Consider the following 232,888-nt stretch of genomic DNA (forward strand, 5'->3'; position numbering starts at 1 on the left):
AGATTAATAAATACAGACAATGAACTCTGCGACTGAAGGGTTACCAGACCATACACATTGTGACTGCCTCCGTGGCCTAGTGATAGAGCGGTTGCCCGGAGAACGGAAGGTACGGGGTTCGATCCCCGGCCGCGTCATACCAAAAGACGTTAATGCGCTCTGAATGGTAATTGATGTTACTCTGTATGACGCTCGGCATTGAGGGGCGGCTCGGAGTCAGTACACTGTGTCTGAGTGGGGCATTCATGTTAAACTGCGGCATAGTACCTCAGTTAAACTGCGGCATGGTATCTCAGTGGGATAGCACTATTAATCGACATCAGTACAAGTACAAGACTAGTACAAGCAGCCACACATACACACGTGCATGCACCTCGCTATATAAATGCAATAATCTTGGACGCGACATTAAATCCCCTTTCACCTTACTTCGCGTTACACGTTGTACCCGTGTACCCAAGCATGGTGCTAAGTATCCTTGTAGCCACGCAGCTAAGTACAAACACCTACCTCCAGGTACATGTAGTCATGCCATGTGCACGTGTACCCAAGCATGGTGCTAAGTATCCTTGTAGCCACGCAGCTAAGTATCCTTGTAGCCACGCAGCTAAGTACAAACACCTACCTCCAGGTACATGTAGTCATGTCATGTGCACGTGTACCCAAGCATGGTGCTAAGTATCCTTGTAGCCACGCAGCTAAGTACAAACACCTACCTCCAGGTACATGTAGTCATGTCATGTGCACGTGTACCCAAGCATGGTGCTAAGTGTCCTTGTAGAAACGCAGCTAAGTATCCTTGTAGCCACGCAGCTAAGTACAAACACCTACCTCCAGGTACATGTAGTCATGTCATGTGCACGTGTACCCAAGCATGGTGCTAAGTATCCTTGTAGCCACGCAGCTAAGTACAAACACCTACCTCCAGGTACATGTAGTCATGTCATGTGCACGTGTACCCAAGCATGGTGCTAAGTATCCTTGTAGCCACGCAGCTAAGTACAAACACCTACCTCCAGGTACATGTAGTCATGTCATGTGCACGTGTACCCAAGCATGGTGCTAAGTGTCCTTGTAGCCACGCAGCTAAGTAAAACACCTACCACCAGGTACATGTAGTCATGTCATGTGCACGTGTACCCAAGCATGGTGCTAAGTGTCCTTGTAGCCACGCAGCTAAGTATCCTTGTAGCCACGCAGCTAAGTAAAACACCTACCACCAGGTACATGTAGTCATGTCATGTGCACGTGTACCCAAGCATGGTGCTAAGTGTCCTTGTAGCCACGCAGCTAAGTATCCTTGTAGCCACGCAGCTAAGTACAAACACCTACCTCCAGGTACATGTAGTCATGTCATGTGCACGTGTACCCAAGCATGGTGCTAAGTATCCTTGTAGCCACGCAGCTAAGACAAACACCTACCTCCAGGTACATGTAGTCATGTCATGTGCACGTGTATCTGATCAGGAACAAGACGTCCCATCTCTTCCATGAGCCCTGTGCAGCCTGAACTGTTTACTGGCTACAGATATAGACATACATAAGGGTTAGAAGTGTTTACTGGCTAACGACATACACATACAGAAGGGTCAGAAGTGTTTACTGGCTACAGATATAGATATACAGAAGGGTCAGAATTGTTTACTATCTACTGATATAGACATACAGAAGGGTTAGAAGTATTAACTATCTACAGATATATACATACAGAAGGGTCAGAATTGTTTACTAGCTACAGATCTAGATATACAGAAGGGTTAGAATTGTTTACTATCTACTGATATAGACATACAGAAGGGTTAGAAGTATTAACTATCTACAGATATATACATACAGAAGGGTCAGAAGTGTTTACTGGCTACAGATATAGACATACAGAAGGGTTAGAAGTGTTTACTATCTACAGATATATACATATAGAAGGGTCAGAAGTGTTTACTGGCTACAGATATAGACATACAGAAGGGTTAGAAGAGTTTTACTAGCTACAGATATAGACATACAGAAGGGTTGGATGTGTTTACTGGCTACAGATATAGACATACAGAAGGGTCAGAAGAGTTTACTGGCTACAGATATAGACATACAGAAGGGTCAGAAGAGTTTACTAGCTACAGATATAAATATACAGAAGGGTTAGAAGAGTTTACTATCTACAGATATAGACATACAGAAGGGTTAGAAGTGTTTACTAGCTACAGATATAGACATACAGAAGGGTTAGAAGTGTTTACTAGCTACAGATATAGATATACAGAAGGGTTAGAAGAGTTTACTATCTACAGATATATACATACAGAAGGGTTAGAAGTGTTTACTAGCTACAGATATAGACTTAAAGAAGGGTCAGAAGAGTTTACTATCTACAGATATAGACATACAGAAGGGTTAGAAGTGTTTACTGGTTATAGATATAGACATACATAAGGGTTAGAGAGAGAGAGATATATGCGACATCAAGTGACTTTGTTAACATTTACAGTAGCGAGGACATGTAGTCACGTGCAGACAACATCAAATATTAAATTGTTAGTTGTCTTCATTTGGTTCTTGACCTATGACCTATGATCGATGCCGTATGTCCCACAGGAAGGCAATCTAGTTAATCATGGCAGCAGCATGAGTAGTAGCTGGCCAGTGCAGATCTATTGATTAACCGCCGTCTCTACTGGTGGAGTTCATGTTGTTCAAGGCACCGTCATTAAGTGGGGCGACCTACTTTTGTTAATCGATAATGTTTGAAAAAGGTAGAACTGCAATGACGTAATGACACAATGAATACTGACACAGTGAATACTGACACAATGAGTACTGACACAATGAATACTGACACAATGAATACTGACACAGTGAATACTGACACAATGAATACTGACACAATGAATACTGACACAATGAGTAATGACACAGTGAATACTGACACAGTGAATACTGACACGATGAATACTGACACAATGAATACTGACACAATGAGTACTGACACAATGAATACTGACACAGTGAATACTGACACAGAGAATACTGACACAATGAATACTGACACAATGGATACCGACACAGTGAATACTGACACAATGAATACTGACACAATGAATACTGACACAGTGAATACTGACACAATGAGTAATGACACAGTGAATACTGACACAATGAGTAATGACACAGTGAATACTGACACAGTGAGTAATGACACGATGAATACTGACACAATGAATGCTGACAAAATGAATACTGACACTGTGATTACTGACACAATGAATACTGACACAATGAAAACTGACACAGTGAATACTGACACAGTGAATACTGACACAATGAATACTGACACATGGAATACTGACACAGTGAATACTGTCACAGTGAGTAATGACACAGTGAATACTGACACAATGAATGCTGACAAAATGAATACTGGCACAGTGATTACTGACACAATGAATACTGACACAGTGAATACTGACACAATGAATACTGACACAATGAATACTGACAAGATGAATAATGATGCAAAGAATACTGACACAATGAATAATGATACAGTGAATCTGACACAATGAATACTGACAGTGAATACTGACACAATGAATATTGACACAATGAATACTGACACAATGAATAATGATGCAAAGAATACTGACACAATAAATAATGACATGGGCAATACTAACACAATGAATAATGATACAATGAATACTGACACAATAAATAATGACTATTGATGCAATGAATACTGACACAATGAATAATGATACAATGCGTAATGAAACAATGAATAATGATACAATGAATAATGACATAATAAATAATGACTATTGATACAATGAATACTGACACAATGAATGATGATACAATGCGTAATGACACAATAAATAATGACTATTGATACAATGAATACTGACACAATGAATGATGATACAATGCGTAATGACACAATAAATAATGACTATTGATACAATGAATACTGACACAATGAATGATGATACAATGCGTAATGACACAATGAATAATGATACACTGAATACTGACACAATGAATAGTGACACAATGAATAATGACAGTGACTAAATAATGACACAAATAAATAATGACATAGTGAATAATTGCACAATGAATAATGACACAATGAATAATGACATGGTGAATAATGACAAGATGAATAATGACACAATGAATAATGACAAGATGAATAATGGCACAGTGAATAATGATACAGTGATTACTGGTTGAGTATGGTTCTACGCCGCTTTTATCAATACTGAAGCAATATCACGACGGGGGACACCAGAAATGGGCTTCCCACATTGTACCCATGTCGGGAATTGAGCCCGGGTCTTCGGCGTGACGAGCGAACGCTTTAACCACTAGCCTACCCGACCACCGTACAGTAAACACTGACACAATGAATATTGATGCAAATTAATAATGGTACAATACAATATGACACAATGAATATTGACACACTGAGTAATGACACCATGAATGATGACACAATGAATAATGACACAATGAATAATGACGCAAATGAATCATGACACAATGACAAAATAATGACCCAATGAATAATGACACAATGAGTAATGATTCAATGAGTAATGACACAATGAGTAATGACGCAAAAGAATCATGACACAATCAAGAATGACACAATGAATACTGGCATAATGACTAAATAATGACACAAATCAATAATGACACAATGAGTAATTACACAATGTCTAAATAATGACACAATGACAAAAGAATTACACAAAGAACAATGAACCGACGGAGGTTGGTCAACACTATTCTTGAAATACAACATCATGTATGCACAGTGATGCAAGTACACTCGTCCGATCTAGCACATTTTGACATGCATAATTGTCACTAATCAATTTTCCAATATAGATATGCAACTTTGAAAACTGAGTCTACCCTTTTCAATATTCCTTACTGCAGCATTCCGATAGTGGCTTTGTCAATTTCCAAGCATGTCTCCGATATAGGGCCAAATATTATATTATATCTTACAAACAAATACATACGTAATATATCAATAAGTAGTCTCCCCAATCTTATTGTTAGTTAAAAAACTGGAGTTCATCGCCGTCATATTGTTGGAATACTGCTGAAAGCAGCGTAAAACCACACTCACTGAGAGAATCACTCACTCACGCACACCCTCACTCACTCACTCAATAAAGTGGAGAATGGATAGACCTAACCCTTTTTGCATAATCTATTCAACGCCCCAATCAGGCTATTCCAGCTATATGATGGCATTTGTATTCAATCAAGCCTGCACCAGACAATCCAGTGATCACTATTGTGCGTAACGGTCCACACCCTCAGGGCACGATGAACCCTGTCCACCAAGGAATAGGGCTTGACCACCATAGAGCCTGACCACCCAACCTAGGACGTATCTTCTGAAGACCGGCCAAGGTTGCCAAGGACTAGTTCTTACCCAGAAACCCCGCGATAGAGCTGTTCATACTGGTCATTTCGGAGTGCATGTAAATAAGATTTAGTGAACTATTATATTGTTTGACGGTATTAACGAGCACGTGTATGTGAACGAACGAAAGCTGTCAACCAGGGCGTAGTTGTAGGTTTACGCCGGCGCCAGTTAATTCCAATGAGCCAAATACATCAATGACTAACATCCCGAGGGACGACTTGATTGCGCTAAAACACGACACAATTTCACCTCCCGACCCTTAATTTAGCATCGTGTACAAAATGAATTAACCTGTTCGGTTCGAATGTGAAGCTGTACTCATAATAAGTATTATTATAGACGTCGGGAGGCACGTTTTACGATGCACATGTAGCGGCCATACCATCTCCTAGTCCCATGATGGGATTCGAACCATGGACCTTCTGATCCGAGGTCGGACGCCTAGACCACATGACTAAAGAGGTTAACCTCGTCAGCAAGCTGACAATATAAGGATGTCATCTGTGGGATGACTCCACGCCCTGTTTCCCACAGCAAGCTGACAATATAAGGATGTCATCTGCGGGATGACTCCACGCCCTGCTGCACATAGCAAGCTGACAATATAAGGATGTCATCTGCGGGATGACTCCACGCCCTGCTACAGACAGCCAGTTGACAAAATAAGGATGTCATCTGCGGGATGACTCCACGCCCTGCTGCACATAGCAAGCTGACAATATAAGGATGTCATCTGCGGGATGACTCCACGCCCTGCTACAGACAGCCAGCTGACAATATAAGGATATCATCTGTGGGATGACTCCACGCCCTGCTACAGACAGCCAGCTGACAATATAAGGATGTCATCTGCGGGATGACTCCACGCCCTGCTACAGACAGCCAGCGATGAAGTGCCTAGAACGCGCGAACGTTGAGTCTAGATTACGTCCAAAGTTGCAGTTAATAGTTAATGATAGACTGAGATGTTGACCTGTCTGGTGACACCTTCAATTTGTCCTGACAATCATGGTTCCTTATTGGGATTCAAACCCACGATCAGCGGATCCGGGTACAGCTAAAGTATGCAAACCGATCCTTCTGTATCCGTTATTGCTACCATCAGCTAGTCTGCAGCAAGAATGAAGGATATTTTGGTGCGCTGTATACACTTTTAATGAAGCTTTACATAAACATTGTGACATAAACGCTGTGATCGTATTTGAAATGCGTGCATGTGTTGAAATTAAGTGGACCTTTGTTCCAGCTCCATTGACAGGATGTCAGTAAAAATGCATGGGATAAACTTTGGTAGACAGTGCGACAGGTCCAGACTTGTTGTTTAGTTTGTTCGTTGTCATATATTCTAACCTGCCATCCCACCTGCCATTCAGCTGTCCGCCATTGCTCTGTGTCAGCTGATATGTTATGGAGGAATTGTCGGATAACCACTTTGTTCAACACAGACCCGACATCTACTAATTCAGCTTTCTGGTAATTAAGATAATATGATTCACGAAACGCGAACGGAGGTAATGAAACTAATAACCCCGGACAGAAATAGTCCACAGCATAATCCAGCATGTGCTAAACAGATGTAGCCTCAGGCCAGGGCCTTCTGATCCCTGATAAAACTTAGATGAACTATTTCTTATATTTCTTATATTCTACATGTACATAAATATGTATTCAGTACTAAGTTTCTGTATAACCACAGTCTAAGTCTCTGGTGGGTCTATTGAGCAACTGTTGTACATGGTGTATCTTATCAAATATTCATAATTATAAAAAAAAGTAAGTCAACAAAATATTACACGTTCCAAATACACAAGTTACAACTTGAAACGCAGATGTTGAGTGTGTGAGTGAGTTGGATTTAACACATCTTGGTAGTATTTCAGTTATATCACAGCTTCATGTGTGAGGGAACCCAATTTGATTTTTTGGGTACTAATGTGTGTTTCAGAACGCAGCCTATATTCATTTCTTTGTCATACGAGTCTGTTTTAAAACAGTGAAGACTTCAGACAGGTGCTGTGTCAATTAAAACAGACTTGTCTTGCCTTGCTTCATGTCAGTTATGTACAAATATAGAGTTACTCCTCTCATCAGTCGGAAATACGTTTGTTTGTCCAAAGAACATTGAGTTAGTTCGTACAGCCTTACATGTCGCATAAGGAGATCGAGTCCATATGTGTTTGTCCGAAGCTAGAGACTGTTAATACTATCTGAAGACGAATACTCTGTTGTGTAGCTACAAAACAAACATTTTATTATGTCATAGAATCCATCCTGGAATCTGTCAGATATATCGCGACGTTGTTGAGTCGCGACCATGCAGCAGCAGCAGCGTGTTGTCCTGGGTTCAGGTTCTTGGGCGCGGGCTTCGCACGGCTTGATCTTGAGTGTACTGAGTGGCTGCTCGTGCGGCATATCGCGGTTACAGTTTATATCAGACAGCTGTTGCTGGTTAGTGGGGGCACTGGGGCAGCATGGAGACTGTTCTGTAGCTGGTTAGTGGGGGCACTGGGGCAGCATAGAGACTGTTCTGTAGCTGGTTAGTGGGGGGCACTGGGGCAACATAGAGACTGTTCTGTAGCTGGTTAGTGGGGGCACTGGGGCAGCATAGAGACTGTTCTGTAACTGGTTAGTGGGGGGCAATGGGGCAGCATGGAGACTGTTCTGTAGCTGGTTAGTGGGGGCACTGGGGCAACATAGAGACTGTTCTGTAGCTGGTTAGTGGGGGCACTGGGGCAACATAGAGACTGTTCTGTAGCTTGTTAGTGGGGGGCACTGGGGCAGCATGGAGACTGTTCTGTAGCTGGTTAGTGGGGGCACTGGGGCAGCATGGAGACTGTTCTGTAGCTGGTTAGTGGGGGCACTGGGGCAACATAGAGACTGTTCTGTAGCTGATTAGTGGGGGCACTGGGGCAACATAGAGACTGTTCTGTAGCTGGTTAGTGGGGGCACTGGGGCAACATAAAGATTGTTCTGTAGCTGGTTAGTGGGGGCACTGGGGCAACATAGAGACTGTTCTGTAGCTGGTTAGTGGGGGGCAATGGGGCAACATAGAGACTGTTCTGTAGCTGGTTAGTGGGGGCACTGGGGCAACATAAAGACTGTTCTGTAGCTGGTTAGTGGGGGCACTGGGGCAACATAGAGACTGTTCTGTAGCTGGTTAGTGGGGGGCACTGGGGCAACATAGAGACTGTTCTGTAGCTGGTTAGTGGGGGCACTGGGGCAACATAAAGACTGTTCTGTAGCTGGTTAGTGGGGGCACTGGGGCAACATAAAGACTGTTCTGTAGCTGGTCCGTGGCTGAGTGAGAAGTAATCCAAACCACCGATACCATCAGGGCAGATCACAGAGACAGAGACGGGATCTGTGGTAACTACGTCTGGATAAAACAGAAGCCACGCCCGGGAGCTGAGTGTGGTATGGTGATGTACAATAAAACATGCTTGTATCGAACTCCAACATGTTTGTAACAAACTCCAACATATACTCAAGTCTCGTTAATCCGACACTCGTTAATCCGACAATCGGTTTTATCCGACACTAATGATGGGAACCGATTAAATCAGTGCTGTTTAGACCCGTTAATCCGACAGTCTCGCACTCCGACTCCGACTGCCTACAGTGACAAATGACAAACACTAGCAAATGAAATTTAGTGTTTTTTCTTTAATCATACATTTCTTCCGATATTTCATACATCATACATCATCCATAGTTTCATTTATCATATTTCATGTACATTATGATTCAAACATCACATTCACACTCCCATTTTATCACACATCTTACATTATCCATATATATATATTTCATGCGGTTTCATTATATACTGTATATATCAGACTTACATTCATCATATATCATCTCATACATCATCCATATGTATCATTCATTTTCATTTATCGTATTTCATGTGTCACAGAGTTGCACAAACTAGTTGCTTTGTTAGCCCAGTTTTACAACACATCCAGCTGCATCAAGGAACTGGAGAGGAGACTTGATACCCAGTCAAAGCTGCTCCTGTAGCCTTTCTAGTTGATCTCTGGTTGATCTCTAGGTAGATTCTCTTGCGGGGTGGTGGACGGGCGCTATGGAGATACTGAGCAAGCTTATTTCTTCCCGTCTTCTCTAGTCTCTGGATCACTTTGATGAAGGCAAAATGTTCGGATAGGCTCTCTGGACGCCCTTGTTAAGATGACAATGCCACCCTTCTAGATGATTGTTGGTTCTGGGGCCAATGTTGTCGTCATGATTCCACAATCCCAACCGAAACTGAGCATGGCTGTCAGCTTGTAGATATCAGGAAGATCTGCTTCACTCAGGGACTGTGGAAGTTGGGGAATCGTCTTTCTTCTTTGTTTGTAGAGGCCACTCTTCTTGCGGTGGCAGGCCGGGAAGACAACAGCATCCTGAACGTCGAGTCGTAAATCATCTGGATGGGAGTTGTCTCTGCTTGAACTCTCTGTACAAAGGTCAAATATTTTCACAATCCCAGTAACATTTCTAAGGCATTAATTAGTCTGTGTTTACAGTGTAGGCATTAGTGAACACTAGGTGAGGTGAAATGGGGTTTAACGTCGCGTCCAAATTATTGCACTTATATAGCGACGTGCATGTACGTGTGTGTGTTTGTGTGGCTGCTTGTACTAGTCCCGACTGTGCCGATTTATAGTGCTAGCTCACTGAGATACCATGCCGGACGCTCTACCACTAGACCACGGAGGCGGTCTAGTGAACACTAAGTAGAGTAGACCACTTGAATGCAGGGGTGCGTGAAACAGTGTGTACACTAAAACAACAACTTTTGTAGGCATTAGTTACTGTAGGCATTTGTCACTGTAGGCATTAGTAAACCTAACCGACTCCGACACACCTAATTTGCAACAAATTACCGAAATCACTCATTAATCAGTCTCTATAATACGACACAGTGATCAGCGTACTCCGTGATCATCTGCCCGCGAGTACACAGCCCCGTGTTTTGATGCGAGACTTGTAACTACAATAAGATTCTATCGACTTCAAACATAATTCTATTGAACTCCAACATGCTTGTATTAAACTCCAATATGTTCGTATCTAACTCAAACAAGCCTGTAACGTGCTCCAACATGCTTGTATCAAACTCCAAAATACTTGTATCAAACTACAACATGTGTGTATCGAACTCCATTATTTTCGTATCAAACTCCAACATGCTTGCATCGAGCTCCATAACCCTTGTAATTAACTCCAACATGTTTGTATGGAACTCTAACATACTTCTATCGAACTCCATCTTGCTTATATTGAAATCAAACATATTTGTATCTCACTCCAACATGCTTGCAATGAACTCCAACATACTTGTATCGAACTCCAACATGTTTGTATCGAACTCCATTGTTTTTGCATCACACTCCAACATGCCTATAATGAACTCCATGTTTGTATCGAACTCCAAATGTTTATATCGAACTTAATCTTGCTTGTTACAAACTCCAACGTTTTTGTATCGAAATCAAATACGTTCGTATCTAACTCAAACAAGCCTGTAACGAGCTCCAACATGCTTGTATCGAACTCCATCGTGTTTGTGTGGATCTCCAACATGTTTGTAAGGCCTATCGTGCCTGTATCGAACTCCATAGTGCTTGTAATTATCTCCAACATGTTTGTATCGAGCTCCAACATGCCTGTAATGAACTCCATGTTTGTATCGAGCTCCAACAAGTTTGTATCGAACTCCAACATGCTTGTATCGAACTCCAACATGCTTCTATCGAACTCCATTGTTTTTGCTTCGACCTCGAACATGCCTGTAATGAACTCCATGTTTGTATCGAACTCCAACATGCTTCTATCGAACTCCATCTTGCTTGTTACAAACTCCAACATGTTTTTGTATCGAAATGAAATACGTTCGTATCTAACTCAGACAAGCCTGTAACGAGCTCCAACATGTTTGTAAAGAACTCCATCGTGCCTGTATCGAACTCCTTAGGGGGAACTGCTTGTAATTAACTCCAAGATGTTTGTATGGAACTCCAACATGTTTGTAAAGACAGGGAAACTCCCATTATTGTGTGTGTGAATATCGTACACACTGCGAGCTACTACATACATACAGAACACGACACGAGCACAATGCAGCCTGTGTACACGGTTGAACAAAACTGTCAATAGGATCGAGATCATTCCAGTTTTAGCCGACAGCAATGATTAGTGGTTATCGGATGAAGACCAGTAAACATGAAACGTCAACGCCAGAGAATAACCAGTCTCGACTATCTGCCGAAACAGATTCCATTCCATTGGGTGAAAAAGGTAAAATGGCGGGGAAAATTATACTTTCCTTTCAAACAACATGTTAATCTCGTCTTGTGACAGAGACGACATTTTCACTCTGATGCACCAAACTATAGCATTTTGAGGTGTGTTTTGTGACAAGATAATACAAATATCTTGTATGCGTTATAAACGTCACATACTGTTTGACGTACGTGGCTCCTCACCAGACACGGACAGAGAATATCTAATAAAACCGTTTTTCTGAGAACAATTCCCAGGTACACCATTTACGGTCACAGTGGAGCTTTCAATAAAATGACCAAAATGATGTCTATTGGCATTTTTCGAGTTTGACCTGAATCAATTGTTCCCGCATTTGTTCACATGAACACTTGCCCGTGTCCACCTTGTCCCCAACACCTGGGATCATTACAATTCGAGAGTGATTTATTAACACATGCTTTAGGACAGACTTCCCATTATAACCTATGGTACTTAGGATAATTAAAGTACGTAATGTAAAATATAATAGCCTTTAGAGCCTCCCTTGATGTTCATATCTCCGTAATCGGTACATCACAAGCAGTGCATTAGCCGTAAAGTCATTCGTCTGCACTACATGTAGCCATACACTTACACACAGTCTGTTGGGCAATGTGAAAGTTATTAAGATTTATGTCCTTGTGCATTAATACAGCATAATTTCGCTTGAAATATGAGGAGTCAACATTGTCCAAAACGCAATTCGCTTCCACATCTTGTCGTCCGAACATTTTACTTTTGTGTGAAGTTTTAAGAGCTCTGTGTTGCAACCATTTGAAGTTCTAAAGGATCCATTCTTAAACGTTGAGAGTTATTAGTTGTCGCCATGGCTTTCTACAAAACTAAGGGGGTCAGAACATTCAGGATGATTTACGCTATGTTTCCAAGACGGCACAGATCATGCCATATACTTGGTGAGTTCTCTCACCTCAAGCGCTTGACAACCAGAATCCCGTTTTACCTCAGGTTGTGGTTGAAGGCAGTAGATTCATGATAAAATCGTCCTGATTTTCTTTACCATCACTCACACATGCATCGCGCACATGTGATTCGTCTACCACACTAAACCAACCGAAACCCAACCCTATTGTCCGATTGTTTTAGAACACTGTCTCTGCTACAGACTTTGAGAAACGTTTCAATGCACATAAAACAAGTCCCACTGACATGCCCCACGTGAAGATCAAGATTAGAACTGTTCTTCTGCATCCTATGCTTCTCGTAAGAGTTGACTAACGGGATCGGGTCGTCAGACTATGAGATGGGACTTGGTTGATACATGTCAGGGTAAACAGTGAATGTTTTACCAACTAAAACTTGTCTTTTAGACAACGCCGTAACTACGATATCGTTCAGCAGTGGTCACATAGCCGATTCCCTTCCACTGATTTACCAACCTGATCTAGAAACCAGTGACATCGCCTCATCTTTGTCATATGTAGATCTATGCATAAAGATTCTGAGTGATAAAAGATATGACTAGGGAACTGTTATCTCCTAATCTTGAAGATATTGTTCTGGATCCAATTTAATTAGAGCAAGTGGTGGAATAAGAGATTATTTCCTATTGCAAATATCTTCGTAAATAAGATTATACATGCAGTTAAAAGGATTTGGCTGATTAAGATAAAATTTGGTGATGTGTCGTGAGGATAATTTCAGACGGCGTTGTTGAAGGGATGGCTATTTCGCCTCCACATACAGACTATAAAAAGGAGAAGTTTGAAAGGCTCCATGGCAAAGTCTCAAGCCTTGATGGATAGTATCTATTTAAAAAAAGTACTTTTACACGCTCCACCAGAATTGGTTACAACTTGCACGAGATCAAGAACGTTCACGCACTTAGTTTTAAAGTATTTAATATCCGATTATAATGTCAAGTGACGGTAAAAAAAGACCTAAGAACTTCGTTTCTTCTACGAACTTTCCGGTCTGTCATTTCTACATTAATGCATCCATTCAATTTGTCTTCACTTTAGAAAATGTAAAACCATTCCCAAAGGCAACAAAGGTGCAGCTGTCTTTTCAATGTGTGCATATTTTTGCCACGAGAAAATGTGTTGAAGTCATCTACAAATAGTAACCCATCAATTGAGTCATTCAATAACTTAACAGTCGATTTTAATGCTGAATAATGTTCAGACAACATGCTGCCTTGTGGTCATCATTAGCAGTAGGGCGTCTGTTTTTATTCTTGTGTTCCTCATTTCCCGCCACTTCCATTTTCCTTTCCGCTGAAAGAATACAAATATATTGTTTCTAAAATAATCATAACTCACCCGCCGTCCATCTGTAGTTGCATGTCGCCTCTTGAAAAAAAGTATTACTTTTCACTGTTTTGAAAACCACCGTCGACAGCTGGCGTAAATAAGTGGACTACTGAAACTTGGAATGGAAGCAACTATTGTCTACTTTTATTTCTGGTTCGCCATATATGATTCGCTTCCACTATGAAGCAGAGAGAAAGCGACAATAACGTGCCCCTCTGTTATTTCTGAAGTTCTGGGTCGGTACAACCATGGCTGGTAACGCAGACATACATATCACTTTTGAAAACTTCCTGAGTTCTACCTCAGGTGTTCCTCTCAGCGATAAAAGATTTAAAGGGACTTTGTACCACTAAAAGCTTGATTCCAGATTACACAGACTGCTCAAGCTCCCCTTCATGAACCTATATACGCCTGGTTCACGTGTGTAGTGAGCCAATCTCTTCACACGTATATTTTGTTATGTCATATACAGCTATAAATGTTACAAATATGGTACCCAAAGCTAACCGGGCAGTTACCACTTGTAAAATATCACCAGTGCATGCATCGAGCTACTATCCTATTTCAAGAAGATTCTAGAAATCCTGATTTATATTATCTTCAACATAAACTTTAGTTTATTCAATGCTTATAGTGTTAAATAGTTCTTGAATTTGCGTGACATCTGTGAGCTGTAACAAATGTTACAGACAACTAACAATTGTAGTCGTTCTATTTTTGTTGAGCGGTGAAAAATCGAAAAAAGCCTGGATATAAATTTTTATGTACATATTGGAGGAATTTAATGTCTAAATGCTTTTAAAATATGACATCTGCTTTAATTTAGTGCAAATGATACTTTGCATTTTGGGTTGTAAAATTATTGCTGGACTGAAGCCATTCTGTCATTTAATAAATAATAAAAAAAAAATATATGTTTAATAAAGGTTCTAGATCTCTGCCTGTGCAGAATGTTTCGAAAATTTACAATATGTTGTAGTGTTGTGATACATTGGTCGGTTGTGCTGTGTCATCGGTCGAGTTTTCTGAATCATTGGTTGAGAGTTGTGAGATATTGGTCGAGAGTTGTGAGATATTGGTCGTGTGTTGTGAGTCATCGGGCGAGTTTTGTGAGTCATTGGTCGAGAGTTGTGAGATATGGGTCGAGTGTTGTGAGATATTGGTCGTGTGTTGTGAGTCATCGCGAGATCGGGCGAGTTTTGTGAGTCATTGGTCGAGAGTTGTGAGATATCGGTCGAGTGTTGTGAGATATTGGCCGAGTGTGTTGTGAGTCATCGGGCGAGTTTTGTGAGTCATTGGTCGAGTGTGGTGAGACATTTGGATAGTGTTGTGATACATTGGGCGTTTGAGGTGAGACATTGGCCGAGTGTGGTGTGTCATTGTTCGAGTGTTGTAAGACATTGGCCGAGTGTTGTGATACATTGGGCGAGCGTTGTGACACATTGGACGAGTGTTGTGAGACATTTGCCGAGTGTTGTGAGACATTTGCCGAGTGTGGTGAGTCATTGTTCGAGTGTTGTGAGACATTGGTCGAGTGTTTTGAGACATTGGGCGAGTGTCGTGAGACATTAGTCGAGTGTGGTGTGTCATTGTTCGAGTGTTGTGAGACATTTGCCGAGTGTGGTGAGTCATTGGTCGAGTGTGGTGAGTCATTGTTCGAGTGTTGTAAGACATTAGTCGAGTGTTGTGAGACATTGGCCGAGTGTTTTGAGACATTAGTCGAGTGTTGTGAGACATTAGTCGAGTGTGGTGAGTCATTGTTCGAGTGTGGTGAGTCAGTGGTCGAGTGTTGTGAGACATGTAAGATGATGTGTTTAATAGAAAACTCTCCGTACACAAGTGATACGTCTATGTCCGCCCCTGTGGTCCAGCGGATACAGCGGAATGTCGGAGCTCGATCCCGGCCGTATCATCCCAAAAAACGTTAAAAGAAAATACTTGTTGTCCTGCATGACGCTAGGTAATAAGCGGGTAAAACAAGAACTGGTTGGCTCGAAGTCAGCATACTGTGTCTGGTAGGGTATCCAGGGCAATGGCATCTCAGTTGACTAGCACTATTAAACCGACACAAGCTATAAAGTTTAAATTGTTTGTTTCTTTATGTCCACAGGAGAGGGATATAGCTTTTTGAGAGAATGTGCAAAACCAAACTATCTGTCACGTGACAGCCACTTCTGATTAACTAAACTACTGCACGTTAAGTGATTTAGCATTCCACAAACACTAGTTTGTGAATGACACAAAACGTTAGATAATAGACCACAAAGTGCGTTCGCTGTTTTCCCTTTTTTCGCTTTAAGCGAGTTCGTTATATACATCCATTTTGCATGATGAAATGTCCCCCCAAAACAGTTCGTTATATCAGTCAGTTCGTTATATCAGTCAATTCGTTATACTCGTGTTCGTTATCAGGGTAGTTTAATGTTATTTACAGTAGCGTACATACCATCACTTCCCATACCAACATGTAGCGTACATACCATCACTTCCCATACCAACATGTAGCGTACATACCATCACTTCCCATACCACTACGTAGGGTACATACCATCACTTCCCATACCAACACGTAGCGTACATACCATCACTTCCTATACCAACACGTAGCGTACCTACCATCACTTCCCATACCAACACGTAGCGTGCATACCATCACTTCCCATACCAACACGTAGCGTGCATACCATCACTTCCCATACCAACATGTAGCGTACATACCATCACTTCCCATACCAACATGTAGCGTATATACCATCGCTTCCCATACCAACACTTAGCGTACATACCATCACTTCCTATACCAACATGTAGCGTACATACCTTCACTTCCTATACACACACGTAGCGTACATACCATCACTTCCCATACTAACATGTAGCGTACATACCATCGCTTCCCATACCAACACTTAGCATACATACCATCACTTCCCATACCAACACGTAGGGTACATACCATCACTTCCCATACCAACATGTAGCGTACATACTATCACTTCCCATACGAACGTGTAGCGTACATACCATCACTTCCCATACCAACATGTAGCGTACATACCATCACTTCCCATACCAACACGTAGCGTACATACCATCACTTCCCATACCACTACGTAGGGTACATACCATCACTTCCCATACCAACACTTAGCGTACATACCATCACTTCCCATACCAACATGTAGCGTACCTACCATCACTTCCTATACCAACACGTAGCGTACATACCATCACTTCCTATACACACACGTAGCGTACATACCATCACTTCCTATACCAACATGTAGCGTACATACCATCACTTCCCATACCAAGACGTAGCGTACATACCATCACTTCCTATACACACACGTAGCGTACATACCATCACTTCCTATACCAACATGTAGCGTACATACCATCACTTCCCATACCAACACGTAGCGTGCATACCATCACTTCCCATACCAACACGTAGCGTGCATACCATCACTTCCCATACCAACACGTAGCGTACATACCATCACTTCCCATACCAACATGTAGCGTATATACCATCGCTTCCCATACCAACACTTAGCGTACATACCATCACTTCCTATACCAACATGTAGCGTACATACCTTCACTTCCTATACACACACGTAGCGTACCTACCATCACTTCCCATACTAACATGTAGCGTACATACCATCGCTTCCCATACCAACACTTAGCATACATACCATCACTTCCCATACCAACACGTAGGGTACATACCATCACTTCCCATACCAACATGTAGCGTACATACTATCACTTCCCATACCAACACGTAGCGTACATACCATCACTTCCCATACCAACATGTAGCGTACATACCATCACTTCCCATACCACTACGTAGGGTACATACCATCACTTCCCATACCACTACGTAGGGTACATACCATCACTTCCCATACCAACACGTAGCGTACAAACCATCACTTCCCATACCAACACGTAGCGTGCATACCATCACTTCCCATACCAACACGTAGCGTGCATACCATCACTTCCCATACCAACATGTAGCGTATATACCATCACTTCCCATACCAACACTTAGCATACATACCATCACTTCCCATACCAACACGTAGGGTACATACCATCACTTCCCATACCAACATGTAGCGTACATACTATCACTTCCCATACCAACACGTAGCGTACATACCATCACTTCCCATACCAACATGTAGCGTACATACCATCACTTCCCATACCACTACGTAGGGTACATACCATCACTTCCCATACCACTACGTAGGGTACATACCATCACTTCCCATACCAACACGTAGCGTACAAACCATCACTTCCCATACCAACACGTAGCGTGCATACCATCACTTCCCATACCAACACGTAGCGTGCATACCATCACTTCCCATACCAACACGTAGCGTACATACCATCACTTCCTATACCAACACGTAGCGTGCATACCATCACTTCCCATACCAACACGTAGCGTACAAACCATCACTTCCCATACCAACACGTAGCGTGCATACCATCACTTCCCATACCAACACGTAGCGTGCATACCATCACTTCCCATACCAACACTTAGCGTACATACCATCACTTCCTATACCAACATGTAGCGTACATACCTTCACTTCCTATACACACACGTAGCGTACATACCATCACTTCCCATACTAACATGTAGCGTACATACCATCACTTCCCATACCAACACTTAGCATACATAACATCACTTCCCATACCAACACGTAGGGTACATACCATCACTTCCCATACCAACATGTAGCGTACATACTATCACTTCCCATACCAACATGTAGCGTACATACCATCACTTTCCATACCAACATGTAGCGTACATACCATCACTTCCCATACCAACACGTAGCGTACATACCATCACTTCCCATACCACTATGTAGGGTACATACCATCACTTCCCATACCAACACGTAGCGTACCTACCATCACTTCCTATACCAACACGTAGCGTACATACCATCACTTCCTATACACACACGTAGCGTATATACCACCACTTCCTATACACACACGTAGCGTACATACCATCACTTCCTATACACACACGTAGCTTACATACCATCCACACTGAATGCATTACACTTGTTGAAGAACACGTGTCATCGTTGATGTTTGAAACACAACATATTCCACGAAGCGGCAGTAAAATCTGAGACATTCCTTTACTCTAACAGTTAAATTACACGAATCTACACCGCTTTGACTGATATAATGTACACAGACCCTGCTTATTTAGTGTAAGAGTGAATACTTTTCTCAATTATATTCAAGTCTACAAACATTTGTAGACATACAGGTCACAAAGCTTTGCAAGTTGCTCAACTTGATTTGTCTGTTAACATTTCAGACACAAGTAGCTCTCAGGATGAACAACGTATGTGACACTGACAATGTAAAATGTCTATGATGCAATTCCATTAAATGACAACGTAACAGAACCAGTACAACATGGAATGTGATGCATGTATTGTGTAGCGTGTGGTTGGTGATATCAGTGTGGACGGTTGGTGATATCAGTGTGGACGTTTGGTGATATCAGTGTGGACGGTTGGTGATATCAGTGTGGACGGTTGGTGATATCAGTGTGTACGGTTGGTGATATCTGTGTGTACGGTTGGTGATATCAGTGTGGACGGTTAGTGATATCAGTGTGGACGGTTGGTGATATGATGACGCCCCATGATGACCGGTACTTGGGTACCTTGCACCTCCGAAATCGCTTCCTGACAGTGACGTCATCGGCGACAAATGCCTTAGGTCGACAGACAGTGGCCAGGAGATTCAGAGCTCATGGAATCAGGGCTTTTAGACCATACAGAGGACAGCTATTGACAGCGCAACATTGTCGTCTGCGATTGAGATGGGCCCGGACTGTACGACGTTGGCAACGACGTGACTGGCAGAGGGTTGTCTTCACTGACGAAAGTCGATTCTGTATGTTTAGGGCCGATGGAAGACAACGCGTTTACCGCCGAAGGGGTAAACGAACGGCGGCGTGTTGCGTGCAGGAGGTCGTACCATATGGTGGAGGGAGTGTCATGGTGTGGGGAGGGTTCTGTGGGCAGGAGAGGACACCGCTGGTCATCGTTGACGGAAACTTGACAACTCAGCGTTATATAGATAACATTCCTCGTCCAGTTGTCCTTCCATTTCTCCAACAGCAGCCACGTGGTGTCATTTATCAGCATGACAACGCGAGAGCCCATACAGCCAGAATTGTCACTAACTTCCTCGCAGCCAACAACGTCTACGTCCTGCCGTGGCCTGCACGCTCACCCGACATGTCCCCCATAGAACACCTCTGGGACTTGATGGATCGTCGTGTTCGACAACGACCACACTCTCCAGCCAACCGGCAAGAACTGATCTTGGCCCTCCAAGAAGAATGGCGTCAAATCCCACGTGACCTCATCAGACGACTGACTTTTTGTGTGCGTAGAAGAGTTTTTGCGTGTATTGAGACATTTGGTGGTCACACACGCTACTAATGACTTGTTATTGAACGTGAGCGATTGTTTATGTACTCTGCCTATTGTCCATTATTCTGAAAGCTCGAGTTTTGTACCACACCCAACTTTGGGGGGCTCTGACGTCATTCTCGGTCGGGGTATGATTGTCTTTTTCAGTGTTGATTATGTTGATATATTGATCTTCTCAATACACTTTACTTCATGCATGTATGTTTTGTTGTTTTTGAGCAAGAATGATTTCAAACTCTGGTAAAGTTTCTTTTGGACGTCAGTTTATGTATGTATCTGTATAAATGCTGACGTCATATATCTTTGTAATTATCACATATATTGTACTTGTTTAATGTTATGACATTAGACAGGGTTTATATTTAGTTTAAATGGATTATAGCATCATTAAAATATATATTACTTTATCATTGTGCAGGTTACACACTACATGACTAACATAGGTTTCTCGCTGTTTCTCGCTATTTTTAGTTCATGTAATTGAATGTCCATTATATTTAAGGCCGTTATGTATATCATAACAATGTCAATGTTCTATGTCTTTTGTGCAGTATGTCATATTATTTATACATTGTTTCAGGCCGTATTTTTCGCCTTTCACATTTCTCTTCTGAGAGAATAAACAACCATCAGCTCACACCCTGTAGCCGTTTGTTGAGTTTACCACCCCGACAACTAGGCACTACTACAGACACACACAGACACAAGCACACACACAGACACACACAGACACAAGCACACACACAGACACACACAGACACAAGCACACACACAGACACAAGCACACACACAGACACAAGCACACACACAGAGAAACACAGACACAAGCACACACACAGACACAAGCACACACACAGACAGACACAGACACAAGCACACACACAGACACACACACAGACACAACCACACACAGAGACACACACAGACACAAGCACACACACAGACACAAGCACACACACAGACAGACACAGACACAAGCACACACGCAGACACCAGCACACACAGACACACACAGACACAAGCACACACACAGAGAAACACAGACACAAGCACACACACAAGCACACACACAGACACAAGCACACACACAGACACAAACACACACACAGACACACGCAGACACAAGCACACAGACAGACACACACAGACACAAGCACACACACAGACACACACAGACACAAGCACACACACAGACACGCACATACACAAGCACACACACAGACACACACAGACACAAGCACACACACAGACACAAGCACACACACAGAAACACACAGACACACACACAGACACAAGCACACACACAGACACACACACAGACACAAGCACACACAGAGACACAAGCACACAGACAGACACACACAGACACAAGCACACACACAGACAGACACAGGCACAAGCACACACACAGACACAAGCACACACACAGACACAAGCACACACACAGACAGACACAGACACAAGCACACACACAGACACACACACAGACACAAGCACACACAGAGACACACACAGACACAAGCACACACACAGACACAAGCACACACACAGACAGACACAGACACAAGCACACACACAGACACACACACAGACACAAGCACACACACAGACACACACAGACACAAGCACACACACAGACAGACACAGGCACAAGCACACACACAGACACAAGCACACACACAGAAACAAGCACACACACAGACACACGCAGACACAAGCACACACACAGACACACACAGACACAAGCACACACACAGACACACACAGACACAAGCACACACACAGACACACACATACACAAGCACACACACAGACACAAGCACACACACAGACACACACAGACACAAGCACACACACAGACACAAGCACACACACAGACAGACACAGACACAAGCACACACACAGACACAAGCACACACACAGACAGACACAGACATAAGCACACACACAGACACACACACGGACACAAGCACACACACAGACACAAGCACACACACACAGACACAAGCACACACACAGACACACACAGACACAAGCACACACACAGACACAAGCACACACACAGACAGACACAGACATAAGCACACACACAGACACACACACGGACACAAGCACACACACAGACACAAGCACACACACAGACACAAGCACACACACAGACACAAGCACACACACAGACACACAGACACACACAGACACAAGCACACACACAGACACACACAGACACAAGCACACACACAGACACAAGCACACACACAGACACAAGCACACACACAGACACACACAGACACAAGCACACACACAGACACACACATACACAAGCACACACACAGACACAAGCACACACACAGACACACACAGACACAAGCACACACACAGACACAAGCACACACACAGACAGACACAGACACAAGCACACACACAGACACAAGCACACACACAGACAGACACAGACATAAGCACACACACAGACACACACACGGACACAAGCACACACACAGACACAAGCACACACACAGACACAAGCACACACACAGACACACACAGACACAAGCACACACACAGACACAAGCACACACACAGACAGACACAGACATAAGCACACACACAGACACACACACGGACACAAGCACACACACAGACACAAGCACACACACAGACACAAGCACACACACAGACACAAGCACACACACAGACACACAGACACACACAGACACAAGCACACACACAGACACACACAGACACAAGCACACACACAGACACAAGCACACACACAGACACAAGCACACACACAGACAGACACAGACACAAGCACACACACAGACACACACACAGACACAAGCACACACAGAGACACACACAGACACAAGCACACACACAGACACAAGCACACACACAGACAGACACAGACACAATCACACACACAGACACACACACAGACACAAGCACACACACAGACACACACAGACACAAGCACACACACACAGACAGACACAGGCACAAGCACACACACAGACACAAGCACACACACAGACACAAGCACACACACAGACACCAACACACACACAGACACACGCAGACACAAGCACACAGACAGACACACACAGACACATGCACACACACAGACACACACAGACACAAGCACACACACAGACAGACACAGACACAAGCACACACACAGAAACAAGCACACACACAGACACACACGGACACAAGCACACACACAGACACAAGCACACACACAGACAGACACAGACACAAGCACACACACAGACACAAGCACACACAGAGACACACACAGACACAAGCACACACACAGACAGAGACAGGCACAAGCACACACACAGACACACACACAGACACAAGCACACACACACACAGACACACACAGACACAAGCACACACACAGACACACACACAGACACAAGCACACACACAGACACAAACACAGACACAAGCACACACACAGACACAAGCACACACACAGACACAAGCACACACACAGACACAAACACACACACAGACACACGCAGACACAAGCACACAGACAGAGACACACAGACACAAGCACACACACAGACACACACAGACACAAGCACACACACAGACACACACATACACAAGCACACACACACACACACAGACACACACAGACACAAGCACACACACAGACACACACAGACACAAGCACACACACAGACACAAGCACACACACAGACAGACACAGACACAAGCACACACACAGACACAAGCACACACAGAGACAGACACAGACACAAGCACACACACAGACACAAGCACACACACAGACACACACAGACACAAGCACACACACATACACAAGCACACACACAGACAGACACAGACACAAGCACACACACAGACACAAGCTCAGACACAGACACACACAGACACAAGCACACACACAGACACACACAGACACAAGCACACACACAGACACAAGCACACACACAGACACACACAGACACAAGCATACACACAGACAGACACAGACACAAGCACACACACAGACAGACACAGACAGAACCACACACACAGACACACACAGACACAAGCACACACACACAGACACACAGGGACACAAGCACACACACAGACACACACAAACCCAAGCACACACACAGACACACACAGACGCAAGCACACACACAGACACACACAGACACAAGCACACACACAGACACACACAGACGCAGGCACAAGTACACACAGACACACAACAGCTACGATTACCCAGCAAACGATCTCTTAACAGCTACAATTACCCAACAAACGATCTCTTAACAGCTACAATTACCCAGCAAACGATCCCTTAACAGCTACAATTACCCAGCAAACGATCCCTTAACAGCTACAATTAAGATCACCAATAGTCTGTTCGTGCCAAACATAAATGATTAACAAGAGTTGCCCAAGTTCTACCACATTTATCCAGCTTCTTGATTAACAAATAACACTGTCGGGGATATCGTTCATCAATCATTCTTATAAGTGTACGCCAATAATTTGATATAATAGTTTTACTAGCTTTGCAACCCCAAATCTCCGCACCATAATGAACAATGGAATTTCTCTTAATATCAAACAATTTAAACAAAATGTTAACTGGCATATTTGCAAAGTGAGGCTTTTTAATGGCACACACAGCCTTACTGGCTTTAATCTTGAGGTATCAACGCATTTAGACCAACGCACTCTATTTGGAAACAGAACACCCAGACAACTATAATAAGTACTAATACTGATACGATTGTCATTTAAAAAACATTGTTCATCATCTCTTCAGTGCCGCCTCATGGATATACCAAAATGTCGGTTTTAGACCCCACATTTTACCAAAAAATAGATAAAATATCCATTTTTATTTGCAGACCTAATACAGTGTCATCGAATAAACACAAATCATCTACATATAGTTAAAGTAATAGGTCTATGAATTCCTCGCAAAGCACTGGTTACCGTCCCTGGCTGTAATTAAACGATAAACATCGTGAACAGAAAGGGACTCAACATAAAGCCCTGACTAACGCCACTCACTGATTAGAAATAATTTGAAATCGAATATTTTGGTGTCCTGACAACACACGGAATCTTGGCGTATAAATCCTTCAAGACAAATAAACGACCGTGTATTCCATTTCTCATTATTGAATACCAACAAATGATGTACTGAATTCCAGCTGATAAGGGCTTAGGATGGTTATCTATCGTTTAATGTATTACTATTCTAATGTCCCTTACAGTTTACTTAAATAGCTACATATTATACAATATATGTAAGTCATCACCACTATGAAGAATCATATTTAATTTAATTTTCAAGTCCCTTGAATAACCACATCACAGAAGTCTGTCATCGTTACACTCTTCAAACTGTATACTCCACGCGCAGCCACGAATTCATAAATTGTAGTCATTTATGTTCGCCACAATACAAGCCTCGTGGTCAGATCATGTGGGTCGTGGTTTTCGAGTGACGATTGTGTGAGGCTTCGGACTGCGGAGCTGTGACCAAGGGTCTAGTATTACCTGTCAAATGACCATCTTAGATAGCAGGCAGTTACCCTTCCTCTTAACGATTCACACAATCAGTCATGTGTCTCGGTCGTTGCACCTAGATACTGCATTAGGGCACTGGCATCACTTAATAATGACACCCCGTAGGTCCTGTCCGTTCACCCGCAAGACCCGTGAACGCCAATCTACGTATGTTTTTTAACTGAGAAGGCAATAGCTATTTCAGCGCACACCACCAGGCATATACACACCTGACATGCCCATCTGTGACACGGGTTTATGCACAATATAATAAAACTTTCTGCCACTAATGGGGGCACTTCTCATGAACTATCCTGTCCTTATGACACCTTGATGAGGCGAAGAGCCGATGCTCTGCGGGGTCATAACACTAGTACTGTCACCGTGACATGTTAACTCACCTTACACTGAACGTGACATGGACCCTCCAGTTCATTGTGCAGTGTTCCGTACTTCGATGGTCGCGGGTTCCAATCCGAGATTCGCCTGGATCGTTCTTCCTGGTTTATTAGCCTCCTATCTGTCTTCGCGGACAGCCTGAAAACCAACACACTCACTCACTCTACGATGATATAGTGACTCATGCTGTGTGACCCCCGGTAGGATTACTAACACCCTCGTTTCGCCCATCCTCAAGGACAATTATATAGACCTGTGCAAATCTGAGTGACTCAGATGACTCAAAAGTCCGCTGGGGATATTCCGGCTCACGATCAACCCCAACATCTGACGTCACAACCCCCGTGTCATCGTTTGGTAATTGTCTACGTCAATATTGGACCTGCTTTTTCTATCTATTGCTGCAAAGAGACCGCCTTCATGGTCTAGAGATAAGGCGTCCGCCTGGAGAGCGAAGGTCCGGGGTTCGAACCCCGGCCGCGTCATAACAAAGGACATCAAAGATGGTACTTGTTGTTACCCTGCTGGGAGTCTGAGTGGGGTATTCATGTTATATTGCGGCATGGTATCTCAGTGGACTAGCGCTATAAATCGGCATCAGTCCAGTCTAGTACACACACGTCGCTATATAAGTGCAATAATCTTGGACGCGACGTTAAACTCCATTTGACCTCACCACCGTATTGCTGCAAAGACTAAAGCCCCTATTTTCACAAACACGATTTAAGAAATAGCGAACACGATGTAAGAAAAGTTGAAAAATCGTGTTGATTCGTGCACGACCTTGTGGTTTATGCAAATTTCTTAACCAAACAGGACCCTCTTACGACCAAAAACGACTCTCATACGACCTTCTTACGATTGAACACGACACTCATACGACCGTCATAAGATATTCATACGATACAACACGATTTAACCTCATTTAACACGACCCCAATACTACTGTCATACGACCAAACACGTCTGTCATACGACGCCAATACGACACAACACGAATCAACACGACCGCCATACGATTAAACCCGAAATCATTACGATGTCCATACGACTACAAAAGTAAACACGATCTCCATACGACTGAGCAAGACCTTCATACGAGAAAGTTTTGTTTATTTTGGTCACGTGGGTCATGTAGTATATAAGCTGCATTGCAACAGCATTTCTGTGTCAGTCTTCACCATGTTCAACAACGAATAAGACCCGATAGAAGCAGCTTTGGCGGAGGAGGAAGTACTTCTGGTAGCTATGGCTTTGATGGTGAGGAGTAGGAGGCAGCGTAGGCGTCGCAGAGTGAGGAACAGGAAGAGCCGTTTCGGCCGCCTGAGGTTTGGCATGGCTGTAGAATGAGCTTTCGCTTTAAGGGGGTTTCCCACGTTCTCACTCAGTCACGTGATGGGCTCTTCCGGTCGTATGACAAACGTATGGATTTCGTGTTCAGGCGTATGGGAGTCGTATGAAAGGGCGTATGAAAGTCGTGTTGAATCGTGTTAAAACGTAAGAAGGTCGTATGAGTTTCTTTCCACGCTCCAACACGACTGAACGCGACTGAACACGATCTTCATACGACTGAACACGATCTTCATACGATTGAACACGATTGTCATACGACCATCATACGACCTCCATACGACCTTCACACGACTGAACACGACTTTTCAGCTCGGCATTGCAAATATTTATAACACGATTTAAGCCGAGCTGCGACGTCCATACGACCGCGCTCGACCGACCACGACTGTACACGAATGAACACGAATGAGTGCGCGACCTTCATACGTTCTCACAGGATTTAAGGAAGAACGTTTAATTCGTGTTCAGATTCGTAAATGTGAGATAGGGGCTTAACGGCCGTGTAGTTACTGAAATACCACTGCAGGTGACACTGACCACTCACTGATATTGTGCTCAATGAAGGCTGCTTGCGATTATTACATGGATGCATCGTGGATTTATTGTGGATGCTTGGTGGATACATCGTAGATACATTGTGCATACCCCGTGGATACATCGTGGATACATCGTGGATACATCAAGGCTTGAAGGCGGCATCCTCGACACACAACATACAACCAATGATATTACTTATACGACTGTTAACATCTTATTCCCGACTCCCCACATTAAGTGCCGACTTTCCGAATGTGTCTGTCTTTGACAGGTCACCCAATCGTACATACACGTTCCGATGTTCAAACAAGTATTCTTAATTTCAGAACTTTTTTCCTACTTTCTTTATACTTTCACAATACAATGTTTTGAATCAGGTGAGCTCTCACCTGCTACTTTTTTCTTACAAATAAACTGAGGTGCTAAAAGCTGGGAAACTGTGGCCGTGGCCGGAGCTGCAAGCACCGACGACGACGATGTGGACCGTGTCTGTGTTGGTGGCTACCATGCTGTCAGGGGTGCTGCTCGCTGACGTCTACCCCCAGTCGTTCCTTCCCCCGGCCCAACACAGTCCCCTCGGGCCCCCGCAACTCTGTCGCCAGAGGACGGAGTACTGCTTTTCTTACAACAGAAGGTCCAGCATTGGTGAGTCGCGCGTGTGTCAGCATGTGCGTGTGCGTGTGCGTGTGCCTGTGCGTGTGAATAATTAGGTCTACGTAGGGACCGAATATTAAATATTATATGTGTGTGTTTGGGGGTGGGGGTGGGGTGGGGTTGGGGGGTGGGTGGGGGGCTTGGGGGATGGGTGGGTTGGGGGGTGAGGGGGGATGGGTGGGGGGTTGATAGCTCTGAATAACCCTGTCAGGCTCACGCTCGTATTCCTGTGGTTGAAATATAAAACGTCACTGTGGGATTTCCTCCGCATCACCCTGCCATGCTGTTGCATAAACCTGTTCAATCTGGTTTTAACAACAATTGATTCCCTAAATGCTAATAAATAACCTCGATTGGGCTTATTCATTTCATTTCAGTCGTGTTTAAATCAATTTATAGTGTCTGTTAAATAGACTCCTGTCTGGGAACGGTGTTTTAAGTGTCTGAGTATATCATGCCTTGACGGATGCTTCACTAGTCTCAGTATGTCACAGTTACACCATGTTGTCTTATTTCATGTCATCTTTTTTTCAGGACCCGACAACTGGAACAAGGTGTGTGACACGTCTCCATGTTTCGGGGGTTCTAACCAGTCCCCCGTCCGCATCTACCCCCACCTGGTCAAGTTCTTCTGTGACCCCAACCACCGTCTGGGCTATCCCCCTCGTCAACTCGTCACCGGCCTCCTCGAAAACGACGGTGAGTGTCGAACAATACCTCCTCACGATGAACAACCAACACCCACCAGTCCTACCACGTCCACTTGACACCTCTACTTAACCCTCATGTTTCTCTACATACATATACATATCTGTACGTCAACCCAACACTCTCTGCCACATATATACTCACACCTCTACGTCATCCCATCTCAACACTCTCTGCCACATATATACTCACACCTCTACGTCACCCCATCTCAACACTCTCTGCCACATATATACTCACACCCCTACGTCACCCTATCTCAACACTCTCTGCCACATATATACTCACACCTCTACGTCATCCCATCTCAACACTCTCTGCCACATATATACTCACACCTCTACGTCATCCCATCTGAACACTCTCTGCCACATATATACTCACACCCCTACGTCATCCCATCTCAACACTCTCTGCCACATATATACTCACACCTCTACGTCACTCCATCTGAACACTCTCTGCCACATATATACTCACACCTCTACGTCACCCCATCTGAACACTCTCTGCCACATATATACTCACACCCCTACGTCACCCTATCTCAACACTCTCTGCTACATATATACTCACACCTCTACGTCACTCCATCTGAACACTCTCTGCCACATATATACTCACACCTCTACGTCACCCCATCTGAACACTCTCTGCCACATATATACTCAAACCTCTACGTCACTCCATCTGAACTCTCTCTGCTACATATATACTTACACCTCCATTGTTCTTCATACTTCCATTGTTCCTCATACTTGCATTGTTCATCATACTTCCATTGTTCCTCATACTTCCATTGTTCCTCATACTTCCATTATTCCTCATACTTCCACTGTTCATCATACTTCTATTATTCATCATACTTCCATTATTCATCATACTTCCATTGTTCCTCATACTTCCATTGTTCATCATACTTCCATTGTTCATCATACTTCCATTGTTCCTCATACTTCCATTGTTCATCAAACTTCCATTGTTCCTCATACTTCCATTATTCATCATACTGCCATTGTTCCTCATACTTCCATTGTTCATCATACTTCCATTGTTCATCATACTTCCATTATTCCTCATACTTCCATTGTTCCTCATACTTCCATTGTTCCTCATACTTCCATTGTTCCTCATGATTCCATTGTTCCTCATGATTCCATTGTTCCTCTGACTTCCATTGTTCCTCATACTTCCATTGTTCATCATACTTCCATTGTTCCTCATACTTCCACTGTTCATCATACTTCTATTGTTCATCATACTTCCATTATTCATCATACTTCCACCATTCATCATACTTCCATTGTTCCTCATACTTCCATTGTTCATCATACTTCCATTATTCATCATACTTTCATTGTTCCTTATACTTCCATTGTTCCTCATACTTCCATTGTTCATCATACTTCCATTGTTCATCATACTTCCATTATTCATCATACTTCCATTGTTCCTCATACTTCCATTGTTCATCATACTTCCATTGTTCATCATACTTCCATTGTTCATCATACTTCCATTGTTCAGCATTCTTCCATTGTTCCTCATACTTCCATTGTTCAGCATACTTCCATTGTTCAGCATACTTCCATTGTTCGTCATTGTTGTTCGTAAAAGTAGGCGCTTAAATGTTCGTGTTTTTTTTGCATTTTAACGCACAATGTTACTGTCGTAATATTTCTTCGTCCAATGTTCTCTGTGAAAATGAACGCTAAGGCTTTATCTTGCCCTTGGCCACTTGCCATTAAATGTCCTTCGCTAATGTACTGAGCATCCTTTGTCCATCGAAACGAGCTGTGACTTGGTTTACATACCCTGCAGGGATACCGAGCACCCGCTGAGATGAAACTAGTTATGCACCGTATGTCCATTTATTCCTAATGTATTTCATGAGGTTTGATTGAATATTGATAACTGTGTACGGTCATGAAAGGAAATAAAATGACACACAAATAATTGATTCCACTTGTGCATGTATGGACTTCTGTGTATTCCAAACGCATAGATGCCAATCGTATCTCATAACTGCCTAACGTGCGCAAGACATTTGAAATTGTAAAATTTCCTAATAATTTCTGTACCTGGGAATTGGAGGGAAATGGATTTTTTCTAACGTTTAACATAAAGTTTGAAGGAATAAACTGTCCAAATTATTCCAATTGGTATGCGCACACATGAAAATGTCATGAAAAGAGTGGTTTTCGTGTTCCTACCCCATGGCATATATGACATAACACACCTGCCAGGACAATAATCTAGGATGGACACTGATGTCAATGAGTGCATTTCGACAACATTGCCAAATACATGACACTTTTTATGGATCATCTTCCCGAGGCAAGGGAGTTACCTGGCAATAAAAGTCCAGTTTCCACCCTTGGAATTTCTGGGCTCGATCGTAGCGCCACCAGTGTCCCTTCTATGTTCCTACTATTGACCAATCAGATTCCATCTCTCATATCACTTGCATTTGCTTCAAACAAAATACGCTCTGCTCGATAATCCAGATGTATATTGTAATAAAACAGGTCTTACCTCGCTAAGTGCATCAAATCACGTGAGCACCTTGATTTAAAGCATGACATAATTTGTAAAATGTCTGTCGATGCCCAGCTGACGGTACACATGTTTTGACTATCCTGCAGTCGACCGAAATCTACACGTTGAAATTCATGTTGGTTTCTAACCGGATGTCTAGTTCGTGACGCGATTTCGATTGGATTATTCAGAAGCTCGTTAGTCAAGCCAAAACATAACTCCATTATTGCAACTTAGTTCGGCAAGGATGGAAACTGGACTTTTATAGTCAGTTAACTCCCTTTCCTTGGTAAGATGTTTATAGATAGCAACTTCTATAATTCTTCGTCACGACGTGTCAGAGCTACTTCTTGTTCCTTCATCGGGTGAGTACTGAGCAGCTGTTTAGAGCTAAACTCGCCTCACATTTGAAGTTTAGAGAATCCCATTGCTTATTATAAACAATGCGACATGACGTCATCATCGATCGTTCGTTTCCAGCCGTCACCCATTGGTCACGTGGTGCACAGACCCATTCCGCTGCCACTCTCCGGTGCACCGCGCTAGTGACACAGTTTACTCATATTTGCAAGTTTCAGCTGACAAACCAATGTTGAACAGACACTTTTTTTCATCTTAGGTTACTATCCAAAGATCGCCCAGGGTACTATTCCGGACATCGTTCTGCAGGGCGTCCCTGGCTACACCGACTGCATCTTCCGGTTCAACAGCCTCCACATCCACGTGGGCAAGACCGGATCTCGCCACGGCACGGAGCACAGAGTGTTCGGGAATCGCTATGATGGCGAGGTGAGCCCGGCCTGCACGCACCAGCTATACGGTAGGGGCGTCTAGAAGAGAAATTTGAAGACAGTCAAGACAGGAGGATAATGTTGAAGTAGATTAGGTGAATAAATGCTGTTTAAGTAATAGTACACCCATACCATGGCGGCCTGTAAATAAATAATGCGGTCTGAACATACACATCAACGACTGAAAGCACGGGAAACAGTTGCAGCGATCGGAGCACGTTGATGGGAACCAGTCAACTCAATAAGCCCGACAATCAATGCAGTTTGTTTTTGTTTTTTTGTTTTTTCAATTCATGTGCCACTATTTTACAACAGAACCTACAGGACCACCTGGCTGACCTAACGGGTCGCAGTATGTGCAGGTGTCTATTTTTAACCCCGTGTCACCTAATACATCCGGAAGTGAGGTAGTAACCACAACAGTCAACATCCTGAACGTGGGTGCTTGCAACTCCCTCAACAGTCAACTGAGACATAGACATAGACACTGCTGGCAGCTCCGATGCTTTTGGGACTTAAGTGGTTTAACTGTGAATCGGTGGCCTCTCTCTCCCCGCATTCAGTCCCAGTGCTATGAGCGGGCGTGAACGTAATGTCTGTTCATTCCTCAAATGTCTTCTCTTAACGTAACTGTTCAGTGTACTTCCGCCTGTACGACAATCAGACCTCTGTCAGTCTGTCATCGGGCTTCCTCTCTTCCCCAGATGCACCTGGTCCATGTACGTGACGGAGGGAACGCCAGTGGCAGCGTGGCGGGCCAGGCGGTCGTGGCAGTCTTCCTATCTGTAAGTAACTGTCACACTGTATGAGTGAGTGAGTGAGTGAGTGAGTGAGTTGGGTTTAACGCCGCTTTTAACAGTATTCCAGTCATATCACGGCGTCACACTGTATGACATGTCAACAACTGTCAAATACCTTTTACCGCCGTCAACCACCAACACAGGGGGCACGACTAAACACTGGTATTTTTGTTTGTTTGTTTGTTGTTTAACGCCGCACTCAGCAATATTCCAATGATATGACCGCGCTCTGTAAGTAATCGAGTCTGGATCAGACAATCTTGTGATTGACAACATGAACATCGATCCACGTAATTGGGATCGATGACATGCCTCAACCAAGTCAGCGAGCCTGACCACCTTATTCCGTTAGTCCCCTCCTACGACAAGCATAGTCGCCTTTTACGCCATGCATGGGTTGCTGAAGACCTATTCTACCCCGGATCTTCACTGAGAGACAGGCATGGGGTGCTGAAGACCTATTCTACCCCGGATCTTCACTGGGAGACAAGCATGGGTTGCTGAAGACCTATCCTACCCCGGATCTTCACGGGCCACACTGGTAACGAGTGTCTTCCACAATGCCATGCGATCACTCTCCAGCAGGGGAGGAAAGTTAAAGACAACCATACACCATAAATCACTTTCTAGCTTTATCACCAACTATTAATGACTGTTATAAAGAGGGGACACGGGTAGCCCACTCGTCTAAGGCGCGGCGATTCGCTGTGCAGAGTTGCGTCCCTTGGACACGCCGGAACCCTATGACTGTAGGTTCGAATCCGAAGTAAACGTCTGAGACCTGCATCACCTCGGGCTTTCCTCCCACAATAAGCTGACACGCCGCAATAAAACTAATATTCTGTAAAACCCAACTCACTCATTTTCATAAAGAGTTAAAACTAACTATCACTATATCAACCACAGTCATACACAATTATAACTATACATAATGACATTCACACACAGATATAAATATCTATAATGACAGTCATACACAGTTATAAATATATATAATGACAGAATTACACAGTTATAACTATCTATAATGACAATCATACACAGTTAATAATATCTATAATGACAGTCAAACACAGTTATAACTATCCATATTGACAGTCATACAGAGTTATAACTATCTATAATGACAGTCATACACAGTCATAATTATCTCTAATGACAGTCATACACAGTCATAACTATCTATATTGACAGTCAAAAACAGTAAATGACTGTCATACACATTTATAACTATCTATAATGACAGTCATACACAGTTATAACTATCAATAATGACAGTCATACACAGTCATAACTATCTATAATGACATTCATACACAGTCATAACTATCTATAATGACAGTCATACACTGTTATAACTATCTATAATGACAGTCATACACAGTTATAACTATCTAAAATGAGAGTCATACACATTTAAAACTATCTATAATGACAGTCATACACAGTTAATACTATCTATAATGACAGTCATACACTGTTATAACTATCTATAATGACAGTCATACACAGTTAATACTATCTATAATGACAGTCATAAATAGTTATAACTATCTATAATGACAGTCATACACAGTTATAACTATCTATAATGCCAGTCATACACAGTTATAACTATATATAATGACAGTCATACACAGTCATAAATATCTATAATGACAGTCATACACAGTTAAAACTATCTATAATGAGAGTCATACACAGTTATAACTATCTATAATGACAGTCATACACAGTTAAAACTATCTATAATGACAGTCATACACAGTTATAACTATATATAATGACAGTCATACAGTCATAATTATCTATAATGTCAGTCATACACGGCTAAAACTATCTATAATGACAGTCATACACAATTATAACTATCTGTAATTACAGCCACACAGTCATAACTATCTCTAATGACAGCCATACACGGCTAAAACTATCTGTAATGACAGTCAAACACAGTAAAATGACAGTCATACACAGTTAATACTGTCTATAATGACAGTCAAAGACAGTTATAATTATTTGTTATGACAGTCGTAGACAGTTATGAACAACTTCTTTATTACAATTGTTCATCCCTAAGTCTTAAACTTACTCAGTACTCCAACTTCTAAATGCCTCTCAAAGAAGTAACGACTTGCCCTGATGACATGACCAGGTATAAGGATATGCTTCAAGCATAATGGCCATACTACTATATTGCGTGAAAGATCAATGACAGAAACTGTCAAAAGGCTGCCACGATTAAGTGACTTGATATGTACCCAACTAATTTCAGTCTCTAAATAATTAATTGCCATGCCTTCAACCTGAGAAGCAGTGACAACGCTGTAAACGTTTAAAACATGCGATAACCATGCTGGACGATTGACGGTAACGTGATCTTCAGTCACTTATTAAACTGGTTCTACTGTTGGTTTGCGCAGATAGCTCAGCGCGTTTAGCCAACATGAGGCCTGCAAATAGGTTAAAAATCTGTAACAAGGTCGGTTGTATGGGGTCCTTAAATACAAACGTATGTCTACACCTCGAAAGGTTGTTACAGCGCGATAAAAGCTACAACAAACCTCTGCTGACTTGCATTCGACACTGAGGACCAGTGAATGCTATGCTATGTGTCGTTCCATCGCAACCTACACTTTGGGAGATTAAATATTTGTTCAGCTTAGTTGCAAAACCAAATATTTTTTTATGATTAATTTTGTGCCTGTTTTTATTTTATTAAAAACACCAACCATGTTATTTTTCTGCAAAAACAGTTTCTTTTGTTTTAACAGTCATATACAGTCATAACTATCTATAATGTCAGTCATACACAGTTAATACTATCTATAATGACAGTCATACACAGTCATAACTATCTATAATGAAAGTCATACACAGTTATAACTATCTATAATGACAGTCATACACAGTCATATACAGTCATAACCATCTATAATGACAGTCATAAACAGTTATAACTATCTACAATGACAGTCACACAGCCATAACTATCTATAATGTCAGTCACACACAGTTAATACTAACTATAATGAGAGTCATACACAGTTATAACTATCTATAATGACAGTCAGACACTGATATACCTATCTCTAATGACAGTCACACAGTCATAACTATCTATAATGACAGACAAACACAGAAAATGACAGTCATACACAGTTATAACTTTATATAGTGACAGTCATACAAAGTTGATACTCTCTCTAATGACAATTAAACACATATATGACTGTCATACACACTTATAAATATCTCTAATGACAGACATAAACAGTTAATACTGTCTATCATGACAGTCAAACACAGTAAATGACAGTCATACACAGTTATAACTTTCTATAATGACAGTCATACACAGTTAATGCTATCTTTAATGACAGTCATACACAGTTATAACTTCCTATAGTGACAGTCATACACAGTTAATACTGTCTATATAATGACAATCAAACACAGTAAATGATAGTCATACACAGTTATAATTATCTCTAATGACATACAAAGACAGTTAATACTGTCTATAATGACGGTCAAACACAGTAAATGACAGTCATACACAGTTATAACTATCTATAATGGCAGTCATACACAGTTATAACTATCGATAATGACAGTCATACACAGTTATAACTATCTATAATGGCAGTCATACACAGTCATAACTATCCGTAATGAGAGTCAAACACAGTAAATGACTGTAATACAGAGTTAATGCTATGTATACGCAGTTGATGCTATCTATAATGACAGTCATACATAGTTATAACTATATTTAATGACAGTCATACACAGTTAATACTATCTATAATGACAGTTATACACATTTATAACTATATATTATGAGAGTCATACACAGTTAATACTAACTATAATGACAGTCATAAACAGTTATAACTATCTATAATGACACTCAAACATAGTAAATGAGAGTCATACACAGTTATAACTATCTATAATGACATTCATACACAGTTATAACTATCTAGCTATAATGACAGTCAAACACGGTAAATGACAGTCATACACAGTTAATACTGTCTATAATGACAGTCAAACACAGTAAATGACAGTCATAAACAGTTAATACTATCTATAATGACAGTCATAAAGACTTATAACTATCTATAATGACAGTCATACACAGTTAATACTAACTATAATGACACTCATATACAGTCATAACTACCTATAATGACAGTCATACACTGTTATACCTGTCTCTAATGACACTCACGCAGTCATAACTATCTATAATGACAGTCATACACAGTTAAAACTTTCTATAAGGACAGTCATACACAGTTATAACTATCTATAATGACAGTCATACACAGTTAATACTATCTACAATGACAGTCATACACAGTTGATACTATCTATAATGACAATCATACACGGTTATAACTTTCTATATTGACAGTCATACACAGTTATAACTATCTATAATGACAGTCATACACAGTTAATACTATCTATAATGATAATCAAACACAATAAATGACAGTCATACGCAGTTATAATTATCTCTAATGACAGACATAGACAGTTAACACTGTCTATAATGACAGTCAAACACAGTAAGTGATAGTCATACACAGTTATAACTTTCTATGATTACACTCATACACAGTTAATAGTCTCTATAATGACAGTTATATACAGTTATAACTAGCTATAGTGACAGTCATACACAGTTAAAACAATCTATAATGTCAGTCATACACAGTTAATACTAACTATAATGTCAGTCATACACAGTTAATACTATCGATAGTGACACTCATACACAGTTATAACTTTCTATAATGACAGTCATACACAGTTATAACTATCTCTAATTACAGACATAGACATTTAATACTGTCTATAATGACAGTCAAACACAGTAAATGACAGTCATACACAGTTATAACTTTCTATAATGAGAGTCATACATAGTTACTACTATCTATAATGACAGTCAAACACAGTTAATACTATCTATAATGACAGTCATACACAGTTAATACTATCTATAATGACAGTCATACACAGTTACTACTATCTATAATGACAGTCATTACAGAGTTAATACTATCTATAATGACAGTCATACAGAGTTAATACTATCTATAATGACAGTCATACACAGTCAAAGCTATCTATAATGACAGTCATACACAGTTAATACTAACTATAATGAAAGTCAAACACAGTAAATGACAGTCATACAGCCAGACAGACACAGTTATAACAATCTAAAATTACGGTCATATACAGTTATAACTATCTATGATGACGGTCACACACAGTTATAACTATCTATAATGACAGCAAACACAGTAAATGACAGTCATACACAGTTATAGTCACAGTCAGCCAGTCACAATCCAGACAAATTACACAAATATTAACCCCGCATTGTTCATTCAGCCAGTCACCATCCAGTCACTATCCAGTCAATTCCACCAATATCAACCTCTGCAATGTTCTAACAGTCAGTCAAAATCAAGCCGATGCCACCAATATCAACCCCCGCATTGTTCTACCAGTCACTCACAATCCAGACAAATTGGACCAATATCAAACCTCTGCATATTCCTTCAGCCTGTCTCCATCCAGCCAATTCCACCAATATCAACCTCGGCAATGTTGTATCACTCAGTCACAATAGAGCCAATTCCACCAATACTAACCCCCGCACTTTTCTATCACTCAGTCACCATCCAGCCAATTCCACCAATATCAACCTCTGTAATGTTCTATCACTCAGTCACAATCCAGCCAATCTCACCAATATTAACCCCCGCATTGTTCTATCAGCCAGTCACAATCCAGCCAATTTCACCAATACTAACCCCAGCATTGTTCTACCAGTCAGTCACAATCCAGCCGATTCCACCAATATTAACCCCCGCATTGTACTATCAGTAAGTCACAATCCAGCCAGGTCCACAAATATTAAACCCCGCACTTTTCTATCACTCAGTCACCATCCAGCCAATTCCACCAATACCAACCTCTGCAATGTTGTATCACTCAGTCACAATCCAGCCAAGTCCACCAATATCAACCTCAGCATTGTTCCACCAGCCAGTCACAATCCAGCCAATTTCACCAATATTAACCCCCGCATTGTACTGTCAGCCAGTCACAATCCAGCCAATTCCACCAATATTAACCCCCGCATTGTACTGTCAGTCAGTCACAATCCAGCCAATTCCACCAATATAAACCCCTGCAATGTTCTGTAAGTCAGTCACAATCCAGGCAATTCCCCTAATATAAACACCCGCATTGTACTGTCAGCCAGTCACCATCCAGCCAATTCCTTTATTATATATCACCTGCATTGTTATACAAGCCAGTTACAATACAGCCAATTCCACAAATATTCACCCCCGCATTGTTCTATCAGTCAGTCACAATCCAGCCAATACCACCAATATCAACCTCTGCAATGTTGTATCACTCAGTCACAGTCCAGCCAATTCCACCAATATCAACCTCTGCAATGTTGTATCACTCAGTCACAGTCCAGCCAATTCTACCAATATCAACCTCTGCAATGTTCTTTCAGCCAGTCACCATCCAGCCAATTCCTTTATTATATATCACCTGCATTGTTCTACTATCCAGTTACAATACAGCCAATTCACCAAATATCAACCTCTGCAATGTTCTATCAGTCAGTCACAATCCAGCCAATTCCACCAATATCAACCACTGCAATGTTCTATCAGTCAATCACAATCCACCCAATTCCCCTAATATAAACACCAGCATTGTACTGTCAGTCAGTCACAGTCCAGCCAATTTCTTTATTATATATCACCTGCATTGTTATACAAGCCAGTCACCATCCAGGCAATTCCACAAATATTAGCCCCCGCATTGTTCTATCAGTTAGTCACAATCCAGCCAATTCACCAAATATCAACCTCTGCAATGTTCTATCAGTCAGTCACAATCCAGCCAATTCCACCAATATCAACCTCTGCAATGTTCTATCAGTCAGTCACAATACAGCCAATTCCACCAATATAAACCTCTGCAATGTTCTGTCAGTCAGTCACAATCCAGGCAATTCCCCTAATATAAACACCCGCATTGTACTGTCAGCCAGTCACCATCCAGCCAATTCCTTTATCATAAATCACCTACATTGTTATACAAGCCAGTTACAATACAGCCAATTCCACAAATATTCACCCCCGCATTGTTCTATCAGTCAGTCACAATCCAGCCAATTCCACCAATATCAACCTCTGCAATGTTCTATCAGTCAGTCACCATCCAGCCAATTCCACCAATATCAACCTCTGCAATGTTGTATCACTCAGTCACAGTCCAGCCAATTCTAGCAATATCAACCTCTGTAATGTTCTTTCAGCCAGTCACCATCCCGCCAATTCCTTTATTATATATCACCTGCATTGTTCTACTATCCAGTTACAATACAGCCAATTCACCAAATATCAACCTCTGCAATGTTCTATCAGTCAGTCACAATCCAGCCAATTCCACCAATATCAACCACTGCAATGTTCTATCAGTCAATCACAATCCACCCAATTCCACTAATATAAACACCAGCATTGTACTGTCAGTCAGTCACAGTCCAGCCAATTTCTTTATTATATATCACCTGCATTGTTATACAAGCCAATCACCATCCAGCCAATTCCACAAATATTAACCCCCGCATTGTTCTATCAGTTAGTCACAATCCAGCCAATTCACCAAATATCAAACTCTGCAATGTTCTATCAGTCAGTCACAATCCAGCCAATTCCACCAATATCAACCTCTGCAATGTTCTATCAGTCAGTCACAATCCAGCCAATTCCACCAATATCAACCTCTGCAATGTTCTGTCAGTCAGTCACAATCCAGGCAATTCCCCTAATATAAACACCCGCATTGTACTGTCAGCCAGTCACCATCCAGCCAATTCCTTTATTATATATCACCTGCATTGTTATACAAGCCAGTCACAATCCAGCCAATTCCACAAATATTAGCCCCCGCATTGTTCTATCAGTTAGTCACAATCCAGCCAATTCACCAAATATCAAACTCTGCAATGTACTATCAGTCAGTCACAATCCAGCCAATTCCACAAATATTCACCCCCGCATTGTTCTATCAGTCAGTCACAATCCAGCCAATTTCACCAATACTAACCCCAGCATTGTTCTACCAGTCAGTCACAATCCAGCCGATTCCACCAATATTAACCCCCGCATTGTACTGTCAGCCAGTCACAATCCAGCCAGGTCCACAAATATTAAACCCCGCACTTTTCTATCAGTCAGTCACCATCCAGCCAATTCCACCAATATCAACCTCTGCATTGTTCTACCAGCCAGTCACAATCCAGCCAATTTCACCAATATTAACCCCCGCATTGTACTGTCAGCCAGTCACAATCTAGCCAATTCCACCAATACTAACCTCCGCATTGTACTGTCAGTCAGTCACAATCCAGCCAATTCCACCAATATAAACCTCTGCAATGTTCTGTCAGTCAGTCACAATCCAGGCAATTCCCCAAATATAAACACCCGCATTGTACTGTCAGCCAGTCACCATCCAGCCAATTCCTTTATTATATATCACCTGCATTGTTATACAAGCCAGTTACAATACAGCCAATTCCACAAATATTAGCCCCCGCATTGTTCTATCAGTCAGTCACAATCCAGCCAATTCCACCAATATCAACCTCTGCAATGTTCTATCAGTCAGTCACCATCCAGCCCATTCCACCAATATCAACCTCTGCAATGTTCTATCAGTCAGTCACAATCCAGCCAATTCCACCAATATCAACCACTGCAATGTTCTATCAGTCAATCAAAATCCACCCAATTCCACTAATATAAACACCAGCATTGTACTGTCAGTCAGTCACAGTCCAGCCAATTCCTTTATTATATATCACCTGCATTGTTATACAAGCCAGTCACAATCCAGCCAATTCCACAAATATTAGCCCCCGCATTGTTCTATCAGTTAGTCACAATCCAGCCAATTCACCAAATATCAAACTCTGCAATGTTCTATCAGTCAGTCACAATCCAGCCAATTCCACAAATATTCACCCCCGCATTGTTCTATCAGTCAGTCACAATCCAGCCAATTCCACCAATATCGACCACAGCAATGTTCTATCAGTCAGTCACAATCCACCCAAATCCACCAATATAAACACCTGCATTGTACTGTCAGTCAGTCACCATCCAGCCAATTCCACCAATATCAACCTCTGCAATGTTGTATCAGTCAGTCACAATCCAGCCAAATGCACCAATTTCAACCTCTGCAATGTTCTTTCACCCAGTCAACATCCAGCCATTTCCTTTATTATATATCACCTGCATTGTTCTACCAGCAAGTCACAATCCAGCTAATCCCACCAACATCAACCTCTGCAATGTTCTATCAGTCAGTAACACTCCAGGCAAATTCCACCAATATCAAACCCTGCATATTATTTCAGCCAGTCACCATCCAGCCAATTCCACCAATATCACCCTCTGCAATGTTGTATCACTCAGTCACAATCCAGCCAATTCCACCAATATCAACCTCTGCAATGTTCTTTCAGCCTGTCACCATCCAGCCAATTCCTTTATTATATATCAACTGCATTGTTCTTTCAGCCAGTCACAATCCAGCCAAGTCCACCAATATTAACCCCCGCTTTGTTCTATGAGTCAGTCACAATCCAGCCAATTCCACCAATATTAACCCCGCATTGTACTATCACTCAGTCACAATCCAGCCAATTCCACCAATATTAACCCCCGCATTGTTCTATCACCCAGTCACCATCCAGCCAGTTCCGCCAATATCAACCTCTGCAGTGTTTATCAGTGAGTCTCAATCCAGCCAAATTCGACCAATATCAACCCCTGCATTGTACTGTCAGTCAGTCCCAGTCCAACAAGATAAAAACCAATATTAACCCCTGCATTGTTCTAGTCAGTCAGTCAGTAAGTCACAGTCTAGGTAAATTCAACCAATATCATCCCCTGCAATGTTCTATCAGCCAGTCACAATCCAGCCAATTCCACTAATATCAACCTCTACAATGTTCTTTCAGCCTGTCACCATACAGCCAATTCCTTTAACATATATCACCTGCATTGTTCTACCAGCCAGTCATAATCCAGTCAATTCCACCAATATCAACCTCTACAATGTTCTACCAGCCAGTCACAATCCAGCCAATTCCACTAATATCAACCTCTACAATGTTCTTTCAGCCTGTCACCATACAGCCAATTCCTTTATCATATATCACCTGCATTGTTCTACCAGCCAGTCATAATCCAGTCAATTCCACCAATATCAACCCTTCCAATGTTCTACCAGCCAGTCACAATCCAGCCAAATTCAACCAATATCAAGCCCTGCATTGTTCTAGTCAGTCAGTAAGTCACAGTCCAAGTAAATTTAACCAATATCAACCCCTGCAATGTTCTATCAGCTAGTCACAAGCCAGCATGATGTAAATACAGTGCATCTCCCATGTAATAGCAAACTCGTGAATACTTCTGGTATCTGACTCGCCTTTGCTCTAAAGCTGATATTACACATGAGCTTGTTTTATATATCACTTGCTGTTTAGAACTTTTTTAAAATCCCACTGTCTTGTGTGTAAATAGGCGTCTGCGCGATCCACACCAAACTCCAATTGAGTTTAACAGAAGAATACTTCAACCACATCGTAATAACTTAACGTCACTCAGAGGTCCTTTCTACAAAACTCTGGTAGCGCTGAGGTTATCGTGACTCCCATACTTTACAGAGACTTATGATCGCCTCGACCATTTCTAGTTTAGGTCAGTTTTGTCCCTTATTACTCGGGTCATATATAATAAAAGGGAAATTTGGGGGTAAGACATTTAGGCAAGAAGTAGGTATTGCGCACCCCTTCTTGCTGATCTGTTTCTTTAATCCTATGAATCGGAATTTCTGCTCGGAATTGCAAAGTCAAAACAAGGGAATTTGGCCAAGTAGCTTAACTTCCGCTTCAGGTGTATCGATAGTCAGATATCGTTCAATAACTGATTTATCTCCCTGAACAAGGAAAACAAGAGGCCTGTGAAACTGCCTCAACTGTTTAGATCTGTGCGTTACGATTTTGTTTTGAAAGGGCTTTGTCGCTCTGTTACAATGCCACAGACTCGTCACGGTTTGCACTCTAATGTCTCTGTTACAGACACGTCACGGTTTAATGTCCCTGTTACAGAACGTCACAGTTTAATGTCCCTGTTACAGAACGTCACGGTTTAATGTCCCTGTTACAGAGCGTCACGGTTTAATGTCCCTGTTACAGACACGTCACGGTTTAATGTCCCTGTTACAGACACGTCACGGTTTAATGTCCCTGTTACAGACACGTCACGGTTTAATGTCCCTGTTACAGACACGTCACGGTTTAATGTCCCTGTTTCAGAACGTCACGGTTTAATGTCCTTGTTACAGACACGTCACGGTCTTAATTCTCTGTTGCAGACAAATCACGGTCTAATTTCTCTGTTACAGACACGTCAAGGACAATACAGCCCTCAACTAGACGCCATACTGGATTGGCTGATTAACATCCAAGATTATAACGGAAGTGAGGATACAATCTGTCACATTGTGTCACAACGTCTACACTATGGTGGAATCTGTCAAGACTGGGCTCCTGTTAGTACCCTGAATTTAGTACCAGCAGGATAATATTTCTGTGAGTCCTGGTCAGACAGCTTCCACTGTAGTCTTAACTTAGTTCAACTAAACCCACAACCAACAACAGATCCGAATTTCACTCCGAATAACCGGCTGTTCGACACTTCTGATAATTCTATTCAAGGTGGTTCAGAGGTATTTAATACACTTTGCGATGTTGCCGCTTTTAGATGCGACAGGATCTGCTGACAGTGGGCTCGATTCTCAGATTCTTCCCACACCATTGTTCACGTGTTGCATCAACTTTAACAACATGCGTCTCTTTATGTGCACCACACTGAACTGACAATACTTGATATATATGACATGCCATGATAAAATTCCACACCATGATATAACTGACATGCCATGATAAAACTGCACACCGTGATATAACTAACATGCCATGATAAAACTGCACACCGTGATATAACTGACACACTATGATATAACTGCACACCGTGATATAACTGACATACCATGATGAAACTGCACACCGTGATATAACTGAGATGCCGTGAAAAAACTGCACACCGTGATGTAACTGACATGCCTTGATGAAACTGCACACCATGATATAACTGACATGCCATGATAAAACCTGTACACCATGATATAACTGACACACCATGATATAACTGCACATCGTGATGTAACTGACATACCATGATAAAACTGCACACCGTGATATAACTGAGATGCCGTGAAAAAAATGCACACCGTGATGTAACTGACATGCCTTGATGAAACTGCACACCATGATATAACTGACATGCCATGATAAAACCGGTACACCATGATATAACTGACACACCATGATATAACTGACATACCATGATAAAACTGCACACCGTGATATAACTGAGATGCCTTGATAAAACTGCACACTGTGATATAACTAACATGCCGTCATAATACTGCACACCACGATATAACTGGCATGCCATGATAAAACTGCACACCATTATATAACTGAGATGCCGTGATAAAACTGCACACTGTTATATAACTGACATGCCGTTATAAAACTGCACACAGTGATATAACTGACATGCCATGATAAAACTGGATATCATGATATAACTGACATGCCGTGATAAAACTGCACACCATGATATAACTGACATGCCGTGAAAAAAACTGCACAGTGTGATATAAATGACAAGCCGTGATAAAATTGCACACCAGGATATAACTGACATGCCGTGATATAAGTAACACACCGTGATATAAATGACATACCGAGATATAACTGACATACCGATATATAACTGACATACCAAGATATAACTGACCTACCGAGATATAACTGACACACCATGATATAGCTGACAGACCGAGATATAACTGACATACCGAGATATAACTGACATACCAAGATTTAACTGATAATACTGTGATATAGCTGATATGCCGTGATATAACTGACATACCAAGATATAACTGACCTACCGAGATATAACTGACATACCGAGATGTAACTGACATACCGAGATATAACTGACATACCAAGATATAATTGACCTACCGAGATATAACTGACATACCAAGATATAACTGACCTACCGAGATACAACTGACACACCATGATATAGCTGACATACCGAGATATAACTGATAATAATGTGATGTAACTGATATGCCATGATATAACTAATATACCGAGATATAACTGACATACCGAGATTTAACTGACAAACCGAGATATAACTGATAACACTGTGATATAACTGATATGCCGTGATATAACTAACATACCGAGATATAACTGACATACCGAGATATAACTGACATACCGAGATATAACTGATAATACTGCGATATAACTGACATACCGTGATATAACTGACATGCCGTGAAAAAACTGCACAGTGAAATAACTGACATACCATGATATAACTGACATGCCACGATAAAGCTGCATAACATGATATAACTGACATACCATGACAAAACTGCAAACCATGCTATAACTGACATGCCGTGATAAAACTGACATGCCATGATATAACTGTCTTTCCATGATAAAACTGCACACCATAATATAACTGACATACCATGATATAACTGACATGCCATGAATGATAAAATTGCACACCATAATATAACTGACATGCCATGATAAAACTGCACAACATGATATAACTTACATGCCATGACAAAACTGCACACCATGATATAACTGCCATGCCGTGAAAAAAACTGCACACTGTGATGTAACTGACAAGCCGTGATATAATTGCACACCAGGATATAACTGACGTGCCGTGATATAAGTAACACACTGTGATATAAATGACATACCGAGATATAACTGACCTACCGAGATATAACTGACACACCATGATATAGCTGACATACCGAGATATAACTGATAATACTGTGATATAACTGATATGCCGTGATATAACTAACATACCGAGATATAACTGACATGTATGAGTCATGTATATGTGAGCTATAAAGTGGCGATCCATATAGATGAGCCATAAATTGGCGATCCATGTAGATAAGCGGTGTAGTGAAGATCCATATAGATGAGTGGTGTAGTGAGGATCCATATAGATGAGTGGTGTAGTGAGGATCCATATAGATGAGCGGTGTAGTGAGGATATATATAGATGAGCGGTGTAGTGAGGATATATATAGATGAGCGGTGTAGTGAGGATCCATATAGATGAGTGGTGTAGTGAGGATATATATAGATGAGTGGTGTAGTGAGGATCCATGTAGATGAGTGGTGTAGTGAGGATATATATAGATGAGCGGTGTAGTGAGGATCCATATAGATGCGCGGTGTAGTGAGGATCCATACAGATGTGCGGTGTAGTGAGGATCCATGTAGATGAGTGGTGTAGTGAGGATCCATATAGATGAGTGGTGTAGTGAGGATATATATAGATGAGTGGTGTAGTGAGGATCCATATAGATGAGTGGTGTAGTGAGGATATATATAGATGAGCGGTGTAGTGAGGATCCATATAGATGAGTGGTGTAGTGAGGATCCATGTAGATGAGCGGTGTAGTGAGGATATATATAGATGAGTGGTGTAGTGAGGATCCATATAGATGAGCGGTGTAGTGAGGATCCATGTAGATGAGTGGTGTAGTGAGGATATATATAGATGAGTGGTGTAGTGAGGATCCATACAGATGAGTGGTGTAGTGAGGATCCATATAGATGAGTGGTGTAGTGAGGATCCATGTAGATGAGTGGTGTAGTGAGGATATATATAGATGAGTGGTGTAGTGAGGATCCATACAGATGAGCGGTGTAGTGAGGATCCATACAGATGAGCGGTGTAGTGAGGATCCATACAGATGAGCGGTGTAGTGAGGATCTATACAGATGGGCTGTATATTAACCGGGAGATGTGTGGAGACGAGATGCATAGTGGGGATCCGTATATATAGATATATACTAGATGAACTATGTTATGAGGATGACTGTACTTGAGCCCCATGTCTGTTGCAGGTGATGTGTGTACGGAAGAACCGTGTACAGGAGCGATGGAGAGCCGGATGCTGAGCAGAATGGCAGCTGGGAGTGCTTGTCCACACTGGAGGTCTGGGTCTGGCAGTTGCGGTGAGTCGCGATCCACACTTCGTGTACGGCATATGTTGTGTTTGTTTACGTCAACAATCACCATCAACATAGAAAAAACAGTGGGATTTGTGATATTATCAAAATGTTCTTTACAAAATTTATTAATTGAGATCTAAATACTAGTTGTTAGAAACAATTTAATCCAAAAGTAAGTTAAGTCAGTGTTTATTTAGGTATTAGTTGATCTCTTTAGCTTGAATTTATCTGCCATCACTTGACTGTATACTTCCTGACACAGTGAGGGTTTACAAGGAGTGACTATATGGTGTGAGACGACGGACTTTAATGCACCAATTATCACTAAAAAATGCTTTTACTCTTACATTGGACTTAAGCGTTCTTCACAGTAATGTTAGAATAAAAGTTATCCCACGACTGTTTTTGGGGATGGTAAATATCCAATATTAGGAAATTACATTTGATATTTTGAATCCTGCAATTCCATTGGTTGATCCGTACCACGTGACGAAACAATACTTTTCAATGTAGACTCTCAAATCATGTGACTGACATTGATCTCAAATATTGACTCGTCACATCATCAATATTGACCGTCACGTGATGAATATTGACTCGTCTGCACGAAACATGAAGTCGTCTGGCATAATAACATTTTAACTTAATACACGTAGCATGAATGACGAGGTAATATTATTAAAGATACTGAACTCATTTCAGGTGGCTCAAACGTGACCTTTAACCCAGACAAATTACTTCCCTCATCACGTGACTTTTACTACTTATACGGTTCTCTGACAACGCCCACTTTGTCTGAGAGCGTCCTGTGGCAGGTGATGATGCAGCCGTTGAGGATAACCCGGAGACAGGTGAGTACAGGTGTAACGTTGAGGATAACCCGGAGACAGGTGAGTACAGGTGTAACGTTGAGGATAACCCGGAGACAGGTGAGTACAGGTGTAACGTTGAGGATAACCCGGAGACAGGTGAGTACAGGTGTAACGTTGAGGATAATCTGGAGACAGGTGAGTACAGGTGTAACGTTGAGGATAACCCAGAGACAGGTGAGCACAGGGGATGAGGATAACCCAGAGACAGGTGAATACAGGGGTTCAGGATAACCCGGAGACAGGTGAGTAGAGGGGTTGAGGATAACCCGGACACAGGTGAGTAGAGGGGTTGAGGATAACCCGGTGAAAGGTGAGTACAGGGGTAGCGTAGAGGATAACCCAGAGACAGGTGAGTACAGGGGTTGAGAATAACCCGGAGACAGGTGAGTAGAGGGGTTGAGGATAACCCGGAGACAGGTGAGTACAGGGGTTGAGGGTAACGCGGAGACAGGTGAGTACAGGGGTTGAGGGTAACGCGGAGACAGGTGAGTACAGGGGTTGAGGGTAACCCGGAGACAGGTTAGTACAGGGGTTGAGGGTAACGCGGAGACAGGTGAGTACAGGGGTTGAGGGTAGCCCGGAGACAGGTGAGTACAGGGGTTGAGGGTAACGCGGAGACAGGTGAGTACAGGGGTTGAGGGTAACCCGGAGACAGGTTAGTACAGGGGTTGAGGGTAACGCGGAGACAGGTGAGTACAGGGGTTGAGGGTAACCCGGAGACAGGTGAGTACAGGGGTTGAGGGTAACGCGGAGACAGGTTAGTACAGGGGTTGAGGGTAACCCGGAGACAGGTGAGTACAGGGGTTGAGGATAACCCGGAGACAGTTGAGTACAGGTTTAACGTTGAGGATAACCTGGAGACAGGTGAGTAGAGGGGTTGAGGATAACCCGGAGACAGTTGAGTACAGGTTTAACGTTGAGGATAACCTGGAGACAGTTGAGTACAGGTTTAACGTTGAGGATAACCCGGAGACAGTTGAGTACAGGTTTAACGTTGAGGATAACCTGGAGACAGGTGAGTAGAGGGGTTGAGGATAACCCGGAGACAGTTGAGTACAGGTTTAACGTTGAGGATAACCTGGAGACAGGTGAGTAGAGGGGTTGAGGATAACCCGGAGACAGGTGAGTACAGGGGTTGAGGGTAACCCGGAGACAGGTGAGTTCAGGGGATGAGGATAACCCGGAGACAGTTGAGTACAGGTTTAACGTTGAGGGTAACCCGGAGACAGGTGAGTTCAGGGGATGAGGATAACCCGGAGACAGTTGAGTACAGGTTTAACGTTGAGGATAACCTGGAGACAGGTGAGTAGAGGGGTTGAGGATAACCCGGAGACAGTTGAGTACAGGTTTAACGTTGAGGATAACCTGGAGACAGGTGAGTAGAGGGGTTGAGGATAACCTGGAGACAGGTGAGTACAGGGGTTGAGGGTAACGCGGAGACAGGTGAGTACAGGGGTTGAGGGTAACGCGGAGACAGGTGAGTACAGGGGTTGAGGGTAACCCGGAGACAGGTGAATACAGGGGATGAGGATAACCCGGAGACAGGTGAGTTCAGGGGTTGAGGGTAACCGGGAGACAGGTAAGTTCAGGGGTTGAGGGTAACCCGGAGACAGGTTAGTACAGGGGTTGAGGGTAACCCGGAGACAGGTGAGTTCAGGGGTTGAGGGTAACCCGGAGACAGGTTAGTACAGGGGTTGAGGATAACCCGGAGACAGGTGAGTTCAGGGGTTGAGGGTAACCCGGAGACAGGTTAGTACAGGGGTTGAGGGTAACCCGGAGACAGGTTAGTACAGGGGTTGAGGGTAACCCGGAGACAGGTGAGTACAGGGGTTGAGGGTAACCCGGAGACAGGTTAGTACAGGGGTTGAGGGTAACCCGGAGACAGGTGAGTACAGGGGTTGAGGGTAACCCAGAGACAGGTGAGTTCAGGGGTTGAGGGTAACCCGGAGACAGGTGAGTTCAGGGGTTGAGGGTAACCCGGAGACAGGTTAGTTCAGGGGTTGAGGGTAACCCGGAGACAGGTGAGTTCAGGGGTTGAGGGTAACCCGGAGACAGGTGAGTACAGGGGTTGAGGGTAACCCGGAGACAGGTGAGTTCAGGGGTTGAGGGTAACCCAATATAAGACCAAAGAAGGATAGGTGCTAGAAGGCGCATTATTCAGGCTAACCTCGGAAAACCTGTATGGAGGTGTAATATTGAGGATAGCCCTGAAACAGGTTGAGGGTTACCCAGACCAGTTATCTTTGATTGAGTGTATGTTACAAGAACCTTTGCCTTTGATTAACTTAAAGTAAGGTCTTTAGTGTGGAGTAACCAAAGGTCCAAGACACTGGTTACGGGGTGAGAACCTTTATTCCCGGTGTTTGATTACACACCCTGACACAATATATCATTCGATAAATACAGCGTTATACAATATACGCGAGGATTTAAAACAGTTCATTACACCAATTCGGTAAAATTGTAATGACAGATTATATGACAATACAACAAGGGACGATAACTAATTGATTAACTTATACATTCAAATTAAATATATATGGTACAGACACAGATGTTTTAATGCAAGACGCATGTCAAATGAAATAGATGAGATACTCAGTATCACATAAACATTTAGGAGAATGCAAAATATCATTATTCCTACCCGGTGTATGTCACTAGGGTGCACACGACGTTCACTAAGCTCCGCCAAGACAGATGTACCAAGCGTACCCAAAATCTGTGCAAACAAAATACAACATTATTTCTACAGTAATAAATCAAACACATCTATTATCATTACAAAGGCATGGAACACATCAAAACAGCTTTGGCTAAAATCACATTCGTACTTACATTCACATATACACTATTCTTCCTCTCATATATGAAATCAGTCAAAGAAACACTCAAACATGCAACAATTCACTCATAGGGAAAATAGAAATACTTGAAAGAACTAGATGAGTTATTTGATAGTTTTTATATTTATTTTATACTCCGAAATGCGCTAAAACCTGACTTACTATTTACTCTTAGGTTAGATTTACCATTTTAAAGTTTGTATTTACTGGTCTTATTTATACACAAACAATACAAATATAACATATAAAGTGTACACACTTATAAGCCAATGTCAAAGATTAAACTTACCTGTGAGGTGTTTACAACTGTTAATGACTCCACACTATTAGTCCTGCTGTGAGGTTTTTTCAACTTTTTATGACTCCACTCTATTAGTCCTGCTGTGAGGGGTTTACAACTGTTAATGACTCCACTCTATTAGTCCTGCTGTGAGGGGTTTACAACTGTTTATGACTCCACTCTATTAGTCCTGCTGTGAGGGGTTTACAACTGTTAATGACTCCACTCTATTAGTCCTGCTGTGAGGGGTTTACAACTGTTTATGACTCCACTCTATTAGTCCTGCCGTGAGGAGTTTACAACTGTTAATGACTCCACTCTATTAGTCCTGCTGTGAGGTGTTTACAAGTGTTTATGACTCCACTCTATTAGTCCTGCTGTGAGGGGTTTACAACTGTTAATGAATCCACTCTATTAGTCCTGCTGTGAGATGTTTACAACTGTTTATGACACCACTCTATTAGTCCTGCTGTGAGGGGTTTACAACTGTTAATGACTCCACTCTATTAGTCCTGCTGTGAGGGGTTTACAACTGTTAATGACTCCACTCTATTAGTCCTGCTGTGAGGGGTTTACAACTGTTAATGACTCCACTCTATTAGTCCTGCTGTGAGGGGTTTACAAGTGTTTATGACTCCACTCTATTAGTCCTGCTGTGAGATGTTTACAACTGTTTATGACTCCACTCTATTAGTCCTGCTGTGAGGTGTTTACAACTGTTAATGACTCCACTCTATTAGTCCTGCTGTGAGGTGTTTACAAGTGTTGATGACTCCACTCTATTAGTCCTGCTGTGAGGGGTTTACAACTGTTAATGACTCAAATCTATTTGTCCTGCTGTGAGGTGTTTACAACTGTTGATGACTCCACTCTATTAGTCCTGCTGTGAGGTGTTTACAAGTGTTGATGACTCCACTCTATTAGTCCTGCTGTGCAAAGGGTGAATGTGAAGCGCAGATTTGAATTAAGAAAGCGTTGATTAAACCCGGACTCCAAAGGAGACAGTTCATCGTTGGTGAATATGTCAGTCAAAGCCGCCTTTTACTGTCCTTCATGGGGACTGCCAGTCCAAATATCAGTGAAGGCGGGAGCATGTTTTTACAGCAGTCATAGTCGAATGCAGGCCTGGTAAAAAGTGCTTGATAACGCTAGCAGCATAAGTTGGTGTGTTGTTTTGCGCCGCACTCGGCTATAGTCCAGTTATATGACGTCGGTCTGTAACTAATCGAGTCTGGACCAAACAATCCAGTGATTGATATCATGAGCATCGATCAACGCAATTGGGATACGATGACATGCATCAACCAAGTCAGCGAGCCTCACCGCCCGATCCCGTTAGTCGCCTCTTACGACAAGCATAGTCGCCTTTTACGGCAAGCATGGATTGCTGAAGACCTGTTCTACCCCGGATCTTCACGTCAAGCATGGGTTGCTGAAGACCTATTCTACCCCGGATCTTCACCGGGGGAGACAAGAATGGGTTGCTGAAGACCTATTCTTCCCCGGATCTTCACGGGTCAGCAAGCAAAGACGCCGTCGGGTCACGATGAATCATAAATTATAACAATCTGATTTTTGCAGCTTTTGTGCCAAACATGGGGATATTATCGTGTGATAATCATAGTGAAGAGCATAACAGAAAATATGTACCCATCTTTGAGTATTTAGTCATTTGTTTATTTTTGTATAACGCTGCAATCTTAAAGTTGTTTTACAGCAAAGTGAAAATAATCGAGAATGGACAAGACAACCCAGTGATTAATATTAAGAGGCACAATTCACGCTGTCAGGGTAGGATGACGCAGGCAAGTCACCACCCGATCCATTAAGCATAGGTTTCTGGTGCCCGGAACCACCGCTTTGTTAACTATCTGATCATACCTTCATGTCAGAATGATGAAATCTGATGAGGTCCACGTCACTTTGTGAAATAATATGTTCCCCGCCTTGGAGGGAAATAAATTTCTCAACGGAAGAAGAAATCCCTTATACCCCACCACGAAGAAGTCAGGCTGCATGTGGATTGCTAAGAATAAATCCCCAATATCCCGATTTGAAGCAAAAAGCCGTACGCTTTTTCCGAGTCAATGAACGTCACGTGACATAGCACACGTTAACCTCAGCTCAATCGAACGGTTGTTTTCTATCAATTGAATTTGTTTTAATTCGTTTACGATGTCATGTCGTTACGATAAATTAGTTGTAGTATGATCGCTCAGGTTACATAGGGTTTTATGCGTCACTCGTTAGCCCTCCGTCTCGTGGTATAAATCCTAACGCGGGACGCCTAAAACCCCATGGATCCCGAGTGATCCTCCTGCAGCTTGTATCATGTTTCAGCTGACAGACATCAGAACCATGGAAACCCGTTTCTCAGGCCTCTCCATCGCCGACAACGGCAACCAGCGTCCGACACAACCACTCCATGGTCGACGGATCCTCGCCAACTGTTGCCACAAGAAATGGTGAACTATGACGTACACAAGCACATGCCACCTCGGACGTAACAACCGGAGATTAAAGAAGCTGTTTTCTCAAGCATTGTTGTTCAGTTTGTTTGTCGGTTGTATGTGATGGTGTGACTGCGTGATTGTGTGACTGCGTGAATGCGCGACTGCGTGATGGTGTGATTACGTGATCGTGGGATCTTTTGATGGTGTGACTGCGTGATTGTGTGACTGCATGATTGTGTGACTGCGTGATTGTGTGATTGTGTTATTGTTTGATTGTGTGACTGCGTGATTGTGTGACTGCGTGAATGCGCGACTGTGTGATTGTATTATTGTTTAATTGTGTGACTGCGTGAATGTGTGACTGCGTGAATGCGCGACTGTGTGATTGTGTTATTGTTTGATTGTGTGACTGCGTGAATGTGTGACTGCGTGAATGTGTGACTGTGATTGTGTTATTGTTTGATTGTGTGACTGCGTGATTGTGGGACTGCGTGAATGCGCGACTGTGTGATTGTGTTATTGTTTGATTGTGTGACTACGTGATTGTGCGACTGCGTGATTGTGGGACTGTGTGATTGTGTTATTGTTTGATTGTTTAACTGCGTGAATGCGCGTCTGTGTGATTGTGTTATTGTTTGATTGTGTGACTGCGTGAATGCGCGACTGTGTGATTGTGTTATTGTTTGATTGTGTGACTGCGTGATTGTGCGACTGCGTGATAGTGTGATTGCGTGATTGCGTGATTGCGTGATATTGTGATTGTGTGATTACGTGATCGTGGGATCTTTTGATGGTGTGAATGTGTGATTGTGTTATTGTTTGATTGTGTGACTGAGTGATTGTGTGACTGCGTGATAGTGTGATTGCGTGATAGTGTGATTGCGTGATTGCGTGATCGTGGGATGTTGTGATTGTGTGATTGAGTGGCTGTGTGATTGTGCTAATATTGTGTAAGATTTGTGAACATGTGGTACAAGTTGATCGAACATTTCTAAGTCGTATGACGCTCTTTGAGATCTTCAGAGAAAGAGCATACTCAAACCTTGTGAAATGTAGAAAGGCTGGGGCTGCCGGAATATTGCTCGAAATATATGGACAGTTGGCTATTGGAAAGTTGAAGTTTGGTGAACAGTTCTTTGTCACTCTAAATCCTTCTGCATTGCTGTAAATATGAACCAGATGAAGTGTTTGCACTGGTCTTTGTTATATTTTGTTCCGGTGGGTAAATCAGTGGAAGGCAATTTTGCTGCTTAATACTGAACGATGCTAGATAATCGGTTTATAAACTAATGTCCCAAAGAAAAGAAAATCCGTGGGAAAAAAACGGGAAAATTTGACAATTTATGTAAAAATTGTGCACTTTGCGAAAACGATGCCAGGTGCCATAGCACGAAATGCATGTGCAGACCCATTGTATTGTGTAAGTGCTGACCCGACACGGTAAGAACACAACACCAAACAACACACCAAAGACATGGCACGACAGAGAGGGAGAGGGCCGTTGGGATGACCCAAAAGCTGCTGGTCGAACGACTGATTCTGATTTTGCGTAATAGGTGAATATTCGGTTTCTTCAATAAAAGTAGTAGGTCCGTTGTGTATAATAGAGGTAAAAAAAAATACCCAAGCAGCTTCTTTGTGAAATTGGTCTGCAGTTTTCTGGTAATTTAGGAAATTATAAATTGGTTTATAAGTCCATTCAACCATGGTTCTGAGAAGTTTCGAGGATGAAATATTTTTTTATAGTAAACAATTTAACACAAACAGTGATCGCCTTGCCTGACTCAAACCAAACTTGTTTGGCCAAGCGGAGCACCCGTCTTGCCCGACGCAGGCCGAGCCGACTCTCCGATCTCCAACTCTTTGGTCGAGCTGGTACGCTTGTCTTGCCCGACACAGGCCGAGCCGACTCTTCAAACTCCAACTCTTTGGTCGATCTGGCGCGCCTATCTTGCCCGACTCAGGCCGAGCCACTCCCCGATCTCCAACTCTTTGGTCGAGCTGGTGCGCCTGTCTTGCCCGACACAGGCCGAGCCGACTCGCCCGATCTCCAACTCTTTGGTCGAGCTGGTGCGCCTGTCTTGCCCGACACAGGCCGAGCCGACTCGCCCGATCTTCAACTCTTTGGTCGAGCTGGCACGCCTGTCTTGCCCGACACAAGCCGAGCCGGCGCGTCCCGTCTCAATTGCTGGATGGACGTAAAGGTTTACCCATCCAGCCTCTTTGTGAAATTAGTCATCATTTGACTGGTAACTTAGAATAAACCTTCTTTAAAATTGGCTTATTAAAGAAAATCCATTTGACCTTCAGTATCAAATATTACATTTAGTAAGCCATTTAATACAAAGAGTTATCCCGTTGCCTGACCCGACCCGTGAAGATCCGGGGTAGAATAGGTCTTCAGCAACCAATGCTTGCCGTAAAAAGCGACTATGCTTATCGTAGGAGAGGTTAGTGTGTTTTACTTCCTGTACTCTGAAAAGAAACTTGCAGAGCTAGCCAAACTTCGTGTTTTTATTGTAGCGTTTAAGCCAGACTGTGCATACATGGAAATTTAATGGTTGGTGAATGTCTACTAGTTATCTATATGTATGTATATATACAGAAAATATATATACAGAAAAACCTCAATATAGAAGCCAATGGGGAAAACATTGGGATTTGGTATAACCTCAAGACGGGTCCGCCTGCTCGGTGAAAGATTGAGCTCGGCTGGGTCGGGCAAAGTTTGTTTGCTTATTGTTTAAAGCCGTACTCCGCAATATTCCAGCTATATGAGGGTGGTCTGTAAATAATCGGGTCTGGACCAGACAATCCAGTGATTGATATCATGAACATCGATCCACACAATTTGGAGATGATGAGATGCATCAACCAAGTCAGCGAGCCTGACCACCCGATACCGTTAGTCGCCTCTCACGACAAGCATATTCGCCTTTTATGGCAAGCATGGGCTGCTAAAGACCTATCCTACCTCGCATCTTCACGGGTCTGTAGAGTGATAAGTCGTTGTTAAGGTGGGGCAGGCTGTTGGCGAAGTGTTGGTTGGTTGGTTGTATTCTATGCGCTCCTCGACTGTGACAACGCTCAACTATTTCTGACATCGGCTCCGAGCCCATTGACTATTCTGCTATATTTTTCTCAAACGAAGACAACGAATGGTGGGCGGTGGGGTAGCCTAGTGGTTAAAGCGTTCGCTCTTCGCGCCGAAGACCCGGGTTCGATTCTCCACATGAGTACATTGTGTGAAAAGCATTTCTGGTATTTATTAAAAATCACATCATGTATGAAAACAGCTGAAGTTATATACTGAGCATGTTGAATGCGTATTGGTATCATATAGAAGCAGTGGCAAAGATGTTTGTGTATACACAACCAAAGTGATTGGTACACGTAGTATATCTCATCAATAGGAAAATACAGATTGTCAATGCAGGAGAATAACAAGTCAAGATTATCCACCGAAACAGATTTCACTTGGCGTCAAGGTCAAATGAGTGATGACACCAGGTGTTCCAGCACAAGCAAGAGTACAAGCAAACACAAACGATGTCACTGGTGGTGGAATATTACAATGGCGGGTTATGGTGGAGCGTTGTATCTGGACTAGAAGGAAGTGTTGAATCTCTTGTCAGATGGTAGTTCCCCCAGAGCTAGCATCTCCCCCCTGTCAGGACGTACCTGGAACAGAATGCAACAGATTGGCGCTATGTGAGTTAAGTCTAAATAGGACTGACAGAGAGGGCCCATAGTGCATCATATCATCGTATGTCGCTACCTCTCAGCATAGACAGTGCACTTGCAGAATTTAGCAGTGATTATAGTCTAACCTTTAGCTAGGGGCTGGTTAAACCTAATATATGGTCTATTAAAACAAAGATATTAATTATGTAAATGTGGCCGTTATCATTAGATTGTTTCTTGTTGGATGGGATGACACAAAAGTAAATTGAAAGTGACAAAAACCGAAGAAAAGAGAAAATATTAATATTGGCACCGGACCAATCTCTTATTTCATGATTTTTGTTAATGACAGCTAGTTCTGAGACAGTATGGTGGTTTCACACCTGTCAAATGTTGTCAAATCGTTTCCCTTTGAATATGTTCATCATTTGAAACCCCAGGCTGCTCTATATTCATGATACATGGTTTATTTCTTATTACTTTGTCTTTTCCTTCAGTTAATTAGAGCTACTGGCATCAACGAATAGAAGTTACTCACAAAGAAATGAGGTGTTTTTAACATGAAAAACGTGATCCCCTCTTTACAGTTCCCTTGACGGTCCTCTTCCGTGCCCGGGGGTAGTTCGTGGGTGATGGTGATGTTGCAGGGGAACACGTCGGGGGGTGAGAGTTGGTTAGAAGCATAGGCCCACTGGATCTCCGTCTTACAGCTGTGTCCTGATGAACAGACTGCCCGATGGCTGACCACTCCATGCTCATCCTTTGGGCATGTACAGAGGCATGGCATCATCTCGCAGAATCGACGCTCCTTAGTGAAGGCCAACAAAAAATGTCAGTTAAAACACTATTCAATGAAGTTCGCGGTTTCAAATCTATCATCTAAAGCACCATTCAATGAAGTTCGCAGTTTCAAATCTATTATCAAAAACACCTTTCAATGAAGTTCGCAGTTTCAAATCTATTATCTAAATCATCATATAATGAAGTTCGCAGTTTGAAATCTTTTAGCTAAAAAAACATTCAATAAAGTTCGCAGTTTGAAATCTATCATCTAAATCACCATTCAATGAAGTTCGCAGTTTCAAATCTATTATCTAAAACACCATTCAAGGAAGTTTACAGTTTTAAATCTTTTATCATGTCAACCATGTGTTTAATGAAAGTGAATACACGAGTATGTGTTTCACTGTTTCATAGACCGCCTCCGTGGTCTAGTGGTAGAGCGTCCGCCCGGAGAGCGGAAGGTCCGGGGTTCGATCCCCAGCCGCTTCTTACCAAAAGACGTTAAAATATGGTACTTGTTGTTACCCTGTCTGGCGCTCTGCATTAAGGGGCTAAAACAAGGACTGGTCGTCTCGGAGTCGGTATGCTGTGTCTGAGTGGGGTATTCATGTTAAACTGCAGCATGGTATCTCAGTGTGCTAGCACTATAAATCGGCATCAGTCCACTAGTACAAGCAGCCTGACATACACGTGCATGCACGTAGCTATATAAGTGCAATAATCTTGGACGCGACGTTAAACCCTATTTCACCTCACCTCACTGTTTCATAATAATAATATTACTTATTATCATTATTAGGGGTATCTTATATCTTATATATAAACAGGAGTTACGTATATCTAGTCAAAATGTCACCTAATAGTTTGAGAAGAATGAAATCGATCTAGCGTCAGTGAATTAATGATATGACGCGTCATATGCAATGGTACACACATAAAACAAATGAACATGATGTTGCCTAAATGGAAACATTGCTTGAAAACAAAGGTTATTCTATACATAATTGATCCCATGACATCTGTGTAAGAAGTGGCCTTCAGCAACCCATGCTTGTCGTAAGAAGCGACTAACTGGCTCGGGTGGTCAGGCTCGCTGACTTGGTTGGTACATGTCTTCGCATCCCAGTTGCGTAGGCCGTTGCTAATGATGTCAATCACTGTGGTCAAGACTCGATTATGTACAGGCCGCCGTCATACAGCTGGAACATGCAGGTCGTGGCGTTCAGCAAACTAACACACAAACAAACAAACTGATGAAGCAGCCGTACCTGTATCTGGGGGCATTCCTCCGGGTACATGTTCTCCCAGGTGGAGGCCTGGGTGGTGCCATCTGGTGGCACAGAAGTCCCCCCTCGACACTGGAAATTGTTGGATGGGAACGTCAATTTGAACACCAGTCTGCTGCTGCTGTCAGTGTGTATTTGTAGTACGCGTACATCAGTTGACTTCCTCAAAGTTGTACCATTCTCTGTTTGTTCCTTTTCCTTTAGCTCCTGCAAAAAACACGCTGGCGAGTTCTAGAGACAGTTCTTATACATCCTGGGATTGATTAACTGAAGGGAACCTAATATCACTACAATATTCGATTAAAGTTCAGATCCTGTAACTAACACATCATAATAAGAAGGGAAACAGGTGTGTGTTATTGAGAAATCAGTCCTCTGAAATTTCATTTGGAACCCGCAGCGTTAAAATGTCTGACCGTCGAATGCTCAAAGACATACACGCGTTTTTCGATATTGTAAGCTATAAATGTAATCAGTAGTATCATAGATGTGAGAATGCTATGATATGGATACAGTGAATGACGTCAATATGCCTCCATGCTAACTCCACCCGCCTTGCAAGTTGAAGTTGTCCTGATGCAACTTAATGTCCAATAATTGTGGGACCTGTCTCCCCAGGCCGAATGGCATTATTATTCCAAATTTGGAGAAACAATACAAGAAAAGCAGTACGCCCGAATGATTTCCCTATCGTAATCAATGTGCCTGGCCGCTATGTTGTTGATATCACCAACCCAACACTGACGCTGGTTTGTAACTCGCATTCTGATTGGTACGTTAGACCTAGTTGAATAGCCAATCAAACTGGCCAAAGGAAATCAAGGGCGGGTAATGTGTGCGAGAGCCAAGGGAATAGATCCAGAGGTTTATGTAGGTTTACCGAAATGCGAGCCCTTGAGATATAGAGGGTTGATTTCAACACTCAACCATTCCGTTAACAATGTATGGTCGTTCAGCAGCTAATGCAATTGCTAATTAAAACTACTTCCATATTTAATAACTAAAATTGTTAATTCATCTCCTGAAACTGAAATTTGGAGAACTTGAAAAGATTTGTCTTTCAACCATAAGACACCTACAGATTTCACAAGCTGATCACTCAGAAGTCTGTCTCCCACATGCAGTCGTACAACCGCCTCGTTCTCGTCTTTGTTGTAAGATGAAAATGCCAGTACCGTCAGGTAGAGTGGAAATATGTGATCACAGGCACAGTGGTACAAGGTGAAACTCATAGTGAAGATTTCCACATGGTCTGACTTCTTAATGTAGTACAGGTCTTGCTTCTGACTGCTGTCAAACAGTGGCACAACACCATGCTGAAATTAACATTTACAAAAGCATAAACATTAACTGCCGGTGCTGTAATCCGTGTATATATATAAACCTACATGTGACATACATAATACGTTTCTTTGTTATAGTTTCAATTATGTCTTTTACGAATATCTAAGTTTTGTTATGAAGAGTTCAATAACATCTTGTGAGCACTGGTTATGGACAATCTTCAGCCTTGGAACAACAACTTTAGAGCATGTGTGTATATTTAGTAGCAATGACGAGATAAAATATAAACTGACCATTCAACAGCTTACCTCTATTTCTCCATTTCCAATCTTGTGATAATAACATACTCTGAAGATTTCCGCTGGATCTCGTTGATAGAAGGGTAGAAATACCTTCACATGCTTGTCCCATCTCTTGTATGTCATGTCAAACTCGGCGAGCGGTGAGGTGACAACCCATCCACTCTCCAGGTAAGGCAGGCTATCATTGGAGTCCCCAGAAAATCGTCCGCTGACCCTGACGGTCTCTCCTCCAGGAACACAATTTTCAAAGACGGTCAAAGACATATTTGTGGTAGGTATAGTTACAACGTCACCATCAGGAGAAATGTACTTGACAACATCCCACTTGTGACCAAACATTGATAAAGAGTTGTCACAATTGTTTCGAGTCTGGGTAGAAGCTGACTTAGAAAGTGACTCTTGGAAGTTGTCAGGGTTTGCTTGATGTTCTTCTTTGTAAAGAAACTCTGTTGATTGTCTTCGTTTGGACAATGAGACATCCCCTCTTGCATGACAGAAACTGTGCAATGTTCTCATCAGTCTGTGTCTCAGTCTCAGTGTTTGCTCTCAGGTTGGTGTCTTTGACTTGGTGCTTGTTGTGTATCAGAAGGTATTCAACAGGCGTTACATCACCAGATGTGCTGCTTCTTGGAGAAGTGCTTGACTGGTCGTCTGAATATGCATCTTGTGACGTACATGTTCTTTCACTCACTGAACTATTGCTCATATCATCAAACGACCCTGTGTCTGCTTCATCCAGATGGACCCTCGAAATGCCAACATCATCGTTTATCTTACCATTTGTAGTTTCCGAAGTACATCCACTTTTTACTGGTTTCAGAATATCCAACATTTGGGATACCAATGGCAGGAATGATGTTTCTCTGCAGGGTTGGTCGTCAACGTTGATGGACATTGTTGCAGACTTAACATTTTCATCACGGTCCTGTATCTTATCCCTCGTCTGATAATCTGGACTGTCAGTAAGGTTAACGTCATAGATAGCTGATGAATATACTGGTGGAACCTCCATTATATCAGGGAGGTTTTCATCATTGTGGAGTGACCTTGCCAGGATTGATCCTTCTGACTCTGCGGTAGATGATGCAATGAATGTGATTGGCACAAACTCCATCCCATCACTATGTGAATCCCAGGCATCTATGTCTTCAGTGTTGATCATATTCCCATAGCCTGAAAGCTCGCTGCAACCTGAGATTCCTGATACCCTCTCGGCGGTGAATGTCTCTGATAACACTGAATTTTGTCCTGCATGTGCATGCATAGTGATATACTCATTAGCGATAGCAGTTCGAGTTGGTGTTTCGATTGAGAGTTGGTATTTGGAGGTACTTAAGGTGGTTGGAATCTGCGGGACATGTCTTTGTGATGATGTTTTACTAACATTACTAGGGAGAAGCATGTCCTTTCGACATGTTCTACGTTTGAAGATGACAATGGCAACCGCACAGGAAACTACGCCAACCACGCAAGCCAACACAACTGCGACTGAAAAACAAGAAAAATACTGGTCCTTTCCCATGCATGTTTACATTCATATATATTGTTTGACAACAATTGACATAAAATAAACATTCACAGACGTTTGCTTGAGTAAATGAAGTGTCCACAAGAGGTGTTTGCTAAATCTTACTCGTTAACGCTGGAACAGTTCCTCCTCCATTTTCACTTTCCTTCAAATAGTTTTCCTTGTTCGGCACCATATCCGTCTGCATTGAGACTTGAGTTGTGGTAACTAAAAAATAAAATACAGTTGGCATTTGTCAAGTGTATCTATTTTCTTTCAGTAGTGAAACTGTTGCAGCATGTCACTCTTTATTATGAACTGATACGGTCTTTGCTTCTGCCATTGGTGTTTTGTTTACATTGATCAAGGCTTCTAAAAGGTTGAATCTATTTTTATATGGTTGCCAAGCTTACCTTCACTGCTGGATAACGCTTTTACAACACTGATCCTGCCAAAAGCTGCTACAAGTACAAAGACAGAACATACGCAAAGTAGCCGGAGTCATGTTGTTATCTAGTATTTCGTGTTTCAGTGGAAACACCCGACTGATTGGAAAATTGGCCGGCCAGCGTCCTTACACACTAGCCTTTTCGAGAACACCTGGTATCATTACTACTTGATAGTGATTCATAAACGATTTCTATTGAATATGGAAAGGGTTTTGTCGGTTTATTTACAATATCTTCAAGTAATATATTTTTTACTAATTTCAAATTCTGCCCAGCAATTGTTGTGCTCATTACCCCATTACTCAATGTCACCATTGTTTACGTGTCTGTCTTCTTCATCCAGTAGAGATGTACATTTTGGACGGGAAACAAAATAGGATATGCGACATGCTTTCTTAACACTCATATGCATTAAAATGCCATGAGTGACTGAGTGAGTTTGGTTTTACACCGCTTTTAGCAAAATTCCAGCATTATCAAGGCGGGGAACGCCAGAAATTAATGGGCTTCACTGAAGAATTGACCTCCACTTTGTGCGTGTTCATTGGAGTATGAACCTGAGGGCCAAAATGTATGAACGTCGGAGCTTGCGACGATGGATGGCCCTCACTCTATGAAGGTTCATACTCCAATGAACTCACACAAAGTGAAAGACAAATCGTATATTTTTTTAATCACAATTTCTTACCTCAAAGGATATAGACCAAGATCTAAACACAATTTCATTTAGTACGTGTGACTTCATGTTTACACTGACAGCCATACAACAACCAGCTATATTGCCGAGTAAAATAGTTCCTCAAAAAGAGAGGTGGCATAAGCGTATGGATGCACAACTTGCTCTTCAGAAAAATCTTACGCAGCACATGTGTTCAAATCATATCCTCATTAGATGAGAAAGGTCTGTAAAGAACTACCTCAGTAAGTCAGTCACAATGACAGCGTCATATTACATTTACATCAAGTACAAGACGTCAAAATGGCCGACACGATAAACGTGACGGGAAGGATTTCCGAAGTTGTTAATAAACCTGTGGCGGTTACATGTCTTAGTCATCACTGATCAACTGGCCGATCATTGAAAGGTAAATAAAGATGCGTAAATTCATAGATTGCTGGAGACGGTTAATGTCAGCCTAGACACGGGTCAAGTCGATACTACGATAGTTTAGATGTGCATTTCTTTGTTTGTTCATTAGGATAGGCAGCAGCGGGGATATTCGTGGACATTCACGCGCTGTGACATTTCTCAATGTATACTGTAATGCTGAGACCAAGAATAAAGGTTCTAAATGACCTGAAAGAACGCTTATGCATGTTTTCGTGCTAGGGAATTCCCAGGGTTTTCCCCAGGAATGTGGAAGTAGTTCGTCAGTGTTTACGTCATTTCAAGAACACGGTCTCGTGAAAAACGTATGAACGTCAAATTGTGTCGTTCATTCACTTATGAACGTCAACTTCGCGGTCATGTGACCGACCTCGCGTCCAATGGAAAGGCGGTATATCGTGTAAACTTCAAAATAAAAAAAATACATATACATATAATTGTACCAATGTGGGGAATCGAGCGCTTTAACCACCAGGCTTCCCCACCCCTATGGATGGTGGCTTCATAATGAATATGTTGTTCAGTCATCAAATTGACCAATCTTTAAAGCCATGTCATCAAAATAGGTATAATCATACTGATGTGAAAAGAATTTATATGATAACAGCTTTGACTGAGTACAATATATTGTGTGATCACCAGTGAATGTAACATTGTTTTATCATGAGTGAATGTAATTGTGTTTGATTATGTGTGAATTTAATATTGTTTTATCATGAGTGAATGTAATAGTGTTTGATTATGTGTGAATTTAATATTGTTTTATCATGAGTGAATATATCATTAAACATATGAGAGATGTCAAGTAAAATAATACATCACAGAAATAATATTGTGTATGGCTATGAGTATGTCTAAGCATAGACAAAGATGGACCACACTCGCGCTCTTCTGCACAAAACTTAATCCAAGTCGTGGGGGCACGCACGCACGTTCAGTACGCGTCATTAATACATCAGTTGATTATAGATTTGCGTATAGTTACCCTAGAAAATAAAAAAAATACAACGAGTCTTATTGTAAAATATGAATACTGTTATTGCAAGGTAGTATATTAATGAATATATTTACAAAGTAAAAGATATACAGTGTCTTTTCCAAGACTGACCTCACAGTAGTTACGTAGGTCAGGTGTATTGCTTACTGTATCGGGATACTAGTTGAGGTTTACCAGAGTTTGACGTTATCTGACGTTGCATCGTATCGGTTGTTGAAGCGCCGCCGTTTCCCATTATTGTTACATCATGAGTATCACACTTGTCCTGGACAAAACACAATGAATGTGAAATACGTGAGGAAAAACGTTTGTGGGGAAAAAACATTTAAGTGCGACACCGTTGACTTAAATAGTTACAAATTACCACCAGGTAGTGCTTAAGAAATATGTTGTAAAACGACAGACTGATCGATTTGATGCTGATGCAGGGGAACGTCTGAGACTGATGCCATGCCGGGAATTCCTCACTCACTCACTCACTCACTCACTCAATCAATACATACCTTGTCCTTGCAGGGAAACCCGGCGACCACGTACAGCTTTGCAATGTCGGGGTATATGTCTTTGCAGTTTCTCATCAACAGTTTCACCTTCTTCAGTCGTTTATATTTCCTGCACCTCTTCTCTGTGTAACAAACACGATTTCTTTTTGGTTTGATTTGTTTAACGAGACAAGAGTACTCATTACTGTTCAATGTTTCTGTATGGCATCATTTGAACTGAAGAAGAATACAGCTGCATTTTAGCCTACAAAGAGTAACGGCAAACCCATACACCTGGATGAAACTGAAGCATTGCCCTGTCTTTATCTTGATATTCAAGTCATCAACCACAATTGATAATCGATTTCAATTTCTATATTTCAAAATGACCATACATTTTATAACTCACGATGTAAACAAGAACAGATATGATTTGTCGGAAAATTAAATAGAGTCACAAGTTATCATTTCTGTTGGAAGTCTATTGTAAGAGGTGCGTAATTATTTTCAAAGCGTTTCTACAATGGCTTCAAGGTTGTCTACATCCAGATCAATACGGCATGCAATAGATAGCCATTAATGCTTTGTAGACAGAAATATGCCAACATTCTGCTTTAGATTTTCTCTGTTGGATTAGATATTCAGCTGGAGCACTTTAACACTCTAGCTGCCAAGCTGTTTCCCATTAATTGTTAGACCATTTCGTTAATGCACACTCCTTCCTAGAACATACGTTTAGATATGAACTAGAACAGACCACTAGCTATACACTAGGACAGACCTCTAGAAATAAACTAGAACAGACCTCTAGAAATAAACTAGAACAGACCTCTAGATATAAACGAGAACAGACCTCTAGAAATAGACCATAACGGACGTCTAGATATAAACTAGAACAAACTAAAGCATTTATGTTAGATCCACAGCCCTCAACTATGCCTTAGCGCTGGTGGCACAGTACTGTTGCCCTCGGTTCCTAATTCATTGTGCTGAGTTGCGTCCCTTTGGCGAGCCAGTAACCACATGATTGTGCGTTCGAATCTTAGATTTAATCTGACTATGCTTGTTAGACTTGCTGTAACACATATTACTTCCAAGGTAACACGCCGTGATATAACTGAAATACTCACACATAATCCGTGATTTCGCTCTCACTCACTCACTCACTCACTCACTCACTCACTCACTCACTCACTCACTATTCATGGTACCAATGGAAAATCTCTAATACATGTATATTCTTTTGCAAGCCATGTATTGTGCTCGAGAACATGACTATATAGTCAGCGAAAAGAAGCAGAAACAATTTAACAGTTTCGGGATGTAGTTGTATTCCATAAGTGCAATTATTTTGGATTTGATATGCGAATTCATTTATGAAAAAGGAAAATAGAAACACACCCTGGTCGGACACCGACGCTACTTGCAAAATTATCCGATATGGCGCCATTGTTCTGGACACACACCTTCACATGTTTATATAGAGAGCACAATTACTTTCCAATTTTACTACTTCGCCCATGTCTTTGAAAGAGGGATCACAAGTTAACCCTTTTCACTGAGTCAAAGCTTTTGCAAAATCTACAAATGCAGCATATTACTTCCCTCCTTTGCCTGATAGATATCTCTGTATTATAAAATATAGGATAAAAGCATTGTCAGTGGTGGAGTATCCCTTTCTAAATCCTGCTTGTGACTCACTTATTTTATCATAAGAATCCGCCCAGAAAACAAGTCTCTTAGTGATAACTGAAGTAAATATTTTACTTAATGTACCGAGGAGAGTTATGCCTCTATAATTATTCAAATGACTGGTTGCGCCCTGTTTGTCAAGAGGAACAATAATACCGATCACTGTACAATGCTCTGGAACATAGGATCTGTCCAAAAGGACATAATAAGTTTCAAATATGGTTTCAAAATATCTCAGAAATGTTTAAAAAACCCTGCTATCACATTATCATTTCCAGGTGCCTTATTATCTTGAAGATGGGGGATGCTGTTTAAATGTCCTCTCTATATTGGACATTCAGGAATATCAGCTGTTACACTCTTCTCACTCGTGAGTGTAATTTGCTTGGATGGCCATTTTTAACACCTATTTTTTAAACAATTAGGCTAAAAACGAAACAATTGTATTGAATGGATCCAGCGTATTTTTCATAATAGCAAGAAGATAATCGAGGATGACTAATTAGTTTCAGTCGATGCTCACCGTTGGCTTTGTGGGGTTTACATACGGCATTCTGGGTAGCTGTGCAGGCCTCAAGGACACCTCTGTGGCACGCTCGACACGGACGGCAGACAGAGTTATGTCCCTTGGAGAAGGTTCCCGGGGAGCAGCCTGTGCAGTGGAATGTTCCATCGTTGTCGACCATGACGGCAGTGCCTGGCTGACACGTGACTCTCGTCTTGGAGGAGGACTGGAATGAAATAACCAGAAATGCATTGTCAGTCTATTGCGCATAGGGCAGTCCCGCCTAGCTGGTGCAGTGGATAGGGTCCCTAATTGGAGAACGGGAGGTCGTTGGCTCGACTTATACTTGTTATGTTAGAATGCATGTAAGAATGTATGGTGATATGACAGTAAGAGTGTATGGTGATATGACAGTGAGAGTGTATGGTGATATGACAGTAAGAGTGTATGAAGATATGACAGTAAGAGTGTATGGTGATATATCAGTAAGAAGGTATGGTGATATGACAGTAAGAGTGTATGGTGATGTGACAGTAAGAGAGTATGGTGATATGAAAGTAAGAGTGTATGGTGATATGATAGTAAGAGTGTATGGTGATATGACAGTGGGAGTGTATGGTGATATGACAGTAAGAGTGTATGGTGATAGGACAGTAAGAGTGTATAGTGATATGACAGTAAGAAGGTACGGTGATATGACAGTAAGAATGTATGGTGATATGACAGTAAGAGTGTATGGTGATGTGACAGTAAGAGTGTATGGTGATATGACAGTAAGAGTGTATGGTGATAGGACAGTGGGAGTGTATGGTGATATGACAGTAAGAGTGTATGGTGATAGGACAGTAAGAATGTATGGTGATATGACAGTAAGAATGTATGGTGATATGACAGTAAGAGTGTATGGTGATATGACAGTAAGAGTGTATAGTGATGTGACAGTAAGAGTGTATGGTGATATGACAGTAAGAGTGTATGGTGATAGGACAGTAAGAGAGTATGGTGATATGACAGTGAGAGTGTATGGTGATATGAACGTAAGAGTGTATGGTGATATGATAGTAAGAGTGTATGTTGATATGACAGTGGGAGTGTATGGTGATATGACAGTAAGAGTGTATGGTGATAGGACAGTAAGAGTGTATAGTGATATGACAGTAAGAAGGTACGGTGATGTGACAGTAAGAATGTATGGTGATATGACAGTGGGAGTGTATGGTGATATGACAGTAAGAGTGTATGGTGATAGGACAGTGGGAGTGTATGGTGATATGACAGTAAGAGTGTATGGTGATAGGACAGTAAGAATGTATGGTGATATGACAGTAAGAATGTATGGTGATATGACAGTAAGAGTGTCTGGTGAGTTGACAGGAAGAGTGTATGGTGATATGACAGTAAGAATGTATGGTGATATGACAGTAAGAGCGTATGGTGATATGACAGTAAGAGTGTATGGTGATATGAAGCAAGAGTGACTGGTGAGTTGACAGTAAGAGTGTATGGTGATATGACAGTAAGAATGTATGGTGATATGACAGTAAGAGTGTATGGTGATATGACAGTAAGAGCGTATGGTGATATGACAGTAAGAGTGTGTGGTGATATGAAGCAAGAGTGACTGGTGAGTTGACAGTAAGAATGTATGGTGATATGACAGTAAGAGTGTATGGTGATAGGACAGTAAGAGTGTATGGTGATATGACAGTAAGAATGTATGGTGATATGATAGTAAGAATGTATGGTGATATGACAGTAAGAATGTATGGTGATATGACAGTAAGACTGTATAGGGATGTGACAGTAAGAGGGTATGGTGATATGACAGTAAGAATGTATGGTGATATGACAGGGGGAGTGTATGGTGATATGACAGTAAGAGTGTATGGTGATATGACAGTAAGAGTGTATGGTGATAGGACAGTGGGAGTGTATGGTGATATGACAGTAAGGGTGTATGTTGATATGACAGTAAGACTGTATGGTGATATGACAGTAAGAATGTATGGTGATATGACAGTAAGACTGTATAGTGATATGACAGTAAGAGAGTATAGTGATGTGACAGTAAGAGTGTATGGTGATATGACAGTAAGAGTGTATGGTGATATGACAGTGGGAGTGTATGGTGATATGACAGTAAGAGTGTATGGTGATATGACAGTAAGATTGTATAGTGATATGACAGTAAGAATGTATGGTGATATGACAGTAAGAGTGTATGGTGATATGACAGTAAGAATGTATGGTGATATGACAGTGAGAGTGTATGGTGATATGATAGTAAGAATGTATGGTGATATGAACGTAAGAATGTATGGTGATATGACAGTAAGAGTGTATGGTGATATGACACTAAGAGTGTATGGTGATATGACAGTAAGAGTGTATGGTGATATGAAGTAAGATTGAATGGTGATATGAAGGTAAGATTGAATGGTGATATGAACGTAACAGTGAATGGTGAAATGAAAGTTAAAGTGACTGGTGATATGAACGTAAGAGTGAATGGTGATATGAAGTAAGAGTGAATGGTGATTTGAAGTAAGAGTGAATGGTGATATGACAGTAAGAGTGTATGGTGATATGAAGTAAGAGTGTATGGTGATGTGAACATCAGAATGAATATTGATATGAAAGTAAGAGTGAATGTGATATGAAAGTAAGAGTGAATGTGATGTGAAAGTAAAAGCGAATGGTGATATGAACGTAAGAGTGACTGGTGATACGGATGTTAAAGCGGGTAGTAAATAGGACAGTAAGACTGAAAGAGTGAATGGTGATATGAAAGAAAGCTTTAATGGTGCTATGAATATAAGAATGACTGGTGATCTGAAAGTGTATGGTGATATTGTGATACAAAAGTGAGGAATGGTGATATGGACGTAAGAGTGAATAGTGAAGTAAGAGCCTATATTGATATGTAAGTGAGAGTAAATGGTTATATATATATGTATATGTGAATGGTGTTATGAAAGTAAGAGTGAGTTCTGATGTTAAAGTAAAAGTATATGGTGTTATGAAAGTAAGAGTGTGTTCTGAAGTTAAAGTAAAAGTATATGGTGATATGAAAGTAAGAGTGAGTTCTGATGTTAAAGTAAAAGTATATGGTGATATGAAAGTTAACGTTTTTGGTTGGATGAAAGAAAGAGTGTATGGTTATATGAATATAAGAGTTAATGGAGATATAAAAATAACCAAAAGTATATGTTTGTGTGTCTGTGTGTATGTCTGTGTGTGTCGCTCTGTGTGTATCTGCCTGTGTTTGTGTTTATGTACGAATGAACTTGGGACATATTTCAATATTCAATGAATTTGCCCTCGTAGTTAAATATTCTTAATTGTGAATGATGAATCTACGAGGGAGGATTGTAAGTGTATTGAGTGTTTCAAGGAAAGGGCGTGATAAGTCCTACCTCGGTGATCATGGTCAGCAGGACGAAGACAGACAGACAGGTCACCGGATGATTCATGTTTTTCATCCTCGCCTTGGTGTTTCCAAATTACTTTACTGAAACGTGTTCAGAACATATGATTTGATATTTCATATTCCAATTGAGAGACGAAGGGCCAAACAGCACATTTCTCTTACTGAGGACCCAGTATGAGCAGTATACACATCTCATTATTTTGCTGAACACCCAGTATGAACAGTGAACACATTATTTTACTGAACGCCCGGGATGTTTTGTGAACACATCACATTATTTTACTGAACACCAAGTGTGAACACAGGACACATTATTTTACTGAACACCCAGTATGAACAGTGAACACATCCCATTATTTTACTGAACACCCAGTATGAACAGTGAACACATCTCATTATTTTACTGAACATCCAGTATGAACAATGAACACATCACGTCATTTTACTGAACAGCCAATATGAAGAATGAACACATCACATTATTTTACTGAACACCCAGTATGAACAGTGAACACATCACATTGTTTTATGAACGCTCAGTATGAACAATGAACACATTATTTTACTGAACACCCAGTATGAACAATGAATACATTCCATTATTTTACTGAACACCAAGGATGTACTGTGAACACATCACACTATTTTACTTAACATCCAGTATGAACAGTGAACACATCACATTGTTTTATGAACGCCCAGTATGAACAATGAACACATTATTTTACTGAACACCCAGTATGAACAATGAAAACATTTCATTATTTTACTGAACACCAAGGATGTACTGTGAACACATCACACTATTTTACTGAACATCCAGTATGAACAGTGAACACATCACATTGTTTTATGAACGCCCAGTATGAACAATGAACACATTATTTTACTGAACACCCAGTAGAACAATGAATACATGATTTTACCGAACACCCAGTATGAACAATGAATACATTCCATTATTTTACTGAACACCAAGGATGTACTGTGAACACATCACACTATTTTACTGAACATCCAGTATGAACAGAGAACAGATCACATTATTTTACGGAAAACCAAGTATGACCAGGGAACACATCGCAATATTTTACTGAACACCCAGTGTGAACAAGGGACACATTATTTTACTGAACCCCCAGTATGAACAGTGAACACATCACATCAATTTACTGAACACCCAGTATGAACAATGAGCACATTATTTTACTGAACACCCATGATGTACTGTAAACGCATCCCATCATTTTACTGAACACCCAGTATGAACAATGAACACATTATTTTACTGAACAACCAGTATGAACAGTGAATACATCACTTCATTTTACTGAACACCAAGTATGAACAGTAAACACATCACATTGTTTTATGAACGCCCAGTATGAACAATGAACACATTATTTTACTGAACACCCAGTATGAACAATGAATATATTATTTTACTGAACACTCAGTATGAACAATGAACACATCACATTATTTTACTGAACATTCAGTATGAACAGTGGACACATTATTTTAGCGAACACCCAGTATGAACAATGAACACATCACATTTATTTTACTGAACACCCAGTATGAACAGTGAACACATCCCATTATTTTACTGAACACCAAGGATGTACTGTAAACGCATCAAATCATTTTACTGAACAGCCAATATGAACAATGAACACATCACTTTATTTTACTGAACACCCAGTATGAACAGCAAACACATCACATTGTTTCATGAACGCCCAGTATGAACAATGAACACATTATTTTACTGAACACCCAGTATGAACAATGAATACATCACATTATTTTACTGAACACCCAGTATGAACAGTAAATACATCACATTGTTTTATGAACTCCCAGTATGAACAATGAACACATTATTTTACTGAACACCCAGTATGAACAATGAACACATCACATTATTTTACTGAACATCCAGTATGAACAGTGGACACATTACATTGTTTTACCGAACACCCAGTATGAACAATGAACACATCACATTATGTTTCTGAACATCCTGTATGAACAGTGAACACATCCCATTATATTATGAAAACCCATTATGAACAATGAACACATCCCATCATTTTAATGAAAACCCAGTATGAACAATGAACACATTATTATACTGAACACCTAGTATGAACAATGAACACATCACATTCTTTTACTAAACGCCGAGTGTATGCAGCGAACAAAATGTTTTGGTTTATTGTATGATATTATTTTGTTTTGAAGAAATAAATTAATTGCAGTGTCATGCAAGTGTGCTGTTCTACATGGACTGGCAGCCATGTGACTTCTGGCGTCTAGTCAGTACTTGCACGAATATTTACAATTTCTATCAAAGCAGTTAATGAAAACTTTACTTTTATTGTTTTCCTTTGGTAGGTAGCAGTAATACACTCACTATTAACTATTGTCCATGTTAAATATGCTGAATATTACTGTCACTATAAACTGCTAATATATGATGAACATCCACAAGTTGTATTTCATTTCAATGTGAGTGAACCCGTTTGGTCGAAAACAACCTCCCGCAACCTCCCTCCATCATGCAGGCGAACACCTAGCATGCACCTGACCGTCATGTAGGCCTAACCAATGCGAATCTGGGAATCGAAAAAATGACTGTAGGTTTCCGGCTCAAGGGACAAAACTCTGCAAAACCACTGGCCACCTGTGAATCCCTCACTCATCCCCACCCCCCTTCCCTCGACGCCCCACCCCCCCCAACCCCCGACCCCCCTTCCCTCGACGCCACCCCACACCCCCCCACCCCCCCACCCCCGACGTGGCGGCACTTACTGGAATACAACAGTAATATAGTACTGAGGATGCGCATCTATGTCATGTTGGAAGGTAAATAGTACTTGATATCATATCAGCAGATTAACAAGCAACACGGAGGAAGTATTTGATACATGGATAAATGTCAGTTTGCGACGGTGGGAAAGCGTTGTGACGGTCGTACTCCATGCAGCCGAGTACCAGTCGCAGCAGTTTGTAAGCAAGGCGCACATCAGCTGGAGCTAGAAACAAGCAGCTACCCCTACACCGCGTGTCTACTGCATGGAGACAAACCACAATTACCCGTTCACCGCGTGTCTACTGCATGAAGACAGACCACACTTACGTACGTAACTATCTGGATGTAGATATACTTACAATTGTATTCAGTTCCATACTCGCGAGGGTGCGGAGGTGTCATTAGCCACACATTTTCTGTTAGAACGCGTCAGGCATAAAAAGGGGAATCCCCTTTGGGACGCTACACACAAAGCAGGCCATTTTCTAGAGGACAGTTGAAGGTTGAGATTTCTATTTTCGTACCTGACTCACACCCCGTTTTGATTAAGTACAAAGTGTTTTGGGGAGGGGGGACCGTTGAAAAATCTATCTATACTAGGTCAGGTGGGATGAGGTGGGGTGAGGTGAGGTGAGGCGGGGTGGGGTGTTGTGGGGTGGGGTGGGCTGGTTTTGGGTTGGTTGGATGTGGTAGGGTTTAGTGGGATGGAGTGGGGTGGGGGGGTGGGGTGGGAGGGGGTGAGGTGAGGTGAGGTGAGGTGATGTGATGTGGGATTGGGTGGGGTGGAGTGGGGTGGGATGGGGTGGGGTGAGGTGAGGTGAGGTGAGGTGAGGTGGGGTGGGGTGGGGTGGGGTGGGGTGAGGTGAGGTGAGGTGTGTGAGGTGAGGTGAGGTGAGGTGAGGTAGAAATAGGGTTTAACAACTTGTGTAAGACTATTGCACTCATATAGCAATGCACGCGTGTACTGCTCACTTGTCACTGGAATGTCACAAAGGGGGATAATTCAAACGAAATAGCTTGGGCAGATGGCGACCTCTTAAACACTTAAAACAACAAAAACAGCATGTGTGTATGTGTGGCTGTATGTATGTGTGCGTGTGCGTATGTACGTGTGCGTGTGTGTATGTGCTTGTATGTGAGTGTGCGTGTGTGCGTGTATGTGTGTGTATATGTGAGTGTGTATGTGTATGTATGTGAGTGTGCGTGTGTGCGTGTATGTGTGTGTATATGTTAGTGTGTGTGTGTATATGTGAGTGTATGTGTGTATATGCGAGTGTGTGTGTGTGTATATGTGAGTGTGTGTGTATATGTGAGTGTGTATGTGTATGTATGTGAGTGTGCGTGTGTGCGTGTATGTGTGTGTATATGTGAGTGTATGTGTGTGTGTGTATATGTGAGTGTATGTGTGTATATATGTCGTGTGTGTTTACTCTCTTTGGGTGTTATGAGGCTGGATCTAACCATCAATATTCGCTCTCGCCGACGTATCAGAGTTCGACATTATGATGTTTCACAGTATAACATTTTTATAATTATTGTATGATTTGTTAATTAAGTACTCAACTCATAACCATTATGTGTAAACTTCACTTCATTATTTATTAGATTAAAAACACTTTGCACAAGTGACGTATTAAATACTACTACATATAAGGCCGGTATTGCAACTGAGGGAGACATGTGCACAAGTGACGTATTAAATACTGCTACATATAAGGCGGTATTGTAACTGAGGGAGACATGTGCACAAGTGACGTATTAAATACTGCTACATATAAGCCGGTATTGTAACTGAGGGAGAAATGTGCACAAGTGACGTATTAAATAATGCTACATATAAGCCGGTATTGTAACTGAGGGAGACATGTGCACAAGTGACGTATTAAATAATGCTACATATAAGCCGGTATTGTAACTGAGGGAGACATGTGCACAAGTGACGTATTAAATACTGCCACATATAAGCCGGTATTGTAACTGAGGGAGACATGTGCACAAGTGACGTATTAAATACTGCCACATATAAGCCGGTATTGCAACTGAGGGAGACATGTGCACAAGTGACGTATTAAATACTGCCACATATAAGCCGGTATTGTAACTGAGGGAGACATGTGCACAAGTGACGTATTAAATACTGCTACATATAAGCCGGTATTGTAACTGAGGGAGACATGTGCACAAGTGACGTATTAAATACTGCTACATATAAGCCGGTATTGCAACTGAGGGAGAAATGTGCACAAGTGACGTATTAAATAATGCTACATATAAGCCGGTATTGCAACTGAGGGAGACATGTGCACAAGTGACGTATTAAATAATGCTACATATAAGCCGGTATTGTAACTGAGGGAGACATGTGCACAAGTGACGTATTAAATAATGCTACATATAAGCCGGTATTGTAACTGAGGGAGACATGTGCACAAGTGACGTATTAAATACTGCTACATATAAGGCCGGTATTGTAACTGAGGGAGACATGTGCACAAGTGACGTATTAAATACTGCTACATATAATGCCGGTATTTTAACTGAGGGAGACATGTGCACAAGTGACGTATTAAATACTGCTACATATAATGCCGGTATTGTAACTGAGGGAGACCTGTGTCGAAACATCAGTACTATCAACTTTTGACTTGACTCTACAAACTGAAGATATGTCAATCCCTCTTTTGTACTGAATTCCAAAGCTCCATGAAAATCCACACAAAGAGAGATATTGCTGGGTCCAGCAAATGTACCACTCAATCCCTGTCTCAAAGATTATCATAATCCTAAGTAAAACCTACAATGAACTCTACTTTAAGGAAATAATTCTGATGATTATGGAAACCGTTTTGTCTAAAATCCAAACAACAGTACGCCTAATGCCAACTTGATGGGAGCAACAGAATTATCCTCAATCATTCTTTAGTTGTTGTGTGCCACATCGACCTCCTCCACCATGACCCAATGGAACTCCATTCTATAATGATGCATACACCGACCCATTCGCCATCATAGTTTTTGACATCATCACCTGAAGAGGTCCCATCTCTTGCTGGGCACAGAATGTTTCTTGCTCTGGGGAGCAGTTTGATTGGATGGCTAAGGGGGTCCACCAGATAATTGAGGAATGTTTTACCCCGGGTGTCATTGCTTAATTAAGATCACGTTATGGCTGGATGTGTGGGTGAGAGTGATTATGGTTTTACGCCGCTTTTAGCAATATTCCAGCAATATCACGGCGGGGGACACCAGAAATGGGCTTCACACATTGTACCCATGTCGGGAATCGAACCCAGGTCTTCGGCGTGACGAGCGAACGCTTTACCCACTAGGCTACCCGACCGCCCCTATGGCTGGATGAGCATGCATGAGAATATGTGAGAGTTGTATGAGTCTAAAATCGAGAGGCACAGGGACATTGCCCCTGTATATATGTGTACACCCAACTGTTTATCTCCTCCTGTCCTTGCAAGGCTTTTGTGTTTGTGTTAATTGGATATGGATTCGCCCACATTACACAAATGTGGAATATAATTATAATTGTGGGAACAGTCATGTTCTGTTCCTGCCGAGTTAGTTGGTATATCTAACTAAAACTGTGAATTGTGTTTCGGGCAAAAAGCCTTCGATTTGAGGCCGGAACGTTAGTGAAAGAGAGTGTTGGGTTATCATGATGATGGTGGCTTCCTGGTTGTCCTGGCGGCTGTCTTGGCTCGGGGTTGTATATTTATTATGTTTGTACCGACTACACAATTCTGTTGCCACATTATGTTCGTTTACTTACGACCACAAATCAATCACGTATGTTTTTGAAATACATTACCGATAGCGGAATCATAAAAATAAAAAGACCAATGTATATTGTGCTTTTAGTTACACAACTTGTTTGACCTTTAAGCAGCCTTTACTCACAAGAGGAGCAAATGAAGCCACACCTGCTATTTTATTGCAAGTACATAATGCACACTATGCACACGTACACGTCACACGGGTGTTGACAATATGCTTATTCATAAGCTTGGCAATAAGAGGATAGAAAAAAAACTGGTCTGCTCGAAGTCAGTACACTGTGTCTGATTGAGTACATCCTAAGGTGTACGAACACACATCCACGCACAAACACACACAACACATACACACACATACACAAACACATAAACACACACGCGCATACACACATACACACATATACACACAATTTTACACATACATACACATATACATACACAACCACACACATACACAACCACACACACACACATATACATACACACGCACATACACACATTATCTGGTCCATATTCGAAATTATTTTTCAGACCGCCGCCATATAGCTGGAGTATTGCTGAGTGCGGCGTTAAACAACAAACGATAAACAAAATCCTTTAAGCGCATATCCGTGATTGTGTAATCCACCCACTGTTGCAATACTGCAAAGAGGCAACAGATCTTGTGTATCAACACAGTGAAACAGTAGCAGAATGCCCGTCCACAAGGGGCAGCAACACAACCACACTGACGTATGAGTTATAAATAACTGACAGAAACTTTAAATAGCCCACCCGTGTCGTCACGAAGCGCTACGCATGCGTCCCTTCTTGTTACTGCGCAAATGATGACAGAACAAGGCGGCCTGATCCGGAGTCAGCAGAGTCTGAAGGTATGTCCATACTAACGTGTGTTAACATCACTTGGCTCAGTCTGAAGGTATGTCCATACTAACGTGTGTTAACATCACTTGCCTGAGTCTGAAGGTATGTCCATACTAACGTGTGTTAACATCACTTGGCTGAGTCTGAAGGTATGTCCATACTAACGTGTGTTAACATCACTTAGCTGAGTCTGAAGGTATGTCCTACTAACGTGTGTTAACATCACTTAGCTGAGTCTGAAGTTATGTCCATACTAACGTGTGTTAACATCACTTGCCTGAGTCTGAAGGTATGCCCATACTAACGTGTGTTAACATCACTTAGCTGAGTCTGAAGGTATGTCCTACTAACGTGTGTTAACATCACTTGGCTGAGTCTGAAGGTATGTCCTACTAACGTGTATTAACATCACTTGGCTGAGTGTGTCTCCTATCCTCAGTGATGTGTGACGTAACATAGCGAATATTACATTGTGATTATAAATAACGGTTCATGGGCAAGGTGTTGCAGACAAGTTGTTTATCATAGACATCTTATTCCTAGTTTTTAATATTTCATACCATGTATATAACATTGGTACATTCTCGCACCTAGCACACACGTAGTTCAGACCTTGTTTCAATTATCTTTATTCAAGACACCGTTGAGAGCGTGTCCATGAATGCGAGTTGATATTTATGTAGTTTTCAAAGAAGAACATGACTGAATCTTGGTAATATATTACCATAGACAGCGTACATGTATAATGTCATCAAACTACATCGTTTATCGTGACACGGCGAGCACTGTTAAATAACTTCCTCATTCCTTGTGATGACCCAGATAGGGAACACCGCACCCGCTTTGTGTCGAGATTACTGTCGACGCGGGTACAGTCTTGAATAGGGTTGTTCACTTCAATGGCAGCGCATCGGAATTCATTTTACAAACTAGGACACCCGTATAAAGAACTATCCACAACAACAAAAACAGACAGTTTTACACATTACTTTGGGGATTCGTAAAGATTAGGTTCGTAAATAAAGACTATATGGCGTCAAGCATCAGCGATCGGTTTGCTGTCATTATTCAACGTTTTATCGATTATAACACCATGACAACTTCATTGATCTACTTGACTGATAATTCTCACAGCTACTGTGCGAGAACGTTCGTCAAATGCTATCTTTCTTGGAGATCGATGTTTATAACCAATCAATTGCAAGTAATTAAACTACATTGTAACTACTTCAAAACACATTTGTTTACATAAGGTTCCAGTCGTGAAGGAAATGACTAAAAGCAGTTATTTGATCCCCTTTTATCTAACTTCAAAGTAATATCCAGATTCCCTGATTGTAGTAGCTCTGCATCATGCGAACAGTTCAGCCACTTGTGCGACCTCGGAGCCCCAGTCTTTACCGAAAGGACATACATCCCTCCCCCACCACACACACACACACCCTCACTCCCGCCTGTTTCCGGAAGCACCTTGTACATGTACACAATGCATACTTCAACTCGGGGATACCGAAAGGGCATGCTCGGTTGTATCTGAAAACATGGGAAATGTAGACCATGTAGGTGCAGGTACATCTCTGTGTTGCAGGTATGTAAGGCGGCATGATGCTGAGGCTGGGCCTGGGGGTTGCACTGCTGGTACTCCTGCCCCTTGTCACACAGGTGAGTCAAGAACTTTGAAACGAATGATGTACACAATGACGTCATTTGACATTAAACAGAACATGAGGTGACGGTATCTGGAAGGGAGATTAGCTTCTATTAGGCAGCTAGGGAGACTATAAAGCAGATGTTTGCATGTTCAGTCTAATCGGCTGTGACTGACATGCTTGCCATCTGCTGTGGAGTTCATACATGGAGTTGAGTCTCAACCTCAAAATCCGGACCCGGTGATGACAACAATATCATAGAACATTGGTTTCTGTCCACAATGCCTGGGTACCTTCAGCTGCCATGAGCCGGTTGTCCCCGGTAGATTGATCGGGGCTGTGTGTGGAGGGAAAGTTGATAGTGTGAAGTCTCTACAGTCAAGTTGTGAGTGTCGCTGGTGAGACGTGTCATTCATGCCTATGAGATTCTTTATTGCAGGGTGGACAGAGGTCTTTGAAGATATGTCCCCCGGGAAAAGAGTTGAGGAAGAATGGTCAACAAGACTGGAGATGCAAACGATGCCAAGATGGCTACTTCTCCAAAGGTTCTCCAGCACTCTGCAAACCCTGCCGGACATGCAAACACGGTTATAAAAAGAAATGCACACGAAAGAAGAATGCAGTTTGCAAAAAATGTATTTATGGCATTTTCATACTCTTCTATTTTTAATTTCTACGGGGAGGTTACTTAAGATAATGAACATTTTCATGAACATGTATTTTGAAAGGACAGCTGCATGTATTACACATCAAATGTCAAATGTAAGTTTTTGTCCATTGTTTGGTAAAGTAGATGAGTATGTAATTACGTACAAGAGATCCTTCTATTGACAGATATATCACTGAAACATTGTCGTAGCCTGAACAATATGTGCGGGTTTGTGTTGGTCGGAGTGATATTGTATTGATTACAGAAATAAATGCACATGATTTGATAATTAATTCTCGTTTTTTTATGAAATAGTCAAATAATCGTTTGGTTGTTGAAAGTAAAGTGTCCATGCTCTATTTCAGTGTCGCTTAAAGAATGCATGCAAAACTGGCTCAAACACCAACATGTTATAAAGGAATGTCGTGGCCAAATGGAAGTGTTCAAGCGACTCCTAGAAAAGAAGTGCAAGGGAAAGGTACAAGCCGAATCACTACTGGACTTATTGACTCTTGGCACAATCTTGGCACAAGATTTGTTTCTATTTTTTGTGTGGCTGCTTTGACAGGGGCGTGCGGGTAGCCGAGTGGTGAAAGCGTTTGCTCGTCTCGCCGAAGACCCGGGTTCGATTCCCCACATTGGTACAATGTGTGTGTCCCAGTCGTAATATTGCTGGAATATTGCTAAAACGGCGTAAAACCACCCCCACTCACTGACTCACTCACTCACTCACTCATGTTTCAACCTATTTCCTGGAGATCACTTGTATGAAAACACCGTACTACCCCAGTTTCCCACCAGCAACAGTGTTGCTATACTGTCCACATTGATCGTGCTACGAACTCTCACCTGCTGTATTCATCCACACCCATAACGTGGGCCACGAGGCTGTGATATTGCTGAAATATTGCTAAAAAACATGCTCACTTAGACATTGACCAATTGCAATCCATATACTGTCTATGACTGACAGACCGCCCCGTTGTCTGCCCGGAGACCGAGAGATCGATGGTTCGATCCCCGAACGTGTCACACCCAAAGACGTTAAAAGATGGTACTTGTTGTTACTTAATGGGGCATCCATGTTAACACTGCGGCATTGTATCTCAGTGGACTAGCATTAAAAACCGGCATTCGTCTGGACTATTGCAAGCAGACAGACAGACACCCCCATTAAACCCCATTTCACCAGTTTGAGCTGACGTTAGCTGAAAGTATTCGGTGGTACCTCCTGTCACATACACAACGTTTCTAAGACACAGGTGCATACCAGCATACAAGACCTGTATATATATTTTGTGTATTTCTCCTTTCCAGAAAATGAAAAAGAAACACTGTATGCGCAAGGTGATGAAGAAATTCTTCAAGCATGAATACCATACACCAAGGAGCACAACAGGTATATCAACAACAACAGCAGCAACAACAGCAACAACAGCAACAACGCTAGGGATAACACATACAGCCTACATGCCCTACTCTACAATGCCGCCTTTAGCCCATGACGAAGCTAACTATGAAGCAGATGCACCAGGAACACCGTCGCCAGAACATGGTAATACTATTCAGCAGTTGCGATATTTTAATTACAGTGTGAGTGTCACATCTTTGGCGGGCAGTTAATATAGAATATGAAAATGTTGATTCTATTGGCGTAGTTTCTACAGATAAAGTGACAACTTCAATGCAGTCTTGCTTCTTATTGCAACATACACACCCGGAAACGGTCGAGCACCGCTTACTCTATATTTCAACATAGCAATGTTTAAAAATCAAATTGTAGTTTACAAAGAGATTTATTTACATTGGAGTATAGAAGGCCAAATTGATCTTCTTATTGCCTGTTTTGTAAGTGTTTAACTCCCGGTTAAACTGCTTCCGCTTTGCATCCTAGGATATGACTTTGATGGGAGGATCACATGATATGACTTTGATGGGGGGATCACATGATATGACTTTGATGGGGGGATCACATGATATGACTTTGATGAGAGGATCACATGATATGACTTTGATGGGAGGATCACATGACATGACTTTGATGGGAGGATCACAAGATATGACTTTGATGGGAGGATCACATGATATGACTTTGATGGGAGGAACACATGATATGACTTTGATGAGAGGATCACATGATATGACTTTGATGGGAGGATCACATGATATGACTTTGATGGGAGGATCACATGATATGACTTTGATGGGAGGATCACATGATATGACTTTGATGGGAGGATCACATGATATGACATTGATTGGAGGATCACATGATATGACTTTGATGGGGATCACATGATATGACTTTGATGGGAGGATCACATGATATGACTTTGATGGGAGGATCACATGATATGACTTTGATGGGAGGATTACATGATATGACTTTGATGGGAGGATCACATGATATGACTTTGATGGGAGGATCACATGATATGACTTTGATGGGAGGATCACATGATATGACTTTGATGGGAGGATCACATGATATGACTTTGATGGGAGATCACATGATATGACTTTGATGGGAGGATCACATGATATGACTTTGATGGGAGAAACACATGATATGACTTTGATGGGAGGATCACATGATATGACTTTGATGGGAGGATCACATGATATGACTTTGATGGGGGATCACATGATATGACTTTGATGGGAGGATCACATGATATGACTTTGATGGGAGGATCACATGATATGACTTTGATGGGGGATCACATGATATGACTTTGATGGGAGGATCACATGATATGACTTTGATGGGAGGATCACATGATATGACTTTGATGGGAGGATTACATGATATGACTTTGATGGGAGGATCACATGATATGACTTTGATGGGAGGATCACATGATATGACTTTGATGGGAGGATCACATGATATGACTTTGATGGGAGGATCACATGATATGACTTTGATGGGAGATCACATGATATGACTTTGATGGGAGGATCACATGATATGACTTTGATGGGAGGATCACAAGATATGACTTTGATGGGAGATCACATGATATGACTTTGATGGGAGGATCACATGATATGACTTTGATGGGAGGATCACATGATATGACTTTGATGGGAGATCACATGATATGACTTTGATGGGAGGATCACATGATATGACTTTGATGGGAGGATCACAAGATATGACTTTGATGGGAGATCACATTATATGACTTTGATGGGAGGATCACATGATATGACTTTGATGGGAGAAACACATGATATGACTTTGATGGGAGGATCACATGATATGACTTTGATGGGAGGATCACATGATATGACTTTGATGGGGGATCACATGATATGACTTTGATGGGAGGATCACATGATATGACTTTGATGGGAGGATCACATGATATGACTTTGATGGGGGATCACATGATATGACTTTGATGGGAGGATCACATGATATGACTTTGATGGGAGGATCACATGATATGACTTTGATGGGAGGATCACATGATATGACTTTGATGAGAGGATCACATGATATGACTTTGATGGGAGGATCACATGATATGACTTTGATGGGGGGATCACATGATACAAATTTGATGAGAGGATCACATGATGTAAATTTGATCTAAGGGTCACAAGATACTTTTTTGATTGGAAATTTCATACAGTCTTATACCTCGGGTACATGGTCTATCTGAGAAGTTAATGAAAATGTAATTATGCAGATACTTCCTAAATACACATTGAACTTCTAGATATATGACAGTTAAAAAGCGGTGGTTAATTTTTTTAGTGTGGATTTCTGGGGTAAGATGCATGCTGCATATATGTTCCTGATCAATGAATGAATTGTGTCATTTTTGCGTATAACATATTTGGCAAGCAGTTAGTAAAGTGCATGGATCGGTCGGCTGATTATGTGCAGTTTGTGCAAGAAAAGAAAAACTCTTGCAAAACAGTATTCGGCATATCTTGTACCACTGTACACTATATTTACATTGAATGTTAACTGAACCCCTCTGAACATATTTCTTGAACGCGTTTGTGAGTGAGTGGCGATTGCAGCCCGGAGACCGGGACGTGCCTACCTATGTCGCAAACACCTAGTGTCACCACTAATTTTCAGTGATCCATTCATATTATTTTCACCGCTTTTCACCTTTTACGCCCAATGGAATCTGTATTGTTGGATAATCGTTATTCTCTGGCGTTGAAGTATTATATTTGGTTTTCTTTCAGAGGAGATTGACTACACTACTTTGATAGCTAGTATAGCTGGGATAGTGTGTCTTGCCATTATTATTTTGCCAATCGTTGTAAAACTGGAGAAGAGACGCAAGGTTAAAATGAAGATGTTCAAAGACTTTAATGTGGACACACATCACGAAAGGACACCTGAGACTAATTTTCCTTCTTTGGAGAGATCAGATTGGAATGAAAGTCTTCAAACACACACAGATGATACGTGCAACGAGGGTACAGCTGTAGGCATGAATCCAGTGGATATTCCAGTAGGTGAAGGTTCCCGATCAGCTTCAGTCTCGCGCCAACAAACACGAACAATGACATCCACAAGTCAACATGACAATTTTACTGAAGAACAAAACATGACGTCTGCTCTCGATTTGCCGCAAATGGTATCCAAAGTCTATGATCCGGAGAGGGAATGGCAAAATTGGTCTCGTTCGCTGCCTGTAAGCAAAAACAGACCCTGCCTACAATCAGCTCTTGTGCATCAGGCTTCTTCAGATCGGGTCCTTCTGTGTCAGGTTTCTGGCAGTTTCAATAAAGACAAACTATTAGCAAGACACCTCGATACAGTTTCAGATGTAGACGAAATGCCAGCTGAGGTTATCCAAAAGCTGCAGAATGACACGCCGGTCAGCTTTGTAACACCAGTAACTATCAGAGATGAATTTACCAGTCACGACACTTTGGTGCAGAGTGACCGAAGCCAAACCTCAGCTGTAACAGAAGATGAGGACTACTCAATTGACAGATACAGCGGTGCAGCTTCTACTCAGAGAACTTCACCAGCTGAAAACTGCCCGCCAAACAACTGCAATAGTAGGAAACATAGCATACCTTCTATCCGACTTGATTTTATAAATAACCTAGAATATCAGAAATACAAAACCGTCAGACCGGAAAATCTTTATGGAAATTTATTCTCATCAAGAGGAACACAAACAAAGCGTAATCATGAAAACACAAGAACTATATTTGGATACGAATGGAACAAATCTGCTGATTTTACATCCGCGGGAGGAAGCCTGCGTGTTAGAAGGTCGGACATAAGCCTGCATGTGCCACGGGACGCCGTGCCCACAGGGGAAAGTGTGTCTGTACAGGCGTATTTCACTCCCGAGTTCCACAACCTCCAACCATACATGGACGATGACGAGGTGATTGTATCCCCGGTTGGAGAATTTCAAATGTCGTACAAGACGACGTGGGACAGGTACGTCAGGATTCACATACCATACATCCAGAGGAATCCAGAGGAAACGTTCAGGGTGAGATTCTTCCAGGAGAACACTTCAGGCAACATGGAGGTAACTGATGTACCAGAATTTGCACTGTGTTGTTTAAGTTGTCCCTACTATATATTAGTGTGAAGTCTCTGATGGGCATATACAGGTTGGGAGAACATGAAAACATGACACCTGATTAAGGAGCAATAAGTAGTCCTGAAACGTCGTACAAAGAATACAAGGAGTTGCTATCTATAAAAAGTGTCATGTTTTCATATACATGCATATTAGTCATTAATCTATTTGTGTGGACCTACAGTAGTATTGCCACATGTAAGCAGAGCTGATGTGTATCACCGTCCATACCTGGTGTACTATGTATCGATGGACTCATCAAATAAATTAATTTATCATATATTTACTGAAAATATAATGTATTAATTTGTAAAAAAAATAAAAATAAAATCGATATCTCACTCAAATGAAATAATCCATTCAACCTTCAGTCTTCCTTAACGAGGAAGTGCCCGACTCATGAAAATGTCACCTTTGACCTTATCACGATGTGATAAACATGTCAACTGACAAGAAACTGGGCATGTCCTGGAAATCGGGAACTCAGTTTCTTTCTTGAGTATCTCAAGTATAAACAATGACCAACCCACTGAGTTACTGACATGTTGCGTTTCTACAGTCTCCTCTGTGAAGTACCAAGAGACGTTAAAAGATTGTACTTGTTGTTACCCTACCTGACGTTCGGTATTAAATAGTTAAAACAATGACTGGTCTGCCCGGAGTCAGTATACTGTGTCTGAGTGGGGTATTCATGCTAAACTGTGACATGATATGTCAGTGAGCTAGCACTGTAAATTCGACAATAGTCTGAACTAGTATAAGCAGCCACATAAACGTGCGTGCACGTCGCTTTATATGTGCAATAATCTTGAACGCGACGTCGAACCCCATTTCACCTCACCACTTCTGTGAAATGTTCTCTGTGATTTACAGCTTGGCGATGTCCCCGTGAAGGTGGATGGAGTAAACGAGGACATGTATTACGTCAAGAAGGACAATCATGTTGAGATCTTCACCATCCATTTCACTGGCTTCTTCTGTTCTGTGTGCGGACATACCTGCCCGCTGGACCTCGTGGCGCTGGTTTTCGGGTGTTACGGTCAACACGACCACGAGGCCTGGGTCACGCTGCTTGTAGGGGATCGCAGGAACAGCATTCCAGAAGTCAGGCAGGTAAATATATGTTCGGGCTTCATATATTGTTTTGCTATTTAGTCACACTTAGGAAATGAATTAAGTTTCACGGTAAGTTATCTTCCCCTATATTTCTATCAATATGTCTTAAATGCCTTTATGTGTAGCACATAGTTCTTCTAAAATGTTGTCTTTTTAATATTTCATAAGAGAGCTCAAATTTGTTGAAATGTTTCTTTATTCTAGAAAATCCTTGATAAAGAAAGGGCCCTGAATGGCACGGAGCTGGTGGCTGAACGCTCAATACGACTGGTGGAGCACTATGACTGTGAGAGTAGGCTGATGTTCCGACTTCATGTCCGGACTCAGGCCCAGCTCTGGAGCAATGCTGACTCGGAGTCAGGGGATCAGCAGGTATTGGGAGCAGCTTACACTTGAAGCAATCTCACTCTGCTATTTGTGTGTCTGTGCGTGCATGTGTGTGCTTTCGTAGGTCTGTATGTGTGAATGTGTGCGCGCGTATGTGTGTATTCAGGCCTGTGTATATGTGTCACACTCAGTAGCCCAGCCTAGAATAATCGCAGCGATCCGGTGATTGACGGGGTCGTGCTCAGTTGACATGTCATCACTGAAGTCACCGAGCATGATCCCCAGGCCCATGTCGTCGCCTGGCACAACCAGCATAGGCTGTCGGGGATCAAGTCTACCCCGGAACCCCATGGGTCCCCCGTTAGCCGACTCTCACAACTACCAATGGGGTGCTAGGATCGACACATTCTATCCCTGGTCCCCACTAGTACAGTTTCTAAGCTCCATGTATAGCAAAGTAGGCCAAAGATTTCGGATACAGTGTAACCTCAGTGACCCGGAACCTGTTAATGCAGACGCACTGTTTGCTGAAACGTTCACATGAAACAACGAGACAATTATTTCTTTCACATAATCCATTTATACGGACATTAGTTAATCCGGAAGATTATCTGCGGAACTCTACCGTCCGGATAAACAGGGTTCCATATAGTTGCCATAGTAACCATAAGTCAGTCTCTTATGGGTAAGTACGGGAATATAAATGTGAAAACTCACTGAAAACAAATGACACACCCAACACCGGTGGAAAAAAGATTAGGCTTCAAATGGATAATTATAACAATCATATCAGTTTAATTTCACCTTAAGATAACAAATGTGCGTTAACTATTTGAAAACCCCACTGGCAATGAAATCAAGACAAGCGCATTATTACTAAACCCACTTGGAAGTTGGATATTATTAAAATACATTTCCCACAAGCATAATAATGCTTAGTTTATCTACTTGATCACTACTACACAAAGACAGAGAACAATCCCTGATCAACCAATGGAATAGGTATCAATCATTTTAGCGTTAGTTTCTAACTTGTTGTTTCTTCTTCGAGGAAGTATCCCAGGATTCCTTGCTGTTTCTGTTGCAGGTTAGGCGTCTGCGGGAACTGATAAAGTGCAGTTGCTCCAAAGTCCCGGATGTGTCACAGTCCGAGTTTGAATCCCACCACAAATGTGAGGACAGGCTGCAGTGGGTGTACTCCTGTGATGACCCGCTCCCCCACACCTTCTCGTGCAAGATCCACGTGGAACACGTGCTGAATGGTGACGTTGTCACGCCCAGACACGACACGTGTAACGAAGGCGTGACTAACATCCTTGTTCCACCTCTGAAACTGCCACGCCCACAACAACATAATCAGGTAAGATAATATTTGATACTCAACACTTTTTAGGGTAACAGTAACATTTACTTTGTATGCCTGGATCCATATATGATTTTAAAAACGAAGGTTGTAATGGAACAAAATCACTAGATTCAATAACTGACTTGGTCATGTCAGGCGCCGCGAGTAGCTGTGCACATTTACGTCCCTTAGTTTTTCAATGGATCCGATGATGAACGCTTGGTGCGTTCGTGCCCTACCTGTTGCTGTCACTAACATGGTGAACGCATGGGATCTGCGTCCCTTTTGGGCTTTGCTCCCGCAGTGAGTTGGTCTGCCTTGATAGAACTGTAGCATTCTTTCGTTGCTTGTACACTTAAAGTTACCTTTACATCTCCAAGTTCTTAGCATAATTTATTACAGTGTGATAGATGACGCACAACGAGCTCAAGCGATGATTTTACGACAGCTACATGAAGATCAATCTAACAATAATAGAATCATAACCATCATTTCAGATCTTCCCGAGGCAAGGGAGTTAACTGACTATAAAAGTACAGTTTCCACCCATGCCGAACTAGGCTGGAATTTCGGAGTTATATTTTGGCTGGACTAACGAGTATATGCACGATCCAATCAAAATCACGTAACAAAATCACCATCCTGTTCGTTAACATCATGGCGACTGCCGTACATATTTCGACCGACTGCAGGATTTGCAATGCATGTGCACCACAGGGGCCACGAATTTCCAACCAAGTTCGGCACAGCTGGAAGTAGCGCATTAATAGTCAGTAAACTTGTTTGCCTCGGGAAGACGGACCGCTGTTTGTTCCATGTAGTTCATGAAATTGTAAGAACACGGTAAATTTATAACATACACCGTCTAACCGCCATTGTTCACATACAGCTATTGTGCTACCTGTAGGGCAGGACATGCTCCCCCTTTTCGCGAACACCTGGTGTCACCACCGATGTTCAGTGGTCCAAATATATACACGTAGTTTCCACTGCATTGTTTCTGTATACGCCAAATGTGGATGTGTGTCAGCGGATAATCCAGTCTGGCTATTCTCTTGCATTGAAAATGTTACGTTGCTGCCAGTATGTGTTCATGTTATAAAAGTTTGAATATCCTTTGTTCTGATTCCATATAAAAACGTTGCATATATGTACACCGAGTTACCGATGCACTGACATATACTTAACTATTGTTATTGCAGATGAAGAGCCAAGATGCGGACCAGCCAATGGGGTTTGGCGAGCTATCCAGTTCAAAGAAGCCACTATTTTCCCGTAATACAAACACCTCTTTGATGGGACGTCTTCATTAAGGAAAGCAGGAGTGTACCTAGAGACAGGACACATAGTTTAGTTTATCTATGTATACCGCATACGTACGTTGCTTTGATACTGGCAGTTTTGTTACCATGTCATCAGAATATAAATACAAACAAACAACCAACATGTCTGGTCGGCTGGCAGGTTATATGGAAGCAGGCGACCAGTAAACTAGTGTTCCCTGACCTGGGTATAAGTGTCAGCGGGGTGTAAACATCATCATCTGTGAGAAATGTGCAAGATTTGCAAAGACAAATTCCCCCCTGCAGTTTGTAGCACGAGGATTGTAAGGCCGCCTCACTTACAGCCGCACACGGACAAGGTCGATGGGACGTCAGTCTTAGACGTTTAACACGTGACTGAAACCCATGAGCAGGACATGGTGCTGAAAGACCAAGTATCAGTAGTAGTAGGAGAATCTGGGACCACGACTATTGAACGTTGATCCACCAAGGGGCGGAACTTTTGTTAAACCTCGTGACTTGATGCTCGGTCATGTGACCGTGCTTGTGTTGGCCGATAGGACATGTAATAGCTGACATGGGTAGTGTCCCAAATACAGTGTGTGTGTGTGTGTGTGTGTGTGTGTGTGTGTGTGTGTGTGTGTGTGTGTGTGTGTGTGTGTGTGTGTGTGTGCAAGGGGTGAGGCTGATGACGTTTTTTTTATTTACGGACTTATGTACGTACGTGGGTACGTAGTCAGATGTAGTTCTATGTAGTCAGCCAGATAGGGAAAACCTGCAATAACCTGGTCATACCGGTTATCTATTCACACACGGTTAACCTTGCCACTGACAAACCTTAAGTGTGAATGAATAGCCTCATATCCATCCAAATTCTCACATGATGAGAAAGTGACTCAATATCGGCAATAAATCTACACGAGTATACGTAAAGTAACATCTGAACATTGAAGTTGGATCTGTGGCTAGCGTGCCCCTAGCCGGGGATGGTGGGTCACAGTGCTGTTAGTCAAAAGCATGTAGTGGCAATTAGTGGAGGTAAAACTGAAAGAAAGCTTACTCTATGTTACATAGATGTGGAATTAATGTTAAGAGTATACAATATTAATGTCTAAAACATAACTTATATTCTAACAAATAATATCAGGGTTCAGAATCAGAATCTTTAGTACATACACGTTATTATTTTGATATAGGAGAACTGGCAAAACATGAATGGATTACATCTTGTAATCTTGTATTTCATTTAAGATTTGCACCACAGCATTGCTACTCTCGTTTAAACAGGTCAATAAACAATAAATAAGACTTTGTTGGTTGTTGTACATGTATGTTTACTGTAAAATGCGCGCCCCTTCTAGGATATTCAGTATTATTTGAGGAAAAATTGAGTATTTTGAGCAGAATTTTTTTACATTTTTTATATGCAGAGAGTAAGATTAACGTGTGTATTTTCTCGTAAACAGCAATCAGATATACACATGTTTTTTCCACAATCTACCGGTAATGACCCGTTTGAACTTACCCAATAAACATTAAAGAATTTATCGGAACAATTGTAACTAAAACTTTTAGTTTATCAGTAATATACCATTCCAATATCGTGCTATTTTAATTACAACCATAAGCGTCCCGCTATCTTTGGGACAACTAATCGCCATTGCCGAATAATTTACGTATGGAACAATATAACCTGTCTTCCTGTACTTCATCGTACACCCAACAAGTGAAACCTGCAATTCATAGTTCACCCAGTAGTGACACCTGTAACTCTTAGTTCACCCTCGAGAGACACCTGTAACTCTTAGTTCACCCTCGAGAGACACATGTAACTCTTAGTTCACCCCAGTAGTGATGCATGTAACTCTTAGTTCATCCTCGAGTGACACCTGTAACTCTTAGTTCACCCCAGTAGTGATACCTGTAACTCTTAGTTCATCCTCGAGTGACACCTGTAACTCTTAGTTCACCCTCGAGAGACACCTGTAACTCTTAGTTCAACCCAGTAGTGATACATGTAACTCTTAGTTAACCCCAGTAGTAAAACATGAAACTCTTAGTTCACCCTCGAGTGACACCTGTACTTCATCGTACAGACACTAGTGACACCTGTACTTCATAGTACACCCAACAAGTGACACCTGTACTTTATAGTACACCCAAGAATTGACACCTGTAGCTCATAGTACACCCTCGAGTGACACCTGTACTTCATAGTACACCCAACAGGTTACACATGTAACTCATAGTGCACCCCACTAGTGACACCTGTAACTCATAGTACACACTCGAGTGACACCTGTAACTCTTAGTTCACCCTCGAGTGACACATGTACTTCATAGCACACCCAACAAGTGACACGGGTGACTACAGTTTACCAAACAAGTCACACCTGAAATTTATAGTACATCCAACGGGTGACACCTGTACTTCAAAGTACATCCCACGGGTGACACCTGTACATCATAGTACACCCAACAAGTCACACTTGTACTTCATAGTACACCCAACAAGTGACACCTGTACTTCATAGTACACCCCACGGGTGACACCTGTAATTCATAGTACACCTCACGGGTGACACATGTAAGTCTTAGGTCACCCACGAACTGACACCTGTACTTCATAGTACACCAAACAAGTGACACGGGTGACCATAGTACACCCAAATGGTCACACAGGTAACTCATAATACACCCCACTAGTGACACCTGTAATGTATAGTACACCCACTAATGACACATGTAATTCACAGTACACCCTACTAATGACACCTGTAACTCATAGTACACCCACTAATGACACGTGTAACTCATAGTACACCCCAGTAGTGACACATGTAACTCATGGAACACCCGGCTTTTGACACTTGTAACGCTTACTACACTCTACTAGTACGTAGTTACACCCACTAATGATTCATAGTATTTCATAGTACACCCAACTAGTGACACCTGTAACTCATGGTACACCCTACTGGTGACACAAAACTAATAGTACACCCCACTAGTGACACATGTAATTGACAGTACACCCCACTAGTGACACCTGTAACTCACAGTACACCCGACTAGTGACACCTTTAACTCACAGTATATCCGACTAGTGACACCTGTGACTCATAGTACACCCAACTAATGACACATGTAAGTCATAGCACATCCAACTAATGACACATGTAAGCCATATTACACCCTTACAGTGACATTTGTAAGTCACAATACACCCCACTAGTGACACTTGTAATTTATAGTTCACCCCACTAGTGACACATGTAATTCTTATTTCACCCCACTAGTGACACATGCAACTCATAGTTAACCCGACTAGTGACACCTGTGTATCACAGTACTCCCCACTAGTGACACCTGTAATTCACAATACATCCCAATAGTGACACATGTAATTCATAGTGCACCCCACTAGTGACACCTGTAACTCATAGTACACCCTACTAGTGACACCTGTAATTCATAGTTAACCCCACTAGTGACACCTATAATTCACAGCACATCCCAATAGTGACACATGTAATTCATAGTGCACCTCACTAGTGACACCTGTAACTCATAGTACACCCTACTAGTGACACCTGTAACTCGTACTACACCCTACTACCGACACCTGTAACGCATAGTTTACCCCGATAGTGACACATGTAACTCATACTACACTCTACTAGTGACACCAGTAACTCATACTACACACTACTAGTGACACCTGTAGCGCATAGTTTACCCTGATAGTGACACCTTTAACTCATATTACACCCCAGTAGTGGCACCTGTAATTCATATTACACCCCACTGGTGGCATCTGTAACTCATACTACTACCCAATAGTGACACATGTAACTCAAAATACACCACACTAGTGACACCTGTAACTCATAGTTCACCCCACTAGTGACACCTGTAACTCATCCTGCACCCCACTAGTGACACCTGTCACTCATTATGCACGCCACTAGTGGCACCTGTAACTCATCCTGCACCCCACTAATGGCACCTGTAACTCATTTTACACCCTACTTGTGACACATGTAACTTATACTACACCCTACTAGTGACACCTGTAACTCATCCTGCACCCTACTAGTGACACCTGTAACTGATACTACAACCCACTAGTGACACCTGTAACTCATAGTACACCCCACTCGTGGCACCTGTAACTCTTCCTGCACACCACTAGTGACACCTGTAACTCATATTACACCCTACTAGTGACACCTGTAACTCATACTACACCCTACTAGTGACACCTGTATTGCATAGTTTACCCCGATAGTGACACCTGTGAATCATACTTCACCCTACGAGTGACACCTGTAACTGATCCTGCACTCCACTATTGACACCTGTAACTCATCCTGCACCCCACTATTGACACCTGTAACTCATACTACACCCTACTAGTGACATTTGTAACTCATATTACACCCTACTAGTGACACTTGTAACTCATATTCCACCCCACTAGTGGCACCTGTAACTTATACTACACAGCAGTAGTGGCACCTGTAACTCATAGTACACCCTACTAGTGACACCTGAAATTCATTGTTCACCCTACTAGAGACACCTCTAACTCATACTACACCCTACTAGTTGCACCTGTAACTCATCGTACACCCCGATAGTGACACCTGTAACTCATACTACACCCTACTAGTGACACCTGTAACGCATAGTACACTCCGATAGTGACACCTCTAACTCATAGTTTACCCCGATAGTGACACCTGTAACTCATATTACACCCTACTAGTGACACTTGTAACTCATCCTGCACCCCACTAGTGACACCTGTAACTCATATTACACCCTACTAGTGACATCTGTAACTCATACTACACCCTACTAGTGACACCTGTTACGCATAGTACACTGCGATAGTGACACCTGTAACTCATACTGCACCCCACTAGTGACACCTGTAACTCATACTACACCCTACTTGTGACACCTGTAACTCATCCTGCACCCCCCTTATGGCACCTGTAACTCATATTACACCCCACTCGTGACACCTGTAACTCATAGTACACCCCACTAGTGACACCTGTAACTCATACTACACCCTACTAGTGACACCTGTAACGCATAGTTTATCCCGATAGTGACACCTCTAACTCATACTACACGCTACTAGTGACACCTGTAACTCATGTTACACCCTACTAGTGACACCTGTAACTCATATAACACCCTACTAGTGACACCTGTAACTCATATAACACCCTACTAGTGACACCTGTAACTCATAGTTTACCCCGATAGTGACACCTGTAACTCATATTACACCCTACTATTGACACCTGTAACTCATCCTGCACCCCACTAGTGACACCTGTAACTCATATTACACCCTACTAGTGACACCTGTAACTCATATTACACCCTATTAGTGACACCTGTAACTCACAGAAGACCTGTACAACCACAAAACAGCATTTGTTACAATTAGTCATATCTGTTTACAAGACATCAGAGAGCTGATTTCTCTAAGTAGCGATGAAAGGATATTTTACGTACGCTTCAAGATGCTGGCTGTAAACTAATTTAGATATTGAATGAATGGCGTTCGGCCTGTAAGAAATCGAATCAGAGGAGCCTGTGATTGATACAACGTTAACAACCCACGTCGTCGGGGGACGATGACACGCAATCAAGCAACTCGCGTCTAAAGACAAGTATAGGTAGATGAGAGGATCTATTATAACCCCGGACCCGTGAAGATCCGGGGAAGCTTAGGTCCCCATGCTTGCAATAAAAGGCGACTAATGGGATCGGGTGGTCAGAGATCACATGTTTGATGCATGTCATCGTATTCCATTTGCGTGGATCGGTGCTCATGATGTCAATCACTTAAATTTTACTTTTACTGAAATGTCATTAGCTATGGTGTATTTAGTTGCCGTATCCGGTGTCATATCAGGTTAGCAGAAACATATTTGGCGAGGCGAAGGCACAGTCCAGTATTGTTCAGCTAACCTAATACTGAAGGCACCATAACGAATTTATTATGCGGAAATGTTTTCACTATTTGGTGTAATTGTTGAACATGTCATGTCAAAATGAAAACATGACACTGACAGCCGGTATAAACGACAGGACCAGTACATATGTTTCCGATACAACACTCTAATGTAAACATAAAGGTCAACAATGGAATAAATTATGCACTTAATGTGAACGTTTGAAGTATTATAGCTAAAGTGAATAGAATTATCCTAAAAATGGCCGTATGTTATCAGAAATCTGCGAGTCAATGTAACTAGACACCATTCCGCTTTCCCCTAACGCCGGGCTGGTGTCTAGTCTAGTGCTATGTGTCATTGGCGTCATGTTCCTTATTTGTGACGTCATCCTATATTATGTTCTATAGCCTTACTATTCGTAACTCAGTGACCTCGGTTGAAGCTTTTTTCTCAATATTTTTATTAATAAAGTCACGAATGTGGTTTCTAAAAAAAATAATGTCTTTGCGCATCACAATTAATGATATTAAAACAAATCAGTGTCGAAAATTATTTTCTGTGTCAGAATTTGCATGTGAAATATGTGAGGTGGGATTCGGAAAATCCAAAAAGGCTTTTACCAAAGGCATACGGTCTCATATAAGGTCGATAACAACCATCTTGGATTTTTGCTGACGGTAGTGGGGTAAGTAGTTCTGCTTAATCAATCTCACTTTGAGTCATAATAAGTACCAAATAGTGGGTGTTTTCATACTTGTACTTTAGTATACAATTTCGGCGAACACCGTCTGTTGATTTAGGACGTACACATCACTGTTCTTCACCATCAGTCTCATCTGGGTTGAAAATACTTCCTCATTATATTTATATATTTTAACTTAGTTCCCGTGTCATGTTACTGATGTGGTCAAACAGCCTCATGTTATAAACATAACCAAGTTATCGTGACTGACTGACGTCAAACGATCCTTTCTCGGAAAACTCATATCTAATAATGTACAATATCTAAGTATCTATTAAAGTCAATATTTCACGAGAACATAATTTCCCATACAACACAAATATGTTTCCTTGTTGCGTTTAATCACACAGTGACACAGCATTCCTTCCGTCCTGTTACAACGTCACAGTGTCAACACTAGAGTATACTGGTACACTGTCTTACACCGTCAACTCATAGTTCAACCCACTACCGACACTTGTAACTCATAGTACACCCAACCAGAGACACATGTAAATCATTCTACACCCTACTGGAGACACATGTAACTCATAGTACATCCGACTAGAGACTCGTGTAACTCATAGTACACCCCACTACTGATGGTGTACCCCAGTAGTGACACCTGAAACTGGCGGCACACCTCACTAATGACATATGTAACTCAAAGTACACTCCACTAGTGACACCTGTAACTCATGGTTCACCCGACTAGTGATACCTGTAACTGATGGTACACCCCACTAGTGACACCTGTAGCTGATGGTACACCCACTAGTGACACCTGTAACTGATGGTACACCCCACTAGTGACACCTGTAACTCATAGTACATCCGACTAGAGACACATGTAACTCATAGTACATCCGACTAGAGACACATTTTACTCACTGTACACCCCACTAGTGACACATGTAACTCCTCATGGTACACCCCACTAGTGACACATGTAACTCGTAATACACCCTCCTTGTGTACACCATCTTACACCGTCAACACTGGAGTATACTGGTACACCGTCTTACATTGTCAACACTTGAGTATACTGGTACACCATCTTCCCCTGTCAACACTGGAGTATACTGGTACACCGTCTTACACCGTCAACACTGGAGTATACTGGTACACCGTCTTACCCTGTCAACACTGGAGTATACTGGTACACTGTCTTACACCATCAGCACTGGAGTATACTGGTACACCGTCTTACCCTGTCAACACTGGAGTATACTGGTACACCATCTTACACTATCAACACTGGAGTATACTGGTAAACCATCTTACACTGTAACATTGAGAGTATACCGGTACAGTACTGTCTTAACCTCTCAACACTGGAGTATACTGGTACATCGTCTTACCCTGTAACATTGAGAGTATACCGGTACACTGTTTTAACCTCTCAACACTGGAGTATACTGGTACATCGTCGATTTTGTCGACATCCTGCATCCTGATACATTCAGTTTGAAAGTCTTAAACGAAGATTATTGTAATAAAATCTACAAAACCCTGTACATAATCATAAGAAATCTCTGCTAAAAAGAGAATCGATTCTACGATTCCGACTATTACATAAGCATGTGTTTATGAATCACTATGAAATTGTGGGGTTCTTGAAAAGGTGATCGTATCCTGCTCCACCGAAGGCACATACAAATGAATGCATACGGTTTTACAAACCTAATCAGTTATTACAAAGACTAGACCATTTAATGTATGTGTACCCGGACGTACATTTATGATGTACAGTCGTGACGGACGGAAGAAAAGTTGGTAGGTGAGCAATGCACTAGAACTAGGTTTCACAGAGATCACGCTGATTCAACACACCCTTTCTGCATATTCTGTGTATTTATTAAGTATAACAAATACTATCATCCTTGATATGTGACCTCCTAATATCACATATCGCTGGTGGGGACTGCTGGTGGGGACTACTGGTGGGGACTGCTGGTTGGGACTGCTGGTGGGGACTCCGGGTGGGGACTCCGAGTGTGGACTCCGGGTGTGGACTGCTGGTGGTGACTCCGGGTGGGGACTCCGGGTGTGGACTCCGGGTGGGGACTCCAGGTGGGGACTCCGGGTGGGGGCTCCGGGTGGGGACTCCGGGTGGGGACTGCTGGTGGAGACTCTGGGTGGGGGCTGCAAGTACTGTTATTGAGACATGATAGACACAAGAAGCAGTCCAGCAAATACTGTTACTGAGACATGATAGACACAAGAAGCAGTCCAGCAAATACTGTTACTGAGACATGATAGACACAAGAAGCAGTCCAGCAAATACTGTTACTGAGACATGATAGACACAAGAAGCAGTCCAGCAAATACTGTTACTGAGACATGATACACACAAGAAGCAGTCCAGCAAGTACCGTTACTGAGACATGATAGACACAAGAAGCAGTCCAGCAAGTACTGTTACTGAGACATGATAGACACAAGAAGCAGTCCAGCAAATACTGTTACTGAGACATGATAGACACAAGAAGCAGTCCAGCAAATACTGTTACTGAGACACGATAGACACAAAAAACAGTCCAGCAAATACTGTTACTGGGATATGATAGACACAAGAAGCAGTCCAGCAAGTACTGTTACTGAGACATGATAGACACAAGAAGCAGTCCAGCAAGTACTGTTACTGAGACATGATAGACAAAAGAACTAGTCCAGCAAATAATGTTATTGAGACATGATAGACACAAGAACCAGTCCAGCAAGTACTGTTACTGAGACATGATAGGCACAAGAAGCAGTCCAGCAAATACTGTTACTGAGACATGATAGACACAAGAAGCAGTCCAGCAAGTACTGTTACTGAGACATGATAGTCACAAGAACCAGTCCAGCAAGTACTGTTACTGAGACATGATAGACACAAGAAGCAGTCCAGTAAGTACTGTTACTGAGACATGATAGACACAAGAACCAGTCCAGCAAGTACTGTTACTGAGACAGGATAGACACCCTTACAGGAGACTTGATGAGCTGAGATAGTGATGAGGAGGGTGGAGATAGTGATGAGGAGGGTGGAGATAGGGATGAGGAGGGTGGAGATGGTGATGAGGAGGGTGGAGATGGTGATGAGGGTGGAGATAGTGATGAGGAGGGTGGAGATAGTGATGAGGAGGGTGGAGATAGTGATGATGAGGGTGGAGATAGTGATGAGGAGGGTTGAGATAGTGATGAGGGTGGAGATAGTGATGAGGAGGGTGCAGATAGTGATGAGGAGGGTTGAGATAGCGATGAGGGTGGAGATAGTGATGAGGAGGGTGCAGATAGTGATGAGGAGGGTGGAGATGGTGATGAGGAGGGTGGAGAAGGTGATGAGGAGGGTGGAGATGGTGATGAGGAGGGTAGAGATGGTGATGAGGAGGGTGGAGAAGGTGATGAGGAGGGTGGAGATGGTGATGAGGAGGGTAGAGATGGTGATGAGGAGGGTGGAGATGGTGATGAGGAGGGTGGAGAAGGTGATGAGGAGGGTGGAGATAGTGATGAGGAGGGTGGAGATAGTGATGAGGAGGGTGGAGATAGTGATGAGGAGGGTGGAGATAGTGATGAGGAGGGTAGAGATGGTGATGAGGAGGGTGGAGATAGTGATGAGGAGGGTGGAGATGGTGATGAGGAGGGTGGAGATAGTGATGAGGAGGGTGGAGATAGTGATGAGGAGGGTGGAGATAGTGATGAGGAGGGTGGAGATAGTGATGAGGAGGGTGGAGATAGTGGACCATGGGCGCAGGCGAGTTATCACAACAGAATGGAGATATGACTGACTGGATGGGTTTGAAAGTGTTTATGTGTATTTTGTAGAAGTTTTGTAAGACACCCCTGTACTAATCATGCCTATCATTCGCCATAGTAGGCTAATCTCCTATGAGATATAAAATAATGATTTAAGCTTCAGTTCAAACTAATTTCAAACTGTGCTCGGATTTAGTGTCGACTGATATTACTTCACAAGTCTCGAGAGTCTTATTGCGCGTGCCTCACGCGTCACAACAACCAGCAAATATTCACATCCTTACTGTGCACGGCTGTTTGTGTCATTACCAACATGATTTGACCAATTATATTCGCGGGAAAACATCAACACAAAATTTGGTAAACTTTAAATATTTAAAGAGTAAATATTTAACACACTTCCCAACAGGAGGGCGTGGGCCGTTGCTCGTGACATAACGCAGCTGGAGCACTGCTGACTGGGATATCCACTCACTGCTCACTCCTCGGTCTACTCGTCCATGTCCCTCCTCATCAAGCACTTCAACCTCTGTTCAGCTGGCAAATTAATTTTATGCGAACTTCATGATCACATCATGTTTTAAGCAGGTTTTTGTATAGTGAGTGAGAGTGATTTTGTTTTATCACCGTTTTTAACAATATTCCAGTTACATCGCAAATTCTTATCAAATACGAAAGATGGAATCTTTTCTTTATCAAGTTGAAATTGACAAACTAAGTTATTGTGACATTTTCGTTTATACTAAACCCATCAATGTTATACATCAGTCTGTTATCTAAGACTTTATATTACAGAAGAAATTCATATACATTTATATACTCAACAACAAAAGTTCATGTGACACCAATATTTCAGTGTATTTTTAAAACAAGTAAAGTTTTTTTTTTTAATATTGTAGTTTATGTATGGAATCACGTTACAAAAACGCAACTGCTACAGAAAAGCATGCATTCCATGCAAAAGTGGACTTTTATGCAAGCCCCATGCATTTCATTATCCAAGAATGGGTATAAAAACATGTGCGTTAACGGGATTTGATATGCATTGTTTAGCATCGAACCGACAACAACCACTCAGAAAAACAACAAAATTGCGTAATTATTCAACAATATGAAATGCCACGCCTGTCCGAAAATGAGCGTCTGCGAGCCATTGGCATGCTTGAAGCAGGACCATGTCCGGGTGATGTTGCAACACAATATAACGTCAACAGAAACACCATTTGGTGTTAACGGCAACGTTGGCAACAAACGAATGCAGTCAGAGACCATCCTCGGAGTGGCAGGCCACGCGTAACCAATATTCGACAAGACAACTGGATTCAACACACCTATGAAATCGACTCCAGCCAGGCACAGTGACTCAAGAAGCATCCCTGGCCATCGTCTTACCCTGTAACATTGAGAGTATACCGGTACACTGTTTTAACCTCTTAACACTGGAGTATACTGGTACATCGTCGATTTTGTCGACATCCTGCATCCTGATACATTCAGTTTGAAAGTCTTAAACGAAGATTATTGTAAATAAAATCTACAAAACCCTGTACATAATCATAAGAAATCTCTGCTAAAAAGAGAATCGATTCTACGATTCCGACTATTACATAAGCATGTGTTTATGAATCACTATGAAATTGTGGGGTTCTTGAAAAGGTGATCGTATCCTGCTCCACCGAAGGCACATACAAATGAATGCATACGGTTTTACAAACCTAATCAGTTATTACAAAGACTAGTACATTTAATGTATGTGTACCCGGACGTACATTTGTGATGTACAGTCGTGACGGACGGAAGAAAAGTTGGTAGGTGAGCAACGCACTAGAACTAGGTTTCACAGAGATCACGCTGATTCAACACACCCTTTCTGCATATTCTGTGTATTTATTAAGTATAACAAATACTATCATCCTTGATATGTGACCTCCTAATATCACATATCGCTGGTGGGGACTGCTGGTGGGGACTGCTGGTGGGGACTCCGGGTGGGGACTGCTGGTGGGGACTGCTGGTGGGGACTCCGGGTGTGGACTCCGGATGTGGACTCCAGGTGGGGACTCCGGGTGTGGACTCCGGGTGGGGACTCCGGGTGTGGACTCCGGGTGGGGACTGCTGGTGGGGACTCCGGGTGGGGACTCCGGGTGGGGACTCCGGGTGGGGACTCCAGGTGGGGACTCCGGGTGGGGACTCCAGGTGGGGACTCCGGTGGGGACTCCGGGTGGGGACTGCTGGTGGAGACTCTGGGTGGGGGCTGCAAGTACTGTTATTGAGACATGATAGACACAAGAAGCAGTCCAGCAAATACTGTTACTGAGACATGATAGACACAAGAAGCAGTCCAGCAAATACTGTTACTGAGACATGATAGACACAAGAAGCAGTCCAGCAAGTACTGTTACTGAGACATGATAGACACAAGAAGCAGTCCAGCAAATACTGTTACTGAGACATGATAGACACAAGAAGCAGTCCAGCAAGTACTGTTACTGAGACATGATAGACACAAGAAGCAGTCCAGCAAGTACTGTTACTGAGACATGATAGACACAAGAAGCAGTCCAGCAAATACTGTTACTGAGACATGATAGACACAAGAAGCAGTCCAGCAAGTACTGTTACTGAGACATGATAGACACAAAAAACAGTCCAGCAAATACTGTTACTGAGATATGATAGACACAAGAACCAGTCCAGCAAGTACTGTTACTGAGACATGATAGACACAAGAAGCAGTCCAGCAAGTACTGTTACTGAGACATGATAGACACAAGAAGCAGTCCAGCAAATACTGTTACTGAGACATGATAGACACAAGAACTAGTCCAGCAAGTACTGTTACTGAGACATGATAGACACAAGAAGCAGTCCAGCAAATACTGTTACTGAGACATGATAGACACAAGAAGCAGTCCAGCAAATACTGTTACTGAGACATGATAGACACAAGAAGCAGTCCAGCAAATACTGTTACTGAGACATGATAGACACAGGAAGCAGTCCAGCAAGTACTGTTACTGAGACAGGATAGACACAAGAAGCAGTCCAGCAAATACATGACACTACTGTTACTCGGAGCTAAGCTATACCACCCCACCCCTCAACCACAGTGCGCCTTCATTGCGGGTAATCTGAACATCACACGAATAAAACCCACAAAACCCATAAAACCAACAAAACTAATAAAACCAACAAAACTAACAAAATATACACTGAAGCCATTCGCGAACATCGTTTTGTTTTCATTCTGATCCAGTTCTATAATTAGACGTCCGTTCAAGCACCACACCCTTACAGGAGACTTGATGAGCTGAGATAGTGATGAGGAGGGTGGAGATAGTGATGAGGAGGGTGGAGATGATGATGAGGAGGGTGGAGATGGTGATGAGGAGGGTGGAGATAGTGATGAGGGTGGATATAGTGATGAGGAGGGTGGAGATGGTGATGAGGAGGATGGAGATAGTGATGAGGAGGATGGAGATGGTGATGAGGAGGGTGGATATAGTGATGAGGAGGGTGGAGAAGGTGATGTGGAGGGTGGAGATGGTGATGAGGAGGGTGGAGATGGTGATGAGGATGGTGGAGATAGTGATGAGGAGGGTGGAGATAGTGATGAGGAGGGTGGAGATGGTGATGAGGAGGGTGAAGATAGTGATGAGGGTGGAGATGGTGATGAGGAGTTAGGAGATGGTGATGATGAGGGTTGAGATGGTGATGAGGAGAGTGTACATGGTGATGAGGAGGGTGGAGATGGTGATGAGGAGGGTGGAGATGGTGATGAGGAGGGTGGAGATAGTGATGAGGAGGGTGGAGATAGTGATGAGGAGGGTGGAGATGGTGATGAGGAGGGTGGAGATAGTGATGAGGAGGGTGGAGAAGGTGATGAGGAGGGTGGAGATAGTGATGAGGAGGGTGGAGAAGGTGATGAGGAGGGTGGAGATAGTGATGAGGAGGGTGGAGATAGTGATGAGGATTGTGGAGATGGTGATGAGCAGGATGGAGATAGTGATGAGGAGGGTGGAGATGGTGATGAGGAGGGTGGAGATAGTGATGAGGAGGGTGGAGATAGTGATGAGGAGGGTGGAGATAGTGATGAGGAGGGTGGAGATAGTGATGAGGAGGGTGGAGATAGTGGACCATGGGTGCAGGCGAGTTATCCCAACAGAATGGAGATATGACAGACTTGATGGGTTTGAAAGTGTTTATGTGTATTTTGTAGAAGTCTTGTAAGACACCCCTGTACTTATCATGCCTATCATTCGCCATAGTAGGCTAATCTCCTATGAGATATAAAATAATGATTTAAGCTTCAGTTCAAACTAATTTCAAACTGTGCTCGGATTTAGTGTCGACTGATATTACTTCACAAGTCTCGAGAGTCTTATTGCGCGTACCTCACGCGTCACAACAACCAGCAAATATTCACATCTTCACTGTGCACGGCTGTTTGTGTCATTACCAACATGATTTGACCAATTATATTCGCGGGAAAACATCAACACAAAATTTGGTAAACTTTAAATATTTAAAGAGTAAATATTTAACACACTTCCCAACAGGAGGGCGTGGGCCGTTGCTCGTGACACAACGCAGCTGGAGCACTGCTGACTGGGATATCCACTCACTGCTCACTCCTCGGTCTACTCGTCCATGTCCCTCCTCATCAAGCACTTCAACCTCTGTTCAGCTGGCAAATTAATTTTATTCGAACTTCATGATCACATCATGTTTTTATCAGGTTTTTGTATAGTGAGTGAGAGTGATTTTGTTTTATCACCGTTTTTAACAATATTCCAGTTACATCGCAAATTCTTATCAAATACGAAAGATGGAATCTTTTCTTTATCAAGTTGAAATTGACAAACTAAGTTATTGTGACATTTTCGTTAATACTAAACCCATCAATGTTATACATCAGTCTGTTATCTAAGACTTTATATTACAGAAGAAATTCATATGCATTTATATACTCAACAACAAAAGTTCATGTGACACCAATATTTCAGCGTATTTTTAAAACAAGTAAAGTTTTTTTTTTAATATTGTAGTTTATGTATGGAATCACGTTACAAAAACGCAACTGCTACAGAAAAGCATGCATTCCATGCAAAAGTGGACTTTTATGCAAGCCCCATGCATTTCATTATCCAAGAATGGGTATAAAAACATGTGCGTTAACGGGATTTGATATGCATTGTTTAGCATCGTACCGACAACAACCACTCAGAAAAACAATAAAATTGCGTAATTATTCAACAATATGAAATGCCACGCCTGTCCGAAAATGAGCGTCTGCGAGCCATTGGCATGCTTGAAGCAGGACCATGTCCGGGTGATGTTGCAACACAATATAACGTCAACAGAAACACCATTTGGTGTTAACGGCAACGTTGGCTAAAAACGAATGCAGTCAGAGACCATCCTCGGAGTGGCAGGCCACGCGTAACCAATATTCGACAAGACAACTGGATTCAACACACCTATGAAATCGACTCCAGCCAGGCACAGTGACTCAAGAAGCATCCCTGGCCTTCAATGAATATCTTCACAAACCGAACGTCGCCGCCTCAGATGTGCAGGTATTGTCGCCAGAAGACCCGCCAGACGTCCCATTTTGTCAGAAAACTACCGTCAAGCACGTCTACAGTGGTGCAGACAGCGTCTACGCTGGGCGGCCGTGCAGTGGGGACAAGTTCTATTCACTGACGAGTCCTCAGCCACAGCGATGGACGGATTCGAGTGAACCGACGTCGAGGTGAATGTTACGTCAATCATTGTGTCATGGAAGAAGATCGGTTCTATGGCGGCAGAGTTATGGTCTGGGGTGGGATAACAGCAAGACAGAGGACCCGTTTGATAGTGGTAGAGGGACAACGCTACCACGACGAGATCATCGGCCCTGTTGTTCTACCGTGTTTGCGTCGTCATGGGCCAGGCATTACCTTTCAACATGAAAACGCTCGGCCTCATATTGCTGGACTTGTTCATGATTCTCTTCAACAAAACAACGTGAATGTCATCCCCTAGCCGGCTCGCACCGCTGATCTCTCACCAATCGAGCACATGTGGGATGAGATTGGTCGGCGTCTTCAACGTCAACCACGTGTTCGACAGACACTCCAGGAACTTCGAAACATGCTCCATCAGATATGGACAGATTTCCCACAGGACTTTGTGCGACGCCTGGTCCATTCCATGAGACGAAGATGTGTTGCTTGCATCGCAACCAGAGGTGGACACACACGTTATTGATTTGTAAAATGACATTTTGGCATGTTCATGTTTTTTTAAAGAAATCACGCATTTTCTGAAGTCAGTATGGCAAATTAAACCATTTGAACACTTACAGGAGTCATATACCTGTTGCAAACCAGAATTGTTTCACTTGAACTTTTGTTGTTCAGTATATGTCTACCTCCTTTTGTGCTTGTACCCTTGGGCAAGGTATTACTCATACTTGGGGTGATATTCAAAGACTACAGGAGTACCGGCTACTCAATATCACATTAACGACTGCTGGTGAAACTGCTGTTAAAACAATCAGATATCAACATTTCATGTTCAAGGCTGAGAACTGTATACTGAATATTGCTTATCTCACTAGGCTATAAGGGGCCTTCTGAACATTGTTAGGAAGTTTACTACACTCTGCAGCTGACTGATTGACCCAGCCATTGATAAACTAGCTGTATCATTTAGTAGATGGTACTCTTTTACTCGTTTGATATCCTTTTCAATGTGGATCCTATGACTGGAAATTTGTTGATTTTCTTCAATTTCGGTTTGCTAAAACTGACCATCAGAACTCAGGAAATGAGGAGTATGTATTGGCACACCTGTTCCTTCCAATATCTTCCTAATAGCAAACACTTGTCACCCATGATGACACCCCCTGGCTCAAGCCATCCCAACAGTCCACTCAGTTTGGTGATTTCCATGTCAGACATACAACCTGAGAACATGGCAGATACGAAGGCTAATGTCCCATGAGAAGCAATACCCACCAGGCCTTTCCATGTATTCCTACTCTTGTAATGAGAATACATGTGGGAACCTAACTGTACAGAGGAGGGTCTCTTAGTATGCATTTCTGTGCAGTCAATGATGACTCGAGTTCTAGGGTATAACAATCGGAAGTCTTCACACATATTTTCCAGAACAAGGATCGAGGAGGCTGCAGGCCAAATGTTAATGCTACCCAAAACAAAATAGAGATAATTGTACCGAGTCAAAGCACTTCTACTTATGGTAGAGACATGACAACTGAACCTAACAGATGAATCTACTTCATTTGAACCTAGCTTAAATCTAACAGAAAACATGAATAACTTATCACATAATGGAATAGAGTAAGAATTGTTTGGTTTCGGAAGACAGTATTCCCCTTGGTAATACATACCTCTCATGTTAGATGCTGTAGGTTTGATAAAATAAAAAATGCTTGCAACGTTTGGAATGAGGGAAACCCTGTATAATGTTCCAGCAATTTATCATCTTACATGAATTTACGAACTCCAAACTTTTCAAGTTCAAGTTGTCTGTTTAGTTCTTCAATCTTGTCATCCTTTTCCTTGAGTTGCCTCTCTTGTTCACGTAGATTCTCATTGAGTTGGTCTATGTAGGACTGGTGGTCAGAGACCGTTCCATTACATTCTGCTTCACTGTAACACATCAATAATGATGGATCAATATTACTTCTTATACACACAAATAACAATAAATATGTCTCTGGAATTACAAATAAGGCAAAATTAATTTGATAAGATTGTCGTTCTTACTATATCTGAGGTGACTGTGGTAGGTTCCTTGTTGGAGATTCCTCAGGTGGTGACATATTCTGAGACTCTTGATCAACATCATCTGAAATACATATACTGAACCGCAAAAGAAACGTCACTCCAAGTAACATTGCATGCAAAGTTGTCATTTAAATTTCTGGGTAATGTTTGTCAAAGTTTCTAAAATTTAACATTACCGTGATGAAATGAAAGCTGATGATAAAAAACCAAGCAGATGACAATAAAACCGATCGCCCAAACGCATCACGGCAACGGCCATGGTAACCCGAGTTCCGTGCAAACTGAAATGTACATGCGTTCCCCCATTTCTTGCCCTATAAAAATCCACCCAGATCGGATAACATTCATTCGTTATGCCAGAACTGACAAGAAATCAGCGACACCACGCCCTCGGACGATTGCAAGCTGGACAAACCGCCCGGCAAGTAGCCAATGCATTTCAAGTCCACGTAAGGCCCATATACAGGCTCCAGCAACGGACCCAGACCACCAACACAACAGATGACCAAGGGTCACCACCCGACGTCAGGATCGTCAGATTGTGCGACAGCATCTTCAAGATCGCTTTGTTACTGCTGCGGAAACTGCTCCACAGACCATGGGGACACGCCAGCGACACATAAGTGCGTCGACAGTTGACGAGCAGACACCCCCACAGGCCACACCGAGGACCCATTCGGATACGTCATCGCCGGGGCCGTCTTCAGTGGGCACCAGCCACCAACAGTGCGGAAGAGTTCTTTCTCAGACGAGAGCCGTTACTGTATCTCAACAGCCGATGGCAGAGAGAGAGAGAGTCTGTTGACGCCATGGGGAACGTTATTCTGTTGCTTGTGGTGTTGAGAGAGACTCGTTGGGTGGTCCCAGCATCATGGTGTGGGGTGGAATTGGTCTTGCACAGAGGGTCGGTCCTGTGGTATTCCAGAACATCGGTCCAGGGAGAGGCAATGGTGTCACAGCAGCTAGGTACATTGATCAAGTCTTGAGACCACACGCCATACCTCATTTGGCACGTCGCCGCAACAACAAGTTTCATCATGATAATGCCCGTGCCCACACTGTGAGAGCAACATAATGGCATCAGAACCATGCAGTGGCCTGTCTCAGTCCAGATTTAAATCCAATTGAGCACCTGTGGGACGAGATTCAAAGACGGCTAAATGACGTCCTACCAAGGCCGACAATTGCAGCTGAACTGCGTCAGGCGTTCCTCAGAGTATGGGCTCAAGTGCCTATGGCCTTCATCAACCGCCTCATCCATCCATGTATCGACCATGCACGGTAGTCATCAATGCACACGAGAAAATTGTAACCGGAGTGGTTTAGGTCAGTGAATCACTAAACGCAGGTTGATTTGTTGATGACAGTTGTTTAATACAGTAGTATATATGAACAGAGGCCCTGTGAAAATAAATACACAGAGTTAAAATATACACAATACCTACACATACAAATAAATCATTACATTATAACTTATTAATAAATATTAGAATCTTATATATGATCATATACATTGTTATGATCCATCGTAATTAGTTTTATCTTACTTTACTCTAAATATTACAAGGGATTTATTATGTAATAAATTGACAAACAAAGCTTTTCAATAATTGGAGAATGATGATAAATGCATGAATACATAACACACAATTTCGGTAGATATCACCATAGATCTGTTTCCTTTTGGCTTAAATTAAATTATAACATATTCTGCATGAACTCTTTATGGATGGAGGATTCTTCTTTACAGCTTCCCTCCCACCATCTACTCCAAAAGAATAAATATCATCATCATCTTCAAGAACTGCCTCATGTTTTGACTAGCAGCCCAGTGGCTGGACACATGACACCACGCCCGGCTACATCTGCATCGTAATACATTATACTCGTATACTGTAAGATGCATCGTTATACATCTTACAAAACCCATGCTCCAGTATCGTAATACATCATACAGTACCCATATTCCTGTATCGTTATACATCATACAGTACCCATGTTCCTGTATCGTAATACATCATACAGTACCCATGCTCCTGTATCGTAATACATCATACAGTACCCATGTTCCTGTATCGTAATACATCATACAGTGCCCATGCTCCTGTATCGTAATACATCATACAGTACACATGCTCCTGTATCGTTATACATCATACAGTACCAATGCTCCAGTATCGTTATACATCATACAGTACCCATGCTCCTGTCTCGTAATACATCATACAGTACCCATGCTCCTGTATCGTAATACAGCATACAGTACCCATGTTCCTGTACCGTTATACATCATACAGTACCCATGCTTATGTATCGTAATACATCATACCGTACCCATGCTCCTGTATCGTTATACATCATACAGTACCCATGCTCCTGTATCGGTATACATCATACAGTACCCATGCTCCTGTATCGTTATACATCATACAGTACCAATGTGGCAGGATGTATATATTTGAGATTATTTTAAAAAAGTAGTTTAGTATAAACTTATCCAAAACATAGGTATTTTAGGATTTGTGTATTTATTAAATAAATTAGTTTACTTAATCCACTAACTCACACCTCAGTAACATAATCTAACATGTGGTGATTGATTCTTTGTGCTAAGGCTACTGCGGTCTCAGACTAGCCTATTGTTCTCTGCTGGTCAGCTTGGCCTTGCTTTGTATTTCCCGCGTCACATGACCACCTTGGTCATGTACTTCACACCTCTACTATGTGCACCATTTCTAGTCATAACTCTCACTGGGAAAGGACAGTTCAGTTTGGGGTGAGTGAAATATATTTACTATCATTGTACCTTAGACGAGGTGAGGGTTACTTCCCTTAGTTATACATATATTTATGTCAACATGTCATGGCATAATTGTCTATACTATTGTAATGTTGTATTGCTTAATATAGAATTATTTAATTGCTTTGTAGTGTATTCAGTGATATCATCCTCACTGAGGAGATATCCGCCATAATATGCTTTACCGTACTAAATGTAAAGTAAGCGTTCACATTATATCTTATTGATTGGTATATCAAACACATGTAATAGATATATAATGGCAGTATTCTTTTAATGATCTATTGGTTATGATGTTTGCCTACATCTTGTAAATATTGTGTTTTAGGGTTTCATCTTCATCATCATCATCATAACCACTGATTGCACGTGGACAATCATTGGAATAAATCCAGTTGTAAAATTGCATGCTTTTGTGTCTCCATTACCCTGCATAAGCCTCTGCGACAAATGGCATCCCAGGTGGGATTATTCCAGCTGACAAGATGGACACATCAGATAGCCTGACCCCACAGACATCAGAGTTGTGACGTCATTGAGCATGCCCACATTCATAATGGCTTCCGTGTATGCTTTATATTTATTTATGCTTTAATTCATAAGTGAAAGTGACACTTTATTTCTGTGACATAGACGCTTGTGATATACTGAGTACTGTGATATTGACACTCCTCTGTGATATCAAGACTTATATATTGAAGTACCTGTGACTGAATTTGTGATATGTGTTACTGACACATCGTGGCGCCTGGAAACAAGAAGAAGATTTACGTGATATCTGACATTTGTGTGAAATAGTTTATTTGTACAATTACTCTGTGATTATACATTGTTAAACGGTAGCTACCTGTGATAGATAAACATGTGATAATTGTGATCATACATTTCCTTGCTGTGATATATACTTGTCTACATTTGTGATAAGTGTTATATCCTGTGACTGTTGCGCATATTGTGATATCACCATTTGATAATATACTTAGTACATACATTGTGGCCACTTAGCATTTTACATCTTGCGTGTTGTAGTTTTATATGTGACATATGTTTCAGTATTCAATTTATTACCTTGCACTCTATGTATTATCAGCATGGCTGATCTATCCGAGGAGGAGTTTGAGACAGTCATGGCTTCTCTTCAGAAGCTGGGAGTTGACCCAGATGTAAGATCTGGTGTTGAACTCAAACAGTGGATGGAGAGCCATTCGTCTGTCCCAACTCAAGTGAAGACAGAGGAAGTACCATATGCCTCGTTCAGACATAACCCAACAGAACCACTGCAGAGTTTTAAGAGCCTAAGTGTCAGACAGACACCGAGGGTGTCCTCTTTTTCAGGTGATCCTGCAGCCAAGGGGGAAGCTTCTTTTGATATATGGCAGTATGAGGTTGAGCGTTTGTTACAAGATGAGACTCACCCTAGAGAAGATGTCATCCAGGCTATACATCGTTCCCTTCGTGGTAATGCAGCTAGAGTAGTGATGCGACTTGGACCTTCAGCTTCCATTTCCCAAATATTTGAGAAACTTAAGAGTATCTTCAAGCATAGCGAGGTAGGAGAGACCCTCCTAGCCCAGTTCTATAGTGCAAGACTGGGTCCTTCTGAAGATGTGACTACATGGGGATGTAGACTTGAAGACCTCTTGTATGATGTCAAGAGTCTAGGTTTCTTGAAGGACATGGATGCTGACCAGATGCTCCGTAATGTATTCTGGATGGGTCTACGTCAAGAACTGAAGGACATTACCGGCCACAAGTTCGATACCATCACAGACTTTGACCATCTCAGGGTGGAGATCCATCGAATAGAGTATGGACGAGAAGTGAGGATGAAGGAGTTCAAAACTCAACCCCAAAAGACCTCGTCAGCAGCTCCAGCTAAGCAAGCCATTGCTACACCTACAGCCGAGAACTCTGAGATATCAGAGCTGAAGGGGATTCTTTTCAAGCTTTCAGCTAAAATGGATAACTTGGAGCACCGACTTCCTCCAGCAGCACCAAGGATATCAGGAGCCATGCAAGGCCTGGACCTTGCACCTGAAGGGGAAGTGGAACACTTACCTCATAGACCACAGCATAGGGAGGAGAGTTGCTGTTACAACTGTGGACAACCTGGACACCTACAGATTGGTTGTTTGATCAGGACAGACCACAGACGAGGGTATTTAAACCGGAGAGGACCTATGTCAAGGGGCAGACGTTAGGTTCATATAGACAGAGCCCCACTGAATTTTGTCCCCAGCTACCTCCTGGACTCATTGGATCAGCAAGTGAAACATCAGTTACCATCAATGGAATATAATGCAAGGCTCTGCTAGATACTGGATCCACTGTGTCTACTGTTCCTTGAGTCATTCCACAAGGAACACCTTTCAGGAACAGAGATCAAGCCCCTGAAGGACTTTATTCATATAGAGTGTGCTGATGGTAAATCCCTTCCGTATAGTGGTTATATTGTTGTAGAAGTAGGTACTTGTGGAATGGAGGTATTGAAGGAACCAAGCATGTGTTTGTGTTTAGTTGTACCTGATAGTGCCTATAATTCTACTGTACCAGTCTTGTTAGGAACAAATTTCCTTTATCCGCTTATGGAAGACTGCAAGACAAGGAATGGGACCAACTTCCTTCAGACAGTTGAGCTACATACTTCCTGGTATTTAGCTTTTAGGAGTATTGTGCTTCAGGACAAGGCTTTAAAGAAGAACTTTGGGAAGCTGGGTGTTGTGAAGTGTAATGAGCGTACCTAGATCATTGTCCCTCCTAACACTACAACCACCATCCAAGGCTACATTGACAAGGAACTCCCCTATCGAGATACCTGTGTGATGATACAGCAAACAATAATTGCTGCTGTGCCACCTGGATTGGAGATAGCCCCTGCTATTTTCAGATTCAACTACAAAAATAAGTACATCCCGGTCCAGGTATCTAACTTGTCATCTCAAACTGTAGTCATTCCCCCGAGAGCTTTGGTGTGTGAGATTCAACCAGTTCGGATTGAGGAGGTATCAACAATTGACCTTGAGAAGGTGAAGGAGGACATGGAACATCCTTTGGACAAGGTGGATATATCTCCAACAATAACTGAAGATCAACAAAAGTTATGTGAGTATCTGTTAAAGAGATACAGTGATGTCTTCTCTACTGGGGATATGGACATTGGTCATTCTACAACTGTACAGCACAGGATCGAGCTAACAGATGAGGTACCATTCAAACAGAGACATAGGAGGATACCACCAGCCATGTTTCCTTAGGTCAAGGATCATCTCAAGCAACTGTTAGCTTGTGGAATTATTCGACGCTCACACATCCCTTGGGCTTCTAACATCGTGCTTGCTCGCAAAAAAGACAATTCCCTAAGGATGTGCGTGGACTTCAGATTTCTTAATAATCGGACCGTTAAAGACAGTTACGCTCTACACCGAGATCGATGAGATTTTTGATAAGTTAGCAGGGAGCAAATTCTACTCTGTCATGGACATGAAGTCAGGATATCACCAGATTGATGTTGCTGAGGAGCACAAGGCCAGAACAGCTTTCACGGTTGGACCACTTGGGTTCTATGAATATAATAGACTCCCATTTGGACTTGTGAACGCACCTGCTACTTACCAGAGACAAATGGAGGACATGCTTGGAGATCTGCACCTCGAACTTTGTATGGTCTACTTGGATGATCTCATCGTCTTCTCCAACACCTTTGAGGACCACCTAGTCAGACTAGAGAAGATCCTACCGAGACTACGTGAGAATCAAGCTGAACCCCAAGAAATGCGAATTCCTCAAGGAGAGGGTGAAGTTTGTTGGTCACATTGTTTCAGCTGAGGGGATCCAGACAGATCCTGCTAAAACTGAAAAGATTGTGAACTGGCCTACTCCACGCAAACCTGAATAAGTTCGCCAGTTTCTTGGCTTTGCTGGCTATTACCGGAAATTTGTGAAGAGCTTTTCCAACATAGCCCGACCACTTAGTGATCTCCTACCTCCAACAGTGGAGAAGAAAGGACCGAAAGGAAAGAAGCCGGGCGCAAGATTACCTTGGCATTGGGAAGCTAGTCAGCAAACTGCATTCAATAAGCTGAAGGATGCCCTTACATCACCTCCAATCCTGGGGTATCCGGATTATTGCAAGTCCATTGAGCTATACACTGATGCAAGTTCTTTTGGATTAGGAGCAGTGCTGTACCAGGAGCAAGAAGGAACAAAGCGAGTGATAGCTTATGCCAGCCGAGGACTCAACAAGGCAAAGAAGAATTATCCAGCGCATAAGTTAGAGTTCCTAGCACTGAAATGGGCAGTAACAGAGAAGTTCTATGACTACCTGTACGGACACAACTTTACTGTCTACACCGACAACAATCCTCTTACTTATTTCCTAACATCTGCAAAGCTGGACGCCACTGGACATCGCTGGTTAGCAGCCCTAGCTTCCTTTGACTTCAACATCAAGTATAAGCCAGGCAAAGGGAACACAGATGCTGATGCCTTATCCAGACTGCCAAAGACTGAAGACAGAGACATTGCAACAGATGAAGTACAAGCCATTTGTGGAAGTTTGCAACCAAGAAACTATGTGGAGAGTCTCTGTTTCAGTGCAGAAGTTATTGATGTAGATGCAAATGGCAGTGAACTATCAAGTCTATCTACACGAGATTGGCACAAGGCTCAGTGCAGATATCCTGAACAAGGTCCTATTATTGCAAATCTTCAGAACAGGAGGAGACCAGATGTCCCAGTAAATCTTCGCCGGGAGATAGACCACTTACAACTACACCATAGAGTGCTTTATAGGTGTACAAACATCAATCGCAAGGAGAAGAGGCAACATGTACTACCAGTTGCGTTTAGGAACAAGGCTCTAAGAGGACTACATGATGATGTTGGCCACCTTGGACGGGAACGTACCTTATCCCTGTGTAGAGATCGATTTTACTGGCCAGGGATGTCACGTGATGTCGATCTATGGATCAAGAGCTGTGAGAGATGTATCAGGAGAAAGATCCCAACTAATGCAAGAGCTCCACTGCATAACATCAGCACTAGTCAGCCACTGGAGATGGTCTGCATCGACTTCTTGACCTTGGAAACATCAAATGGTGGATACCAGAACATCTTGGTACTTACGGACCATTTCACTCGTTATGCACAAGCATTCCCTACAAGGAACATGACTGCCGTACGACCACAGAAGTCCTTTTTAACGGTTTCTTCGTACACTATGGTTTTCCTCAAAGGATACATTCTGATCAAGGTGCCAACTTTGAGAGTCGACTAGTGAAGGAACTGTGTCAAGTGGCTGGAACTGACAAATCGAGGACAACACCGTATCACCCTCAAGGAAACTGCATGTGCGAGCGATTTAATCGTACTCTGCTTGACATGTTAGGAACATTGGAGCCAATGAAGAAGACAGACTGGAAATCCCATGTAGCAAGCCTTGTCCATGCCTATAACAGCACTCAACACGACTCCACAGGAGAGAGCCTTTTCTTTTTGATGTTTGGTAGACAGCCTAGACTGCCAGTTGATCTTGCCTTTGGGATAGACAGGCGAGAAGAAAGGAAATCTCTCACTCATTATGTGCACTGTCTAAAGAAGAGAATTTCGGACTCCTATCAGACAGCAGCCACAGCAGCAGAGAAGGCAAGACAACAGCAGAAGAAGAACTATGATCTCAAGAGGACAGAGTCTAGTCAAGGTTGTTGCGTTTGATGGTAAGCATAAGATTGCTGACAGATGGGAAGAGGACACTTACATTGTGGAAACTCAACCGAATCCTGAGATACCCGTCTATGTCGTCCAGAAGGAGAATGGTGATGGGAAGAAGAGGACCTTACACCGGAATCTCTTGTTGCCCATCGGCTCCTTGTTACCATCATCTCAACAACGACCAACACCAACGCCAAGGAAGAGAAGGCAGGAACAGGAAGAAAAGAAGGACCAGACAGTTGTCAGCACAGAAGAGCCAAACTCAACTGATTGCGACAGTGTCGATGGTGAAGTAGATGTAACTCTACTAGTGACAGAAGTTCCACCTGCTGAGTCAGTCCCGAAGACTTCAGTCATCGCTGTTGAAGGGAACAGTGCTGAGGTTGCTGAAGATGACTCCACTGAAACAGTCTTGGATCAGGACCACTCTACAGCGAGTTTACCTGATGCCGTGACTCAGGGGAGGGAGGAGGATGTGACACAGACAGGTGAGACAGAGCCTCAGGTGCAACCTGTGGACGAAGAGGAGACATTACCAAAGGAAGGAGATGTTCCAACAGAGGGAGAAATTCACTCTGAAGAAAGTCTGCCAAGCAATGAGGAGACAGCAACCTCTCCTTCGACGCCACCAAGACGATCTGGAAGAGAAAGGCGTCAACCAGTTTGGATAACCAGTGGTGAGTATGCTATGGCACAAACAGTGGTACCACCAGCAGATTGGGAGAGAAGAGCCAACTACCTGAGATCGCTAGCAGAAAATGGAACATTGAAGGACCTCCCCGCCGATGCCTACAGAACCATACTCTCACTGGTCACGAATTCTTAGAATTCTACACCTCTGATTGTGAATTTGTATATAGCCTGATATCTGTATTTGTGTTTGTTTCAGGAAATGCCGGGACGCCATTTCCCAATAGGGTGGAGTATGTGGCAGGATGTATATATTTTGGATTATTTTAAAAAAGTAGTTTAGTATAAACTTATCCAAAACATAGGTATTTTAGGATTTGAGTATTTATTAAATAAATTAGTTTACTTAGTCCACTAACTCACACCTTAGTAACATAATCTAACATGTGGTGATTGATTCTTTGTGCTAAGGCTACTGCGGTCTCAGACTAGCCTATTGTTTTCTGCTGGTCAGCTTGGCCTTGCTTTGTATTTCCCGCGTCACATGACCACCTTGATCATGTACTTCATACCTTTACTATGTGCACCATTTATTATCATTGTACTTAGGTTTCTAGTATATATAATGTATTTTAGTACACTCATATTAAGTAATTTATGTTCCATAAGAACAGTATATCATGTATATGTTATAAACATAAATTATCAGTATATTCATGTTAGTGCAATATATATTTAAATATTGTAAGATGTTACCATTGAGGTATATGCATAATGGGTGTACTAGATTTAAGCATGTATTGGTACTATTTTATCATGAAAGTGTAAAATACCAAAACAGTGTATTTGTTGATTGTATCATACATATGAAATGTCTAAAAATGTTGATTGTTATACTGCTAGATGAATTTCACATGCCATGTATACAATGTATGTGATGTTTACCATACCAGTAAGATTCATGTAGTTATATATCATTTATCAGGTCACGTAAGATACTGCATGACCAGTTTGGATGACATCTGGTGGTTTGGCCTCCGTCCCTTAGACGAGGTGAGGGTTACTTCCCTTAGTTATACATATATTTATGTCAACATGTCATGGCATAATTGTCTATACTATTGTAATGTTGTATTGCTTAATATAGAATTATTTAATTGCTTTGTAGTGTATTCAGTGATATCATCCTCACTGAGGAGATATCCGCCATAATATGCTTTACCGTACTAAATGTAAAGTAAGCGTTCACATTATATCTTACTGATTGGTATATCAAACACATGTAATAGATATATAATGGCAGTATTCTTTTAATGATCTATTGGTTATGATGTTTGCCTACACCTTGTAAATATTGTGTTTTAGGGTTTCATCTTCATCATCATCATAACACTGATTGCACGTGGACCATCATTGGAATAAATCCAGTTGTAAAATTGCATGCTTTTGTGTCTCCATTACCCTGCATAAGCCTCCGCGACACCAATGCTCCTGTATCGTTATACATCATACAGTACCCATGTTCCTGTATCATAATACATCATACAGTACACATGCTCCTGTCTCGTAATACATCATACAGTACCCATGCTCCTGTATCGTAATACAGCATACAGTACCCATGCTCCAGTATCGGAGTACATCATGCAGTACCAATGCTCCTGTATCGTTATACATCATACAGTACCCATGCTCCTGTATCGTTATACATCATACAGTACCCATGCTCCTGTATCGTTATACATCATACAGTACCGATGCTCCTGTATCGTAATACATCTCACAGTACCCATGCTCTTGTATCGTTATACATCTCACAGTACCCATGCTCTTGTATCGTTATACATCATGCAGTACCCATGTCTTTTTATCGTAATACATCATACAGTATCCATGTCACCTTATCGTTGTACATCTTACAGTACCCATGCTCCTGTATCGTAATACATCATACAGTACCCATGTCACTTTATCGTTATACATCATACAGTACCCATGCTCCAGTATCGTTATACATCATACAGTACTCATGCTCCAGTATCATAATACATCATACAGTACCCATGTCACTTAATCGTAATACATCATACAGTACCCCTGCTCCTGTATCGGAGTACATCATACAGTACCCATGCTCCTGTATCGTAATACATCATACAGTACCTATGCTCCAGTATCATAATACATCATACAGTACCCATGTCACTTTATCGTAATACATCATACAGTACCCCTGCTCCTGTATCGGAGTACATCATACAGTACCCATGCTCCTGTATTGAAGTACATCATACAGTACCCCTGCTCCTGTATCGGAGTACATCATACAGTACCCATGCTCCTGTATCGTTATACATCATACAGTACCCATGCTCCTGTATCGGAGTACATCATGCAGTACCCATGCTCTTGTATCGGAGTACACCATACAGTACCCATGCTCCAGTATCGGAGTACATCATACAGTACCCATGCTCCTGTATCGTTATACATCATACAGTACCCATGCTCCAGTATCGGAGTACATCATGCAGTACCAATGCTCCTGTATCGGAGTACATCAAACAGTACCCAGGCTCCTGTATCGTTATACATCATACAATACCCATGCTCCAGTATCGCAGTACATCATGCAGTACCCATGCTCTTGTATCGGAGTACACCATACAGTACCCATGCTCCAGTAACTGAGTACATCATACAGTACCCATGTCACTTTATCGTTATACATCATACAGTACCCATGCTCCTGTATCGTTATACATCATACAGTACCCATGCTCTTGTATCGGAGTACACCATACAGTACCCATGATCCAGTAACTGAGTACATCATACAGTACCCATGCTCCAGTATCGGAGTACATCATGCAGTACCCATGCTCCAGTATCGGAATATACCATACAGTACCCATGCTCCAGTTTCGGAGTACATCATACAGTACCCATGCTCCTGTATCGGAGTACATCATGCAGTACCCATGCTCTTGTATCGAAATACATCTTACAGTACCCATGCTCCTATAGCGCGACATCATTCAGTTCATTTCCGACACTACACTGACCTCTGCACCATAATACATCATGCACAAGACCGTGTGTGTGTGTGGATGTGTGTTCTGTGTGTATTTAGATAGATGTGTGTTTGTGTGTATTTAGGCAGATGTGTGTTTTTGTGGATGTGTGTTTTGAGTGTATTTTAGATAGATGTGAAACTATATGTATATAGACAGATGTGTGTTTTTATGTGTATTTACACAGATATGTGACTGTGTATTTAGACAGATCTGTGTCTGTGTGTATTAAGACAGATGTGTGTTTTGAGTGTATTTAGACAGATGTGTGTCAGTGTATTTAGACAGATGTGTGTCTGTGTGTATTTAGGGTATTTTGGTGGGTGTTTTAATACTGTCTTCGTTGATGCATCATAAATCTGTGAGAAGAGGTCGACTAAAGTTTTTATTTGAAAGTGCATACATTTTTCAACAACCTTATCATAATGAATATACCCATCACAGAGCATAAATTTTAGTCATTAGCATGTGCGTTGTGACGAAGTTGCAGTTGAATAATACTAGTTCCTTGTATGACTTGTAGGCGTGGGGCTATATAAGTTTGTATCACCGCGTTCATCTCTCATTGTCTTCTCGGTCGTCGGCACCATGACCGACACACAACGCCGACTGGCAATTTGCTTCCTCGTCGTCACAGCCCTTGCTAGCACAACTTATGGGTAAGTTTAACATCTCTCATCCCGATCTTGATCCAGCTGTTAGAATATTCACATTGCCGTCCTTCCCATGCAGAACATACCACCATAACATTGTCATGAGTTGTCATGTGTCCTGAGTTGCCATGTGTCCTGAGTTGCCATGTGTCCTGAGTTGTCATGTGTCATGAGTTGCCATGTGTCATGAGTTGTCATGTGTCCTGAGTTGCCATGTGTCCTGAGTTGTCATGTGTCGTGAGTTATCATGTGTCATGAGTTGCCATGTGTCATGAGTTGCCATGTGTCATGCGTTGTCATGTGTCATGAGTTGCCATGTGTCATGAGTTGCCATGTGTCCTGAGTTGCCATGTGTCTTTAGTTGGCATGTACTTTCCAAATCAACATGTGTCAATATATCTGGAGTGAATGTGGTTTTACTCCTCTTTTATCGATTACCCCCGGTCACGGCAGGGGACACCAGCATGCGGGGAATAGAGCACGCGCCTGGCGAAATAACGAAATAGCCACTAAGCTATCCCCTCGACAGTCTGGGTTACTTGTCGCGTTATGCGTGAGTCGTTAGAAGAACAGAGGAAATTTTGACACGTAGATTGCATAAGGAGTGATCGAGTGAGTGAGTGGCTTTAACGCCGCTTTAAACAGTATTCCACTTATATCACGGCGTGTCAGCTTAATGTGGGAGGAAAACACGAAGTGATGCAGGCCTCTGACGTTGATCAAGTTGGTGAAACCCACGAGCACGGGTCTGGTGCCGGTGTCACGAAATATATTCGCCCCCAGAATAAAATCTCCCCCCGGCGAATTTATACCGGTACAGTTCCGCCCCTCTCGAAATAAACTCTCCCCCACCCTACGAAATAAAATCTCCCCCCAGAATATTTCCCCCCCCGGTCATTTTATAAATACTTGCCATGCAGTTCAATAGTTGATGTTATTATGGGTTAGGTAATGTTGTAATCTATTTTTAGCCATTGATTCCATTACTTTGCATAAGTTTGAAGTTAGGGATATTGGTCTATATGAGTTAGCTTGATTAGCTGGTTTATTAGGTTTAGGGATTTGTATGACTAGGGCCTGTTTCCAGGGAGTAGGAACCTGTCCGTTTAGGTAGATGAGATTGTATAGTTTGAGTAGTGCCTGGAGTAGTTTTAGCCGGAGATTTTTAATTATTTGGTAAGAAGTTAGGTCAAATCCTGGGGCTGTGACCTTTTTCCTGTTTTCGATTACGTAGAGGAGCTCCTCCATTGTGAAGGGTTGGTTTATTTCTAGATTGTTATTGTTTGGTTCTTTTGTGGATTTGTTTTTTGTTTTAAGTTTATCTTGGAATTTTTGGCTGAAGTTGGTGTTACTGCTAACGGCTGAAAAGTGGTTGGCGAGATTATTTGCTTTTTGGGCGGGGTTGGTTGAGTTGTTAATGTTAGGTTTTTTTATGTCGTTTTAAGCCTCTAATGGCGTGGATTTTGCGCCAGACCGTTCTGGCATCTGTACGGTTATTTATACCTTCGCAGATTTTTTTCCAGTCTCTACTTTTGGCTAGTTGGACTAGTTTTTTAACCTGGTGGTTTAGTCCGTGGGCTATGTTTAGATGTTTGTAGTCGCGTTTTGCTTTATTGAAGGCTGATTTACGTTTTCGTCTAGTCTGTTCTATTTCCTCATTCCACCATGGAACCGTGGGTTTGCCTAGCCTGTCTTAGATGTTTTGAAGGGGATGGAGGTTTTGGCTGCGTTTATTATATAGTCTGTTAGGTTTCTACAATAGGTTTCTGGATCATTACTTTCTATTTCGTTTAAGTTAGCTTCGTTGCAGATATCTTGGAATTGGTCCCAGTTAGCTTTATTGTAATGGAATTTTGGTTCTTGGTTTTCTGTTTGGATTGGTACGTTTGTATTTCCTATGGTTATGTTTATGGGGAAGTGGTCACTACCTAGCGGGACGTCGTGCACTTCCCATTGAGTACTTCGAGCTAGATCTGTGGTGCATATGGTTAGGTCGATAGCCGACATTTTTTGGTTTATCTTATCGTACCTCGTGAGTTGGTTGTTATTTGGGAGTACTAGGTCGTTTGTTTCTATCCATTCGGAAATTAATTTGCCATGATTATCTATTTTATCATCTATGCTCCATGTAGGATGGTGAGCGTTAAAGTCTCCTAGGAATATAGTAGATTTATCGCTTATTTTGAGTTGCCATGTGTCATGAGTTGTCATGTGTCGTGAGTTATCATGTGTCATGAGTTGCCATGTGTCATGAGTTGTCATGTGTCATGAGTTGCCATGTGTCATGCGTTGTCATGTGTCATGAGTTGCCATGTGTCATGAGTTGCCATGTGTCCTGAGTTGCCATGTGTCTTTAGTTGGCATGTACTTTCCAAATCAACATGTGTCAATATATCTGGAGTGAATGTGGTTTTACTCCTCTTTTATCGATTACCCCCGGTCACGGCAGGGGACACCAGCATGCGGGGAATAGAGCACGCGCCTGGCGAAATAACGAAATAGCCACTAAGCTATCCCCTCGACAGTCTGGGTTACTTGTCGCGTTATGCGTGAGTCGTTAGAAGAACAGAGGAAATTTTGACACGTAGATTGCATAAGGAGTGATCGAGTGAGTGAGTGGCTTTAACGCCGCTTTAAACAGTATTCCACTTATATCACGGCGTGTCAGCTTAATGTGGGAGGAAAACACGAAGTGATGCAGGCCTCTGACGTTGATCAAGTTGGTGAAACCCACGAGCACGGGTCTGGTGCCGGTGTCACGAAATATATTCGCCCCCAGAATAAAATCTCCCCCCGGCGAATTTATACCGGTACAGTTCCGCCCCTCTCGAAATAAACTCTCCCCCACCCTACGAAATAAAATCTCCCCCCAGAATATTTCCCCCCCCGGTCATTTTATAAATACTTGCCATGCAGTTCAATAGTTGATGTTATTATGGGTTAGGTAATGTTGTAATCTATTTTTAGCCATTGATTCCATTACTTTGCATAAGTTTGAAGTTAGGGATATTGGTCTATATGAGTTAGCTTGATTAGCTGGTTTATTAGGTTTAGGGATTGGTATGACTAGGGCCTGTTTCCAGGGAGTAGGAACCTGTCCGTTTAGGTAGATGAGATTGTATAGTTTGAGTAGTGCCTGGAGTAGTTTTAGCCGGAGATTTTTAATTATTTGGTAAGAAGTTAGGTCAAATCCTGGGGCTGTGACCTTTTTCCTGTTTTCGATTACGTAGAGGAGCTCCTCCATTGTGAAGGGTTGGTTTATTTCTAGATTGTTATTGTTTGGTTCTTTTGTGGATTTGTTTTTTGTTTTAAGTTTATCTTGGAATTTTTGGCTGAAGTTGGTGTTACTGCTAACGGCTGAAAAGTGGTTGGCGAGATTATTTGCTTTTTGGGCGGGGTTGGTTGAGTTGTTAATGTTAGGTTTTTTTATGTCGTTTTAAGCCTCTAATGGCGTGGATTTTGCGCCAGACCGTTCTGGCATCTGTACGGTTATTTATACCTTCGCAGAATTTTTTCCAGTCTCTACTTTTGGCTAGTTGGACTAGTTTTTTAACCTGGTGGTTTAGTCCGTGGGCTATGTTTAGATGTTTGTAGTCGCGTTTTGCTTTATTGAAGGCTGATTTACGTTTTCGTCTAGTCTGTTCTATTTCCTCATTCCACCATGGAACCGTGGGTTTGCCTAGCCTGTCTTAGATGTTTTGAAGGGGATGGAGGTTTTGGCTGCGTTTATTATATAGTCTGTTAGGTTTCTACAATAGGTTTCTGGATCATTACTTTCTATTTCGTTTAAGTTAGCTTCGTTGCAGATATCTTGGAATTGGTCCCAGTTAGCTTTATTGTAATGGAATTTTGGTTCTTGGTTTTCTGTTTGGATTGGTACGTTTGTATTTCCTATGGTTATGTTTATGGGGAAGTGGTCACTACCTAGCGGGACGTCGTGCACTTCCCATTGAGTACTTCGAGCTAGATCTGTGGTGCATATGGTTAGGTCGATAGCCGACATTTTTTGGTTTATCTTATCGTACCTCGTGAGTTGGTTGTTATTTGGGAGTACTAGGTCGTTTGTTTCTATCCATTCGGAAATTAATTTGCCATGATTATCTATTTTATCATCTATGCTCCATGTAGGATGGTGAGCGTTAAAGTCTCCTAGGAATATAGTAGATTTATCGCTTATTTTGAGTTGCCATGTGTCCTGAGTTGTCATGTGTCGTGAGTTATCATGTGTCATGAGTTGCCATGTGTCATGAGTTGTCATGTGTCATGAGTTGCCATGTGTCATGCGTTGTCATGTGTCATGAGTTGCCATGTGTCATGAGTTGCCATGTGTCCTGAGTTGCCATGTGTCTTTAGTTGGCATGTACTTTCCAAATCAACATGTGTCAATATATCTGGAGTGAATGTGGTTTTACTCCTCTTTTATCGATTACCCCCGGTCACGGCAGGGGACACCAGCATGCGGGGAATAGAGCACGCGCCTGGCGAAATAACGAAATAGCCACTAAGCTATCCCCTCGACAGTCTGGGTTACTTGTCGCGTTATGCGTGAGTCGTTAGAAGAACAGAGGAAATTTTGACACGTAGATTGCATAAGGAGTGATCGAGTGAGTGAGTGGCTTTAACGCCGCTTTAAACAGTATTCCACTTATATCACGGCGTGTCAGCTTAATGTGGGAGGAAAACACGAAGTGATGCAGGCCTCTGACGTTGATCAAGTTGGTGAAACCCACGAGCACGGGTCTGGTGCCGGTGTCACGAAATATATTCGCCCCCAGAATAAAATCTCCCCCCGGCGAATTTATACCGGTACAGTTCCGCCCCTCTCGAAATAAACTCTCCCCCACCCTACGAAATAAAATCTCCCCCCAGAATATTTCCCCCCCCGGTCATTTTATAAATACTTGCCATGCAGTTCAATAGTTGATGTTATTATGGGTTAGGTAATGTTGTAATCTATTTTTAGCCATTGATTCCATTACTTTGCATAAGTTTGAAGTTAGGGATATTGGTCTATATGAGTTAGCTTGATTAGCTGGTTTATTAGGTTTAGGGATTTGTATGACTAGGGCCTGTTTCCAGGGAGTAGGAACCTGTCCGTTTAGGTAGATGAGATTGTATAGTTTGAGTAGTGCCTGGAGTAGTTTTAGCCGGAGATTTTTAATTATTTGGTAAGAAGTTAGGTCAAATCCTGGGGCTGTGACCTTTTTCCTGTTTTCGATTACGTAGAGGAGCTCCTCCATTGTGAAGGGTTGGTTTATTTCTAGATTGTTATTGTTTGGTTCTTTTGTGGATTTGTTTTTTGTTTTAAGTTTATCTTGGAATTTTTGGCTGAAGTTGGTGTTACTGCTAACGGCTGAAAAGTGGTTGGCGAGATTATTTGCTTTTTGGGCGGGGTTGGTTGAGTTGTTAATGTTAGTTTTTTTTATGTCGTTTTAAGCCTCTAATGGCGTGGATTTTGCGCCAGACCGTTCTGGCATCTGTACAGTTATTTATACCTTCGCAGAATTTTTTCCAGTCTCTACTTTTGGCTAGTTGGACTAGTTTTTTAACCTGGTGGTTTAGTCCGTGGGTTATGTTTAGATGTTTGTAGTCGCGTTTTGCTTTATTGAAGGCTGATTTACGTTTTCGTCTAGTCTGTTCTATTTCCTCATTCCACCATGGAACCGTGGGTTTGCCTAGCCTGTCTTAGATGTTTTGAAGGGGATGGAGGTTTTGGCTGCGTTTATTATATAGTCTGTTAGGTTTCTACAATAGGTTTCTGGATCATTACTTTCTATTTCGTTTAAGTTAGCTTCGTTGCAGATATCTTGGAATTGGTCCCAGTTAGCTTTATTGTAATGGAATTTTGGTTCTTGGTTTTCTGTTTGGATTGGTACGTTTGTATTTCCTATGGTTATGTTTATGGGGAAGTGGTCACTACCTAGCGGGACGTCGTGCACTTCCCATTGAGTACTTCGAGCTAGATCTGTGGTGCATATGGTTAGGTCGATAGCCGACATTTTTTGGTTTATCTTATCGTACCTCGTGAGTTGGTTGTTATTTGGGAGTACTAGGTCGTTTGTTTCTATCCATTCGGAAATTAATTTGCCATGATTATCTATTTTATCATCTATGCTCCATGTAGGATGGTGAGCGTTAAAGTCTCCTAGGAATATAGTAGATTTATCGCTTATTTTGAGTAGTTTGTTTAGATCCTCAGGTTGGACTTTTTGTTCCGCCCAGTGGTATACATTTAATACGATGCTTATTTTTCGGTTATATAATGTGATTTTAATGCCGTTGGCTTCTAGGTTTGGCGTGTCTATTTTTATTTCTTCGTAATTTATATCTTCCCTGATAAATATGATTAGTCCTCCTGCGGCTCTTCTTGTTTTCGGTTTAGCTCTGTCAGTTCTAACTGAGTTGTAGTTAGGTAGTGTGAATTTGGATTTTTTTGAGAATTTGGTTTCCTGGATACAAGCAATGTGAGGGCCTTTATTTAGTTTAAATTTAGTTTTTAGTTCATGGCCGTGGGAGGTGAGTCCGTTGGAGTTCCACTGAAAAATATTTAGTCCTTCCATTATTGGGTTCGGGTGATTGGTGATTTAGTTTTTAGTTTTTATTTTATTCGATGACTTCTTTTAGATGGAGGTTAAAGAGGAAGAAGGGAAGATGGGTTAATTTTAGATTGAAAGCTACTTTGTGGAAGGATTTCATGCTAGCTTTTGGTGAGTTTTGACTATGCATGTATACTAGGAGTAAGGTGAGGTTATTTAGGTTTTGGGTGTTAGCTGGTTGGGGAGTTTTGCGGTTTAGTTTTTTCTTTCTTTTTGGGGCTGAGAGGGAAGTTTGGTTTGTTTTAGTTGGAGTAGTGTCTATTGTTTCCTCAGTAGTGGAGGAAATCTTCGTCATCGGTTAGATTAGGTTTAGCTGTTTGAGTTTCCATAGGGGAGGCATGTGATGTGGAGGGTTGCGTAGGTGTTTGCGGGATGGGTGTAGCTGTGGATTTCTTAGTGTATGTGTTTTGTTGTTGTGCTTGTTTGTGGGGGAGTGTTGTTGCCATGTGGGCTGTAGGGTGCTTGGATGAGGGTCGTGTTGTGGCGGTCGTTTTGTGGTTTGTTTTTCATGCGGGGGTTGATGTTTTGGCTATGTTGAGATGTGGGAGGGTTCGTGGTTGGTTGAGTGGCTGCTTGTGTGTGTGAGGTGGGTGCGGTTTCTCGGTAGGGGCCCCAGACAGAGCTGTCGGTTAGGGGTGTGGTGTTTGTTCGTGGGATGGTGTTTGGGTGTGGTGTAGGGAGGAGTGGTTTGGATGTGGGTGTAGCAAATTTTCGTGTTTGGATTTTGGCCGTGTCTATGTTTATGTGTTTGTTTGCCTGCTGGGTGAGTGTGTGTCTGTGTGGGCATTGGTTTGAAAGTGAAGTGTGTTGGATGGATTTGCAGTGGATGCACCAGAGTGTGCATGTGCCTGGGCAGTCTATTTGTGTGAATTTTATACAATTAGTTTTAGGGTATGTGCATTGGCCGCTCAACCCTAGATAACCTCGCCCGACTAGAGCAAGATATTAAGAGAGGACAACTAAATAAACAATATACCACAGGCATCTTCTTAGACTTCTCTAAAGCTTTCGACATGGTATGGCACGACGGGCTAATACAAAAACTTTAAAAAATAGGACTCAAAGGTCAGATAATAAACTACATCCAGGACTTCCTAAACAATCGTAAAATAACCGTGGGTATAGACCAAACACTATCGGACCAATGTCCCCTAGAAAATGGCACTCCCCAGGGCAGCATCCTCAGCCCCACCCTCTTCAATATAATGATAAACGATCTATTCGATGGCCTATCCCCTAAACTAAACACATCAAAATTCGCGGATGATCCGCACTAAAAGCATTAAAAGCATTAAAATGGCCCAAAATTTACTCCAAAAATCTCTAAATATGATACAACAATGGGCTGACAAATGTGGCTTCTCCCTTAACTCAGGAAAAACAACAGGAATAGTATTCAAACTCCCCAGTTAGAGCCAGTTAGGCATCTTAGGGTGTTTAGGTCTTTACTGCATTTAGTTGTTAGGTTTTGGATGTGAGCATCCCAGGTGAGATGTTCATCGAAAATAAGTCCTAAGAATTGGTTTGTTTTTGAAATTTGATTGTTTGGTTGTTTAGCTGGCTTCTGATAGAGACGATGTTTAGTTTATATGCTAGTCGTTAGGTATAAAGATTGTTTAGTAACTTTAGAACTGACTGACTGATATAGAAGATTTAACGTGCGCTTTCCGACTACAGCGTATTTCGCACACGGGCCTGGCCGGACCATTTAGTGTATTCCGAGAAGGGTGAAAGTGGTGTGTGCAATCCAAGAGGGGGCTTTTAGGGGTTGCTTATATTGATTTTTTGAAATTTTTAAATTTGGAATAAATGCCGAGGTGGGTGGAGGGGGGAACTAAGGGAGCCGGGTGAGGTGGGTGTTTGTATGTTTATTGGATTTTGGATTGGTAGATTAATTAATTTTTAGATGCGCTTAATTAGGTCTGTTTTGATTAGGAATACGCCTAGGGCCTTGAAGTTTTCTAGTTTATTTTGAGGGTTTAGTATTTCATCTAGAGTAGGAATCTTATTTAGATTGAGGGTGGTTTGTAGTGTGGTTCTGTGTGTTTGATAGTGGGTGCAGTGAATGAGTGCGTGTTCTGTGGTTTCGGGTTGTTTGCAGTGGGGGCAGTTGCCTGTGGTGTGTCTTTTAAGTTGTTTTAGGTGGTTATTTAGGTTAGTGTGTCCTGTTTGGAGTTTTGTAATTAATCTGTCAATTTTTTTAGAGGGGTGTAGGATTTTAGGTTTGGCTAGTGGTTTTCTGAGCACTTTTTTGATTTGGCTATTTGAGTTTTGATATTGATTATGCCATTTTTTGGTTATTTTTTGTTTGTTTACACTTTTAATTTCTGATTTTGAGATGGGTAGGTTTAGGCTTATTTCTGGTATTTTGAGAGATAATTTAGCTGCTTTATCGGCGCTTTCGTTGCCGTAAATTCCTACGTGGGCGGGGATCCACAAAAAGGTTATTTGTTTGCCTGCTTTTGTTAGGTCGTTGGAGCTTTTAAGTATTTGGTTTATTAATTTAGGTCGTTTTTTGGTATTTTTGTTTTGGAGGGCTTGTAATCCACTAAGGGAGTCAGTGAGAATTAGGATTTTTTTGTTGTTTTTAGATTGTTGGTTATGCAGGGCTGAGGCCATGCCCATAAGTTCGGCCGTGAATGTAGATTGGTTGTTAGGGAGTCGGTAAGATTGTGTGGATATAACTGGTTGTGTGGTATGGACTCCGAAGCCTGTGTGGTTGGAGATCGGGTCTGAAGATCCGTCAGTGTATATGTGACACCAATTTGGCCAATTTTCGTGTATGTATGAAAGTGTGGTGGTTTTAGCTATGTTTGGGTCGGTTTGTTTATTTATTTGGTTAGCTAGCGTTGTGTCTATTTGGGGTATTTTGAGTTTAGGGGTGAAGATATTTGATTTTTTGCAGTTTTGTTTAAGATTTTGAGTTTGGTGTTCATTGAGGTAGTTAGTTATTCTTTGGGATATTGGGGTGAGTAAGGGGTGTTTGCGAGCTAGAGCTTGGTTTCTTGGGCTAATGTTTTGGTTAATTAGGTTTTGGATGAGAGGGTTTGTTTGGGACGCGGCCCAGAAATTAAGGCTTAGATGTTCCCTGCGTAGATTTAGTGGCATTTCTCCTGTAAGGGCCTGAAGTGAGGTGTAGGAGGTGCCATGTTGGGTGCGTGTAATTAGTTTGAGAGCCTGATATTGTATTGAGTCAAGTTTTTTAGAAAGAGAGTTGTTTAGGGTATTGTATATGGCACAGCCGTAGTCTAGTTTTGATCTAATTAGTGTTGTATATAGTGAGAGGAGGGTATCTTTGGAGGCTCCTCAGTTAGAGCCGGTGAGACATCTTAATGTGTTGAGGTCTTTGCTGCATCTAGTTTTTAGGTTTTGGACGTGAGCCTCCCAGGTGAGGTGTTGATCGAAAATAAGTCCTAAGAATTTTGTTTGTTTTTGGAATTTGATTGTTTGGTTGTTTAGCTGGAGGATTGGGTAGGCAGGTTTCATGTTTTTATGTTTGAATACTACTCCTGTTGTTTTATCTGAGTTAAGGGAGAAGCCCCATTTGTCTGCCCATTGTTGTATTTTATTTAGAGATTTTTGGATTAAGTTTTCTGCCATTTTAATGCTTTTAGTGCGGATCCATAGGGCTCCGTCATCCGCGAATTTTGAAGTGTTTAGTTTAGGGGATAAGCCCTCGAATAGATCATTTATCATTATATTGAAGAGGGTTGGGCTGAGGATGCTGCCCTGGGGAGTGCCATTTTCTAGGGGACACTGGTCCGATAGTGTATGGTCTATACCCACCGTAATTTTGCGATTGTTTAGGAAATCGTGGATGAAGTTTATTATTTGACCTTTGAGTCCTATTTTTTAAAGTTTTTGTATTAGCCCGTCGTGCCATACCATATCGAAAGCTTTAGAGAAGTCGAGGAATATGCCTATGGTGTATTGCTTGTTTAGCTGTCCTGTTTTTATATCCTGTTCTAGTCGGGCAAGGTTATCGAGAGTTGATCGGCCAGGAGTGAAGCCGCTTTGGTCAGGATTTATGATGTTGTTTTGATCTAGGTAGTGCTGTAGCCTATTTTTAGTCATAAGTTCCATTATTTTGCAGAGATTTGAGGTTAGGGAGATAGGCCTATAGGAGTTTGCCTGATCTGCTGGTTTATTTGGTTTAGGTATTGGGATTACTAGAGCTTCCTTCCATGAGGATGGGACCTGTCCATTTAGGTAGACTAGGTTGTATAGTTTAAGTAAAGTTTGGAGTAGTTTGGTAGGTAAGTGTTTGATTATTTGGTAAGAGGTGAGGTCTAGGCCAGGGGCTGTTCCTTTTTTTCTATTGTTTAGTACGTGATTTAGTTCTTCTATGGTGTAAAGTTGATTTATTTCTAGGTTGTCTTGTCTGTTTTCTTTGGAGAATTTGGTTTCTTTATTTAGTTTATCTTGGAATTTCTTACTGAAGTTACTGTTGCTGCTAACTTTAGAGAAGTGTTTGGCTAGGTTGTTGGCCTTTTGGGTGGGGTTAGTTGAGTTGTTTATATTGGGGCTTTTTTTGTGCCGTTTGATGCCTCGGATGGCGTGAATTTTGCGCCACACCTTCCTAGCGTCGGTGTGGTGATTTAGCTCCTCACAGAATTTTTTCCAGTTTTTGGTTTTAGCAGTTTTAACTAGGTTTTGCACTTGGTGGTTAAGTTCATGAGCTGTTTTGAGATGAGAGAGGTCTCGTTTAGCTCTGTTGAAAGCTGATTTGCGTTTTAGTCTAGTTAGCTCTATTTCCTCATTCCACCAAGGGACAGTGGGTTTTCCTGGGTTGGATGATTTGAAGGGGATAGCGGATTTGGCTGCGTTGATTATGAAGTTAGTTAGGTTTTGACAGAATGTTTCGGGGTCTGTTGTTTCTAAATCGTTTAGATTAGCTTCGTTGCATAATTCTTGGAATTGGTCCCAGTTGGCGTTTTTGTCCTGAAATTTAGGTTCCTGTTTAGGGGTTTGATTTGGTATTTTTATATTTCCTAGGGTTATATTTATGGGAAAGTGGTCGCTGCCTAGAGGTACTGGGTGGACGTCCCACATCAGACTTTGTGCTAAGTCTGGCGTACATATTGTTAAGTCGATAACCGACATGGTGTGGTGGGTTTTGTCGTATCTAGTTGGTTGGTTATTGTTTAATAGTATTAGGTCATTTTTTTCGATCCACTCTGATATTAGTTGTCCATGGTTGTCTAGTTTATCTGCAATGCCCCAGGTAGGATGATGGGCATTGAAGTCTCCTAGGAAGATGGTTGATTTATTTCCTAATTGGTAAAGGATATCTAGGTCTGTATCTTTAATTGGTTTTAGTGTTGAGTGATAGATGTTAATGATTTTTATTTTTTGGTTATTGATGGTGACTTGGATTCCATTAGCTTCTAGATAAGGAGTGTTTACTTTAACTTCCTCGTAGTTAATATCCTCTCTAACGTAGATGATTAGACCTCCTCCTGTTCTGCCTGGCATGGTTTTGGACCTGTCGGTTCTCACTGCGTTATAATTTGGTAGGTTGAATTTAGTTTTATGTGAGAATTTGGTTTCTTGAATACAAGCTACATGGGGACCTTTATCTATTTTGAATTTAGCTTTGAGTTCAGAACCATGGCCGGCGAGGCCATTGGCATTCCATTGAAAAATGTTTAGGCCTTCCATTGGGAAACTGGGTGGATTTATGTTTGGTTTAGGCTTGGTTTAGGTATTTACTTTAGTAGGTTATTAAGGTTGCTGCTGAAACGGTCGAAAGAGGTGGTGACGAGTTTTAGTTTATGTGCTACACCAAAGAAGGCTTTGGAGCTGGCTTCTGGATTAGACTGCTTTAACACGTAAGCTAGTAGGAGGACTAAGTTGTTCAGATTTTTGCTTGCTACGTTTTGGGTGAGTTTTTTTCTATAGCTTTTGGTTTTTGGGGCTGACAAGGTAAGATCGTTTATTTCCTCTGAGGATGTGTACTCGTCCTCTTAGGTTAAGTTGTCTTTAGTTTGGTCAATCTGTTCGGTGGTGGGTTGCATGCTGGGTTTGGGTGCGAGAGTCTGAGTGGTTTCTGTAGTTTCCCTGTTGACTGGGTGTTCGGGGGTTGCCTGTGGGTTTGGGAGTGTTGTTGCCCTTGTGGCTGTGATGGCTTGTGTTGGTGCTGGTTGTGTGGTGGTCGTTGTGCGTTGGGTTTTGCTTGCGGGTGTAGATGTGGTAATTGTAGGGTGAGAGGCGGGGAGGGTGAGAGTGTGAGTTTGTGGGATGTGTGGGGTGTTTAGAACTTTAGAAGTTTAGAAGTTCTAGGACAGTTATTAACACATGTCGTGTCAGCCCTATGGCATTCGCGATTGTCCACTTCCAGAAAAAACATCCTGTGTTGGTTTAACATGAATTAGTAAAGGTTAATTAGGGATGTCCAACACGTTAATTAATGTCAAAACACTGTCATTTCCTGCCCAGGATATCACACCCCTACACGCTAAGGTCGATGAGAAACATTCTCATCAAAGGAAACACACAGTCAAGACTGTAGATTCCCGTCGTCTAGCTACAAATCCTGTGATGTATTAAAGGTTGAAGAATTTTGAACTGAACTGTCCGAGAGTGTATATCTAAAATTTTGGAATAGATACAGTGATAAAGTCTTGTATCAATATGTAGACTGATAAATATTGGTTTTATGTTTTAACGGAGATATGATGTTTTCTTATGAAATATCGCGTATTAGTGTAATTTGCATACTTTACCATTCATTGTACGTTCCAAACCATGTGAATGTTGTAATATCAGTCAATCGGGTGGGAAAATAGCCCAATCCTCGCTCTACAAAGGGGTATGTCAATCATTTTACAAGTTTAAATGACCCCTGATACTTTATGAATACTTTATGACAGTTTATGGAGTCAAAATCAATGCTGATTATTCATAAACTTAATGATTCGTACTATAGGCCTGTGGCCTCTTCAATGCTGAATAAAGATTGAAAATACATCAGTCAATCAAAGATGAAGGTAACTTTATACATCAGAGTTCTTGAGAATTAGTTCATGTTTTGTTCTTAGACTTACATTTCAACCATCGATTGTGTTCACATGTAGACTCAAACTGGTATATTAAAAAAATGTATACAGACAACAAAAACTGTATTTGAAACAACAAACTCTGTCAACTTTTAAGCATAGTTTTTGTATAGCATTTCAAAAGCCTGGTTTGTTTGCATTAAAATAAAAACAAAGGAATCTGTAATTAAAATGTGTAAGGTGAAAAAGCTTTTACATAAAAGAGCAAAATACATGGGGGAGAGTAAATATATAATTCTATATAACTTTTCTTGAATGGAGCACATTTGAAAAAAAAAGATAATCCAAGCATATTCGATATTACCGTGTTTAAATAATTTATATCAGTCATATATTTCTAACTTAGATCTACCGTATGTAACCCAGGTAAAGCATGCATAACGGGGAACATTGTAATGTTGGTACAGTTTATCGTGTCTTCGTGCTTTAGCATTACACATTTTCATATTCCTCTAGGTTTTAATGTTTATTTGTTTATGTATTTTTTATTTTTTTTTTTCTGTCCTTTATTTTTTCTGGGTGATATATTTATCTAAATATACATTTAGTTACTTGTGTGTGTGGTTGTTTGTTTTTATTTGTTGATTTTTATTTTTATTGATTTTGCGGTGTTTTTTTTTCTTTTCGGGTGTGGGAGGGGTGGTGAGGGGGGAGGGCACTTTTCCTTTCGTTTTTCATAATCATATTTTTTTAAAGTTGTATATAACGTATGAATCCCTTCTCAGATTCACCGCCAGCCCGATTGTAACAATTACATGATCACTTTGCTTTGTCGATGCCGGTTGATGTTCAATACAGGCTGATAGTGGGTGTTTTTGAATCTATTCTACATGCTAATCATTTCGGGAAGATGATACACATTTCTCTATATTTTGGGTTACTTTGCTAATATAATTTCCGATTATCATTCTTAGTTTTACTTTTTCTCTTCTGCTGCGGTGATATCCATCCGAATCCAGGACCTTTGCATAGTACAGATTTAAAGATTATATATCTAAACGTACGCAGTCTTAAAGACAAAGTAGATTTTATCAGTGCTGAATTAGACAGTTATGATGTTGTATGTTTAACAGAAACCTGCTTGCACCATGATATTCTAGCCACTGATATTACACTGATACCATTTTCATATCGTAGCCTGTATTAAGGAATATATTTTAGATCTAAAATCAGAGTATAACGGACAGCCTGAGCTGGAGGCGCGCGTGGATATATTGACAGTTTTTACATAGTTAGTGTTAAAACCGAATGTTTGCGAGTATTATTAAGATTTCTGAATTCTGTTACAACAGTAACCGTACATGTATTTGTAACATTAAGTCATTTCATTCAAATTTATTTGGTATGATTATGTCTTATAATTATTTTAGGATGGAAGGTACAGTTACCAAATAAAATATACTGAAATATCAATTCATTATGACCATATTTCATAATCTATTTTTTAAAGTACTTAAAGACATTACAACAAACCGAATAATCAGGGGGGAGACTTTATACTGAGGGGGGCGCGAAACATATCCGCCCGGGGGAGATTTTATTTCAGAACAGATTCTCCGGGGGAGAATCTGTACCGGTATAAAATCTCCGGGGGGAAAATTTGTACGGGGGAGAGTTTATACCGGGACACCGGCAAACCCAGACACACGTTCAGGCAGACACGGGATTCAAACCCACAATCATAGGTTTCGGTCGTGCCCAAGGGACGCAACTCTGACACAGCTTACTGCTACATGACCATGGCGTAGTATAGCACATAACAAATATACGATTACATGGTCAGGGATGGAAAATAGCACATAGCAAGTATACGAATGCATGGTAAGGGATGTAATATAGCACGTAACACGTAACATGCATACGATTACATGGTCAAGGGTGTAATATAGCACATAGCAAGTATACGAATGCATGGTCAGGGATGTAATATAGCACATAACAAGTATACGAATGCATGGTCAGGGGTGTAATATAGCACATAACAAGTATACGATTGCATGGTCAAGGGTGTAATATATCACATAGCAAGTATACGAATGCATGGTCAGGGATGTAATATAGCACATAACAAGTATACGAATGCATGGTCAGGGGTGTAATATAGCACATAACAAGTATACGATTGCATGGTCAGGGGTGTAATATAGCACATAGGTAGTATATGATTATATGGTCAGGGGTGTAATATAGCACATAACAAGCATACAATTGCATGGTCAGGGGTGTAATATAGCACATAACAAGTATACGATTGCATGGTCAGGGGTGTAATATACCACATAACAAGTATACGAATACATGGTCAGGGGTGTAATATAGCACATAACAAGTATACGATTGCATGGTGAGGAGTGTAATATAGCACTTAGCAAGTATACGACTACATGGTCAGTGATGTAATATAGCAAATAACAATTATAGGATAACATGGTCAGGGGTGTAACATAGGAAATAACAAGTATCCGAGTACATGGTCAGGGGTGTAATATAGCACATAGCAAGTATACGTCTACATGGTCAGGGATGTAATATAGCACATAACAAATATACGACTACATGGTCAGGGATGTAATATAGTACATAACAAGTATACGATTACATGGTCAGGGGTTTGATATAGCACATAGCAAGTATACGACTACATGGTCAGGGGTGTAACATAGCAAATAACAAGTATACGATTACATGGTCAGAGGTGTAATATAGCACATATCAAGTATACGACTACATGGTTAGGGATGTAATATAGCACATAACAAGTATAGGATTACATGGTCAGGGGTGTAATAGAGCACTTAACAAGTATACGATTGCATGGTCAGAGGTGTAATATAGCACATAACAAGTATACGATTGCATGGTCAGGGGTGTAATATAGCACATAACAAGTATAGGATTGCATGGTCAGGGGTGTAATAGAGCACATAACAAGCATAGGATTACATGGTCAGGGGTGTAATATAGCACATAACAAGTATAGGATTACATGGTCAGGGGTGTAATATAGCACATAACAAGTATAGGATTACATGGTCAGAGGTGTAATATAGCACATAACAAGTATACGTTTACATGGTCAGGGTGTAATATAGCACATAGCAAGTATACGACTACATGTCCGAGAGTCATTGCTGTATGGTAAGCATATGACTCTACATGTATGGCAGCAATTGTTAAATAGTAAATATATGACTCCACATGTATCACAGTTATTTCACCGAAATTCCGTTTGCTGAGAAACACTAGGAAGTATCGTCTCCCAAAGTTGGTGATCGTGCACAAGTGCTGCTCATCCGCGCTGATCAGACAGGACATGCTGATGAGAGGGGAGGGGTGACACATATCTGACCTACAGGATACATCTGGAGTGGTGTTCGAGGATGTATATTGTAGATCTAACTGGGATGATATATGAAACACGCTGATGCTATGAAGCCGTACGGCAAACACCAGGAAGAGTCCCATTACAAACACCACGGGTATCATAGTTACCATTGTGCCATAGGGGAATAGACGGACTGTCTGTGATGGGGATAGTTATGCAAACACATGGTGCCACTTTGCTCATCATCATCAACATCATCATCATCATTACTATTGTTGATCGTTACATAACGTTTCCTTTATATCCCTGCTGCACCAAGGGACCACAGCTAAATTCGGTGCAAGAGTGTGTATGGTCAATCTCTGCTGACCGGAAACCGTCTTAACGTCACGTGTTGTCCCATCAGTCAATTCTATTTCATCAGCATGTAACTTCCGATGAAAGTTTGATATTTAAGGAATTATGAGAAAAAAATATTGAATAATATTTTACAAACCCGTTAAAAACAAATCGAAGAACGTATTGATCTCCATACATTTCTACACCTTCCACTTATATCTTTGTTACTACTGAACCACTCTCGAACGTTGTATGTGTGGCTAAAGTTTAAAAAATAATTTAAGGTAGTCATGTGGAGAACAGTTCCATATTTGACGCATCTTTACAAAAGTGATGTCCAATGCAATTCCGTATTTCGACTCGTACCATATATTCCCATATTGCGTTGGGGGAACAATTGACTTGCACTTGCATGTGTTTGTGACGGGTGCCACCGGTGGGGCAGGATAGACACACCTTGACGCCAACACCTGGTGGCATCACTATGTGAGAGTGATTCGGGAATACATACTCGTGCCAGAGCGGAGACATACATCTGCTCTATCTGTGTACTTGAAGGTGGAGACATGCATCTACTCTATCTGTGTACTTGAAGCTGGAGACATGCATCTACTCTATCTGTGTACTTGAAGGTGGAGACATACATCTACTCTATCTGTGTACTTGAAGGTGGAGACATGCATCTACTCTATCTGTGTACTTAAAGGTGGAGACATACATCTACTCTATCTGTGTACTTGAAGGTGGAGACATGCATCTACTCTATCTGTGTACTTGAAGGTGGAGACATGCATCTGCTCTATCTGTGTACTTGAAGGTGGAGACATGCATCTACTCTATCTGTGGACTTGAGTGTGGAGACATACATCTGCTCTATCTGTGTACTTGAAGAGCATTATGCACGTCCATCTTATGATGACAGAACGAAGATTTACTTCCTTGTTGACGGAGTTTTAATATTAGCAAAACACCTCAAGTTGGTCGTCAGTATCTTACATAAATTTAATCACAGTATAAACTCCGTGATCATCATAAATTTAACAAAATACACAAATTTTATCAGTTGTAATGTATTACATGAGCTTTAATATGTAACCATACTTTGATTTTTTTCATTTGTTCGAAGAGTGTTATTAACCTGACTTTTGATCACTTGTGTTCTTTGATCACATATGTTCTTTGGTAAAGGTTTTTGTCATTATGGGATACACCCTTATCACCTGACACGATATATCACAGATAGGTTTTATTTGCATTACGAATAGACCCTTCGATGACATTTTATATCTGTTTCAAGGAATCATACAGTATTGATTCATAGTCTTGTTGTCTGATACAGGGTTTTGTACTTGACACTATGCTGGCCATCCTGGTATCTGAATCTGCGGCTTCAGAGTTTGGCCGTTTAGTAATCCTAGTGTTTGTCACAGCAGCCAAACTGACCCTATGTTGATAGTGTGGTCATCCTGCACTGGAAATGTGGGTTCAAGGTAAGTAATGGCCTAATTGTCTGTTACAGGGGCTTCTGTCAGAGGACCATCTGCACGACCGAGAGAGTACGTGTGTGTATCTTCAGGACATGGCTCGCGTAAGTTTCTAGTCATTATTTTGATCAAGAATATCCGTGTATCATACAAACATTACTGTTCACTCATCACAGGGATCGTGAAACGACGTCATGAAGAAAAGCCTCAATCCTTGAATGACAGGGTCTATTTACCATTGGCATCAAAGATACTTGTATGGCAGGTGTGTCATGGTGTATGATAGGTGTGTCATGGTGAATGAAAGGTGTGTCAGCTGGTGTCACGGTGTATAATAGTTGTGTCACGGTGTATAATAATTGTGTCACGGTGTATGATAATTGTGTCACTGAGTATGATAGTTGTGTCACAGTGTATGGTAGGTGTGTCAAGGATGTGACGGTGAGTCACGGTGAGTCATGGTGCATGATAGGTGTGTCACAGTGTATGATGGTTGTGTCATGGTGTATGATAGTTGTGTCACAGTGTATGATAGTTGTGTCATGGTGTATGATAGTTGTGTCACTGAGTATGATAGTTGTGTCACAGTGTATGGTAGGTGTGTCAAGGATGTGACGGTGAGTCACGGTGAGTCATGGTGCATGATACGTGTGTCACAGTGTATGATGGTTGTGTCATGGTGTATGATAGGTGTGGCAACGTGTATGATAGTTGTGTCATGTTGTGTCACGGTGTGTCATGTTGTGTCACGGTGTGTCATGTTGTATCATAGGTATGTCACGGTGTGTCACGGTGTATGGTAGTTGTGTCATGGTGTATGATAGGTTCGTCACGGTGTATGATAGTTGTGTCACAGCGTATGAAAGGTGTGTCATTGTGTATGATTGTTGCATCATAGTGTATGGTTGTTGTGTCACGGGATGTGATAGGTGTGTCACCGTGTATGATAGTTGTGCCACGGTTTATTTCAGTTGTGTCACAGTTTGTGATAATTGTGTCATGGTGTATGAAAGTTGTGTCATGGTGTATGATAGTTGTGTCCCGGTGTAAGATAGTTGTGTTACGGTGTGTGATAGTTGTGTTACGGTGTATGATGGTTGTGTCACAGTGTATGATAGTTGTGTCACGGTGTCAGATAGTTGTGTCATTGTGTCACGATGTATGATACTTCTTTCACGGTGTATGATATTTGTGCCATGGTGTGTCATGGTGTGATAGTTTTGTCATGGTGTATGATAGTTGTGTCATTGTGTATGATATTTGTGTCATGGTGTGTCATGGTGTGATAGTTTTGTCACGGTGTATGATGGTTGTGTCACAGTGTATGATAGTTGTGTCACAGTGTGTGATAATTGTGTCATGGTGTATGATAGTTGTGTCACGGTGTATGATAGTTGTGTCATGGTGTATGATAGTTGTGTCACAGTGTGTGATAATTGTGTCACGGTGTATGATAGTTGTGTCATTGTGTATGATAATTGTGTCATGGTGTGTCATGGTGTGATAGTTTTGTCACGGTGTATGATGGTTGTGTCACGGTGTATGATAGTTGTGTCACAGTGTATGATAGTTGTGTCATGGTGTGTCACAGTGTATGATAGTTGTGTCACAGTGTATGACAGTTGTGTCACAGTGTATGATAGTTCTGTCAGGGTGTATGAAAGTTGTGTCACAGTGTATGATGGCTGTGTCAGGGTGTATGATGGTTGTGTCAAAGTGTATGATGGTTGTGTCACAGTGTATGATAATTGTGTCATGGTGTATGATAGTTGTGTCATGGTGTGATAGTTTTGTCACGGTGTATGCTGGTTGTGTCAGGGTGTATGATAGGTGTGTCACGGCGGACGCGATCAACTGATATGTTGACGTATATATAGCATGTCATGATAAAAAGATTAATGATTCATGAACAGTCCGTGCTCTGAACAGCAATTCATCTCACCACATCATTCTGACTCCGTGTTTGCAGGTGCTGCGCCTATAAGACCGTATGGAAGGCTGTTATAAGGACGGAACGCTACTGTTGTTCAGGCTACAAGGGCAGGCGCTGTGATCAGCGTAGGTTCACTCATACTTTACAAAAATCATTTTTATCAGAGGAAAATATTCGGTGAATATGTTGGGTATCCTGCAACAAATATGTGTGATAAAACAATTTCCCTATGAGAACCATGTAACCAAACAAATCACAATGCCTCTCTACTCGCCAAATAGCCACGCGCACTTCATTCATTTTTGTCCTTTCTTTTGAATGTTCGCTCCCCAAAATCATTTCAGTTCCACTAGACAGAAATATATTATTATATCAGTTTGAACGGGCGCTGGGAACTCCAGGATTCCCTTCAAGGGTAAATGTGTGGATGTGTGGCGTCCATAGCCGTTGTTACAAAACGCACTCACACGTGTTACAATATAATTTGTCCTGGAAGCAATCGCACGTGTTACGGAATACATGTTCCGAGAAGCAATTGCATGTGTTGTAATGTAATTTGTCCTGGAAGCAATCGCACGTGTTACAGAATAATTGTTCCGAGAAGCAATTGCATGTGTTATAATGTAATTGTTCCTGGAAACAATCGTACGTGTTACATTATATTTGTTCTTGGAAGCATAGCACGTGTTATAATATATATTTGTTCCCGAAAACCATTGCAAGTGTTGCAATATCTTTGTTCCTGGAAGCAGTCGATTTGATTGTTGATCCGGGATCAGGTGATGGAGTCTTTGAACTGGGATGCAACATTTTCTCTTGTATTGTTGATCTAGAGAGAAGTATCTGGCTTCCCTCTACTGGTAGTCTTTTGCTACAATCTTCCTGGAAACAAACACATGAGACTGTCAGGCAATAACCATTGGTAGATGAATTGTCCAGATAAGTCATGGGTCGATTGATTGTCCTGATAAGCCATTGGTTGAATGATTGTCCAGATAAGCCATGGGCTGATTGATTGTCCTGATCAGCCATTGCTTGATTGATTGTTCTAAGCCTTTGAATCCATGAGTGTTCAGTGAGCAAGGGAGTTGGATTGGGAGTTGGATTTTACGCCCGCTTTGAGCAATGTTCCAGCAATACTACGGCTGGACATGACTGTTCAGAAGGCAATTTGTTGAACATGAGATTTGTCTACTGACAGACAGTCCTGCTGTAATCATTGTCACGTCCTTGCTGTTGTCTTTTCTATCTATTGAGTGGTTTTACTGTTGGGTGTTACTATTGAGTGGCTTTATTATCTATTGAGTGGCTTTATTATCTATTGAGTGGCTTTATTATCTATTGAGTGGCTTTATAATCTATTGAGTGGCTTTATTTTCTATTGAGTGGCTTTATTATCTATTGAGTGGCTTTATAATCTATTGAGTGGCTTTATTATCTATTGGGTTATTTTATTATCTATTGACTGGTTTTATTATCTATTGAGTGGCTTTATTATTTATTGAGTGGCTTTATAATCTATTGAGTGGCTTTATTATCTATTGAGTGGCTTTATTATCTATTGATTGCTTTATTATCTATTGAGTGGTTTTATTATCTATTGAGTGGCTTTATTATCTATTGAGTGGCTTTATTATCTATTGAGTGGTTTTATTATCTATTGAGTGGCTTTATAATCTATTGAATGGCTTTATTATCTATTGAGTGGTTTTACTGTTGAGTGTAACTATTGAGTGGCTAAAAAATCAGTTGAGTGGCTTATCTGTTTTTTTATTCTGCAGCTGTCTGTAATCCTGAGTGCGGCAATGGTGGCACATGCAGTAACCCGGGCAACTGCGCATGCCGAGCTGGTTACGCTGGTCCGAGTTGTCGAGGAAGTACGTATGACGTATGCATGAGGAACACCATCAGAACAACGACAATAAACAGTGGAGAATAACGGAAGTTTGTGCTGCGCTCTGATTAATTGAAAAACACGTATTATATTGTTCTGGAAAATATGTGGGATATTTCATTGCGTCTGAATTCTTTTCTTGATAATTACCTTGTTTTCTCAATTCCAAGAGTATTGAATACAAGCGCCACACCCCTTTATATAATCATATCATGAAAACTATCTTCTAAAGGCGATTGTACGATTCCGACTATATCATGGCAATGAGTTTAGGAAACACGGTTGAATAGTGATGATACCAGGCATGCACAGACAAGTCAAGTGTTCACCTGGACAAACACTGGAACATGTGGTCAGATCAAAATACAGAATAGCATCACACATCAACTTGGACACTGATACGTCAAATACGGAAATACTGTTCACGCGTCTATCACAAACTTTTCTAAGAACTTCAATGTTGGAGTCCTAAGACCTTGAATGTTTGATCCTAATACAAACCTGTTGAGCAAGGGTATGATGCTCTTTGGAAACTTGGTAGAAAGAGCATGCTCGATTATACCTCACAACTTGTGAACTGTTGACCTCACAAGCTGGAGTCGCTGGGATAATCCTCCACATGATGGGAAAGTTGAAGTCACCCCTCTTGTCATACAGTCTTGTTTTGTGTCTCTGATTTTTTTTGCATAGATCTTAGGTCTTCAGCAAACCATGCTTGTCGTAAATGGCGACTTTGCTTGTCGTAAGAGGCGACTAACGAGATCGGGTGGTCAGGCTCGCTGACTTGGTTCATGCATGTCATCGATCCCAATTGTGTGGATCGATGCTCATCATGTCAATCACTGGATTGTCTGGTCCAGATTCGATTTTTTACAGACCGTCGTCATATAGCTGAAAAATTGCTGAGTGCGGCGTTAAAACAACGAAAAGAAAAGCAAGCATAGATCTACATATGAAACAAATTAGCAAGGAGTTGGTGTCCATGTTGATGCTTACTGCGTGCCCAAATGTCCCATTCAAATTTTACATAGATGTGACCTATTGACCTATACAAAGGTTAAAGAGTGTGTACTTCACCTTTCTGTTTCCTCGTTCAGTTGAAGCCTGCTCTCACCGATCCCCGTGCTTCCCAGGAATCTGCTCCGGAAGTTGCACTTGCCAGTCAGGATTCACACAAAAGACCTGCTTGACATGTAAGTGATTCATTTATGTTAATGCCTGCTAAGGTTCATAATTATTCACTCTTTGAACACAAAACAATAATGTCCATGTCAATGTCCATGTCAATGTCCATGTCAATGTACATGTCACCGTCCATATCAATGCACATGTCACCATCCATATCAATGCACATGTCACCATCCATATCAATGTCCATATCAATGTCCATGTCACTGTCGATGTCAATGTCCATGTCAATGTCCATATCAATGTACATGTCACCGTCCATATCAATGTACATGTCACCGTCCATATCAATGTCTATGTCCATGTTAATGTCCGACTAACCGTCCGATTGCTATTTTGCTATTAGTTTTCCCAACACTTCCACCGTGTTAAATATCCTTGAAAAGGTGTGACCAAATACAGAGGTATAGAATGGCTTCCAAACAATGACATAACTTTCATCTCGACAGTGAGGGACCAAGCACCTAGGATCTGGCAATGCCGCGCTCACCTTGAAAGTCGAAAAGTGTCCACGAATCCAGCTCTCAATGGAATGGTCATGTACGAATTCATCACCGATTCCTCCAACCCTGATATCGACACAGTGGACGTCATTTGGTCCAACCAAGTTGGATTTAATTATTTACAGATAGACGGGGCAGCTCAATTTGACACAAAGATACAGTACCCACAGCCTGCCTATGTGAGAAACTCATCATTTGGCGTGACCAGTGCCGTGGCAAGTGTCCTGCACACAAAGATAGCCACAGGTAGGATGTACGTTTAATCCAAAAACATAGCGCCTCCCCAACCTATCACACACACGCAGACACACACACACACACACACACACACACACACACACACACACACACACACACACACACACACACACACACACACACACACACACACGCACACGCACACACGCACACGCACACACACACACACACAGAGAAACACACATATATACACACACGCACACGCACACAGACACTAACACACTAACACTAACACACAGACAAACACTAACACACAAACACACATACAGAGACACACACAGACACATACAACACAAACCCCTACTCCCCCCACCCAACACACACACACTTCACATAGACACAACCCCATCAAAATATCACACCCATCACACAGATACACACTAACACACACAGACATACACACACACACGCATCACGCACACACACACTGACACACACGGCCATCACAAAGACACAGACAGAACAAAAAGACAAACTCGTTCGGATGGTAATTTCAAGTGCTGATAAATAAATGCAGTTGAATCACATACACACGCACAGACACACACCCACACATCACACAGACACAGACACACACCCACATACACACATCACACAGACACACACACCAATCACACACACACATCACACACACACAAGTGCTGATCTAACTTCATAAATGCAGTTGAATCACACCCATCACACAGACAAACACACTAATCACACACCAATCAGGCACACCCATCACACAGGCACACACCCACATACACACATCACACAGACAGACACACACACCATCACACAGACAGACACACACACACCCATCACACAGACACACACACTAATCAGACACCCTTCACACAGACACACACACTAATCACACACCAATCAGACACACACATCACAAAGACACAGACAGAAACAGTTCAATCACAGACTCGTTGGGGCTATAATTTCAAGTGCTTATCTAGCTTCATCAATGCAGTTGAATCACGAGTTCACAAACACACAAACTAACACACACACAGGCACACACATACACAACCACAGACACACACTCCCGTCACAGAGACACACACAGACACGCACATACATAAACACAGACACACACACCTATCACACAGACACACGCACAGAAATACACACTAACACAGACACACACTAGCACATAAACCCATCAAGCACACACACACACACACTCACTCACTCACTCACTCACTCACTCACTCACTCACTCACTCACTCACTCACTCACTCACTCACTCACTCACTCACTCACTCACTCACTCACTCACACACACTCACTCACACACACACGGCCATCACAAAGACACAGACAGAAACAGTTCTATCCCAGACTCGTTAGGACGGTAATTTCAAGTGCTGATCTTAATTTATAAATGCAACTGAATCACCCGTTCCTGGATTGTATGTAATTCAGGCAGAACACTTGACATTTGGCGAGAGGTCATGTCTAGGGCATCACAATGCTTAGATTTCCTGTCTGGAGACAGTGACGTGCTCTTTAGAGCCAAACACTCTTGGGTCGCTTCATTGTCTCTGGGATGCCAGGTTGAATAATGCTTACCGGATATCTGAGCTAGGTTACTGTAACGTGTTTCACGGAAGTGCTTAAAGTATTATGGCAACAATTATGGTTTGTGCACATAGAGAAAACTGAATGCAGAACAAAAATCTCCTCTGATCCCTGAACTCGATCTTTTAACCATCTGCAAATATTAAGATCCTATCTCATCAATTCACCTTTTACCAAAGAGGTCGCGTTTATTTTCTCATTGAGATGGCACGGGTGGCCCCGTCGTCTAAGGCGCCGCGATTCGCTGTGCAGAGTTGCGCCACCTATGATTGTGGGTTCGAATCCCGGTTCGCCCCGATTATGTTACTAGCTTTGTCAGCACAATCCCCGTGCTCAAGGATTTCAACGAAGTGGTAAACGTCTGGGACCTGCATCACTTCGGGCTTTCCTTCCACATTAAGCTGACACGCCGCGATATAACTGAAATACTGTTAAAAGCGGCGTTAAACCCAACTCACTCACTCACTATTTTCTGATCGTGTCATGGTCGAGTGAAATTTACAGGTATCGAATCTACGTTTGAAACCTCTGAATAAACAGTAGGTTTATCTCCTCATTAGATGTGTTGCTGCAACAATAACACAACGAGGAGATGTGATCTTAATGTGGAGCGAAGTTACCTGTCTACACATTCTGACTGCTCTCAAATCCCTTGAAGCGGTGCTCACGCTATCAACCACTTGTTTGCCTCGTCCCGATTATGAACATGCTGGCGTGTGACATCGCTTGAATACTGCCACCTGATACATGGAACATTCAATCATGCACTCAGGTACTGACTGTTCACAGACACTGGTGACAGATACACGTCCAAGACGGAGAACTACACTTGTGAGCAGAGGGATGGAGGGGGCGGTGCCACAGTCGAATATTGGAACTGCACGTCGAAAGAGCCGAGGTTTGACCGGTCAATCAATAATGCAGATGAGTAAGTCCCTCTCAGACCCACTAATCTCAGCTGTTGTCAGGAGCTAATAAACACTGTACAGTGGTATCAGGTTTACCCGTGAAGATCCGGGGGGATAATACAGGGAATGACTTGGGTGATAATATAGAGAACGACTGGGGTGATAATAAAGAGAACGACATGGGTGATAATATAGGGAACTACGCTTAAAACTGGGGTGATAATACAGAGAACGACAGGGGTGATAATACAGAGAATGGCTTGGGTGATAATATAGAGAACTGCGGGGGTGATAATATAGAGAACGACTGGGGTGATAATACAGAGAACTACGTGTTATACTGGGGTGATAATACAGAGAATGGCTTGGGTGATACTATAGAGATTGATGTGGGTGGTAATACAGAGAACGACAGGGAGTTATCATGTTGACGACTTTGGTGATAATACAGAGAACAACAGGGTTGATAATATAGAGTACGACTTGATTGATAATATAGAGAATGACTTGGGTGATAATACAGAGAATGACTTGGGTGATAATACAGAGAATGACTTTGGTGATAATATAGAGTACGACTTGGTTGATAATATAGAGAATGACTTGGGTGATAATACAGAGAATGACTTGGGTGATAATACAGAGAATGACGTGGGTGATAATACAGAGAACGACAGGGTTGATAATATAGAGAATGACTTGGGTGATAATACAGAGAATGACTTGGGTGATAATACAGAGAATGACTTGGGTGATAATTCAGAGAACGACAGGGTTGATAATATAGAGAATGACTTGGGTGATAATACAGAGAATGACTTTGGTGATAATACAGAGAACAACATGGTTGATAATATAGAGAATGACTTGGTTGATAATATAGAGAATGACTTGGGTGATAATACAGAGAATGACTTGGGTGATAATACAGAAAATGACTTGGGTGATAATATAGAGAATGACTTGGGTGATAATATAGATGTCTAGTGGGGTGATAATATAGAGAACGACTGGAAGTGATAATATAGAGAACGACAGGGTCCATAATATGAATGTCTAGTGGGGTGATAATATAGATGTCTAGTGGGGTGATAATATAGATGTCTAGTGGGGTGATAATATAGATGTCTAGTGGGTTGATAATGTAGATGTTTAGTGGGGTGATAATATAGATGTTTAGTGGGATGATAATATAGATGTTTAGTGGGGTGATAATACAGATGGCTAGTTGGATGAAAATACAGATGTCTAGTGGGGTGATAATATTAATGTCTAGTGGGATGATAATATAGATGTCTAGTGATAATAACTAGTTTGTTCCTGATATTGGGAACTAGCGGGTTGAGAATATAGAGACTTAGTTGAGGGTGATAATATAGAAGTTTAGTACGATGATGAAAAAGATTAATAATATAGGGACCTAGCTGCATTGTAAAAGGATTACTTAAGATAAACAGCTAATAAGTAAATACTGTATCTGGTGTGCTGTTAACGAAGTGTGAATTAAAGGATACGTTTCACTTGGCGTAGGATTGAAGTGACCCTGACCTTCACCAGTGGAGGACGCAGGGAGCTGGTCAACCCGGAAACTAGACGTTTCTTCAAGAACGAGGACTACAATCAGTTGACTTCATCTAAGACGCTCATGTTCAAGTTCGACCTGAATAAACCTGAACACTGCTACAGTCAGCCGTCCTGCAGTACATCACCACTACACATAGACAGGGATATTACTCGAGTGAGTCCCCCCCCCCCCCCCCCCCCCCCCCCACCGAATAGTCCGCGCCATTCAGGCCGGTGTCAGAGAATAAAATTCCCCCCCTAGCCTAATTATCCCCCGGAAAAAGGACTATATAGCCAAATTTTCGCCGGAAAACTGGCTATATAGCCATACTTCCCACGGAAAGCACACTATATGGCCATATTTCCCACCCGGAAAATACACTATCAAGCCAATTTTTAAATATATGTCTATTATCAAAAGTACCTAGATGTACAGTTGGCTGATAGAGTAATTTACAAGAGAGACCATGATTAAAATCTTGTGTTTTTTTGCGCCATACATTCTTAATTTTAATAAATAGAGGATAGTTCATTTCGACAGTGAGATATGGCGGATCACTCGACAGATCAGATCAGCATTTTGTCACTGACGAAATGAATTTTTTTATGTACTATATATTTATTTAGTAGTGTAAGTGTTGTTTTGGGTTTTTTTATTTTGTGTATTTGAGGTAAATCAGCGAATCTAAAATCTTCCAACCGTCTTCAGGAACAATACGTCACATTGCTAGTTGAAACACATATGCAACCAAAGCTGCCTGTCAGGCGCTAGAAGATAACCCATTCACATTCCCATTACCACATTTACTCCTTGGTACCCATTTACTGTTTGTGGAGAGAGGCATGCATGAACAAGATCACTTGCCAAAGGTGACGCCGCAAGTTTTTCAACTCATGTTTCAGTGGAAGATATATGATTCCAACACACCATTAATCACTGCATTGTAGAAAATCACTGACGTGAAGTATTTACTTGTATCCAGCAACAGTTCATAAATAAGTTCTCTGGCATGAATAACAAGTGGCAAGTCGGAATCGTCTATGTTTTCAACACTAAACTTGTTATACAGGATTCCTAAAAGCTTGTTTTCAATTGAGACATGTTTAACTCCAATTTCTCTGTCAAATATGGCATGCAAGACGTTAAGTTTTGCCATTGCTGTTTGATCAATGTTTGTTAAATGGTGCAGTAGGTTATGTTTTTTAATACTGCATTCAAAAATCTGAGGGATATAGGGGAAATTCTGCTATATAGTCATATTTCCCCCTTGTGCTAAGGGGGGAAATCTGACTCTAAAGCGGAAATATGGCTATGTAGTCATTTTTCCCCGGGGGAAATTTAGCTATATAGCCCTTTTTCCGGGGGAAAATTAGGCTATATAGCCCTTTTTCCGGGGGAAAATTAGGCTATATAGCCCTTTTTCCGGGGGAAAATTAGGCTATATAGCCCTTTTTCCGGGGGAAATTTAGCTATATAGCCCTTTTTCCGGGGGGAATTTAGGCTAGGGGGGGAATCACACTCTCTGACACCGGCCCCTGTCAACCATGGCATATGAGTTTGTCATCCACTCTATCAGCACCCGTTGTATCAGCTCCCACCCTGCCAGGACCATTCATTGTTTCTAACATTCTGCAGTTGCTGAGTTGCTTCCCTTTGTTGCTAGGTTCGAATCTCTCTTTTCTATATGATTGTTTGTTTCACCTGAGTGATCAACACCTGCGTCGTGCTAAGTTCTTCCGCCACGTCACGCTCTCACGCACTTGCTATTGATACGGTGGGGAAACATTGTGGCTTAAGCGGTCGGAGGCCCAGGTTTGACAAAGGTGCACTGAGAGAAGCCCATCCCCCGCCCATGATATTGCTGTAACATTGCTGAATGCGGCGTAAAAACGGATTTACTCACTTGTCACATAACTGTTGTAGACTCCAGTCGCAATTACTTGGGATGGCTGGACGGACATGCTGTCTGGTATGCACCGCTATGCATGGGAGGTGTTCCGACTTGACATCATCACCGCGGACGGCAAGCTGGGGGAGAAGACGCCCCTCGAACCCCTCATCAATAGGGAGTGGCTGGCAGCTAACGGCACCCCCCGGGTGGAGTATCCCCCGCCTACACCTGGCATGTACTCCGTCATCTTGGAGGCCTCGGACCGAGCCAACAACTCGCGGTACGCCCGGCGACTGTTTCTGTACGACAACGTCTCCAACGTCACCACAAACGACAACGACCCGCTGTTCATATCTAGCGCTGCAGCAGACACTGGTCACACGTGGCAAGCGAACGTCGACGCCGAAGTTGTCGTGGAATGGGGAGGACACTTCGCTAACGACGTTCACGACAAGGGCAATTTTTTGAACGAAGTGCTGGAGTACCCCACTCAGTTTGCAGACATCGAAAAAGAAGTCGGCTCTTCCAGTCGGTTCACTCTCAAAGGTGTATCGTTCGATGACGATGAAGGGGAGAGAACTCGTGCTGAAATCCCCAATGTCCACGGTATTGTGAAGTTTGAAGTGTCCTATGGTCGGGACCATGCCGGTGGGTCCACATTATCCTCCCCAAAAACATGGAGCCAGGTACAACCACTTGGGGAAAGATTTGTGATTAGAAGTGAAAAACGAATCAACGGTGACAGTATCCGGGTTTGGGTACGGGCGACGGACATTATGAGTAATACGAAGATAGATAGCACACTGGTCAGCTTTGATAACTCCAAGCCAGTTGTCAGGCTGCGAGAATTGGACAAAAATGTACAGAATGGGACGTACCATTACTCCTCTCTGTAAGTATATCATCCTCCCTGTGAGTGTAACTCCTCTCTGTAAGTTTATCATCCTCCCTGTGAGTGTAACTCCTCTCTGTAAGTTTATCATCCTCCCTGTGAGTGTAACTCCTCTCTAAAAGTTTATCATCCTCTCTGTGAGTGTAACTCCTCTTTGTAAGTATATCATCCTCCCTGTGAGTGTAACTCCTCTCTCAAAGTTTATCATCCTCTCTGTGAGTGTAACTCCTCTTTGTAAGTATATCATCCTCCCTGTGAGTGTAACTCCTCTCTCAAAGTTTATCATCCTCTCTGTGAGTGTAACTCCTTTCTGTAAGTATATCATCCTCCCTGTGAGTGTAACTCCTCTCTGTAAGTATATCATCCTCCCTGTGAGTGTAACTCCTCTCTGTAAGTATATCATCCTCCCTGTGAGTGTAACTCCTCTCTGTAAGTATATCATCCTCCCTGTGAGTGTAACTCCTCTCTCAAAGTTTATCATCCTCTCTGTGAGTGTAACTCCTCTCTGTAAGTATATCATCCTCCCTGTGAGTGTAACTCCTCTCTGCAAGTATATCATCCTCCCTGTGAGTGTAACTCCTCTCTGTAAGTATATCATCCTCCCTGTGAGTGTAACTCCTCTCTGTAAGTATATCATCCTCCCTGTGAGTGTAACTCCTCTCTGTAAGTATATCATCCTCCCTGTGAGTGTAACTCCTATCTGTAAGTATATCATCCTCCCTGTGAGTGTAACTCCTCTCTCAAAGTTTATCATCTTCCCTGTGAGTGTAACTCCTCTCTGTAAGTTTATCATCCTCCCTGCGAGTGTAACTCCTTTCTGTAAGTTTATCATCCTCTCTGTGAGTGTAACTCCTCTCTAAAAGTTTATCATCCTCCCCGTGAGTGTAACTCCTCTTTGTAAGTATATCATCCTCCCTGTGAGTGTAACTCCTCTCTAAAAGTTTATCATCTTCTCTGAGAGTATATCGACCGCCTCCGTGGTCTAGTGGTAGAGCGTCCGCCGGGGGAGCGGAAGGTAGGGGGTTCGATCCCTGGCAGTGTCATACCAAAAGACGTGACACGTATGGCTTGTTACCCTGCTTGACGCCCATGTTAAACTGCGGCAGGGTATCTCAGTGGGCTAGCACTATAAAATCAGTTCGGACTAGTACAAGCACACGCACGTCGCTATATAAACCTTAAACCACATTTCACCTCGCCTGTAAGAATATCACCCTCTTTGTAAGTTTGGCCATGTTTGTACGTCACCTATAACGTACTGGATTCCCCACTGTGGCCACGACAACTTATGGGATTCTGGGTATCTGTCGGTGAGAAAGAGCTGCAGTTGAAAGCGTCAAGTAACTTAACGTTTGTTCAAGGATGGCCATGTTAATGTATTACAGCGTGCCCCTGACGGCGATAGATGACGACAGCGGACTGTGGGAGGTCACCTGGCGTCTTGTCCGGAACAGCACGGGGAAGGTGACGCGCACAGGGACGCTGGATCGGACACAGTACACACTGAATGTAGGTCAACACAAAATGAAAGTACAAACATACCATAAGTTAAACAGACCTTGAGTGAAAATAAACTGTAATTACGAACTGACCGTATGTACAAACAGACCATAAGTTAACCAGACCTTGAGTGACAATAGACCGTAATTACGAACTGACTGTATGTACAAACAGGCCATAAGTTAACCAGACCTTGAGTGAAAATAAACCGTAATACCGTATGTACAAAAGGACCATAAGTTAACCAGACCTTGAGTGAAAATAGAGCGTAATTACGAATTGACCTTATGTACAAACAGACCATAAGTTAACCAGACCTTGAGTGAAATTAAACCGTAATGACGAACTGACCGTATGTACAAACATACCATAAGTTAACCAGACCGTGATTTAAATATAGGCCGTAATGACGAACTGACGGCATGTACAAACAGACCATAAGTTAACCTGACCGTGAGTGAAAATAGACCGTAATGACGAACTGACCGTATGTACAAACAGACCATAAGTTAACCAGACCTTGAGTGAAATTAAACCGTAATGACGAACTGACCGTATGTACAAACATACCATAAGTTAACCAGACCGTGAGTAAAATATAGGCCGTAATGACGAACTGACGGCATGTACAAACAGACCATAAGTTAACCAGACCGTGAGTGAAAATAGACTGTAATTACGAACTGACCGTATGTACAAACAGACCACAAGTTAACCAGACCGTGAGTGAAAATAGACCGTAATTTCGAACTGAACGTCTGTCAAAACAGACTATATGTACAAACAGACTGAAAGATCAAACAGACAGTATGTACAAACAGACCGAAAGATCAAACAGACCGTATGTACAAACAGACCGAAAGATCAAAGCGACCGTATGTACAAACTACCGAAAGATCAAAGCGACCGTCTGTACAAACAGACCGAAAGATCAAACGACCGTATGTACAAACGGACCGAAAGATCAAACAGACAGTATGTACAAACAGAACGGTAGATCAAACAGACCGTATGTACAAACGGACCGTCTGTACACACAGACCGAACGATCAAAGAGACCGTATGTACCTACAGATCAAAAGATCAAACAGACAGTATGTACAAACAGACCGAAATATCAAACGGACCATATGTACAAAAAGACCAAAGGAATAAAAAAACCACATGTACAAACAGACTGAAAGATCAAACAGACAGTATGTACAAACAGACCGAAAGATCAAACAGACCGTATGTACAAACAGACTGAAAGATCAAACAGACAGTATGTACAAGCAGACCGTAAGATCAATCAGACCCTATGTACAAACAGACCATATGTACAAACAGACGCAAAAATCAAACAGACCGTATGTACAAACATATCTAAAGCTAAAACAGACCGTATGTACAAACAGGCCATAAGATCAAACAGACCATATGTACAAACAGACCGTATGTTTGTTTGTTGTTTAACGCCACACTCAGCAATATCCCAGCTATATGAAGGCGGTCTGGACCAGACAATCCAGTGATTGGTATAATGAGCATCGATACACGCAAATGGGATACGATGACATGCATCAAACAAGTGAACGAGCCTGACCACCCGATCCCGTTGGTCGCCTCTTACGACAAGCACAGTACGAGCAGACCGTAAGATCTAACAGATCTTAATTACAAATTAACCGCACGTGCAAACTTAATGTAACTGGGAACTACCCATGAGATGCCGAACACGGCACAAACTATACTTAGCCTTAACGTCATCCTATATGAATCTTTATTCCTCTCAGTGAGAAAGGGATGCGTTGAAGTGTAGCGTTCAGTAACTTAAGGGTTGTTTAAGGAGAGCCACATTAGTGTGTTACAGTGTCCCTTTAATCTCCATCCCCAGAAAGCCGAGTACGACGCAGATCCCGCGTTAGGCCGCTGCACGCCATCCAACGACTGCTTCCGCAGCACCGTCAGCATCCCCATCAACCATTGCTGGCTGAGGGTGGAGAAGGAGAGTCTCGCTACAGAGGTCATGACCCTGACGGTCAAAGTCACCAACCCCGCCATGCTCAGCACGACAAGCTCTCTCCAGGTCACTATATGCACTTCTGCCGTGTTGCAAAATAATATGGAAGTGAGAAAATGCACACATATATGTATAATTATATCATTTTGCGATAACAATCCTAAGGTTGTAATCTAGGCTGATGAGTTACGCCTGGGGTAGGCTGTCGCAGTCTTGTCAAGGGAGGCTGTCACAGTCTTGTCAAGGGAGGCTGTCACAGTCTTGTCAAGGGAGGCTGTCACAGTCTTGTCAAGGGAGGCTGTCACAGTCTTGTCAAGGGAGGCTGTCAGTCTCCTCGTGGAAAGCTCCAAGTTCTAAACGGAACACTGGTTCAAAGGTTTAAATAAATTCTTCCTATTTTCAGATAACGAACATCAACAGTTTCAGTGGAATAGGTGAATGTAAGTATTCTGACGTCTATGTGTCGTCTTTTATTCTAAACTAATGATGTCTGTGAAAGGCATTAGAAGTGATACAAAAAAAGAAAAATAAATTTATGGATGTCAACTTCTTTATCATGAGATACACAACGTTTCGGAATATATGCTTACTCCTTCTTCCCCTGTACTCCGAAACGTTGTGTTCCTCATAATACAGAAGTTGACATCCATAAATTCTCTTCCTTAAACAAATGTAGTTGCAGGTTGTTAACTACAGACTTCCAACTGTTATACCCACTGCCTGCTGTAGGCTGTGATCAACACTTTACTCTGGCCCCTCTCTTACATTCGTGTGTCCCCCAACCTGTTGACATTCTAGCGCTGCTCCTCCTGTCTACAAGCCCTGTTCGACCGTTCCTGGTATTCTACCTGTTCTCCCAGCCCGACACGTGCTAGTTACGTAATCTACCCGTCGCAATTGAATTACCAGTTCAAGCTGGTATATAGTAAACTACGGTTATAACGAACACGCTTATAACGAACTGACATTTTGCTCCCGGCCATTCCTGTATATATGCGTATAACGAACTACGGTTATATCGAACTAAACTCTGTGGCCCTTGAGTTCGTTATAAGCGTAGTTTACTGTACATGCTCTCCCTCCGCCGCCCGGTCCGGCTGACCCACGTGTTGTGCCTTAACTATGTGTACTACCTTTGTATGTACCCCGCCCCCGCCCCCGCTACCAGTTCGACATGATCTGACTATGTGTTGAAGATCCCCTACCCAGCTTTAGAAGTTGGTCAAGTTATGTGTGTATCTCATCAATGAATGGGACATTTCGTCGTAGACACAATTATACTGACATGCATGTTTTAACTTTCATTGTGCCAACACATTCACCAGTTCTATTCATTTCTCACCACTCTACCCCTGTCACTAGACGCTCCCCCACGTGATGTGCGAGTTATCCGGGGCGGATACAACACGGTCCGCATCTCCTGGACCAACGCCCCCAGCTGCTACAACGTCAGCGAACTGTGGATCAACTATACGGGGGCGGCCGTCAAGGAGAAGATCCATCGTCTCAACACCTTCTACGACCTGACCGGTCTCCAGCCCGAGACTAACTACACGGCCCATCTTATAAATGGATACGGTGGGGAGATGAGTGACGCGGTGGCGTTCCAATTTAGGACAGGTTTGTAGATAAATGGTACTTACACATAAACCTCTTACCACTCTTATATGACGACAGTCTGTACATAATCGCGTCTGGATCAGACAACCCAGTGATTGACATCATGAGCATCGATCCACGCAATTGGGATACGATGACATGCATCAACCAAGTCAGCGAGCCTGATCATCCGATCCCGTTAGTCGCACCTTAGATACGATGCCAGTTGATATGACCTGATACGATGATAGCTGATAAGGGCTGATACGTTAGTCGCCTATTACGACAAGCTTAGGTTGCTGAAGTCCTATTCTACCCTAGATCTTCACTGGTAAACCTGGTATCACTGTACAGTGTTTAGTAGTTCATCGCAACAGCTGGGATTAGTGGGTTGCTGAAGTCCTATTCTACCCTAGATCTTCACGGGTAAACCTGGTATCACTGTACAGTGTTTAGTAGCTCCTCACAACAGCTGGGATTAGTGGGTTGCTGAAGTCCTATTCTACCCTAGATCTTCACTGGTAAACCTGGTATCACTGTAAGTGTTTAGTAGCTCCCCACAACAGCTGGGATTAGTGGGTTGCTGAAGACCTATTCCACTCCGGATCTTCACAGGTCTGTTGCCGGTAGAATTAGGTAGAAATGGTACCATGTAACACAACATGTGGATGTTATAGATTAACTAGACTAAGTGTTGATGATCCGCAGAAACAGATTCCATGTGGCGTATAGGGCACAATAGCTGTGAAACTTGTATGACAGGCCACTGAAACTCAGTGATGACACCAGGTGTTCACGCCTGGTAATCACGTGACAGAACACCCAGCAGGACTGAGTGACCAGTGTTCCCGGGGCGGACACCGCTCTGTCACTAACTCACAGACAGGAGGTCGGATCTTGGAGTCCAGTTAAAACTTGTACTGTTAAACAATGATATTATACAACCGCTTCTGGCAGCAGCTAGCAGAATGCTTCAACGCAAAAATAATCATTTTACAGATGTTTCTTTAGCAATTTCACTTGCTAAATCGCATGTCTGTGCCCTGTGTTTAGCATCATCTACAACACTATCCGTCTATATGTATCCTGTCTATACCCTGTGTTTAGCATCATCTACTACACTATCCGTCTATCTGTATCATGTCTGTATCCTGTGTTTAGCATCATCTACAACACTATCCGTCTATCTGTATCATGTCTATATCCTGTGTTTAGCATCATCTACAACACTATCCGTCTATCTGTGTCATGTCTATATCCTGTGTTTAGCATCAGCTACAACACTATCCGTTTATCTGTATCCTGTCTATATCTTGTGTTTAGCATCATCTACAACACTATCCGTTTATCTGTATCCTGTCGGTACCATTTCTTTAGCATCATCTACAACACTATCCGTTTATCTGTATCCTGTCTGTACCATTTCTTTAGCATCATCTACAACACTATCCGTCTATCTGTATCCTGTCTGTACCATTTCTTTAGCAGCATCTACAACACTACCCGTCTATCTGTATCGTGTCTGTGCCATTTCTTAAGCAGCATCTACAACACTATCCGTCTATCTGTATCATGTCTGTGCCATTTCTTTAGCAGCATCTACAACACTATCCGTCTATCTGTATCCTGTCTGTGCCCTGTGTTTAGCATTATCTACAACACTATTCATCTATCTGTATCCTGTTTGTGCCCTGTGTTTAGCATCATCTACAACACTATCCGTCTATCTGTATCCTGTCTGTACCATTTCTTTAGCAGCATCTACAACACTACCCGTCTATCTGTATCGTGTCTGTGCCATTTCTTTAGCAGCATCTACTACACTATCCGTCTATCTGTATCCTGTCTATACCCTGTGTTTTGTTTAGCATCATCTACAACACTATCCTTCTATCTGTACCCTATCTTTACCATGTGTTTAGCATCATCTACTACACTATCCGTCTATCTGTATCCTGTCTATATCCTGTGTTTAGCATCATCTACTACACTATCCGTCTATCTGTATCCTGTCTATATCCTGTGTTTAGCATCATCTACAACACTATCCGTCTATCTGTATCCTGTCTATACCCTGTGTTTAGCATCATCTACAACACTATCCGTCTATATGTATCCTGTCTATATCCTGTGTTTAGCATCATCTACAACACTATCCGTCTATCTGTATCCTGTCTATACCCTGTGTTTAGCATCATCTACAACACTATCCGTCTATCTGTATCATGTCTGTGCCCTGTGTTTAGCATCATCTACTACACTATCCGTCTATCTGTATCCCGTCTGTACCCTGTGTATAGCATCAGCTACAACACTATCCGTCTATCTGTACCCTATCTTTACCATGTGTTTAGCATAATCTACAAAACTATCCGTCTATCTGTATCATGTCTATACCCTGTGTTTAGCATCAACTACTACACTATCCGTCTATCTGTATCCTGTCTATACCCTGTGTTTAGCATCATCTACAACACTATCCGTCTATATGTATCCTGTCTATACCCCGTGTTTAGCATCAGCTACAACACTATCCGTCTGTCTGTATCCTGTCTGTGCCCTGTGTTTAGCATCATCTACAACACTGTTCGTCTGTCTGTATCCTGTCTGTGCCCTTTCTTTAGCAGCATCTACAACACTATCCGTCTATCTGTATCATGTCTATATCCTGTGTTTAGCATCATCTACAACACTACCCGTCTATATATATCCTGTCTATACCCTGTGTTTAGCATCATCTACAACACTATCCGTCTATCTGTATCATGTCTATACCCTGTGTTTAGCATCAACTGCAACACTATCCGTCTATCTGTATCATGTCTATACCCTGTGTTTAGCATCAACTACAACACTATCCGTCTATCTGTATCCTGTCTGTGCCCTCTGTTTAGCATCATCTACAAAACTATCCGTCTATCTGTATCATGTCTATACCCTGTGTTTAGCATCAGCTACAACACTATCCGTCTATCTGTATCATGTCTATACCCTGTGTTTAGCATCAACTACAACACTATCCGTCTATCTGTATCATGTCTATACCCTGTGTTTAGCATCAACTACAACACTATCCGTCTATCTGTATCCTGTCTGTGCCCTCTGTTTAGCATCATCTACAAAACTATCCGTCTATCTGTATCATGTCTATACCCTGTGTTTAGCATCAGCTACAACACTATCCGTCTATCTGTATCATGTCTATACCCTGTGTTTAGCATCAACTACAACACTATCCGTCTATCTGTATCCTGTCTGTGCCCTGTTTAGCATCATCTACTACACTATCCGTCTATCTGTATCCTGTCTACACTATCCACTATCTGTCCACAGGACCGGCCCCCGAGTTCTCAGGCCTCACTGCTGGGGGGAAGGCGGGCGTGGCGACCAGTAAGTATGGTTTAACGCCGCATGAAGAAAAATGTAGTTTTAGCAGATCACAGTAGACGGTGAGGCGAGGTCAAGTGGGGTTTGACATCTCGTTCAAGATGGCTGCATTTGTATAGTGACGTGCATACATGTGTGTGTGTATGTGTGTTTGTCTGTCTCTCTGTCTCTTCAATCAATAATTCGGCGTCACGCCTTCATGTGAATTGTCTCCCTTAGCTTGCTAGTCCTGATTATGATCCTCGGCGTGTCAGTGCCTACCCGTGTGAGTATCATCTGAGTCACTTGGGGAATCAACATGTCACCTTATACCACAACGCTGGTTCATGTCGACCGCTGCGACGTAGCCGAATGGAAAACATTTCCTCTTTCACGGACAATATGATCAGTCAGATGTGAATTAATTAATCTATAGGTTTAAATAGTCTTTGACCGTGGGTTCGAATCCCGAATTCGCCATGATTAAGTTTCTTGGCTAGTCAGCACTATGTTTCACAACGGCGGTGAACGTACAAGACCTGTGCATGAATCACCGCCTGACTGAAATACTGTTCAAAGCGGCTTTATACCCAACTCACTCACGCACTCTACCGGTCAGTGGCTATGGGTGTTTTATCTTTTGTTCAGGTGTTATCCTGCTGGTGGCGATCGCGGTCGCCGTGTTCCTTCTGTGGCATCTCGGCATCCTGGCCATCATTGTGGGCAAGAAGGAAGCCAAGCCTCGCGGCAAAGCTGCTGTCGCCTTCGCCCGGATGTCCAGAAAGGTTTCCTACAATGCATCTCTGATGTTACCATGCGCTGTTGTACCAAATGCCCACAATTCATCTCTGATGTTACCATGCGCTCTTGTACCAAATGCCCACAATTCATCTCTGATGTTACCATGCGCTCTTGTACCAAATGCCCACAATTCATCTCTGATGTTACCATGCGCACTTGCACCAAATGCCCACTATTCATCTCTGATGTTACCATGCGCTCTTGTACCAAATGCCCACAATTCATCTCGGATGTTACCATGCGCTCTTGTACCAAATGCCCACAATGCATCTCTGATGTTACCATGCGCTCTTGTACCAAATGCCCACAATTCATCTCGGATGTTACCATGCGCTCTTGTACCAAATGCCCACAATGCATCTCTGATGCTACCATGCGCTCTTGTACCAAATGCCCACAATTCATCTCTGATGTTACCATGCACTCTTGCACCAAATGCCCACAATTCATCTCTGATGTTACCATGCGCTCTTGTACCAAATGCCCACAATTCATCTCTGATGTTACCATGCACTCTTGCACCAAATGCCCACAATTCATCTCTGATGTTACCATGCGCTCTTGTACCAAATGCCCACAATTCATCTCAGATGTTACCATGCGCTCTTGCACCGAATGCCCACAATTCATCTCTGATGTTACCATGCGCTCTTGCACCGAATGCCCACAATTCATCTCTGATGTTACCATGCACTCTTGCCTCAAATGCCCACAATTCATCTCAGATGTTACCATGCGCTCTTGCACCGAATGCCCACAATTCATCTCTGATGTTACCATGCGCTCTTGTACCAAATGCCCACAATTCATCTCTGATGTTACCATGCGCTCTTGTACCAAATGCCCACAATTCATCTCGGATGTTACCATGCGCTCTTGTACCAAATGCCCACAATTCATCTCTGATGTTACCATGCGCTCTTGTACCAAATGCTCACAATTCATCTCTGATGTTACCATGCGCTCTTGCACCAAATGCCCACAATTCATCTCGGATGTTACCATGCGCTCTTGTACCAAATGCCCACAATTCATCTCGGATGTTACCATGCGCTCTTGCACCAAATGCCCACAATTCATCTCGGATGTTACCATGCGCTCTTGTACCAAATGCCCACAATTCATCTCGGATGTTACCATGCGCTCTTGTACCAAATGCCCACAATTCATCTCTTATGTTACCATGCGCTCCTGCACCAAATGCCCACAATTCATCTCGGATGTTACCATGCGCTCTTGTACCAAATGCCCACAATTCAGTTTCAAACTAATTTTGAACTTTCAATAAAAGTAATAACGTACAATGTATGATGCTACGCCTTCCCGTCATTCATTTGAACATAGCGGTAAGGTCCGATCAACGAGATTTCATTTTAATCTCAAATTTATTTCGTATACTTACTTGTAAATTTAATGACTGTTTGCAATACAATTAATATTGATAAATTGATAAATTATTCAGTTTGATTTAATAATTAACCTTTTCTCGATGCGTGGTCCCAGGTACGAGGCAAGGCCGTTGATGACGACATCTATGTGTACGGTGGCAACGACTACGACATCCCAATAGGAACGCAGCTGTCTTCAGAGAGACTGACACTCGACACGCTGATCACCGAGGGCAAGTTCGCCAAGATATACAAGGCCACCCTGTCACGTGCAGGCAATAACGCGGAGACTGTCGTGGCTAAGATGCTGAAAGGTTACTATGACAACTATTACCATGGCGTAACGTGTGTTTCAACTGCATCAGATTTTAACCAGGGGTTTAATGTTTCTATATGGTGTATACCTTACATACAGTCTGACTGAATGTGAATGAATCACTGAGTGAGTGAATGACTCACAAACTGATTAAATGACTGAGTCACTCACTCACTCACTCACTGACTGAATGACTCACTGACTGAGTCACTGACTGACTGACTGACTGAATGACTCACTGACTGGGTGACTGACTGACTGACTGAGTGACTGACTCACTGAATGACTGACTGAATGACTGAGTGACTGACTGACTGACTGACTGACTCACTGACTGAGTGACGGACTCACTGACTGACTGAATGACTCACTGACTGAGTGACTGACTCACTGAATGACTGAATGACTCACTGACTGAGTAACTGATACACTGACTGAGTGAATGACTCAGTGGCTGAGTGAATGACTCACTGGCTGTCTGACTGATTGACTCACTCACTGACTGAATGATTTACGGGCTGAGTGTGTGACTCACGGACTCACGGGTTTAAGGAATGACTCACTGACTCACGTTGAACTTTGCATATCTCCTCAGAAAACTATGACGATGAAGACAGCCAGCTGATGAAAGGCAAGATCCTCTATTACCTGAATGAGGTGGGCGAGCACCGCAACATCCTGAGAATGGTTGGCGCTGTCGTAGACAACGAAGTTTGTAAGTCATCCATAGTTTGTATGCGACAGTTCGGACACGGGAACGGAATGTGGCCTATTTCAGTAGGCAAAGTGATGGTATTAGAATACAGTGAGAGGGGGGTCTATATTTCAGTGGGTTAAATGATGATCCCAGAATACAGTGAGATGAGATCTATATTTCATGGAGAGAGGTGATGGTCCCATAATACAGTGAGAGGGGGTCTATATCTCACTGAGTCTAGTGATTGTCCCAGAATACAGTGAGAGTGGGTCTATATTTCAGGGAGTCTAGTGATGGTCCTAGATCACAGTGAGAGGGGTTCTATATTTCAGGGAGTCTAGTGATGGTCCCAGAATACAGTGAGAGGGGGGTCTATATTTCAGGGAGTCTAGTGATGGTCCCATAATACAGTGACAGGGGGGTCTATATTTTAGGGAGTCTAGTGATGGTCCCAGAATACAGTGAGAAGGAGTCTACATTTCAGGGAGAGAGACAATGGTCCCAGAATACAGTGAGAGGGGGACTTTATTTCAGGGAGAGAGGTAATGGTCCCAGAATACAGAGAGGGGGGTCTATATTTCAGGGAATCAAGTGATGATCCTAGATCACAGTGAGAGGGGGTCTATATTTCAGGGAGTGTAGTGATGGTCCTATAACACAGTGAGAGGGGGAACTATATTTTAGAGAGTCTAGTGATGGTCCTAGATCACAGTGAGAAGGGGTTTATATTTCAGGGAGTCTAGTGATGGTCCAAGAATACAGTGAGAGGGGGTCTATATTTCAGGGAGTCTAGTGATGGTCCCAGAATACAGTGAGAGGGGGAATTATATTTTAGAGAGTCTAGTGATGGTCCCAGAATACAGTGAGAGGGGGTCTATATTTCAGGGAGAGAGGTGATAGGTCCATAATACAGTGAGAGGGGGTCTATATTTCAGGGTGTCTAGTGATGGTCCCAGAATAGAGTGAGAGGGAGTCTATATTTCAGGGTGTCTAGTGATGGTCCGAGAGTACAGTGAGAGGGGTCTTTATTTCAGGGAGTCTAGTGATGGTCCCAGAATACAGTGAGAGGGGGTCTATATTTCATGGTGTCTACTGATGGTCCTAGAATACAGTGAGAGGTGGTCTATATTTAAGGGTGTCTAGTGATGGTCCCAGAGTACAGTGAGAGGGGGTCTATATTTTAGGGAGTCTAGTGATGGTCCTAGATAACAGTGAGAGGGGTTTTATATTTCAGGGAGTCTAGTGATGGTCCCAGAATACAGTGAGAGGGGGTCTATATTTCAGGGAGAGAGGCATTGGTCCCATAATACAGAGAGGGGGGGGTCTATATTTCAGGGTGTCTAGTGATGGTCCCAGAATACAAGGAGAGGGGGTCTATATTTCAGGGTGTCTAGTGATGGTCCTAGAATACAGTGAGAGGGGGTCTATATTTCAGGGAGTCTAGTGATGGTCCTAGAATACAGTGAGAGGTGGTCTATATTTCAGGGAGTCTAGTGATGGTCCGAGAATACAAGGAGAGGTTGTCTATATTTCAAGGTGTCTAGTGATGGTCCTAGAATACTTTGAGAGGGGGGTCTATATTTCAGGGAGTCTAGTGATGGTCCGAGAATACAGTGAGAGGTGGTCTATATTTCAGGGTGTCTAGTGATTGTCCGAGAATACAAGGAGAGGTGGTCTATATTTCAGGGTGTCTACTGATGGTCCTAGAATACATTGAGAGGGGGGTCTATATTTCAGGGAGTCTAGTGATGGTCCCAGAATACAGTGAGAGGGGGTCTATATTTCAGGGTGTCTACTGATTGTCCGAGAATACAGTGAGAGGTGGTCTATAGTTCAGGGTGTCTAGTGATGGTCCCAGAGTACAGTGAGAGGGGGTCTATATTTCAGGGAGTCTATTGATGGTCCTAGAATACAGTGAGAGGGGTTCTATACATCAGGGAGTCGAGTGATGGTCACAGAACACAGTGACAGGTGGGGTCTATACTTTAGGGAGCCTAGTGATGGTCCTAGATCACAGTGAGAGGGGGGTAGGGGTATATTTCAGGGAGTCTTGTTATGGTCTTAGAACACAGTGAGAAGGGGTCTATATTTCAGCGAGTCTAGTGATGGTCCCAGAGCACAGTGAGAGGGGGTCTATTTTTCAGGGAGAGAGGTGATGGTCCGAGAATACAGTGAGAGGGGGTCTATATTTCAGGGAGTCTAGTGATGGTCCCAGAATACAGTGAGAGGGGGTCTATATTTTAGGGAGTCTAGTGATGGTCCCAGAATACAGTGAGAGGGGGTCTATATTTCAGGGTGTCTAGTGATGGTCCGAGAATACAAGAAGAGGGGGGTCAACATTTCAGGGAGTCTAGTGATGGTCCCATAATACAGTGAGAGGTGGTCTGTATTTCAGGGAGTTGTGTGATGGTCCGAGAATACAGTGAGAGGTGGTCTATATTTCAGGGAGTCTAGTGATGGTCCCAGAGTACAGTGAGAGGGGGTCTATATTTCCGGGAGTCTAGTGATGGTCCCAGAATACAGTGAGAGGGGATCTATATTTCAGGGAGTCTAGTGATGGTCCCATAATACAGTGAGAGGGGGTCTATATTTCAGGGAGTCTAGTGATGGTCCGAGAATACAGTGAGAGGGGGTCTATATTTCAGGGTGTCTAGTGATGGTCCGAGAATACAAGGAGAGGGGGGTCAACATTTCAGGGAGTCTAGTGATGGTCCCATAATACAGTGAGAGGGGGTCTATATTTCAGGGAGTCTAGTGATGGTCCGAGAATACAGTGAGAGGTGGTCTATATTTCAGGGAGTCTAGTGATGGTCCCAGAGTACAGTGAGAGGGGGTCTATGTTTCAGGGAGTCTAGTGATGGTCCAAGAATACATTGAGAGGGGGGTCTATATTTCAGGGAGTCTAGTGATGGTCCCATAATACAGTGAGAGGGGGTCTATATTTCAGGGAGTCTAGTGATGGTCCGAGAATACAGTGAGAGGGGGTCTATATTTCAGGGAGTCTAGTGATGGTCCCAGAATACAGTGAGAGGGGGTCTATATTTCAGGGTGACTAGTGATGGTCCGAGAATACAGTGAGAGGGGGTCTATATTTCAGGGAGTCTAGTGATGGTCCCAGAGTACAGTGAGAGGGGTTCTATTTTTCAGGGAGTCTAGTGATGGTCCCAGAATACAGTGAGAGGGGGTCTATATTTCAGGGTGTCTAGTGATGGTCCCAGAATACAGTGAGAGGGGGTCTATATTTCAGGGAGTCTAGTGATGGTCCCAGAGTAAAGTGAGAGGGGTTCTATATTTCAGGGAGTCTAGTGATGGTCCCATAATACAGTGAGAGGGGGTCTATATATTTAAGGGAGTCTAGTGATGGTCCGAGAATACAGTGAAAAGGTGTCTATATTTCAGGGAGTCTAGTGATGGTCCGAGAATACAAGGAGAGGGGGGTCAACATTTCAGGGAGTCTAGTGATGGTCCCATAATACAGTGAGAGGGGGTCTATATTTCAGGGAGTCTAGTGATGGTCCTAGAATACAGTGAGAGGTGGTCTATATTTCAGGGAGTCTAGTGATGGTCCTAGAATACAGTGAGAGGTGGTCTATATTTCAGGGAGTCTAGTGATGGTCCGAGAATACAAGGAGAGGTTGTCTATATTTCAAGGTGTCTAGTGATGGTCCTAGAATACTTTGAGAGGGGGGTCTATATTTCAGGGAGTCTAGTGATGGTCCGAGAATACAGTGAGAGGTTGTCTATATTTCAGGGTGTCTAGTGATTGTCCGAGAATACAAGGAGAGGTGGTCTATATTTCAGGGTGTCTACTGATGGTCCTAGAATACATTGAGAGGGGGGTCTATATTTCAGGGAGTCTACTGATGGTCCCAGAATACAGTGAGAGGGGGTCTATATTTCAGGGTGACTAGTGATGGTCCGAGAATACAGTGAGAGGGGGTCTATATTTCAGGGAGTCTAGTGATGGTCCCAGAGTACAGTGAGAGGGGTTCTATATTTCAGGGAGTCTAGTGATGGTCCCAGAATACAGTGAGAGGGGGTCTATATTTCAGGGTGTCTAGTGATGGTCCGAGAATACAGTGAGAGGGGGTCTATATTTCAGGGAGTCTAGTGATGGTCCCAGAGTAAAGTGAGAGGGGTTCTATATTTCAGGGAGTCTAGTGATGGTCCCATAATACAGTGAGAGGGGGTCTATATTTCAGGGAGTCTAGTGATGGTCCGAGAATACAGTGAAAAGGTGTCTATATTTCAGGGAGTCTAGTGATGGTCCGAGAATACAAGGAGAGGGGGGTCAACATTTCAGGGAGTCTAGTGATGGTCCCATAATACAGTGAGAGGGGGTCTATATTTCAGGGAGTCTAGTGATGGTCCTAGAATACAGTGAGAGGTGGTCTATATTTCAGGGAGTCTAGTGATGGTCCTAGAATACAGTGAGAGGTGGTCTATATTTCAGGGAGTCTAGTGATGGTCCGAGAATACAAGGAGAGGTTGTCTATATTTCAAGGTGTCTAGTGATGGTCCTAGAATACTTTGAGAGGGGGGTCTATATTTCAGGGAGTCTAGTGATGGTCCGAGAATACAGTGAGAGGTGGTCTATATTTCAGGGTGTCTAGTGATTGTCCGAGAATACAAGGAGAGGTGGTCTATATTTCAGGGTGTCTACTGATGGTCCTAGAATACATTGAGAGGGGGGTCTATATTTCAGGGAGTCTACTGATGGTCCCAGAATACAGTGAGAGGGGGTCTATATTTCAGGGAGTCTAGTGATGGTCCTAGAATACAGTGAGAGGTGGTCTATATTTCAGGGAGTCTAGTGATGGTCCCAGAGTACAGTGAGAGGGGGTCTATGTTTCAGGGAGTCTAGTGATGGTCCAAGAATACATTGAGAGGGGGTTCTATATTTCAGGGAGTCTAGTGATGGTCCCATAATACAGTGAGAGGGGGTCTATATTTCAGGGAGTCTAGTGATGGTCCGAGAATACAGTGAGAGGGGGTCTATATTTCAGGGAGTCTAGTGATGGTCCCAGAGTACAGTGAGAGGGGTTCTATATTTCAGGGTGTCTAGTGATGGTCCCAGAATACAGTGAGAGGGGGTCTATATTTCAGGGAGTCTAGTGATGGTCCCATAATACAGTGAGAGGGGGTCTATATTTCAGGGAGAGAGGCATTGGTCCCATAATACAGAGAGGGGGGTCTATATTTCAGGGAGTCTAGTGATGGTCCCAGAGTACAGTGAGAGGGGGTCTATATTTCAGGGAGTCTAGTGATGGTCCCAGAATACAGTGAGAGGGGGTCTATATTTCAGGGAGTCTAGTGATGGTCCCATAATACAGTGAGAGGGGATCTATATTTCAGGGAGTCTAGTGATGGTCCCATAATACAGTGAGAGGGGGTCTATATTTCAGGGAGTCTAGTGATGGTCCGAGAATACAGTGAGAGGGGGTCTATATTTCAGGGTGTCTAGTGATGGTCCGAGAATACAAGGAGAGGGGGGTCAAAATTTCAGGGAGTCTAGTGATGGTCCCATAATACAGTGAGAGGGGGATCTATATTTCAGGGAGTCTAGTGATGGTCCGAGAATACAGTGAGAGGTGGTCTATATTTCAGGGAGTCTAGTGATGGTCCCAGAGTACAGTGAGAGGGGGTCTATGTTTCAGGGAGTCTAGTGATGGTCCCAGAATACAGTGAGAGGGGTCTATATTTTAGGGAGTCTAGTGATGGTCCGAGAATACAGTGAGAGGGGGTCTATATTTCAGGGTGTCTAGTGATGGTCCGAGAATACAAGAAGAGGGGGGTCAACATTTCAGGGAGTCTAGTGATGGTCCCATAATACAGTGAGAGGTGGTCTATATTTCAGGGAGTCGTGTGATGGTCCGAGAATACAGTGAGCGGTGGTCTATATTTCAGGGAGTCTAGTGATGGTCCCAGAGTACAGTGAGAGGGGGTCTATATTTCAGGGAGTCTAGTGATGGTCCCAGAATACAGTGAGAGGGGGTCTATATTTTAGGGAGTCTAGTGATGGTCCCAGAATACAGTGAGAGGGGGTCTATATTTCAGGGTGTCTAGTGATGGTCCGAGAATACAAGAAGAGGGGGGTCAACATTTCAGGGAGTCTAGTGATGGTCCCATAATACAGTGAGAGGTGGTCTATATTTCAGGGAGTCGTGTGATGGTCCGAGAATACAGTGAGCGGTGGTCTATATTTCAGGGAGTCTAGTGATGGTCCCAGAGTACAGTAAGAGGGGTCTATATTTCCGGGAGTCTAGTGATGGTCCCAGAATACAGTGAGAGGGGATCTATATTTCAGGGAGTCTAGTGATGGTCCCATAATACAGTGAGAGGGGGTCTATATTTCAGGGAGTCTAGTGATGGTCCGAGAATACAGTGAGAGGGGGTCTATATTTCAGGGTGTCTAGTGATGGTCCGAGAATACAAGGAGAGGGGGGTCAACATTTCAGGGAGTCTAGTGATGGTCCCATAATACAGTGAGAGGGGGTCTATATTTCAGGGAGTCTAGTGATGGTCCTAGAATACAGTGAGAGGGGGTCTATATTTCAGGGAGTCTAGTGATGGTCCCAGAGTACAGTGAGAGGGGGTCTATGTTTCAGGGAGTCTAGTGATGGTCCAAGAATACATTGAGAGGGGGGTCTATATTTCAGGGAGTCTAGTGATGGTCCCATAATACAGTGAGAGGGGGTCTATATTTCAGGGAGTCTAGTGATGGTCCGAGAATACAGTGAGAGGGGGTCTATATTTCAGGGAGTCTAGTGATGGTCCCATAATACAGTGAGAGGGGGTCTATATTTCAGGGAGTCTAGTGATGGTCCCAGAATACAGTGAGAGCGGGTCTATATTTCAGTGTGACTAGTGATGGTCCGAGAATACAGTGAGAGGGGGTCTATATTTCAGGGAGTCTAGTGATTGTCCCAGAGTACAGTGAGAGGGGTTCTATATTTCAGGGTGTCTAGTGATGGTCCCAGAAAACAGTGAGAGGGGGTCTATATTTCAGGGAGTCTAGTGATGGTCCCATAATACAGTGAGAGGGGGTCTATATTTCAGGGAGAGAGGCATTGGTCCCATAATACAGAGAGTGGGGGTGTATATTTCAGGGAGTCTAGTGATGGTCCCAGAGTACAGTGAGAGGGGTTCTATATTTCAGGGAGTCTAGTGATGGTCCCAGAATACAGTGAGAGGGGGTCTATATTTCAGGGTGACTAGTGATGGTCCGAGAATACAGTGAGAGGGGGTCTATATTTAAGGGAGTCTAGTGATGGTCCCAGAGTACAGTGAGAGGGGTTCTATATTTCAGGGAGTCTAGTGATGGTCCCAGAATACAGTGAGAGGGGGTCTATATTTCAGGGTGTCTAGTGATGGTCCCAGAATACAGTGAGAGGGGGTCTATATTTCAGGGAGTCTAGTGATGGTCCCATAATACAGTGAGAGGGGGTCTATATTTCAGGGAGTCTAGTGATGGTCCGAGAATACAGTGAAAAGGTGTCTATATTTCAGGGAGTCTAGTGATGGTCCGAGAATACAAGGAGAGGGGGGTCAACATTTCAGGGAGTCTAATGATGGTCCCATAATACAGTGAGAGGTGGTCTATATTTCAGGGAGTCTAGTGATGGTCCCATAATACAGTGAGAGGGGGTCTATATTTCAGGGAGTCTAGTGATGGTCCGAGAATACAGTGAGAGGGGGTCTATATTTCAGGGAGTCTAGTGATGGTCCCAGAATACAGTGAGAGGGGGTCTATATTTCAGGGTGACTAGTGATGGTCCGAGAATACAGTGAGAGGGGGTCTATATTTCAGGGAGTCTAGTGATGGTCCCAGAGTACAGTGAGAGGGGTTCTATATTTCAGGGAGTCTAGTGATGGTCCCATAATACAGTGAGAGGGGGTCTATATTTCAGGGAGAGAGGCATTGGTCCCATAATACAGAGAGGGGGGTCTATATTTCAGGGAGTCTAGTGATGGTCCCAGAGTACAGTGAGAGGGGTTCTATATTTCAGGGAGTCTAGTGATGGTCCCAGAATACAGTGAGAGGGGGTCTATATTTCAGGGAGTCTAGTGATGGTCCCATAATACAGTGAGAGGGGGTCTATATTTCAGGGAGAGAGGCATTGGTCCCATAATACAGAGAGGGGGGTCTATATTTCAGGGTATCTAGTGATGGTCCCAGAATACAAGGAGAGGGGGTCTATATTTCAGGGTGTCTAGTGATGGTCCTAGAATACAGTGAGAGGGGGTCTATATTTCAGGGAGTCTAGTGATGGTACGAGAATACAGTGAGAGGTGGTCTATATTTCAGGGTGTCTAGTGATGGTCTTAGAATACCAGGAGAGGTTGTCTATATTTCAGGGTGTCTACTGATGGTCTTAGAATACATTGAGAGGGGGACGTATATTTCAGGGAGTCTAGTGATGGTCCCATAATACAGTGAGAGGGGGTCTATATTTCAGGGAGTCTAGTGATGGTCCGAGAATACAGTGAGAGGTGGTCTATATTTCAGGGAGTCTAGTGATGGTCCCAGAGTACAGTGAGAGGGGTCTATATTTCCGGGAGTCTAGTGATGGTCCCAGAATACAGTGAGAGGGGTTCTATATTTCAGGGAGTCTAGTGATGGTCCCATAATACAGTGAGAGGGGGTCTATATTTCAGGGAGTCTAGTGATGGTCCGAGAATACAGTGAGAGGGGGTCTATATTTCAGGGAGTCTAGTGATGGTTCCAGAGTACAGTGAGAGGGGGTCTATATTTCAGGGAGTCTAGTGATGGTCCCAGAATACAGTGAGAGGGGGTCTATATTTCAGGGTGTCTAGTGATGGTCCGAGAATACAGTGAGAAGGGGTCTATATTTCAGGGAGTCTAGTGATGGTCCCAGAGTAAAGTGAGAGGGGTTCTATATTTCAGGGAGTCTAGTGATGGTCCCATAATACAGTGAGAGGGGGTCTATATTTCAGGGAGAGAGGCATTGGTCCCATAATACAGAGAGGGGGTCTATATTTCAGGGTGTCTAGTGATGGTCCCAGAATACAAGGAGAGGGGGTCTATATTTCAGGGTGTCTAGTGATGGTCCTAGAATACATTGAGAGGGGGATCTATATTTCAGGGAGTCTAGTGATGGGCCGAGAATACAGTGAGAGGTGGTCTATATTTCAGGGAGTCTAGTGATGGTCCGAGAATACAGTGAGAGGGGGTCTATATTTCAATGTGTCTAGTGATTTTCATAGAATACATTGAGAGGGGGGTCTATATTTCAGGGAGTCTAGTGATGGTCCGAGAATACAGTGAGAAGTGGTCTATATTTCAGGGTGTCTAGTGATGGTCTTAGAATACATTGAGAAAGGGGTCTATATTTCAGGGAGTCTAGTGATGGTCCGAGAATACAGTGAGAGGTGGTCTATATTTCAGGGTGTCTACTGATTGTCCGAGAATACAGTGAGAGGTGGTCTATAGTTCAGGGTGTCTAGTGATGGTCCCAGAATACAGTGAGAAGTGGTCTATATTTCAGGGTGTCTAGTGATGGTCTTAGAATACAGTGAGAGGTGGTCTATATTTCAGGGTGTCTACTGATTGTCCGAGAATACAGTGAGAGGGGGTCTATAGTTCAGGGTGTCTAGTGATGGTCCCAGAATACAGTGAGAGGGGTTCTATATTTCAGGGAGTCTAGTGATGGTCCCATAATACAGTGAGAGGGGGTCTATATTTCAGGGAGTCTAGTGATGGTCCCAGAATACAGTGAGAGGGGTTCTATATTTCAGGGAGTCTAGTGATGGTCCGAGAATACAGTGAGAGGGGGTCTATATTTCAGGGAGTCTAGTGATGGTCCGAGAATACAGTGAGAGGGGGTCTATATTTCAGGGAGTCTAGTGATGGTCCCAGAGTACAGTGAGAGGGGGGTCTATATTTCAGGGAGTCTAGTGATGGTCCCAGAATACAGTGAGAGGGGGTCTATATTTCAGGGTGTCTAGTGATGGTCCGAGAATACAGTGAGAGGGGGTCTATATTTCAGGGAGTCTAGTGATGGTCCCAGAGTACAGTGAGAGGGGTTCTATATTTCAGGGAGTCTAGTGATGGTCCCAGAATACAGTGAGAGGGGGTCTATATTTAAGGGAGAGAGGCATTGGTCCCATAATACAGAGAGGGGGGTCTATATTTCAGGGTGTCTAGTGATGGTCCCAGAATACAAGGAGAGGGGTCTATATTTCAGGGTGTCTAGTGATGGTCTTAGAATACAGTGAGAGGGGGGTCTATATTTCAGGGAGTCTAGTGATGGTCCGAGAATACAGTGAGAGGTGGTCTATATTTCAGGGTGTCTAGTGATGGTCCGAGAATACAAGGAGAGGTTGTCTATATTTCAAGGTGTCTAGTGATGGTCCTAGAATACATTGAGAGGGGGGTCTATATTTCAGGGAGTCTAGTGATGGTCGGAGAATACAGTGAGAGGGGGTCTATATTTCAGGGTGTCTACTGATTGTCCGAGAATACAATGAGAGGTGGTCTATAGTTCAGGGTGTCTAGTCATGGTCCCAGAATACAGTGAGAGGGGGGTCTATATTTCAGGGAGTCTAGTGATGGTCCGAGAATACAGTGAGAGGTGGTCAATATTTCAGGGTGTCTACTGATGGTCCTAGAATACATTGAGAGGGGGGTCTATATTTCAGGGAGTCTAGTGATGGTCCCAGAATACAGTGAGAGGTGGTCTATATTTCAGGGTGTCTACTGATTGTCCGAGAATACAGTGAGAGGTGGTCTATAGTTCAGGGTGTCTAGTCATGGTCCCAGAATACAGTGAGAGGGGTTCTATACATCAGGGAGTCGTGTGATGGTCACAGAACACAGTGAGAGGTGGGGTCTATACTTTAGGGAGCCTAGTGATGGTCCTAGATCACAGTGAGAGGATTGGGGGGGTATATTTCAGGGAGTCTTGTTATGGTCTTAGAACACAGTGAGAGGGGGGTCTATATTTCAGCGAGTCTAGTGATTGTCCCAGAGCACAGTGAGAGGGGGTCTATTTTTCAGGGAGAGAGGTGATGGTCCGAGAATACAGTGAGAGGGGGTCTATATTTCAGGGAGTCTAGTGATGGTCCCAGAATACAGTGAGAGGGGGTCTATATTTTAGGGAGTCTAGTGATGGTCCCAGAATACAGTGAGAGGGGGTCTATATTTCAGGGTGTCTAGTGATGGTCCGAGAATACAAGGAGAGGGGGGTCAACATTTCAGGGAGTCTAGTGATGGTCCCATAATACAGTGAGAGGGGGTCTATATTTCAGGGAGTCTATTGATGGTCCGAGAATACAGTGAGAGGTGGTCTATATTTCAGGAAGTCTAGTGATTGTCCCAGAATACAGTGAGAGGGGGATCTATATTTCAGGGAGAGGGGTGATGGTGTTATATAAGATAGCTACAAAGGAAATCGCAAAGAACAATGACGAACGAAGCGTGGTTTATTTCACGATAAAATTCGGGAGATTCGAACCCGCACTCGCAGCTTGATGACGTCGATAATTGGATGACGTTATTTTTGAGAGGGGCGTGTCAAGTGAGTTGTTCCCAATAGATGTACCTGGGTAACCTAGATAAACGCAATGGCCGAACGACCTCACCCAAAAGAGGGAGAGAGATGACAACTGGTACTGGGAGAAAAAGAACACTTATTCCACGTGAAAATCTTAAATATGTGGGAAATACCACACTTAACCCCCTGCTCGTTAATGGACTTGCCCGACATTGCCGGGGTCGGAATGTATTCAGGGAGTCATCATTATTGAAACGGGTAAATAGTTTTAAAGCTTGTACATTTTATTAACTTCCTTCAAAAGGCTGTACATAATGTTGACATCTTATATAAGAAATAAACGACGAATGTGTGTTGCTGATCGCACAATAAAACACTGCAGAGAGAATAAACCATGAGGGGCTGCGTGCGCCGCTCATGGTTCATTCAAATACTAAAGTGAGATGTGGGTCTATACTTCAGGGGGTCCGGTGATGGTGCTGGAGTACTGTGAGATGGGACCCATGCGGACCTGGCTGTTCCAGCAGAAGGGGTCAGTGAGTGATGACGTTCTGGAGCGGATGTTTCAGTTGGCGCATGGAATCGTTCAAGGAATGGCGTACTTGGCTCAAGTTGGGGTACGACAGATATCTCGGTCATACAACAATCTTTTCATTTTAAACATGTGGGTATCATACAGAGCTGATCAAAGTTCAGTAACTTGTCCAGATAAAAACACGGACATGCCCCTGGTATAAGTAGGCCTACGTGGTCCACTGGATAGAATGTCAGCCCGTAAAAACATGGTAGTTGTTACCCTGCCTTGCACTGGAAATTAAGGGCCTTAATTCAAGTACTGGTGGCCTCGGAGTCAGTATAATTTGTCTGAGTTGTGTTATCCATGTTACACCGCGGCATGGTGTCTCAGTAGGCTAGCATTATAAATCGGTATTAATCCGGACTGGTACAAGCAGCCATATATCCACACACGCGCGCACGCATACATGCGTGCACGTCACTATTTATGTTAAGTAATCCTACGACTACAACTATTACTGCTACTACTACTACTATTGCTACTACTACCACCACTACTGCTACTACCCCTAAGACTACGACTACAACTACTACTACTACTGCTACTACTACTACTACTATCACTACTACCACCATTACCACCACCACCACCGATACATATCGATATATTGATGCATGTTGTTCATATTCTACTCTCAGATCGTACACCGGCGGTTGGCGGCGAGGAACATCCTGCTCACCTTTCTGCTTGACGTGAGAATCTCCGGGTTTGGCCCCACCATCATGACGGACGGGGCAGAGGACGAGGCGGCGGACACCAGCAGGAGGGTGGGTGGAAGGAAGTGGGGGGGTCTAGATTCGGGGAGTGGTGTTTGTTTGTTGTGATGTCGGTGGCACTTCGGACTGAAGGTGTATGGGAAGATACATGGTCTCGGAAGGAAAATGCGAAGGACTAAGCTCGGCAGATGGGGGGGATGTACGAATGTGTATGTGAGGAGCTTCTACGTATGGATAAGAGGTGGGAGGAGTTTATATGGTGCAAGTAGGGAGGAGAGGTGGGAGGAGTTTGTATGGTGCAAGTAGGGAGGATAGGTGGGAGGAAATTATTAGGTGTAAGTAGACAGGAGAGGTGGGAGGAGTTTATTAGGTGTTAGTAGGAAGGAGGGGTGGGAGGAGTTTATTAGGTGTTAGTAGGAAAGAGAGGTGGGAGGAGTTTATTAGGTGTAAGTAGGATAGAGAGGTGGGAGGAGTTTATTAGGTGTTATTAGGAAGGAGGGGTGGGAGGAGTTTATGACTGGAAATAAGAAGGAGAAGTGGTAGGAAATTATTAGGTGTAAGTAGGAAGAAGGGTGGGAGGAGTTTATTAGGAGTAAGTAGGAAAGAGAGGTGGGAGGAGTTTATTAGGTGTAAGTAGGATAGAGAGGTGGGAGGAGTTTATTAGGTGTTATTAGGAAGGAGGGGTGGGAGGAGTTTATGACTGGAAATAAGAAGGAGAAGTGGGAGGTGATTATTAGGTGTAAGTAGGAAGGAGAGGTGGGAGGAGTTTATTAGGTGTAAGTAGGAAAGAGAGGTGGGAGGTGATTATTAGGTGTAAGTAGGAAGGAGAGGTGGGAGGAGTTTATTAGGTGTAAGCAGAAAGGAGAGGTGGGAGGAGTTTATTAGATGAAAGTAGGAAGGAGAGGTTGGAGGGGTGTTGGTTATCTAAGTAGGAAGGAGGGGTGGGAGGAGTTTATAAATTGTAAGTAGAAAGGAGAGGTGGGAGGAGTTTATTAGGTGTAAGTAGGAAGGAGGGGTGGAATGACTTTATTAGGTGTAAGGTGTGTGGGGGGGGGGGGGGGGGGGGGGGGGGCGGGGTGGTGAAGGGGAATCTGAGTAATAATAAAGGATTGTTCTTAAGCTAGGACGTTCTAAGGTAGGATCTGTGTTCCAGGAGCGCATCCCACTCCGATGGATGGCCCCTGAGTGTTTCAAGTCCACCAAAGACGCTTCAGAGAAGAGTGACGTGTGGTCCTTTGGTGTGGTGCTGTGGGAGATCTTCTCCCTGGGTAAGACAGTCATATTCTCCAGTAGCGTCAGCCCAATATATAAACATATTATATTGCAAAGGTATGGTGTCGATTCTTTTAAAGATCGTGATGTTTGTGTTATGTATATTAACGATAAGCTTTTTTCAAGTATTGTTGTAATAACATGTTCATGCTTTTTATACGTCAATAATAATTATTCAGGTGACAACCCTTATCCTGGTTTGAAGACGAGCGAGTTGCCGCTGAAGGTCAAGGCCGGTCACAGAATGAAACGACCAGAGTTCGCTGACGACACGTGAGTAATAACAAATTACGTGTATATCCTGATGACACACATAGTGACACACATGTTATAACGAAATATTACATGCCATGCTGACACACGTGAGTTAACGTGACTACGAAATACGATCGTGAGTGAGGTATACAAACAGTGAGTGAGGTATAAGAAATGTTTTCGTATGAAATTGTTGATTGGTCTGAATATAAATAATGAGGCTACTGGTGATTAGTCAGACCTTCCTGCTACAATGGAATAATATTGTAAGGGCCATTTACATTGTCCAGATATTAGAAGGGATACGGTAGTTAGGTGATCACACAACTTCGTCGCTTCGTTTATCCATTATAGACATGCTTGAAATCTAAGATAGAACCTGATTATATTTCTACGTTTGTCAGCACCCGTGCTCGTGAGACCTGCATCACTTTGGGCTGACATCACACATTAAGCTGACTCGCCGTGATATAACTGAAATCGTGTTGAAAGCAGTATTAAACCCAACTCACTCACTCAGTTACGAACTCGTTACAGAGCATGTGGAAAACGTACGTAAGGTTCATCTTGTCTTCTCCTGTTACCAACGTAAAGCAACACCCGTGCACGTTCAGACCAATATACCCTGGCCAGTCCTGATGTCCTCCTCTCTGAGATGAGAGCGCTCTTCTTGCAGGAACTACGGCATGATGCAGCAGTGCTGGGAGCAGGATCCGAGGCAGAGACCGAGGTTCAAGGAACTCGAGAAATCCTACAACAAACTCATGAAAGGTGGCGACAACGACAACAGCTACTCCTTGTACTCCAACTACAAGCGTTAGGACAGGGACCTCCACACAGAACATGCTTCATGTTCATTGTTAGTTTATCTCTGATGTCCTCTCGATCCTTTATGGTATCCCTAATATGCCCCCTTTGATCCCTGATGCTCTCTCCTCGATCCCTAATACCCCCTTTGATCCCTGATGCCCTCTCCTTTATCCCTAATACCCCCTCCTTGATCCCTGATGCTCTCTCCTTTATCCCTAATACCCCCTTTGATCCCTGATGCTCTCTCCTTTATCCCTTATACCCCCTTTGATCCCTGATGCCCTCTCCTTTATCCCTAATACCCCCTTTGATCCCTGATGCTCTCTCCTTTATCCCTAATACCCCCTTTGATCCCTGATGCCCTCTCCTTTATCCATAATACCCCCTTTGATCCCTGATGCCCTCTCCTTTATCCCTAATACCCCCTTGATCCCTGATGCTCTCTCCTCGATCCCTGATACCCCCTTTGATCCCTGATGCCCTCTCCTTGATCCCTGATGCCCTCTCTTTGATCCCTGATGCCCTCTCTTTGATCCCTAATATGATCACTTTGATCATTGATGCCCTCTCCTTGATCCCCAATATCCCCCCTTTTCTCCCTGATGCTCTCTCCTCGATCCCTAATACCCCCTTTGATCCCTGATGCCCTCTCCTTGATCCCTGATGCCCTCTCCTTGATCCTTATATCCCCCTTTGATCCCTGATGCCCTGTCTTTGATCCCTCATATACTCCCTTTGATCCCTGATGCCCTGTCCTTGATCCCTCATATCCCCCCCTTTGATCCCTGATGCCCTCTCCTTGATCCCTGATGCCTCTCCTTGAAACATTGGAATGCCTGCAATATCACGTGTGTTCTCTGCGTACCCTGCTAGAGCGGGAACACCACTAACTATCGAGTAACAGGTTAACTGCATCGTTCATGATGAACACAATGATGATGGACTACAAAGAAGAGGTTTTGACTCTGACATCAGAGGACAAACTGCGAACAACGTCCTCGCTGTCCTCGTTCTAGTTCGGTTAGCATTCTAACGCACGTGCCAGTCTTGTCCTTTGTTGGAACCTTGTTCCTGTACATCGGAATCCGTAGAATTTCAGGAAACTGAAAGAAATATTTGCTTTTGTGATCACACAGAATAGTGGAGATAAGTGAGCACTTACATAATATGTAATACTGAGTGTTTTTCAAATGATGTAAGGTTTGTTAATGTTTTTGTCTATTTTTGTTTGTTTTTCAACGCCGCACTCCACAATATTCCAGCTTATGACAGCGGTCTGTAAATAATCGAGTCTGGACCACCCGACCCCGTCAGTCGCCTCTCACGACAGCATAGTCGCCTGTTACGGCAGGCATGGATTATGAAGACCTATTCTAACCCGGATCTTCACCGGTTGTTAATTGGTAAATGTACATTGATTCGTCCGTAACAACAACAGCAATGTCAGCTTGTTGCCGTATTGCTTTTTGAGCATATCCCTTCGATTTTAGATCAATCTATCGAGTCTAGATCATCACATCGATTCTACATCAATCTTTCGACGTCGTTTGTGTATTTGTGATGGCACGTGGTCCTGTGCACAGCACAACGGTCACAATCGGGTGAAGTTCCACGTCGGTGGCGGAGAGAAGAGGGATGGGTGACCATGGTGACCCGGCCCTACATTGAAGCACGTGTAACACGTGGTGTCGCTTATGGAACATGACTTTGTTCGCAGTAGGCCGCTGTTCACCCAGCAATAAAGGGGTACCCGGTAGGACAAGAGGGTAATGTGGATGTTAACCTTCGAGCACCTCATAGGCAGTTTGGGTTGTATACTCCCCAGGGAGCTGGGAATGAAATTCGAGTGCACGTTGATCCAGTGACTGGGGTAGTAATATTGTGTGGCGCCGCTGAGTAGCTATCTAAGTTGGAAGTCGGTCGCTTTATTAAGGCATAATATTAATATTATGATATTCCATTCACATGTACATATATGCGCATCATACACACCTATACATGTCTATGTCTATTCAGTTCACATCCACTCCGTTATTTTACCCGCAACCCTTCTTATTCATTATTCTTTTCGCTTCCCCGTCAATGTACATTTACTTTCATAATTTCGCTTTTATTTCTTCTGTTATATATAAAGTTCATTTATGTGTTGAATGTGTGCTGCTGAATATGCAGGCAAGCGTTATTATCTGTAAGTAAATGAAATAGTTATTGTTTTCAAGCCATGTCATTGTACATTACCCACAGTGCTTGTCCTCAAGCATGTGAAGTACAAATGTTGCAGGTTAAAAAACTGATAACTTATTTTGACTTTCATTGTATCACTGCTGTATGTGTGATGCTTTGTTTTTTATGCCATTCCACTTTGAGCACCACCTGATTACTGGAGAGTTTATATCATTGCTGGTAAGAATAACGCAAGTTGCTGCTTCTAGTTGCCGTGTCTTCTTAAGGTTATCGCTGCTTGTGCAAAACTAACTGTGCTTGTGTTTGCTTGAATAAAACTTGTGTACAAATAATGGTTTTGTTTTATGAGTCACAAGTGGGTTGTTCTATGAGTTGCATTTGTCGCTCGTGGGGTGTACTATGAGTTACATCTGTCACTAGTGGGGTGTACTATGAGTTACATCTGTCACTAGTGGGGTGTACTATGAGTTACAGGTGTCACTAGTGGGGTGTACTATGAGTTACAGGTGTCACTAGTGGGGTGTACTATGAGTTACATGTGTCACTAGTGGGGTGTACTATGAGTTACATCTGTCACTAGTGGGTGTAGTGTGAGTTACATGAGTCACTAGTGGGACGTACTATGAGTTACAGGTGTCACTAGTGGGACGTACTATGAGTTACAGGTGTCACTAGTGGGGTGTACTATGAGTTACAGGTGTCACTAGTGGGGTGTACTATGAGTTACAGGTGTCACTAGTGGGGTGTACTATGAGTTACATGTGTCACTAGTGGGGGCACTATGAGTTACATCTGTCACTTTTGGGGTGTACTATTAGTTACATCTGTCACTAGTGGGTAGTACTATGAGTTACAGGTGTCACTAGTGGGACGTACTATGAGTTACAGGTGTCACTAGTGGGGTGTACTATGAGTTACAGGTGTCACTAGTGGGGTGTACTATGAGTTACAGGTGTCACTAGTGGGGTGTACTATGAGTTACATGTGTCACTAGTGGGGGCACTATGAGTTACATCTGTCACTTTTGGGGTGTACTATTAGTTACATCTGTCACTAGTGGGTAGTACTATGAGTTACATGTGTCACATGTGGGGTGTACCATGATTTACATCTGTCACTTGTGTGTGTACCATGAGTCACCGGTGTCACTAGTGGGGTGCACTATGATTTACATGTGTCACTAATGGGGTGTACTGTGAGTTACATGTGTCGCTAGTGTGGTGTACTATGATTTACATGTGTCACTAATGGGGTGTACTGTGAGTTACATGTGTCGCTAGTGTGGTGTACTATGAGTTACAGGTGTCACTAATGGGGTGTACTGTGAGTTACATGTGTCGCTAGTGGGGTGTACTATGAGTTTCAGGTTTCGCTAGTGGGGTGTACTATGAGTTTGGGTAACTTAATGGTTAAAGCGGGTTCAATTCACCACATGGCATGGGTACACTGTGTGAAGCTCATTTCTGGTGTCCCCTGCCATGATATTGATGGAATATTGCTACAAGCGGCGTAAGACCAGATTCACTGACTCGTACTCTACTCTAACAGGGGCGGCACTAGATCTTATACTGGCCAAAGCACTCCGGTGATTCCCTAATCCAAAGCTGCGCTCGAAGTGCGTGTATAATTGTAGTTTGGTAGAGGTGTAGTCTAGCATCAGTGTGTCTGCACTAACAGTGACTAACGCGAGACGACTCGTAAACAGGAAGTTGTCCCCGACGTCACTGTCTTGTATTGCGTAGCGTCTGTGTTTAAATACCAGCCCCATTGCAGGAGCGGGTATTGAGCCAAGATAGTGACAGCCCAGATAGTGTCAGCCAAGATGGATGCACGTGTAAGTATTACAATGTCCGTGTATAGATGTTTATGACATGATAGTGTTGGTTCAGGTCGTTGATTACAGTGTTTTATTGTTCGATAAACAATGACCACGAGTCGTTTATTTTGTACATGAGTTATCAACATTATGTACATACCCTTTAAGGATGATGATAAAATCTACAAGCTTTAAAAATATTTACCCGTATTTTAATAATAATAACTCTGTCGCGTTTATCTGCGTTGCCCAGCTATATGCATGGGGAACAACTCACTAGACACTCCCATTATGACCTATCAAGTTGCGATCGCATGTTCGAATCTCCTGAAGTGACGTCATGATAGAACAATGTTTTATCGTGAAATATACCACGCTTCGTTCTTCATTGTTCTTTGCGATATTGCGCACGTGACGACTGTTTGGCTATCACTGCACTCAAGGACATCTATCTCGCTCTGCATGAAATACAGAACTATCATCGCAGGAATACAGGAATAGTTCCAGCACGTAGTGTGTCAACAGAAATAAATATAACCAAGCGATTCAAAGGGAAGAGAATTTAAGGATGTCAACTTCTTTCTTTTGAGGAAACACAACGTTTCGGAGTATATGTTTACTCCTTCATCAACACATGATGATCCATAAGTTCTCTCCCCTATGTGTTTCAGTTCCGATGGAGGAAGAATATACACGGAAACGTGGTGTTTCCTCATAATAAAAAAGTTGACATCCATGAATTATATTCCTTACGTGTATCACTTCTAAATTCCATTCAAAGACTCAAGTGACATTCAAGTGATTCAAGTTTTGAAATTAGAAAGTCACAAAATTGTCCTTATAAGTTCAATATGACACATCGTACAAGCACAGGAAGCCCCAGGTGCTGATGCTAGCGGGATACGCACACAGTAGACTGGTAGCGAAGGGAAGGAACCAGTGGCTGTGAGTAATAGGGAACGTTAGACACCGTATGTTGGGTGGGGGTCACAACGCATTACTGACTGGCATTACAATGAACGTGCTGGTATTACTTACAGCGAATGCGTCAAGAGATAGCTAGTTTGAAGTAATGGTACTGGCTAGATAAAACCCTGATGCATGCTGCACACAATGCTATTCCCGTCTTGAAGCCGGGTTAGAATCAAGTTAGTTGGTACAGCCTTAAACAAAACACACACACCACACACGAAGCAGTTGTAAACGCTGGACATGACCGCTCTATGTCAAGGATGGATCACCACGCACGCTCTTACGTCACTTCCTTTTTGTCTTTTGTTACAAATTATCATTGATATCTGTTGGCATGAAGTATTTGACATGTTGAGATCTGAATAATGTACGCATGTTTAGATACGTGTAATAACAATATGAAGTAGACATAATTATTGAGAAACAACTTCGTTAATACTGTAAATGCGACATTTCGGTATAGATCCTTTTACGGTTGTCAAGCAGGACTGATTTGTTTGACAGTAATCACTGTCAATCAAGACTGTCTTGCTTGACAACGGTATAAAGATCTATTCCAAAACGTCGCCTTTTCAGTATTATAAATTGTGTCTACTTTGTCATCCGTCAACTTCCAAGTAATGCCTATCAAACAGTTTATAGCAATATAGACGCACAATATCATTACTGCCATAATCAGAGAAAGTATGTTCATTGCAGATCCTGCTATTTGCCCTCTTGGGATTAACGACAGTTGCAGCACAGCACTGCCCCTCCGGATGTTTCTGTCCAAGAGTTGGTCACGTGGCTTGTACAGGGCTCTCCTCCTTCCCAGAAACCTTCCCCCCATCAACGGAAGTAGTCACCATTTATCAATCTTCCTTACCGGAAATACCACCGGATTCGTTCAAGGGTCTGCCTCGCCTTAACACGGTCACACTGTACAAGAACACGATTCAGAAAATAAGAAACTGCGCCTTTAAAAACTTGATGAAGATGAAGTCATTATCTATCTACCAATCGAACATTGATACGATTGAATCCGGAGCATTTTCTAACATGTCGTTCGTAAGTCCAGGAATGTTATCTTTGTACAGCCTTACTATTGGAGCCATCCAGCCATACGCCTTTTCTTCAATATCGGATTCCCGTATCAGTATCTACAGTGCCAATATTACAACCATGGGATCATTCTCTTTCCACAAAATAGCGGCAAAGTCCTTCTCGCTGTATTTGGCAAACATTGGCCACGTGGACACCTCAGCGTTTACAGATTTCAATGAAACCAAATCGGCCAGTATTTATTCGTGTTACATTGCAAATCTTCACTGCAATACGTTGAACGTCCTTCAGTCAGAAGTCGGTAATACCTTCTCATTCTACCAGCTAGACTTTAACTGCAGTTGTAAGCTAGCATGGTTGTTTGAGGCTGCGCAGAACAACACCTACTTCGCCAATTCACTGAACCGAAACCGCTGCCACAACAGCTCATCCTTGTTTCCTGGCAGAGGTTTAAGAGCTCTAAACGCAACGCTTCTGTGCCCGACGGGAAGTGCCACGTCTGAGTGCTTGGTACCGGAAGTTGCATTTCCATCCCAGTGTCCGTTGCCTGGCTCTCCAACCGAGTCTCCATTGCCTGGCAACGGAGACGGTGGTGATGGTGGTAGTGGCGGTAGTGGCCACGCCGCGTATGTCCTCGTGGTGTTGACCCTTGTGACCATTCCGTTCATGACGAATCATCTGAATGACTAACCCTGTGAATGACTTTGACCTACATGTATCTAACGTGTATACACTGGATGTCCGTCTCTGACGAGAACTACGCTGCACATCCCTCGCGGGTCTTCTCATACAGTGATTTATATACACATCTGATTTATCTTTACACTTACACATGGGACATTCACTTACTACCTTACTTTAAAGGTTTTTGCAAAACTTAATATGTTGAAAGTTGTACATTGGTAGCCAGACAAATAACCAGGTGGCTGTTTAGGCCCTCACAATTCGGAGCAAGATAAAGCAGATTTTATGATATTGTCCATACGTGTTCCGCAGGGTTATTTAATAAACAAGCATACTGCTACAATGGTTTTCTGAATCTAATCTCTCTATTAAGTATACACGGATGAGTGAGGTGAGTGAGGTGAGTGAGTGAGTGAGTGAGTGAGTGAGTGATTGAGTGAGTGAGTGAGTGAGTGAGTGAGTGAGTGAGTGAGTGACTGAGTGACTGAGTGAGTGAGTGAGTGAGGTGAGTGAGTGAGTGAGTGAGTGAGTGAGTGAGTGAGTGAGTGAGTGAGTGAGTGAGTGAGTGAGTGAGTGACATGCAGCAAGGATACAGCTGGTAGCTGCAGCTACTCGTGTGTGAGGTGACTGTGTTGATTGCATGTCATTGCATCCCACATGCGTGGATCGCTGCTCACGATGTCATTTACTCGATTGTCTGTTCCAGACTTAATTCGATTGCTTCATTGTATTACATCGTACACCGACGACGTGGAACGTTGCTCACCATATCGATGGTGACTTACCTGGTCGACAATCGCTCAATTACAGGCCGCCGTCATATAGCTTGAATATTGCACTAGGACGTTAAAATAACACAATTTTACACCTGCCATGAGACAGTGGCCTGTACACAACCAGACTATCAAGTGATCAATGGACCAGAAAATTCAGCGACGAGATAACGTATCTACTTATTTGATGACACTCTCAGTCTAAAAAGGCAGTTTGCAATATCTCGGCCCAAACATATCCATTATAGTTGACTCAGCATAATTGATAAATGCTACTTTTATAATAAAAACTCGGGGACTTTGGTTCCCCAACAGAAACATCGACCCAGTTCAAGGACATATACAACGTCAACGCCAGAGAATAAGCAGTTTACCCAAACAGATTTGAGAGTAATATATTCATGGAACCTTCCCAAAGTAAGATCTTTACGGACCCCCCATAGGCCAAAACTGACTCCTCTCATAGCGTGTTCTCTCCTCCCATAATCCTAAATGTTGAAAGGGTAAACAAAGCTACGACCCGAGTCTAACCTATGCAACAGTCCTCCAAAACACGAAGCTTAAATTAAACAAAGTTTTTTTCTCAGGATATATGAATCTTAGTAGAGTGGGGAGTCAGTAGAATCTCCCGCATATGCACAAACAATAGTGCGGAATATTTAAAATGCAAATCAAGGATTTTGTCCCGGTTAACATATGTCATCTGGTCTCCCGTAGGAACTGAACTATAAACTTTGAAACATGATGCAGAGTTCCCTCAGCATCAGCAATCTTTGAATCGCAATTTCCAGTGATGAAAAAGCGCAAGGCTCTTCGTAAACAATGTATACCAGTTGACACCCGCCTATTGTTTGCTGTTTAACGCCGAACTCAGTAATATCCCAGCTTTATGATGGCGGTCTGTAAATAATCGAGTCTGGACCAGACAATCCAGTGATTAACACCTTGAGCATCGATCCACGCAATTTGGATACGATGACATTCATCAACCAAGTCAGCGAGCCGATCCCGTTAGTCGCCTCTTACGACAAGCATGGGTTGCTGAAGACATATTCTACCCCGGATCTTCACGGGGGACAAGCATGAGTTGCTGGAGACTTATTGAGACCATAGGAGACTATCGATTGAATACAGCACTAAGGCTCTCTGTCACTCTCGCAGCTGATTTGCATTCCAATACACCGTCCATTGGAGTGAAGACGTGATCGTCGCCAGGGATCACTCCACGATATTCCAGCACGTGCACTCTCCTATTTAAACACAACTGACAGTTCAGATACCAAGTATGAACGATATTTTTAAAGAATAAAATGATTCAAAATGCTCTGCATCTTCAAGGGAATAGTGAATAGTTCAGCCTAACCGGTAACGCCACCTGTTTACGCCAGGAGTTATGCGGCAGTGACAGTAATTTACTACCCGCAATTGTTTGTACATATGAAAGTGAAAACAAATTGTACACATAAAATGTAATAAAGTAGAAGTGCATACTCCTTCGGGTCGGGTTCAGCTAAACTTTTCACTTCTACATTTAACACACGCTTTTGGTATAACAAATAGATAAACTGTCAAATATGACAACAACTGTCTTACCAACTACTAAAACAATCTTGTCCAAGCGTGATGTATTGACGGGAAAGCGATCCGTACCAGCACTGAAAGGACAGCGAATACATAAGAATACACTCTTATCAACATTAAAATATGTCAATTTACGCTTAAAATGTAACCTCTAGAAATATTGATATTTCTAAGAAACCGCATGAGTCTTGACATTCGAGATTAACTTATCTACAAATCTACAAATTTTCCTAAATATTTATGTTCCGTCACGCCTTCCACAGGCTCGCGACTGATGATGACAGGTGTTAATTTGTTCTTCTCAAGCCTGACATCAATGATTAATTCCTAATACTGACATATCGGGTGATGTGTGGGAGTTCCCAAGCATTCATAAGTAGATTTAGTTTTCAATTATTTCACATTGGGATAATAACAAAGTCTTGCGCAAATAAACTTGAAACGAACATCAGTGACTGGGATGGATGCGACACAAACAGGATGCTATTGCTAGTGTTAATTTCCCCAAGAGGAAGTGTCAACTGCCGTGCTGATGTTAGTGCGACATTCCCCCGAGGAGATGTGCTGATGAGATGGGGGAGACGGAATACACAGACATGTACATGTACAGTAAACAACGGTTGTAACGAACGCAACGGGGCCACTCACTTTTAGTTCGTTATAACCGTAGTTCGTTACAAGCATACGTGAGTCAGTGAGTGAGTACGGTTTTACGCCGCTTTTAACAATATTCCAGCAATATCACAGCGGGGGACAGAGGAAAACGGGTCCATATTGGGAATCGAACCCTGGTTTTCTACGCGTAGAGCCAACGCTTCAACCACTCGGCTACCCCACTGCATAAGTACAGCCTATATACACCAAATGGGGGGTGGGGGTGGGGGTGGGGGGGAAGAGGAGAACGTCATATCCGTCAGTTCGTTATAAATGTAGGTTACTGCACTTCTATGCATGCAAACACATTTATGTAACAAGAGAGGATGATAGTCTTTATTGCTTGTGGTTCTTAAGACTATAGAGAGCGTGTATGGGCCAGTAGTATGAGGCGCCCCTATTCACTCTACACAGTTGCTTCCCTTAGTTGTGTCAGAATCAGATGACTTTTGATACATTTCCAAGAATCGCTCTGGTCATTATGAAAGTAACGAACACGTGCTCGTGGGTTCCACTGAGGGTAAAAGTCATGGACATGCATCACTTTGTATTCGCAGATGTAAGTTCCTCTTCATAACTATAACAAGATTCGTTCCGACAGCGACCTTGGTTTGTCGGACAACCAAGTCCCCGGGCCGGCCGCCCGATCCAGTAGCTCCCCTCGTACCACCAGCGTAGTTTGTCTGGGGACCTACTCTCAACCTCAATCCCAATGGCTATTTATGACATGATGTCACGTGATGCTTTGTGTGTCAACGTAATGATGTCACGTGATGCTTTGTGTGTCAACGTGATGATGTCAGGTGATGCTTTATGTGTCAACGTGATGATGTCAGGTGATGCTTTATGTGTCAACGTGATGATGTCAGGTGATGCGTTATGTGTCAATGTGATGATGTCAGGTGATGCTTTATGTGTCAACGTGATGATGTCAGGTGATGCTTTATGTGTCAATGTGATGATGTCAGGTGATGCTTTATGTGTCAACGTGATGATGTCAGGTGATGCTTTATGTGTCAACGTGATGATGTCACGTGATGCTTTATGTGTCAACGTGATGATGTCAGGTGATGCTTTATGTGTCAACGTGATGATGTCACGTGATGCTTTATGTGTCAACGTGATGATGCCACGTGATGCTTTATGTGTCAACGTGATGATGTCAGGTGATGCTTTATGTGTCAACGTGATGATGTCAGGTGATTCTTTATGTGTCAACGTGATAATGTCACGTGATGCTTTATGTGTCAACGTGATGATGTCAGGTGATGCTTTATGTGTCAACGTGATGATGTCAGGTGATGCTTTATGTGTCAACGTGATGATGTCAGGTGATGCTTTATGTGTCAACGTGATGATGTCACGTGATGCTTTATGTGTCAACGTGATGATGTCAGGTGATTCTTTATGTGTCAACGTGATGATGTCACGTGATGCTTTATGTGTCAACGTGATGATGTCAGGTGATGCGTTATGTGTCAACGTGATGATGTCACGTGATGCTTTATGTGTCAACGTGATGATGTCACGTGATGCTTTATGTGTCAATGTGATGATGTCACGTGATGCTTTATGTGTCAATGTGATGATGTCACGTGATGCTTTATGTGTCAATGTAATTGTAGCCCATGTAGTTTTTGTATATATTTGTTTTAATTTCATTTTAGGTTTTTACGTATATTTATTATATATAACTAGTTGTCCGTTACAGTCAGCTATAACAAAGTGTATCTGACCTATCTTACCTACTAACTGCCCCATGGCCAGAAGCTTCATTTGCTGATTGGCCAAGCTAACACCTATTGTTAAACTGCATGCTTTGATTACACTGCATACTCTCTCAGCACAGAAAACTGACAGAACTGCTCAGACCAGCAAAGGATAAAGAGACAATATTAAATCAGGTGAGTTAAATGTTTATAATCTCTATCTTGTGTTGTATTCAAATAATACAGTATGTTCAAAGTGTAATATGAAGTAAACTAAATGTATGTAATCTAACATAAATGTTGATTATGTCTAAATATTTAAATCTGCATAAGATAAGCTAAACACCCATACTTTATCACTAAAATGTATTCTATCACTTCAATGAAATATGTGTGAAAGTGTTTTACTTCAAGAGTGTTTTAATAAGCTTTGTAATGTAGAGATTCAGATGTGATACAATGCAAATCATTGTAAATAAAATGTTTGTATTACTTTGTTCAATATATTAAATGTTAAATAGTGTTTTATGTATTGTTTATTCAGATAATCTATGGTGTTGCCATACGTGTGGCAGTTGGGACCCACACCCTTGTAACACCCACAGGGTATGCATTGTGTTATTTATATTTGTCTAAGACTTACAACGTAATCTAATTGTGATGACCACATTTAATGTAAGATCATATCATTAATTTCTGTCTTAAAGTATTGTATATGTTGATGCAGAATGTGTAAGCGTTATGCATTTATATTATGTATATATTATAGTCAAATGAAAGTCTCCCTTGAATGTCGGCATTGTGGATCATGTATATTACTGTATATGGTGTAGTATAATCGTTTAAGGTTCAGTCTATCTTGTGTTTAATGGATGACTGAGATATGTAAACACTTACTTGTAATAAGCCTATGCTATGTATCTAGCATTAATAATAATGTTTTACTTAGTATTTATTGTGTTATTATGTGTTTCAGGGTGTATGATATATAGATCCTTGATCACACTCAACGCATCGCAATAAAGACCTCAACCCCGTAGTATGTGTTTGTTCGCTCTAAAAAGACATTCACTAAACTGCTACATAATGATGTCACGTGATGCTTTATGTCTCAATGTGATGATGTCAAGTGTCCTGTTCAGCATCCCCAGGAGGGTGTCCACCTAACCTCTTCGGAATAAGCAACTCTGCGACAGAGATTGAATTATAGATTGAACGGCTTTAACAACGAGATGGCAATTATTGCCCGAATTTCAAAAGTAGATGAATCAGTCGCCTCGCTTTGTCGTTAAGTAAGATTGAGTGGCTTTAGAGCTTTTTCACCAGCGCCACAGAGGGGTTATTGAGAATGGTTCGCACAATTTACCTATTTTAGGAGAGATACATCTTCGGTAACATCGTTGTTGGATGCATATGACTGTCAGTAACATCGTTGTTGGATGCATATGACTATCAGTAACATCGTTGTTGGATGCATATGACTGGCAGTAACATCGTTGTTGGATGCATATGACTATCAGTATCATCGTTGTTGGATGCATATGGCTGGCAGTAACATCGTTGTTGGGTGTATATGAGTGACAGTAACAACGTTGTTGGATGCAAATGACTGGCAGTAACATCGTTGTTGAATGTATATGAGTGACAGTAACATCGTTGTTGGATGCATATGACCCTACTACAAACACCACCATCACACACCATGCCACCACGGGGTGCCCCTACTACAAACACCACCATCACACACCACGCCACCACGGGGTGCCCCTACTACAAAGACAACCATCACACACCATGCCACTACGGGGTAACATCGTTGTTGAATGTATATGAGTGACAGTCACATCGTGGTTGGATGCATATGAACCTACTACAAACACCACCATCACACACCATGCCTCCACGAGACCCCCTACTACAAACATCACCATCAAACACCTTGCCTCCACGGGACGCCCCGACTACAGACATCACCATCAAACACCATGCCTCCACGGGACGCCCCTACTACAAACATCACCATCAAACAACATGCCTCCACGGGGTGCCCCTACTACAAACACACACCATCACACACCATGCCTCCACGGGGTGCCCCTACTACAAACACCACCATCACACACCATGCCTCCATGGAATGCCACTACAACAAACACCACCTTCACACACCATGCCTCCACGGGGTGACCCTACTACAAACTCCAACATCACACACCATGCCTCCACGGGGTGCCCCTACTACAAACACCACCATCACAAACAATGCCACCACGGGGTGCTCCTTCTACAAACACCACCATCACACACCATGCCTCCACGGAATGCCACTACAACAAACACCACCTTCACACACCATGCCTCCACGGGGTGACCCTACTACAAACTCCAACATCACACACCATGCCTCCACATGGTGCCCCTACTACAAACACCACCATCACACACCATGCCCCCACGGGGTGCCCCTACTACAAACATCACCATCACACACCATGCCCCCACGAGGTGCCCCTACTACAAACACTACCATCACACACCACGCCCCCACGGGGTGCCCCTACTTAAAGCACACACGGTCACACACCATGCCTCCACGGGGTGCCCCTTCTACAAACTCACACCATCACACACCATGCCTCCACGGGGTGCCCCTACTACAAACTCACACCATCACACACCATGCCTCCACGGGGTGCCCCTTCTACAAACTCACACCATCACACACCATGCCTCCACGGGGTGCCCCTTCTACAAACTCACACCATCACACACCATGCCACCACGGGGTGCCCCTACTACAAACTCACACCATCACACACCATGCCACAACGGGGTGCCACTACTACAAACTCACACCATCACACACCATGGTTCCACGAGGTGCCCCTACTACAAACACACACCATCACACACCACGCCCCCACGGGGTGCCCCTACTATAAACACACACCATCACCATCGCCTCCACATGGCAGACATGGTAAACCTTGTATCATAAGCGGGGCGAGTCTCTAAACCAGCAGTCTTTGCCACCTCGAGATTGTGCTAGGAGGTGACGTACACTGGTTATTGAGGGCTGGTATTCAAATGAGAACTGTCAACGAGTAGTTTTTGCCATTGCGAGATTCTACCGGGAGGTAATGTACACTGACTTGTTAATTGATCATTGTTATTCAACTTAGAAACCCTTGACACTTTGTGAAACCAACAATTATTACTTTTGCACACACTACAATATGAAAACATTTATTTCTTTTTTAATCGACAAAGTAGCTTAGAACATGACATGTTTTAACACACAATCAAGAAAGTCAATTTCCACGATGATTACAAGTAATATAAATGTAAATAATAGTTTCTTTCGACAACATATTTACGTCCTAGTTGCTAAGCAAAGGAATGCACTGTGTATCATGTAACTTCCTGCTACAACTGTCGAGAGGTGGTCGAGCTGAATTAAGAAAAAGACGTCCACACTTGTTTTCAGAAGTGGAATTCTCTGTTCAATGAACCTTTGTTTTCATAAGACCAAATAAACCCAAGCTGACACGTTGGTATGACGGTAGTCATGTAGAGCTTTTTTGTGTTTCTTGTATTAAAATTTAATATCAGTTGTACACACTTATACTGTTTTGTCAATACCTGAAACTTTTGTGAACATAAAAGTTGTTTAGATTTACATAACGTCGGTCGTTCAATCGTTCATTCTCGTGGACGTTACTTTGATTAGCATTTCATGAAGCTCGTCTCCAATGGGTGGTGAATTGCAGAGACGGCGCGTTTTGTCCTTCCGGGATACACCATGCCATTTGACTCTACAGCTACATTACGATTTGATGTTCTGAACTAAAATAGGGGATATACAATAATTTGGGGGAGAAGAAAATATTTTTCGAAGGAAGGCAAATTTGTAATGGGAGAATAATCGTTTTCCTGAGAGTTTGACCTTTTGTACTATTCCATGATTGGGAGCAATGGCCAAGAGGGAGGTTATGGAACACTTCACTTAACCCACAGTGATCAAGCGTATACGTACAACCTGATTAAACCAGCAATAATCAGTTTTGCTGAAGTTACTGTTAGATGTTATTAAATTAAGTACAGCATATAATCCTATCTGTTATCGTTAAGATACTCTGCCCAAATGTAATGATTCATTGTGAGATGTTCACGCTTGGAGGTTATCTACCAAGTTCACCATATTCGAAATAGTTTGGGGTCGAATTCCGAAAGGGGCGGTCGGGTAGCCTAGTGGTTAAAGCTTTCGCTCGTCACGCCGAAGACCCGGGTTCGATTTCCGACATGGGTACAATGTGTGAAGCCCATTTCTGGTGTCCCCCGCCGTGATATTGCTGGAATATTGTTCAAAGCGGCGTAAAACCATACTCACTCACTCACTCGAATTCCTAACTTCTATTAAGACAAACCTCCACGCCACGCCACGCCACGCCACGTCACACATAACAACATACCACACACCTAAGCACATATTACGTGCTACACATTAAACAGCCCACATTGCACATGCACACAACAATCACACGTTTTCTAGGAGTCATCGCAATTCGATTATTGTTCCAAGGTTCCCCGGAGATTTGTCTGGGTCAATATGAAAGCAATATCAACACAAGATTTGACACAACAAATATAACGAACATTGAAAGGAGATGGTTGTCACCAATTCTGTACATAAATGTAGTAAACGTGAATCTAGAGGTGCGCGTTTGAAGGAATAGTCTATGGGCGATCTTTTTGTTCCAAAGGGCAATAACTCCCCTTTTGAAATGATATAAGCGACGGTCCAACCTGTCGCTTCCGGTCTGGTTCCCGGATCAATGCACGCTGCGACAACTAGTGACATCGAGAGACGGAGCCAAGCTGAAGAGTTACCCTGTGGCACCTTCTTTCAAAAACGGTCGTTTACAACTGAATTTTTTAAACTAGCATATATTTGATAGTGATTATTTGTTTATGATATCAACATTTGTTGAGTCTTCAACTACAAGACGAATTGTCACTATGGACGATAGCGGGAAAAACGTCATGAAAAACAGTATATTGCCACGGTATTGTCTACGTCAGAAAACAGCAAGGAATTCTGTCAGTCTGGGATAACATATTGCATCGATGAAATAATGAAGACTCTTTATATTTATCAGCCTTTGTGTTATTTCCCACCACAATTCGAAACATTCAAATCTCAACAAATACCACCATGGACTTCAATTTCACCACAGAGATCTGTGACAGACCAAGGCCTTTACCAATGATCTATAAAGTAAGTATACATCCGTGCCTTTACCAATGATCTATAAAGTAAGTATACATCCGTGCCTTTACCAATGATCTATAAAGTAAGTATACATCCGTGCCTTTACCAATGATCTATAAAGTAAGTATACATCCGTGCCTTTACCAATGATCTATAAAGTAAGTATACATCCGTGCCTTTATAAATATGTTAAGAAGAAATAACGTTAAAAAAATAAAACAACTAATTTTAAATGTTACTTTTTATATCAAAATTAAAGTTGCGTCTGAATATTTAAATTTGTATTATTTTTTAGAAATATGCCAAATGAAAATCTACCATGCATCTATTCAGAACTCAGTTACTCAGTTCCAATATACATATTAGTCATCATGATTTGAAATAAGAAATAGTTGTAAATTACAGAGATGTGTCCCAACAAACAAGAAATCATACTGACTACCCCACAGAATGTGTATGATACATAATAGATGTAACTCATAGTTTTATCTTCTTGTTTTAGTAACATCATTTTTATTTTATGTTAACAAATTAGTTCCAATACAAACCCACACACTATCCAGCTGTAGCTATGTATCCTGATTTTCATTCAAAAGTACTTCAAGACACCTGTAGTATAAAGTATACATGTATCTTGTAGACATTATTATCATATAGCAAATATGAATTTAGAAAGTTTATCATCAAATCCTTTGATGGTTAAATAAATGCAAATTGAACCCCACAATCATTCCATGTAGATATATCAATTTATTTATGTTATTTGGTTTTGCATATAACAGATTATACTTACATATGTTACAGTCAGTGTCTATAATCAGGCCAAATATGTATACTGACTCATTCACCCGGGCAAGGTATATGTTTTCTTAAATTTTCATTCATTTATTATTGCCTGAAAAATAGGACAGGAATTTAGACAGGCTGACTGAAATGAGTTAGACTGGATAATTTAATCTCTTCAATTTAATTTGAAGATTTAATCTAATTTAAATCTTATGAAGAGCAAAGTCACTACTGTAAGAAATTAAAAATGTTTTCACAATGAAATTGATTGATTGTCCAAATATGAAAGAATGCTAGAGTCCTTTGTTTATGTTAACTATCTCTATTGGCATAATATTCAGTTCAGAAACAGATCACTGCTAAAAAGTCATGCACGTGTAATCAAATACTAGTACACATGCACAAATATGCCAAATATTAAATAAAATAAGAAGAGTCATTTCGCAATGCAGATATCTGTTGGTGTGAAGAGAAAAAAGAAAAACATTAATAATTTGTTTATGTTGGAATTTGAAACATCAGTTTAGAACAAGGAAACATAAAAAGCAAGGCCTAATGAAGTTAAGAATGAGCTTTATCTGTGTTACAATCATATGATTATTGTCAATGCAAACTGGAGGTAGACACTACTATGTTAATACTATGAACATTATAGAGATTAAAAATTAGTATGAATATATTATAGAAGAATTGTAGTTGGTAAAAATACTCTTTAAAATGTATTTTAACTAATATATAGTGTCCTCCGTGCCTAATTTTTTTTTCTATTTTGTAAGATTAAAAAAAGGCCAAAATAATAAACTGACGTCCAAAAGAAACTTTACCAGAGTTTGAAATCACTCTTGCTCAAACCCAACAAAACATAAATGCATGAAGTAAAGTGTATTGAGAAGATCAATAGATCAACATAATCAACACTGAAAATGACAATCATACCCCGACCGAGAATGACGTCAGAGCCCCCTAAAGTTGGGTGTGGTACAAAACTCGAGCTTTCAGAATCATGGACAATACGCAGAGTACATAAAGAATCGCTCACGTTCAATAACAAGTCATTAGTAGCGTGTGTGACCACCAAAGGCCTCAATACACGCAAAAACTCTTCGACGCACAGAAAAAGTCAATCGTCTGATGAGGTCACGTAGGATTTGACGCCAAGATCAGTTCTTGCCAGTTGACTGGAGAGTGTGGTCGTTGTCGAACACGACGATCCATCAAGTCCCAGAGGTGTTCTATGGGGGACATGTTCTATGCAGGCCACGGCAGGACGTTGACGTTGTTGGCTGCGAGGAAGTTAGTAACAATTCTGGCTGTATGGGCTCTCGATATGTCATGCTGATGAATGACACCACGTGGCTGCTGTTGGAGAAATGGTAGGACAACTGGACGAAGAATGTTATCCATGTAACGCTGAGCTGTCAAGTTTCCGTCAACGATGACCAGCGGTGTCCTCTCCTGCCCACAGAACCCTCCCCACACGATGACACTCCATCCACCATATGGTACGACCTCCATTACACAAAACGCCGCCGTTCGTTCACCCCTTCGGCGGTAAACATGTTGTCTTCAATCAGCCCTAAACATACAGAATCGACTTTCGTCAGTGAAGACAATCCTCTGCCAGTCACGTCGTTGCCAAAGTCGTACAGTCCGGGCCCATCTCAATCGCAGACGAAATTGTTGCACTTTCAATAGCTGTCCTCTGTATGGTCTAAAAGCCCTGATTCCATGAGCCCTGAGTCTCCTGGCCACTGTCTGTCGACTAACCCTTTGACCTAAGGCATTTGTCGCCGATGACATCACTGTCAGGAAGCGATTTCGGAGGTGCAAGGTACGCAAGTACCGGTCATCATGGGGCGTGGTCACCCTGGGTCAGCTGCCTGTTCGTGGCCTGTCAGCGGTCCGCCCTGTCTGTCTGTAACGTTGCATCAAGTTGGTAACGGCAACACGGGAGCAACCGAAAGTTCGTGCAATTTAGGCGTAGGTGGCTCCCATCTGCACCATACCCAAGGCTCGTTCACGTTGTTCGACTGTGAGTCGTGGCATTTCTTTTGTGTTGTTTTATCACTGTGGATGTCTGACTTGCCGTTGCAATCGCTTGATACCCTTACCCGCACGTGCATTTGCAGTAGTCTGTGGTGCACGTGTATTTCATTTTTTCGCGTGTTATCTCACAAACATGTAACAGACGATTAACATTTTCTGCATACACTATTGTTGTATTTAGGTTATGTGTTTTAGATAGACTTCATCGAATTTTTTTTATACGTTTGATATCGAGTTGATGACATTAGTTTCTCGTACAATTTCTTGAAAACATTTCTCATTGCTCTCAGTTATATATCTGACAAATACTTACATGTGTATCTGTCAATATTCACAACATTGAGGCTACGGCTTTACGTTGCATAAGACCTTCACATTTCGCGTACCGCTGTACAAACTGAAATGCATGCATATGATGTAGCCTGCTCGGCGATACTACAACAGAGATATAGGAACGTATAAAAACTCTACTTAATCTTTAAAAGTGTGATATTCATACATCAAGGGCAACACTTTTAGTACCGATTGCAAAACGTCAACAAAGCGACCTGGAATGAACAATCAGGTGATCTCACCGCATCGCTTCCTACGCCTATCTAGTGGTTAACTATACAATATAATCAGTCGTGGGCATCCTGATGTTTCATTAAATCAAGGCACATTTATTTCCGGACACGACAATAGATCATTGTTTAGGCGAAAAGATATGCTGTCCACACAAAAGCGCACCGTTGCCGATAGAGGTGAAGGTTATACTACTTAACTGTCTATAGTGAGTGAGTGAGTTGGGTTTAACGCCGTTTTAACAGTATTCAAGTTATATCACGGCGTGTCAGCTTCATGTGGGAGGAAAGCCCGAAGTGATGCAGGTCTTAGACATTTACCACTTCGGTGAAACCCAAGAGCACGGGTATGGTGCTGACAAACCTAGAAACATAAACGGGGCGAACCGGGATTCGAACCCACAATCATAGGTTTCTGGCCTGCCCAAGGGACGCAACTCTGCACAGCGAATCGCGGCGCCTTAGCAACTGGGCCACCCGTGCACCCTAACTGTCTTTAAGCGTCATAGTAACATGATGTGCTCGTATCGCGCATGTCACATGCGCCGTCAGTTTAAAGTTGGACCGTCCGGGTCAGCGCACCTAGCGGGTTAGTGAAGGGAAGATAAATTGAAAAAGATCGCCCATTCTATGACACTGACGACCATACTCTGTGTCACTCACGACTATATTTGATGCATGTTGTTCCACTGACGTATTCCTCTCCATTTAGTCCGTCTGTAACAGGTACATTCTTTATCCCTGTTATGATATAATGATACAACATTAAATATGGTATAGTGATACAACATTAAATATGACATAGTAATACAACATTAAATATGATAAAATGATACAACATTAAATATGACATAGTGATACAACATTAAATATGACATAGTGATACAACATTAAATATGATATAATGATACAACATTAAATATGACATAGTGATACAACATTAAATATGACATAGTGATACAACATTAAATATGACATAATTATACAACATTAAATATGGTATGGTGATGCAACATTAAATATGACATAGTAATACAACATTAAATATGACATAGTAATACAACATTAGATATGATATAATGATACAACAATGAATATGACATAGTGATACAACATTAAATATGATATAATGATGCAACATTGAATATGACATAGTGATACAACAATGAATATGACATAGTGATACAACATTAAATATGATATAATGATACAACATTAAATATGATATAGTAATACAACATTAAATATGACATAGTAATACAACATTAAATATGACATAGTGATACAACATTAAATATGATATAGTGATACAACATTAAATATGATATAATGATACAACATTGAATATGACATAGTGATACAACATTAAGTATGATATAATGATACAACATTGAATATGACATGGTGATACAACATTAAATATGACATAGTAATACAACATTAAATATGATATAATGATACAACAATGAATATGACATAGTGATACAACATTAAATCTGATATAGTGATACAACATTAAATATGATATAGTAATACAACATTAAATATGACATAGTAATACAAAATTAAATATGACATAGTGATACAACATTAAATATGATATAGTGATACAACATTAAATATGATATAATGATACAACAATGAATATGACATAGTCATACAACATTAAATATGATATAGTGATACAACATTAAATATGATATAGTAATACAACATTAAATATGATATAATGATACAACATTAAATATGATATAATGATACAACATTAAATATGATATAGTGATAAAACATTAAATATGATATTATGATCAACATTAAATATGAAATAATGGTACAACATTAAATATGACATAGTGATACAACATTAAATATGAAATAATGATACAACATTGAATATGAAATAATGGTACAACATTAAATATGACATAGTGATACAACATTAAATATGAAATAATGATACAACATTAAATATGACATAGTGATACAACATTAAATGTGATATAGTGATACAACATTAAATATGACATAGTGATACAACATTAAATATGACATAATTATACAACATTAAATATGGTATGGTGATGCAACATTAAATATGACATAGTAATACAACATTAAATATGACATAGTAATACAACATTAGATATGATATAATGATACAACAATGAATATGACATAGTGATACAACATTAAATATGATATAATGATGCAACATTGAATATGACATAGTGATACAACAATGAATATGACATAGTGATACAACATTAAATATGATATAATGATACAACATTAAATATGATATAGTAATACAACATTAAATATGACATAGTAATACAACATTAAATATGACATAGTGATACAACATTAAATATGATATAGTGATACAACATTAAATATGATATAATGATACAACATTGAATATGACATAGTGATACAACATTAAGTATGATATAATGATACAACATTGAATATGACATGGTGATACAACATTAAATATGACATAGTAATACAACATTAAATATGATATAATGATACAACAATGAATATGACATAGTGATACAACATTAAATCTGATATAGTGATACAACATTAAATATGATATAGTAATACAACATTAAATATGACATAGTAATACAAAATTAAATATGACATAGTGATACAACATTAAATATGATATAGTGATACAACATTAAATATGATATAATGATACAACAATGAATATGACATAGTCATACAACATTAAATATGATATAGTGATACAACATTAAATATGATATAGTAATACAACATTAAATATGATATAATGATACAACATTAAATATGATATAATGATACAACATTAAATATGATATAGTGATAAAACATTAAATATGATATTATGATCAACATTAAATATGAAATAATGGTACAACATTAAATATGACATAGTGATACAACATTAAATATGAAATAATGATACAACATTGAATATGAAATAATGGTACAACATTAAATATGACATAGTGATACAACATTAAATATGAAATAATGATACAACATTAAATATGACATAGTGATACAACATTAAATGTGATATAGTGATACAACATTAAATATGATATAATGATCAACATTAAATATGACATAGTGATTCAGCAGTACATATGATATACTGATACAGCATTAAGTATGATATCATATTGACAGAAGCGGGTGACCTCGCCTAGATAAACACGACACGACCAAGCTGACTGTCGTTTATTTCCCGATGAACGTCAGTATGTCACGTGATTACGTTGTCAATCGCTCGGAGACATACAGAACTACTATAGGGGAATTCCTCAATGTCTAAAAATAACATTAAAAATAATAAGGGAAAACTGAGAGCGACATCGATTTAGGCTGTGAATGATGCAGGCTTTAAAGTCAGACAGATCATGTATATGTCGGGTCATCGAAATGAAGCGTCCATTCGAAGCTATAACACAGAATACTCGACTTTCCAATAGAAATCACCGAGCCCCACGCTATCGTGCCTTGGGAAATCCAACCGCGCAGCCTCAAGCGGAAATCCCTTCCTCGGTAGCCGTAGTATGACACGAACACACACCAGAAGTTCACAGAACGTTAATATGTATCCCTTTTCAGCTTAAGCCGGGTCCCGATATCTTTCCAACGCTAACTTTACTGGGTGCAACTTGTATTTCAAGCGAATGACATTGCAGTAGCCGCCATTTTCTGCCGTTTGTAAAACCAAGGGATGTCACTCCAAATGGAATGTTTGGGACGGATGACTCTCATGACTCTCCGCGTTGATATAGTTCGCTTTCAATAATTAAAGTTTGACGTTTAATGGATAGTTTTGTTATGATTTATGAATGTGTCAATATAAGGATTGAAGTTGTATGTACTTCACGTGAGCAAATTTACCATGAATCGTTTCGCCCATCATGGAATTTGCTGACGTGAGGCATTGTCTTAATCAGCTGACGAACGTCAACAAATACAACTTCAGTCCTGAAGTGAACGACATTAAATATGATTTATCATCCCAAACTGGCTCTCACAGGAGATATGGCTCGGCTGAGATCATGTGATATCTACATTGTAGATATCGTTGCAATGAAAGTTCATCACAATGCTTTGCGGAATATTGTGACGTCAGTGTTATCATGACGTCACAATAAAATGACATCACTAATCGCTCTGCTACTGAAACTGTTAGCAGTACTTTTTACACTTATGACACTGCTTATTATTACTCTCTACAAACTGAAAATGTTGGAAGAATGATGTTGGATGATCAATAGAATCTCACCCTTGTGTCTTTTGATATCAAATATATCAAAACTCGTGGATAAAAGTTTAAAACTGTCATCAACTCGTGTAGATATATATTTGATATCAAAAGACACTTGGGTGAGATTCTCCATATGGTGATACAACCATACATATGATATATTGATACCACATTAAATATGATATACATATGCACGACTGTTCACGTTATTCCCCAATTGTGAACCTGTAACTCCTGATCATAGTTTATGTTGTCATGGGCGGTGTAGGAAATAACATTTGTTATCTGAGTGCACCGTTTATTGAGAAGCAAATTGTCTTGTCCCAGACAATGAAATCCGATTGTACAATTACTCCTAAACCGAAATCGTAGTTTATAACATCAGCATTCAAATCGCGTGCTACACTGGACAGACATGTTCTGTGAGAAGAGTGAAGCGTTGTGGATCTTAGCCTGCTACATATCAATCTTAGTGCTAAATAAACTAACTCTGACAGCTTCAGGTGCGTGCATGCGTGCGTGCGTGCGTGCGTGCGTGTATAGACCAAAGAGCAAAATATACTATACCAAACTACAAACCAGCAGGAAAAACCACACAGGAACCTATTCCACGTATATATAATGTTATAAACATGAACTAAGTAACAACACACAGTAATAACAAGCTGACAGCGAAAATAAAGAACTCATTAGGTCAACACCGGTCAAGGTGGTGTATTTCCACCCTGTGGTCATATAGCACGTGCAGCTACACGTTTAAAGAATAAAATCATTTTACATGGAGTGCAGTTGCACATGTATGTTTACGATTGGAATTGCATCATTTGTGATTGATATTTCGTGTTCGAATCCAAATTCTAATAAATCTGATTTGGGTATAGTTTGTTTTGCTGTCAGTGTAATTCTGCTACTTATAAGGGTAACGCTTTTTTCAGGGCATTATCATTTGCAGAAGCTCGAGGTTTTCCTTCGTCGGGCAGTTCGTCTCTACCCTATGACGTCACCTAACAACGGGCGTGATAATGGCCTGTCGTCAAGTAATATGAGGGCATTATCAAGTTACAGTGGCCCGCTCATTTCTGATAACGTGCGGGCGGTTTAATGATAATTCTATCCATTTTAGCTATAATTAGCAGATGAACCAACTGTGTTTTGAAATTTGATGTAGTCCCACTGTAGAATAGATACCTCTTTATTATGATTTTGAACCGAGCGCTTTAGCAGTAGGTTTATCTCCATTCTACCATGACGGCAACAACGCTTTGAAAACGGCGCTCTCTTGCAACGTGTAATAACACAGGTGCACAGGTCCGCGATCTTAGAACAATCCGAAAAATGGTCACAGATAGTTATATATGTAACAAATATTACTAAAGTTCGAGATTAAAAAACACAAAGTCGTGAGTAGTTCATTATAAGTGTTCAAAACACATAGTTTTTCAAAGAGAGATGTTTTATTTTCTATCAAACTGTTGCACACTGTTGAACACTGGGGACTGGCTGTCGTTTCTCGGAAATTTGTGAGAGAGGTAATTTCTTGGAAATCGAACATGCCATCATTTCTATTGTAGGGTAATATAAAAAGGTTTTAAAATGCTAAACGAATATATTTCTACAGCAAACTTTATGAATTAACATTCTAATATACATTTACCATGTCTAAGAGAGTAGTATAGGTAATGGGGGTTCTGGCTCACTTCCACTGGAGTGGGATTCATATACCTATACTGCTACTACAGGGGGAATATTTTATGTGTAAATGACTATGCGATTCAACGATAGTCATGAGATTAAACTAAATTGACTCCAGCTCACCAATACCTGGGGCCAATCATTGCTTTAGATGAGTCTAAATGGTAATAAAAATATTCTTCATTATTTTTATCGATAAAGCGATATTCAACATTTTTATTAAGTTCTTCGTTCATTTTACTAGGAGACCAGACTATATAACTACACTCTTTTTGTAAATTGATAAGAAACAATTGATTACCGTATTTGGTTGGTTTGACATCACTTATATAAAAAAAACCTTGTGGTAATTCTCTCCATTTAATAGTTTTTTCCATTATTATATATTTATGTAAGCATTTGTCTAAATGTAATCACACGATAGTAAGCAATTTATTTTTAATCTCCAACCAGTTCTTTGGTTTTGGCACGGAATAATTGACGCGCTTGTTGCCTCCCCTGTTCGATGAACTTTTTTTTATCGTCTTCGCTAATACCACTGGTCTTATGAGATTTTGATCGAATCTCCTGCTTCATTTCATTGTATTTGGTGAGTTCCGACAGCACTAAACGAAACTCATCCTCGGATATCTTACAATCGGCCACTGCTGTTGAAATATGATTCTCGATGCTGTTCAACTTTGCATCGGCGAGTATCCGAATACTATCGTGTTTTAATGCTTTCTTTTGCAACCTACGAGAAATGAATTTTATCGCTATTCCTGCCAGTCCCGAGACTCCGGCGGTTATTTCCATGCCGAGCACGATAGGCGCGGCAATTATAGTTGATAGTAAACCGACACCGGCTACACCGAGTCCCATGCCAGCTGCTACAAGCGCGGTGTCAACTCCGTCCAGAGCATTCACGGCTCTGCGATACTTTTTATACAATCCAAGTCTCAACTCCCTATCCTTTTCTATTCGATGTTTTATGTCGCTTATTTGATGTAATCGAAATCCATCAACAGTTTCCATCATTTCATCGAGCGCTGGATATAAACTCATAGTGTATATTACGAATATATAATAGTCTTTAATTGGTCTTGCTTAAATGTTTTGAGAGTATACATCAACCTTATCAAATGTATATTATACGGCAAGAATATCTTAGAAAGAGAAATACTACCACTTTTAATAATTTGAACCCCCTCGAGGGATGTAACGGGTGATGCACCGACATGAATAATACTGCAACGTTGACGCTCGTGTTTCTTGAGCCATTTAATCGATAGACCTGGTAATATTTCGAAGGCATCTACCGGTGCATCTCCGAACAAGACTTCAATAATAAGCGTAGAAATATTAGGTATTGCACTCAAGTTCTGTTTAATATCATCGAATTCTATAACCAAATTTAAACTAACATTTTGGATTGCCGGACGACTATATAACATATGACCTGGTTTTTCTGGCAGGGGAGTGACTGACACACTTTTTCGTTTTGACGGGATATAGGCCGCGAGTACGATACCACTATTTATTATCTTAGTTAAATTATGTCCCTTACCCATCATCGCATAAGGTGGGGTAATGACGATATTCAGTAGCCACTTGATGTTTGCCTCGACCATAGTCCATTTATTCTCACTGTTGTAAATAATATTGTACGGAGTGGTTTTAAGGAGTCTACTAACGTCGACATCGCTTAAATCTTCCAGATTACCCGCGAATGTGACTTCTTTCCGCTTGTATACATTATCGTGTAAGTGTAAAGCGTATAACTTACCACTGGTACCGGGTTTATCGAATCCTTCTGTGTCTCCGAGATCGGAAAGCGCAATTGTATTACATTGTCTTATCGTTCCAGGGCCTGATGCATCAACCATTATTTATAATATGGAGTGTTACACTTAAGTATCCTATATGTACAGGTTGGTGATTTACATCTAATACAGAAATTTTGAGGTCTGAAATAATACCACGCTTCAATTTTTTATATTGTAATGATGAGAAAGATTCCGTTCTACCGCTATTGTATTTTTCATTTTTCATTGGAACACTTCTGAGCAAAGTTGAAGGACTTTCTTGTTGAATATTATCCGTTGTACTGATTTGATCAAGATGGATGCACAGCTCTTTATAGGGAACTAAATCAGGTAATGTATTTCCCTCATTTGATGAATCGACTATTATAGTATAATTGGTTGCAAATCCAATTGTAATTCTTAAGTTCCTGTAAGGAATTACACCCATTCCTCCAGGGAATAATTTCAGTCTCCCAGTCGCCTCATTTTGTGTTAGACTAGCTCCATAAGGCTTAAAAAATTCATCATTGAGTGAGCATACGCTGTAATACCCATCAGGTATAGTAATAATTCTATCTCTTTCATGTGTTAATATTATCTCATTATTTCCTCTCGCAGCACTTATATTGGTCCACCGTGGGTAATACGTTACATCGCATAGAGCTACTTCGAGTTGTCCATCCGAGTTATCGATTGTATGAAGCAGTTCAATAGACTGATCATTTGTTATTCCCGGGAGTGTAACATACATATTAAATATACAATGATACTATATCATAACTTAAATATGAAATCAACTTACATTACTAATCAATCGATTATAGTAACTGCCTCTGGTGCTGAATTTTTAGTTAAATTCCCAGATATCTTTGAAAAATACAGAGTCACGGCAACTAGCGGTAAAATGGTGCACGATTGGTTTCACAATCCGATGCAATTTTGGCAGAATCAGTTAAACTTTGCCGTATGGTGTGCCACAACGGGATGTGGCGTATCTCTTTACGCTCCAGGATTTGAACTGAATAAGTCTGTTATGTCATTTCACGTGTACTATCAGATTAGACGTATACTTAAAGAAATTAGTGCTCCATTACCGCAGGATCGAGCGTGGAATTCCACAAATAATAATTATGATAGGTCCGCGTATGAGCGTATTTGTCAGGAATTTAATGTTTCTACGAGTAAAGATTGGCGTATTAAAGGAGCAAACCATGGTCTAGGTGTTCCTTACGCAGAGGAAAATAAATCCGTCAAAGAAGAAAGCGATTATGTATATAAAGTACTTAATAAACTTCCAGTTAATTTTGGTAAGTTGTATAGCACCAGCAAACTTTACGCAAGAATATATGATCATTGGCATAAAACCGGTGATTGGTATAAAGGCTGGGAACTTTATAGTAACGATTGGAGAGGGGATATTATGAGTTTTAAGAGTGGTTTAATTTACATTGTTACAAAATTTATACAAATGAACGATACCGCAAACGCTTGGAATGAATTTCTTAATGATAAAACGGAAAATAATTTTACTAATCCAGGATTTGTAAGAGTTAATGAATCGATAAGAACTTATGTATGGGCAATTCTCGGAGCACAATCGCAAACACGAACGTCCATTATCGGTTCTGGGACGGCGCTCGATGCGCAAAAACAGTTTGTCTCAAACGTGGAGGACGCCATTAATTCACCAGTTGACATACCATCGTCTATAAAGCATTTTCAAGATGCATTACAGTACGCTCAATCCAAAGTGGACTTTGTTTATGCACCGGGACTATACATGTCTCCGAGTAATATGGAACTTAAGATCGGTCAAGTGATCGGTTATAATAATAAAATTGTTATCGCTACCGATCAACAAAAACCAGGTATAAATTCAGATATGAACGTCGAATTAATAACGCAAACGATCACGGGTGAAAAGGGAATAGTCAAACCACAAACACCAACTATCGCGCAACCATCTACTGATGCACAAGTGTCACCGCATATTGCGGCTAAAAATCAACAACATATCGATGAAAAAACAGCGCTTGTAGTGGGTGGAGTCTCGGTTGGCTTACTCATGATTTGGTTAAATAGTTCTTAGCGAACTGATTTGGTGGTTAAATAGTTCTTAGCGAATACGTACAACAGCCCTGCAATTGCTACGATCAACCCCCACAAGTTTTGACTAAGCCAAGTGGAGGTCTTAGCTAATAAATTCAATAGCCAGGAAACAACACTCCCTATTATACCGGGAAGTGCGGCCGCGACTTTCTCAGCTAGCTTTCCCAGTGCTGAACCTAATGCTTTTAAATGCTTTTTTATCCACTCTCTTATACCGTTTTTATCGTTAGGCGGTGATCCGCCTCCACCTGTGCCACCTGTTAATGAGAGAGTCAAAGTCGATATGATAAATCCCAACGCGGTTAAGATACTAGCAATTGTTATTCCCTGTTCTCTGAACAATGTTTTAATTTTATCGCCCAGTGTAGTGTCATCGTTGAGGACTTGATCGATAGTTTCTCGAATACGACTGATTTGCGAACGAAGTGCCTTTCTATTACTGGAAGCTGCTTCGAGGCGGGCCAATCTTTCCTCTTCTAGGTTACGCAATCTTTCAGCAACGCGACGTCTACTGAATTCATCGCCCGCCTGTTCGAGTTTTGTTTTCTCTTGAGCTATATGCTTGTCGATTTCGGATAGCTTGGCTATATTATTGATGAGTTCTCCCCGCATAGTTTGCATTGCCTTGTCAAGACCTCGTAATTCCCTAATACTGAACTCCGAATGTGGTACCTGTAACGTTGAATTATCGTAATAGGTATCTAAGATTTCTCCGAGTCCGTCCGAGGCCACCATCGAGGCTGCTTCCAAATCATCTGTATTAACGAGTTCTTTCCTCATAGTCTGAAGAGCCTTAGTAGTCTTCGCGGGAAGTCGTCGGTAGTCTACAAAACCTAATTCATCACGAACAAAGCCGATGCCTTTTTTAGCGGCTATCGTAGACAAGGCTAGGGGCTTACGAGTACGAGAATGCATAAGATCAATATCCGGAGCGCCACGCAGTCGCAATATTCCTTTACTATCTATCTCAAACTTTGAATATTCACGACCTATTGGAGTAACATAATTTTTATCATCTTTTAATGCATCGTAATAATCATTGACGGTTGATTGTAAAATTTCATCATTAAGATTTGTGTCACCAAACCTGGTTTCATCAGTATCTTCGATTGGGTCACCAAAGGTACTTAGATCTAAGTCATTAATATCAAAATCAGTCATTTTTATATTAAACATAGGGTACATGTTTTCAATATAACAATGTCTTCGCAATACGGACGCAAGTTAAACCCACAACGCAGACTTCGAGATCCATTAGGGGTCAAGGCAATTCGTCAGTCTGTTACTATAACTAATAACCCTAGTACCATCGATCAGAATCAAACGCTTCTGGTTCGCTTTCCTAATCTCGGCGCACACGATGTGTTAGTTCCGGGAACTGTCCGACTAGCATTTACGATTGTTTTGAATTCTGCCGACGTTAACAGGGAGCCGGTTCAGAACTTAGGTCGTGCTATCGTTAAGAAAATCGCCATTAAAATTAGCGGTAATGAGGTTTTGAGTATCGACGATAGCGATGTATACTATTGTTACATGGATCTCTGGAGAACGGATAAAGAGCGGGAAAACTTACAGTACCAAGGTATTTGTAATAAGAACACATTGAGACTGCGAGTAGATGCTTCTAATGGTGTTGGTACCAACGAAAAAGATCAGGCCGTTGCCGACGCATTAGGTAACAGATTCTATATTCCCCTAGACTTTGAATTACTAGATTCCCACATGCCCTTTTATCAAGCATCCCTAGGTGATAGGTTAGAATACGAACTCACTTTTAACGACTACGGTAGAGTAATCAGAGCTGCTGAAGAAGCTAGCTATTCCATTGACAATATCTCGCTCGAGTACGATATGATAACGGATCCCGAAAAATTCGTAACCAGTATTCGGGAAGTTTAGCCATTTTGTACGATCGCGTGCTGCGACATCGAAAGATCACGAAGGACAAAAAAGATACGATGTGGAATATCAATCTAAACGTCCCCACGAGGTCGTTGAAGGGTATTTTAATGTTGTTCGAGGACCCCTCCGATGCGTTTAAAAGAAATACCGAGAAGTTCTACAATCCCAAGATTACGAAAGTAGAATTGACTATCGAGGGCGTTCCTAATCAACTATATAGCCAAGGAATGCTAGCGTATCACCAGTGGGATGAGATTAAAAAACTTCCTTCTATAAAACGTTCCCCGGAAGTTAACGCGGTCGTGAAAGATCTGTCTCTCGGGAGTGTATCGATGGGTGAATACCTCACCTCGAAGTACGCGCTATGGCTCGACATGCGAACAACGGACGATGACCAATTACACGGCAGTGGGAGGAGAATAGAAAATGCTAGAGAGGGTGTCACCATACAGATAACGAAGCTCGGGGAATCAGCTGGTAAATTAAACATATATTTGTACGTGATTATGGATGCGCAACTTAATATACAAAATGGGAGATTCGTGCAAGCAATCTATTGATAATCTTTTACCTAAAGATCCGCACTGCGCTATCATATGCGGGCAAACGGGCTGCGGAAAAACAGCCTTTATTCTAGATATTTTAGAAAGTCATTATCGGGACGTTTTCGATCATATTATTATTCTGTGCCCGACTATAAGCGTTAATAAAACGTACCTATCGAGAGATTGGGTAATGAATGACGACGGAATACACAGAGTCGATCCGGGCGATCGTTTACAAGACTGTCTCCGAGTATGTCACGAAAAATACAAAGGAGAATCAACTCTTTTCGTAATAGACGACTGCAGCGCGAGTAAAGAATTAACAAAAAAGAAGGATATGCTTTTGTATTTAGCATTCTCCGGTCGGCATACTCAACATAGCGTTTGGGTACTTACTCAAAAATACAACTCTGTCCTGAAAGATCTCAGAGAGCAGACCAAATGGGTAGCGCTGTTTCATTGCAAAGATCGAGATTCATTCGAGGAATGTTTACGCGAAAATGACGTCATTTATACCAAGAATGAACGTGACAAAGTCAGAAAAGTGTTAGCAGCAAATATAGCAAAATGTAGCAAATATAGCAAATTGAACATTAGCGGTTAATATTACATAAAATGTGGTTCGAAATCCTCATTCTTTTGCAACAGTTCATTATTACGGGATGTATTGGATACGTCATATTATATTATGTTAGACTTAAATATCTCCTTAGGTATTACATTATGGAATGCGACGAACTCATCGAACAAATGCTCAAAGAATCTGATCAACATACAGAAGAACATGCAGATAAACATAGAGAAAGACTCGCGGCTTTGGTAGCCGGTGGAAAATGTTCCCAATATTTGGGAGAAAATTATACCATCGAAAAAATTGATAACATGACCGACGAAGAGATTAAAAAACTGTACGCGCGTTACGAGTCTAGACTGGGAGCTACCATGACTAAAACTATAGGGTCGTCTATATTACAACTATACACAGTCGTAGCTAGTACGTTTCTCCCCATCCCGGCAGAACATCGCATGTATTTATGCGAATCTCTAGAGAAAGACCCATTCATCGAACACGCTATAAGCTCAGTGAGCTGTGAGTTTTATCATAGATTCGGAATGTTCTTAGCTCCGTTCACCACAGCTTTAATAACGGCTAGGTATTGTCAATTTAAACATACGTGCCCACTTAATAATATAAATGGAGACACAACAGATTGCGGAACCACAACAGATTGCGCAACCACAACAGATTGCGGAACAACAAGTGAATGAGGATGCACCAAAAGTGAATGAGGAACCACCACAAGTGAATGAGAAACCCAGAGTTACTAAGAATCCCAAAAAAATAGCTGCAGGAAGAAAGGGAGGGCTGGCGCGCAAAGCAAAATTAATAAATAATTCAAATCCGATTAAAACATGGGCACTAGTAGGAGTTGCTGGTATAGCGGCTGTATGGTTCTTTTATAAGACCGGAGAAGAGAAAACGTCACCCCCGCCGCAACAACAAGTTCAATTAGAGGTTAGTCCTCATATAATGCTATAAGAAGCATGACTACTCCAGTTACAGACGGTAAAATGTTGGTAAACGCGACGTATCATTCAGCGGTGGTCACCGGCTTGGCCATTGGCTATGCCCGTATGGCTAAAATGATTACTAAAGCCACACCTCCGAAGCTAGATTTTAATGGATTTGATATAGGTATGATGGTTCTGGATATTGGATTAGCAATGGCAACGAAGGATATGCTTATCAAACAAGGACTTATCCCGGAAGACATAATGAAGTAATTAAACATTTGAATATTTTATATTATTGAACATGGCATCAATTGCGATGATGGTCGGTGGAGCTGTTGTTAATGCTCTAGCTTTTTCGGGGCGTAATTATTTATTTTCCAGTATGAGGGAATCAAACGCTAAAGAAGTTGAAGAGGAGCGTAAACGACATAATAAAGCATTAGAACAATACCAAGCAGCTCAGTTACAATATACGCAGCAGAGAATGAAGAGATTAGACTTTATTCATGAAAAACTGATTAAGGAAGGACATTCAATTCAAACGTTTAAGGATGTCGAATCCGCCATGCACGAATACTACCTCGTTTATGGGAAAAAACTCGACCCAATACCTAGACCAACAATGAGTCAGTTTTATACACCGTCAGAGGCTCAGAAAGACCGAGAGGTCGCATTTGTTATTATTGGGTTTATCCGCAGTATTGATTTTCAGCTATTCCCTAGTGTAGATGTGATTTGCATTTAGACAAATGATATGATAGATGTATATACCATGAATAACTGCAAGTTTACACTCATGGGGAAGACGACATTATGTAACCGCCGCTGTGTTGATGTTTACTGCGGTATACACAATTATTACATCAACGTGGACACATAAACTATACGTGTTCTGAATGCGGGATAGGGGTCAAAGGTCGTTATTGTTTATGTAAGAAACACGGTGCTGATAGGGTCAGGAACCAGATTATTTATGCTAGGAAGAGAGATTACATCAATGAGAGGAATAGGTTGGGGAGGATACGTATTTAGATATATGAAAACAACCAATTAGACAAATGAATCATTTTGCATATACCATTCAACCACAATGGTTTTTGTCAGAGAGTTAAAAGCTATGGCAAAGCAACGTGGTCTACGTGGATATTCTCGTATGAGAAAAGCTGAATTGATTACCTTACTCGGTTTGGAACCACCACAGACTGTTAGAGAACTCAGAGTTCGAGCGAGAAACAGTGGGCTGAGAGGTTATTCTCGAATGAGAAGAGCTGAATTGATCGCTTTACTAGATAATAATCAACAAGAACAAGACGAGGATGATATTCAACATAATGATGATGATAATGATAATGATAATCAACAACAACAAGAATTAATATTTGTACCCACATCCGCCGGCGTTGGTAAATATCTAAGAGGTTGGAAGATGGATATTAATTCCAACATGGATGTTAACGATATTAAGCCCATCATATCGAGTAAAATTAACGAGGAATTAGATGATTTACAAAGTATAAAATACCAGCTGACGATTAAAATGACATTGAGTAAAAGTAACGCAGATGATAGCGTCGAATATACCGAACCATATTTCCGTAGCAATCAAGAAGTTATAACCGAATCCGATACTATAAACGCATCATTAGATACATCAATTCAGAGGATACAGGAAACTAATAGAGGTTCGGGTTGGGGTGTGGATAGAATCGATAGTTTATATTTAGATATAGCAAATTATATGCCTTTCAAAGGTGGATCTTATATAGATTTACCCCCGTATTATAAGAAGAAAAAAGCCATAATTAACGTAAAAAATAAATCCGATGATTGTTTAAGAATGATGATAAGATCTGCATTGTTCCCCGTAGACAAAAATGCGGACAGACCTTCTAGCTATCCCCAAAACGATGGACTCAACTTCGATGGTATAGACGAACCTACACCAATATCACAAATTGATAAGGTGGAAAAGCAAAATAATTTAGCTATAAATGTTTTCGGACATTCTAAAGGAATTGTTGTACACAGGATAAGCTCCGCTCCGGAACATATTCCCAGAATCAATTCATTTCTGATCGAAAAAGATGGAAAATATCATTATACATGGATAAAGAGTTTAAACAGGGTGCTATACGATCAAACAAAACATAAGGAAAAGAAATATTTCTGCGAAAGATGTCTGCATGGGTACAGCAGACAAGATCTATTAGAAGCGCATAAAGAAGACTGTAGAGGTGTTGGACAGACCGCTATCAGGATCGATATGCCTAAAGAGGGGAAAAATATATTAAAATTTGAACATTATTGTAATCAAATGCCAGTACCGTACGTAATTTACGCCGACTTCGAAGCGCTTATCAAGCCCATAGAAAATACCGAACGCAATAATCAAGAGAGTAGTTTTACCTACAAAACTCAAGAACATATTCCTTGTGGGTTTGGATATATAGTTGTAAGGTATGATGGGAAAACAAACACTCCCGTGATTTACAGAGGTAACGATGCAGCGGGAAAGTTCCTAGAATATTTACAAAATGAAGAGAGAATAATCAGGGAAGAATTATCGTGTAAGAAACCCATGCGTTTGACGATAGATGATTGGAGGGCCCACAAGAAGTCAACGAGTTGTCACGTTTGTAATAAACCTCTGGATGGGGATTCCGTAAGAGATCATTGTCACGTCACGGGTAAATATCGGGGAGCTGCTCATAACGAGTGTAACTTGAAACTAAAAATGAATGCTCAAACAATACCCATCCCCGTTGTGTTTCATAACCTTAGAGGATACGATTCACATCTCATTATGCAAGCTATCTCAAAGACCGACGGCGGTTTAACGTGCATTCCTAACAATATGGAAAAATACATTTCGTTCTCGTTGACTAAACCTATACATTATAGGGACAAGGATGGGAAATCTAGAATAAAGCAAAGTAATGGGCTTAGATTCATAGACTCCGTACAGTTTCTGTTATCTTCCCTGGACAATTTAGCTAAAGCGAACAATCCCGATGACTTCGCTATAACAAATCAATATACCGATAACTCGTCATTTGCTGCTGAGAAAAGGTGTATAGCCATACGAATATATGGATGATTGGTCTAGATTCGAAGAAACTGAATTACCACCCCTCGAATCATTCTATAGTAACTTAACGGAATCTAGAATAACAGATGCTGATTATGAACACGCTCTGACGGTCTGGGATAAATTAGGTTGTAAGAATTTAGGCGATTATCACGATCTGTACTTAAAAACCGATGTACTGTTACTCGCCGATATATTCGAGATATTTAGAAAGACGTGTTTAAAACAATACGGCTTGGACCCGGCATGGTACTATTCCAGTCCCGGACTATCGTGGGATGCATTGTTGAAGAAGACCGGCGTAGAACTAAAACTACTCACAGATTAGGATATGCACTTGTTTATCGAGAAAGGATTAAGAGGTGGTATATCGATGGCGGCGAAAAAGTATTCTAAGGCTAATAATAAATTAGTGGAAGGATACGATCCGAGTAAACCCGACACGCATATATTATATCTCGACGCTAACAATTTGTACGGATGGGCTATGAGTCAACCTTTACCCACGGGTGGTTTTGAATGGGTCGATGATATCAATAATAATGATGAGAATAAAGGGTACATACTAGAAGTTGACATGGAATATCCGAGTTCCTTACATAAAGACCATAACAGTTATCCCCTAGCTCCCGAAAGATTAATGGTTAACAAAGACTGGATGTCGGAATATCAACGTTCATTGATGGGTAATAGTAGGTTAGCTAACGTAGAAAAACTCGTACCAAATTTGATGGATAAGACAAAATATATAGTTCACTACAGAAATCTCCAGTTATATCTATCATTAGGTATGAAACTAAAGAAAATACACAGAGTTCTAAAGTTCGATCAAAGCCCTTGGATGGAGCCCTATATAAGGTTGAACACAGATTTAAGAAAGATAGCCACCAGCGATTTCGAAAAGAATCTGTATAAGCTCATGAATAACTCGGTATTCGGTAAAACTATGGAGAATCTAAGGAAGCGTGTTGATGTTAAATTAGTCAGATCTAATGAGGAAGAAAGACTCAGGAAACTTATAGCCAGTCCGGCTTTTAACATAAGCAAGATATTCGATAACGACTTAGCCGCGTTGCATATGCAGAAGAGTAATATAAAATTCAACAGACCGGTGTACGTCGGTATGAGTATTCTCGACTTGTCAAAACACTTAATGTATGACTTTTATTACAACGAACTTAAGAAGCAATACGGCGATAGATGCGAGGTGCTATATACCGACACCGATTCTTTGTTGATGGAAATACAAACCGAGGATGTGTATAAAGATATGGCAGAAAAAATAGATATGTACGACATGAGCGATTACCCAAAAGATAATCCACTGCACAGCGTAGTAAATAAAAAGGTATTAGGTAAGATGAAGGATGAATGTGCTGGGACTCCTATAGCGGAGTATGTGGGATTAAGACCTAAGATGTATTCTATAAAAAAGTCCGATAATGGAGAGATAAGAAAAGCCAAGGGTGTTAAAAAGTATGTAGTAAAAAAGCATATCAAACACGAACAGTATAAAGAATCATTATTCAACGGTAGAACGTTCAAACACGAGATGAACACTTTAAGAAGTTACGATCATAGGATATATGGATTAAGAATGAACAAGACATCATTATCCCCCTTAGATACAAAGAGATGGATTGATAATGATGGTGTAACTACCTATGCTTATGGTTATGGTGGTAATACCGTACCGTCGGGAACTATGAACAACTCTTCTCGTACAAATGCCCTACCCGGTCCATCTTGAAGATAATAAAGAATAGGCTCTCCTTCTTTCGTAACCAATCGACTAATGTTATACGTCTTAAGGGACCATATGGGATCGGTTGCGTGACGTAGGCCTCCTTCGAGTTCACCGGGCTGGTATAAATATCTTACCCTTACTCTATCCGGAAGTTTTTGTTCTTTGCCTCTCCTCGGTGCTGAAGATTCGGAAGTCACGGATTTCATTTTAATCGCATCGGATGGTTTCTTCCCTATTAATCTCGTTACTTCATTATTCAGTGCTGATACAACGGCTGATAATCGTGTCACCCATTCGGTTGATCTCAATCGCTCAGATTTCATTTCGATCCCATACTGATAGCCAAACAAACGTTCCGCTAGAGTCCGGTTAAATCTTTCAACAATGGCTTGACTACGGTGGGCCTCTCTTTCACCACGGACGATTTTGACGTTGTGCTTTGTTAAAAGTTTAGTTACCGATCCCATAAACTCGCGACCTGGATCTACTTGAAATAGCTTAGGCCATTTTAGTGGTCCGCGTTTATATATGCGACTCAGTGCATTAGCTACTTCTGTTGATTCTTTCGATGTTAATGGCTCAGCCTCTTTGTATCGACTAGCCACATCCACTACTGTTAAAGCGTATTTATACGTTTTGCGTTTTACCTTATCGTGAGGAAGAAACAAGAGGTCAGCCTGATGAACTTCATTCGTCGTAAAAATATCAAACTTCTTCCTCGGTATATAACGCGGGGCGGTAAGTATATTTGCCACAACAATTGTTTCTTTAACCAATCCTTGGCCACATCTTTAGATACCTTAGCCGCGGTGGCTAATTTTTTTATTGCTCCTACACCTTTCCAATATCCTCGTGGGCTATAGTAAATTTTATTCATTATTAATTAATATTGATGTTTCGTTTAATACAACTAATGACTATCGTTGAATCGCATAGTCATTTACACATAAAAAATTCCCCCTGTAGTAGCAGTATAGGTATATAAATCCTGATCCAGTGGAAGTGAGCCAGAACCCCCATTACCTATACTACTTAAGAGTTATTAGTTAGATAGCAATTACCCCCAGTAAACAATAATAACATCAAAGTAAATGCCTCTCCACCCCGAACTTGGACGTGGCAGAACTTGACCTAAATCACGGTTACTCACACCTAACAGCTCTCAATGACTGACAATCATGTGTTTACATTAACTTGATCTAGTTAAAAGAGGCAAGATGACAACCCCGATCTATGATGTGGTTCAACATTTACCTGTAGATTTACTGGGATTGATGGAGCCTGCTGGTACATCCATATGAGTACCAATGTGACTGAACAGCCGCTGTTCAGCCTACAGACGAGCCGGACATTTTGACACGAGGAATCTGCAGGGTGTGACCTGTCAATTTCAAGATTTCACGGATCCAAAGCCAAATAGTGACAGAACTTAGACATTTGTGGTCCAGAAATAGTAGGTCGTGTATAATTTTCATAGTTGTGCGTGTTCTGAAATGAATTTCATCAAGTTTGATAAGCTGTCGCTTCAGTTTGGACATTATTTTCGTGGACTTTCGAAAGGGAGTGTTTTCTGATGCACTTTCAAATCCCCTCCTGCCAAATTCTAACGGTGGTGGTTGACGGAGATGGTAATGGATATAGATCAGAAAAAGGTTTGTAAACACCATGTTGTCATGAATAAAACGTCTTCAAAAACATTTTATTATGTTATATTTCACTTTCATTGTCGGTTGTTTCAATAATGAAATTACCTGTTCGTGGGTTTCAGAAAAGGTTACCAAAAAAATAAACAATTATTATTTTCTCAACAAAATTTATTAGATATCACTCTTTCACTCTATTTGATTGTGTGAATCTTTGATTTATACACACACACACACACACACACACACACCACCTGAAATGAGAACCGTCCTAACGTGTCCCGGTTGTCACTGTATCTGCACTGTACTCTCAGTTATGTCTGCCAAAGAAATTGTTAACAGTAACAGTGCTGTTAAAGAATTGCAGGAAACCAGAAGACAATCCAGTACTGATGCACAGTTTGATGCTGTTCAACATTAACACGTTGACTAACTATCCCTGCTGATGTGATGTTGTTTTTTCAAACAATTTTTATAATGTTATATTTCACTTTTATTGTCGGTTGTTTCAATGAGGAAATAGCTTAAATTGTTCCGATTCTGGTCACCACAGAACATTTCTCTAACAGTTTCATAAACATTTCATTTGTATGCCAAAGATATGCCTTCGTTAAATCTTTTAATGTCATCATCGAAGCAGTCAGGGTTGCGGTCTAGAACGCCCCAAACATCCGATATCAAACTACCGTATTTCCTCTATTTGACACTATACGTCGACTATTAATTTCGCGAGAGCCCTTGACTCGGCGTGTATTAGAGACCTGTCTGGTATCAGAGACCCAGCGTGTATTAGAGGAAATATAGATATGTTTTACATTTCATATGGGGGTGATCGATCGGCAGCCATTTTCTGTGAATCGATATGCAGGCTACCTATGTATTCATACGCACGTTTTTTTGTGAAAAGGCTTAATATATTGAAAGGGGTTTCCGTAGCAAAAAGGAAACCTCTTTTTAACCAATCAGAATCAAGCATTCATCAATGTCAGGGTAGAAAATATCCCAACGTCCGTTCAAATGATTGATTGATCAGAGATCGATACGGCCGCTAACGACTCGATGTTGTTGTTGTGATGGTTTAGACGGCCGCTAACGAATCAGTGATGTGACGGTGTAGACGGCCGCTAATGACTCAGTGATCTGACGGTGTAGACGGCCGCTAACGTCAGCGATGTGAGTCTGAAGTACGTAATACATGCGTTTTGTGTTCTTTTTGATGGGTAATAGATCCATATATGATCGGGGAGGCCAAAAAACGATATGTGCATGAGAAACTGTCCTTTATGTGATCGAGGAATAGAGGACAAATATCATTTTCTTATTCACCAGAGATTTGTACTATTAATGTAAATATGCATACATTTAAAGAGATAATTGCTACAAAGGATACTTAACAAATACAATCACAGCGCCTGTTTATTTTCCATGCACATGAAAGAAGAAAGTACTTGTTAAATAGTGCTTAAAAATGTGTATTTGTACATGGACCTATGGCCTTCATGCTGAATAAAGTATCGATCGGTCTATTGTGTGTGTGTGTGTGTGTGTGCGCGTGCGTGCGTGCGTGCGTGTGTGTGTGTGTGCGTGCGTGTGTGTGTGTGTGTGTTTGTCTCCAAGTGGCGGGCAACCGAGAAATCAGACTCGACTTTTGAATTATTAGTTCTTCATGCTGGGGACAGAATTAGTTTCCACTTGCCCTGGCGCAGCCACACGGAGACTGCATAAGTCCTGATTCTAACACTTGCCCTGGCAGTGCCACACGGAGTGTGTGTGTGTGTGCGTGCGTGTTTGTGTGTTTGTGTGTGTGTTTTGTATGGAGACTGTAATATATTTGAGAGTAGATATCAGCCTTGTTGCCCCAGTTATCACACCTTTGGGTGACAGTACAGATTCAGATACGTCATCAGCTGAGTCAGATGCTGACTGAAGACATCATCTACAGAACAATAAAGCCTTCTTGATTCCAAAATCCCAACCTTCCTATACCCATCCAGTTTCACAGCTTTTAACAAGTCCATATTTGTTCCAAGCAAATCTACTGCAGTACAGTATAGTTATTGCTACCCCTGTCAACGCATACCTCAATAAGTACAATAACAGCATTATTTTGAGACCACTCTAAACTCGGGTGACTTTTGCACCTGTGAGAATGCACGGGACGGTCTGAGGCCATCACCTCGGGACAGGTGTTAGGTAATTACCTTAAGCTATGGGCAGTTCCTTACATGTATGACAATGCACGAATATGTTCTAAGTTTATTATCATTTTTACCTGTTAAAGGGCAAGTTCACACGGAAATGAACCATTTTTTCTTGTACTTTTTCCACATTAAAAGTAATAACATAGAAGTGTCATAGACAAAAATATAAAAACATCATATTTAATTAACATATTTTTTGCACTAAAACGATTTATATTTTTCACATTTACCAAGTGTTCTATTTCCATAACAAAAACACCATGGCTTATGCCCCTTGCAATATGACGTCATTGGTGCCAATTGATAAACATTATGACGTCATCATGCTTTGTTAGAGCCGCTTCACGTGGTGTAGGTATAGTTTTGTGATTCTAGCATCTCAGATGCCAGCCAGAATTGTGTTATGCTGAGTCACCACTGCGCCGGAGTGTGTCGTAGACCATGTTGTTTTACCGCAAACTGGTCCTTGATATCTTTTGCGTTGAGAATAGACAGGGACCCAGTTGAATTGGCACCAATTACGTCATAATCTAAGGGGGATAACTCAGGCCTATTTCGCTCGTAAAACGAAGGCCTCATAACGGCATATCACTTTCACACTATTGTGAGCTTCCTACTTTCACTGTGAAAAAAATGAGTGTATATTTTCAAACACAGATACTAACTAATTCTAAAATTGCGTTTTGTTTAGAAAAAGAAAGAAAGTGATTTTTGCGTGTACACTTCCCCTTTAAAGAACCTGTTTAGGCTAATCACGGTGTCAGCTAGGATAGGCAGATTTCCGATGTGCTATTTCCATAGCCTCGTGATTTGTATTTATAAAATGAAGCTAGAAAAGCGTATCAAGCATTTCCGACAGCACTTAGTGCATTTTGTGGTACATGTGCACTGGTGTCCAGTGGTGTAACATTGTGCAGAGTAGCGTCCCTTAGTCGTGCAAGGAAATGATAAAGGTGATCGCCCTGATTATCAGCAAGGTAGGTCAGCAGGATACTTTACCCCTGCCAGCTGGTAAACACTAAGACGTTCCTCAGAACTGCAATACAGTCCAACCTACCTCGCCTACTACCAGTGTAGTTAAACAACAAGAGTTAAACGTACATACAAGCAATAGTGGAGAGTAAGTATTGATCTGTATAAGTCATATCCCCTAGTGAATGGCGTCGGTGCAAGTAGTGGCATCTTCAGTAACAGATTAACCTCTAGATGTTATTTCAGACACAATTGCGAAGTCGGGATGAGCTTGGAGGAAATTGACAAGGTATTAATTCCCAGGGGAGTACTCATTAGTGACCGGGAGATACGCCCATGTGATTACCGTAAAGATGTGGACTTTCTAACAATTGTCATACTCACCACACACTCCTGCCGGCAGAAATAGTCGTCAAGTCGACTCTGCATTATTTCAGATAATAGCGTGGAAGGATCCTACTTGTTACTCCCTGTTTAATCTGTTCATGCACGACCATAAAAACCTGCATCCTGCTTTCCGTAAAAGGTGACTATGCTTGCCGTAAAAGATAAATATGCTTGCCGTAAAAGGCGACTAACGGGATCGGATGGTCAGGCTCGCTGACTTGGTTGATGCATGTCATCGATCCCAAATGCGTGGATCGATGCTCATGATATCAAACGCTGGATTGTCTGGTCCAGACTCGATTATTTACAGACCGTCGTCATATAGCTGGAATATTGCGATGTTAAACAACAAACAAACAAGCAAACAAATGTTGCCTTGAACACGTTCGTACTTGCTAAGACCATTGTAATGGTTTAAATAAGCAAATATCAGATCAAACCCAGGTCGTGAACCAGTTAGACTTACAGACACAAATACAAGGCGAACCAAAGACAAGCAGGTTCCAGTAATAATATTGATGCCACATATTGAAGCGTAACAGTCCAGATACGAACCCACGTCTTTAGAGCCAGGCATCTGATCGACAGCTTTGAATTAATGTTAAAACACGGTATCCACTTGGCACATGTGATTTGTGCACGAGTATTGAAACAAAGAAAGTCCTCACACACACACCCCTCCCCGGATACATTACCGATATGAAACAGAGAAATAGTGGCTTTTAATAAGGTCAATTTGACAAAATAATATGCAACTTTAAACAGGCTCAGTACACAGCAGTTCAAGTAGAAATGTACATGTTAAAACAATTAATCAACGAAGTAGTCGTATGTGTACTGCATGTATTGAGAAGAGGCGGCGAACTTCGGGTGTATGGCGGCATCATTGCACTACCACGCGCGCACGGCCCATTCGTAACAACTCGTGTTATTCCTGCAAGCCGTGTTCAGCTTACGAAAAGGGGTGAGTTGTTATGAAAGGCACACGACCAAGCCATTCAATAACACAGGTGTGGCAACCGATACGTTATTCATTGTGTGGGTGAGTGAGTGAGTGAGTGAGTATGGTTTAACGTCGCCTTCAGCAATATTCCAGCAATATCACGGCGGGGGACACCAGAAATGGGCTTCACACAATGTAACAATGTCGGGAATCGAACCCAGGTCTTCTTGATCTTGATCATGGGTGACGAGCGAACGCTTTAACCACGAGGCTACCTGACCGCCCGTCATTCGGAGAATATAACATTTGGCATTCTGAGTAAAATCCCATAACAATTGCACGCATCGTTTCTGTCAACCACAGGATATTAAAAGTGCATAACGAACCGTGACGTAAACAGTTCGTGGGTGTTTTTTATCTCGTGATTCGTCCAGAACGATTATTTATCATGACGATGTGTCATGTCAAAAAGTCTCAATGAACATACGCGTTGCATAGGATCAAGTAGCGTTGTCGGGGATCAGTTAGTGTTTTATCTTATCAGTTGGTGTTTTATCTTATCAGGTGGTGTTTTATCTTATCAGTTGGTGTTTTATCTTATCAGTTTTTTTTATCAGTTGGTGTTTTATCTTAACAGTTTGTGTTTTATCTTAACAGTTGGTGTTTTATCTTATCAGTTGGTGTTTTATCTTATCAGTTGGTGTTTTATCGTATCAGTTGATGTTTTATCTTAACAGTTGGTGTTTTATCTTATAAGTTGATGTTTTATCTCATCCATGGCTTTTGTACAGGACCAGTGACCGTTGTACAGGATCATTGAACGTTGCCTAGGATCAATGTCCGTTTCATAGGATCAGCGACCGATGCATCTTATCAATGGCTGTTGGATAGGGTCAATGAGTTTAATGTAGCACCAATGGCCGGTGTATATGATCAGTGACCTTTATATAGAATCAATGACTGGTGTACAGGATCAATGACCGATGCATAGTAGGATCAATGACTCGTTGAAGGATGATATCCCCATTGTCAGGTAGAGAATAACATCAACATCAGATTTATGTTAAAAGCCGATATACATTTGAAAGTTCAGATTGAATTAGCATGATGTCAATAACACGGTCAGTCGAGATTCATGCACACCTGCACCATGGTGTTTACACCAGGGCTGTCAATATCACAAATCAGAAACTGATACATGCAGGAACGTGTGCTGTGTTGTTCTGCTACACACGTATATCCCAGCAGTCTGTGGTTGTGACGCCTCAGTGGCCACGTGGCTGGTGTCTGGCACCAGCAGGGAAGCTACAGTCGTTGTGTTAACAGTTGAGAGTAGACGAGCACGGACAGTGCTGTAAACGTGCATGCAGGCGCGGCGCCCTAAGGACTTTCAGCGAGGTAAGGAAGTGTTGTAGTCATGCATTTTTTGTTGTTGTTGTTTGGGTTAAGTTCATATGAATGGATGCTGATTTATAAATTTGACACTGATATATTATGATGGTGAGAATATAAAATACAACACCTGGCTACATGCATATATAAATGGGGCTTATGGTTACAACATGGTTATGACGTCCAAGGTAAATACCATGTCATGTTATAAGACGATTATAACACTTATCCATGTTTTTAAGCTGACAAATACTTTAACCGTTTGTAACTGAATTGCAGCATTAAATAGATCAATTAATTCCGGGGACACAAGTCAAATTTTGTATTTGTACGATAGAATATAGCCCAGTTACTCACATTTCAGCTGACAGTGGTTACATACGCTGACTTCGGCTATTTATTGAACTAACAGTTACTGTACATTGCTGAATTATTTAGAATGACCTGAGCAGGTAGTATTATAAACATCGAGATTGACTTAACAATATCTAAAAAATCAACAACAACATCGTACTGTAGTGAGTTTCAAAGTACAAAAAGAGCGGAGACACACCATGCAGTGTTTGATCTCTGTGCAATTGGACTTTTTCTGAAAACTGATGCCTTTGAAAAATTAAGTATGATATTTCAAAGTAAAATGCATTGAGGACAAAATCTTATTTGTATTTGTTCATTTTCTAGTTATTATGTTAATAAGTAAAAGCTCCTAACGGTTGTCTGAATGTGATATTGACTGAGGTTTTAGTGATTTCCAACATCACTTATGGTCAGATTAGACATTTTCTCGCCGCGAATAGCTGCAAGCTTGCTGATGCGGCGTTAAGCAAAACTATACCACTAAACCAGTAAACCAACTCACTCACTCAATCACCCACTCACTCGTTGTCCAATCATTACACCGGCGAGTAGTTGGGTCTTGTCCGTCCCGTCTATCTGCATGAAGTTGGCCAGCTGGTACACTTACACTCACGAAGACACGGACACAGAGTAAGTATTGGATGGAGAGTAAGCACAAGTAGAAAGGGGCCTAATGTTTTATTCCACTTTCAGCAATATTCCAGCAATGCCAGAAATGGGCTCCAGACATTGTACCCATCTGGGCAAGCGAAGTCGTGAAGCCGTGAAGCTCCGGGAAAGAATAGGTCTTCATCAACCCATGCTTGCTGTAAAACTCGACTTTGCTTGTCGTAAGAAGCGACTAACGGGATCGGGTGGTCAGGCTCGCTGACGCGGTCGATGCATGTGATCGTATCCCAATTCGATTATTTACAGACCGCCATCATATAGTTGGAATACTGCTGAGCGCGGCGTTGAACCACAAAGAGACAAAGAGACAAGGAGTTACAGCTGGTTATAGTTTGATGCATGCACTAATTATAGCATGCACTACAAATAAATCAAACCAAGTTTATGTACGTTCTTGGTCAAACGTAGTGAACATTTTAAGACCAAGATGTAAGTGTCCCTCTCTCGCAGTACTAAGTGAACCGCAAGGTATTCTGGGAAGGAGAACGGACTTGATATACACTCACCCGATTTCGATCGTGCTCCATTTTATTGCAAAACATACTTTTGCATTTTGTGATAATCACAACTCAGCATTTTGTATATATTTGTACTATTATTTCAAAATATATACCGATGATTGAGAAAGAAGCACGCTGCTATAAACAGCGGTGGTTCTGTGATTTTGTACCCTGAGTGACAAGTTGTTTCGAGATGCATTGTACAATGGTATATATTCTATGGTTTCATAGTATAATTGTATATATTCTATGGTTTCATAGTACAATTGTATATATTCTATGGCTTCATAGTACAGTTGTATATATTCTATGGTTTCATTCATATTCATTGGTTCGAGTTCCGGATAAATGCTCATTTTGAACATTGGGCTGTAAACAGACTCTCCTATTTTTTTCACAACGAGCGGAATGTCCTCTTTCTGAATTCTTCTTGCATGTAGACTGGGTCTGCCCGGTAAAGGGAAGGTCAGAGGTTCGAGCCCCGTCCACGTCATTCACCTGTCTTTTGCTTGGCGGGGGTTTAACTCTTATATTTCTTATGAATATGGAGAGGGTTTTGCCGCTTTGGATTAAAGTATAGTAGCTACGACAGCCGTAAGCCTGTATGAAAGTATAGCAGCTACGACAGCCGTAAGCCTGTGTGAAAATATAATAGCTACGACAGTCGTAAGCTTGATATGTGTTTAAATATAGCGGGTACAGCAGTCGTAAGCCTGTGTTAAAGTTTAGCAGCTAGAACAGTCGTAAGCCTGTGTGAAAGTATAGTAGCTACGACAGTCGTAAGCCGGTGTGAAAGTATAGTAGCTACGACAGTCGTAAGCCTGTGTGAAAGTATAGTAGCTACGACAGTCGTAAGCCTGTGTTAAAGTATAGTAGCTTCGACAGTCGTAAGCCTGTGTTAAAGTATAGTAGCTACGACAGTCGTAAGCCTGTGTGAAAGTATAGTAACTACGACGGTCGTAGGCTTGTTTTAAAGCATAGTAGCTTCGACAGTCGTAAGCCTGTGTGAAAGTATAGCAGCTACGACAGTCGTAGGCTTGTTTTAAAGCATAGTAGCTACGACAGTCGTAAGCCTGTGTTAAAGTATAGTAGCTACGACAGTCGTAAGCCTGTGTGAAAGTATAGTAGCTACGACAGTCGTAGACTTGTTTTAAAGCATAGTAGCTACGACAGTCGTAAGCCTGTGTTAAAGTATAGTAGCTACGACAGTCGTAAGCCTGTGTTAAAGTATAGTAGCTACGACAGTCGTAGGCTTGTTTTAAAGCATAGTAGCTACGACAGTCGTAAGCCTGTGTGAAAGTATAGTAGCTACGACAGTCGTAGACTTGTTTTAAAGCATAGTAGCTACGACAGTCGTAAGCCTGTGTTAAAGTATAGTAGCTACGACAGTCGTAAGCCTGTGTTAAAGCATAGTAGCTACGACAGTCGTAAGCCTGTGTTAAAGTATAGTAGCTACGACAGTCGTAAGCCTGTGTTAAAGTATAGTAGCTACGACAGTCGTAGGCCTGTTTTAAAGCATAGTAACTTCGACATACGTAAGCCTGTGTGAAAGTATAGTAACTACGACAGTCGTAAGCCTGTGTGAAAGTATAGTAGCTACGACAGTCGTAGGCTTGTTTTAAAGCATAGTAGCTTCGACAGTCGTAAGCCTGTGTGAAAATATAGCAGCTGCGACAGTCGTAAGCCTGTGTGAAAGTATAGTAACTACGACAGTCGTAAGCCTGTGTGAAAGAATAGTAACTACGACAGTCGTAGGCTTGTTTTAACGCATAGTAGCTACGACAGTCGTAAGCCTGTGTGAAAATATAGCAGCTACGACAGTCGTAAGCCTGTGTTAAAGTATAGTAGCTACGATAGTCGTAGGCCTGTTTTAAAGCATAGTAGCTTCGACAGTCGTAAGCCTGTGTGAAAGTATAGTAAGTACGACAGTCGTAAGCCTGTGTTAAAGTATAGTAGCTAAGACAGTCGTAGGCTTGTTTTAAAGCATAGTAGCTACGATAGTCGTAAGCCTGTGTGAAAGTATAGTAGCTTCGACAGTCGTAGGCTTGTTTTAAAGCATAGTAGCTTCGACAGTCGTAAGCTTGACATGTGTTAAAATATAGCGGTTACGGCAGTCGTAAGCTTGTGTTAAAATATAGCAGTTGTGGCAGTCGTTAGCCTGTTTTAGAGCATAGTAGCTACGACAGCCGTAAGCCTGTGTGCAAGTATATTAGCTGGGGTTATTTTTGTTAATCAGTCTACATTATATCCTTGTCATCCAAAGCCGTGTACGCGAGTCTGTAATTATCAGAGACGATTATTCAATAGAACATGTATTAGCCAGGTCACTGAGAATGTTCTGCCATCTTCGTTTCCTGGGCTTTCACTCTGAACCTTCTACTGACAGTCATGAGTGGCAATCTCGTACATCTGACAGGTGGTAATCTAATAAAACGACTTTCAAAGATCACTTTGAAACATGACGACTCTATGTTGATGTGGAAACACGCTATACTGGCAATTATAATACCCGTTACCACGTTTCCCTAAGTGATGACAGTTGCTGCAACTGTTAAATAAATACTTTTTCCCAGAGATGAATCTTGCCTGACTCGTGATCACTGCACGCGTCATCGGGGAAGTCTCTGTCTTGCTTGAGCTGAACACTGACGTGATCAACAACGACGTGAACGACCCCTACAACTTGGTATAACCAGCTTACTTTGCTTCATTTGAAACATCGTGGCATGTCAGAAAGTCAACCTTGAAACATGTCTACGTTGGAGTACGTCTTCACAAACAGGTGGGACCGGGGCTGTCAACATTTGCGGTGATAGAGAAGTAACGGCACATTACCGCCACGGAGACAGGGAAGGTGGGTTTGGATGTGTATGTCTCTCAGGTGGCAATTGTACGCCTCTGAGCAGTTTTCTCTGTGTGGTGCGGTGTGGTGTGGTGTGGTGTGGTGCGGTGCTGTGCGGTGCGGTGCGGTGCGGTGCGGTGCGGTGCGGTGCGGTGTGGTGTGGTGTGGTGTGGTGTGGTGTGGTGTGCTGTGGTGTGCTGTGGTGTGCTGTGCTGTGGTGTGCTGTGGTGCGATGTGTTGTGCTGTAGTGTGCTGTGTTGTTGTGTGGTGTGGTGTGGTGTGGTGTGGTGTGGTGTGGTGCGCTGTGGTGTGGTGCGGTGCGGTGCGGTGCGGTGCGGTGCGGTGCGGTGCGGTGC

At 41.9% G+C, this 232,888-nt stretch overlaps 7 protein-coding genes and 1 pseudogene across 11 annotated transcripts in view; 4 read left to right on the forward strand and 4 right to left on the reverse strand.

Moving 5' to 3' along the window:
• Window positions 1-28,861: 28,861 nt before the first annotated feature.
• Window positions 28,862-55,635, forward strand: LOC139464207 (carbonic anhydrase 1-like). Its single transcript, XM_071245729.1, has 8 exons — window positions 28,862-29,030; window positions 29,574-29,738; window positions 32,905-33,074; window positions 33,781-33,861; window positions 45,418-45,493; window positions 49,061-49,171; window positions 49,871-50,019; window positions 55,507-55,635. The coding sequence occupies exons 1-8, from the start codon at window positions 28,862-28,864 to the stop codon at window positions 55,633-55,635; spliced, it is 1,050 nt and encodes a 349-aa protein (XP_071101830.1).
• A 2,579-nt stretch (window positions 55,636-58,214) lies between these two features.
• Window positions 58,215-76,379, reverse strand: LOC139464808 (uncharacterized; annotated as a pseudogene).
• Window positions 76,380-80,527: 4,148 nt separating this feature from the next.
• On the forward strand, window positions 80,528-93,838 carry LOC139464809 (uncharacterized). 4 transcript variants are annotated; one of them, XM_071246324.1, is made up of 10 exons: window positions 80,528-80,603; window positions 82,184-82,257; window positions 82,684-82,879; window positions 83,259-83,371; window positions 84,211-84,448; window positions 87,106-88,421; window positions 89,349-89,588; window positions 89,796-89,963; window positions 91,006-91,278; window positions 92,466-93,838. In XM_071246324.1, exons 2-10 carry the CDS (start codon window positions 82,198-82,200, stop codon window positions 92,574-92,576), a joined length of 2,715 nt encoding a protein of 904 aa, XP_071102425.1. In that variant the 5' UTR covers window positions 80,528-80,603; window positions 82,184-82,197; the 3' UTR covers window positions 92,577-93,838. The 4 variants fall into 4 exon arrangements, with proteins under 4 accessions (XP_071102425.1, XP_071102428.1, XP_071102426.1 ...); XM_071246325.1 differs by having other exon boundaries at window positions 80,592-80,650; XM_071246326.1 differs by lacking the exon at window positions 80,528-80,603 and adding an exon at window positions 80,864-80,884.
• A 7,237-nt stretch (window positions 93,839-101,075) lies between these two features.
• Window positions 101,076-102,890, reverse strand: LOC139465087 (uncharacterized; the record flags this gene model as incomplete). Its single annotated transcript, XM_071246781.1, has 2 exons — window positions 101,076-101,396; window positions 102,228-102,890. Coding segments are annotated over 2 exons (984 nt in total), but the record flags the coding sequence as incomplete, so codon positions are not given.
• A 2,041-nt stretch (window positions 102,891-104,931) lies between these two features.
• LOC139465088 (uncharacterized) lies at window positions 104,932-112,055 on the reverse strand. Its single transcript, XM_071246782.1, has 5 exons — window positions 111,967-112,055; window positions 110,505-110,656; window positions 109,832-109,947; window positions 106,291-107,124; window positions 104,932-105,249 (listed from the first exon to the last, which is right to left on the reverse strand). Exons 1-5 carry the CDS (start codon window positions 112,053-112,055, stop codon window positions 104,932-104,934), a joined length of 1,509 nt encoding a protein of 502 aa, XP_071102883.1.
• Window positions 112,056-123,582: 11,527 nt separating this feature from the next.
• On the forward strand, window positions 123,583-184,386 carry LOC139464810 (uncharacterized). Of its 2 annotated transcripts, XM_071246328.1 has the most exons (22): window positions 123,583-123,666; window positions 142,498-142,566; window positions 144,432-144,520; window positions 146,177-146,272; window positions 147,387-147,482; window positions 147,927-148,226; window positions 150,604-150,742; window positions 152,253-152,460; window positions 154,210-155,069; window positions 156,455-156,578; window positions 158,446-158,637; window positions 158,975-159,011; window positions 159,934-160,191; window positions 163,504-163,560; window positions 164,185-164,321; window positions 165,841-166,039; window positions 166,637-166,756; window positions 178,717-178,871; window positions 179,470-179,598; window positions 180,701-180,815; window positions 180,999-181,092; window positions 181,751-184,386. In XM_071246328.1, exons 1-22 carry the CDS (start codon window positions 123,596-123,598, stop codon window positions 181,893-181,895), a joined length of 3,690 nt encoding a protein of 1,229 aa, XP_071102429.1. In that variant the 5' UTR covers window positions 123,583-123,595; the 3' UTR covers window positions 181,896-184,386. The 2 variants fall into 2 exon arrangements, with proteins under 2 accessions (XP_071102429.1, XP_071102430.1); XM_071246329.1 differs by lacking the exons at window positions 142,498-142,566; window positions 144,432-144,520 and having other exon boundaries at window positions 123,592-123,666.
• Window positions 184,387-185,806: 1,420 nt separating this feature from the next.
• On the forward strand, window positions 185,807-188,924 carry LOC139464811 (leucine-rich repeat-containing protein 15-like). Its single transcript, XM_071246330.1, has 2 exons — window positions 185,807-185,902; window positions 187,556-188,924. The coding sequence occupies exons 1-2, from the start codon at window positions 185,891-185,893 to the stop codon at window positions 188,585-188,587; spliced, it is 1,044 nt and encodes a 347-aa protein (XP_071102431.1). The 5' UTR covers window positions 185,807-185,890; the 3' UTR covers window positions 188,588-188,924.
• Window positions 188,925-232,567: 43,643 nt separating this feature from the next.
• Window positions 232,568-232,888, reverse strand: part of LOC139465089 (uncharacterized) — a 747-nt gene continuing 426 nt past the window's right edge. Inside the window, exon 2 of the mRNA XM_071246783.1 lies at window positions 232,568-232,888. This exon is cut by the window's right edge and continues 87 nt beyond it. Within this exon, the coding sequence (XP_071102884.1) occupies window positions 232,568-232,888 (321 nt within the window).

Source organism: Haliotis cracherodii, unplaced genomic scaffold (assembly GCF_022045235.1).
Source record: "Haliotis cracherodii isolate W230 unplaced genomic scaffold, xgHalCrac1.p SCAF_17, whole genome shotgun sequence".
Classification (NCBI taxonomy): domain Eukaryota; kingdom Metazoa; phylum Mollusca; class Gastropoda; order Lepetellida; family Haliotidae; genus Haliotis; species Haliotis cracherodii.

What these genes read in the sequence shown, in the direction of transcription:
- LOC139465088 (XM_071246782.1), bottom strand. Translation starts at nt 112,055, where the DNA reads ATGGATGAGGCGGTTGATGAAGGCCATAGGCACTTGAGCCCATACTCT. An exon ending in GAAGATATTGGAAGGAACAG is followed by an intron (nt 107,125 to 109,831) that starts GTGTGCCAATAC and finishes CATGGTCCACTA; the next exon opens with TCTCCACCCTCCTCATCACT. An exon ending in CTCAGCTCATCAAGTCTCCT is followed by an intron (nt 105,250 to 106,290) that starts GTAAGGGTGTGG and finishes CAGTACTTGCAG; the next exon opens with CCCCCACCCAGAGTCTCCAC.
- LOC139464207 (XM_071245729.1), top strand. Translation starts at nt 28,862, where the DNA reads ATGTGGACCGTGTCTGTGTTGGTGGCTACCATGCTGTCAGGGGTGCTG. An exon ending in CGGCCTCCTCGAAAACGACG is followed by an intron (nt 29,739 to 32,904) that starts GTGAGTGTCGAA and finishes TTTTCATCTTAG; the next exon opens with GTTACTATCCAAAGATCGCC. An exon ending in CATCCAAGATTATAACGGAA is followed by an intron (nt 45,494 to 49,060) that starts GTGAGGATACAA and finishes TGTCTGTTGCAG; the next exon opens with GTGATGTGTGTACGGAAGAA.
- LOC139464809 (XM_071246324.1), top strand. Translation starts at nt 82,198, where the DNA reads ATGATGCTGAGGCTGGGCCTGGGGGTTGCACTGCTGGTACTCCTGCCC. An exon ending in AAAAGAAGTGCAAGGGAAAG is followed by an intron (nt 83,372 to 84,210) that starts GTACAAGCCGAA and finishes TCTCCTTTCCAG; the next exon opens with AAAATGAAAAAGAAACACTG. An exon ending in GCATTCCAGAAGTCAGGCAG is followed by an intron (nt 89,589 to 89,795) that starts GTAAATATATGT and finishes TCTTTATTCTAG; the next exon opens with AAAATCCTTGATAAAGAAAG.
- LOC139464810 (XM_071246328.1), top strand. Translation starts at nt 123,596, where the DNA reads ATGACCGACACACAACGCCGACTGGCAATTTGCTTCCTCGTCGTCACA. An exon ending in GCACACAAAGATAGCCACAG is followed by an intron (nt 148,227 to 150,603) that starts GTAGGATGTACG and finishes GACTGTTCACAG; the next exon opens with ACACTGGTGACAGATACACG. An exon ending in TAGACAGGGATATTACTCGA is followed by an intron (nt 152,461 to 154,209) that starts GTGAGTCCCCCC and finishes TAACTGTTGTAG; the next exon opens with ACTCCAGTCGCAATTACTTG.